Genomic DNA, 288,358 nt, shown 5'->3' with positions numbered 1-288,358 from the left:
ATTGTGGGCATAAGATAATTAATTCCACCAGTATTAAAAAATGACCATAGAAAGACTGCATACATGATAAAATTCCACTAATGTCATATAAGACGTTATTGTTATACATGTGTAATGGGATCACAGGCATTTCTTTCCTTTCCTCCTTCTTTCCTTCCTTCCTTCCTTCCTTTTTTCCTCAGCATTTCACTTTTCTCTTTTTCTCTTTTCTTTTTTTTGTCTTCCTAAATTTTACTGGTACTGAAATAGAACATGGATTGAGCATAAACCCCTCCAAAAACAATTTTTAAAAACCCCAAAAAGTACACAAAAAAACCCTGAATAAAAAATTTAACCTTTCTCCCCAGCCTCCCTAAGGGTAAGTTACTGACTTTAAGGCAGCTATTAATAGATTGCCCCACAATTCCAAGTTTGAATTTAGCCAATATAGGGCATATCACCAAGTGAGTGCCAATATAATTCACAGCAATGCACAGAAGACTCCTCAAGGTCAGGCACAGAGTGGGGGGTGGTGGACGGGGAATTGAGGGAGGTTCTAAGCTAGAGGCTCTTTATGGTGGGACAGGGTGGCCCCTTGAGGGCTGAACCCTGAGGAGAAGACAAACAGGAATAATAAAAACAAACAACAAGTACTTTAAGAATGGATTGTATGACCTATAGTGACAGATGACATCACTAATATGAAAGCTTCTTATATTAATATTTTTGGCAAAATGTCATTTTGTAATATAGTATATGCTTTCCAGGTGTGGGAGTGGTAAAGGAATGAGGCCAAAATGATCCTGCCCCAAGACTAATATCTTCTAATGGTGCATTAGCAAGGAAGACAGAAATCAATATTTAGGTATCAGTAGAATACATAACACTGTAGAAAGAAGAAGAGTACACATGAGACAGAGAAGGAGGTGGAGGCTCCTGGGTTGAAAGCAAGGCGTGGGGGTGTGGAAGGGACTAGGCTAGAATTACCCGCAGCTCTCTGGTTTACAGCTCCAAGGGACAGAACAGCTGGTGTCAAGACCTGGGTTAGAAGTTTGTCAAACAGAGGCAGGGCCTAGTCACCACTTTGGAGGGGAGTGATGAGAAGGGGATTTTGGTCATGTGACAGGGTTGAGTAAACTGGGATCAGGGCACAGGCTTCTCTCACCATACTCAGCTTCTTGCACTCACTCCCTAGTTGAGCCTACAGGCATCAAGCTCTAGATGCCAAGGCCGGGATGGCTGTGGAGCAGGAGCTATAGCCCAAGTAGCTCTGAGAGAGGAAGAGACCTAAAACTCCTGGCAGGGAAAATACTGAAGCTGGGTGTGAACATATCCTCTCTTTTCACAAGAATCCTGATGGGGCTGGCTGAGCTTTTGGGTACTCATCCCTACTGTTATAGCTGGAAAGGATTTGGGTACTGAAGCAGGGAGGGGCAGATCCCACGAAGTGACTGCAGGTCCGGAATAATAAGGGGTAGCTCTGCCCATGGAGCTCACTTTAGACAGGCCTATACTCCTGTAAAGAATTGGGGTAGGATCTTCTACTCAGCCTTGCCAGAATAGAATGGCCAATGGCCTTCTAGTACATTTGGTGAAGCCTCTTGAAGGCACCGTTTCCCCCATCCACCCTGGGGAGAAATTGAGTCCCTAAAGTCAACAACAAGGCTTATTGAGGCTGAGTTTGTAACAGGTCCAATCTGGGAGGTAGAAATAAAAATGACTGAACATCTTTCTATCCCCCAGTCATTACAAAGCCTAAATAACTATAAACGGGATGGGCACTGGGAGGACAAATTTTAGGTTAATTGACAGCCTGGAGCAGATATCCAAGGTCCTGTCTCATTCCCTAAACCGCAAAACACTCCAACCCTGTAAATCTCAGGACCCTGAAGAAGAAGGCAGTGGTAGGGGAGGGGAGGGGAGCTAGCTTCCAACCTACTCCACACTTGACTCCCATAGGACAACAGTAAGTGTAAGGGTATTTGCAAAATCAAATGGAAAGTACCTCTGGGCTGGAGAAGTGGAATATTCTAGCAACACAGATTAAATGGAACAGAGATGAGAAAGGAGGTTCCATTGGCACCATAGTGAGCCATTCATTTGCCCAGGGAAGTGGGTGGGGGCTAAGGGTCTAGGGCTGGTCCCATGGCTACACTAAATGCTTGGCATGACTCCAGGGCTGCTCTAGTTAGTGACTCCAGCACAGTATGAGTTAGGTGAGTTAGGTGTAAGAGTGTGGGACAAGGAAAAAGGGAGGAGCGGTCCCTAGAGGCTGGGTGCCCATTACTTAGACTCAAATTCGTCAATGTGCTGCTTGTTGCTGCCCTGACGATCTGGCACAGGGTCTTGTATTTATCTCGGCCCAGTCACATGTTCTCAGCATGGATCATGTCATTGGCAGTCTTCTTGGACTCATCTCGGGCACTGGCCAGCTCCGAAGTGAGGGCCTTCAGGTGCTTCTGCACACGCTCATTCTTCTCTGCCTCAGTGGTACATTCCTCCTCACTGCGGTCCTTGGCCATAGCATCAGCCCGTAGGTCAGCACTAGCCTCTGCCCCATTCTCATCCTGCTCATCCTGCTCATTCTCAGCAGGCTCTGCCACATGAGATGTACTCATGGCAGTCTTCAGCTCAGCACGGGTCTTCTCCAAGTCTTCCTGTACCATCTGGGCCTTCTGCTGCCACTCCATAGCCTCACTCTCTTTCTTCTGTCGGGCCAGTTCCAGCTGAGAGATTTGAGCTGTCAGCTCTGCCATTTCCAAGGCCAGCTATTCCTGAGTCTTTTTCTGGTCCCGGGAGGCCTGCAGCAAGACTTCCTTGGCCTCTTCAGCTTCTTGAAGCTCCTTGGCCAGCTTTTCAGCCTCGCTCTGGGCATGCTTCCGTTCCTTCCCAAGTTCCAGAGCCCTACGGGTCTGTTCTTCCAGTTCTTGCTGAGCCTTCTTAGTCTGTTCCTCGATCTGCTTCAGCCTCCCCATCAGCTCCTTCTCCCGTTCAATCTTCTCTTTCTGCTTTTCTGCCATTTCACGCTTCTTCTCATTTTCCAGCATAGCACGCTCCATCTGCTTCTGGTGCTTCTCCTCCCGGGCCCGTGCCTTCATCTGCTGCACCTCAATGGTGTCAGGCTTGCGACGGCGCATGTATAGTTCACGGTTCCCCATGCACAAGGCCAAGATCCGCTTGTTAATCTGCAGCCAGGGAGCATAGAAGACAAAGTCCGGGGCTCTTTTGTCAATGGGCTTGATGACAAAGTTCTTATCATTGAAAGAAATGCTCCTGATTTCACTCCAAGGAAAGCCTATCTTGGGAGTTAGTCTGTCATGCTGCTCATAGATGTTGAGACCCAGTGCATCCACCCCCAGCCACAGCTCTGAGCCTTTCTTTTTCTTGATGCTGAAGTAGTTTACACCATACATCTCCAGATCTTGAGCAATCTTCAGATACTCCAGGACAGCATCCTCCCTGAGCATGCCACGGTGTTCCTCATGCCACACCTGGATCCGCTCCTCCCACTGGTCCTTGCTGAGTTTGTGCTGTTCCAGGACTCTCTGTGGGAGCAACTCGTCTCCGGCCAGGTAGCCAGACTTATGCACCTCCTTACTGAAGTTCCCATACTTAGACTGGACAGCATGGGAGGCCAGCAGCACAGCAGTCTCAGGCCGGCAGTAAATATCATCACTGAGAATGCCCTCTTTCACTTGCAGAAGGAACAGACGCTGAGTGGTGTCCTGAATCAATTCCTCGGTCGGACACATCCTCAGGGTAGAACTTGGCACTGAACTTAAAGAGCAGGGGGCTTTCCTTCCGCACTTCCTGGGCAGTCACCTTCTTAATTGAGTTTCAGCCAGGTGGAGAAACCTTTGGTGTCCTGGTACTGCAGACCAAAGAAACAAACTTCCCTCAAGCCAATAGTTTTCACCACCTGGTCAAATAGCTGCTTCCCGGTGGTGTTGGGCTGGATGGTAAACTCCAGCTCTGCGTCCATGGTGGTCACACGCACACTGATCGTTTTGGGCATGGTGGCGGCAAAGGCAGCGGAGTTAGCGAAGTTTAGCTAGGACTGTCGGGCAGTGCTGAGCATGCAGTACACACGGCTGGGATTCGGCTGGCCGGGGACTCAGATTGGGTCCCTCACTAGCGTCGGGGCGACTGTTAGGCTTCCTGCTAACGGGCCACGACTTCACAAACCCCACCCAGGCAAGAGCCGCCTCTGTTGAGCCGCCCGCTCCTTTACGTGGCCCGGCTTCCGCGCCGCTCCCCGCCCTCGCGCCCGCCTCCCCTCCGACGGCTGGCCTTGCCCTGCCCAGACTTTCTCTCTTCAAAGAACATAAATTGTCTATGTTTTGATAAAAATTATAAAAACTATTTATTTAGCTTCAGAGAGCGTAAGAGGGACCTACTTGCAGGTGACCTCACCAGTTGAGAAACCATTTAATTAATCCAATTGTGCACATTGCAAGAGAGTGGAATGATAATGCAGATTTGAGAAATATGAGAGGCAATTATCTTATCTACACAATATCTAAAACTTAGCACGCATTATTATCTGTTACATATAGAGGAGAAAACTGAAACTCAAAAAGGTTAAATTATACAGCCAGTACCTCTGTGGTATGGTAGTAAAGGGCAGTGCTAGGGCCAAAACAGAAGTGTCAGAATCCAAATAAAAGTCAGTGCTTCATTACTCTGTGCCTTGCCTTCTCATATGTAGATGTTCACTGAATTAATGTTCTTGCTTCCGAGAAAGGTTTTATGTTGTTCCAGCTGTGGCAGCTGTTTTGTTATTATAGCATATCCTTTATACACCTTAATTTTTTCAATAGCTAACTTTGATTGCACGGCATATATTAGACACTTCACAATTTAATATTAACAATGAACCCAAAAAATAATATTTCTATGTTATAGAAGAGAAAATCAAGACACACAAATTTAAAAGTACCTCCCAAATTTGCATAGCTAATAAATAGTGGATATGAAAAAGAAAACCATGCAACTGAACTCTGGGGTAAATTCTCTAACCTACTGCTTTGCTTCATTGCCAAGCCAGTGATAACTAAAAGCCCTCAGATGAGCCCAAGTTTATGCAAGATGCTAACAAAGTTTTGACATTTATCCTTGCATTTAATAAACAACTACATTATATGTACAATATGGTATGCACTGTTCTGGGCACTGAATATTAACCATCAATAAAACAGTGATACAAAAAAATACATTAATTAAGTTTTACCCTCTGGACAGGCTTGAGCCTAAGGGTGTAAAGTAGCTAACAGTCAGGACCACAGACAAAAGAATCAAAACACTGAGGCAGGAGAATGGCATGAACCCGGAAGGCAGAGCTTGCAGTGAGCGGAGATCACGTCACTGCACTCCAGCCTGGGTGACAGAGCGAAACTCCATCTCAACAAAACAAACAAACAAACAAAAAAAGAATCAAAACAATTGTTTCTAGGAAAACTGGTCAGACAGCAGAAAACTAAATGATAATACATTTTGAATTGTTTTTGCTAGACTCAACAAACTGAATTTTAGCATTCCACCAGGCCATACCCCACTGTAACCAATCAGTTCTGAAGTGATAAACCAACGGTTTGATTGAAAGGGATTACCTTTCCTGGTGAAATTTGTGGTATTGCCTCTATAAGCTCTACTTTTCACTAGTCACAGGGGCCCTTCTCCTTCATATAAACCTATATACCAGCAAATCCCCAAATACCTTAGACTGGTTGCCTTTCACTTAGATTTTGCAGCTGAGAATCCACTAAGTTTCAAAATGTTATTGATTGATTGATTTGTTACTATATCAAAAATATAAGAAACCTACTTCCAGTATAAGCGACAGAGCTTACCAAACATATTCCTTCCCCAACTCCCACTAATCCCCATGACAGAACAGAAAGGGAAAGTCAAAAGGATGGTATAAATTTTAAAACATAATCAAAGTCATATAAAGAATTCTGACACACAGACTCCTTATTTTGTAAAGTAACACTTCCTGTATTTTCGGTAAGCAGAAACTTTCAGAAAGAAAGCAAAATGTAATGTAAGTCAAAGTCCAAACTATCCTGTATAGCTGAACTAAATTCCTTTGCTTTTCTATTCGATTTGCTTTTTAAAATCATACCTATCCAGTAGCTGGTCACAAGCCTTTTACTTTGTCTTCTTCATACCTTTCATTTTGGGTGTTTTATAAAAAATAATGCTTTTGTAGCTAGTCAGTCTTCTTTCTTCTTTAGCTTTTTTATGCTGGTTTTTAGAGTTTCATTTATCCTCTCTCCCAATCACTCTGAACCATATAAAAACATTTTCTTACATGTAACATTCTTCTTGTAGAATATGTTAAATATACCAATATATTTTTTCATTTAACCCAGCTTCAAGTTTCCCATTTTATCTTATTTTAATTTTTTTTCTTTTTTTCAGTTATAAATACGAAGAAAAAATAAAAACAAAAAAAATTTTCAACAAAATGTTAGAAACAAAATATTTTTGTGTTCCAGCATTTTAGATTTTAGCTTTTCTTTCATCATGTAACAGAGCACCGTCACCTGGTAACTACACTCAGAATGAAGTTTTGAGTAAGAGTTGGGTCTATGCGTGGCAGATTCATGTACCTTCCACATTTCTCACATGTAATCAGTCACCATAGCTTGTGAATATCAACTCCACTGTAACTATTTATTGGCCAGGGAAAGGTCATCTAAAAACACATTTAGTTTTTCTTTTCTCTAGGTTATTTATAAAAACAAAAACACACACAAAAAAAGAGAGAAACTCTATATTCTACCGGTGTTCACCTATCTTACATAGATATTTGTCTTACTAAAATTCTGTTTCCCATTTAAAACCTCCTATAACTTTTGATAATTTATTCAATCAATTGCAAACTTTTTAGCACTCCATTCTAAGTTTTTATTGACTATCTCTTTTTTTTCTTGAGGATAGTAACTGTATTTTATTCTTCATATTTACAGCATTTCTTTACGTGACTGGAATGTGACATATTCTCACAGGTTTTTATAACTCAATTGATTTAAGTTACAATAAACTGAAGTTACTATTAAGTTTTATCATAAGGTTTCACATGTAGAAATAATTGCAGAAATTTTGTTCTATAAATTCTTCCTCTACATTTCAAATGATCGACACAATAATTTTATGTCAATTCATCAACTGTTAAAAACAATATAGCCTATATTAAAGAGCAACTTTAAAGTTTCACCTTTTATTCTGAGACCTAACAATCTGATTAAATACATAATTGATAAGGTTGACACCACCTCCATGTGTAAGAATACAAAACTAATCTGCTTTTCCATGTCCCTTTTAATATAATCTAGCAATCTATCTGTACATATACCTATCAGTTATGAGTTCAATTTTGTCTCCTAATAAATATATGTTGGAGTCCTAACCACAAGTAGCTCAGAATGTGATTTCATTTGGAATGAAAATCTTTACAGTGATAATCAAGTTAAAATGGGGTCATTAGAGTGCACCCTAATCCAGTTGACTGGTATCATTATAAATAAGGAAAAATATGAAGAGTCAGACATGCACAGAGGGAAGACTACATGAGAGAGGCAGAGAGAACATCAGGCAAAGGCAGAAGACTTGAGCAATGCATCTGCTAGCCAGGAAATGTCAAAGATTGCTGGCAAGCCACCGGAAGCTAGGAGAGTGACACGGTACAGACTCTCCCTCACAGCCCTCAGAAACTGACCCTGCCACCTTGATTTCAGACCTCCAGCCTCTAGAACTGTGAAAAAATTATTTTCTGTTCTTTTAAGCCACCCAGTTTGTGGTTCTTTCTTATGGTAGCCCTAGGAAGTTAATGCTTTCTATCTATTTATCTACCTATCAACTATCATTTATCTATCTGAGTTGTATTCCTGAATTACAAATATGTCAGGCCTGTTTTGATCAACGGGTAGAGGAACCACAAAAGTTGCTTGTTGCTTGATATGGTTTGGCTATGTCCCCACCCAAATCTCATCTTGAAATGTCATTCCCATTATCCCCAAGTGTCGTGGGACGGACCTGGTGAGAGGTAATTGAATCATGGAGCCGTTACCCACATGCTATTCTCATGATAGTGAGTGAGTTCTCAAGAGATCTGATGCTTTTAAAAGCGGCTTTCCCCCTTTTTGCTCAACACTTCTTGCTGCCACCATGTGAAGAAAGATGTGTTTGCTTCCCCTTCTGCCATGATGATATGTGTCCTGAGGCCCCTCCAGCCATGCTGAACTGTAAATCAATTAAACCTCTTTACTTTACAAATTACCCAGTCTCGGGTATGTCTTTATTAGCAGCATGAGAATGGACTAGTACATTGCTACATCTATTGTTATACTTACTACATGTTGTCTCATGGACACTTGGAATTTAAAACCAAATTTCCCATGTCCAGATTATGAAGCAGACGCCAAAATTGGTTACATATTTGGGTTTCAAGTTGTATAGCTCTTGTTTGACCTGTTGTTATCCAAAAGAGCGTACTATCAGATTGTAGGGATGTAGCTGGTTTTCAACCTTAGTCCCAAGCTGTTCCAGGACCAGACTTCTGATTTTTGTGGGAGGCCTGAGATATTGAATGATACTCTCCCTTACCTCAAGATAATTCTATTTTGGGGACTTACATATTCTTTTTTGTTTTTTTTTACTCTTTTTTTGTTTGTTTGTTTTTGTTTTTGAGATGAAGTCTCACTCTTCTCCCCCAGGCTGGAGTGCAATGGCGCGATCTTGGCTCACCACAACCTCTGCCTCCCTGGTTCCAGCGATTCTTCTGCCTCAGCCTCCGGAGTACCTGGGATTACAGATGCCTGCCACCACACCCAGCTAATTTTTGTATTTTTATTATAGACGGGGTTTCACCATGTTGGCCAGGCTGGTCTTGAACTCCTGACCTCAGGTGATCCGCCCGCCTCTGCCTCCCAAAGTGCTGGGATTACAGGCATCAGCCAGCCACCACACCTGGCCTCTTTTTTGTTTTTTGACCCTGTGTTTTGATCATAGATATCTGGTCCATAGTAACACTTCCTAATCAAGATCTGATGAGGCTCAGAGATTAGCGATCTCAGTCCGTGTTCTCACACAAATAGAACATATAAATTATTCCACCAGTGTGCACTGGTGATTTGCTTTTGATAGTAAAGTACTTAGTAAGATTGTGTGGATCACATATACACAAAAAAATCTCATTACCTTTATATTGCAGGATAATAAGTGCCTACTCAGATGGCATTTACTAAAATATCTATGTGGTAACTATAGTGTATATTAGGTGTCTGCACACACACAAAAATACGTGCATACTTACGTGGGTCCAAACATTTGATTTTGAAAAGCTTATATAGTATGTATAAAAAAATATTATTGGCTGGGCCTGGTGGCTCACGCCTGTAATCCCAGCACTTTGGGAGGCCGAGGCGGGCAGATCACAAGGTCACGAGATCGAGACCATCCTGGCCAATAGGGTGAAACCTTGTCTCTACTAAAAATGCAAAAATTAGCTGGGCATGGTGGCACGTGCCTGTAATCCCAGCTACTCTGGAGGTTGAGGCAGGAGAATGACTTGAACCAGGATTTCAAAGGTTGCAGTGAGCCACTGCACTTCAGCCTGGCAACAGAGTGAGACTCTGTCTCAAAAAACTAAAAAATAATAATAATAATAGTAATAATCTAACTGGATGATATCTGTGGAGGTAGACCATTAAATCAAATATTTTTAAAAACATCAGTCAGCATAGATGACATCTCAAATCAAGTCATTCACTCCCCCAATAAATTCCTAGGCAACATTCATTTTGCTTACTGTGGCAACTCAGGAAAAAATATAAATCTATGCTGATAGTATCAATTGAACAGAGAGAGGAATGTTGCTGTTGGAATAAAAACATAGGTGGCATAAATCAACCTTACTGAACCATTCATCATTGCTTGCTAAGATTGTTTTCATCTCTCTCACTGGTAGTGTAGACACTTGACAATAGTGCAAAATATCCACAAAACTTGCAAGTTGGAGAACGGAAAAACCACACCTGGATTAAGAATGTCAGCATGCTTAAAAAGATTAACGTAGCCTGACAAATAATTAAAAAGATATCATTTAAAAGTAGAGGTGCTGCTGGTTCAAGTATTATCTGAACTATGTCCATGTAGTACTCAAGAAAGTAAAAATGTTTAGTTTGATAAAACAAAATACGGATTTCTGCCACTCTTGACATTGAACATGTCTTATTACAAAAAAATTGTATTTGAATATTGAATAAAAATATAAAACGCAAAATTGTGGTGTTGCCTATTCAAATTATCATAATTCAATTTTTTTCTAAAATTTACAGTTTTATGCCCACCTATTTCCTATTTCTGGCTTGCAGTTTGTGTAATTTTTCCATAAAAATAGAAAATTTATAAATATACTGGTGGACAACTATTAAAGTCTGACTGTCAAAGGAATTTGATGTGTGTTGCGTGAACTTCTGGGATTTTTAAATATTTTTTAATATTGCCATTATTTTTTTAAAAAAAACCTTTCCTAGTGATATATTACACTGCTAACATTATTTCATATAAAATAATACGAAATAACATGTAATTAAATAGTGAGTTCTATATACCAAAAGTGCCTCTGTAATGACTTTTATATGCTTAATACTTAAATGATATCCAAATAGACATTGGACACAACTTTAATGTTTTTTTTTCTTTTTAAATCTGGATTATTATCATATACGAGCTTCTTTCTGTTTACTGGCTTTGCCACATATATGCTACAAAGATTTATTAAAAATTTTTATAACCATATGGTAAATTGAGCAGTGAATAACACAATAAGGAAGCCAGATTTTTCTGGGAAATACAAAGCATCAGTTTAATAATAGTAACCTGTCTTTTTCTGTTTTTACTTTTGTCAGTTGGACAGATGATCAAAGAGTATGCAGCCAAAATTTAGAAAAACATTTAAGGGATTATAGAGATGTCTTGGGGATTTAAATAATGATTTTAGAAGCTGTTTTTTTGTGTGTGTGTTTTTATTTGTGGCACTTGTCAACTTTCAATTACATCTTTTAATTAGAATTCTCACTGTAAAAAAAGTGTAAAAAATAGTATTAGTTAATTTTGTATTTGTTTGTTATATTGATGTTTTTCAAGCGTCCCCCACAAGTCACATAACTCAAGTTCTGCAAACTGGATCTCTTTGTTTCAGACACTGTCAGAAAAGTGCTTTCATAGAGGCCCGTGGTTTACGTCCCACAGTTGATGCCCCATGACCTTGTCTTCCACTACATGGCCAAACCTAGATTGCTGCCTTTCCCTTCAACATCTGCCTCTAATTTTGCCTATATCACTTCTGCTTGGTTGCAGTTTCCTTACAGTTATGTCATCCATGGAGAAGTTTTCTCAAATGAGAATGCTAAGGAGCTTCTTTACATACAACAGGTCCAAAGTCTTTGTCCAAAGACTTTGCTGTGGCAAGCAGTATGTTTTTTTATTAATCAGTTTCTAAATACGTCAAAAATCATTACTGCAGGGCATATAAATTCTTCCACCACCAATCAAAAGGATCCACATATTATCTTAAAATATACAACATTGGTCAGGCACGGTGGCTCACGCCTGTAATCCCAGCACTTTGGGAGACTGAGGCGGGCAGATCACGAGGTCAGGAGATCAAGACCATCTTGGCTAACACGGTGAAACCCCATGTGTGCTAAAATACAAAAAATTAGCCGGGCGTGGTGGCAGGCAACTGAGTAGCCCCCACATACTCAGGAGGCTGAGGCAGGAGAAAGGCGTGAACCCGGGAGGCGGAGCTTGCAGTGAGCCGAGATAGCGCCACTGCACTCCAGCCTGGGCAACAGAGCGAGACTCCGTCTCAAAAATAAATAAATAAATAAATAATAAATAATAAATAAATAAAATATACAACATCATAGGATATCTTTTTGTACTGATCTATTTCATTTTCTTTGTATTCCCTCCTTTCAAATTTCCATAATAATGATATGCTTAAGGGGCTTTGAAGAATGACACTAAATTTTGCATGACTTTGTATTTCTCTGAGAAACTATTAAATAAAGTCAATATTCTAAAGGCGTTATGTTTTGATGCTATTTTCTCTGTGGAAAAATTTGCAGAACTTTTTGACTAATATTTGCTGGTTTGCTTAGCTTGTGTCCTAACTCTACTGCTATTAGCTGATATTTCTTCTTTTTTTTTTTTTTTTTTTTTTTGAGACGGAGTCTCGCTTTGTTGCCCAGGCTGGAGTGCAGTGGCGCAATCTTCTTGGCTCACTGCAAGCTCTGCCTGCCGGGTTCACGCCATTCTCCTGCCTCAGCCTCCCGAGTAGCTGGGACTACAGGCGCCCGCCACCACACCCAGCTAATTTTTTTTGCATTTTTATTAGAGACGGGGTTTCAGCATGTTAGCCAGGATGGTCTCGATCTCCTGACCTCGTGATCCGCCCGCCTTGGCCTCCCAAAGTGCTGGGATTACAGGCATGAGCCACCGCGCCCGGCCAGCTGATATTTCATAAGTCTCTAGTTTTAGCAGTTTTTGACTGCGACTGCTTCTGCTTCTGCAGTACAGAAATGTGTATTTGACCACCCGGAGTTGAAGTTGTTGAGCTGTCTCCTTTCCAAGAACAGAGTTAATATTATGATACCAAGGTAGCTATATGAATAGATATATGATACAACTCAAGTAAGTGAAAGAACTATAATCATTCTGGTGATTTTTTGTAAGCCACCAGTATTTTTTTTCTTAATATTTTACCTTGCGTGTTCTTGTGAGGGATGTAAGAGTATGAAGAACTGCACTGTTAAATGAATGATTTTCACTTCTTATCTGACATCCTGAATAAAACCATGCATACACTTACCCGGAAAATAATAATCTCTTGCATATTGACCAAGTTTTGACGACTTCTTTCACTGCAACTACTTTTTGCCTTAAAATAATATATGGCTTAGGTTAAACATTTATTTGAAAGCAGGAGTCTCTTGTCCTCCCTGTGTATATTTTAAGGTTTGGAGATATTAACTTTAACACTCAAATTTGGAACACCTGCAACACACCCAACTACTCCATTTGAACCAGACGGAGTATGTCATGATCAGAAGATTTCTGTATTTCATTTCGTGATGGACCATCTACCTGGAAATATTTTGCAAAAACTTGATTCCTAAATCCTGATTTGTTCTACGTGGTTACATATTGGGAGGGCTTCAGCCTAACCTTAAAATCTGGATCAACAGAATTTGGCAATAGCAGAGAAAAGAAAATCTAGCGGTAGCAGAAGATGAAACTTAACCACAGAAGCACTTTTAAGAGCTCCTGAAACATCTAATGTTGAAGTGAGGAAGGTAATGCAGAATGCCCAATAAGGTGTTCTAAATAGTTGAGTGTCTCTACCCTGGCCGGCCACTAATTCCCACTTAATTTATTGAATAAATCCTACAGGCCTTCTCTGAACCCATTACAAGAGAAAACAAAAAAACAAAAACAAAAACAAACAAACAAACAAAAAATCCAACACTGTTCTGCTGGCTAGTTTAAGCCAAAATGAAGAAACAACCTTCCAAAATCCTAGGATGCTGTCTTGGTGGCGATGGATATAATAAACCTATGTGACAAACTTTATTGTATCTACCAACCTCTATCTCATATTTGTTCTAAGCATGTCTTACAGTATAATTGAACTATATTGTTAAAAATTCAAATCTTCTGACTGGTCTCTGAGCTTTAAAAAACAAAATAAAGCAAAATATTGATCAAAATTCTCCAGGCTCTTTTTATCTGCTTGCAAATCACCATTCTCAGAGCAATGGCAACATGTAACATTTTAGAAGAGCACAGGTGATTTGCTTATATCACATCGTCTCTACCTTAGAGTTTGCAGAAAATAATTCACAGAACTCCCTGTGCATATCATTCCATACAATACAACTACAAATTTCAGTCTGATTATCTGTATAAGAGTTCTCCAGAGAAACAGAACCAGTTAGATATTGATACAGATGTATAGAAAAATATTCATTGTGACATATAGCCTCACCTGGTTATGAAAGTCCCACAATCTGCTATTTGCAAGTAAGAATCCCAGGAAAGAAGGTGGTATAGTTCCAGTCTAAATCTTCAGGCCTAAGAACAAGGGGAGACAAAGGTGGCATAGGTACTAGTACAAGTCTGAAGACTCAATCACAGTGTGATAGGGCTCAGGGGAAAGGTGTAAGTTCTGTTTTGAGTCTGGAGGCCCAAGAATCAGAAGTGTTTATGTCTGAGATCAGAAAATGGATGTCTCAGCTTCTCAAGCAGAGAAGTGAATTGGTCCTTCTTTTGAGTTGTTTGTTTTATTCAGGCCCTCAACTAGCTGGATAACACCATCACACTGGAGAGGGTGATTTTTCTTTACTGAGTTCACTAACTCAAAAGTATATCTTTTTTGAAAACATCTTCAGAGAAACACCCCAAAATAATGTTTCATCATCTATCTTTGCATCCTTTAGCCTATTCAAGTTGACAGTCATCATATTCTCTGCAGGTTCTGACATTACTAATGCTTCTCTTGGTCAGTTAAGTATTTTAAGTTCATCCTCCTCAGTAGTAATGTTGGGTCAAATTTTTATTTTGAACCAAGAACTTGTAAAAAGCTCACTCTTTGGTACTGGTGGCATGAAATGTCCTTCTGGTTGATTGATTATATTTACATATAGATAGATAAATATATATAATAGATAACATGTAATAGACGAAAACTTATGGATAGTTATGCACACTATAAACTTCGTTCAATTGTATTACTCATAAATATCTGATATTTAGTCTAATAACAATAGATAAATAAGCAAATAATTAAATATTATAATTACAACTATAGTTTTCTGAGAAATTTGTAAAAGGAAATTCTAAAGTAGTAAACCAACTGTGTGATGAAAACATAACAGGTAGAGACGATCATCTTAACATAGTTGGTCAAGAAAGACCTCTCTGAAGAGATGACACCTGTAACACTATAACAAGAGATGAAAAACATATTTAACATATTTTTCTAGTTCCTTTTTGGCTTCTATTTTTGGTGTATTGTTAGAAATCTAAACCATGTGTTCATGTGAATCAACCTCTATTTTAAAATTTCTGTTTCTGAAGTCTATGCAAGCTTTGCATTCAACAGTACACTTTTCCAATTAATAGACTTTCAATATGATTAAATTCAAAAGGAACTATTTCCACGAAAAGTGAGTGGTTTCTTTTTAGTTAAAGTGCTTTGACAGAGACAATTACTTGGGCAGGAGAAACTTGATTCAGAAATCATTATTATTTCACATAAGTTAAAGAAATTCCATGGCTCTCATTGTAGTCTGAAGGGAAGAAGTAGAGCAACATACATAAATGCCTCAAACTCAAATGCCTTAAAATACTTTAGCTGACGAATAAACTTGTTTCAATTAATTGTTTTTTCCAAGGGTTTTTTAATGACTTTTTAAAATAAAATATTGATTAATAAATGTAATTCTTAATATATTTTGGCTACCTATTTCACAGTCTAAGTGTCCTCATTTTCAGTATATAAACTGAGTTTGCATGAAAAAAGTCAGAAATATAAAATAATTAGAAAAGTTAAAGAATCGTGTTCAGCACTACTGTAATCACAACTGGATCTTTTTAGGTATTGTGTCTAAGTTTTAATTATACAATTAAAACAATGAAAAAAATAGAAATGATAACATTTAATATTATCAAATGCTGTATTCATTTAGTAGCAATATATGAAATTACAAACATTTCAGTTCTTAACCCTCTTATTTGTTCTACAGATGTTCTTTCTAAGACAAATCAGTGTTGGAAATTCAATGGGTTTTGAATATCAGTAAAATGGTAACCAACAACAACATCAACCAAAGAAAGCAAAAACCGGGCACTAACTGGATCACGGAAAAGACAATTGTTTGCACTATATCTGAAACAAAAGGACAGAGAATTGCCTTGTTCAACCTCAGCTGGGAATGCACATGTTCATGGGATGACAAATTTCCCACTCAACCTCTGCTGGGAACTCACGTGCATGGAGCCACTCAAATTTTTTTACTGCTTGCAAATTTCTAAAAATGAATGACCTGAAAAGCACCCCAGGCATTGATTTTGTGGCTACAAATAAACTTTGGGGAGTAAGCAAATTTGCAAATACAGAATCTGCAAATAATATGGGATTAACTATACACAAACATGCACATAAAATATTTACTTTTTTATATATATATACGTATATATGCACACATATATATGTGTATATATATATAATTTGCATCACATGACTGAGATAATTTGACAGTCAATAATTAACATGCAATACCACAACACATCTTGGAGAAATGAGGGCAAGGTATATCTATAGGTTCAATTTTTCTAATTTTCTTTGCTAGAATAAATGTGAATGATGTAAAGTTTGGGGAAAAAACAGATTATGCCAAGATTGCCAAGGCTCCAGCTATTTAGTAGTCAAGGGGCAGGCTTTGCTATATGTTTCTTTACTTTTAATTGCAGTACTTTTTTCCTCAAGTTTTATTACAAACACTAGCCTTATTAATATATATGCTGGTTGCTGAAAAGTTTTAGAGTTAGGAGAGAGAAAGTCTTTTACTTGAAACATTTATTTTGTTTCCTAGAAGAAGATTCACCACTTAGTGAAATAACAGAATTGATAATCCAGCATCAGATACACTTAAAAAGGAGGAAAACTCAAATTAAACTTAACAATATACTCCTAGAGAATTCATCAGTTTTAGTAACAATACTGAACAATTCAGCCTGATACATTTGCTAATAAAATGTATAAACATCATTGATTGTGATGAATTCACCAAATTCCACTGTCTCACTTCATCTTTTCATTAACACATTTAACTTAATGGTAGAAAAAGATATTTCTAATAAACAACACTTCAATAATTTCAAAACAGTTGCCTCGTATAAGCAATCTTATATACAACTTAATTAAAAGTATTGTTTGAATGTTTCAAGGCAAGAATTTTAATTATCTTAAAGCATGTTATCTTAAAATAAATGTGGAAATATGAGATAATTATGGATATCATTCCACATAAAATATACAGATACTAGACCAAATAATTTGAGTAAGATTAATACTATTTTTGTAGATAGGTTGTATAAATACACAAATAAGAGCACTTTGATAGATCTACATAATAAATAAATCAACATTACTAAGCTAACTAAATATTAATATACTGAGTAACAAATTAATTCAGATTAGAAGACAAGAATCAGCAATATATATTTACTCTGAATTGTACATCAATTTTAGAGGAATAACTTCAATATCAGACACAGGGTATATGTTTTATAATTAGATCTTTGTAGATATTAGAAGGAATGGGATAGAAAGAAAAAAGACTTAAAGTCTACAAAAACCCAGTACAATGGTGGTTAAACCCTAGGACTAGTTAAAAAAAAAAATGCAAAACACAAAACTACAGTTTTGAGTGGTTTTCCGCATTTTTAACTCACATTCAAGTAAAAATGTCATAACACTTTTTGTTCACATAGAATTGCAAGATCCAGAGATCTATTTCCAGTTCTCTCATTTTCATGAAAAAATTTGGATTAGATTTATATAGTAAGAAAGATGTTTAGCATTTCAAAACACATCTTTTATTTAGAGCATTTTTTGCTAAGAAGCCAGTATATCCAGCAGTTAGACAATGTATTTCATGGACTGGTCACAGAAAAATCAACAAATTTCACACTTTGACACGAATTATTGAAAGCAGCTGTAAAAATACAAATAATGTCAAATGCCTTTTGTATGTTTCTAATGAACAAAATGAATAAAAATAAAATGTATTGAAATGTGGAACTTAACATTTCTTTTCCATTTCACAAGGTCATATAAAACTACAGAAAGGCCAGGAGCGGTGGCTCACTCCTGTAATCCCAGCACTTTGGGAAGCCGAGAAGGGTGGATCACCTGAGGTCAGGAGTTCGAGACCAGCCTTGTCAACATGGTGAAACCCCATCTCTACTAAAAATACAAAAATTAGCCAGGCGTGGTGGCGTGCACCTGTAGTCCCAGCTACCCAGGAGGCTGAGGCAGGAGAATCACTATCACTGGAAACCGGGAGGCAGAGGCTGCAGTGAGCCGAGATCACGCCACTGCACTCCAGGCTGGGTGACAGAGCAAGCCTGTCTCAAAAAAAAAATCCAGCAATATGTCAGAATCTCAACTATTTAACTACAAACTGAATTTTTACGATACTATTTTCTGTATAAGAGTAGATGATTCTTGAATGTTTTATATAGTTATATTTTTGAAAAATGGTATGTATTTGTTGATTTTTCATTTTGTTTCAGTACGTTTGAATGTAAGCTTTTTTGACATTATGTACATATTTCTATTCTTTAAAACACAGAAAAATAAAAAAAATCCAAAACTTGAAAACATAAAATCATTCCTTAATATTGTGTTTAGTTACAAATGCAAAATAAAATTAAGACCACGAACACACATAAAATATTTATTCAATACAGTAATAAATAAGGGAACTAATAAAATAGTATATCTGGTTTAAATTCAGCAATAAAAAAGAAAGAAATACTAATGCATGCTGATACTTATAGATGAACCTTGAAAATGTTATGCTAAGTTAGAAAAATCAGTGGGAAAAACCCACATGATGTATGAATTGATTTATAGAAAATATCTAGAATAGGCCAATCTGTCGATTTGGGGGAATTAATAACAATAGGTGTGGGCTTTTTTAGAACATTTAAAAATGTTCTAAACTTGTTTGCATCGTTTACACAAATCTCTGAATGTGCTAAACACCATTGAATTGTGTCTTGAAATGGGTGAATTGTTGGTATGAAAATTATATCTCAACAAAGCTGTTGTATACGAAAAGAAAACCTAAGTTATGGAGTTCTGCATAGTCTGTCGAACACATGCTGGTATAAATTTTCTAACAAAAATAGCGGTTAATAAAATTATAAACTTTAGCAATTTTTTTTCCTACTCACAGAAATCTACAAGTTTACATGTAACTTGATAGTGAGTGGGATTTAATCAAACAGTGAATAGCAAAGTCAAACATAGGACTCTCCTCTTAGAAAATTAAGCAATTATGGAATAGACTTATTAAAAGAGTTTCCCAGAAGATATATAGGAACCTACTTACTCTGGATATCAGTTTTAAATATTGTATTTTTCCTTAGCAACTATAAGAAAAAAAATGCATGAAAAAAAGCTGATTAGTAAAGAGCTGGTATGTTGAAGTTAATTGTTTATATTATTACTAAATATACTTTTTTACATTTCTTTTTTTTTTTTTTGAGACGGAGTCTTGCTGTATCCCCCAAGGCTAGAGTGCAGTGGCTCTATATCTGCTCACTGCAACCTCTGCTTCTCAGGTTCAAGCAATTCTCCTGCCTCAGCCTCCTGAGTAGCTGGGATTACAGGCGCGCACCACCACGCCCGGCTAATTTTTGTATTTTTAGTAGAGACGGGGTTTCACCATGTTGGTCAGGCTGGTCTTGAACTCCTGACCTCATGATCCACCCGCCTTGGCCTCCCAAAGTGCTGGGATTACAGGTGTGAGCCACCGTGCCTGGCCCTTACATTTATTTGCTTATTTCAAAGTTTTAGAAAACTTTTATTAACAACCTCTCTCCCTCTTTTGTGATCATATGGAATCTCCAAAGGTAGTTCTTGATTCTGCACACTGCATTAGGGTTCTCCAGACAAAAAGAACCTGTGTGTGTGTGTGTGTGTGTGTGTGTGTGTGTGTGTGTGTAACTGAACCTTGAAACCTATATATGTATGTAAATATACATTTATTATGGGAATTGGCTTACACAGTTTTGGAGGTTGAGAAATCCCAGTCAGTCACCTGCAGGTTGGAGAATCAGGAAGGCCAATAGCAATGCAATCTGGAGCTGAAGGCCTTAGAACCAATGGTGGAGTGTTAATGGTAGACATTTTGTTCTGATTCCAAAAGCCCAAAATCCAAGAGTGTTACTTCCGAGAAGAGGAGATTATGGATATCCCAGCTCAAACAGAGAGCCAGGGCAAATTGCTCTTTATTCACCTTTGTGTTCTATTCAGGCCATCAATGGATTAGATGATGCCTGCCTACATAGGTAAGAACAATTTTCTTTACTCGGTCTACTTATTAAAATGCCAATATAATCCAGAAATATCTTCACAGATGCACTTAGAAATAATGCTTTACTCTAATCCCAGCACTTTGGGAGGCCGAGGCGGGTGGATCACGAGGTCAGGAGATCGAGACCATCCTGGCTAACATGGTGAAACCGCGTCTCTACTAAAAATACAAAAAATTAGCCGGGCGTGGCGGCGGGCGCCTGTAGTCCCAGCTACTCTGGAGGCTGAGGCAGGAGAATGGCGTGAACCCGGGAGGTGGAGCTTGCAGTGAGCAGAGATCGCGCCACTGCACTCCAGCCTGGGCAACAGAGCAAGACTCCGGCTCAAAAAAATAAAAAAGAAATAATGCTTTACCAGCTATCTGCACACCCTTTAGCCAATCAAGTTGACACATAAGAATTAATCGTCAGACAAACACACAAACACACATAGAGAACACACTACTCCCATTTTATTTTGTACACAATTATTTACATAGGTGCAGCAAAAACTGATAATTAGCACATATGAACCTTGTCAAAAATAACTTACTGAACAAACTGAGACGAGAAAGTTAACCTATGTGTAGAAATTTTTGTAAGGAATCTTGGCTGGATGTTAAAATCACTCTGTTATTTGACTCTTCTATCGCAAGTCTATGTAACCACACTCAAGAATCTCTGTTCAGAAGGTCCTACAGAAATATAAATAAGTTTGAGGAAATTAATCTCCTCCTCTTGCTGTTTCTCAAAACTTTGAAGGCCCCAGGACCACTAGCAAGTGTTCCTTACAAATTATGAGGCTGAATCCCTATAATTTGGATACCAGGTGAGTTTCTCAGGAAAGGCTTTGTAAGCAATGAGTCACATAATGTAACACTCTTGCTCTTCAGAACTCAGCTTGTTCCCGGACCTAACCGAGGGTTGGGCTGCTTATTATCCAGGCCCAATAACAAGATAAGACAAACTGGGAGAGAAGAGAGCTTTTATTTCTGTAATTGGTTACAGGGAGAAGGCCTGGAAAATATCACCAGACCAACTCAAAATTACAGAGATTTCTAGAGCTTATATACTTCCAAGCTCTATGTCTATTTGTAAGTGTTCCTTCATCTAAAGACATAAGTGATTAACTTTTTTTAATCTATAAGTAAGGTCTGAGTCCTGAAGACAGTCCTCTGGAACCTCAGTAAATTTACTTAATCTAAATGAGTCCAGGTGCTGGGATGATTACCCTTATCTTGTCTCCTGCTAAATCATGGAGGTCTGGGGAGTTCCTTCAGACCCCCAATAAACTTGTTTGTGGAGGCCTGGGGAGTTGATTCAGAAACCCCCCTGCCCCCGCCAATAAAACTTGTTTAATCATAAACAGGTCCTGTTAAGAATTCCTTCGTTATTTTGTCATGCTTTAAGGCCCAGGAAAGGCCAAGTCAAAACTCCTGGTGGGCTTTTGTTACATTCCAGCCTTTGTATAAGGGTGCTGGCTCTTTCAGCTTTTAATATTTAACTTCACTACTCAGTACTGAAATAGTTGTTATGGAGGCCTGAGTTAGTGAGACCTGGCCTGCCACAAGCTCATACCTGATTGAATGAGCTCTATTCCCCACATGGCCTTCCAGGATTAGCCTTGATTCCTGGTTCAAAATTATTTGAACAACTATTTCCTGTTAAACAGGTAAAGAGATTCTTATTAAATGTACTCAACTTCCCAAGAAAAGTACTGAGACCCCATAAAATAATTTTTCTTCTGAATACCGAGAAATCAGTAACAATATGATAGTGTCTAGCAATCTCTATTTTAGCTTAAAATTAAAGTCTACTAAGTTAAGGTTTAGAGACAGCTAACAAATATGAAGTATTTTCTTACATACCCAAATGTTGTATAGATGGACTAATAATGACCCCTGTTTACTTTTTCACAGTTATTAGAGACTGTTAGGTCAAAAGTCCACCAGCACCAAACTCAAATTTGAACACATTTAACTGATTTACATATAGATCAAATAAGCACATCTTCTAGGAATAGGTAAGATCACCCGTGAGGCTGTAAAAGATTCCAAGTTACTGCTACCCTTCAGAGCTCTATAATTTTGCTGCTGCGCAATATCACCTCTCTATGTAAGCCTCCTCTCTAATTCCCCTCTCCTTCAGGACTTTCTTTGCCCTCTGGTCTTTTTGAGTGATGGCCTCAGGCTACTGTCTCTGGAAAGTCTCCTGCTATGACTGACACTTCTTTCTATGCAAACTTACCAAAATACCATTCCAAAAAAAGCTCATTCTGTTTTACTGGGAGGTTGTGATTGTTTTTTTCTTGCTCAGTACCAAAATCCCCTAACTAACTGTATATATCATCAGAAAATAGAGCATTAAAAATAATTCCAGGCCGGGCGCAGTGGATCATGCCTGTAATCCCAGCTCTTTGGGAACCAGAGGCGGGCGGATCACAAGGTCAGGAGATTGAGACCATCCTGGCTAACACAGTGAAACCCCGTCTCTACTAAAAACAGAAAAAATTAGCCGGGCGTGGTGGTGGGCGCCTGTAGTCCCAGCTACTCGGGAGGCTGAGGCAGGAGAATGGCGTGAACCCGGGATGCGGAGCTGGCAGTGAGCCAAGATTGTGCCACTGCACTCTATCCTGGGCGATAGAGTGAGACTCCTTCTCAAAAAAAAAAAAATAATAATTCCAATTATGTTTTAAAAAGCATATATATCCCTCATCAATCGATTCAGTCTTATGTAATAAATTGTTTCACTCTATCTTAATATACATATCTTTTTAAGTGAAGTCATTTAATCTGTGTCTGGACTTAAATGAGTCCTAGAAATCTTAACTCAGCTTGGAAGTTTCTTCCCAGGAGCCTGTCCTTTAAAGTATCAGTATATTTGGTACATTCCCTGATGTTAAGAGACCAGTCTTATTTTTCAAAGACACGTATTTTGCCTGGAGCTTATAGCAGAGCCTCCAGGCAAACCTCCAAGGAAAGAGTAAACCACTTGCTGGATGATACAACTAAATAGTAATGATTAATTTGTTATAGTAAGCAATACTATCAAAATGGAAAAAGTGTCTCTTTAGAAACATAATAAAAATTAATTATGATGAACTGGATCATTATTTTCTTAATAAATAAAAGGAAGGCATACAATATATTATTCATAACATGCATCTGGAAAAATTGACAAACTTTAACAAATTACAAAAAAACCCTATCAAAAAGCTTTTTTGTTCCATCAATATTTGAACACATTCCACCTTTTTTATATCAGGCATTATAAATAAAGGCCAATAAAATTTGCTTTTGTCATGTATTTTACAATTGGCCATTGATGCTTAGCTTTAATCTGTCACTGTTTTCACTATTTTTATTTTTTTTAATATTATGTGGAAAATATCATCTAACTTTAGGAGAAGACTTGCGTTTTTCTTCTTGGAAAGGAAAATACATACTTATACCTTGGATACACAGAATATATAGCTGTTGTGAGTACTTCTAGTATGTTATCAATCAACCACACCAATTATCACTTGTCCTATGTAACTTACTTTTCTTTCTGGGAGAAAACTAGGATGTATGTAACTGTATGAATATGTATAATGTATAATAACTGTGTAAATATCAGATTAGCAAAGCCCATTATGACTAATCATTTGATCATCCAATTCCATACATAAGCTTTTTCCACTTGTTAAAAGCAGCAGAATAATATATACTCATTAACAGAACCAAAAATAATAGGAGCTCTGGATACATAAAAGTAAGAAACAAAACCACAAGAATTAAAAAATCATGTTTGATTATTAAAGATCCAGTGATATGGTTTGGCTCTGTGGCCACACCCAAATCCAATGTTAAATTATAATTCCCAATGTTGGGGAAGGGACCTGGTGGGAAGCGATTAGATCATGGGGTGGATTTCCTCCGTGCTATTTTCATGATGGTGAGTGAGTTCTCATGAGATCTGTTTGTTTAAAAGTGCGTAGTACTTTCTCCTTCATTATCTTTCTCCTGTTGCCATGTGAAGAGGTGTTTGCTTCTCTCCCGCCCTTCCACCATGATTGAAGTTTCCTAAGCCCTCCCCAGCCATGCTTTCTGTACAGCCTGTAGTACTGTGAGCCAATTAAACCTCTTTTCTTCATAAATTACCCAGTCTCAGGTAGTTCTTTATAGCAGTGTTTGAACAGACTAATACAGAAAATTGCTACTAGAGAAGTCGGATACTGATAAAAAGATACCTGGAAATGCGGAAATGACTTTGGAACTGGGTAATGGGCAAAGATTAGAACAGTTTGGAGGAACCAGAAAAAGGCAGAAACATGAGGGAATGTTTGGAACTTCCTAGAGACCTGTTGAATGGTTTTGACCAAAATGCTAATAGTGATATGGACAGTAAAGTACAGGCTAAGGTGTTCCCAGATGGAAATAATGAACTATTGAGAACAGGAGCAAAGGTCCCTCTTGCTATGCTTTGGCAAAGAGACTGGTGGCCTTGTCCCCCTGCTCTAGAGATCTGTGGAACTGTGAACTTGAGAGAGATGATTGAGGGTATCCGGCAGAAGAAATTTCTAGGCAGCAAAGCATTCAAGATGTAGCCTGGCTGCTTCTGAGAGCCTTTGCTCATTTGCAGAAACAAAGAAATGACCTGCAACTAGAACTTATATTTAAAAAGAAGCAGAACATAAAAGTTTGAAAATTTGCAACCTGGCTATGTAGTAAAAAAGAAAAACCCATTTTCTGGGGATGAATTCAAGTCTGTAGTAATTCGCATAAGTAAAGAAGAGCTTAAAGTTAATAGCCAAGACAATGGGAAAAATGCCTCCAGAGCATTTCAGAGAACTTTGTGGCAGCCCCTCCCATGATAAGCCAGGAGGCCTAGGAGGAAAAAATGGTTTTCTAGGCCAGGCCCAGGGCCCTGCTGCTCTGTGCAGCCTTGGGACATGGTGCCCTGTGTCCCTGATGCTCCAGCTCCAGCCCTGGCTAAAAGGGGCTAAGGTACAGCTTGTGCCATTGCTTCAGATGGTGTAAGCCCCAAGCCTTGGGAGCTTCCACATGGTGTTGGTCCTTTGGGTATACAGACGGCAAGAGTTGAGGTTTGGGAGACTCTGCCTAGGTTTCAGAGAATGTGTGGAAACACCTGAATGTCCAGACAGAAGTCTGCTGCAGGGGTGAAGCCTTCATGGAGAACCTCTATTAGGTCAGTGTGGAGGAGAAATATGGGGTTGGAGCCCCCACAGAGAGTCCCCACTGGGGCACTGCCTAGTGGAGCTATGAGAAGAAGGCCACCATCCTCCAGGCCCCAGAATGGTAGATCCACAGACAGCTTGCATTGTGTGCCTGGAAAAGCCGCAGGCACTCAGCAACAACCTATGAAAGCCACTGCTCGGTCTGTAACCTGCATAGCCAGAACAGACAGAGCTGCCCAAGGCCTTGGGAACCCACCACTTGCATCACTGTAGCCTGGATGTGAGACATGGATACAAAGTAGATTATTTTGGAGCTTTAACATTTAATGACTGCCCTGCTGGGTTTTGGGCTTGCATGATGCCTGTAGCCCCTTTGTTTTGGCTAATTTCTCCCTTTTGAAATAGGGGAATTTACCTAATGCCTGTATCCCCATTGTATCTTGGAAGTAACTAATTTTTTTTTTTTTTAAGGCTCAAAGTTTGAAGAGACTTGCCTTGTCTCAGATAAGACTTTGGACTTGGACTTTTGAGGTGATGCTGGAATGAGTTAAGATTTCAGGGGACTGTTAGGAAGACATGATTGTGTTTTGACATGTGAGAAGGACATGAGATTTGGAAGGGGTCAGGGGCAGAATGATAGTATTTGATTCTGTGTTCCCACCCAAATCTCATGTCAAATTGTAATTCCCATTGTTGGGAGTGGGACCTGGAGGTAAGTGATTGGATCATGGGGACAGATTTCTCCATTGCTGTTCTCAGGATAGTAAATAGGTATTTATGAGAGATGGTTGTTTAAAAATGTGTAGCTCTTCTCATTTCACTCTCCTGCTGCCATATGAAGATGTACTTCCTTCTCCTTCACCTTTCTGTCATTATTGTAAATTTCCTGAGATCTCCCCAGCCATGCCTCTTTTATAGACTACTGTGGAACTGTGATTCAATTAAACCCCTTTTCTTTTTAAATCATCCAGTCTCAGGTAGTTTTTTATAGGAGTGTGAGAACAGACCAATACATTCAGGCATTTATATTAATTAGAAATCACACAAATACCTAAAAAGTATTTGTTACTAAAGGCAATAATATTCTAAAGTTTTAAATTTAACTAATAATCTTAAAAAATATCTTTTAGGCCTGGCACGGTGGCTCATGCCTGTAATCCCAGCACTTTGGGAGGCCGAGGTGGGCAGATCACAAGGTCCGGAGATTGAGACCATGCTGCTAACACAGTGAAACCCCGTCTCTACTAAAAACAGAAAAAATTAGCCGGACGTGGTGGTGGGCGCCTGTAGTCCCAGCTACTCGGGAGGCTGAGGCAGGAGAATGGTGTGAACCCAGGGGGCGGAGCTTGCAGAGAGTGGAGATCATGCCACAGCTATCCAGCCTGGGTGACAGAGTGAGACTCCATCTCAAAAAAAGAAAAAAAAATCTTTTAGCTGACTCACAATGGAACCTAACTACTATTGATATCACTCATTCTAGTGCAATTTGCAATCTATCATGTGCAACATGTTACTATTTTATAATGTTAAACATTGTATAGTAGTAATTTCAGCTGATCTAATAAGTTAAGCATAACTAATATGTTTATGAGAAAACAATTTAAATATTATGATAAAAAATGTTTTTAAATTATTCCCTACAATGATTAAATCAGAGAAAGACACACAGATGTGTATTTATTCAATTTTACAAAATAATTTTTAAAAGAATGATTTGTGTAAAGATTGAACCTAATTTTTTTTTCTTTTGAGATGGAGTCTCCCTCTGTCACCCAGGCTGGAGTGCAGTGGCGCTATCTCAGCTCACTGCAAGCTCCACCCCACGGGTTCACGCCATTCTCCTGCCTCAGCCTCCGGAGTAGCTGGGACTACAGACACCCGCCACCACGCCCAGCTGATTTTTTTGTATTTTTAGTACAGACGAGGTTTCACTGTGTTAGCCAGGATGGTCTCGATCTCCTGATCTTGTGATCTGCCCGCCTCGGCCCCCCAAAGTGCTGGGATTACAGGCGTGAGTCACCGTGCCTGGCCTCAACTTAATTTAAAAACTTATATTATTATAAAAAATCAATCTAAACTTTCACTATCTCAGAGGATAATTTTTTTTAATGTTGAATATATTTAAACATAAAAGATTTAATGTCTTTAGTTTCCTGGAAATTCTGTAAATAGTAGATTTATCAAGAGTATATTAATCTTCATAAACATCACAACAAAGCTTATTTTGAGAGATTTCTAAAATAATCAACTTAACAATATTATGCAGAAGTAAAAAAACCTCAAGTGATATACACAAAGAAAAGAACTTTAAATAGCAACCATATGAAAATATAGTTCTTTAACCTCAGCTATGGCTTAAGTATAAACTGAAAAACTCAATGCACCAGATCTTAAAGGGCAGCTTGAAATATTTTCTTCTCACAAATGGACTAACAGACCATAAAAAAGTCTAACACACCACTTTTATTTTGTCTTTCCTCTGAGATAGAATAGATAACTATCATCTAGAAAGAAGGTCACCATGTGGTCAAACCAAAAATATTAATTTGCAAATATTCTGGCACCTATATGAAATTATTTGTTATGCACAAACATACATTAGAATGAATCTTGACCCAAGACTAAAAAGACTTGGAATTCACTTATAGGAGCAAAACAAAACAATAAATAAATAAATAAATAAATAAGCAAATTAGCTATCTCTACAAAAGAAGTTAAATCGAGCTATCAAGACTCAGATAAGATAGATAGATAGATAGATAGATAGATAGATATAAAAAAAGTGACAGAGAGAGAGGGAGCAAGAAAGGCAGAAAGAGAGAGAAAGAGACAGAGAGACAGAAAGATTGAGGGGATCTGTGCTGGAAAAGTCCACGAGGTTTACTTTTCTAGTAAAATTGGTTCTGACAGCTGAGTCCACTTGGATATCTTGGGAGATGACCTGTAAAACCACCCAAGTATAACTTTCAAAAAGTTAAAAATATGACTTTCATACAAAATAGAAGAAGCCAACGTTGAAATTTATTTAACCCTTTAATTGGTTATGGAATAGGTAGTATTTGTGAACTAGTTCAAAAATATATTAGAGGAACAGAAATTTATGTATTCAGTAATTCTAAGGAGTGTTTAAATTAACTTGCTTAATGCAATACTGGTTAATATCTAACCAGGTAGCAATATCAATATTTTTAGAGATATGTCTTTGTTAGACAGAAATCCACAAAGTAATATTTAGGTTATAATTAAATAATAAATAGCAAAGCCAAAAAACTGGTAAATGTTCTTAGAGGCTTAAATATTTTGGGGGAGGCCATATGAACTGAGGTATTCTTTGTTATACTTAAAGGGTAATTGTATACAATTTGACTTCTAAGTTTTGAATAATTTTCTTAAAAATTATAAATGAAAAATATAACTAAATTTTCAAAGAATAGTTGATATGTATAATTTTTTTACCATTTTCAATTTAATATTTATTTACACATCCTCTTATAATATTTTTATTCAGTAGAAGCATGTTTAAAAGTTATAAGAAAAACAGTCATTGTAAGAAAGACATTGTAAAGTTATCTGGATAGCCAAAATTTTGGTTAATTATGGAGAATCCTGTATTCATGGGCCGATAGTTTTCTCACAAAGGATAAATGGCTACAAAAAATTATCCTCTTTCAGAAAATAAATATAAAACTGGAAAATATGTTAAAAAATCCTTGTATATTTGGACAACAGGCAGAGCAGGTCTGTGATATCTGAATTAATTAATATATTTAAGCTCTGTGTTTAACCTAACTTACTGTCTGAAAGCAATTTCCAAACCACAGCAGAAAGAAAGGAAGCAGTGCCCCACGATCTCACTGAGTTGAGAAGACATAAATCAGATTTGGGGAGGGTAAGATACTAGATTTTGTGTAGCAGAATATCATGGAAGAGAGAGATTCAAAGATAGCTACAGAAATCAATTGTTGGATCTCCTTGAATCTTTGGCTACAGATTCAACCATACATATGTGGAGAGTAACTCCATGATGATAGTGAAGGACTCACCTGCTTACATAGTAAGCAGCCTATGTAAACTGAAAAGTATCTAAGATGGATCTCAATCAATTTAGAGGTTTATTTTCACAATGTTTAGGATCATGACCTGTGACACAGCCTGAGGAGCACCTGAGAACATGTGACCAAAGTGGTTAGGTTGCGGCTTGATTTTATACATTTTAGAGAGACCAAACTTCCATGCAAAGACATAAATCAATACATGTAAGTTATACATTGGTTCAGACAAGAAAGGTGGGCCATCTTGAAGTGGGGTGGGGTAGCCAGGAGCTTCCAATTCATAGGTGGTTTCAAAGATTTCCTGACTGGCAACTGGTTGAAAGGATTAAGCTCTGCCTAAAGAGTTGAAATCAGCTCAAGTTAAGATAAAAGGGAAGGAAATGTGGAAGACAAAGCTCTTGTCATGTAGAGGAAGCCTCCAGGTAGCAGACTTCAGAGCGAATGTCTCTTATCAAAGCTGTGAGATTCTGTGGAGAAAGCTAGTAAGGAAAGAAAATTACCTACAGAATGCAATTTTCTCCCACAAGAAAAAGTTTTGCAGGGCCATTTAAAAAGATGTCAAAGAAAAATATTTTAGGGTAAAATACTTTGATTTTCTTTTAGAGTGTGTTATCCTCATGTGATGTTATACCAGAGTCAAGTTGGAATTGGTATCTTATTGCCACAAAGAGTCTATTCTGTAAAAATCTCTACTTTAGTGTTAATGCTGGTTAGTTGTGACTGAACTCTACAGTGAGGAGAATAAAATAAAGCATGTTTGACCTCTCCTTCCCATCAGGGCCTGAAGAAGGTTTTCAGGTTTCTTTGTGTCCCCGTGCTGAAGGCTCGGGTCAATTCAGTCATTGCGGGGTTTATCGTTTTTGTTGTTGTTGTTTACACTGACTACACAATTTTTGGAGTTCATAGATGGTGGGAATAGTTGCAGTTCAACCAGTGAAAGTGGAGAGATCTGAAAAGACACAGAAATTTTGGTGAAGAATCCAAAATAGTAAATTTTTATAAAAGGTCTAAATCCTTGAGTAAAAATTGTAGTAGACTCACTCTGACAAACCTTAGAGGGAGCCATAATCTTTTAAGCCACACGTTTAAAAGATTAAACACATCCCAAGTGATTTTATAGTCAAACAAAATCAAACACTCTTTGAAAGATACAACAAATTTCAACATTCAACAACATAAATTTTACTTTATCAAACTTTGAATCTCCTTCTCTTCAAAGGATACCGTCTTACAAGAAAAAGGCCGGAAAAACACTGAGAGCAATAAAACAATTCTAAATAAATGAACAAAATATTTGAAGACACATATCAAAGATAATATACATGGATGACAACTAAGTATGGAAAAGATATCAAACACGTTAATCTTTGGGGAAATGCAAGTTACTCACAGTGCAATTCAAACATATACTCTCTAAAATGGCTAAAGTTAAAAAGTCTGTGAAAAGGAAGTAAGGCATTACAATTATGAAAATTAATTTTCTTGGACTAAGCTATATTTACCCATAGTACAAAAAGCATTGTGGGTAAATATCCTTTGTGAAAATTAGACATGAGACCAGTAAATATATGCTACATTTCCAAACACAATACAGTGACAACTTGGCAAACTTTTGAGATTTCCAAGGCATAATTAATGTATACGCTTCAGGAATACTCTGTTCTAGTCACTAAACTATCTTAAGAAAAGGATATGTAAATAATGGAAAGGAAAAAAAAATGGCGCAATTTACTTGAAGACATCATCACCTAACTTGTAAACACAAAATAACTGCTAATCTATTGAAAGTATTACCCGAGTTCAATTACTTGTCCAAAACCAATATGATCATAAAAGTAACAAGTGTGAGAAAAAATAATATGAAAGGACTAGATTTAAGTGATTTTATTTCTTATTAAAAATGAAAAGACTGACAATATAGAAAATCATAACATGTTTCCATGGGGATAATTAATTATTGAAAATTGTCCATTTGGCCTCAAATTCACTTCTAAACATAATAAAAATGCCACCAAACAAAAATTTTTAAATCTTTCGGGACATGATTACAGCATTATAAAGTTAACCTGGAAAGGAAAATGTGTACATCACATAATGGAACATCAAGTCATGAGAGTGAGTATGTGCAATATGATATAGAAAATGGCATCACTCTGGTTCAGAGCTCTAAAACGGAGTTGGGAAGCCGTTCTAAGAAGGATTGCCTGCATGTCCTGCAAACTTGCAAAAAATCTAGGAACTCGCCTTGAACCATTGACCTGGGTCAAATCACAGTAACCCGAACACACTGGAAACAGTGGAATTTTGCCAGTGCTGCAACATCTGAACAGCAACAATCAATGAACTATGAACTCATGAACTAAGCTGGCCATCTCGCCAAATGATAATTCTTTCAAAAAAACTGCAATCGCCCTCACCCTCCTTTTTATTTTCTCTTAAAAATACTCTTCTCCCCTCTCTCTCTTAAGAATACAATTAGACTTCTAGTTGAATCACTATCTCCCAAATTGCAATTCCAAATACCACAATAAAGGCCTTGTCTTACTGCATTGCAATCTGATCTTTTGCCTCTCTTGGTTGACAAATGCCACAAAGAATAGCAGACAGTGAGGACAGAGTCTTCAGTTAATCTGATAACAACAGTTGGCTAAACTAAGGGGCACCATCAAATGAGACTTGGATGAAGCACACAAGTACTGTGGGAGGCTGAGGCAGGTGGATCAACTGAGGTCAGGAGTTTGAGACCAGCCTGGCCACTATGGTGAAACCCTATCTCTGGTAAAAATATAAAAATTAGCCAGGCATGGTGGTGTGTGCCTAAATCCCAGCTAGTCTGGAGGCTGAGGCAGGACAATCATTTGAACCCAGGAGGCGGAGTTTGCAATGAGCCGAGATTGTGCCACTGCACTCTGGCCTGGGTGACAAAGTGAGAATTCATCTGAAAAAAAAAAAAAAAGCCATTGGAGTTTGCCTGTACAAAAGTTGAAACAGCTGTAGGGCCTATGGATTATGGAAGCTTCTCTCTTTTTTTTTTAATTGGAAGTACATTAGTTTGCTATAGAAGGTAGGCACTTTATTAGTGAGGATGATGATTCAGTAAAGGAGACATAGATGTTTGTGAATATAGAGGCCCCTTGCAGTGGGTGTGTAAGAAAAATACAAAACTCAATTATTAAATTATTAAAGGTGAAGATATTAAATGAACATATGTGTTATTGTAATGGCCAACCACATTAGTCCAAAATCACTATGAAGGATGACAAGAGTAGGGAGGAAGAATTAATCAGTCAAGGGGCAAACATTAGTTAAACAGAGTTAAAAAGGAGAGGGAGTGACTAACATTCTTAAAATTGCCAATGAGTACAAAAATGAGCTATTATCTTTACTCTGATTACTTCTCTGATTTCTTTTTCTACTCACTTTTCCTCATTCTATTTCTATCACTTGAAACACTTTTTCCAAAATATCTGGCCATTTTTGGTCTATGCTCAATGGTACTTTCTCTCTGAGAGCTACACAGACTACACTACCTAAAATTTCAAACATGCATCTCCAACTACACATCTTCCCTTGCCATATTTTACTTTTTCCCTACAAAAGTTATTTTCTAACAAATCTATTAATTTCATTGTTTAGCATCTTTCTCCATCCACTAGATTGTAAACTTCATGAGAAGATAACAGTAGTGGCAGTGCATAATTAGATGGCCTGAGCTTCAAATAAAGGAATAAGAGTAACTTAGAAGTGCCAGTGAGAAATGTTTAAGACAAGCAATCTATCTTCTGCCATGAAACTTGAAAAACGATCATAAATCTCAGCAGGAAAGACTGAAGACCTATTCCATGGCATATGGTTTTCTACTGGGGGCAGTAGGTAAAGGAAACACTCTGAGAAGATGAAAATACAGAATGGCTTAGGGATCGCTCCAAACAACACAGTGAAACTTTTGTTAGGATGTAGAGCCTTGGGGAAATGGTTTCGATTAGGTACTATACACATTGGTATGAGAATGAGGGTTGCGGAGAGATAGATGACCTGAAAGTATTAATTTTTGTTAAAGTATAAAATAAACAGGTAGGTGAGGAAGGACATCTTGAGTTTTGATGCTTTCATGGAGAAAGTCCAGCAGACGATTCAATATTTGCTTTTGAATGTTTAGTTCTGAGCAAAGTTAGTGACATTTGGAATAAATGTGCTTTCTTGTGAGATCAATTTAATGCTTAATATATAAAGGTGTGTTTAAACAACCAGTAAAAGAAGAGTAATACTGCTGGACGCAGTGGCTTACGCCTGTAATCCCAGCACTTTGGGAGGCTGAGGCAGGCGGATCACGAGGTCAGGAGATCAAGACCATCCTGGCTAACATGGTGAAACCACGTCTCTACTAAAAATACAAAAAATTAGCCAGGCGAGGTGGCGGGCGCCTGTAGTTCCAGCTACGCAGGAGGCTGAGGCAGGAGAACGGCATGAACCCGGGAGGCGGAGCTTGCAGTGAGCCGAGATCGCGCCACTGCACTCCAGTCTGGGCGACAGAGCAAGACTCCATCTCAAAAAAAAAAAAAAAAAAAAAAAAAGAAGAGTAATACTTCAGTAAATTGTTCTTTGTTGGGACAATATGTTTGGACTAATTCCATAGTAAATTCATTATTTATTTACAATGTTTTATAACTACATGGATTGTTAATAGAATTATGTTTTGTCATCTGTAAGATAAGACTATTTCTTAATTACCTTCAGGTTATACATTTTTTTCAAATTTATTTTACTAGTATTAAATGGCATCATCTCACAGACAAATAATAGAAAATATTTTCTCTCTCCTGAATGAAAGGATCTACCTTAATTGAGGAATTAGTTCATGTAAAGGAATAATAATGTTTATCTTTATTAAAGTATATTAAATATACTTTAAACATTGCTACTCTTGTTGGTTTTTTATTTTAGTTTTTTTTTTAAGACAGGGTCTCACTCTTTTGCTCAGGCTGCAGTGCAGTGACATGACTATAGCCCACTGCAGCCTTCAACCCCTGGGATCAAGACATTCTCATGCCACAGCCTCCTGAGTCGCTAGGACTGCAAGCACAGACAAGCATGCACCATTCTGTCTAGATAATTTAAAACAAATGTTTTGTACAGATAAGGTCTTACTGTGTTGCCCAGGCTTGTCTTGGACCCTTGGCCTCAAGCAACCCTCCTGCCTTGGCCTCCCAAAGACTTGGGATTGTAGGCCTGAGCCACCAAACCTGGCATATTACTGTTGATAGACTGAAAAACATCTCTAAATGGCACAAAACTATGGCTACCTTTTCATCATTATCTTTTAAATGATTGTCAATTTGTAGGCTAATTTTAGAAGAGATCCTGATTGGGTGGCTTTTACTGTAATCTCTTTATAAAATATAAACTTTGTATGATATTTAAATTTGTTACAGATTTTGTAGTGATTTTATTTGATTTCTAAACTAATTATCAGTCTTCAACAATATACAATTTTGAATACTTTATAATGCAATAATTTTTGTTAATTTGTGAATATAAGGAGAAAGACAAGCTGTTTTGGATATATTTATTTTGAGAAACGGTATGTTATTTAGTCATATTTCTTAGTATTAACTACACTTTGAAATAGGCTTGGTACTTAGAAATTGTACCAAGTTCATTAAAGAAAATATGTTATAAGTTCACAAAATGAATAGGATCAATGATGTTATATAAAATACTAACAATGTATATTTGTTGTATAAAAGGATACATATAAAATGAGTTCTTTGAGATTATGATCTAAATTTTATTTTTCTTATTGGCCTGATTATTTTAATTCAATATATTAAAACTGATAAACACCAACTCTGCTTTGGAGGAGTCATTCCAAAATTTAAGCCCTTGGACACTAAAACCCTTGTTAAACTCACTCAAATAGTTCATCTTGCTTGTCATTTACAGAGCTGAACTTACAATTTTTACCTATTTTCTCTCCCATTCAGGAGATTAGCCAATGACAATTTCATGCCTAGTGTTGTTTGTTTGTTTGTTTGTCTGTTTGTTTGTTTGTTTGTTTTTTGAGCTGGAGTCTTGCTCTTACACATCCAGGCTGGAGTGCAGTGACACAAGCTCGGCTCACTGCAACCTCTGCCTCCTAGGTTCAAGCAATTCTCCTGCCTCAGTCTCCCAAGTAGCTGGGATTACAGGCACACCACCACCACCACCACACCTGGCTAATTTTTTTGTTTTTATTTTTACTATAGACAGAGTTTCATCATGTTGGGCAGGCTGCTCTCGAACTCCTGACCTCAGGTGATCCACCTGCCTTGGCCTCCCAAAGTGCTGGGATTACAGGCATGAGCCTCTGCGCCCAGCCTCATGCCTACTGTTTTAATATGTTCAATGATGTTTTCTCCCTAGGTCTGTGCACAGAGATATAAACAGACCTGATGACAACATCAGTTCTATTTCACCAGCTTCATATCGTATCATACTTCTGGCTCATAGTCTCCTTTATTAAGGCAAAATAATGGCATTGCTTTTTCCTATAAGATGACCCTTCACGTAAGTTTACAGGTTATTTAAAATATTTTACTGTTGTCCAACAAGGAAAGGAAAGTAGCATACAATTAGCAAATGTATGTATAAGCCCGGGGATAAGAAAACAAATAAAGCCTGTTCCATCCTTGAGGTGTGGTTTCTCTGCCTACTAGTAAAATACGGTCCAATCATTGTCGTTGTCCAAGCAAAAATTCAGATGACCTACACTTTTTGAATGGGTTTAGATGTAAAAGAGGTTGGAATGCCTAAAATTTTTCATACCAACATTTTCCTTCCTAGAGTGAGAGGCTGGAGATCTCTTCCCAACTCGGGAGAATAGAAGGAGTATACCTTAAAGTTCAAAGGTGGGTTGTAATTTTTTTTTATGTATTCCTTACTTAATCTCAATGGAAAACTATAGCTAGAAGGCTGAAGACTAATGTGTGCACAATTTTTAAAAGCTGAATGATTAGCCCTATCTTAGCTAACCAAAATAAATGATTAGCTCTATCTTAGCTAACCAAAATAAAGACATATACATCAAGTCATTATCCCTCTGCTGTATTTGTTATATTCCAAGTTAATAAATACCTCATTAGCACAAATTTCTCCAGACTTGCCCATCCAGAAGTCTGCAACTCTATCCCATCAACAGCATCATGTATACCTTGCTTTCATACTTCAACCTCTGTCTGCATGGGGAGGTACTGGAGTGTCTTACATGTTTGTGCAGTTTCAGAACTTCTATTTTCTTCCATCCCTGCTCTCTTATCTGCATTAAGTAGTTGAAGGCAATATTAGAATAATTTTTTCTGCTGATACTAACATTGGCATGGTCACAACAGGTGGAGAAATTGATCCAAATCGAAAATATTTCCCTAATACCAAATGTTAAGTTCTTATCTAAACTCTCAATGTTTAATCAATTCATGGATATTCAGTCACATTATAGACTGAATTCCAGAGGCTCAGACAGGCACCCTTAATTGAATCAGCTGAAGTCAGTGTGAAGTGAGGTGCATTATGGACTAGGGTAAAGCCAGTGGAACTGTAATGGGTAATTGAAGTTGTGGCAGTTATAGATTCCCCTAGTTACAGGGGAATTTTTTATTAGAAGCAGCTTTGGACCTTGTCACCAGCATAAGGAAAAGTTATGATAATCTTCTTCATATTGTAAAATTAATATATTTTTAAGGACATTTTAATTGAAACTAATGATACCTCAGGTAATAGTGAGAGGTGAAGCCAGCTGGACTTCCTGGGTCGAGTGGGGACTTGGAGAACTTTTCTGTCTAGCTAGAGGATTGCAAACACACCAATCAGCACTCTGCATCTAGCTGAAGGATTGTAAATGCACCAATCAGCACTCTGTAAAATCGCACCAATCAGCACTCTGTGTCTAGCTAAAGGATTGTAAACGCACCAACCAGCACTCTGTAAAAACACACCAATCAGCACTCTGTGTCTAGCTAAAGGATTGTAAACGCACCAATTGGCACTCTGTAAAATGGACCAATCAGCCCCCCTGTAAAATGGACCAATCAGCAGGACATGGGCAGGGACAAATATTGGAATAAAAGCTGGCCACCCCAGCCAGCAGCGGCAACCTGCTGGTTTCCCCTTCCATGCTGTGGAAGCTTTGTTCTTTTGTTCTTCACAATAAATCTTGCAGCTGCTTGCTCTTTGGGTCCGCACCACCTTTAAGAGCTGTAACACTCACCACAAAGGTCTGCGGCTTCATTCTTGAAGTCAGTGAGACCACGAACCCACCAGAAGGAAGAAACTCTGGACACGTCAGAACATCTGAAGGAAATGCTCCGGACACACCATCTTTAAGAGCTCTAGGGCTCACTGTGAAGGTCTGTGGTTTCATTCTTGAGGTCAGCAAGACCAAGAACCCACCAGAAGGAATAAACTCCAGACACAATAGCCATTATCATATTTTAAATTATTATCACTTTTACAGGTGGCATTCAAAACTTCTAGGTTTTGGATACGGCCATTGGTATCTGGATTGAAATGGAGACCATATCCATTTAGAAAATGCAGTCAAGGAACTGAGAGCTTGCATGATTTTATGAGACATCTCTATATATATACATTTATATTAATTACATAAATACTGGGCAACTGGTGGAAAATTAATTTGACTGATTCATAAAAGAGAGTGGGAGGTTTTAGTCTATAAATTATGGGCTAAATTCAATATCAAAAAGTAAAACTATCATTTAAAGATAAGATCCTTTACATATGAAAGGCTAAATTATTTTAAATACATAGAAATCATTATAACCATCTATGTACAATAATTTTATGAAAAAATCCATTATATTCTATAAAGGAACATTACAGAACTGCAAAATATTAATGAGTAAAAAGATTTAATACTCTAAAAGTACTAATTATCTCATAGTTGACCTATAGATTTAATGGAATTCCATTCAAAATCCCAGTAGAAGTTTACATAGAAATTGATATTCCAATTATAAATATTATGCGGAAAAGAAATAGGAGTGCTTCTGAACAGGATAAATTGGTGGTGATGATTTACCATTTCAGATACTAGAAATCATATGAAACTATAGTAAGAAAGACACTGTTGCATTACTATTGCAGTCCACTTTCAGTAGAGTTGTATAAGAAGCCCATAAAATGATGTGGTTCTCTGGAATTATATCTTATGTCATATCAGTTAAGAAAGATAGTTTTCTTTAACACAGAAAGTCGTTAAAAAATTATCAGCATAAAGGAGGTCAAGCAAGAGAGCTGCATAGAAACTTCCACAGATCACTCTCCCATTAGGAACACCAAATTTACAAATATCTACACAAAAAAGGCATCTTCATAAGAACCAAAAATCAGCTTAGGTACCAACTTTGCTGCAATGGGATACAGTACTAAGTGGGTTCTTGCAGTCCTCAATTCCAGGCCTTGGCTCTTGGATGGCATGTCTAGACCTACCCAGGGCCAGTGGGAGTCCATTGCCCTGAAGGGTGAGTCCAAGGAGTGGGAGGATTTACCACAAGCTGACTGAAGAGCACTTAGGCAGTGGTAGCCTGGCAGTACTCCTCACAGGCCAGTTGTGGTGGTGGTCATGAGGAGAGACTCATCTGCCTACGGAAAGAGGAGGAAAGAGAAGGAAGGAGTATCTGTGGTTAGGGTGCCAGCTCAGCTTTAGTTGAAGAGAGTACTAGGTAGATTTCTAAGATTTCCTGGAGAAACTCACCACCCTGAAAGGAAGGACACTAGCCTGTATGGCTTTACAACCTGCTGATTGTGGAGTCCTAGAACCATGAGCAAACATAAGCACTAGCCAGGTAGTAGTTATAGGGGGCCTTGGGAGGGGACCAGTGCTCTGCTGGTTTCAGGTCTGACCCAGTGCAATCCCAGTGGTGGTAGCCACAGGGGTGCTTATGTCACCCCAACCCCAGCTCTAGGCATCTCAGTACAGAGAGGGAGACTGCATTTGTTTGGGAGAATGTAGGAAAAGAGAACAAGAGTCTCTGTCTGATAATCCAGATAATTTGTCCAAATATCACCCAAGAACATCAATGTGGTTGCTCTGCAAGTCTTGAAGAATCACTGCATTACTGGGCTTGGGGTGTCCCCTAATCCAGACACAGCTGCAGTAACCAAAAACTTAGGCCAAAAAACCCAAGCCAATTCAAATACCTGGAAAGCCTTCTCAAAAAAGACTGGTACCAACAAGCCCGGAGTGCAAAGACTTAAATAAATACCTAAATCTTCAATGCCCAGACACAGAGAAACACCTATGAATATCAAGACCATCTAGGAAAACATGACCTTACCAAATGAACTAAATAAGGCATCTAGGAACCAATTTTGGAGAGACAGAAATATGTAACCTTTCATACAGGAAATTCAAAATAGCTGCTTTGAGAAAAATCAACAAAATGCAAGATTACATAGAGAAGGAATTCAGAATTCTATCAGATAAATTTACTGAAGCTTGAATAATTTAAAAGAATCAAGCAGAAATACTGGAGTTGAAAAATTGACATGCTGAAGGATGTATCAGTCTCTTGAGAGCAGAATAGATCAAACAGAAGAAAGATTTAGTGAGCTTGCAGACATGGTATTTGAAAACATACACACAGAGGAAACAAAAGAAAAAAGAATAAAAATCAATGAAGCACACCTAGAGGATCTAGAAAATAGCCTCAAAAGGGCAAATCTAAGAGTTATTGGCCTTAAAGAGAATGTAGAGAGATAGGGATAGACAGTTTATTCAAAGGGATAATAACAGAAAACTTTTCAAGCTTAGGCAAAGATATCACTATTTAAGTAAGTACAAGAAAGTTGGCCGGGCATGGTGGCTCACACCTGTAATCCGAGCACTTTGGGAGGCCAAGGTGGGCAGATCACGAGGTCAGGAGATCGAGACCATCCTGGCTAATACGGTGAAACCCTGTCTCTACTAAAAAATACAAAAAATTAGCCGGGTGTGGTGGCAGGTGCCTATAGTCCCAGCTCAGGAGACAGGCAGGAGAATGACGTGAACCCGGGAGGCCAAGCTTGCAGTAAGCCGAGATTGTGCCACTGCACTCCAGCCTGGGCGATGGAGCGACACTCCATCTCAAAAAAAAAAAACAAAAAAGAAATAAAGTTATAGAACAACAAGCATATTTAACCCAAAGAGGACTACCTCGAGGCAATTACTAATCAAATTTTCAAATTTTCAAAGGTCAAGGATAAAGAATGAATTCTAAAAGCAGCTACAGAGTATAAACAAATAACATACAATGGAGCTCCATTAAAACTTGCAGCAAGAATTTTCAGTGGAAGCATTACATTACTGAAATACCAGGGTTTCGGTCTAGTTCCTGCTGCTCACCGCACAGAAGGCCAATTGCTGAGATTACAGGTATTGCCAAGGAAGAAGGCTTTAATCGGTTGCTGCAGCTGAGGAGATGGGCACTCAGTCTCAAATCCATCACCCTGACTGACTAAAACTAGGGGTTTATATAGAAGAGAAGAAATGTAACAATGTGTCAGAAAACCAGAACTAGGGAGGAGCAAAAATCAATCATGATGAATGAGAGGTGTAGCATTTGGTGAGTTTCAGTACTTTGATACTTTCTTGAGAGGCCTGAACGTCCTTTCCTGAGGAAGAAACTCAGATAAAACAAAAAACAGGTTTCATGCTTTAACAGCAGAAGGGTCCATTTCTATGTTTATCCAAAAGAACAGTCTATGGGACTACTGGGTCACTTTCAGTTACAGGCCAGGAAACAGTGATGTGATGTATTTAATGTGCTGAAGGAAGAAATATTTTACCCTAGAGTAGTATATTTGGTGAAAAATCCTTCAAACATGAAGAAAAATAAAGACTTCTACAAACAAACACTAGTTAAGGGATTTCGTTAATACCAGACCTGTCTTACAAGAAATGCTAATGGAAATTCTTCTATCTGAAAGAAAAGGATGTTTTAAGCAATAAGAAAACGTCTGAAGGTACAAAACTCACTGATAATATTAAGTATACACAAAAACACAGAATATTATTACTCTCTAATTGTGGTGTGTAAACTACTCATATCTTAAGTAGAAAGACTGAAAGATGAACCAATAAAAAATAATAACTGACAAATTTTAAAGGTATAGTCAGTATAATAAGATATTAATAGAAATAACAAAATGTTAAAAAGTGAGGAGACATGGTAAAACTGTAAAGTTGTTACTGGTTTTCTCTTTGCTTGCATGTTAGTTTATTGGTTTAAGGAATCAGTGTTAAGTTTTTGTTTTCGGCTTTTTTTTTTTTTTGAGATGGAGTCTTGCTCTGTTGCCCAGGCTGGAGTGCAGTGACACGATCTCGGCTCGACGCAACCTCTGCCTCCCCGGTTCAAGCGATTCTCCTGCCTCAGCCTCCCAAGTAGCTGGGACTACAGGCCTGTGCCACCACGTCTGGCTAATTTAAATATAAATATAAATATAAATAAATAAATATATATATATTTATTTATTTATTTGTTTGTTTAGTAGACACGGGGTTTCACCATGTTACCCAGGATGGTCTTGATCTCCTGACCTCGTGATCCACCCGCCTTGGCCTCCCAAAGTGCTAGAATTACAGGTGTGAGCCACTGCACCTGGCCTACTGTAAACTTTTTATCAGTGAAACATAATAAATTATAAAATATTAATTTAAAGCCTTAACCTCAAATAAAAAACAATATGACAGAAACAAAAATAATAAAAAGCAATAAATTAAAATATACTGCCATAGACAATCATCTTCAAAAGGAAAACATAAAAGAAGGAAGAGAAGGCTTAAAACAGAAAATAAATAACAAAATGGCAGGAATAAGTCCTTACTTAACAATAATTAGATTGAATGAAAATAAACTAAACTCTCTAATCAAAAGACATAGTTTTGCTGAATGAAAAAAGGTTCTCAACATCATGGATAATCAGAGAATTAGAAGTGAAAACTACTCTAAGATACCATCTTGCACTAGTTAAAATTGCTTTCATCCGGCCAGGCGCAGTGGCTCACATCTGTAATCCCAGCACTTTGGGAGGCCGAGGTGGGCGGATCACAAGGTCAGGAGATTGAGACCATCCTGGCCAACATGGTGAAACCCCGTCTCTACTGAAATACAAAAAATTAGCCAGGCATGGTGGCTCGCACCTATAGTCCCAGCTACTCGGGAGGCTGAGGCAGGGGAATTGTTTGACCCCGGGAGGTGGAGTTTGCAGTGAGCCGAGATTGCACCACTGCACTCCAGCCTGGCAACAGAGCAAGACTCTGTCTCACAAAAACAGATAAACAAACAAACAAACAAACAAACAAAAAGGCTTTCCTCCAAAAGTCAGGTAATAACAAATGCTGACGAGGGTGTGGAGAACAGGAAACTCTTGAACACCATTGTGGAGAATGTAAGAAGGTAAATTAGTACAGCCACTGTGGAGAGCTATTTGGAGGTTCCTCAAGAACCTAAAAATAGAGCTACCACATGATCCAGAAATCCCACAGCTAGGTGCATATCCAAAAGAAAGGAAATCAGTATATCGAAGAAGTATCTGCACTTTCATGTTTATTGCAGCACTATTCTCAATAAGCAAGATTTGGTAGCAACTTAAGTGTCCATCAACAGATGAAAGGATAAAAAAATATGCTGCATATATACAATAAAGAACTATTTGGCAATAAAAAAATGAGATCCTGTCATTTGCAATAACATGTATGAGATTGGAGGTCATTATGTTAAGTGAAATAGACCAGGCACTGAAAGACAAACTTTGCATGTTCACACTTATTTGTGGGAGCTGTGAATTTAAACAATTGAACTCATGGAGACAGTAGAATGATGGTTACCAGAGGAAGAGAAGTGTAGTGGGTAGGTCGGGGGAAGTAGGGATGGTTCATGTCTATAAAAAAATAGTTAGAAAAAATGAATAAGATCTAGAATTTGATGGCACAACAGGGTGTGTATAGTCAATATTAATGTAATTTTATATTTTTAAATCACTAAAAAAGAATACTTGGATTGTTCGTAACACAGCATATATGCTTGAAGTGATGAATACCTCAATTTACCCTGATGTGATTTATACACTTTGTATGCCTATGTCAAAAATCTCATATTAAGTATATCATATACATAAACACATACACATGATATGTACCCACAAAAATTAACAATTAAAAATTAAAAATTCAGTATATATATAAAATGTAAAAGTATACCTGGAATGCTTATATTTGGATATTGTTTTAAATGATATACAAATATATAAAAATCAACTTCAAATTGATTAGAACTTTGATAATGGAAATAAAACTTCAAGTATCTAAGTAGTAAATTTTGTTAATATTGGGGTAGGCAAATAGTATTTCAAATCACTAAACAGAGTATATAAAAATTTATTTATGTTTCAGTCAAGACCTCTTTTCATAGAAGTTCACCGTAAGGAAATTAACAAACAAGGAGCTACAAAATAGAAGATATTTGCAGTTTTTAAAAGGAAGAAAAATTGTTAAAGACACGTATAGAATTTTTTCAATTTGATAAGAAAATTGGAAAAAATAGAAAAATGAAAAGAGATTGGGCAAAGAGCTTTAACAAAAATTTCCCAGAAGAAAGAATCTGATGAAGGTCAATACATATTTGAAGATATTTCTAACCTGGCTAATAATAAGGGACATGCAAGCCAATGTAATTATTAATTTAACTGGCAGAAATTGAAAAGGAATTTGTATTAGTTTCCTATGAAAGCTGTTTTTAAAATCACCATAATCTTAGTACCTTAAACAATACATGTTTATAATTTTAAAGTTACAGGACTCAGAAACCTCACAGGTCTCACAGTGCTAAATTAAAGTGTTGTCTGGGTAGTGTTTCTTACTGAAGTTTCTAAGAGACAGTACATTTTCTTTTCTTTTGTAGCTCTTACAGATGATCTGCAGTCGTTGGCCCATGGCTCCCTTCCATCTTTGAAGGCAGAAATGTCCATTGAGTCTTTCTCACATTACATCACATCACATCATTTTGACAATTCCCCTGTCTCCTTCTTCCATATATAAAGAGCCCATAGGATTACATTGAATTGCAGGTAATTGTACATCTCCTTTTATGTCTAGATCAACTGATTAGCCTCCTCAATCACATCTGCAACCTATGTCTCTCCCTGCTTCCAGTGTTTCATAACATAGTCACATTTGAATTGAAGATTTGAATATGGATAACTTTAGGGTTCCATTGTTCTGCTTATCACAGCATTCAATAACAAGTATTGGAGACGATGTGAGGCCACAGTCTTTCTTATTCACCACTGGCAGAGTGTAAAGTGACAAAACCATTTTATTAGGATTGCAAGAATACTGTGATAACAATAATCTCATATCTTAATAGGCTACCAAACAAGTGTATTTCTTACTCAAAAAAATAACTACTATAATTCTGAAAAAAGTTTGTAAAGAGGTATACTTGAAAAACTGTGGTGCATAAACTGTATTCCAAGTTTTATATCTACAATAAATGATTACGTAAGTACCAAGGGAGACATGTAACAACAGCTCAGGAGAGCAAAAACCTGAAACCAAACACCCCTCAAACTACATTTTATTCACACAGGGAATATTGTGTCTCAGCCGCATAAGCAAAATGTGGTGTATTCACACAATGAATATTGTATCTCAGCCGAAAAGAATGAAATATGTGACTGTTAAGGCAAAAGCAAGTTCTTGGAAAAGTCACTTGTTTCACACTATGACAGACTGAATCTTACAATGGAAAAAAAGCCACACACAACTAATCATTCATTTAAAGAGAAATGCATATTTATAAAAAATTGAGAGTAAATAGTTCACACAATAAGTTTTAAGATTAAATTTAAGTGTCACTTTTGCTTGGATACCTTTCAGAAATCATCCCCAGGTAACTCAGGTTTCCATAGCCCCCCTACTTATGTCTTTTATTACACTTATCTCACTGTATTTATATGTTTTTCATGTGTTTTTTTTTTCCCGACTCTTTATCTAGACAGAGAGCACCTGAAAGAATCTAACTTATCTTATGTTTCTTTTATTCTTAGCTTCCAGACAAACACTTTCTGAAAATGGCCAGGGAATAAATATTTATGTTGTGCTGGCCACATATGGTTTATGTTGCAACTACTCAATCTCAGCATTGTACAACAGAAGCAGCTGTAGACAATAGATAAAATAATGGGTAGGGGTGTGTCCAAATACAACTATACTAATAAAAACAAGCTGAGAGAAGGATTTTGTCTAAAGCTGGAGTTTGCCAAACAACTATCCTAGAACAATGCCCTATAACTGTGGACACATAAGCGAAGTGTGTGGCTGAATTAGCTAATTAAGAGGTGAAAGTTTTCACATATGATAAATAGGCATTAGCTCATATTGATGCATTTGAAATGTTTTAACAAAAATGTGAACTCCAGCAAGTTAGGAAGAAAATGAGACTTCTGCAATTATCAGATTGTATAAACTCATATCTTAGCCTAGATTGACATGGAGATTAACACATGGATACGTGAATGTGTATCGTACTACATCTTCATATGTTCATCTAATAGTTGTTTATTGACACGCAGCACTGTATAAGCCATTCGTGATAAAACGGCCCAAAGCACCTTCTGCTCCATTCTCTGATGCTAATTTTATGTGAACAGTTACATTCTACATGTGATTAATCATGCTTTTCATTTTTAATTTTTTTATGCTCCACATATTTTGTTTTGTTGCTAGTTTGTGTTTGCATGGTTTTCTCTACCTATTGGTGATTATAATTATGTTTCCTTGTTTATTTGATTTAATATTTAGTGAATCAATAAAATCTATGACAATATCTTAATAATTCTCTAAACTGTCTTAGCAAACTTAATAAAAAATAATTCATAATTAAAAGGAGCCAATAAAACTGTGAATTATATTCTTAAATATCCTCAAAAGAGGAATAAATAGGTTTTGAAACAATGCCAATAGCTCTTCCTCAGGCTATTTGTGGTAACTTCCAGGTAATGGTTTTCCATTTTTGTTTATGCCTATAGTTTAAAACTACATTGTAAATTGATAAATACATACATATTATATAAAACAGGACACTCTCGCTCTCATATTTTTATTCTATTTTTCCCTGTTCTAATGTTGACTATTTTATTCCATTTTTAAGGTCCAGGCACAACCCATTAAATTGATTATGTGATCGAAAAGTTAAATGTAGTACGTGGTTTGAAAATCACTGTATTAGAACATAAAATGATACAGTTAGAGGTGAAAAGACTTTTCCACATGCAACCATTTGCAAATTTTACTTGCATGCCATGTATTTACATTTTAAAAATGAGGATATTAAGACTTAAAGTCTTGACTTAATTCAGAAAATATGAGGGTTATTAAGAAAATGACATTCTCTATTCCAACTTTTAGGAAGACAGTTTTTTATTTAGCATCTGACTGAATTCATTATAGTAGTTTCAATTATTTATGATGTTGTTCTTTTTATAAGGCTGCGTCAACTTTCCAAGTTGTCAGTGCTGCTTATATTTGGATATTGTTTTAAATGATATACTGATACTATTATGTGTTGATTCATTAAAAATCAATATTGATTTTTATAAATATCTAGTTAGGTGCAGCACATAAGTTTGTGAAAATGAAAATTCATTCTAGTGAATTGATAGCATCAGTTGATTTATTTAGATTTATCTGGATCAACCTAGTTGGATCTTTTATGCGACAGAGGCAGTTTTACAACTTTATGACTTATGTCCCAAAATCACATACATACTTGTGCTGCTCTGGAGAAAAATTAATTTCCTTTTTCCTTTTTTTTTGTTTTTGTAGCTGTGCAGTTGAGAAATGGTTTTCCAGCAAGAAAGACTTATTTTTATGGCTTTATTTTTGCTGTTCTTTTTGCTGTTGCTTCTTCAGTGCCTAGCACAGTGCCTGAAATATGTTTGACATGATAAAAATATTTATTGGTTGAAACAATGACAGAGGTTTTCTAAAGCATTATGAAAAATGCTGTATACAAAAAAAATTGCTGTATCCAAAATAATCCTGACTCAATCATGTTTCTTATGCTTGAAAAACTTAGGAATTTTACATAATTGTTAGCTTTCATAAACAGTTGAACCCCAAGTAAAGGTAGCATAATTAAGTACAAGAGAGTGATACACACAAGAATGATAATCTCTACTTAAAAATATATTTAATTAAATGTGTATGATTTTAAAATGTTAAAAAATTAAATATATACAAAAATGAGATGCCACCACACATATATTAGAATGACGTAAAATAAAAATACTGATAATGTCAATTGCTAGTGGGGATGTGGAGAAACAAGAATTCTCATTCATTGCTGGTGGGAATGTGAAATAGTGCAGTCACTTTAGAAGACAGTTTTGCAGTTTCTCCCAAAACTGTAGAGTCTTACCTCACGATCCAGCAATCACACTCCTAGGTATTCACCCAAATCAGTTGCAAACATTTGTCCACACAAAAACCTTTACATAAGTGTTTATAACAATTCATTCACAATAGCCAGAACTAGAAACAACCAAGATGTTCTCAATGGCTGAATAGAGAAACCAACGATGATGCGTCTACACAGTGCAATTTTATTCAGTGATATAATGAAATGATCTTTCAAGTCACAACAAGACATAGGGAAACATTAAATGTTTATCAATAATTGAAAGAAGCCAATCTCAAGAGCCTATGTGTTCTTTGCTTTCAAATGTATGACATACTAGAAAAGGCAAAACTAAGTAAAATGAAGAGTGGTTGCCAGGAGTTGGGTTGGAGAGAGGAGGAACAAATAGGTAGAATACAGGGATTTTTAGGGAAGTTAATGTATGATACTCTAATGGTAGATACATGGCATTATGCATTTGGCAACACTCAGAGAACTATGCGACACAAACAGCACTGATGTAGGTATGGAGTTCAGTTAGTAATAATGTATCGACATTAGTTCATTGTTTGTAACTAATGATCAGTGCACATACAAGATTTTGCCAATAGGAGAAACTGAATTTGGGGGAAAGCGAGGATATTGGAAGAAACTTTCTCTACTTTCTGTTCTGTTTTCCTGTAAACCTAAATCTACTTTAAAAAGCAAAGATTATTAATTTTTAAAAATCAGAATTAAAAATGTTAGGTTGGGTATAGTGGTTCACACCTGTAATTCCAGCACTTTGGAAGGCTGAGGCAGGAAGATTGCTTGAAGGCAAGAGTTCAAGACCAACCTGGCCAGCAAAGCAAGATCCCATCTCTACCAGGGATTTAAAAAAATATTAGCCAGGTGTGGTGGCTCATGCCTGTTGTCCCAGCTATTGGGCAGGCTCAGGTAAAAAGATTCCTTGAGCCAAGGAAGTTGAGGCTGCACTGACCTATGATTATGCCATGCCGCTGCATTCCAGCCTGAGTGACAGAGTGAGACCCCATCCCCCACACACAAAAAAATTAAGGTATAGTTTATTCTCTTTTAATTTAATTGTGAACTGGTAAATATTTCTTCATACCTAACTGTTAAAATCTTCTGTGATATCTTAATAAAATTATCACTTAATTATTTAATTACCTGTAAGGCAATTTCTTCTACCAAAAATAAAATTCTGATATTTAGGATTTCTAGAAGTGGCTTCTCTGGTAGATCAGTTACTTTAATGGCACCAGTCAATGGCCTCCATAGAGTCATACCTTGGCTCTTTTACTTTGTTGTCTTCTGTGTCTCTTATCCTAAGCTCTGCCCTGTTACTTACTTTATCCAACAGGGTGGAACAAACATAAAATAAGCATTATTTCTGTCACTGCAAAGATTTCAAGGCCTGGCTTATCTGAAACCACAGAGAACAGAGACAAGTGAGTCTCAGTTATTACATTAAATAAGCTGCAGGCCGCTGGGCCTGAGGTCATCTCCATACTTTGAATTCTTAGGTAACAAACAACCACCCAGTTTAATACCTAAATAAACTAAAACTTATCTTACATAAGTATAATTGTATAACAGCTGGGTTTCAGTCAATCACAAACAGCCAACCTTCAGCCAATCACAGACATCTAACTGATCAGCTCATGCCCAAATACGGCTGTAACCAATCAGATGATTTCCCTACTTCAGTGGTCAACCTTTCAAAGCTCACTGCTCAGGCTGCCCAGCACAGCTCTCTGAACTTCTTCCAGTTCAGAGCGACACCTGCTTCATGAATTCTTCTTTGATCAAATAGATTCTGTTAAATTTAATTTATCTAAAGCTTTTACTTTACCACAGCTGATTGAAGTCTATTCTACCTCAGCCAGTTCTCAACAAACTCTTGGCTGACCAAAACCATATGAGCAAACACAGCTGACATCTGCATAGCCTGGACCAGGTTAGTAGAAACCACACAAGAATGCTTCCTCACAAACAACATTAACACCTCAGTGGCTTACAACAATAGGTATTTACCTTTGTTCATGAATCTATGCATGGCCTGTGTGGTTTCTACTAAGCATCCTGAGCAAAAGGAAATACTTATTGTAACCCACTGAGGTGTTGGTTTTGTTTGTTATGAAGTATTACTGTTTCAGAAAATAAGTGTAGCCCCTGTTGAGAATAAGTACTGTATTTGTTTTTTACTAGAGCCAAATCACAGATTAAGACCTTAGAAAATTTCTAAGAGATGGGATAAATGCAACTATTTTTACATGAATTATATATTTCAAGCCCAAAGGGAATATAATATCTGAGTGCCTCTCAGAAATTAATGGTTTCTTTAGGGCGACAGAAAGCCTAAATTACTCACACATTTTTAAAAAGGAGACAAAAGAACAATAATTAATTTACCCTCAAACAGAAGAAAGTAGTAAATAACTACCATAATTCCTTTTAAAAGAGATATTACAAAAAATACAAAAGGAAATGTAAAATAAAATATTACATCATCAACCTAAATAGCAGACACTGAGACTCTCAAAAAAAAAAAGATACTTATATCAGAAGGAGCATTGCAATGAGAACACACATAGGTGTAGTCAGAAAAGTAAAAGAAGACAAAGATTTTAAAAGGAAAAATAAGGATGATTACATAAATTGTTTTGAAACAGTTATCCTTGACTATAAGGGTCAATAAGACTGGCATCAGCCTAAGGTTGAAAAGGCAGTTGCTGAGCAGATGTTCTTGCAGAAGGATTTTTTGCAAAAGGTTGATATGGCCCTTTTGTGTAAGGTTGATAATGGTACAAGATTGTGGTTTTTGCAGGATATTTGGTGATGGTTCTTGTCAGGCATTGGTGCATGAGAACTTACCCTTCATGACCTGCTGACTTTGTTTTTGCCAGGGTCTGCCATAAATGACTCTTTTGCTTTTGACAAGTTTCACACTTTTCTCTTTTGATCAGAATCTTTCTCTAAAATCAATTCTGATCAACCATCTGTGGTTAGGTTTTGATTATTTCTTGCTGGCAGAATGAATCTATCCTGGGTTACTGGCCTGGTCCCACATCAGAGGAAAGTGATTGTTGACTAGATTCAGTATCAAAACCCTTTTAACAATATTTGTGCAACAAGAGAAATTTGGAGAGTGATGTGGTTTGGCTGTGTCCCCACCCAAATCTCATCTTGATTTGTAGCTCCCATAATTCTCACATGTCCTGGGAGGCACCTGGTGGGAGGTAATTGAATTACGGGGGTGGGTCTTTCTTGTGCTATTCTCATGATAGTAAATAAGTCTCATGAGATCTGCTGGTTTTATAATGGAGAGTTCCCCTACAAAAGCTCTTTTTTCTGCCGCCATGTAAGACATGACTTTGCTCCTCATTGACTTTCTGCCATGATTGTGAGGCCTCCCCAGCCATGTAGAACTGTGAGTCAATTAAAGGTCTTTTTTTTAAATAAACTACCCAGTCTTCGGTACGTCTTTATTAGCAGCGTGAGAAGAGACTAATACAGTAAATTGGTACCAGTAGAGTGGGGTGCTGCTGTAAAGATACCTGATAATGTGAAAGCGACTTTGGAACAGGGTACAAGGCAGAGGTTGGAACAGTTGAAGAGCTCAAAAGAAGACAGGAAGATGTGGTAAAGTTTGGAATTTCCTACAGACTTGTTGAATGGTTTTGGCCAAAATGCTGATAGTAATATGGGCAATAAATTCAAACATACATGGTCTAAGATGGAGATGAGGAACTTGTTGTGAAGTGAGGCAAAGGTGACTCTTGCTATGTTTTAGCAAAGAGACTGGCGAGATTTTGCTCCTGCCATAGGTATCTGTGGAACTTTGAACTTGAGAGAGATGATTTAGGACATCCGGAGAAAAAATTTTCTAAGCAGCAAAGCATTCAAGATATGACTTAGGTACTGTAAAAAGCATTCAGTTTTATGTATTCACAGAGATATGGCTTGGAATTGGAACTTATGTTTAAAAGGGAAGCAGAGCTTAAAAGTTTGGAAAATTTGCAGACTGACCATGAGATAGAAAGGAAAAACCTATTAGGAGAAACTCAAGCTGGCTGCAGAAATTTGCATAAATAACAAGGATCCAAATGTTAATCTCCAAGACAATGGGAAAAATGTCTCCAGGGCATGTCAGAGGTCTTCATGGAAGCCTCTCCTATCACAAGCTAGGAGTCCAAGGAGGAAAAAATGGTCTCATGGGCTGGGCTCAGGGCCTTGCTGCTTTGTGCAGTTTCGGGACTTGGTCCCCTGCATCCCAGCCATGGCTAAGAGAGGCCAACATACAGCTCAGGCTGCTGCTTCAGAATGTGCAAGCCCAAGCCTTGGTGGCTTCCACATTGTGTTGGGCCTGTGGCTGCAAAGAAGTCAGAATTGAGGTTTGGGAACCTCCGCCTAGATTTGAGAAGATGTATGGAAATGCTTGCATGTCCAGGCAGAAGTCTGCTACAGTGGCTGTGCCCTCAAGGAGAACCTCTGCTAGGGCAGTGCAGAAGAGAATGTAGGGTTGGAGCCCCCACACACAGTCCTCACTGGGGCACTGCCTAGTGGAACAGTAAGAAGAGGACCACTGTCCTTCAGACCCCAGAATGGTAGATCCACCAACAGCTTGCCCTGTGCACTTGGAAAAGCTGTAGATACTCAACACCAGCCCATGAAAGCAGCCAGGAAAGAGGCTGTACCCTGTAAAGCCACAGGGGCAGAGCTGCCCAAGACCATGGGAACCCACATCTTGCATCAGCATGACCCAGGTGTGAGACATGGAGTCAAAGGAGATCATTTTGGAACTTTAAGATTTGACTGCCCTGCTAGATTTTGGACTTGCATGGGACCTGTAGCCTCTTCATTTTGGCCAATTTCTCCCATTTGGAATGGCTGTTTTATCCAATGCCTGTATCCCCATTGCATCTAGGAAGTAACTAACTTGCTTTTGATTTTACAGGCTCACAGGTGGAAGGGACTTGCCTTGCCTTGGATGAAATTTTGGACTGTAGACTTTTGAGTTAATGCTGAAATGAGTTAAGACAGTGGGGGAACTGTTGGGAATACGTGATTGGTTTTGAAATTTGAAGACATGATATTTGGGAGGGGCCAGGAGCATAATTATATGGTTTGGCTGTGTCTCCACTCAAATCTCATCTTGAATTGTAGCTCCTATAAATCCCATGTGTCATGGAAGGTAATTGAATCATGGGAGTGGGTCTTTCCTATGCTGTTTTTGTGATAGTGAGTAAGTCTCAGTAGATCTGATGGTTTTATAATGGAGAGTTCTCCTACACAAGCTCTTGTGCCTGCCATCACATAAGATGTGACTTTGCTCCTCATTCGCCTTCAGCCACGATTGTGAGGCCTCCTCAGCCATGTGGAACTATGAGTCAATTAAACTTCCTTCCTTTATAAATTACCCATTCTCAGGTATGTATTAGCAGTGTGAGAACAGACTATTACAGAGATTAACTCTCAGGTTAAATCTACCTGAAATCCATCACTAAATTTAATTTGTTCTGTCTGTAGACAGTGATAGAATCTGAAAGTGCTGGACCAGCATTATTCTGTTAGGGGCCATATTTCTGCAGAAATTTGACAGTTAACCTGTAAGAAAGTTAAAAAAAAAAATGAAATTTATAATAATATGATAATCCCTTACATAAGGGTTTTAAGCCATGAATCCAGGCTTAAAGGCAACCAACTAAATAAATCAAAGTATCAAGGGAAACTAGGTAAGATCTGTTGTAAACATGTGGCTTGTTTTATTTTATGTAGTTTGGATAATCATTTCATTATTTGACATCCCAGTATTAGATTAAATCAAAACACAGCATGTAATAAAATGGATCACTAGAACAATTTGAATAAAATGTTGTATTAGGGTGTTGTCAAAGTTATCCACTAGATGGACTAAAAAACTAAAGGATCTCTTAGATCATGTAAAGATCTAGGTTTGATATGATATAAAATTTTGTCATTACCCACAGAGGTTTCTGATTATAATATTTTAATGACACCATTATGCTGCCAAGTTAAAAAGAAAGAGTACACATAAGCAAGGAAAACTTAAGAGGGGCAAGTATCTTACTATGATGTGTTGTTTTGTTCTGTTGTCTTGGGAAATGCTGTCCACAGCATGAAGTAACCAATGTCTTGTTCTGGTTTGTAGTTTGAAGTTCTTTAGGGATTGGTAGTGGGCAGTTTTATGAACTTTCTGTAGGCCACACATCATGCATGAGGCTTGTCCCTTGAAATTTATACTTAGTTGTCTAGCTTCAGCTCATAGGGTTTTAAAAAGAGCACTTCCCATTTTTAGTAAGTCCATGTGGGAAAAAAAAATGATTGGAGGGAGCTACAAGAATTTATGTTCTAGTCCAGTTTGTAGATAAATAAAAATAACTTGAAAGCTATGCACAAGGCTGCAGTCTAATAAGAGATACATTACAGTTTTTCTTTAAAAATTTATGCTTTGGCCGGGTGCGGTGGCTTACGCCTGTAATCCCAGCACTTTGGGAGGCCTAGGTGGAAGGATCACGAGGTCAGGAGATCGAGACCATCCTGGGTAACACGGTGAAACCCCGTCTCTACTAAAAATACAAAAAAAATTAGCCAGGCGTGGTGGCGGGTACCTGTAGTCCCAGCTACTCCGGAGGCTGAGACAGGAGAATGGCGTGAATCCGGGAGGCGGAGCTTGCAGCGAGTGGAGATCGTGCCACTGTGCTCCAGCCTGGGTGACAGAGTTAGGCTCCGTCTCAAAAAAAAAAAAAAAAAAAAAAAAAAAAAAAGAAAAAAAAATTATTGTTTTTCCCCGCAGCAACCCTGAATTCTAACAAAGATGAACAGAGTAAGGCTAATTTGTTTGTATAATTGGTTTTGCGAAATTTGGCCTAATCATTTTCATAAGTTTAGCAAGAACAGCGATTGGCCACATAGTAATCTGAGATTAAACATTTCAAAACCTCTCAAGGCTAGAAGGCCAAGCCAAGGCAGACCTCAGGCTTTCTCTACAGTACCTCTAAACATTTGAAATATGACATCCCAGTCAAACCTTGGCTCATACAATTAATGTTTTCAATTGTATTCTGCTATGAAGAGAGCAGATTCTCATCGAACCTATGCCAAGAACCATATTAACATAAAAATAAGAATACTCATTAATCATTTCTGAATTTTGGAGGGATCAATTAGGAAGGAAAAATAAATGTTTGCACTTTTGTTCACAAAATTATACTTTATTATATTGCTGCAAACTATAGATTGCTTAAAAAGAATGTTTCTTTAAATCTGGGAAACAGATTATTTAAGGAAAGAACAACAATGTTTCAAAAAATAGTCATAAAAAGGTTATTTTATCAGATATTTAATCTCATGTAATTGAAACGGGAGAGTCTCCTGATTCCCCTCACAGGACGTGCAACAGGTGTGGCTCCTCTGTTTGGTCACCCTGCAGCTCAAACCCCTAGGGGGCGCATGCAGACGGACAGGTGCAGAGACTGGGGTGAGTGCTTTGTGTTCTCGGCCTCGCAGTGGTGTCTAGGAGGGGGTGCCTGCAACCCCAGTGTTACAAAACTCTTTCAGCTTTGCTGTCTGCAGATGGCTTGAGTGTTAATCAGCTCAATGGCCCCTCTGCCTTATCACAAGGGCAGAGGGCCAATGTGACAGCCTTCTGTATCCTGAGCTCTTGCCTGGTGTAATGGAAGAATCAGATCACACAATGGCTCAACAGAAAAGTGCACGGTTATTATTGAGTGGTGGAGGTGGCTCTCAGCAAGATGAATGGAGAGCCAGAAGAGGGGATGGAGTGGGAAGGAAGGTGATCTTCGCCTTGTTAGATATTTGTTCTAGATTTATTTTCAAAGAATCAATATATCAATATGTTCAATACTTTGCCTTCTACTTTTAAACTTAACTTCCTCATAAAGCAACCTTTTCTGATTACCTGCTCCACCCTGACTCATTTCAATCACCTGCTCCACCCTGACTCATTCCGATTACCTGCTACCTGCTCCTCCCTGACTCATTTTCCACCCTGCATAACCATTTTTCCAGCCAAACAACTCACCCCGTCACTCTCTTTAAATTAGCCAATCAGAATCAGTTTAGCCTGTGCGGTCTAACCCTAGCCAATATGGGAAGGACATAGCAGCAGGGGCCACCTGCGTCAGAGATAAGAACCCCTTCCTCTCCCTTGTCCAAGTGTGCACTCACCATTGCTCCATCTGTAAGGGCGCACCCTTCTATAAAAGTACATTGTCTTGCTGAGAATTAAAAAGAAAATTTTATATTCGAGTGCTGTTTCTTTTGCGGCACTGAAACTTTATTTAGAACACCCTGGAGTCAGGCCACCCAGTGGCTGGACTCTTCTCCAACCCCTCCAGCCAAACTTTCCTCAGCATCTGGATGTCCCTCCTCTCTCTTTCTCTGCTGTGTCATTCCACTGTCTTTGGTCTGCTGGTCTGCTGGTCTGCTGGTCTGCTCTGGAGCTTGGGATTTAGGGTTCATATGGGGGCAGATGGGGGCAATATTTGGGGCAAAACCAGAAATGCCTGTTCTCATTTACATAATTAATTCTTGTTCTGCTTGATCTCAGAAGTTACATGAATTTATCAGTTTCTTAATTAGATTTCTACATATTTTTCTTTATCCAATGATTTTAAAGTTATCAGAAATATTTGAAAGTACTTATTAGTCTTTTCCATGAATCTGATTGCAGATGTGTATAGAGAAAAATTAAAATAATAACCATAGATGACAAAAACTTAGAATAGACCCGGTTAAAAATATTATGAGAGTTTATCATAATGAAAAATTGACACAGAAATTTATTTATTCCTATTGTATAAAGCATTTTAAGATGACAACCAGAATCATACCTGACAGCATCTTACCATGACCTCAGATTTTTATAAATTTCACATAATCTTTGGAACATTCATAGGAATAACACATACATACAAATATAACATGATATTAAAAATAATAAATTATTATTTGACAATAATTTATTATTGTCAAGTAATAAAATGATCTGGCATCATTTTATTATTTGACAGTATTTCCTATACAATTTAATACATCAAACAAACCTAACTAGTTTAGCATCTCTACAAGATGACAGATACATTCTTTGATGCTCTCCTGGGCACATGTGGAAAATGCAAAAGTAAATCTGAAGTCAAAAAGACTTAATTTAGAACTCTTATACTGAGAAAACCTGCCAAGGATGTCAAATGGTTTTTAATTAAGACAGAATCATTTATCATTGTAAAATAATTGTCATTCACTTAACCAAAGTGACAAAAGATTTTGAAAGCAAATACTGAGATTTACATAGATATAAAAACTTAATGCTTTAAGGGTTCACTTTTCCTAAGTAATTAGAGACCTTCATTTAAAAAAAAATACAAAACAACAAGATACAGGAAATTATTTTGATAAGATGTATTTGTTTTTCTAGGCCAAACTTTCTAAAAAGGAATGAATAGCAGTGTGATTGCTTTTTAATAGGAAGCCCATTTAGAGAATCTGAAAGTCAAACCTGATGATAAAGTACTTGAATTCAATTGGATACTAGGAAAGTGTTAACCCAACGTTGAGTGTAAGTAATATTATTATAGAAGATGTAAATAAGAGAACCAGTACCTTGAGAAGGAGAATATATGGCTTTCAGAAAAATAAAAGCACATGGAATTTCCTGATCACACAGAATAATTTAGACACATCAAAAAAGCCAAGAGTACAAAGTCATGGTATACTGATTGCTACCCTGAGCTTTCCAGACAAACATTTTCAGCATTGGGTAACAACAGCAGAGTCAGAATGTCCCCAGGAAATAAGAAGGAAGAGCTAAAAGCAATAATGCATGACCTGCAAATCATGTGCAGTGACATACAACACAGGTTGAAATTCTGAGATATGAATGTGAAAAACTGGAAAAGAAAAACTATTTTGAGAAATAAAATTACTATTTTTAACCTAAAACTTGAGAAATTAAATGAAACCTGTCAAAATCAAAAAGTCTGCAGTTCAGAAGATAAACATTCATAGAAAAATTCATAATTAAAAAATCAAAGCCTTTTGCAATTTATTTTTATTTTTACCAAGAACATAGAAATACCTAAAGAAAGCCTTCTTTCTTTAAACATAGAGAAGTAGATTTGGTTATCCATCAGTGAATTAATTCTTAATTTTTAGAACTAGTTTTATACAATTTGCTTCTAGTTTTTAATTTCAGTCAACTTCATTGTGCACAACATTCCTTTCATAAGAGTCATCTTTTATAAACCTTTTGCAATTATCTCAAACATTTTATAACTTGCTAAAGCATTCAGTTCTGTCCTACACTTTCTTCTTTTTCATATCAAAATAACCAATTGTTTTTCATTCTACCTTAGAACAAAAATTTACTCTCCTTTTTTCTTTACCATTTTGACCATACAAGATTATTTCTTAAATAAAATTATTTTATAAACTTTCTTACCAAAAATGTGTATATCCACATACTAATAAATTTCTTTGCATCTCTCTTCTAGTCATTGGTTTCTGTCCTGTTTTTATTTTCTTCTTGAATCCATATTTTGAAATAACCTTCAAATAATCTTAAATGTGACAAAATATTCATTTTTAACAAAACTTATTATTTTAAAATAATTGTATCTCAGAAAAAGCACATCTTTCTTATATACTTTGCAGATAGAATTGCACAATTTAAGTAAAATGTTTACCCTTTACTAACTTTAATTTTTAGTGAAAAACCTAGGAAGTAAGCAATTTTGTATTGCTTGTCATGCACCAACAGCTTCTGAATATACATCTTATAATTTAGAGAAACATACATTGTCTCATAAAACAATCTTTCAATGTGGAATAGGACACATTTATTAGCAAACCCAAATATCAACTACCTTCTTATAAAATTCAAAAAGCCAAAAGTAAATAAATTAGAACCTATGTTAAGTAATTAATGCTTCCATATTTTGTCTTATTTGGAAATGACCCAGAGATTAATGAGTATCTATCACTTCATTTAACATAATATGACTTTAAGACTTCAAATTACAACAAAAGTTCATTTGTAAACATTGATCTCATTTACACTTACCTAATTTATTTATTTTTAACATTTATACCCAGATTACTTATGAAAACAGAGACCAACCTGTCATCTCCAATTATTTTTCTGTCAACCATTTTTAGAGTATTTGATCATCACATATTCACCTAAGTACTTAAAAGTTAAATATATAGGTGTTTTTCCAATTACTTAGATGATGTAGCTTTTAAAAGATTATATAAATATTAAACTAGTTTCATTCATTAAAAAATTACACAAAGACCATTTTTCTTTGGAGACTAGATTTATAGTTTTATGACTGTCAAACATCTAGGAGAGAAAAAAAAACAGTCTGATGATTAAGCAAAGGCAAAAATATAGGCAGACAATTCCGAAGACATTTCTATTTTTATTTAACCAACAATTTTTTTAACATCAGTTTATCTACCAAAGATTCACCCAAGTCATGTGAACTTAAAAACACTTAGATTACTTACTACATTTTTGAAAAATTACTTGATTTAAGAACTTATTTTTTCTAGCCAATTAAATAGAGCTCTATGTAAATTAAATATTATATACACATGATATTTCAACACGAAGCCATAAAAACATACAGATGAACAATAACAGAAAACTCTTAGTTTTCATTTGCCCTTGAGAGTTAATTTTATGGAGGCTGTAGACTCTATATTTGGGTAAAATAGTTTTCATAGCAGTTTTGATATGGAAGGGAAGTGCTGGGAAGGGAAGAGCATGGTCCTTTTAAATGATATGGAAGGGAGGAAGGGCATGGTCCCTAGCTTAGGGATCCACCTCCTGGCCTGTGCCCAGGGACCTAGGTGAGGACAGGCATTTTTGTTTTCCTGCCCAAATGCTGCATTTCCAAAGACAACCTTGGCCTGCCATGCCCTATCCTGTGCCCATAAAATCCCCAGGACCCTAGCAGGCAGACACACAGGCAGCTGGACATCGAGAGGAGCACATCAGCAGAGGAACATACAGGTGGCTGGATGTGGAGAGTAGCACATCAGCTGACAGCTGCACACCAGCAGGCCACCAACCAGCAGAACAACGTGAAGTTTGGCCAGGGCAGTTGGAGGAGAGCTTGGGCTGCTGAGTGGCCAGACTTCAGGGGAAACCCATCTCCCTTCTGGCTCCCCCATTTGCTGAGAACTACTTCCACTCAATAAAACCTTGCACTCATTTTTTCAGCCCACGTGTGATCCGATTCTTCTGGTACACCAAGGCAAGAATCCCAGGATATACAAAGCCCTCTGTCCTTGCGATAAGGCAGAGGTCTGATGAAGCTGATTAACACAAGCCACTTATGGAGGGCTAAACTAAAAAAAAAGAGCACCGTATAACACACGCCCACTGGGGCTTCAACTGCAAATATTCACCCTTAGACACTGCTGTGGGGTCAGAGCCCTGTAGCCTGCCCGTCCGTCCGTATGCTCCCCTAGACGTTTAAGCAGCGGGACACTGAAGAAGGGAGCCACACCCCCATCAAATGCCCTGCAAGGAGGACAAGGGAACTTTTCCCATTTCAGTTTGATTTTTTAAAAGCCTTATTTTACCATGTTTTATAGTTTTAAGTGATTTTATGGGTTAGTTTCTCAGATGTTTACATTTTCGCTAGGACTCACTGGAAAAACAAACCTTCAGGTGACCGTGAATTTATTAATACATTTATCTTGGTTTTGTTTGCTGGTCTGGTTGCTTGACTAATCAGTCCAGGTGGGGAACACACTTTAAAATAATTTTCAAAGGATTATTTGAAGTGTTTTTGGCTTTTTCTTTGGCCTATGTGTGGCAGACAAGGAAATTTCTATGCTGGACAGAGACACATTTTATTATACCTCTGTACTCAAGATTTTTGCAAGGCATGAGTGGTTAATAAGCAAACTTGTTTGATCTGAGATTCTAATTTTTATAAGCACTTATCAGGTTCTTTTTTTTAGACTATCAATCTTTCAATTTGTATCATAACAACAATTTCAGCCATGAGTTATATATTAATACGAGAAGAAAAGTCAGAATTTCAAAGTAGGTAGAGGAAAAAAAAGAAATTGAAAGTTTAGAAGCTTTTAGGTGTTAAAATATTCGGACTTTTAACTATGTAGTTGCAGTTTTATAAGAAAATCATGCTTAGGGAGTTCAACTATTTCCCATAATGGCCATAAATTATCCTTGGTGTAATTTGCCTATCAGTTTAAAAATATGCTTGAGAATGGGCCTTAAACTTTTAATGTGCAGCAGGCTGGCATTCCAGAGCTTTAGCCATGCCTTAGAATTTTGTGAATCCCATTTTATATCTTATTGATGTCTTCAGAGAAAAAAAGAAACAAAGAAGAACATATATAAACCCTATCGGGAACATCAGCCATTTCGACTGGTGTTTTGTTTTACAGTGTGCCTAGCACAGGATACTTCCTTTTGTACTTGGTGAATGGCCAATGCCCTAGTTGTCCACCCTGTGACCAAGGTTTTTCTAGTAGCACATATATTTTCTTAAGACTGGCAGATGCCCTAGTGATATGAACAGGAGGCAGGGAAATACTGGGTAGAAGAGGGTGGTCCCTGGAAAGGGCCACACACTAAAGCCTGGACCTGCGGCACAAAATGAGAACATGCATCCCTGGTTTTTTTTTGCCAGATTGTTGCCTTCTCCAAAACCACCCTGGCCTGTACCTCCCCTCATCCTGTACTCAGAAAAACTCCAGGCCCCACCAGCAGAGTGGCAGAGCAGCGAAGGAGAGAAGACGCAGCTGCACGTGGGGGAGGAGCAACTTGACTTCAGAGGGATGGTTTGACGGTGGGACTTTGGAGAAAAGTTCAGCCGGGGATGGCTAAACTCCAGGTGAAGATCACTTTCTCATTCCTTCCCCTTTTCAGCTGCCCATACTGCTGAGAGCGACTTTCATCTGCAATAAATTCTCTGCATATATCATCTTCAATTCATTCGTGCGACCTGATCCTTCCTGGACACCAGTCAAGAGCTCTGGATACCGAGGGCTGTCACACTGAGCTGTTAAACACTGAAGCCATCCGTGGATGGCAAAGCTGAAAGGGCACACTGTAACACATGCACTCTGGGGCTCTGGGGATCATGGTTATCCCCCTACTGCCACGGGGCTGCATAGAGTCCTATTCGTGCCAGTGCCCAGAAGCACTCATCCCGGTTGCTGCACTCGCTTACCTGCATGCTCCCCCTCCCAAGAGGGGTTGAGAGCTGTGTGCTGAGTAAATGAGCCACCTGCTTCACGAGTTCCATGAAGAGGTCAAGGGAACTATCCCATTTGGTGATCTTGCCTGTATGTGGCATTTATCTTACCACAGGGGACTTTCTTCAGTGACAAGATTTTCTCATAGATGGTGGTGAATGCCCTAGTAGCTTTTAATTGGCCATACCATGCCTGCTGTTTAGAATGTTACTTTTTTGCTCTTGGAAGATGTTCAGAAACAAGCAGGGAAAGATAAAAGAGCGAAAGCATTTGCAGATGCCTGTAACCAAACCAAAATGAAACCAAAATAACAGTACTCACAATAATGTTAAGCTGGATATGGAGACAAAGCAAAATATTAAGCAATACAGGCAAAAAACAAAAAATGAAAATATATTCACCAGAAAATACATAGCTCACAGACAGAATGTAAGTTGTGTATAAACCTCTCCAAGAAGATGCTGTTCTCATACAAGAAAGGGCTTGCCCAGAAAAGACATAAGCCTTTTATAGTACCAAGAAGTATGCAAAGACCTTTAATAAAGGTGGCCTTATAACAAAGCCGACATCTCGAGTAAAATCAAAACAAAGAATTTTTAGAATTCCAGAAGGGGATTCACCAGGGCAGAAAAGGTGACTCACAGGAGCAAAGGATACAAAGGGCTCAGTCAGCACCATGCGCTATCCCATAGGCTGCTGATCCGTCTGAGGCAAGTGTGCTACCACCCTACTTCTTGACATCAGATTATTTTGACCTAAATAACAGACAGAGAAACAATCGCCAAATAAAATACATTTATTGAGAATGAGTATTACAATGGGAATATGCATGGGCATATTCAGAGAAGTAAAGAGAGACAAGGGTCTTTAACAATGAGGAGGTTGGGCACGGTGGCTCACACCTGTAATCCCAGCACTTTGGGAGGCCGAGGCAGGCAGATCACCTGAGGTCAGGAGTTCAAGACCAGCCTGGCCAACACAGAAACCCCATTTCTACTAAAAATACAAAAAAAAAAAATGCCGGACATGGTGACACGTGCTGGTAATCCCAGCTACTTGGAAGACTGAGGCAAGAGAATCACTCGAACCTGGGAGGCAGAGGTTGCAGTGAGCCAAGATCACACCACTGCACTCTAACCTAGGCAACAGAGCAAGACCCCGTCTCAAAAAAATAAACAAATAAATAAAAAGAACAATGAGGAGGATTACATAAATTGTTTGGAAACAATTATCCTTGACAAGAATCAATAAAATGAGGGGCATTAGTTGCAGGATGGACAGGGAGTTCCTGGGTGGATGTCCTCACATAAAGATTTTTTGTGTGAGGTTGAGGTGGCCTTTGTGCGAGGCTACGTTTCTTGTAGTCTTTTGTGATAGTCCTTGTTACCTGGCATAGGTGCATGAGAACCCTCCCTTCATGGCCACCTAACTCCATTTTGCCAGGATCTGACAAAAGTGCCTCCATTTTATGTCTGACAATTTTCAAAATGTTATATATGTTATCAACTAAATTGTGTCTCACCCAATTTCATATGTTGAAGCCCCGACACCCTATATGACTATAATTAGGAGATAAAGCCTGTAGAAGGTGAAAAGGTTAAATGAGTTCATTGGGGGGAGACTCTTTTAAGAAGAAGGATCACCAGAGCTTTTTTCCTCTATCATGTAAGGACACAGTGTGAAAGTCTCTCTGCAAGCCTGGAAGAGACCCCTCACCAGGAATAGGATTGACACCTTGATATCAAACTCCCTGGCCTTCAGAAATTGAGAAATCAATTTCTCTTGTTTAACCCACTCAGTCTGTGGTAGTCTGTTGTGACAGCCCAAACAGTCTAATACGGTATACAAATATACCAGGCTACTGCTCATGCCTGTAATCCCAGTTACTCAGAAGGCTGAGGTGAGACTGTTGCCTGAGGTCAAGAGTTTGAGGCTGCAGTGAGCTGTGTTCACACACTGCACTCTAGCCTGGGTGACAGAGTGAAATCCTGTCTCAAAAAAAAAAAAAAAAAAAGTAAATATTGAAAATAGGTCAGTTCCTAGATACTTATGTACATTTCTTTGTTTGTTTTTAATGTCCTGTTTTTGTTTTTAACTTTGCTTTTCTCTTTCATCGTAGTCTTTCTGTTTACTGCCACAATGTCCCTTAAGCAACCCTGGGTCTATTTTCTTCTCCCAGTCCCATCTCGGGTCTCTAAGACCATCATTTGTCAATCTGACAGCACCTCCTCACAATCCTGTTCTTTGACTTCTTTGCTTTCAGGCTGAAATATAAATTCCTTCTCAAAACAGTGGGTCATGCCAGAGTAGAGAATATAGTGAGCTTACTTCTACAGGCTCTGAGAAATATAAAAACAAATGATACACACATAAAAGGTTTCTGGTCTATGAAGTATTATTTTTTTAATTATTTTTTGTTTGTTTTTGTTTTTCTAATTTGAGAAAAATGGTGCCTTTCACAGCTTGCTGTGTAGTAACTTAGTGTGTAAAATATTATACTTTATTTATTTACTGTGTTGTTGAACATTGGGCATCTTTCCTAATTTTGGCAGTTATGTTGTATGTAAAGGCTTTTGTAACAGTATTTATTTATCTTAAATAAATACTTAGAAGTCTAATTGCCAAACATTTTTTCAAGTGGTTGTACTATTTGGGTGTCTTACATCATTTTCTACATTTTAGAGTCACTCATTCTAGCCTTTATATTTTTAGTTAAATTTGTTTTGCTTAATATTTTCACTTGATATAGAATTCTAGGTTAGCACTTATTTTTCACCTTTCACACTTCAAACCTTTCATTAAGTGAGGAACATTTTAAAAGTCTCACTAATAATTTCTGAGTTACAGGCATGATAGCAAGTAGCATAATCCTCACCATAAATTTCAAAGCCCTAGCAATACAATTAAAAGAGTTGATATACAATGAGGTCCTCAACTGTCTCTGCCCTGTGAATCTCAGTGAAGATTGATAGTATCTTGGAAAACAATGTTTCTGTTAATGCTTAAAATAACAAAAAAAAAACTGACAGAAAAGGAAAGTGCTTAAGACCAGATCATTCACATTTCATGTTTGCACTACATTCTAATCTATATTTCATTAATGTAGCTGGTTCACAGGGAAACAGACAAAAAGTAAAAATTTGTTAGGATGCAATCCTAACTCTATCCAGCTAAACCTCAGTAGATGAAACCTGAGGAAAGCAAAGAAGGACAGAAACTTAGTTGCCAAACTGTAGCTTTCTATCACTCCAGGTACAATTCATAGAGCAGGGGCTGTAAAAATCAACATCCAGTCCATCAGTTTATATTATAATGGAGGAAATAAACCTCTCAAGGGAAATAGGTCAGAAAATCAAGAACTTTCACCTCTGGTGTTTTGAAATGAACTCATAGGCCGAATTAAACTATATTCATTAAATATAAATTAGCATGATATTTCCTCTCATCAAAGTCTACAATAGAATCTACAATGGAATGATAAACAATAATTTAGCTATGTGAAATGAATGAAAAAGAAATCATAAAAATGTTGGGGGAAAAACGAACTTGCATCAGTAGATTTGACAAAGTAAACTAAAACATTTCTCTTAGTATTTACTCCACCTAAAATCATGATTCCATAATGCTATCCAACATTTAATGAATATATAACATTCTGCCCAGACTCATTTTCCATCAGCATTATTTACCTCACAATTAAAAAGATCTAAATCCTTTACTCAATATATTTACATGGCTTTTTGGAGCATGTCAAGTAATTTAATATACATATATCATATGTATATGTGTACATATTATATATAACATGTCAATACATATGATATGTTAAATACATATTATATAATACATGTAAATATATGTAATATATACATATATGATATAGGTTATATGTTACACATAGGTGATGTAATATACATATATATGTAATAATATAATATATAATACATATAACAACATATTTATTGTGTTATGTATAATACATAATTTATGTACATTATGTATACATGTACACATACGTATATATTTTATACATACATATAAAACCACTGTTTTTCAATATATAATGTTTATCCAATTCATGTGAATTCGGGATTCATAATTGTGGCTTTATTTGGACTCACATATAAAATATCTAGGTCTTAGAATCAGTAACTTTATACTTAGCATATTTATATTATTGTAAAAAGACAAAAATGTCTAAATATGCCTACACATATTTTTATTATATACACTATATAACATCAGTTAGCATCTTTCTTATAACATTTATTTTTCTGTAAATGATTTGTATATTCCAGGAGGTTTTATTTTGCAGTCCTTACCTCCAGTATCTACGAATAAGGTACATTTTTATGTCTAATAATTTTTTTTTCTAAAGTTTACTTTGTCCGAAATTAACAGAGGTTGTCCAGCTTTTTTTAGTCAGTGTTTATGTAGTATATACTTCTCCCTCTTTTTATTTTCAACAATCTATTTATATAAAAGTGAGTTTATTGTAGATGGAAAAGAATAAGATATTTTCTTTTTAATCTAATCTGACACTCTTTTAACTGGAGTGTTTAGTTTATTGACATTTTAAGTGATTAGTCATGTTAAGACCCATTTTCCTGGAGGTTTTCATATTTCTTTAGTCATTTTTCCCCCATGATTTTCTAACTTCTGTAAGTTTGATTGAGCTTTATTTTCACACCAACTTCCTATTTCCTCTGTCATCTCCCTTCCCTGCCCCAAACTACAGCTCCTGGTAACTGCCATTATACTCTCTGTTTCTGTGAGTTCAGGTTTTTTAGATTTAGCATACAAGTGCAGAATTTGTCTTTTTAGGCCTGGCTATTTAACTCAATGTTATGCAACTTCAATTAATGTTTTTGCAAATGACAGTTTTTTTTAATGCTGAATATTATTCCACTTAATATGTATATCACATTTCCTTTATCCCTCAGTGGCCACTTATGTTAATTTCATATTTTGGCTATTGTGATTAGTGCTGCAGTAAACTTGGGAGTTCTTTTCAACACATTGATTTCCTTTCCTTTGAATATATATCCAGAAGTGGGACAGCTAAGTCATGTAGTAGTTCTATTTCTAATTTTTTGAGGTGGATATACAGATGCCTGTACTAATTTACATTCCCATCAGCAGTGCACAATGGTTCTTTAGTCTCTACATCCTCACCAACACTCATTGTCTTTTGTTCTTTTGATAATAGTTATTCTAACAAGTGTCAGGTAATACCTTTTCATGCTTTTGATTTGCATTTCCCTGATGGTTAGTGATTTTGAGCATGTTTTCTTAATACCTTTTAGTCATTTGTATGTCTTCTGTGGAAAATATCTATTCAGGTTCTTTACCCATTTTCAATCAGGCTATTTGTCTTCTTGCTATTTAGTTGTGTGAGCTCCTTATATAATTTAGATATAAACCCCATATCAGATGTACAGCTGCAAATATTTTCTCTTATTACATAGGTTGTCTCTTCACTCTGTTGTTTATTTTGCTATACAGAAGCTTGCTAGTTTGTATAATCCCATTTGTATATATTTTTTGCTTTGGAGGTTTATGCTTTTGGAGTCGTAAGCCTTAAAAATTATTGCTCAGACTAATGTCAATAAACTTTTTTTCTTTGTTTTCTTCTAGCAGTTTTACAGTTTCAGGTCTTACATTCAAGTCTTTAATCCACTTTCAGTTGATTTTGTAAATGGTCTGAGATAAGGGTTTGATTTCATTCTTCTGCATGAGGATATCCAGTTTGCAAAAAAAGATTTAATAAAGAGAATGCCTTTTCCTCATGTGTTTTTAGCATTTTATTTAAATATCAGTTGACCATACATATGTGAAATTATTTCTGGGCACTCTATACTGTTTCATTGGTCTGTATTTCTGTTCTTATGCCAAGACTATGCAGTTTTGATTATGATAGCTTTGTAGTATAGTTTGAAAGAAAATAGTGTGATGCCCCAGCTTTGTTTTTGTAGTTGTTGTTCAAAAATATTTTGGGTATTTGGGGTCCTTTGTGGTTTAATATGAATATTAGAACTGCTTTTTGCATTTGTGTCAAAAGTGCCATAGGAATTTTTGGTGAGGGTTACCCTGAATATGTAGTTCCCTTTGGGTAATATAGACATTTTTACAATATTATTTCTTCTGAGCCGTAAGTATAAATTTATTTATTTCTTTGGCAGTTTCTTTAATGAAATGTTTTATGGTTTTTAGCATACAGATCTTTCTCTCATTGGTTAAATTTATCCCTAAGTATTTTATTTTATTGATTCTATTATAAATAAGATTGTATTTTAAATTTCTTAAAAGTTTCTTAGTACATAGAAGAGCTACTTATTTTTGTATGCTTATTTTGCCTAGTGCAACTTCACTAAACTTGTCATTTGCAAAAAAAGATAATTTTACTTATTCCTAGCCTATTTGGAAGTTTTAAATTTGTTTAACTTAATTGCATAGCTAAAACTTTCAGTACTCTGTTGATTACAAGTACTGACAATGGGCACTCTTACCTTTTTTTTTTTAAGACAAATTCTCACTCTGTTACCTGGCTGGAGTGCAGTGGTGGGATCTTAGCTCACTGCAACCTCTGCCTCCTGGGTTTAAGCTATTCTCTTGCCTCAGCCTCCCGAGTAGCTGGGACTACAGGCACATGTCACCCCGCCCAGCTAACTTTTTTATTTTTAGTAGAGATGACATTTCACCATGTTGGCAAGGATGGTCTCGATCTCTTGACCTCGTGATCCACCTGCCTTGGCCTCCCAAAGTGCTGGCATTACAGGCGTGAGCCACTGCATCCAGACGTGCCATTTTTTCTGATCTTAGAGGAAAAGCTTTCAGCTTTTTCACTATTGAGTGCAATGTTACATATGGGCTTGTGATATATAATGTTTGTTATGTTGGTGTACATTTCTTTTATACCTAAATTGTTGAGTTTTTAATGATGAGAGAATGGTGAATTTTGTCTAATACTGTTTTATCATCTATTGAAATGATTATATGATTTTTATTCTGTATTCTGTTATTATGATATATCATATTAATTTATTTATGGCAAATCATCCTTGTACCTCAGGGATAAATCCCCCTTGATTATGTGTATTATTCTTTTAATGTGAAGTTGAATATAATTTGTTACTATTTTGTTAAGGATTTTTGTACCTATGTTCATATTGGCCTGTAACTTATTTTTTTCTTGTAGTGTCCTTGCCTAGCTTTGATATCATGGTAACTCTCATCTTGTAAACTAAGTTTGAATGTGTTTCTTCTTCTTCACTGTTTTGGAAGAATTTCAGAAGGATTGGCATTAACTCTTTCTTAAATGGTTGGGTTGTGGTAATTAACCAATGAAGCCATCAGGTACTGGTCTTTTTAATTAGTGATTTAATTTTCTTTCTCATTATTGGTGATATGGTTTGGCTGTGTCCCCATCCAAATCTCAACTTGAATTTTATCTCCCAGAATTCCCTCGTGTAGTGGGAGGGACCCAGGGGGAGGTAGTTGAATCACGAGGGCCAGTCTTTCCTACGCTATTCTCGTGATAGTGAATAAGTTTCATGAGATCTAATGGGTTTATCAGGGGTTTCCACTTTTGCTTCTTCCTCATTTTTCTCTTGCTGGCACCATTTAAGAAGTGCCTTTTGCCCCGCACCATGATTCTGAGCCCTCTCCAGCTATGTGGAAGTGTAAGTCCAATTAAACCTCTTTTTGTTCCTACTTTCGGGTATGTCTTTATCAGCAGCATGAAAACAGACTAATACAATTGGTCTGTTCAGATTTGTATTTCTTCATGATTTAGTCTTGGTAGATTGTATGTGTTTAACATTTTTTCTATTTTTCCTAGGTTATCCAAATTGTTGGCATATAATTGTTCATAGTATTGCCCATAATCCTTTGTCTTTCTGTGAAATCATTTTTAATGTCTCCCCGTTCATTTATAATTATGTTTATTTGAGTATTGTCTCTTTTTTCTTAGTCAGTCTAGCTAAAGATTTGTCAATTTTATGTTCTAAGAAACCAAATCACACTTTTATTAATATCTTCTATTGTTTGTTTTTCTAGCTTTTTTTCTTCATTCATTTCTGCTCTGATCTTTATTTACTTGCTTCTACTATGGGCTCAGTTTCTTCTTTTTTTCTACTTCCCTGAGGTACAAATTTAATTACCTGTTTTTTTAATTAACGTAGGTATTTATTCATATAAATTCCCCTTAGAGCTGCTTTTGTAGCATTCCATAAGTAATTATTCTCAGAGGCATGAAGTGAGTTAATTTTCTCATATTTTTAAGATTTCCAATTTTCCTCCCATAATAGATTTCTAGTTTCATATCATTACAGTTAAAAAATACACAATATGATTTCAGTCTTCTTAAATTTGTTAAGACTTGTTTCATGGCTTATCATGTGCTCTATCTTGAAGAATCTTCTGTGTGCATTTGAGAATAACATGTACTTTGCTGCTGTTGGATGGAATACTCTGTTGGATGGAATGTTTATTAGGGTTGAGCACAGTGGCTCACACCTGTAATCTCAGCACTTTGGAAGGTAAAGGTGGGAGGATTGCTGGAGGCCAGCAGTTTGAGACCAGCCTGAGCAACATAACCAGATCTTGTTTCTACAAAAAAAAAAAAAAAAAAAAAAAAAAACCGGGAAAAATAGCTGGGCATGGTGGCACATACCTGTAGTTCTAGCTACTTCAGAGGCTGAAGAGGGGGGATTGCTTGAGTGTAGACATTCCAGGCTGCAATGAGCTATGATTGCACCACTGCACGTCAGCCTGGGTGAAACAGCAAGATTCTGTCTCTAAATAAATTTTTAAAATAAAAAAAAATATATATATATTTATATTTATATATACATATTTGTTAGGTCCATTTGATCAGTACCATTGTTCAAGTCCACTGTTTGCTTATTGATTTTTCTGATTAAGCTTTTTAGTAGTAGTTTTATACCCTTATTGATATTAGTCATATCTCTTTTAAAACTCCTTAAGGATTATAAGCTTTACAATACACATTTTTAAATCACCTGACGCTATCTTTAATAGTGTCACTCTGCCTTATATGTAGAAAAACTAACAGAATATTCCCAATTCCTCTCTCTAATTTCTTCTGCAATAACATTATGGTAATACATTTTTTAAGATAAGATAAGGTTGGCCAGGGGTGGTGGCTCATGCCTGTAATCCTAGCACTTGGGGAGGCCGAGGCGGGCAGATCATGAGGTCAGGAGATCTAGACCATCCTGGCTAACACGGTGAAACCCCGGCTCTACTAAAAATACAAAAAAATATTAGCCAGGCGTGGTGGTGGGCGCCTGTAGTCCCAGCTACTTGGGAGGCTGAGGCAGGAGAATGGGGTGAATCTGGGAGGCTGAGCCTGCCGTGAGCAGAGATCGCATCACTGCACTCCAGCCTGGGCGACAGAGCGAGACTCCGTCTCAAAAATAATAATAATAATAATGATAATAATAAATAAAAATAAAAATAAAAAGATAAGGTTATGACACACAAGACATGATTAAATTTTCTTCTTCAAATAATTATCTTTTAAGAGTAATTTAAAATATTTTTAAATTATTTTTATTCCATTTCCAGTGATTTCTATTTATTTGCTTAGATCCAATATTACTTCAGCCTAATGAACCTCTCTTAACACTTTTTGTAGGTCTACTCAAAATGAATTTCCCCATTTTATATGAAGAAATCCTTATTTATATTTCTCTGATGAAGAGTATTTTCCTAGGCATAAAATCCTAATTTGTTTCTTCCTCCCACCCTTGGAACTTTACATATTTATTTGATTGTATTCTTGTTTCCAATATTTGTGATTAGAAATATGCTATATTTCTTATTGTTCTTGTGTAGATCATCTATCTTTTTCTCCAGTTGCCTTGCCTGCAATATCTTCACTTTGTCTTTGGAGTTTGGCGGTTTGAATCTGATACCGTAATGTTGTTTTTTAAAAAAATTCTGAAGTGTATTAATTCTGCTATTTCAATGTGGTTCTTTTATCTGTGGTGTGGCATCTATCATTAATTTTGAAAAAAAAGTTTGGTCATATTTTTTCAGTCATTTATTCTGCCCTGTTTTCTGTTTCTTCTGTTTCTGAGATTCCAGTTACATACATGTTAGATCAGGCAATATTTTACCACAATTCTTTGATATGGTGTTCTCTTTTACTCACCATTTCCTTCATAGCATTTGAGTTTCTGCAACTGCTATTGACATATACTTACATTCACAAATTATTTCATTCACTGTGTTTGGTGTACTTATGAACCTTCCATAGATATTCTTTGTTGTTGTATGTTAACATTTTTAATTTCTCATACTCCCTTTTGAATTGTGTTAACTTTCCATCTTTCTGCTGAATTTATCCACTGGATCTTGCATATTGTTTACATTTTGAATAAGAGCCTTTAATATTAATCACAGTTTTTTTGTTTGTTTGTTTTTTTATTCACGGTTTTGTAGTCCCAACATCACTGTCTCATCTGAGTCTGATTTTGATTATTGCTTTGTCTCTTTAGAGTGTGGTTTTCTCGCCTTTTTGTAGGTCTCAGTGTTGTTTTGTGGAGCAGTAGATACAGCTGTAAATATTTCTTTTTTTTTTTTTTTTTTTTTTTTTTTGAGATGGAGTCTTGCACTGTTGCCCAGGCTGGAGTGCAGTGGTGCCATCTCAGCTCACTGCAAGCTCTGCCTCCTGGGTTCACGTCATTCTCCCACCTCAGCCTCCCTAGTAGCTGGGACTACAGGTGCCCGCCACCATGCCCGGCTAAATTTTTGTATTTTTAGTTGAGACGGGGTTTCACCGTGTTAGCCAGGATGGTCTGGATCTCCTGACCTTGCGATCCACCCACCTTGGCCTCCCAAAGTGCTGGGATTACAGGCGTGAGCCACCACGCTCGGCCAGCTGCAGATATTTCTTATGCTAGTAATTGAGCATACTTTCTTTATTCTATTTCTTTAGTGCATAAGTTTGTGTTAATTAAGTCTGGGATAATTTTAAAGTTTACTGTTGCTATTATTACCCTTGGTAAAGAGGTTCTTATTAACATGTCCTGGTTTGGCTATGGATATTCTTATTTGTGCTGCTCTTAAGAGACAATTTATCTTTTGCATCCTCCAACTGTATTCTTCTGATGTTTTTATTTAGTACTTGGTTGCTGGTGGGGAGAAAGATGAGAGAGTGTTTTCTGATGTTCTTTTTAAGACTTAGTCTCAGGCAGACACGTTGAATCTTGGTCATGGTGTGTCATTCACAGGTTTTTTTTTTTATTCTTGCTCTAGATAGAGGGCTGTGCCTCGCATATATTTCTGCCTAACTCTGTGTGGTAGAGCTTTGGTTTTCCTGTTTTTATCCTCCAGATTAAGTGGATTTTAACAGTGGTCTAAGCTATTTTTTTGTTGTTGTTGTTCTTTTCCTGCAGAATAAGGCTTTCCCTACTCCCTTCCCTCCCCCAGTAGGAGAGACTGGCAGTGGCATCTTTATTTTTCCCCCTAGCCAGAACCTTTTCCCCAGGGAAAGTTTTTCATTATTCTTGGTGACTTGTTCTGTAAACAAATATTGATTTTTCCTGAAAGTGGGTGGTGGCCGTCTCACATCTATGCCCCCTCCTTTACATTTTCATTCTATTCGATACTTACACTTTTTAAAAGCCAAGCTCTGCTTTAATCATCTTACTGACTCATATAATGTTTCACGGCATTTTTCACAGGTAATCAAATGCCCGGGTCCTGTTGTTTCTCCCAATTGTCTGTCTCTGTCTAAATGTTATGTTATTTTCCTCCCTGGGTTCATAGTTTTCTGTTGGACTAAAGAAAAGCCATTAATTTTCTTTGTCCAGATTTCTTCTTGTTGTAAAGGTAGGAGTAATAGATGTTCTACCTGGCGGCATGCTATAGATGAAATGCATACCCGCTCATTATTAACTAAGAGAGAAAAATCCTATTAATTGATGGTTTAAAATTTTTTTTAATGTTAAAAGTAGTCCACTTAAAAGTTTTTTACCATAATTTCTTTCCATAGCATATATGCCAAAACACGCCCCACGTACAAAACAAAACAAACAAAACCTTTACACCTATTATTTTGCTTACTGAATAAGTTATATTCATTTTATGACTTATAACAAGACAAGATTGCATATTTTTAATGCTGCTGCTAAATATGATAATGAAACCTCCAGCCAAGGCTATATCAATAGGAAGCACAAAACAAAGCTAAATTGGAAGGCTTTGAAAAGAGAAGGTGAAATTATTCTCTTTTTTTGCCCACAAAAGGGTCATCTTGAAAATCAAGTCTTAGCATTTTCACTTTATACTAGATTTACAAAATCAATAATATTTGATGTAGGTTTACTGTAAACTCAAAATACAATGAAAATAAAATAGCATTCAAAATCTAATGTGTCTAGGAATTAATCTTCAACACATGTACATAAGACTTCTACAATAAAAATTGAGGGGCTTGACTAGCTTATTTTAATAAGTACTAAAAACCATTTTATTAGTCATCTATTGCTACATAAGGAATTACCCCAAAACTTAGAATCTTGAGAAGAGGTAAAACATATGCATTGATTATATACAATTTTTATGGATCAGAAATAGAAGTATGGCTTATCAGGGTCACATGCTTCAGGATCTTACAAAAGGCTATTCTACAAACTCTCACAAAGCTGATAAAAGACGCAACTGGGTCAGAATCTGCTTCTAAATTAATTCAGTGTTTGTTGATGGGACTCAATTTCCATGAAATTTTGGATTGAGAACCTCAGTTTCTTTCTGGCTATTGGGTGAAGGCCATCCCAGGTATTGACAATACGGGCCTCTTTGACATGACAACTTGCTTCGCCATAGCCAGAAAGAAAGAGTTTGCTAGTAAAATAGAAGTTACAGTATTTTATTACAGAAAAATTCCACTATGCTTGATATAATCTATTTTTAGAAACAAGTGATTGAAGGCAGCTTCACTCTTCGCAAGAGTGAAGGAAGCTGCAGAACACTTTGAAGCTAGCAGAGGTTGGTTCATAAGGTTTAAGGGAAAGAAGCCAGCTCCATAACAACATAAAAGTATAAGCTGAAGAAGCAAGTGCTGATGTAGAAGCTGCAGTAAGTTATCCAGAAGATCTAGCTGAAGATAATTGATTACTGTGGCTATACATAACAATAAATTTTCAATCTAGATGAAGCAGACTTGTATTGGAAGAAGATGCTATCTAGAATTTTTATACCAACAAAGGAGAAGCCAATGCCTGGCTTCAAAGCTGAAAAGGACAGGCTGACTCTCTTGTTAGGGAATAATGTAGCTGATGACTTTTAGTTGAAAACAGTGCTGATTTTGAATTCCAAAAGTTTTAGAGCCCTTAGGAATGATGCTAAATCTACTCTGTGTTCTATCAATGGACATCTATCATCTACAAAGTGTAGATGACAGGCGCATCTGTTCGTAGCGTGGTTTACTAAATATTTGAAGTGCACTGTTGAGACCTGCTTCTCATGAAAAAAAAATTGTTCAAAATATTATTGTTCATTGACAACACACCTAGTCCCTCAAGAATTCTGATAGAGGTGGGCAAGGAGATTAATGTTGTTTTCATGCCTGTTAACAGAACATTCATTCTGTAGCCCATGGATCAAGGAGTAATTTTGTGTTTCAAGTCATTTAAGAAATACATTTTTTAAGGCTACAAAATACATTTTGTAAGGTAACTGCCATCAGGAGTGATTCCTATAATGGCTCTGGTAAAAGTAAATTGAAAACCTTCTAAAAAGGAACCACCACTTTGGAGGCAATTAAGAACATTTCTGATTCATGGGGAGATGTCAAAATATCAGCCTTAATGGGAGTTTGGAAGAAATTGATTCTAATTCTCATAGATATCTTTGAAGGGTTAAAGACTTCAGTAGAGGAAGTTTTGAACTGCAAATGTGCCGGAAGCAGCAAGATAGCTAAAATTAGAAGTAGACTCTGAAGATGTAACTAAATTGCCGCCATTTCATGATACAACTTGAACTAATGAGGAAAAAAATATGATATCTTGTGATGAATAAAGTAGGGGCAGGGGTTGAGAAGATTTATGCTAATTTTGAAAGAAGTTGTACTATGGGTAAAATCCATTCAAACAGTATCAGATGCTACACAGAAATCTTTCATGAAAGAAAGAATAAATTAAAGTGGCAAACTTCATTGTGGTCTTATTTTAAGAAATTGCCACAGCCACCCCAGCTTTCAGCAAGCACTACCCTGATTAGTCAACAGTTATCAGCATCGGGGCTAAACCTTTCTCCAGCAAAAAGAATACAACTGGCTGAAGGATCAGATGATTGTTCGCATTTTCCAGTAATAAAGTATTTTATATTAATGTATGTACATTTTTACACCTAATTCTGTTGCCCAACTAATAGACTATTAGATAGTCTATAACTTTTATATGTACTGGGAAACCAAAAAATTTGTGTGACTTACTTTACTGTGATAGTTGTTTTATTGTGGTAGCCTGGAATCAAACTTGCAATATATTCAAGATATACCTCTAATTAATTTGAAAAGAAAAAATATAAAATTAATAGAAGCAATGTGAAAAACATATTAAATTTTTATCCAGGGTAAATGTTGACTATTATTCTTACAACTTCAAAAGCCTAAATAATATTGTAAGAAATTAATCTACTTGCAGTGAAAATTGATGTTCTGGCTGGGTGTGGTGGCTCACACCTGTAATCCCAGCACTTTGGGAGGCCGAGGCAGGCAGATCACGAGGTCAGGAGACCCAGACCATCCTGGCTAACACGGTGAAACCCCAGCTCTACTAAAAATACAAAAAACTAGCTGGGCAAGGTGGCGGGCGCCTGTAGTCCCAGCTACTTGGGAAGCTGAGGCAGGAGAATGGCGTGAACCCAGGAGGCAGAGCTTACAGTGAGCCAAAATCGTGCCACTGCACTCCAGCCTGGGCGACAGAGCGAGACACCGTCCCAAAAAAAAAAGAAAAAGAAAAAGAAAAAGAAAAGAAAATTGATGTTCTATCAAGGAAATCATGAAAAAAGTTAATGGAGTTTAAAGAATGGAAAAAGGTGTTTATAAATAAAAAAGATTATTGTAGAAAGAATTAAAAGTAATGCTACAAATATGCAAATATGAAAAAATTGTTTCACTTTTATGGACAGGTAATTAACAGATGAAATATATAGATGAACAAGAAGAATGATAGAAAGTTATCCAATAAATGAAAAATTAAAAAATCAGTGTATATTACTTTACATCTAAAAGATAGGAAAAACATATGAAATAGCCAATATCAACATGTGGTGTAGACCATTCTGGAGCATAATCAGGCATTACTCAGAAAAATAAAGTATATTCTTGGAGTGACAGTTTCCCCTTTGTGTACATATTCCCAATAATTTATTACCTAAATTCCTAAAACTACAAGTACAAGGATGTACTGAAACAAATATATAATTTTATGGAAAGAAAATAAGCCTTTGCCTTTACCTAAAAGCCACTCACACACATTCAAATATAAAAATTAAAAGCATATCATGTCAATAAATAAAATAAATATAATGTTTGAAATGCTAGGTAGGCAAAGATATATTTTAAATAAATAATATAGTAAACCACTTATTTTAAATGATCAGTTAAACTTCATCAAACATAAAGTCCTGTGCTCTTCAGAGGAATATATTATGGAAATCAAAAGGCATCCTATCCTCATGCATTGCTTATGGAAATGTAGACCACATAACCATTCCAAAATACTATATAGGGTGGGGTGCAGTGGCTCTTGCCTGTAATTTCAACACTTTGGGAAGCCCAGGTGGGCAGATCACTTGAGTTCAGGAGTTTGAGACCAGCCTGGCTAACATGGTGAAACTCCATCTCTACTAAAAATACCAAAATTAGCCAGGTATGGTGGCACCTGTAATCCCAGCTACTCGGGAGGCTGAGGCATGAGGCTCGCTTGAACCTGGGAGGTGGAGGTTGCAGTGAGCCGAGATTGTGCCACTCTACTCCAGCCTGGGTGACAGAGCAAGACTGTCTAAAATAAATAATAAATAAATAAATACTGTCATCTACCATTTTTGGAGCAAATATTTAAAATAAGCATATTCTCCTATATTCTGTAAACTAGGAAATGTTATATGTGTATATCACAAAACACAACAATTATTAAATATACACATACAAGCGTATTCACTCAAGTATTTTTTATTACAGTAGAAAATTGACAGCAAATAGTGCTAATTGCTAAATAAGTAAAGTGGAGTATATTGAATCAACATATATCACCAATAACTAGGAGCAGGAGGTGAATGATCAAATAAATTAATCTTAAAAATATAGCTGGCTCAGTGGCTCACGGCTGTAATCCCAGCACTTTGGGAGGCCGAGGCGGGCGGATCACGAGGTCATGAGATCGAGACCATGACCCCGTCTCTACTAAAAATACAAAAAAATTAGCCAGGCATGATGGCGGGCGTCTGTAGTCCCACCTACTCGGGAAGCTGAGGCAGGAGAATGGCCTGAACCCATGAAGTGCAGCTTGCACTGAGCCGAGGTGGCGCCACTGCACTCCAGCCTGCTAGACAGAGCAAGACTCCGTCTTAAAAAAAAAAAAAAAAAAAAAAAAATATATATATATATATATATATATATATATATATATATATATCACAATGAGTGAAAATAGATACATTAGAATTGTTATCTAGTGGTGGGTAGAATAGTGTATGTGATATACAGTATAAAATAAAATAAGAAAAATAATGATTTTTATTTATTTTATGTTTATAGATTTAGGTATACAGGTGTAGTTTTGTTACATGGATACATTGCGTGGTGGTGAAGTCTGGGATTTTAATGTACCCGTCAACCAAATAGTGTACATTGTACCAATAAGTAATTTTTCATCACTCATCCCCCTCCTATCATCACCTTTTCCTATCATCACCTTTTTTGGAGTTCCCAGTGTATATTATTCCACTCTGTATGTCCAGGTGTACCCTTAATTAATTCCCACTTATAGGTGAGAATATGCAATATTTAACATTCAATTTCTGTTATTTTACTTAGGATAATGGTCTCAAGTTATAGCCATGTTTCTGCAAATCACAGAAGTTTAGTTTTTGCTGAGTATATATATATATATATATATATATATATATATATATATATATATATATATATATAAAACACTTTCTTTATCCAGTCATCCACTGATGGACACCACTTAGTTTTTCCATGACTTGGCTATTGTGAATAGTGCTGTGATGAATATATAGGTACAGATGCCTTTTAAAAACTGACTTACTTTCCATTAGGTAGATACTCAGTAGTGAAATTGCTGAGGCAAATAGTGGTTCTATTTTTGGTTCTTTGAGAAATGTCCATACTGCTTTCCATAGAGGCTGTACTACTTTACATTCCCACAAACAAGTATAAACATTACCTTTTCTTTGCATCCTCGCCAACATCTGTTAATTTTTTACTTTTTATTAATGGCCAGTCTGTCTAGTGTAAGATGATATCTTGTGGTTTTAATTTACATTTATCTCATGATTATAGAAAATCAATACAAAGGATCAATGGAATGAAAGTTTGGTTCTTTGAAAAGATAAACAAAATTGATAAACCACTGGTTAGATTAACCAAGAAAAAGAGAGGATCCAAATAAGCAAAATCAGATATGATAAAATGCGACATTACAACCAATACCACAGAAATAAAAAAGAACATTAGATACTACTTTGAGCACCTCTATGCACACAAACTAGAAAATCTAGAGGAAATGGATAAATTCCTGAAAAGAAACCAACCTCCCAAGATTGAATACTGAAGAAACAGAAATCCTAAACAGATAAAAATTAGGCCGGGCGCGGTGGCTCACGCCTGTAATCCCAGCACTTTGGGAGGCCGAGGCGGGTGGATCACGAGGTCAGGAGATCGAGAATATCCCGGCTAAAACGGTGAAACCCCGTCTCTACTAAAAATACAAAAAAAAATTAGCCGGGCGTAGTGGCGGGCGCCTGTAGTCCCAGCTACTTGGGAGGCTGAGGCAGGAGAAAGGCGTGAACCCGGGAGGCGGAGCTTGCAGTGAGCCGAGATCCCGCCACTGCACTCCAGCCTGGGTGACAGAGCGAGACTCCGTCTCAAAAAAAAATATTAGTAGTGAATTTAAATCAGTAATAAAAAATTTATCATAAAAAAGCCCAAAATAGGACAAATTTACAGCTTAATTTTACCATACTTAGAAAAAAGAACTGGTACCAATCCTACTGAAACTGTTCCAAAAAATGAGGAGGAGAGAATCATCTCTAATTTATTCTATGAAGTCAGTATTACCATGATACCAAAGCCAGGCAAGGAAACAACAACAACAACAAAAACCTACAGGCCAATATCTCCAGTGAAGATAGATGCAAAAATCCCCAATAAAATATGAGAAAACCTAGGTTTTCTTCTAGGGTTTTTATGGTTTTAGGTCTAACGTTTAAGTCTTTAATCCATCTTGAATTAATTTTTGTATAAGGTATAAGGAAGGGATCCAGTTTCAGCTTTCTACATATGGGTAGCCAGTTTTCCCAGCACCATTTATTAAATAAGGAATCCTTTCCCCATTGCTTGTTTTTCTCAGGTTTGTCAAAGATCAAACAGTTGTGGATATGCGGCGTTATTTCTGAGGGCTCTGTTCTGTTCCATTGATCTATATCTCTGTTTTGGTACCAGTACCATGCTGTTTTGGTTACTGTAGCCTTGTAGTATAGTTTGAAGTCAGGTAGCGTGATGCCTCCAGCTTTGTTCTTTTGGCTTAGGATTGACTTGGCGATGCAGGCTCTTTTTTGGTTCCATGAGAACTTTAAAGTAGTTTTTTCCAATTCTGTGAAGAAAGTCATTGGTAGCTTGATGGGGATGGCATTGAATCTATAAATTACCATGGGCAGTATGGCCATTTTCACGATATTGATTCTTCCTACCCATGAGCATGGAATGTTTTTCCATTTGTTTGTATCCTCTTTTATTTCATTGAGCAGTGGTTTGTAGTTCTCTTGAAGAGGTCCTTCACGTCCCTTGTAAGTTGGATTCCTAGGTATTTTATTCTCTTTGAAGCAATTGTGAATGGGAGTTCACTCATGATTCGGCTCTCTGTTTGTCTGTTGTTGGTGTATAAGAATGCTTGTGATTTTTGTACATTGATTTTGTATCCTGAGACTTTGCTGAAGTTGCTTATCAGCTTAAGGAGATTTTGGGCTGAGACAATGGGGTTTTCTAGATATACAATCATGTCATCTGCAAACAGGGACAATTTGACTTCCTCTTTTCCTAATTGAATACCTTTTATTTCCTTCTCCTGCCTAATTGCCCTGGCCAGAACTTCCAACACTCTGTTGAATAGGAGTGGTGAGAGAGGGCATCCCTGTCTTGTGCCAGTTTTCAAAGGGAATGCTTCCAGTTTTTGCCCATTCAGTATGATATTGGCTGTGGGTTTGTCATAGATAGCTCTTATTATTTTGAGATACGTCCCATCAATACCTAATTTATTGAGAGTTTTTAGCATGAAGCGTTGTTGAATTTTGTCAAAGGCCTTTTCTGCATCTATTGAGATAATCATGTGGTTTTTGTCTTTGGTTCTGTTTCTATGCTGGATTACATTTATTGATTTGCATATATTGAAGCAGCCTTGCATCCCAGGGATGAAGCCCACTTGATCATGGTGGATAAGCTTTTTGATGTGCTGCTGGATTCAGTTTGCCAGTATTTTATTGAGGATTTTTGCTTCAATGTTCATCAAGGATATTGGTCTAAAATTCTCTTTTTTGGTTGTGTCTCTGCCCGGCTTTGGTATCAGGATGATGCTGGCCTCATAAAATGAGTTAGGGAGGATTCCCTCTTTTTCTATTGATTGGAATAGTTTCAGAAGGAATGGTACCAGTTCCTCCTTGTACCTCTGGTAGAATTCGGTTGTGAATCCATCTGGTCCTGGACTCTTTTTGGTTGGTAAGCTACTGATTATTGCCACAATTTCAGATCCTGTTATTGGTCCATTCAGAGATTCAACTTCTTCTTGGTTTAGTCTTGGGAGAGTGTATGTGTGGAGGAATTTATCCATTTCTTCTAGATTTTCTAGTTTATTTGCGTAGAGGTGTTTGAAACTGAATTTAACATCACAGCAAAAAGATACCACTCCACAGTCAAGTAGGTTTTACTCCAGGGATGCAATGATGATTCAACATAAACAAATCAACAAATGTGTTTCAACACATAAACAGAACAAAAAACAAAAGTTATAATATCATCTCAATAGGTGCAGAAAATGCATTCTAAAATTCTAACATCCATTAATGATTGAAAGCCTTAAGAAACTACGATTCAAAGGAACATACCTCGAAATAATGAAAGTCATATATAGAAAACCCACAACCAACATTATACTCAATGAGGAAAAGTTGAAAGCATTCCCCCTAAGACCTGGTACAAGACAAGGATGCCGATTTTCACCACTCCTACTCAACATAGTACTGTATGTCCTAGCGAGATAAATTAGGAAAGAAAAAGAAATAAAAGGCATCCAAATTGGATAAAAAGAAAGTCAAGTTATCTCTGTTTACTGATGACATGATCTTATGCCTAGAAGACCCTAAAGACTCCTCCAAAGCATTCCAAGATTTGTAAAATGTCTTCAGTAAGGTTTCAGGATAGAAAATCAACGTACAAAAATCAGTAGCATTTCTACACACCAATAAAGTTCAAACCGAGAACCAAATCAAGAATGCAATCCGATTTACAATAGCTACAAAAACTCAACATCTAGGTATACATTTAACCAAGGAGGCAAAAGAGCTCTACACGAAGAATCTAGAAAACACTGATGAAAAAATCATAGATTATAACAAAAAAATGAAAAAAAAAACTCATGTGTATGGATTGGAAGAATCAATATCATTAAAATGACCATACTATGCAAAGTAATCAGAAGATTCAATGCAACTTCTATAAAATTGTCAATGTCATTTTTCACACAATAAGGAAAAACTAATTCTAAAATTCATAATGAGAGGTGAAGCCGGCTGGGCTTCTGGGTCAGGTGGGGACTTGGAGATCTTTTCTGTCTAGCTAAATGTTTGTAAACTCACCAATCAGCACTCTGTAAAAACACACCAATCAGTGCTCTGTGTCTAGCTAAAGGTTTGTAAATGCACCAATCAGCACTCTGCAAAAACGGACCAATCGGCACTCTGTAAAATGGACCAGTCAGCAGGATGTGGGCAGGGCCAAATAAGGGAATAAAAGCTGGCCACCAGAAGCAGCAGGAGCAACCTGTTGGGGTCCCCTTCCATACTGTGGAAGCTTTTATCTTTTGCTCTTTGCAATAAATCTTACCGCTGCTCACTCTTTGGGTTTGCACTACCTTTATGAGCTGTAACACTCACCACGAAGGTCTGCAGCTTCACTCCTGAAGCCAGAGAGACCACAAACCCATGGGGAGGAAGAAACAACTCCTGATGTGCCACCTTTAAGAGCTGTAACACTCACTGCAAAGGTCTGCAGCTTCACCCTCGAAGTCAGCAAGACCAGGAACCCACCAGAAGGAAGAAATTCTGGACACATCTGAACATCAGAAGGAACAAACTCCAGACAAACTATCTTTAAGAACTGTAGCACTCACCGCGAGGGTCTGAGGCTTCATTCTTGAAGTCAGCGAGACCAAGAACCCAAAGGAAGGAACCAATTCTGGACACGATATGAAACCAAGAAGAGTCCAAATAGCCAAAACAATCCAAAGCAAAACACAAAGCTGGAGACATTTCATTACCTTATGTTAAATTCTACTACAAGGGTACAGTAACCAAAATAGCATGGCATGATGGGTAGTCACTTCCTTAATTGAAATGCAGCTTTAGTATACTTTTTACTACATGGAGATGAACTAATACATTTATGTTTTTATCAGAATCTGTATCACCCAGCACTGGCCAATGTACTAGTAGCTTTTCACAGGGACTTTTTTTTTTTTTTACTATTCCTATAAGGTTTTTATCATGAATAAAAAAGCTCACAACTCTTTTCAGCCACTGCAGATTTACATTTATCTTAAAATTCCTGTTCAAGATGCTTTGGAGAACTGTTAAGAACTACAAAATCACCCTAGGCAGAGTTTTGAATGAGTAATTTTATTTCACATTGGCCAAGATCTCCCTTATGTTGGCATTGCAAAGACATTTGTATTTTATGATATTAAAACAGGGATGCTAAAACTAAGAGGAAAAAAAAAAAAAGGAAATGAAGCTTTAGGCTGGAATGGTGGCTCATGCCCATAATCCTTGCACTTTGGGAGGCGAAGGCGGGTGGATCTCCTGAGGTCAGGAGTTCGAAACCAGCCTGGTCAACATGGCAAAACCCTGTCTCTACTAAAAATACAAAAATTGTCTGGGTGTGGTGGCTCATGCCTGTAATCCCAGCACTTTGGGAGGCTGAGGTGGGAGGATCCCCAGAGGTCAGGAGATAGAGACCATCCTGGCTAACACGGTGAAAGCCCTTCTTTACTAAAAATACAAAAAATTAGCCGGGTGTGGCGGCAGGTGCCTGTAGTCCCAGCTACTCGGGAGGCTGAGGCAGGAGAATGACGTGAACCTGGGAGGCGGAGCTTGCAGTGAGCTGAGATCACGCCACTGCACTCCAGCCTGGGTGACAGAGCAAGACTCCATCACAAAAAAATAAATAAAATAAAATAAAAAATACAAAAATTAGCTGGGCGCAGTGGGGGTTGCCTGTAATCCCAGCTACTCAGGAAGCTGAGGCAGGAGAATCACTTGAACCCAGGAGGCATAGGTGGCAGAGCTGAGATTATGCCATTGCACTCCAGCCTGGGTGACAGGGTGAGACTCCGTCTCAAAAAAAAAGAAAAAGAACAAAGAAATCCAGCTTTATTCCTTAAATCCTTTGTACTGTTTTTAACAAACATATTATGTACATATCATTTTTCTATATGTTAAAGGCTCTCCAATTCATTATCTATTTTGTACATTTCATTACATATTATTTTACACATTTACTTTTTAATCATTTAATAGAAGAAATGAGAAAAATATGTATTGATAATGTCATCTATATTCATAATTACCCTTTATTGGTGCTTATGTTAGTTTGTTTGGATTCAGATTATCTTCTCATTTTACTTGCTTTCATCCTGAAGATCTTTTAGTAATTCTTGCAAGACTGGTCTGCTAGAAAAAAATTTTTTTTGTTGTTATTTGTGGAAAAGACTTTTTAAAAATAGATTTCTTGGATCTAAGATTTTTGGTTGACAGTGTGGTTGTTGGTTTTGTTCTGTATTTTTTTCTATTGAGTATTTTGAATGTGTTATTGCACTGCCTGTTGGTCTGCATTGTTTTTGCTCATAAGTTAACTGTTAATCTTATTTTAATCTTATAAGAGAAATTTTTTTTTTTTTGCTTTTCTTTCTGCTGTCAATGTTTTCTCTGTCTCTTTGACTTTCAGGACTTTTACTGTGATGTATTTCTATGGATCTTCTTGCATTTGTTATTTTTGAATTTTTAAGCACTATGGATCCATATGTTGTTGTTCCTTTTAATAAATCTAGGTGTTTTCAGTGATTATTTCTTTATTATTTCCCCCATTCTCTCTTTGTTCTCCTTTTGGTTCTTACATTATGCATATATTAGTGGGTGTAATGGTGTCTCATTCCCATCTTCACTTGAGGTATGTGCATATGGTATATGGTGTATTCTAGCAAATGTTCTTGAAAACATCCATGTGTACTTGAGAAACATACGTTCTCTTTTGTTGAATGGAGTGTTCCATAGATGGCAGTATATAGGTACTCCTATCTCTCCTTTTAAAATTTGAGTAATCTCTTTTTATCTATTTTCAAATATACTACTTCTTTCTTTGGCCAGTTTAAATCTACTGTTGTGCACCTCTAGTAACGTTTAATTTGAATTACAGTACTTTTCAGGTCCACAATTTCTATTTTTTTAATTTTACAAATACTACTTCCTTATTGATATACTGTATTCTGTGTGATAGTCTCATCATACCTTCAATTGCTTGTTTAATTATACATTTCTTTAGTTCTTTGAACATGTTTCTAATGGCTATTTGAAATATTTCTTTTTCCTATGAAATTCCAAATCTGACCAGTTTCACAAGACAATTTCGGCTGTCTATTCTTTTTCTGGTTATGGCTCATAATTAAAAATAAAAACATAACTTTTTCTTCATTTTCCTGTTGAAAACTTGACCATTTAGATAATATATTATAGAAACTCTGAGCACTGCCTCCTCCTATGGGGCATTGGTGTTACTTGTGTGTTTACTTGTTTAATGACTGTTTGTGTTATTTTAGTGAAGTCTATCTGCTTTTCCTTCAATACACATACAATTTTAGGCCTCTAATTATGCTTCTCAGGGAGACATAGCTTTGAGCCCAACCTCAGTCACCTAGTGATGACAGTGATATTAGTAGTACTTTTTTTTCTCTCTCTCTCTGTGACAATATATAAACTCTACTAATTTGCAGCTATTGCTCTATTTTTTTTGTTTTGTCCCAGGAGGTTTCTTTAAGCTCTCATTTCTTGAATATCTCCTGCAAACTAACCAACTTATATTCTAAGCTATATATTCATTAAATCAATGACAATTAAATTAAATTAAGTCTCCTCACAATTGCCTTTCATCACATCCACTGTTCTTAAGAGTGAACTTAGGCTTGAACTTCTCCACTCTCTAGATCTAGTTTGATAAATAACATTTATGAAATATTTTAGTTTTATTCCTATTCTTTTGCTTTGTATTTTAGAATACTTGTTTATATTTTTAATTATTTTTGACAGAGAACTGCATTTTTAGTAAAAATGTATAACGATAAAAATTACTGCCATTCACAATCTTACTTTCTAATGAATAACTAGTCTCCCTCATTCCACATAGCCTTATCCTAATAGTCAATCACACAGTGTGTCCTATCCCTGGACTTAAGAACTGGGGATATGTTTTAAGCAAAATCAGTGTCTCACTTCTAAGAAATTCAATCTTGGAAATAACTAAAACAATAAGAACACACACACAATATGTTTATATTTAAATATATATATAAAATATTTAATCATTACATCCCTGATATGGTTTTGCTGTGTTCTCCCCCAAATCTCATCTTGAATTGTAGTGCCCATAATCCCCTGTTTGGTGGGAGTAACTCAGTGGGAGGTAATTAAATCACAGGGGCAGTTACCCTTATGCTGTTCTCCTGATAGTGAGTAAATTCTCACTAGATCTCATGATTTTATAAGAGGTTTCCCCCTTTGCTCAGCACTCATTCCTGCTGCCTCCCTGTGGAAAGGTGCCTTCCACCATGATTGTAAGTTTCCTGAGGCCTTCCCAGCCTCAGTGGAACTGTAAGTCAATTAAACATTTTTTCTTTATACATTACCCAACCTTGGGTATGTCTTCATAGCAGCATGAAAATGGACTAATGCAATCCCAAAGAGGTAATCCACAATAAATTGAAATGAATAAATCATAGTGAAAGAGAAATGCTTCCAATGACTCTGAACAGTTCAGAACAAGGAAATGACAAAGCATTTTTAAATTAAAATGATACTATTTCTTAGTAGTTGTGAGATAATCTGCAGAACTCTAAATACAATAAAATAAATAAGGATTGTCTGTGGGTTGCTTAATTCGGTTTTATTTCAATTGATACCTCATCTCTGTTTCTTGAGGAAAGTTACTGTATGAATGTCTTTCCACCTTTTGGAATGATGGCATTTGGGAAAACTATTGCCTTGAATCTTTCAAATCTTCAAAAGGCTTATCACTGAGTTCCTTCTAGGTAGTATTATTTTCTCATAGTAATTAAAATTAGCAATTGTCTGTATTATCTATAGTATCTCAATTAACATCAGCATGGATGAAGCTGGAAACCATCATTCTCAGCAAACTATCGCAAGGACAAAAAAACAAACACCGTATGTTCTCACTCATAGGTGGGAATTGAACACTGAGAACACATGGACACAGGAAGGGGAACATCACACACTGGGGCCTGTTGTGGGGTGGGGGGAGGGGGGAGGGATAGCATTAGAAGATATACCTAATGTTAAATGATGAGTTAATGGGTGCAGCGCACCAACATGGCACATGTATACATATGTGACTAACCTGCACATTGTGCACATGTACCCTAAAACTTAAAGTATAATTTAAAAAAAAGAAAAGAAAAGAAAAGGCTTGGCTGGGTGCAGTGGCTCACATCTGTAATGCCAGCACTTTGGGAGGCCAAGGCAGGTGGATCAACTGAGGTCAGGAGTTCAAGACCAGCCCAGACAACATGGTGAAACCCTGTCTCTACTAAAAACACAAAAACTAGCTGGGTATGTTGGCACAAACCTATAATCCCAGCTGCTTCGGAGGCCGAGGCATGAGAATCACTTGAACCCGGGAAGAGGAGATTGCAGTGAGCCAAGATTGTGCCACTGCACTCCAGCCTGGGCAACAAGGGTGAAACTCTGTCAAAAAAAGGAAAGAAAGCAAGAAAGAAAGAAGGAAAGAAAGGAAGGAAGGAAGGAAGGAAGAAAAAAAGAAAGGCTTGTAAATGGGATGCAATGGCAGGGCACAGAAAACATGATGGGGGATGTATAATGACCATAAAATATAAATGAATGTCATTTTCTTAGGAAATTAAAGTATAATTTTAACATTTATTATTTAAAAATGTAATATATATTTATAAAAATATGTTTTGAGGGAGCTAAGTATTATAGGTAATATGATACAGATGTTATCTTTTCTTCTTCATAAGTTGTGTTTAGAAGACTACATTATCAAAAAATAGAAAGCATGTTTAACATATATAAGACCTTATAAGACTATTTATCTTACTTTTACCTGTAGTTCTGACACATTATTCCTCCCCATCTTTTATTCATCGCAATGCCCTCTAGCATATTACCCATGAATATTTGACTGAAAATGAAAAGCATTTCACCCTGAATAATATAAAGTCTTTTGCAATAAGCTGGCACCAGATGAAAGTAGACTGATTCAAGGTAATAACTCTGGCTAGAGAAGGTCTTGAATAACACAGGAGAAGCAACATATTCCAAGGGAATAGAACTTAAAAAAATAGGTATTTTGGACCACTCATTGAAAGAGAGATGATGTGAGGCCAAAATCTACATCAAACCTCAGACATTAGCTAATTATTGTCAAATTTATTGAAACATATATTTGTCATTTTCTTTAGGACATAAACCATTCTAATTTTAATTTTTCAATAAACAAAGTAATCAACCTCATAATAACTGTCTCTAAGGAGACCTGGAGGATAGTGGGTTAGGCTAGTAATTATAATAAATAAGCATAGTTGTAAAAATTACAATAGGGTAAACATTTTGATTGGTTATTTTGGTAATGATTTTCTTCAAGTGAGGCTAAAGTTAGACACTATTGATATCCTAAGTTGTTACTAAATAGAAAGCTTTCATTGAATATGAAAATTTAAATAATCAGGTTAATATGATAATGAGAGGTGACAACGTGCTAGCAGACCTCGCTTGCTCTTGGCACCTCCTTGGCCTCAGCGTCCATTCTGGTTGTGCTTGAGGAGCCCTTCAGCCTGCTGCTGCACTGTGGGAGCCCCACTCTGGGCTGGCCGATGCCAGAGTGGGCTCCCTCTGCTTGTGGGGAGGCATGGAGGGAGAGGTGCGGGCAGAAACCGGGGCTGCATGCAGCGCTCGCGGGGGAGTTCCGGGTGGGGGCGGGCTCAGCGGGCCCCACACTCGGAGTGGCCAGCTGGCACCATGGGCCTTGGGCAGTGAGGGGCTTAGCACCTGGGCCAGCAGCTGCAGAGGGTGTGCTGGGTCCCCCAACACTGCCGGACTCCACCCACGCCACGCTCAAATTCTCGCCGGGCCTCAGCCACTTCTCCGTGGGGCAGGGCTTGGGACCTGCAGCCCACCATGCCCAAGCACCAGCCCCCAAGGTGGGCTCCCACGCAGCCCAAGCCTCCCCAACAGGTGCCGCCCCCTGCTCCATGGCACCCAGTCCCATCGATCACCCAAGGGCTGAGGAGTGTGAGCATGCGGTGTGGGACTGGTGGGCAGCTCCTCCTGCAGCCCTGGCATGGGATCCACTAGGTGAAGCCAGCTGGGCTCCTGAGTCTGCTGGGGACTTGGAGAACTTTTATGTTTAGCTAGAGGATTGTAAATGCACAAATCAGCACTCTGTGTCTAGCTCAGGGATTGTAAATGCACCAATCAGCACCCTGTCAAAATGGACCAATCAGATCTCTGTAAAATGGGCCAATCAGCTCTCTGTAAAATGGACCAATCAGCAGGATGTGAGTGGTGTCAGATAAGGGAATAAAAGCAGGCTGCCTGAACCAGCAGTGGCAACCTGCTAGGGTGGCTTTCCACAGTGTGGAACTTTTATTCTTTTGCTGTTCCCTAGAAATCTTGCTGCTGCTCACTCTTTGAGTCCAAGCCACATTTATGAACTGTAAGACTCACCACGAAGGTCTGCAGCTTCACTCCTGAAATCAGCGAGATGTCGGAACATCAGAAGGAAGAAACTCCAGACACATCATCTTTAAGAACTGTGACCCTCACTGTGAGGGTCAGTGGCTTTATTCTTGAAGTCAGTGAGACAAAGAACCCACCAATTCCGGACACAATAATACATTATTTGGCTGTAATATTTTTCGCTTATTCAGCCAGTCAAATTCTTTTCAAAGAGTCAATGAAGAAAGCTCCTACAGTTTTAGCATTTAAAACCATATTTGGAATTTAAAAACCTCAACTTTTTCTTGTCAAAATTGAACAGGTAACTTCAAAGCTATAACTAGTTTTTCAACAATGATGACCAGACATTTAGCTTTAACTTTGTACATAACATGAGAGGGCCAGTAAAATATCTTAAGGTAGTAAGAATTAACCAGACCACTTTCAGTAAAAGAAAAGTTGAGTTTTTATTTATGACACAGAAGTGTTTCTTACTCTTATGCCTATGTCTGCTTCTGTTTACTTAAGAGAAGTGCCGTATGTTCTCATGGTATATTAGAGCCTTTGCCAATGAGTTCAAATCACAATAAACAAATAAATATAGATGCTAATCCTAATTCCAACTTAAGGCTTCAATGCTTGCATTTTCTAAGGCTTCAATGCTTACATTGATGGAACATGGATATCAACTCGTAGTTCAGAAAGTACACTGCGTCATGGAGAATGTCACTCAAATGTGGCAGAGTATTTTTGACAAGATGGCATTAGCTTTAACAAACCACTAAACTACAGTAATCCATCTCTTAAAGATGGAGAAACGTTTTTAAAAATGTGTCACTAGGAAATTTTGTACTTGTGAGATCATATAATCCATTTATACAAATCTGGATGGTACGCCTTACCACATAATCTAAGCTATATGGTACGGCCTATTGCTCCTAGGCTACAAACTTGAACAGCATGTTACTGCAGGGAATACTATGGCTATTGTAACACAATGGTAGTATTTAAGCATATAAAAGCCATAGTAAAAATTTGTATTATAATCTTATGACACTTCTGTCATATATGTAGTCCTTTTTCAACCACGTATATTTCATGTGGTGCATAGCTGTATTTTGTTAAGGAAGTGATTCAATGTTATTAGGTGCTCTGAAAGGCCACTGGATACTGTAGTTGTACACAAATTTATGTAAATTTTTGGCTTAAATTGCAATCTTTTAGGTAATTCTGTATCAATGCTATGTTGTTATGAAAAGTATTTTGTGAGTCTTCAGATAATGATACATTCATTGCAGGCAAAGAAGCCAAGTACATATCTATTATATATATAAAATTCCAGTGAAATTTAATCACTGTACTTTCACTATACAAAAGTCTAAAATGGCTGTTTGGTCCCCAAGAAGAATGATGCTCACCTTTTATTTCATATGATACCAGCTTAGGCGCTGGGCATTTGCCAGTGGATATAGCTAGATCTCACTAGGCAAGACAAGGCTCATGTTCGCAACAAATACTTATCTTCCATCTCTTAAAGAAAAGATATTTGTTTAGCTCATGAGCCCTTTGCTCCCAAACTGATGAAGCTGATGATAAAGGCTGGCTGACATCTACAAGGTGCTTTATTCCATACAATTTTTTTTATGGTGGAAGGCATATCTCAGATAAGTTATCCCATTATTTCCTAAAACATTGAATCTGTAAAATATTTCACAATTCATAAGTCCCTAAATATTTTTTGAATTTATCTTCTCATGCTAATATGCATGTATCTTATTATGAAAACAAAGGTGCTTGCCAATTTCTGCTCACCAGATCTAATTAGCATTATGACATTAATACGTGGATAAGCATTGAGTATCAGTTGAATGTCATTAAATGAGGGTTCTTTGGGACTATTTTATGATTAAAATAAGAGAGTTAGCATAGTGAGGGGGCAAGACAGTGAACACGTACTTTTTTCTTTACTAAGTGAAAGAAAACTACTTTTGATATTCTCTACTGATGGCAATTCATAACACATTTGCTGGATAATTAGGGGAAACTAAGCATTAGAAGCTATGTTATTCTGCTACAGGCAGCTCCTATATCTGGCAGAGCAGCTGTAATTGTGGTTACCACCTGAAAAGTTATCCCACTATCATCTGTCACAATTTATACAAAGTTTGCAAGGGCCACCACTATCTCAACATCCACCACAATTTGTTAGTATAACTAATCTCTATAGACTTTCCTAGAAAGGACAATTCTTTTTATTTAATGTCATTCTACTTTGTGGTCTTTATTCTTCATAAGATAAAAAATATGTAATGTTTCTGCCATTTGCTAGTTATCTGCATTCTATTGTATAATTTGAGACAAGGAAAACCACAAAATGCCTTCACAAAAACATTAACTCCACTGTGAGATGTGGACTAATACCCTGTCACGTGGTATTTTCAAGCCCCCTCTGTAACTGGAATGCTATAATGGGATGTTTTTTTCTAGTCCTCTAGCTTCGGTATCAGTTCATATATCATATTTAAGTATCCTGTCAGTATTCAGAAATTACCTTCTCTTAGGTGCAACAGTCACTAATGATTAGCCATAATTTCTCTGGGGAATAGATCAGGGACTAAATAACGTAATGATGTTTCTGGATCCTTCTTCAATGAGAAGAAGCCTCTCCATATACCTAATGGATTCTAGGTCTTTAAACTGATTTACATCAGGAAACTGCGTGAAGAAGCAGAATTTCCAGCTAAGGAAGCTGATGTTTGCTAGTTCTTAATTTGGCCTTTTGTACTAATCTAGAAAAATCCTCCTTAACTGAGCATCTCTTATCCATTGACAATCCCTATTTGCTTGCTTTTCCCACAAATATCTGCTCATCAGGACACCTGTTTATAAATCTGGGCTTATTTCCTATTTTATTAACTATGTTTACTTTGCCTCTAACACTTATTGTGACTTCTGGGCTCTTTAATTCCTAACTTCCAACATCTTCATTAACACTAATGATTATAGGCTCATGAAAACACCTTTTACCTCCAAACTAGCCTACAGAGACTGCTACCACCAAGCTTCTTAAAGATGCAGGCATATTGCCTTGCTAGTGTATTCCTTGCCACTTTTATATGAGGGGTGTCCTCTGGAATCTCCAATTTTACTCAGCAAGACCATTCAAACATTCACTTCCTAGAACCTCTCTCTCCCTGAATAACAATGCCAATACATTTCTGATATTTTCTCTTCATTTAATGTAGGCCACTGTTATGCTCAAACTCCAAAGAAACATATCAGCAGATTATTAAAATTTGCTTCAAGTTTCCTTGCTAAAATGTAGAATTCCTACTCATGGGTGAGTATAGTGAGTATCCTCTTGTTTAAAAAAAATGTTTTTTTTCTAAATTCACCTTAAACACTGTGTAACCTCATCCAACACTCTCAAGATGTATTAGCACTCACTATTCTTCTGTTCCTGGTACCATATATTTGCCAAGTATTATAATTTCTTTGGCATTCTTGACATATTTACTCTGGAGGAGGATTTCAATATCTTGCTCATGCTGCTTCTACGTGGATAATTAGTGTAGGCAGGTTAAGGTCATGAGGAAAGCAAGCTTTATTTTAAAGGGTGCTACGGTTATTGTACTGTCTCCAGGCAATATAGGGCTGTTACAATGACTTTTTCACATAGAAAACCACTAAATAATAAAAGGAACATTTTATTTATCATGATTTCAGACAAAGGCAATCAGCAATTTCTTCAAAACAATAGTTTCTAACTGGAGAATATAAATAGAACTCTAAATATTTTGTTTTATATGCATATGACAAGCAAGAAAGATTAATTTTTCTATTCTTTAATATATATGAATGTTTGCTATTTTCTGAATTTTGAAGGCCTTTATGTCATCTGTATTTTTTCTATTTTTTTCTGGGTAATAGGTTTATTTTTAAGTGCAGCATAGGTGTAAGTTATCGTGTTTTCTCAAAGAACACACCTTTGAAAGAATGACGTCCCCATAACCTTTCTTAACTAACTGCAAGCTGTTCTGGTCTTCTGGTCCTACTCTGGCAAGTATGATAATATTTAAGGCCATTATCTCTTATGTAAAATCTATATTTATGCTTATATCATTGTTGATTACTTATACAAAATGGGTTTACTTTATATAATTCATATATATACACACATGAAAATTGAGTATCTAGAATGAGATAAAATATTTAATATTCTCCCATTAAAATGAACAAAAATTTTTGTTTTTAATGTCAAGGTTCTCAGGAATGAATCAATGTCATTAAGTCAATAATACAGAGTTTATTTTGTATTTTGTATGGATATATATGTTATCTCATGATTCAAATTCTCATAATTCTCATAATCAAAATTCATTGAATTTGAATTATGAGATAGCATATATGCCTATACAAAATACAAAATAAACTCTATATTATTGCTTCAAATAAAATGGAAAGCAGAGTGCATTAGTTTGCTAGGGTATCACAGACTAGGGGGTTTAAAAAATAGAAATTTATTTTTTACAGTTCCGGAGACTAGAAGGCTAAGATCAAGGTGTTTGTCTTCATGGTTGGTTTCTTCTGAGTTTTCTCTTTCTCTAAGACTTGCAGATAACCATCTTCTCCCTGTATCTTGACATGGTCTTTGCTCTGTACCTGTTTCTGTGCAAATTTTCTCTTCTTAGAAGGACATCAGTTTTACTGGATTAGGGTCCATACTAATAATATAATTTTAACTTAATTGCCTCCTAGGCCCCTGTATCCAAATAGTCATATTCTGTGTTAGTGCGGCCTAGGACTTTAACTTGTAAATATTAGTGGGGGGGCAGAAATGTATCCCAAAATACAGACTTTTATGCTTATTATTTGGTGTGTGGACTTGCTAAACATATGGGGAATATTCTATATGTTCAAGAAGAAAGATGGCAAAAGGTAAATTCTATTTGACATCCAGTATTTAAGTGATTCTAAGACAATCAGCCAGAAAGCTTTCATGAGTAGGTGAAGGCCACAACATTTGAATTTTGCTTTTGTCTTTTTATTGCTATATTTTGTTGTTGTTGTTGTTGTAGTTATCAACTCTTTTTATTAAATCAAGTGTCACCAAATTAAGGTTTACCACTTCTTTTTTGTAAATAAGGTTTTACTGGAAACAACCTGCAGGGGCAGAATAGTGTGATGCCTTTTTTCACTCATCATAAGGATCACATCTGACAATCCTGTAACATAGACAGACTAACAAGAGAAAACCAAAACCAATTTATTTAATTAAAGTTTTACATGGCATGGGCACCTTCAGAAATGAGGACCCAGAGGAAACTCAACTTTTATGTTTAAGTTTAATAAAGAACAGACAGCTCTGTAGAAATAGGACTGGACAGGCCTGGCACAGTGGCTCATGCCTGTAATCCCAGCACTTTGGGAGGCCGAGGCAGGCACATCACGAGGTCAGGAGATTGAGACCATATTGGCTAATACGGTGAAACTCCGTCTCTACTAAAAATACAAAAAATTAGCCGGGTGTGGTGGCGGGCGCCTGTAGTCCCAGCTACTCGGGAGGCTGAGGCAGGAGAATGGCGTGAACCTGGCAGGCAGAGCTTGCAGTGAGCCGAGATTACGCCACTGCACTCCAGCCTGGGCGACAGAGCGAGACTCCATCTCAAAAAAAAAAAAACAAAAAAATAGGGATTGGACAAAAAGTATATGCTCTAATAGGGTAGATGGAGAGGAGAAACCCAGAAAGCCCTTTTTGTCCAGATTTATCTTGACCTCTCAGTGTAGCATTCCTTCCTCCACGGTATGGGGTAAGACTTCTTTTGAATAAGGGTCCTCAATGGAGAAGAAAAAATGGATAGAGTGACATCTCTAGGTATTGTGGCTTGCTTTGAGGAAAAAATGTTCTAGTTTCTATGACTTGCTTCGGGAGAGAAAAAAGAATGGAAGACAAAAATGTTGAAGAAGATCAAAGCAATCTTACTTCCAAGGCCCTTTCAATTGAATTTATTTCAAAGTACTCAGCATGTCAAGGTGCCACAGTTTGAGGTATCATGTTCTGAGCCTTGAAAATCCATAGCCATTAATTTACATACAATCTGTGTCTATTTTTCTGATACAGTGGCAGAATTGAGTAATTGTAGCAGAGGCCTTATGACCTGCAAAGCCTATTTATTATCTAGTCCTTCATTACAGAAAGTGTCCTAGTGTTTCTATCAGATCATTGACTCGTTCCTCTCTTGTATTCCTGTTACTAATTCCATGGTTTAAGAACCTAAAACAAACAAACAAACAAATTAATGTATTCTACAAGATCTACTTTCCATTGAGATTTAGAAATAGCTCAAAAGATCATGTTAACTGTAATAGATATAATTATTAATGTCGGTAATAAAACTTTCTTTTCTAGACTTATTCATTAGGTCTTTCAAATTATGATCAGTTATATAATCAAATACACTTCATTTAAATTATTTGTTTTAAATTATAGATTTGTCTTATAGGCATTTGGTTTCTATATTACTATTATAAGATAAAAGGTAATGCAATTTAATTATTTTATCACATCCTATGTTTAACAAAAAAGTATATCATCTTGGTTTAAAGGCATACACCAGCCATGCCAAATAAATCAATTTACATTTTTCTATTACTTTTACATTACTGTGTACAATAAGTTTTGTACATATCTGGTTAGCTTGTTTAAAACAGTTTGATATATATATATTGCCTTTAACATTAGCAGACATAGGTACAATATCAAACATTTGCAGCATTAATATAACTTAAACATACTAGAAAGGTGTTTTATAGACTGTTATGAAATGATCCATTAAACTTTATATATTATTTTAGAAGTGGAAAAAAGCAAGCACATATAGTTATATGGTAGAGGTTCATATTGGAACAGCTAGCCAAAAGAACATACCCATATTTAGTTTATGAAATGAATAAATTTAAGATAAGTTACTTAAATATGACCATCAAAGAAATGACGTATCAATGTTAGACATTTTTGACTTTGTTATGCAATTGAGATACCAAAATCTAATATTTTATTATATTTTTGAATATCCGGGAATTATACTCAAGAGACACAGAACTTTAAATAATGTAATATGCATCTTAGTTGGCTAATTTTCAATATGTCTAATTTAAAACTATTTTTTAAAATGAATGTAATATACACACAATGTGATGTTTAATTTTATGTGTCCACTTGATTAGGTTAAGGGATACCCAGATGGCTGGTGAAACATTTCTAGGTGTGTCTGTGAGGATGTGTTCCAGGAGAGATTAACATTTGGATCAATGAACTGAGTAAAAAATGTTCATTGTCACTAATGTGAGTGGGCATCACACAATCTCTTGAGGGCCCAGATAGAGCAAAAAAGTAGAGGAAGGGTGAATTCCCTGAGCTAGGATGTCTCTCTTCTCTGGCCCTGGGACATCGGCTTTTTCAGGTCTCAGGGCTTCAGACCCTAATACATAAACCAGAGATCCATCTGCTATCCTGTCCCCAGGTTCTCAGGCATTTGGCCTTTGACCGGGAATTATACCATTGGCTTTTCCGTTGTTCAGACTCTTGGACCCAGACTAAATTACATCGTTAGCTTTCTTGGGCCTTCAACTTGCGGTGACATATTATGTGACTTCTCAGCCTCCATAGTCACATGAAATAATTTCTAAAATAAGTCCCCTCTAATATATCCATAGGTATCATATTGTCTCTGTTTTTCTGAAGAATCCTGACTAATTTATACAGGAAAAATATTAGAAGAGAAAGGAGGTTAGTACAAGATAGTAGAATTTTAAAATATTTTATTCTAGCATTGGCAACTTTTTAAAATCAGAAATGATGTAAGATGAATAAAATATATTAACTAATGTCAAATAAAAATGAGAATTAAAATTATGTTCACTCGTACAATTCATTATATATCCTTTATGTAAAAGCATTGTACTGTTTAAATATACATTGATAGATCCAGCAGCCTTAAAGCATTAACATCTATACATAGTTACATCAATATCAGATGTGTAGAAAATTTTAATAAAGTTTAAATCATGCAAAATGTATCTAATAAAATGTGACTATTTTACTCTAATATTATGAATGTGTTTATTCTTTCAATACAGGAATGTAAATATAAATCACTTAAAAACAACCAACAATGAAACTGAAATATTCATTGGACAACCTTTTGTCTGTATTCTGAACAATATTATTTATTAAGAACAATGCATTTCTCCAACATTCTAATTTAGGCTATGGATATGCAGCATTTTTATTATTTTTCACTTAGGAAATCTAGAAAGATGTTTGAGAAGGTAGAACACTGTAAGACATAGAGGAAGTTGAAAATGATTCAAGCATATTTACGTAAGAAAATGTTTAGCCATGCGGTGGCTCACACCTGTAATCCCAGCACTGTGAGAGCCTGAGGCGAGTGGATCACGAGGTCGGGAGTTCGGGACCAGCCTGGCCATCATGGTGATACCCTGTCTCTACTAAAGATACAAAAAATTAGCTGGGCATAGTGGTGCGTGCCTGTAATCCAAGCTACTCAGGAAGCTGAGGCAGGAGAATCGCTTGAACCCAGGAGGCAGAGGTTACAGTGAGCCGAGATTGCATCATTACATACTCCAACCTGGGCAACAGGGCAAGACCATCTCAAAAAAAAAAAAAAAATAGAAAATGTTTAGAAAACTAGCACAGGAAAAAGTAAAAATAGAAAAGTGGTACTACATCACACTAAAAAGCTTCCACACACCAAAGGACACAATCAACAGAATGACAGGAGCAATAATAAAAACAGGAGAAAATAATTGCAAGCCACACATCTGATAAGAAGTTAATTTTCAAAATATATAAATGTGTAAGGAATTCCTATGACCCTATTCATGAATGGGCGAAGCACTTGAGCGGACATTTCTCTAAAGAAGACATATGAATGGCCAACAGATATATGAAAAGATGTTCAACATCAGTAATTATCAGTAAAATGCAAATTAAAACCACAGTGACATAGTACTTCGTACCTGTTAGAATGGCTTTATCAAAGTAACAAAAGATAATTGTTAGTGAATATGTAGAGAAATTTTAATCCTCTGCACTGCTGGTGGCAATGTAAAATGGTACCTAGATGTAAGAAACAGTATGGTGGATCCTTGAAAATTTAAAAATAGAAATACAAATAAAAATAGAAATACCATATTATCCAATAATCCTATTTCTGATATTTATCACAAAGAATTGAAATTATTATGTCAAGGAAATATCTGCACTTCCATGTTATTACAGTATCATTCAAAATAGCCGAGATGTGAAAACAGCTCAAGTATCTATCCACAAATAAATGGATATAGGAAATGTGGCATATAAATATAAAGTACTATTATTCAGCCTTGAAAATAAAGAAAAGCTTGCTATTTGCAACAACATGGAAGAACCTGGAGAGTATTATACTAGTGAAATAAGCCAGTCACACAAGGACAAATACTGAATAATTCCACTTATATGAGAGATCTGTTACAGTCAAACTCATGGAAGTACAGAAGACAATAATAGTTGCCAGGGGCTGTGGGGGTGGAGGAAATAGGGAGTTGTTCAATTGGCATAAAGTTTCAGTTATGCAAGATGAGTAGCTTCCAGAGATCTGGTCTACAGCATAGTACCTATAGTTAACAATACAGTATTGAGCAGGTCACACTATGTTAGCAGAATAGATTCCATGTTAAGTGTTCTTACTACCTCTACACCCCACAAAACGATAACATCGAGGCCACCACCACCAACAAGGCAAAGGGACATAGGAAACTCTGGAAGCTGTTAGATGTCTATTACTTTGATTGTGCTGATGATGTCACAAGTTTTTGCCAATGTCTGAAATCATGATATTGTGCACATTAAATATATATGACTCTTCACGCATCAATTATACTTTAGTAGAGCTGTTAAACAATTTTTTTTAATTAGAAAGAAAAACTACTGAAATGGTAGATCACTAAACTGGTAGTAGGCACGCATATTCGAAATTAAATTTTATTCATGATAAAAAAACATTCAATTGTTTTCCACTACAAAAAGGCAATGTACTTTATTATAGCTAAGCAGAAATTATTTTCCTCTCTGACTTTGATTCCTATGCCAACTAGCTGATTGATTTGTGACTTCTGCTGATTGACAGGGCAGAATGCAAAGGCTTTGCAATTAATGATTGTCTGCTGCTGCTGAGTACTAAGACCTTTATTTTAAATTATGCCAGCATGTTTCACAATTTAATTACAGACCAAGGAATGAGTACTACAATTTTTAATCAAATATTTTTTCTGATAAAGTATAACCTTCTATACTATTTCAATACAAACTAAAAAAAAAATTTAGTATTTTTCAAAATATGCAAAAATATTTTGATCTTTATAATGTTGTTTATTCATTTCCTTTTTTTCTCTTTGAGTTTGTGCTTCCATGTCTAGCTTACATATACATTGATAATTATAGACCCAACTATATATCTAAGTGTTTATTTCAGATGAGTCTGTGTTCACACCAAACCTCCACCTTTAATAGTCTATAAAACTTCTTAATTGCAACTGTACATTTGATAGTGAGAAATGATTTAACTGTCAAATGTTCTTTTCTTAATGAAAGTAACATACAATAGCAAAATTACTCAAAAAGATCAAGGGCATTGGCATAAGCCTAAGAGTCTTTTCTTGCACAAGAAACAATTTAGCATAGTGACAGACTGAACAACATAATATAAAGCATTTATATTTAAGTAGTTTGAAGTAAAGGAGAAATAATAATTGACAGTATCGAACACTTTCTCAGTGGTAAATTGCAAAAAGAAGATATTACTGGAAACCTCTCTAAATTAAATAACATTATATTTATTGGAGAAATAAAAGAGGAATGTTTGAAAAGATAAGGTTGAAAGTTTACACCAAGATTTGCTTTAACATTGTTTAACTTAATGACAATAAGTGTAGTTCAGTAGAGTAAAACACAATTTTAGTCTACTTTTCAGTTCCACTTAAGGAAAATTGTTGGCACTTAATGACAATTTAAAATAATTTTTTTTATTCAGCTCTAGGTTCTACTGTACTGTCACCCCAGAAAGCACATAGAATCATCTGGTGTCCACTGGGGTTTGGATCAGAACCCTTGTGGACACCAAAATTCACAGATGCTCAAGTCTTATATAAATGGCATAGTATTTGCATGTTAACTATGCAATCCCCCTGCATGCTGTAAACCATCTCTATATTGTTTATAGTACCTATGTAAATGTAAATAATATGTAAATAGTTACACTGTATTACTTTAAAATTTGTATTGTTTTCTATTACTGTATTTTTCTTTCTCTTGTTTTTTCCCAAATATTTTTTATCTCCAGTTGGTTGCATCTGCAGATACAGAGAGCCTATTGTATTTCCTTTTCTTTCCTAGTAATATAATTCTATTACTTCATTTATACTAATTTCAGTTCCTTCCTTTCGTTAAAATTATATATATATATAATTAAGAAAAATGCACTTGTGTAACACAAATATATTGCTCTTAAAGCTTTAATTTATCTAGCCTTAAAAACTGCATGGGAATACAGAGGTAATAGCAGTAGCCATCCATAGATATGCCATACTTAGATCTGGTTATTAACCTCAGTGCTTTATTGACTCAACATGCTTAAGGAAGTTTCTGGGCAAGGCTTGTCTGATTAACCCAATTTGAATGAGCTACATTCAGGAAGTGAGGGATCAATGTCAACAATTTCTTAATTGTCTTCAGGTTTAAAGGATTTTAAAGAGACTAATAGATTTTTTTAATAAGTAACTTTCTGGAAAATAGTTGAAGAGTTAAAGAGAAAAATGATATAGTGCAGGTAATTTAAAAAACAGTTTAAGTAGAACTAAGCATAAAAACAAACTAAAAAATACTTTTTTTTCCTAAAGAGGACAGTTTTCATTGAATTGTCAACTGAACTCACAGATAAATTCATGTGATTAAATAACAACTGTTTACTGAAATTGGGACTTTTTTTGTTTGTTTGTTTTGTTTTTGTTTTGAGACAGAGTCTTGCTCAGTCGCCCAGGCTGGAGTGCAGTGGCGCCATCTCGGCTCACTGCAACCTCCACCTCCTGGGTTCACGCCATTCTCCTGCCTCAGCCTCCCGAGTAGCTAGGACTACAGACGCCCGCCACAACGCCCGGCTAATTTTTTTTTTTGTATTTTTAGTAGAGACGGGGTTTCGTCATGTTAGCCAGGATGGTCTCAATCTCCTGACCTCGTGATCCACCCGCCTCGGCCTCCCAAAGTGCTGGGATTACAGGAGTGAGCCACGGTGCCAAGACAACAATTTTTTATATAATTGCAAGTTACATTTTCCAAACCTCTTTTAATTAAAAAAAAAATGCTTAAAAGCTCAAGCTACTTCTCAAATATGCCACATGGCTTTGGATGAATCCAAGGTTTTGAATTTATGTATGGAAGACATATGCAATATAAATGTTGTTTATTATGCAGATTTATAAAAGTAATCATTTATAAAATACTCTCAATGAAGAAAAAATCAGGTTTAACTATATTTTATTTTGTCTTTTCTCATTTTATTTTAATCTTTTCATCCCTATCAGATTACACTGTAATTAAATAACATTCTGTGCTACAGAGATAAAATCTCCACCTTGAGTGATTTCAAAAGTTTTAGGCCAGTAGCCTCACAAACTAAAATATATAATCATGTATGCAGAAAAGAATAGTACTAAATCAAGTTGTAACTACGTTATATCACTAAATCCAGTGCTAAAAAATATATGCTTTTTGGTTTATTCATTCTTGGTAAAAACAATGTAGACATGTTACTGGAAACAAAAGCTTAGATGGCTTACAAATATTTTATACCCCCAAAAGCAAAATTCTAGCAAAATAAAGCAGAAGAATGTGGCTAGAGGTCTTACAGACTCTCAAACTTAATCTTCTATGACTATGCTTAAAATACTGGCCCCGGTGGAGGATGGTGTTAGAACACTTACAACTGACTATGCCTGCTTCTGCTCCCTTGTGTCATTAAATTTTCCCAGATTTTCTTAGATGAATTCACATGATAATCTAATTAAGTAATAGGTTACAAAATCAGCTTTAATTTTCCTGTGTCACTAAGACACTGCAAACACACATTTTAAGTTTTAAGTTTGCGTAAGCAGAAGCAACCTTCATAAGACATCAAACACGGAAATGTTCCTGCTGTGGTAAGAAAATACGACAAACTTCTTTGCAAAAACATTTCTTAGTATGGCATAATTAATAAACTTCCCAGACACCTTTGTTCACTTCCTGGGTAGAAGCATAGTCAAAGGGAAAAAAAAAAAAAACTATTAGTTTCAGAGCTCTATATGCTCATGACTCCCAATCTGAAACCTAGAGTTTTCACTCTATCTCCAGACTCATATGTGCAACTATATGCTTGATATTTCTCGTATCTTTTTCAGATTTTCAACAAAATTGTGAGCTTCTGTTCACTTTAGTATGGTTCTAGAAGCTGGGATATATAATTAATTAAACAAAATCTTTGTGTTTATAAAACATACTTCCTGAGTAGTGGGAGATGTTTGATAGCAAATATGCAATGGAAAAAAAAAGTAGAAGGAAGGAAAAGTTTAGGAAATGGGGGATTGAATTGTTGTAAAGATGGTCCAGGAAGCCCTCACCAATAAGAACATAGTTAGAAAATACATGAAATGAGTGAGGGAATTAGTAATATAACAATCTGGGGAAGAGCATTCCAAACAGAAGGGCAGTGCAAAAGCAAAGGTAAAACATGTAATTGAAGCAGATGCAGAGGCATACTGATCTACAGGGAGAGAAACAGCAAACGAGGCAAGAAATAACATGGAACAAGATCATGTAGTACCTGATACATTATTAAAATAGTCCTTAATTTTACTCTTTGTTATATGAAGAATCATGAGGTTTTAAGCAGAAGAGCAATACTGTTGAATGCCATTTCAAAAGGATAGTAAGATAGTTCTGGTTACTATTTAGAGAATAGACTATAATGAGATTCTCCCAACAACCATCTACTTGTTATTTTTTTTCTGTATCTGCTTGTCCAATAATTTTTTTGTAAATAGTAACTAAACCTTCTCATTGCTCAATCAATAGTGCTTAAGATTATTAGTCTTTTTCAGATATCAATAGAAGTCAACAAAATCTGTCAAATTTATTTACAAAACCTATCCAGAAACAGGAATGCCACATAACTTCCAATATATTTATCACTTTATTCAAGCCATCATCATTTCTCACATACTTTATGAGAATGAGGTTTTCTCCCTCTAACATTTTGGAGAAAATAAAAATCCAGGATTTGAAGTTATAACAGTCTCTAGAAAGTCAAATAATTTTTCACAAACTATGAATTTTGTTTTATTTTAAATGTGTGTACAATGGATTGATTCCAGGATTTGGTAGCAGAGAGAAACTCCAGGATTTATAGACGGTTGCATACTGAAAGGTACTTTCATATACATTACATTTTCTGGAAGAAATGCAATGAAGAGATCTCACCCTGAGAACCTATATGTGCATAAAACCTAGACGAAACTCCACAAAATCATAGAAAAGAAAAAAAGTACAAAAATATTAATTTATCTTTGAAATAAATATATAGAGGAAATGCTCACATTTACAATGTAAATTACAAGATGAATTTGGAAGAGCCAACATTGCTGACTATATGTAGCCAGGAAGACTGAGAGACAAGACCATTACAAAGACCAGCAAACTCAATGTGGCTATTTGGAATAAAGGCATTGAGAGTGGACAAAAGAAGAATGCAGACCCTGAGTTGAATTGGGGGAAAGCTGAGGACCCAGCACAGGGTTGCTGAGCACCAAGAATAATTCCTTGCTCCAAGCAGCTCCTGGGAAAATAGTAAGTTAAAGAGGCATAGAATGGCCTCACTCCTCTCCAAGGGTCTCTGTCTGGCAACACTGCTTGCAACACACCCTCAGATGCCCAAACAAGTTTCTTCCTAGTGGCCGCCATCATAGCCTCCTTGCCTGCAGACCCCACCTGACCATTGAAGAGCTTCCGCAAATGGGCTCCAGTGAGTACTTATCTGCCACACTTTCCCATTGCCACTTTGCCAGCATGCATACACACAAAATCTCACTGCCCTGCTACCACCAGCACTCATGCATGCATGCAGACTCTTCTGCCACACTTCCCCAATGAAACACTTTTGCCAGCAACCCTCATTGAAATGTTGTAGCCAACAGACTGAGAACACCTCACCCCATCCAGTGCAGCAGGGCTTAACATCAGGGGGCCAGAGAGCAAAGCTGTGAGCCTGGTCCCACTTCCCGAGTGTTAGACCAAGGAGTCCAAGTATGCTGAGCTGGGCCTTTGTCACTTGAAATAATCCGGACGTAAAGCCATTCAATTGAACCCAATTTTTACCATAGTCAAACCTTCAAGGATATCAAAGGATATAAAAGCAAAAATTCCCATCCAAAGGACAGTAATGTCAAAGATTAAAGGATCATCAACGCACATGCATAAGAAAAAAAACAATGTGAGAACTCTGGAAACAAAGACAGAGTTTCTCCTTGCTTCCAGATGGTTGCAGTAGTTCCCCAGCAATGTTTCTTAACCAAATTGAAATGGCTAAAATGACAGAAATAAAATTCAGAATCTGAAGGGCAATGAAGATTACTTAGATTCAGGAGAAAGTTGAAACCCAATCCAAGGAATCTAAGGAATTCAATAAAATAATTCAAAAGCTGAAAAACAAAGTAGCCATATTAAGGAAGAACCAAACTGATCTTCTAGAGCAGAGAAACTCACAACAAGAATTTTATAATACAATAGGAAGTATTAATAGCAGAATAGAACAAGCTGAGGAAAGAATCTCAGAGCTCAAAGACCAGTTTTTAAAGCAATGCAGTCAGAGAAAAATAAATAAAAAAGACTAAAATGGAATGAACAAACCATCTGAGAAATATGGAATTATGTAAAGCGACAAAACCTATGAATTATTGGCATCCCAGAAAAAGAGAGAGAGAGAAAGCACCTTGGAAAACATATTAGAGGTTATTGCACACAAAAATTTCCCCAACCTTGCTAGAGAGGTCAAAAAGCAAATTGAAAACATTCAGGGAACGACCTGTGACATACTATAAAGAGGATAATTCTCAAGACACATAGTTTTCAGGTTATCCAAGATCAATGTGAAAGAAAACATGTTAAAGACAGCTGTAGAGAAGGGGCAAGTCACCTGTGAAAGGAATCCTATCAGGCCAACAGTCGACCTTTTAACAAAAACTTTCCAAAATATAAGATTGGAGGCCTATTTCAATATCCTTAAAGAAAAGAAATTCCAACCAGGAATTTTATATCTAGGCAAACTAAGCTTCATAAGCAAATGAGAAATAAAATCCATTCAGACAAACAAATGCTAAAATAATTTGTTATCACCATATCTGTCTTTTAAGAGGGTCTTAAAGGAGTGTTAAACATGGAAACAAACAAGCAAACAAAGAAAAACATTACCAGCCATCATAAAAACAAACAAGTATATAGACTATTGACAGTATAAAGCAACTACACAATCAAATATATATAACCATCAGCTAACAACACAATGACAGGATCAAATATATGCATATTGCTATTAACCTTGAACATTAATGTGCTAAATGCCCCACTTAAAATGCATAGACTGGCAAATTGGATAAAGAAGCAAAACTCAACTGTATTCCGTCTTCAAGAGACCCATTTCCCATGCAATGACACCCATACTCCAAAAATAAAGAGATAGAGAAGTATCTACCAAGCAAATGGATAATAAAAAAAGCAGGGATTGCTATCTTTTTTTCACACAAAACAGACTTTAAGCTGAGAAAAATCAGAAACGACAAAGAAGAGTATTATATAATGATAAAGGGTTCAACTCAATGAGAAGACTTAACTATCCTAAATATATATGCATCAAAAACTGGAGCACCCACATTCATAAAACAAGTTCTTGGAGACCTACAAAGAGAGTTATATAACCACACAATACTAGTGTGGAGATTTCAATACCCCACTGACAGTATTAGACAGATCATCAAGGCAGAAAACTAACAAAAATATTTGAGACCTTAAGTCAACACTTGATCAAATGGACATAGCAGACATCAACAGAACACTCCAGCCAACAACAGAATATGCATTCTTTTCGTCTTCATATGGCATGCACCCTAAAATTTACCTCATGTTGGGCCATAAAGCAATTCTTAACAAATTCAGAAATACTGAAATCTAACCAACTACAATATCAGACATCAGTACAATCAAAATAAAAATCAATACAATAAGATCTCTCAAAACTATGTAATTACATGGAAATTAAACAATTTTCTCTTGAATTACATTTTGGTATATTAAGAAAATAAGGCAGAAATCAAGAAATTCTTTGAAACAAATAAAAACGAAGGTACAGCACACCACAATCTCTGGGTCACAGCTAAAGCAGTGGCAAGAGGAAAATTTATAGCACAAAACACCCACATCAAAAAGTTAGAAAAATATCAAATTAAGAACCTACATCACACTGAGAGGAACTAAAAACAAAAACACACACAAGCAAACCAACTCCAAAGACAGAAAAAAAAAATCAGAGCTAAAGTGAATAAAATTGAGATGTGAAAACTGGTACAAAAGATAATCAAAAGCAAAAGTTTTTTCTTCATAAGAATAAATAAGATTAATGCATTTCTAGCTAGACTAATAAAGAAAAAGGAGAGGCGATGCAAATAAACACTATAAGAAGTGGCAAAAGGGACATTACTACACACCCCATAGAAATACAGAAATAAATGAAAAAATACCCTCAGAGACTATTATAAACACACCTATGCACACAAACTAGGAAACCTAGAATAAATTGATAAATTATTGCAAACAACCTTTCAAAATTGAACCAGTAAGAAATTGAAACCCTGAACAGACCAATAATGGGTTCTGAAATTGAATCAGTGATAAAAAGCCTACCAACCAGAACATACCCTGCCATACAAATTCACAGTCAAATTCTACCAGACATATATGAATAGCTGTTACCAATACTACTGAAACTATTCCAAAACATTGAAAAGAAAGAATCCTCCTAAACTCTTTCTATGAGGCAAGCATCATCCTGATATCAAAACACTAGAGGAGTCACAATAAAAATAGAAAACTTTAGACCAATATCCCTGATGTACAAAGATGCAAAAATTCTTAACAGAATACTAGTAAACTGAATTCAGCAGAACACCAAAACTCTATTCCACTACACTCAAATAGGCTTTATTCCTGTGATGCAAGTTTGGTTTAACATACACGAATCAACAAATGTGATTCATCACATGAATAGAACTAAAATACACACACACATGCACACACATTGTCTCAACAGATGCAGAGAAGGCTGATCATCTCAATACACTCAGAGAAGGCTTTCAATAAAATTCAACATTCTTTAACGTTAAAAACCTCAACAAACTAAGCATTAAATGGATGTATCTCAAAATAATAAGAGTCGCATATGACAACCTCACAGCCAACATCATACTGAATAGGCAATAGCTGGAATCATTCCCCTTGAGTAGTGGAAGAAGACAAGAATATCTACTCTCATTACTCCTCTTCAATGTAGTACTAGAAGTCCTGGCCAGAGTAATCAGGCAAAAGAAAGAAATAAAAGGCATCCAAATTGGAAGAGAAGAAGTAGAACTATTTTTATTCACTGCCTAGTGGAGCTGTGAGAAGAGGGCCACTGTCCTCCAGACCCCAGAGTGGTAGATCTGCTGACAGCTTGCACCGTGCATCTGGGAAAGCCACAGACACTCAATGCCGTCTGATGAAAGCAGCCAGAAGGGAAGATAGTATCCTGCAAAGCCACACGGGTGGAGCTGCCCAAGACCATGGGAACCCACCTCTTGCATCAGTGTGACCTGAATGTGAGACATGGAGTCAAAGGAGATCATTTTGGAGTATTAAGATTTGACTGCCCCATTGGATTTCAGACTTGCGTAGGGCCTTTAGCCCCTTTGTTTTGGCCCATTTCTTCCATTTGAAATGGGGTATTTATCCAATTCCCACACCCTGCTTTGTATCTAGGAAGTAACTAACTTGCTTTTGATTTTACAGGCTCATGGGTGGAAGGGACTTGCCTTGTCTGAGATGAGACTTTGTGTTGTGGATTTTTGAGTTAAAGCTGAAATGAGTTAAGACTGTGGGGTACTGTTGGGAAGGCATGATTGATTTTGAAATGTGAGGACATGAGATGTGAGAAGGGGTCAGGGCATAACAATATGGTTTGTCTGTGTCCCCATCCAAATCTCATCTTGAATTGTTGCTCTGTAGTTCCTATAATTCCCACGTGTTGTGGGAGGGACTTGGTGGTGGAAGATAAATGAATCAGGGGGGCGGTTTCCCACATACTGTCCTTGTGGTAGTGAATAAGTCTCATGAGACCTGATAGTTTTATAAGGGGAAACCCCTTTTGCTTGGCTCTCATTCTCTCTTGTCTGCCACCATGTAAGATGTGGCTTCCTCCTTCCACCATGATTGTAAGGCTTCCCCAGCCACGTGGAACTGTGAGCCCATTAAACCTCTTTTTCTTTATAAATGACCCAGTCTCAGGAATGTCTTTATCAGCATCATGAAAATGAACTATTACATACCCTAAGGAATATGTCATTCTACCATAAAGACACATGCGTGCATATGTTCATTGCGGCAGTATTCACAATAGCAAAGACATGGAATTAAACTAGATGTCCATCGATGGTGAATTGGATAAAGATAATGTAGTACATATACACCATGAAATGCTATGCAGCCATAAAAATAAGGAATCATGTTCTTTGCAGCAACATGGATAGCACTGGAGGCCATTATCCTAAGCGTATTTGTAAATTTGCTTAGGACAGCAAGAACGGAAACCCAAATACCATATATTCTCACTTATTAGTGGGAGCTAAACTTTACACATGAACACAAAGAAGGGAACAATAGACATTTTGGCCTACTTGAGGGTAGAGTGTAGGGGGAAGATGAGGAGCAAAAAACTACCTTTTGGGTAATACACTCACTACCTGAGAGACAAAGTAATGGGTACACCAAACCTCCACAACATGCAATTTACCCACGTAACAAACCTGCACCTGTTCCCTTGAACCTAAAATAAAAGTTGGACAGAAAAAAAAGAGATAAATTTCATAATAAAATTATAATAACACCTGGAAATTACAACCGTAGGCAGGATAAGTTTATTTTAAATGTTTGTATATTTTTTAAAACTTGAAGCACAAAGTCAATAGATGTAGAATAAAATACATTGAGAATTATAAAGAGTTATTCATTTTAAATAAATGTCAAAGTTAGGACTCTGGAAAAAAGTTATCACCATGTCCCTGCACTTCTTCCTTAGTCACTCATGGTAGATAATGATACACATTTGACCATCAGGAAATGATAATAAAACATGATTAAATAAAGTTGATATCATTGCAGAGAAACATAAAAATTCATCAAATAATAAAAAGGAGAAATACTTCAGAAACTGAGGCAAACAGAACCAGAACATGGAATGAAAACAATTTTTCAAGAGAGATGCCTATACTGAACATATTAATAAAATAATAAAATGTGGATCATGAAATTAATTGTATACATATTTATATATGCACACACATTATATATCAATGTATATGTAATTATATGCTATTTATATATATATACACTGTGTGTGTATATGTACACATATATGTGCATATATATATATATGCATGCAATAAAAGTACTGAATAGCCAAATAGACTAGGATATGGAACAAAAAATTAAAATAAACAGTTTCATATACACTAATAAATGTAGACGGGTTTTCATTAATAAAAAGCATTAAATGTTCAAATCAAAAGTCTTCAAAAGTAAGTGTAGTATATGTGAATTAGTTATTTGAATTGTATGCAGCCATTGTGCTCATAGGTTATTATTACTATGGCTATTTTTAACTATCAGTCAAGTTTACCGGAGATGCCAACCAAATTGATAGCCTTCGATTCTGTAAAGTAAAATGAGATTAGAAAAAGGGTGAAAAAGAGATGACTCACATGTTGTCCACTGTAGTTATCCATTTATTACACTTTATCAAAGAGAAGACAAAATTAAGAAATAAAAAATAAATATTACCGATTTCAAAATGGAAAGCATGATTTGATGGTGACATCTATTGACATTTACTTCTTGGTTGCGATCATCAAACATAATTGGCCATTTTCAAGGCATTTGATTTCATCAAATTCTCGCAGCTCTTGTTTGGTAATGTGATGTCATCTTTGTCTTTATTAATGTAAATCTCCAATTCTTTTGCAGGCAAGCCAATCATTGAAGTAGAAATTTTATTGTAGAGAGACTCTAGAAACTGAGTGCTTAAAAGATATTTTTTTCTTCTCTTTGGTTGTATTAGGTAAGGTAGTCTGGACAGCTGTAATAGACCAAAAAGTGTAATTGTTAAACAAAATAAATAATCATTTTTCTGTCCCATAGCAAATCCAAGTCAGTAAGTCCACAGAAGCTGTACCCTCTGCAGTCATTCAAATATCCAATATTCTGGATTCTCAGCCAGTTTCATCACAACACTTTCCAGGTAACTGGTTGTTGATTTCCTAGTCCACAGCCTAGAACAGGCATACATTATGCTCCACACATCCTACTGGGGTAAATTTATTCACATGGCCACATCCAACTAGCTGTGCAATGTTGTGTATTATACAAAGAGAACCAGAAAGGGTATTATTTTTGCTGTATTGAAAAATTGAATATATTTGTTTAATCTATTTTTATGCTTGCATAACCAGTGAGTATTTTTTTAGGTAGGAATTCTACGTATGTCTTTGAAGCATCCCTTAATCAGCTCAGTATACTCCTTCAAACTTTATAATCAATAAATTAAATATTTTACTTTTCAATGGAAAAATACAGTTTCAGACCAATATAATTTCTACTATTCTAATTTAATTTGGGGCCAGTCTAAGATCGCTGCTAATTTAAACATTTCTCAGGATAATGTTTACTTTTAGAGACAGTTTTAATATATAGCATATTCACTTTATTTTGTCAGTGTCTTTTATCATTTTATCTCAATCCAGAATTATAGTTTTCTAACATTTAAGTTACTGGTTCAAAAGCCAACTTAGAGATCACTATTAAAAAGGAAGCATGGTGACAGATTTTTAAAACAGGGGAAGTTAGAGCTTTGCACATTTTAAATATATACCTACATGGAATAATTTTAAACAAAACCTAACTACTACATTGAGCTCCTATATGTGTAATACAGTTTGCAGGATTATTTGATGAAGGGTATTTCATGTAGGTACTTGCTTTATCTTCTTTCATTTTTAAGTACTGATAAAGCAATCTAGAGAGCTACAAAATTGTAATTGGTTTCTGTAAACCCTAGCCTGAAAGATACACTTCATATGAATCTTTCACAGACACTCTCATCTGTTTATCATTCGTTTGATTTTTTTTTTCCAGCTCATAAGAAGTATGCTTGCACATTTGCATTCTGTCCATCCCTAAATTCAAGTAAAGGTCAGCTTTCCTATAAAAAGACTATAAATAGTGCATAAAATGATAATCCAAGCTAGCACATCAAGAAAATAAAAGCATAAAGTAAAGGTCATTTTCACAATTTTTATCTTGAAGCTCTCTCAAAAATATATAGTGTGAAAATTTGTCAAAGTTTTCAAAAGAAGAGGGTGGAAGTTGAAGTTCTTTTTCCTTTGTATTTTTTTCTATGAACTTGCTAGAAATTAAAAATAGGTAACACATTGTTGAGACCATTATCTTTACATTAGTTTGGTTACTGGATTCATTACTCTGATATTTAATCAGTTATCAGAGTAATACTTGTTTAGGTTAGAAATAATCACTATTTCGTTGGAAACTGCATTTAGATTTGGTTACATTAAAAATTGATAAAGCATATAAGCCTTTCCAAGATAATCAAGAAGAAAACACTTATTTTTAAATAATTATTTAAATAAAATATGTTGGTACATTTTAATATTTCAACTTTTATTCAGTGAGCATTTATCAGGAATCTAATACTTGTAATAGGAACATATTGTATTAAATTAACTGTGTATTCTGTAACAAGAAAACCTAGAATTGCACTAAAAAAACTTTCCCCAAATTGGAAAGTTGCTGAGAAACCAAATAATGACTTGGACAAATCCAGCTTGGCAAGCAGATGAGTTTATTAGGACTTAACATACGAGGCAACAGGGAAGCTTTAGAGATTAATGTGCCGCCTCCCATCTCTAAGCTGATTTTAAGCTAATTTTCTGTCTCTTTGCCTACTGTATGTGTGTAATAGGACTGTTTTTCTTAATATGTTCCTAGGTAGTCTCTGGGATGTTTGGGTTCTCATGGATACCTGCTCCTTGGCTGGGCACTGTGGCCTTGGCTTACTGCCGGGCCTTCAGAGTTTAGACAGCAGACATACACCCCTTAGTAACCTGGTGGGGGATCGGTCACGCTAATATTCACCCTGTCCCTCAGCTCTTATATTCTTCTCACAAACTCTTGCGTAAGGGTCTCTGAGCAGGGTATAAGGGAAATAACTATGGAGGTCTATAACATATAGCCATGGTTTGTGTGTGCGAGCCACATCCACAGTACACACAACGGCATGAAAAACAGAAGCTAAGTACAATTATAATGTCTATTAGCAAAACATAACTCCAAGGGGTAGGTAAGTTGTGTAACCAATCTGGGAATGAGTCAAAGAAACCCAATTGAGTTATACAGTACATTTGAGTTGACAAATGATTTAAAGCATCTGTCACATTATTCTCTTCATAGGCAAAACAGATAGCATCATAAGCTACCCTGGGCTTCCGTGAGAAAGTTCAAAGTCACATAGCTTTGTAATACTACCTTTCTCATTTGAGCAGTCTCCTGACCTAGCAAGCTAATGCTATTCTTAGTATGATCAAATTCCTTGGCAGTTAATAGTGCCAGGACAGTGACTTGAGTCAAATCATCAATGGTACCTGCAGATAATGTGAGAATACTCATTGGCCATTTCTGCTGTGCCAAGGATCAGAGAAACCTGGCTCTCATGGTTTGTATGTTGGATGGGCTGGTGGGTGGTTTTGTATATAACTCCTGGTAGAAATGACTACCCCACTGCATATCACCCAAGCCAAGTTATGAAGTACATATGGCCATAAATGAGCCCCACTTATAACCATCCTGCCCCCAAAGGTGAAGAAAACACACTTGCCTTCTTACAGCTATTTTGTCAACCAGTCCAGTCTGTTGCCAACACCGGATAAGTACAATTACAGGCTAATGGGGGTAGCAACCACATCAGTTAGGAATCGGTGGCAGTGGAGGTGTGGTTACGTCTCAAAATATACAGAGGCTCTTTTGTAGAGCACTGCATTTTCAGCAACTGCCCAGAAGATGCCATCTTCTATGGACATGTGAATGGTGTGGTGTCATTCATTTGTTGTCAGTCAAGAGCAAACATATTTTGGGTCTCTGTTCTGCTATTGATACGCCCACCAGGTGGATGCAATCCCCAGTGAACCAGGGTTGCCTTATTGGTACTGTTGAACAAGTTACTGCAATTCCGTCAGGAGGAAGGTAGAATATTCCAAGGCATAACACTAAAACTTGACAAGAGGAAGTATCCACATACCAAACAGACTGGGTGCTGACTGCTGCTATAATTGCAGCCTAGTATAGGAAGACATTCTAGACTGGTGGCAGGAACAACAGCCTATGGGTGTAAATACAGGTGTTTAGTGGGAGCCCTCATGGGTATTCACTGTAATATTATTACTTCTTTATTTTCTTCCATTGGCCCTGTTAGGAAGGCCACCAAGCCTCAAACCCGGCTTACAGTACCACGGAGGGCTTCTTTCCCTAGGAGCAAGTATAATAGCCAATTGGTAAGTTTCTGGCCTGGCCTGTGCTATCCACACTATGATCACTTCTGTAGGTGTCAGTGCTACCAAGTGTTGATACCGTCAGGTTCTCAGACCTCCTTCAAGTAGCACAGCTGGGATCAACTCCCCTCCAGCAGCCTTCGTGGTACCTTCTGGTGCCATGAAACTGATCCAGTACAGGAGCACTTTCTAGCTCAACTCAGGTTCATTTAGCCATTGGCACATGGCAGATCCACTGGTATTCTCAGGAGCATGGTGTGGCCACCTGATTCAGGAGCATGGCACTGAGTCTCAAGAGGTAACCCTGAGACTCTGTAGGGCCTGTTTTACAGACCTTTTCAATCATTCACAGGGAGTGAAACCATGTGTGGTAGTGAATGACTCATTTAAAATGTGTATAGCTTCAGCAAGTTTCTTAGACCAGGACCCTAAAGAACTGTCTTGAGACAATCCACATAATTAGGTTTTTAACAGAGCATTCTTTTTTTCTATGAGGCCTGTCCCTCTTGAGCTACATGGTAAGTGGAACCTCCAGTCTATGTCTTATTCCATTGCCCAGTGTTAGACATCATGGCCCATGTAATGGGGGCCCTGATCACTACCTATCCTTCTTGGCATAGAGTGCATGACAGTGAGTGAATGGCATGTTTTACCGGGAAGGTCTGTAAGTAGCCCCGTTGTTGTGGCTACACAGGTTAAGGCATAGCTTGTCCCTCCTCTGTGGGGCAGGGGGCCGACATAATCGACTTGCCAGTCCTGCATAGATTGTACAGTTCAACATATGTAACCTGGTGAGGAGGGAAATTTTCTAGGTCATAGCCATGAACGAGTCTTCCCAGTTCAGAAAAGTTGCCAGAATATCTGCATATTTGATAAGGATGCCTGCTGCCTTTGCTATGGCCCATCCCATGGCTGCCCCTTAGTGGTCGCTCTTATGATGTAACCATATGGTGGGCTCCTCCAATAGGCTTGGGCAAATTGCCAGCACATGAGTAAGGGCATCTACCTCCTGATTTACTCAAGGTGACTTGGAGCTGTGTGCATCCATATGGTACACTGTAAGATAGGCATCCTTCTTGTGTAACTTGATGTGGATGTCCTGCCACATGGACGTTCCACAAAGGGGCCTGATGAAAACCTGCCAAATGTCTGTGGGCCATTGATTGATCCACATGGTAAGGCTTTTGTATGTAGCCCAATTGTGCAAGTGACTAGTGACCAGGGCTCATGGGTGAGGAGTATCCAAACTGCCCATAGCTTGCACCATGACAACTCACCATTAGTGTTGAGTGCCTTTGCTAGACCCATCAGTGTACCAGGCACTAGTGGGTATTGGTGGGATCCCATCATATATGATGGTTTGCCTGAGAGGTGGCTCCACTTCCATGTCTGTCCCTTCTACTTGTTCAGAGTGGATGGGTCAGAGCACTTCCTGTAGTGCCTGACTTAAAAGACTGGTGGACAAGACATCTCTTTTTAGTAGACAGGTGCGCCATTTCTGCAAGGTGTGTTTTGTGCCACACCAGAAGTGGGCTTGGCTAGGAGGTCTTTTATTCATCCTTTTATAGTACAAGCAATCTTTACTGTGATGATCTGCCTCATATGATGGCCTCTGCTCATTGCAATGGCTTATACATGGCCAACAGCTGTTGCTCTAAGACTGTACAATGAGATTCTACCCCTTCCATAATTGAGGCCAAAACCATATAGGTACCATTCCTATTGGTTATTTTTGCCACAAACAACAACTGATGCCTATGGCATCTCTAGAGACTTTTAATACAAAAGGGTGTTATAGCAGTGTGGCCCCTAGATTGTGTGGGTGATTTTAGAATGTGCCCCTGGCAAGCAGTATTGTTCGCATTCATTACCTGCCTGGGCCACAGCAAGTGTACAGGCACCCATTGGCCCATCCCTTTTTTTGTTCTTTGATTACATTATGGCCTCAGTCCTTCCTTTTATCCAGCTCGCTGAGGTCTGCCAATGTTTCACACACACACACACACACACACACACACACACACACACACACAGATTTTATTTTTTAATAACAGGCTCAGAAATGTGATTAAGGCACCATATCAAAACCCTCCTTAAATTAGAAATGACCCAGAAATTCAATGGGTACCTGTAATAATTTTAAGATTTTAAGACACAAAAAGTCTACCCACAAGAATTTATCTCATTTAAATTTAATAATTTTATTTATTTTTTAGCTGTTTACCTAGTTTATTCATGACAACCAAAACATTAGACAAAGCTAGTCATTATTTCAGGTTACTTTTTGTTAATCATTTTCATAATCTGTAAATATTAGGTATTCATTTAAGCAAGAACCTTAAACACATGACCATTTTGGCTGATAACTCAGAAAATTTAGCTGTTTTATTAAATCAACAACATCAAATTAGTTTTAATTATGAAAAACACAAAAAACAAATGTTACTCTGTTTTTGGCTGGGTTTATAGTCCTATAAACTTTATGTCAAAGCTTAACATCATAAAATATTTAGTAGAGAAAAACATAAAAATTATATAATCAGTAAACACCAAAATATATGTTAACGCTTTTGAAGATAGTTTTATGTTTATTTTACTAATAATTTTAAAGCCAGTTTATTTACCAAAGATTAGTGAATTCACATGAACTTGAAAATCATTTGGACTTACTTGAGTATTCATGTATTTACAAGCCAAGTTGGTAGCATTCTAGAAACAACAAATAACATAATACATGTACATATGCTTAAACACATCTAAACACACACACACACACACACACCCTCAAAGATCCAAGAGCTTTTACCTCAGAACTCTAGTCATGAGACAATATCGCAAACTCATTATTTTACTAAAGACGGCTGTTTTCAAATTATTTTTTACAAAATTGGGACTTGTATATATGGCTAAACTTTATTTGCCCTGACAGGTAATCCAAGGAAAGACATGGATCAAAATTTTGGATAAAGTATATTCCATGGCACTTTGATATGTAAACAAACAAACAAACAAAACAACTCTTTTATCTTTTCTTTCCTTCAGTTCCAAATGAGTTTCGTTGTTACATTTTAGTAGAACTGGTTGAAGTAAGAAAAAGAAAACCTCCAAGTTGCCTTGAATGAGTGAGTTTTATCTCAACCCTGGTAGCTTAATAACAGCAGATTCAAAGTAGGCAGAAAATGAAAGAGAAACAGATAGCTTTAGAACACTCTACTTAACTCTACAGTTGCAGATTAACCATTTGAGCTCTGAATTTATTTTGTTGTTGTAATTTGCCCATCAGTTTTAAAACATGCACAAGATATCTTTGTCTACCAGAACAGACGAAGAAATTTTTAAAAAATAAACTTGCACACGCCAGGGCCATAATATGTGACTAGCTGGAGTCGTAGAAAACCTAGCATGCCTTTCAACTTCTGCAGGAGTTTCTATTTTTTCTCTTTTCTGCTCTAATGATTTTTCCATAGCCAGCCTTATTGTAACAATAGCGCATTTACTATTCTTTTGTACCTTAATATCTTATCTTCTTGTAATAGGCGCCCAGTCTCTGCCCACATTTTCCAAGTATTCCCATACTTACCTAGCATTCCACAAAGGTTAAGCAGCCAGGCAACTCCACCCCACATGCATGCTGCCAACCACCCAAGATTCCTCCCACAGATGCTCCTTTCTCTTTTAGTCTCTCAGATCTTATTTGTGACACCAACAGTAATGAGAAAAACCCAGCATTCTATTTAAAAACAAGCAAACAAACAAACAAAACCTTTCCCCATATTGACAGGGAACTGAGGGACCAAAGAATGACTTGGACAAGTCCAGCTTGCTGAGTAGAGGAGTTTACTAAAACTGAGGACTTACATATGAGGCTCTCCTGGACAGCAGCAGGATAGCTTTGGAGATCCATGCTGCCTACCATGCCTAAGCTGCTTTCAAGCTAATTTTCTGGCTCTTTCTGTTGTGTGTGTGTGTGTGTGTGTGTGTGTGTGTGTGTGTGTGTGTGTGTGTGTGTGTGTGTGTGATGGGACTGTTTCCTCCCTTGGAATGCTCCCAGATAGGCTCTGGATGTTTAGGTTCTCGGGGACACTTGCTCTTTGGCTGGGTACCATGGCTTTTTCCCACTGCCTGGCCTTCAGACTTCAGGCAGTGGACATACATACTTTAGTAATCTCACAGGGGACCTGTCACACTACATATTCATCTATTTTTAGTAATGATTTTTAACCTATTCTAGTTTAGCTAGATAACTTAGGTATCAGTAACTTTTGAAAGCCTTTAGAAAGGCCACCTTTGTTAGTTTTGGGATCCGTAAATTATGTAAGCATTATGATCTTGCCTCAGTTGTAATCTATTTAGGACAAAGTACCAAGGTTTGATAAAGTCTGTGGAATCAAGACAAGTGACTTACCATAGACACAGGTGTGGGAGCATAAGTTCTTTAGCTCATCGGAAATAATAGGGCACGTCCATGGAATAATATTTAGTCTTCTGCCACTTAATCTCCCTAGCTTCTGATAATTTTTCCTACCCTAATTGTCCCTACATCTTATTGTAATTACTTATGTATAAGTGCGTCTCTGCAGAAAATTGTTAGTTCCTCTTGGAAGAGAACATATCTCATCACTTGTTTAATAATCTAATAATACATAATGTTGTACACTGCTAAAGCACATTATTATTTAATTGAATTACCAAACATACTTTAAGTAAATAGAGTTAATTAGGGAGTATTCAGCACCAGACAATGCAAGAGTAAATAAAGCAAATTAATATGACTAGTTCCAAATCTCAAAATTTTAAGTGTGGTAGAGGAAAATGATATTTTAGTATGTTCTTTGCATACACACAAAATGAAATAGTAAAACTGTTGAAAAAATAGCAATACACTCCATTTTATTGTTGCTTTTGGGACTAGCATTAATGGAGTTGTAGGATTTTAATAGGTATAATAGATTTGGGATGATGTGAAAAGTAGGTAGGAAAAAACATAAACAATGGCAGAAGAGACTGAATATTTTTGTGTGGTGTTAACAAATGTCTGAGTAAGTTCCTATCATTAGAATGCTAACATTTATTTACAGTAACACAATGATTATAATATTTGTCAAATAGAATTAATCTATTATTTCATATTATAGGTAATAATATTTTTATTTTATTTTATTGTTTTATTTATTTAAGACATAGTTTTGCTCTGTCTCCCAGGCTGGAGTGCGGTTGTGCAGTCTCGGCTCACTGCAACCTCCACCTCACTGGTGCAAGCAATTCTCCTGCCTCAGCCTCCTGAGTAGCCGGGATTACTGGTGTGTACCACCATGCCCAGTTGATTTTTGTAGTTTTAGTAGAGACGGAGTTTCGCGATGTTGCCCAGGTTGGTCTCAAACTCCTGATCTCAAGTGATCCTTCTGCCATTGCCTCCCAAAGTGCTGGGATTACAGGCATGAGCCACCATGACAGCCCAATATTTTCACTTTAACACTTTGCAAAACTACGTTAACTTTTTTTGAAAATTATGGTCATATTCACAATAGTAACCATCAGAAAAGAACAATATCTTTATTTTCTCCAAATAATACTTTAGAGTTTATTAAATAACAAATATATGAGAGGTGTTTAATGCATTACAAATGAGAAGATTCAATTTCAATCTACAATTAGATATAGGTTTAATCATTTTGCTGGTAAAAATGTAAAAGCCTAATGATAACAAGTATTAGCATGGATATAGAGTAACCATAACTTGTATATATTGATATAATCACTCTTGATAAATTTCTGTCAGTATCTACTTAGCTATACATGTTGCCCACTATTTTTACTCCAAATGTAATATCTAATTATGATGCATACATACATTCACCAAATACATATATTAGAATGTTTAGAGAAACAATACCTAGAAATAATCCAAATGTCCATCAATAGAATATTTTGCTATTGTCACAAAATGGCATACTATCTGTGTATTAGTTTGTTCTCATGCTGCTAATAAAGAAGACATACCCAAGACTGGGTAATTATAAAGGAAACAGGTTAAATTGACTCAAGAGTTCCACATGTCTGGGGAGACCCCACAATCATGGTGGAAGGCAAAAGAGAAGCAAAGGCACATCTTACGTGGCAGCAAGCAACAGAGCTTGTGCCAGGGAACTCCCATTTGTAAAACTATCAGATCTCATGAGACTTATTCACTACCACAAGAACAGTATGGAGGAAACCACCCCCGTGATTCAATTATCTCCGCCTAGCCCCCTACTTGACACAAGGGAATGATTGCAATTCAAGTTAAGATTTCGGTGGGGACACAGCCAAATCATATCAATCTGGTAATAAAAAGAAATGACATATAACTACATGCAACCAAAAGAAATCTTATGCAAAAGTGCATATATGCAGCTCCATTGACAGAAACCTACAAAATAGGCAAAATGTGTCTAAGATGTTAGAAGTCATGAGAGAGGTCAATCTTGGGTGCCGGATATAGTGACTGAAAGGGGAAATAAGGATAATACCTAGAGTGCTGATAATATTATATATATTTTTGGTTACGGTTCTAGGTGCAGGGGTATGTTCAAGCCAATGTTCACATTATTCTGAAAAAGAAAATGTGGGTACTATGAAGTTATTTAAGAAATATAAAAGAAAAATAATGGGAGGCTTGCCATAAAAGAGGTATACCATTACAGGAAATTAATACTTCTCACCCTCTCATCATCTACTTTCTTAGTGGTAGAGAATAGAATTCAGAAGCAAATAAGAAATTACATTTTTTTCTTTATTAGTGGTAACAATTTGCCAGTAATTTTACTTTAATGAAGTTACTTAGGAGAGCTTAGCTTAAACCTGCAACAAAAGTGGAAAATAATAACACCTTCCCAGATTTTGTATATTGTTTGCAGAAACTAGAGTCCTCAGAATAGATACAGCCAACTAGCCTATTTGTTAACCTATTTGTAGGTACAGAAGTTGGAGAATACTGCTCTCTTTTTGTTTGTTTGTTTGTTTTGTTGTTGTAGGGATGCTCCATGGGGAGAAAAGTCACAGGTCCAGCACCAGGCACAACTACAAAGGAGGTAACATTGGTTTGGTCACCTTTGCCTTTCCTGGCATGTGTCTTCCCAGGTAGGTGCCTCTACTGGGGCGAATACGACCCTTAATACTACATCTACTACCACAACTACATCTACTAATTAAAAGATGACATTTATCTAGTAGTTAAATATTTCTGGCAATCTCCTAAGCACTGATGTACATTATTAGTTCAATACATCTTCAGACACTATTATTATTGTCTATTATAGGCAAGTCTACTATGACACATACTGATCATAAACTTTGCCCAGTATCACATATTTAGAAGACAAAATGTGGTCTCAGGAAATCTGAATCTCATCCCTTTCCCTCTTGCTATACCTCTTCTTTTCCCTCCCCTTTCCTTGTCATGTTATGAATTAAGTCCATCTGTACAGGGACACCCCAATCTGCAACAATAATATTAAATTAGTAAGCTATTGTGATATCATAAAAATTGTAAAGAAAAGTTAAAATGCTAATAACATTTTTCTCAATAAGAGACTCCACAGTGACAAAATGTCTTTTTTTTTTAACTGTAGAGAATAGAGTACATGCTATGAATTCTTGGTGAACAACAACAGATAGTAGTGAATAAAACTTCAACTGCCCCCTGGAATTAATGAAAGGCCTAGGAAAAATAGTTATGTTGATTCTTGCTGGAATACATCAAGCTTGCTTTCATTTTCATCTCTGAAATTTATTTTCTTAAATTTTGAGCAAGTTTTTCAAGCCAAATCTTGACAAGAAATTTTATGTCTTCTTATTTTCAGTAAATGTGTCTTATTTAATATTATTATATAAAATTAGAATTTTTAGCTAATGTAGGGGTTCTTCTCCAAATAATATACCTAGTTTGAACATCTTTTAAATAACAGTAAAATGTAGATAAATCTGCCCTAAAGGTTTAGGTAGACTAATTCATAATGTAATCATCATACTCTTTATAAAAATGCTTTCATAATGTGTTACAGCTGGATAGAAATTGAACACACCAAGGAGTTTGTTACTTATATTATTTTTATTTTTGAAACAGATGGTTCTTTTATGGTAAATTGGATTTTAATAATACAGAGAGAAATGAAAAGTGTAATCTTAATATAAGTTTATTATAATTTAACAGAACATTCTGTAAAAATTATTCTTATCATTTCAAAAGTTTTACCTTGAAATTCACTCATTTTACAAATGTTTGTGTAGCTGGTAATCATCATTATCTACTTACAGAACTGTCTATATTATATATGTGAATTAGTCATTAGTTTAACAGCTAATCCTGATTAATATCAGGCCGTTTATGGGTAGACCATAAATCACAAGACATATTAATTAATGGAAATGAAATTAAAGGGATTGAGAAGTACCTTAATAAATAGTAACATGTAATTATTTTAATTACTTTCTTCACACCGTATATTTTAGTTACTCTCCTAAAATAAAGATACCTGAATAAGTTACTTCTATTAATTTTCTTTACTCTAAAACTTTTTGAATATGGCAAATAAAATAAATGATCTTTCAATACTAAATAAGGGATATAGTTTGGCTTTCAGATAGAAAGCAACTAGTTCACATGAAAGATGTAGAAATGGAAACACAGGCCTCTATTTTCTGGGCAGCAAACAGAACAAAATACAGCCCTGTCTCAGCGAAATGAACTTTTTTTTGGTGTATTAGTCATATATTCAACCCTTTGGCTGAAGTCTATAATTATTTCAAAAAAAAAATAATAAAGTGTTCATAGTTTATATGGAGACAAATACAAATAATGAGTTCTGTATGTAACTTTTAAATTATATACATATTTATTGTAATGCTTTGCTAGGACATCTAATACAATGTCTAATCAATATATCAGAATGAGTATTATTGTGCCTTTTTCCTATGTTTAAGTAGAATATTGCTAAGGTTTAATGGTCATAGACTTCAGTGACCCACACCCATAATTACATTCTAGACCATGTAACTGTTTGATAAGAATATCACTAATTAAAGGTTTACTTCTTCTAACTTTTGCAATGTAACATAGTATAACTACTCTTTGATCTCGAGATACATTGTGGTTTACTGACATTTCCACTTTTTCCCATTCAAAACCTACTTCTTTTTCTTCATTTTTCTCAAGCTTCTTTTAGTTTTTCTTGTCTATCATTACAGTAATACTTTTATTTTTATGCAAAAGTGTATTCATTCTCTTTCTTTTTCTCAATTTCTGCCAGCAAAAGTTTCAGTCTGTATGATTTTAAGCATCCAGTCTTTATCTTTGACTGTATTCAAGTGACTTACGTTGATATAAAAGTTCACATAAAATGTTGATATTTTCTGCTATAAACTCAGAAAAGTCACCTTTAACTTGTCCTACATTTTTGATCATTTTTTTCACATTCTATAGTAATTTTTCAAATGTTCTCTTTTTCAACTTTCAGTTCTTTATATCTCCATGCTTACTGAAAGCATGCAACTTCATAAGGAAAAATAGAAGCATTCAAAAAGAAAGTTGCAAAACTTCTTATTTCAAATACTATAACATCTGCACTCATCTTAGTCTCTTTATTCCTATCATAAAGGAAGAGCTGACCACTACCAGCAATTTGGATGCCAATCACTCTTGCTCTTCAAGGAATTTATATTACTGGTATTGAACAACCTTGGCAAGTAATTATATTAGTCTTCTTATTTTCTGTAAAAGACAGCATTTTTCTTGCTTCTCAATTTATATTCCTTTTTTTCCCCCTATTTTCATGTGTCTCCTTACTTTGACTAGGTTATTCCTCTCACGAAATTGAAGAGAGGCACTGAAAGATCATCTTATTGATCTTGCTGCACTAAATGAGAATGGTTGAAATATTCACTAAGAAGATTTATCATTATAAAACACACGTGTACATAATGTCAAAGCTGTAAAATCTATGAAGCAAAGCTTGACATAATTGAAGAAAAAAAAGATCCTAGTTGGAATCTTCAATACTGTACTTTCTATAGGGAATAGAACAATAAGATACAAAAGATAGAAAATCAATAAGGAAATAGAGGACTTGAACAATACTATGAAGTGATTGGACCTAACAGACATATACAGAACACTCCACCCAACAAGAGAAAAAAATATATACTTTTTCAAGTACACATGGAACAGTCTCCAGGATTAGATCATATGGTAGGCCAAATTCTAACACATTTCAAAGCATCAATAATAATGTGTTATCTCAATCCATCAACCAACAAAAAAGAAATAACAAATGTTGGTTAGGATGTAGAAAAATTTGAATGCCTGTGTGTTGCTGATGAAAATGTATATGCTGTGGAAAATGATACTGTGATTTCTCAAAAAAAAAAATGTGGAATGGCCATATGATCCAAAAATTTCATTTTTCAGTATATTTCCAAAATAATTGAAAGCAAAAGCTCAAATATGTATTGGTATATCAATGTTCATAGCATCATTATTCACAATAGCCAAAAGATGGAAACACGTTGTGTTCATCAACCAGTGAATAGGTAACCAAAGTAAGGTGCAAACATACTAGGGAATATCATTCAGTCTTGAAAGGAATGAAATTTTTCTACATGCTACTGCAGGAATAAATCTTAAACACATTATGCTAAGTAAAATAAGTCAGAAACATAAGGACAAATAGCACATAATTCAACTTATATGAGGTATCTAAAATAGTCAAATCATTGGACAGATAATAGAATAGAGATTTCCAGAGGAATCTGTCAGAAAGGAATATTGAGGAGATATTGTTGAATAACTACAAAGATTCAGTTTCAGATGATAAAAAGCTTCTGACGAATGGTGATTACTGTTGCACAACAGTGTTAGTTTACTTAATGGCACTGAATTGTACATTAAATGATTAAAATGGTTAAGTTTATGTTGTATGTATTTCATCATAATGAAACAGCAACAACAAAATAACAGAAATTAACTATTCTAAGAATTCCTGTTTACGCCCATGAGTCTGTCAGTTACTTGGATTATTTTTTTTCTATCTAAGCTGGGCTCAGTTTAGTTTATTAATGCATCTGTGTTCATTTATGGGTCATGTCAGATATGGATCATGTTGCATGTTAGATGAGCCCTCTCACATGTGTGAGGTTTGGCTAGTACAACCAGGCTGATTTAGCTCTACTTCATATTGTCTCTCATCCTCTAGAAAGCTAGTCCGTGTTCTGTTAGTCATAGTAAGTCACAAGGATACTCCAGATTCAAGAGATGGGAGAAGACACTCCACATTTTGAATACAGGAGCTCAAAATCACATTTTAAAGAGGATGTATAGGAATAATGTAGATTGATATCAGTCTAGCACAAAGATATATGTTTTAGCATTTTTGCTTATATATGTATGATTTACAATTTTAAAATTATGTTAATAAATATTTTTTCTATATTTTTTCACTATTCTTTTCTAGTTTTACTATCAGGATTTTAATAGCTTTATGACAAACAGTTCAGTAGATTTTTTGTTTTTATATTCTTTGGTGAAGGCTATTGATTTGGGATCACTAAACCATAGAATATTACATTATTTTGAAGATTACACTTTCAATTTATTTTGTTTATACATTGTGGCTATTTGTTGTATTATTTTTCCTAAATACAGAAAAATTATATATAACAATTTTCACATGCATTGTTACTTTTGAATAGACTTTCTAATACACATAGACCTTGATATTTTATTTGTATATTATAAATACTGCATTTAGCCAGGCACAATGCTTTATGCCTTTAACCCCAGTACTTTGGGAGGCCAAGGCAGGAGGATCAGATGAAGTGGCATGTGCTTGTAATCCCAGATACTTTGGAAGTTGAGGCCAGAGGATCGCTTGAGCCCAGGAGTTCAAAGTTATGGTGAACTATGATCATGCCACTGAACTCTGCTATGGGAAACAGAGTGAGACCCTGTTTCAAATAATAATAATAAAAATATAAATAAATGTTACATTCTAAATGAATATGATAGATAAATATATTCTATAATAAATATCATAATACATTTGATAAAATCTAACCTAAAATATTATATTTCTTATAGAATAGATAATTTGTATAATACATATTATACATGAAAGATCAAATTTTCACATCTGTATGAACACATAAACTGGAATGTGAATCTTCTTTATAATTAACATTCAAAATTCTAATATTATGTCTACTTTTAATTCATTCTATTTTCAGTTCATTTTGCTAGATTTTATTAGAGCAGAATTTGAGCAATATATTATGCTAAAGAATAGAGAATTCAGAGAAAATGAGTTTATTATTTTGTTCATTTTCATGAAGTATTTTGACCTTAGTTTTTCAAAACATAATAATGCTGTTGTAGGAAGTCATTCATCAGATGTCAATTTGCAACTTCAAATAGGCTACTTCATCCTTGGAATAACATTTGACAAGTACATAAATTACATAGCCAAAATATAATGTATTTTTTATTATCTTTGAGCATCTTGCCATCAACCTGCTTTCTCATTATTTTAAAGGAAAAACAGGAATGCAAGTCATATTTAGGAGATTTTATCTCTTAGACTATTTCCACTTCATTTTAAAAGGAATGTTTTCCTTAAAATTTGGAAATTACAAAGTGATGAACATGTTTTTGTTTTAATTTTATGTATCCTACTTTCTGACCAAAACTTTTTCCTATTTGAAATTACTCTGTTCTAGTGAGTTGACTGTGTTAGTTTCACACATTAATTGCATTGTAATCCATTGATCCTAGACACTTTTAACTTTGTCTTATATTCTTGTTATCTTCTCTATATCAATTTTTGGTTAAATACATATGGAATTGGGTTTAATCTTTCCTCTTCTCCCTCACCTCTTAGTCCTGGAGTCTCCCCTCCTCTCTGACTGTACTCATTTCAATGTTTTCTCATCTTTGATTTCAGTTATAAATCAGTGTCTTCCAACTATATCTCTCCAGACCAGATTTGTTTTCTTGAACACCATACTCACATATTCAACTATCTACTTGAAATCTTTATTTGGATGAATAATAGATATCCCAAGTCCAACATGTCCAAAATTAAACTCTTAATTCCCCTCCAAACTTGCTCCATAAGCAACCATCCCCATTTCAGTCAATAATAATTCCATCGTTTCTGTCGATTAGGTCAAATGCCTTTAAGCCATTAACAACTCCTATTTTTCACATAATCCACATACAATACATTGAGAAATATTACTGGTTGTATCCTTACAATACATTCAGATTCAAGCCACTTCTCAGTGCCAGCAGTGTTTCCAATATGGGTCAAGCTGTTCATCAATAGTGAATTGAGTAAATTTAACACCTTCTTAATATGTCTAACCCAGTTCCATCTTTCTGTCCTTCAGTCTATTTTCAACAGAGAAATAAAAATGATTTTATTCAAAGTCGAGTTATTTAGGATTCTGTGACCAGGTTCCAGCATTCCTTCTCCATTATCATACTATTCTGAACTCTTTTACAACTCACCTTGTCCCAGCCACATTGTTTTGTTTTGTTCATCACACCAAGCACGCTGTCACCATAGGGTCTTCACACTGGCTGCTCTCTCTGCCTGAAACCTTCTTTGCAAAAATAAGGATATTCATCCCTTCAGTTCTTTCAATTCCTAAAGAATTGCATTACAATAAAATAGATTTCTACCATTCGTTTATAAATATAAGTGTCAGCCAAGCACGGTGGCTCACGCCTGTAATCCCAGCATTTTGGGAGGCCGAAGCAGGGGGCTCACAAGGTCAAGAGATGGAGACCATCCTGGCCAACATGGTAAAACCCCGTCTTTACTAAAAATACAAAAATTGGCTGGGTGTGGTGGTGCATGCCTGTAATCCCAGCTACTTAGGAGGCTGAGGTGGGACAATCGCTTGAACCCCGGAGGCGGAGGTTGCAGTGAGTCAAGATCATGCCACTGCACTCCAGCCTGGGCGACAGAGTGAGACTCCGTCTCCAAAAAAAAAAAAAAAAGGAAATACAAGTGTCAACTACTCTGCTCAATGTTCTATTATACTTTTCATAGAATACATTGTCTTCTAAAGTACTCCACAAGTCACTTATTTTTATACCTATTATTTATCACCTGCCTTCCTCTTTTAAAATATAAATGTAATTAAGATAGGGATCATTGGTGTTATTTTGTTTGTTTGTTTTACTGATTTGTTAATACGAAAAGCCTAGAATAATGCCTAATACAAAATTGTAGCTCAATTGTTATTTGGAAAATAGTTACCAAGATCTCTCAGGAGAGAACACTGTCCATTTGAAATTAATGTATCAGGACTTTGAATGTGAAGTCCCATGGAGTTGTGACCCCACCCTCAGGATACAGAGGGAATATGACAGGAGGCTGTATTATGGAAGTTTTGGGGAAGGGTCAAAGTTTGGTATTCAAATTGTCATTTCTAAGGTATAGTACTTTCAATGAGATAAAGTTGATGGGAGCAGCAGAAAAATGTATCCTTCCCCTATATCCAACCCAATTTAGCTGAATCAAGATGGATTCAGCTGGCAAAGATAAATATGGTTTGTTGAGACTCAGGCACATTATCGAATTGTAGAGTAAAGAAAGAAGAGTTTCATGTATTCAGAGTTGAGCAATAATAGCATAATTTCTGAAAAGTTTCAACAGACCAGAAAAGTTAGCAATTGAGCAATTAGAGCAGATAATATACAATGAAACGGTTATTAGAAAAAGAACAGAGATATTAATAAAAATTTGCCTTTCCGCTAATAATGTAGGTGAATAGAATTCTATTGAACAAAAAATCTGAGTTCTTAACATAATTTTATTCTATCTATGCTGACTTTATTTTCCATTTTAATTTATATTCAATATGAACTTTTTCATGTTTTAAAATGTTTAACTTTCTTACCAAATGTATTTAAATATTTTATGTTGTAAATATTTTAGGTTTATAATTGCCTTCAATATTCGACAGATGAATCTTCATTCTCTCTACATTCTATTCACAAAGGTTTGAAAACTGAAAGACAACTTTTTGGTTAAAAAATTATGAGGATTGAAAAAATATAATCTCTAAAATTCACAAGAAATATCCATCCCCACACAACAGTTAGATAGCTTTATTTTTAATGTCTCTATATAAGGAAATCAAGCAATAAAATATTGCCAATAACTTAACTTCATTTTTTAACTAAACTTAGGAAACCCCCCAAATTTTATGTTAATAAAATTGCAATTTTCCATTCTTTTAGCTCATTGGTGTGCTATAATAAAATAAACACGTAACTCATAAATAATATAGATTTATTATTCACAGTTCTAGAGGCTGGGAAGTCTAAGATCATATGACCAGCAGATTCAGTGTCACGTGAGGGCCTGTTCTACAGATGCTGTACACTCCCAGCATCTTCACATGGCGGGAAAGGCAGAACATACAAACGTTGTGTCCTCACATGGTGGAAGGAGCAAAAGGCAAAAAGAGGATAAATGCTGTCTTCACATGTAAGAAGAGATGGAAGGGCAAAAAATGGGCTAGGAAGTTCTCTGAGGCTTCTTTGATAAGGTCGCTAATCTCATTCATTAAGACTTCACCATCATAACCTCATCATCTCTAAAAGGCTTTACCTCTTAATACTATCACATTGGCAATTAAGTTTCAACACATGGATTTTAGGAGGACAAGGTTAGTCCATAGCAATTATCAAAAAAATGGTCTTAAGTGAAATATCATACAGTTGAGGATTGGTGAATTAATTATGCTATTATAATGAGTCTACATATACAATATTATATTGCCTTTAAGCTGTTACTTAAAAACATTTTTATCAACAAAGAAAATATTTATGAAAAATAACATAATAAAACACGTCAAAAAAAAGTTGTACCATGTTAAGGGCATATTTTGTTGAAGCACATCAAATGGTTCATATGGTCAAATAACATGATTTTCATGTGCTTCAACCTAATAAATGTTATGAGAGAAAGACGAAGAAGGAGAGAAAGGGTGGGGGGTCTTGCAAACTATTAACTGTGATTAAAGCATCTATCCAGCCTGGAGGCCCATTGTTTGGGTTTAAATCTGAGTGTGTCTGATATTTCAGTGCTGTACCTCAGTTTCCTCATTACCAAAGTGCTAATGAAAGCAATAAGGAGCATTTCATAAGTTGGTGAAAATACCCACAAAGTTCTTAGAATGATGTCTGGAATATACTTGCTTCTCTATAGTTGATAAAGTATTTTAATTTTCTCTGTTTTTTTGGATAGAGTCTGTATTATTCAATAATAACATTCAATAATCAAGTGTTTTTAATAACATAAAATGCATATTTTACACATATGGATCCATTATGCAAAGGAAACTCTCTTAAAAATAAATAAAATTAATTAAATAACTCCTTAATTCCCTGATCATTTTTTATTGTGGAGGGCTATCCTATACATTGTAGGAAGTTTACTCACATCTCTGGACTCTAATCACTAGAAGCCACTAAACCCCACCCCTCTCCACCGCAACCTGCAAGTTTTGGCTGTCAAAAATGGTTCAAGGATTGCCAAATATCCCCTGGGGTGGTGGGGGTATTAAAAAACACCCTTCCCCCAGTTGAGAACCACCATACGAGATTGATATGAATGTATCAATATTTTCTGCAATTGCAAATAACTCTTTAATTAGACAATGATGCTTCAGCAACAACTTAGAGAGTGAAAATTCTCAGAACTGATTTTTATATACCCTGATCTAACAAAATGGAATTCCAGTTTGTATTTTCACAAGATGTGAAATAAGATTTGATGCAGAGGCCAGAGATAAATATTTTCCAGATGTTTCTGTACATTGTTAACAATCTAGAAATTACTTTCATATCTAAATGTTAATAATTTAGAGATTTTATTTATGCAAGTCATACTGTTAAATATGTTTTTTATCTAGCAGTATAGGTAGACTTTTACAAAACCATGAGTGACATTTCAAGTGTCATATAAATAAATATGAGAATTAGTATAACCTGAATTACTGCCTACACGGGACAAAATAGTTTAAAGGTACTCAAAGATTTAATAGCTAATCCTTGTTTGTATATGCTACATCATGTATTTGAATGTTCGGAAAAAATCAATTTTATACATTACAAACTATAGAAAATCAGAATAAATTGCTAATTTAAAAGATAAGTTTCACCATTTTCTGTAGATTTGTTGTTCTCTTGTCTTTTTCAACTAATGAATGACATTCATAGTTAATGTGAATGTACAAGAATCATAACTTTGTAAAAGTGTAAGATAAGTTACCTTAATCTTTCTATTTACAGAAGCTAATGAAATTTTAAGACATAATGCCTGGTCAATAAATACTTTTTGAATCCATTTGTTTTGTTGGAGAGTGTGAACTTTGCCTGCCTTAAAATTTTATGTTACCTAATTCTTCCCTCTAGAAGTATGTCCTGAACTCAAAAATATGCAATTAAATTCTCCTGTAACTTCCTAATAAAGCAATTTAGGGGCTTTCTCTTCCATCCATTCTTCTTTTACTCATGGGCTAGCTACACTTTGAACATTCTGTCACTTTGTATTGAGTCACCTATTTATATAATCATGCTCTTGGTCATATTTATCTAGACTTCTCTTGACATCAGAATGACTTTCAACTTTTTCGGCTGTCTCATTATTTACCTTTAACTTCTCATATATTTTACTAAAATTCCAAGCATGTTCCACCAGTATTTTGACCAAATACAGAATATATATATATGTGCAATATTGTGAAAATATGTAAACTAGACATCCAAATTTTGCTCATAATCATTAGAAAACAGTATTTTTCTAACCTACTTAAAGTTGAACTCATTTTTATCCAAGTATGTAACATGCTTTTGGCTGCTTGGAATATTTCTTTTAACTATTTACTGCCTTACATTTGGGATTATATTTACCCCATATAATTTGTTTTGACCAATGGGTTGTGGGTCAAAGTGACAATGCCTCACTTCCAAGATGAATCTTAAGAGATATCATGAGTTTCAGCTCACTTTTATGCTCTGGCCCTGCTCCATAAATGCAATGGTCTCAGGTCGAGGGCCTTTCCTTTATCTTAAGCTATGGAAAGAGATGATATGTTGAGTCAAATCAAGCCTAGTTCAGGTAAGCGCAGTGGAGACCAGAGGAGCTAGAGGAGGCTTAGTTGAACAAAAGCACTCATATGAAAAGAGCAAGAAACAAATATTTGATGATGTCAATATTGAAGTGGTGAGACTGTTTTTATATTATATAACTTACTAAAAGCTGACTAAAATAAGCCTTAATAAAGTATTTCAGTCCTGCTTCTATATTCTAGAATTTTCCCTTCATCTTCCAATAAGTTATATAAATTTTAAGGTAGAAAAAGAATGAAAACAACCCTACAAGACATTATTAATTAGTTTATTGTTGATCACACATTATATAATGTTGATTACATATATTCCAAAACATTGTGTCTCACTTATATTGATAACACAACTGGTTTGAAGAGTGTGCATGTATTATTTTCCTATTAACTAGGATAAAATAAATTTTTAGGATTTAGTCTATTTATTCTTGTGACAAATTTAGCGAGTTGAAAGCTTGAGTTAGAAAGATTAACTTTTAAAATCAGGGCTATAAAACTTCATTTATATATTATTTGATTGATTATTTTTCAAAATTTTTTTATTTTTACTTGATAAATAAAGATTGTATATATTTATGGTCTTTAACATGATGCTTGGTATATATATTGTGGGATAATTAAATCAACTTAATTAGCATCTTTTACCTCACAGACTTATCATTCTTTTGTGGCGAGAACATTTAAAATCTACTTTCTTAATAATTCTGAAATATATAATACATTATTACTAACTACACTCACCATACTGTATAATAGCTCTTTAGGACTCATTCCTAGTGTCTAACCTAAATTTTGTATCCTTTTTCAGGCATCTTCCCATCTCCCAAAAGGTAGTTACCACCATTCTACTCTTATTACTGTAAGGTTGACATATTTAAATTCTACATGTGTGTGAGATCAGGTGGTATTTGTCTTTCTGTGTCTGTCTTATTTTACCTAACATAATGTCTTCTATGTTCTTCCATATTATTGCAAATGACAGAACTTTCTTCATATTTAAGACATCACAGTATTTCATTTAGTATATATACCACATTTTCTTTATTTATTCCTTGGTGGACAGTTGCTTTGATTCCAAATTTTGGCTATGTGAATAGTGTTGCAATAATCGTGAGGGTATAGTATCTCTTCAACATACTCATTTTATTTAATTTGGGTATATACCCCAAGAGAGATTGTAGAATCTTATGATAGTTCTATTTTTAATTTTCTAAGGAACCTCAACACTAATTTTTTCTTAGCTCCTGCACCATTTTTCAATCCTACCAAGAGTGTACAGTGGTTCCAATTTCTCCACATTCTTGCCAACACTTATGATATGATTTGGATGGTTGTCCTCCTGAAATCTCATGTTGAAATGTGATTCTCAAGGTTGGAGGTAGGCCTGGTGGGAGGTGATTGAATCATAGTGGCGTATGCCTCATAAATGGCTTAACACGATTCCCTTGTTATTTCATTAAGAACTTATTATCAACTTACTGTCTTTCTTTTTTGATAATAGTCATTCTAATAGGTGTGATTGTCATTTTGATTTGCATTTTCCTGATAATTAATGATGCTGGGCACTTCTTAATATACCTGTTGGCAATTATTTAGTGATATGTCTGTTCAGGACCTTTGCCTGTTTTTTTTTGTTTTTGCTTTTTGTTTTGAGATGGAGTCTTGCTCTGTCGCCCAGGCTGGAGTGCAGTGGCATGATCTCGGCTCACTGCAAGCTCTGCCTCCCGGGTTCACGCCATTCTCCTGCCTCAACCTCCCGAGTAGTTGGGGCCACAGCGCCCGTCACCATGCCCGGCTAATTTTTTGTACTTTTAGTAGAGGCAGGGTTTCATCGTGTTAGGCAGGATGGTCTGGATCTCCTGAACTCGTGATCCACCTGCCTTGGCCTCCCAAAGTGCCTGGATTACAGGCGTGAGCCACCGCGCCTGGCCCCTTTGCCTGTTTTTAATCAGGTTATTTATTTTATTTTTTTGCCGTTGAGTTGCAAAGTTTTTAAATGTATTTTGGATATAACCCTTATCAGATGCATGGTTTGCAGATTTTTTTTTCACATTTAATAGTTTGTGTCTTCACACCGGTTATTGTTTCCTTTGCTGAACTGGGCATTTTAGTTTGATGCAATTCTATTTGTTCATTTTTTCTTTTGCCACCTGTGCCTTTGAAGAATACGCTTAAAGTTCTGGGAAAAGGCCGGGCGCGGTGGCTCACGCCTGTAATCCCAGCACTTTGGGAGGCCGAGGCGGGCGGATCACGAGGTCAGGAGATCGAGACCATCCTGGCTAACACGGTGAAACCCCGTCTCTACTAAAAATACAAAAAATTAGCCGGGCGTGGTAGCGGGCGCCTGTAGTCCCAGCTACTCGGGAGGCTGAGGCAGGAGAATGGCGTGAACCTGGGAGGCGGAGCTTGCAGTGAGCCGAGATCGCGCCACTGCACTCCAGCCTGGGCGACAGAGCGAGACTCCGTCTCAAAAAAAAAAAAAAAAAAAAAAAAAAAAAAAGTTCTGGGAAAAACACAAGAAAACAAAAACAAAATCCTTCCAACCAAGAATATTAATTTGTTTTTAGTTTAAGTAAAACCATAAGATTGACTTCAGCCACAGACAAAATAATTACTTAAAAGCTTTGATTCAATTTCCAATAATATAGTTTCTCTCTACAATCTGTGTAAAATTAAGCTCCATTTAACTTTTAATGTAATCATACTGTACTTGGCCACAAATTATGAGTATTCATGCAGATATTTGCAATGAGATAAAATAATTTTGGCTATCGAAATTTTTGAATGGACTGCTTTGCATTGTTTTTGTAAGCTCAGACTTTCTTATTATAATTTTATAGAATTAATGCATAGGTTTTGGAATCTTTGAATCACTGATCACACCTATAGTTTTCTTGGGTCTGGAGAGAACAGATATAATCTATGTAGTTATATTTTATTGAGGTAGAGAAGCTAATATTTGCCTTTGAAGTTTTACACCTTCTCTATAATATTCAGTGTTAAAAGTAAGTCAGCTATCTCTGACTAAATTCGATTACATAAGGGTATGTATGTTCCTAAAGTTAACTAGAATTAAAAAGAATCTAAATTAATAACAAGATATGATACTGATGTTCTAGATTTATAATGGGGAGAACCTTGACATGCAGGTATTTAAGGCTAGAAGTTTCTATGAATTTAGCCTCTTTGGTATACACAGTGCATTAACAGCAGATAATAGAAAAGCTCATTGTAGAAGTCTACATTTATTTTGTATAACTTAAAACTATTCAGACTTACTGAGACTTGATTTATGGCCCAGACAAAAGTCTGTCTTGAAAAAATATTTTATTTGCAGTTGAAAAGAATGTTAATTTTTTTATTATAAGTTGAAATGTTTCATAAATATTAATTCTGTCAAGTTGGTTGATGCAGTTGTTCAAGTCTTCTATAATCTAATTGATTTCCATTGGTCAATCTATTACTTAGATAAGATACATGGAATTATTTGAGCATATTTGTAAATATGTGTATTTTTCTTTACAGTTCCCAGTTTTGCTTCATATCTTTTGCAGGTCTGTCATTGTGTACATAAACTTTTAGGATTATTATGTTTTCAGATGAACTGACTCCTTTGTCGTTATGAAATGATCCTCTTTATTGCTTGCAATCTTGCTCTTAAACAGTTTATCTGACATTAATACAACCACTCCATCTTTCTTCTGATTTGCATTATCATTGTATATCTTTGCCATCTTTTATTTTCTAAAGACTTATAATTATTTTATGGTAAACTTTATATAGGCAGTATAGAGTTGGTTATTGTGCTCTTATCCAATCTGAAAATCTGTGCCTTTGAATTGGGTGTACACATCATTTTTATTTAATGTAATTATTGACATGGTTTTAAATATATAACCTTCTTGTGGTTTCTATATGTCTAATCTGTATTTTCCTCTTTTTCTTTATCTTTCTTTTCCTTATTTGGATTAACTGAGCATATTTTATCTGTTTTAACTGAAAAACCACTTTATTGAGGTATAAGTGACATATAAAAAGCTATACATATTTAATGTCTACAACTTGAAGAAATTGGAGCAAAGTGCACACCTGTGAAAAAAATAACCACAATTGTGCCATAAGCACATCCATCACCTCCAAAAGTTTCCTCCTTCTTTCTTCTTTTATTATTTTTTATAAGTACACAATATAAGAGCTGCTATCTTAGAAAATTATTAAGTATATGATAGAGTATTGTTAACTGTAGGCACTATGCTGCACAAGAAATCTCTAGTACTTATTCATTTTGCATAACTAAAGCCTTCTCATTTCTTAATACCTTCTCATTTTCTCCTCTCCCTATCATCTGACAACTACTATTCTACCCTCTGCTTCTATGAGTTTGACTATTTTAGATTCCACATAAGTCATATCATATAGTATTTGTCCTGCTGTGTCTAGATTATTTTACTGAACATAATGTCCTCCAGGTTCATCCGTGTGTTACAAGTGGTAGGATCTCCCTCTTTTTAAAGGCTGAATAATATTCCATTGTATGTATATGCAGTAGTCACCCCTTATCTGTGGTTTTACTTTCCACAGTCTCAGTTACCCCTGGTCAACTGTGGTCCTAGAATATTAAATGGAAAATTTCAGAAATAAACAATTCATGTTTCAAATTTTGTGCCATTCTCAGTAGTGTGATAAGATCTCACGCTGTCCCACCTGGATGTGAATCATCCCTTTGTCCAGTGTATCCACGCTGTATATGCACTACAGGTTTTTTGTGTTATTTTAGTGTATATTTTAACATTTATAGAATCATCATTAATTTATGGTCTAACTTCAACTCACATAGACCAGTGTAAATAGGGCTTAAGAAAAGTAAAACTTCTATTGCTCCTCTCCTAGTCATTCAGCTACTTTCATCACAAATTTATCCTGTATATATGTTCTAAGTCTCACAAGGTATTGTTACTACTTTTTATTAAACATTTTTTTTGTCTTTCAGGATAATTTTAAAAACTTTATATTTTCTATGTGTTAAACTTTCTGGTGCTCATCACTCTTTTGTACTGATCCAGGTTTCCACAAGATATATTAAGTATAATGTTTATTCTGAATGTAAAATGTTCTTAAATATTTCTTTGTGTTTGGATCTAATCATAGTAAAATCTTCTAATCTCTGTATGTCTAAAAAGTCATTATTTCATAATTGTTATTGTAACATACCTGTGCATTCTATATCAAAAGGTTTTGTTTTTGATTTTAAATTAAGTACTTTAAATATGTTGTTCTATTGTCTTCTATTTTGCATTCTCTTCAGTGAGGAATCTGCTGTTATCCTTATCTTTGTTTCTTAGTATATATTTTTTTGTCTTGTAGCTGCTATGGCAATGTAAGAAACTTTCTTTCCACTCTCTGAAGGCTTGATAGTTTGAGTTTCTGGGCTAAATTTGACATTAGACAGAGAAAAAAAGCATACTAATTTATTAAATGCAAATGCAAAGAAATCATGCACAGTATAAGATTTAATAAAGGGCCAGATGGTTAAAGTTTAAATAACATTTTAAGCTGCAGAGAAAATAGCAGCTTAGGGCTTCTTAGGGGAGGATGGTGTCACAAGCAATGAGAGGGTGAGAGAGGTAAACTCATGATGAACAAATGTTGTCTTGTTATGAAGATGAGATATTTCAGGTAGCAGTCCTCAGAAGAATACTATGTGTCAACATTTAGTCTCCTATTCTGTAAATCAGTCTTCCTAGTTTAATGAGATTGTGGGAAGGAGACTCATGACAATTAACTTCCTTCTGGAGGAATTTCCTTTAGTCAGATGAAGAAAGTTCAGAGACAGCCCCTCCTAGGCTTCGGGAGAAAAAGAAGAGTGAGAGTCAGGGTGATAGGAAAAGATCAGAAAGACCTTGTTTCTCCTTTAGGTGAAACACTCAGCATGCCAAAATTATCATATGTGGGGCATCATTTTCTGAGCCCCCAACATTGCTTTTAAGATGTTCTCTTTATCACTGTTTTTAAGCAATTTGATTATAATATACCTGCATGAAATTTTTCTCATGATTTTATCTTGGAGTTCAATGAGACTATATAAGTTCATGGCTTGCATCAAATTTTCATATTCTCAGACATTATTTTTTCATTTAGTGGTTGTTTTTCACATAAAATGAGGTGAATATTTCAGGGAAGTAGGAATAAACACAAGAATGTGTCCAGATTCCTTTGGGCAATTTTCTCATTCTCCAGTGGGTCACAGTCATCAGCATTGTTAACCCAATTTGGGGCTGTAAGAACCAGAATACCACTAAATATCTCATCTTTGGTTTTCCATAGAAGTATATATGTACTGAGAAAAGTTTTCCATGAGGGACAAGCTGCATTATAAAAGCCACTATTTAATGCAAGAAACTTTAGGACTGTTTGACTTCCCCAAGCTTATGGATATACAGCAGCATAATGGACTATAGAAAAGGTCAACTGTTCTTCCTCATCTCGCGAGCGAACCAGCCAGCCAAGTTTCTAATAAATTGCTTTGTTTCTGCCCATAGAAAACATAGATTTCCTCATTTTATACTTAATGTGGATTTGAATCTAGGCAACCATTGACTGAAAGAAAGAGAAAAGTTTTGCCCTCTCAGGATAACTTTTAGTACTAGTTGCTGAAAAAGGTTAGCACACATTGGAAAAACATTGCATCTGCCTGGAGGTCAGGTCTTTGAAATTTTTCTTTCCAGTACTCAGCTGGCAACCACGTCCTCACTTTCTCCTTTATAGGCAATCGAGTATGCTGATTATATAATCAGACAAGTTTACTATTAATTACCATGGATTTCCCTAAAACAATCTATGAGCCCATTTTTACAGTGCTATAAAGACATAACTGAGACTGGCTAATTTATGAAAAAAAGAATTTTAATTGATTCACAGTTCCACAGATGTACAGGAAGTATGGCTGGGAGTCCTTAGGAAACTTACAATCATCTGCAAATGTGAAGCAAGCATGTCTTCACATGGTGGCGAGAGAGAGAGCAAAAGAGGAAGAGCTATACACTTTTAAACACTCAGATCTCTTAAGAATTCATTTATTATCACAAGAATAGTAAGGGGGAAATCTTCCCCCATGATTCAACCACCTCCTACCAGGCCCCTCCACCAATATTGGGAATTATAATTCCACTTGAGATTTAGGTGGCGACATAGAGGCAAAACATTATTCCATGGTGGCTCCTCACAAGTCTTATGTCTCTTTCATATTTCAAAACACAATCATTTTTTCCCAACAGTCCCCCAAATTCTTAACTAATTCCAGCATTAACTCAAAAGTCCAAGTCCAAAGACTCATCTGAGACAAGGCAAGTCTCCTCTGTCTATAAGCCTGAAAATTAAAAAAAAAAGTTAGTTACTTTCAAGATATAATGGGGGTATATGCATTGGGTAAATGCTGGTGTTCCATAAGGGACAAATTGGCCAAACAAAGGGGCTACAATCCTGCCCCAGCAGGGCAGTCATTAAATCTTAATGCTCCAAAATAATTTCCTTTGACTCCATGTGTCACAACCAGGCCACAGTGATGCAAGGGGTAGGCTCCAGATGCCTTAGGCAGCTTTGCTCTTGTGGCTATGCAGGGTACAGCACTTACAGTTGCTTTCATGGACTGGAGTTGAGTGCCTGCTTCTTTTCCAGGCACATGATGCAAGCTGTTGATGGATCTACCATTCTGGGGTCTGGAGGACAGTGACCCTCTTCTTATAGCTTTACTAGGCAGTGCTCCAGTGGGGACCCTGTGTGGGGATAACAACCCCACATTTCCCCTCCACACTGGACTAGTAGAGGTTATCCATGAGGGCTTCATCCTTGCAGCAGACTTCTGTCTGGACATTCAGGTGTTTTGATACATCCTCTGAAATCTAGGCAGAGGCTCCCAAACCTCAACTCTTGCCTTCTGCACACCCACAAGATCAACACCATGTGAGAGCTGCCAAAGCTTGGGGTTTGCACCCTCCAAAGCCACTGCCTGAGCTGTACCTTGGCCCCCTTTGTGTGTGTGTGTGTGCGTGTGTGTCTGTGTGTGTTTGAGACAGAGTCTCGCACCATCGCCCAGACTGGAGTACAGTGGCGTGATCTCGGTTCACTGCAACCTCTGCCTCTTGGTTCAAGTGATTCTCCTGCCTCAGCCTCCCGAGGAGCTGTGACTACAGGCATGTGCCACCACGGCCAGCTAATTTTTATATTTTTAGTAGAGATGGGGTTTCACAATGTTGGCCAGGATGGTCTTGATCTCTTGACCTCATGATCTGCCCGCCTCAGCCTCCCAAAGTGCTGGGATTACAGGCGTGAGCCACTGGCACCCAGTACCTTGGCCCCTTTTAGCCACAGCTGAAGCTGGAGTGGCTGAGACACAAGGAACCATGTCCTGAGGCTGCACAGAACAGCAGGGTCCTGGGCCTGACCCAGGAGACGCTTTTATCCCCCTAGGCCTCCAGGCCTAGGATGGGAGGGGTTGCCAGAAATGTCTCTGAAATACCCTGCAGGCATTTTCCCCATTGTCTTGAGTATTAACATTTGGCTTTTCTTTACATATGAAAATTTCTACAGCCTTGAATTTGTCCTCAGTAAATCCTTTTTTTTCCCTTCTACCACATAGTTGGGCTGCAAATTTTCCAAACCTTTAAGCTCTGCTTTCATTTTAAGTATACGTTCTAGTTTTAGGTCATTTCTTTGTTTGTGCAAAGTAGCATAGCGTTTTAGAAGCAGCCAAGACACATCTTGAATGCTTTGCTGCTTAGCAATTTCTTTGATGAGATACTCTAAATCATCACTCTCCAGTTAAAAATTTCACTGATTCTTAATGCAGGAGCACAATGCTGCCAGTCCTGTTGCTCCACCATAGCAAGAGTGACCTTTACTCCGGTTCCCAATAAGTTCCTCATTCCCTTTGAGCACCTCATCCTGGACTTCACTGTACCTGTCACTATCAGCATTTTGGTCACAATCATTCGACAAGTCTCTAGGAAGTTCTAAATGTTCCCTCAACTTTCTGTTTCTTCTAGTCCCTCCAAACTCTTTCAACCTCTGTGCATTACACAGTTCCAAAGTCACTCCTACATTTTCAGGTTTCTTCATGGCAATACCTCCCTCCCAGTACAAATTTTCTGTATTAGTCTGTTCTCATACTGTTATAAATAGCTACCTGAAACTTGGTAGTTTATAAAGAAAAAATGTTTAATTGATTTGCAGTTCTGCAGGCTGTACAAGAAGCATTGCTTGGGAGGTCTTAGGAAACTTACAATCATTCAGAAAGGTGAAGGGGAAGTAAGCACATCTTCACATGGCAGCAGGAGAGAAAGAGAATGATGGGAGAACTGCTACACACTTTTAAACAACCAGTTCTCATGAGAACTCACTCACTATCATGAGAATAGCAAGAGGGAATTGACTCCCATGATCCAATCAACTCCCACCAGATCCCTCTCCCAACATTGGGGATTACAACCCAACATGTGATTTGGACAAGGACACAGAGCCAAACCATGCCAAATAACATTAGTTACTCCCTGAAGTGCCTATCTTCCCTTTTAAGAAACTTATGTTTATTTCAGTATCATACACTCCTATTATTATATAACTGTAAGAAACTGTTAAGAGTGTGAAATTTTATTCCACTTCCATGCTGACAATTTAACTTGTCACAGTTTAATGATGCTGGAAGAAAACCATACTCCTGGGTCAGGGATCAAGACATCTTATTACTCACAAAAATAGTAACTGATATAGTTTGGATGTGTGTCCCTGCCCAAATCTCATTTGAAATGTAATCCTTAGTGTTAGAGATGGGCCTAGTGGGAGGTGATTGGATCATGGGGGAAGATTTCTCATGAATGATTTAGCACCATACTGTTGGTACTGTCCTTTTGATAGTGAAAGAGCTCTAGTAAGACTGGTTGTTCACGAGTATGTTGCACCTCCCCCTACTCACTCTCTTTCTCCTGCTCTATCCATGTGACATGCCTACTCCCCATTCACCTTCAAGCATGATTGTAAGTGTCCTGAGACCTCCCCAGAAGCCAAGTAGATGCCAGCAGAATGCTTCATGTACAGCCTGAAAAATCATGATCCAGTTAAATCCCCCATTTTTTGTATAAATTACCCAGTTCCAGTTATTTCCTTATAGCAATGTGAGAACAGGCTAATAGAGTGATGGATAATATATTAGTGGTTCTAATTTTTAGTGTTTCTTCAAGCCTGGTTCCCTAACAGTGACATTGTAGGATAATCGGTCATGGTGGTGGGAAAAGTTATAAGAAAAATTATAGGGAAAGACCCAAACCTTCTTGGAAGGCTGAGAGGTTTTACAAAAGCTCTGGGAGAGAATTTTGGCTGAAGGCAGCCAAATTCTCTTATCCGGAGGCTGAGAGCAAAGGGCACATAACAAGAGAATGTAGAGGAACTTATCTAGATACATTTGCTTACTCCTGTCTCCAGAAACCAACCTTTGATCATTTGCATTCAGGATTGCTCTCTACTTGGGGGGTTGACAATGTTTATTACCCACAAATGGTGTTTGCTCCAAGTCTTTGTCATTAAATCTGTACTAAATAAATGCAAGCGGGGCCGGCTTGTCGGGTGGCACTCTCATCAGCAGTGCTAAGCTGTGCAGTCCCCAGGCATGCTATCAGGCAAAATACCTGTGTCAGCATACTTCTTTCATCCATTGCTCAGCCAGAGTCTGTGGGACAGACTCAGCATGACATGAAGAAGGCAAGATGGCACCTGTACACACGCAGAGTTGCATTACAGAAGCTTAAAGAATTTGAATCTTTTGGAATGGGCAATAAATATTCTTAATATTCACTTTAGTAGAAAACATTAGCTTTGTCACCAAAATCTGTTCACATACAAGCATCCTTGAAAAGATAGTCCATGAGAAAGGGTAATTAGGCCATCGCTCAAAAGACACGCAGTAATATGATAAACTATGGAGAACTGTCTTCCAACAATTGTATGTCTTCATGTTTTCTAGTATTTCTTCTTCAACATTAATATGTTAATTACACGCAATATACAACATGAAGGTTTTTATATAACCCATATATCTACTTAACATGTTCCATCTTTAGCTTCGTGAAGATATTGATTAAAAAGTTATGGCACCTCTTTTAATGTTTCTGTGTACTAATTTTGTCAAATGTATTATTTTTCATTGTTTTGGATTCATTCTTTTTTACCCTTTTCATGGATTTTGTTTTCCTGCCTCTTTATATCCCTGGTAATATTTCACTGGATACCAGACATTGCAATTCCAATTTTAATTTATACAGATATTTTTGCATTTCTTTAAATACTCCTGAGATATTTTTCTGGGACTTAGAAAAGCTAATGGGGAGCTTGATCTTTTTAAATCTTGATTTAAGATTTCTCAATGAGGCCCAGACCTTCCTTTAAAAAAAAAAAAGAAAGGAAGAAATAACTAAATTTCCACACTACTGAGGCAAGGCCTTTTTTAGTACTCTAACTAATGCTACCTGAATTATGAGGTTTTTCATTCTAGCTGTTGGGACCAAGCTCTATTCTTGGCATCATCTGTGAGTTTGGAAGACTGTTTTCCACAGTTATTTTAGTTTGCTTTTTTTCTCTGCCTTAGAGAGTTTCCTTAAATACATGTACTGATTAGCAGTCATCTAAATACTTAAGGAATAGTCATAATATATTTGGGGATATGTAAAGTTTTTTTTATCTGTGAACCTATTTCTTCCATTCTATCCCATTTACTTTAGTTACCTTGGCTTCTATAAAGCTCCATCTCATCATCTTAGGGAGATTTCTGGGCTTTGTCTGGCTTTGATTCCTTGCTCTGCATCCTAGAAAATTTCTCCAGTCAGTAAGCTGAGGGTATTTCTTAAGCTCACTTCAACTGTTTTCTGTCTTTCAGGGATACCTGTCTTTATTGCCTGATATTTAATATTTTGAGTACTATTGTCTCATATATTTTTAGTTGTTTCTGCTGAAAAGGTACATCTGGCCCCTGTTACTCCATCTTGCCTGAAAGGTGACATTCTAATTTACATTTTGAAAGTTTAAACATTCCTTCAATACTGACATCAAATATTTCCACCACTACCTAGCTTCTTTACCAATCAAAGTTGGAGATAATTTTCCCCCTCTGGGCACATGTAATATTTTGCATGTAACTGGAAAATTTCTACATTAACTTATATAATTTTATATTTTGTCCATTCATTTCAGTTCAAACTACTGCATGTTGTGAGGGCAGGTTTTAGTCATTGTCCACAAAATTTACATGTAATAAATTACCAATAAAATGTCAAGGTGAAAAAAAGTGATTATGTAATTATTTCTAATCATTAGGTGATAAATATAGAAACCAAACTATCCCTGATCTGGCAATATCCAATTAATGAAGGAAACATAGAAAATGCATTTAATAAAACAAACTTAAATGTGGTGCTCCATCGTCAGAGCCATTTGAGTTAACATTATGTTTTTACTTTGTCATATCTCCTAATTTTCTAAATCTTAGCTTTAATATTTCTTACTTATATAATAGAGATTAGAATATTTTATGCTTCATAGGCATTTGGGTTGATTAATTAAGTTAATGCATACAAAAAACAGCCTGTACTTTTGAACAGGACATTTTGAATATATTGAGCTATTATAATAGGCTATGTTGGGTGTAAATGATAGAAAAAAGTAAAAATCCCTTAAAACTCAGGATTGTGTGCATGTATATATGTGTGTATGTACATATGTGTGTGTGTGTGTGTGTGTGTGTGTGTATATATATATATATATAAAATATTTATGTCATGTAGAATCCAGAAGTCAGGAAGCACCTTAGTTGGTCATTTCAGCAACTCACTGATGCCATCTAGGGCCAGGTTCTTCCCATATTTTATCTGTCCCCTAGTAGCACATGGGCATTCATACTCAGGTTTGTCTACTCATGTTCACAAGTGGCTGTCACAGTTTCATTATTTGTGTTCTTATCCAAAGACTGCAAGTGTCAGGGGAAAGAATGAGTTTCCCTCATGCTTTTTTCCTTCTTTGCTATTCTAATAAACCTTTCTTAAGAAATGTCACCCGACATTACTTTGTGCAGCATTGGTCAGAACTTCTTACATGCCTATTCCTACCCCAAACACTTACAGCAACAACAAGGTGCAATTTTCTTGTGAAGCTTAAATTATTGTGACTCAGCTCTTCCCTGATTTGCTTGGTTTAAGGGGAATGAATAAAATCAAGTAGGAAGGTTGTGAATAGACAGGCCATTGCTATTCATATATATACTTTTTTTAAAATAAAAGGCTAAGTCAAGAAAATAGCAAGTAATAGCATCTGTTTTAAGAGACACAATGTGACAGAAGCATTTTTTCTAACATTTTACTAAATGTCAATGCTTTTTATTATTTTCTAACCTAACACAGACATGATTAAAATACCCTGGAAATTATGTAAGGTAAATATGTCTTGCATAGTGATATACAAGAACTATAAAAAAAGCTCTAAATAGCACAATCAGAGAGAGTTTGAATAAAATGTGTTTTGAAATACATACATTTTGGTAAATCAAAAACTATCTTGATAAAAGACATCTAGTTTTCCATCTTGGCTTGGTATTATATTAATTTGCTAAGGCTGCTGTAACAAAAAACAGACTATGTGGCTTAAACAATAGAAATTCATTTTCTCACAGTTGTGGAGGCCAGAAGTGCAAGATCAACGTGCCTGCAGGGTTGGTTTCTCCTGACGCTCGTCTCCTTGGTTTGCAGGTGACTGCCTTTTCACTATGTCCTCACGTGGTCTTTTCATGCACATTTCTTGTGTCTCCCCCTTTTCTTCTAAGGAAACATATTTTGGACGAAAGCACCACCCTTATCACTTCATTTAATCTTAATTACCTCTTTAAAAGTTATCTCCCAATATGGTCCCTTTGGAGTTTGCTCTTTTACATATGAATTTTTGGAGAACAAATTTTTTCCTAACAGGTATGTTTCTCTAGGATGATTGAGGTTGCTACCCATCTGCAAATTATGTTTTTTTTGCCTTGTTCTCACATTCCAAATTATGTTTTGTCAGCCCACAATGCACAGAAAATTCATAGGTGGATGGGGTGGGTTGATCTTTAGGAGATTATACATTACATATATATGTGTGTGTGTGTGTGTGTGTGTGTGTGTGCACGTATTACACATATTCCAAATATAAATATATATATATATATATACACATCCCAAATATATAAATATGTGTGTGTAACTCCCAAATCTACATATAAATGGAAATTTTTTTGAAAATAATTTAATTATACAAATATGACTTTTAAATCTCTTGGCCTAGGAAATATCACTAGTAAAAACAAACTGTGATACATTCAATCCTTTCATTAAAGATGTTATTATGGTGAGAAAGAGCGCTTAGATATCAGAATTTTAGTCTTGAAAAGCTGTCACGAATGCTGCATTTTTTCCCAACATTGTTATTAATTTAAGACATTCTGAACAAAGATGCCTGAAACAACTTTCTTGCAAAATTAATTTGGTAAGAATTAAATCCAGAAAGTATATGTCAAAATAAAAATTACAAACCACTGCTTTTCTCCTGACTGCATTTAGCAGTAAAGTATTAAATGGAATATTAAGAGCAACAATTAATGGGCTTAGTTTTTAAGCTGTCTGGTGGTGTGTAAGATTCACTACTTTATTGGCTATTAGAAAAATGACCAAATATTACTTTAGTTATTCTAAGTGACTATAGAACTGCCTGCTCAGCAATAGTGGCAAGAAGTACTTACTGAGCACTAACAGTTCTTACACTTTTATTTTGGAAAAATTACAATGTCTCAGGATGAAGTTTATTTAGTTTGAATAACATTTTTAAAATAGTATTATATTTTAAATGAATCTTTACAACTAAATTGTTTCAAGTCTAGATATGTTTGAAAAGTCATTTCTAACATCCCTGCTCCAGGATAATCAATCACATGAAAATGTTTATTTAATAATTCCATAAAAATGCTAATAGGAAATAGATCCATGGAAGGTAAGAACATTGCAAGAAAAACCTGCTGTTTTAAGGCAAATATTCTCCATAAGAAACAGCAATACATTATAAAACATACTATATTTGTTATCTTTTCATTTAAAAAGTATATAATATGCGCTTTGAATAAAATGTACATGTTCAGTGCACGTGAGATGACTGAAGAGGGGAGGACTTTTAGCAACTGGTGTCTGAGCTCTACAAGGTAGGAAGGGTAACAGAATATGAAATAATGGGAAAAGAATCCCGTCTTTAATGCAAGCTGCTGGCTGGATGTACTACAACACAACAGAAGGCTTTCTTCCAGGTTGTAGGAATTCTTTCTTTCGTTTAGTAATCTTAACTCTTCAGAAAATAACATGCCACTCTCTGTGGTCACAAAGCATTTCCTTTTTCTGTCTCTTAATAAAGGAGCTCTGGGATCAAGGTGATAAGACTCTTTATCGAGTGTTTTAGTGGCATAGGAAACAAGGGGGGCTATCGTTGCACCCTGCAGACGTGTTGTTGTGGTGTAAGTGCCTCTACTACATCAGCTCCACTGGACCTACTTTACTACATTCTTGTTTCAATGAGGTCAGACAACAGTAATTTGTTATGAGGGTCATGGCAGAATTCTTCTTCTAAACACTAGAAAGAATGACTCCTTTGTCAATATAAATTCATCCTAATGCATTTGGTCTCCCTGTAGGCTGTATTACACACTTGAGGGAACTCTTGTGTCACATTCTGCCACTCAGCATTATAATACCTTTTCATCTTGCTTTAGATTCACCTCTTTATAATAGAAGAGAACACACACACACAAGTAAAAGATACATTCGTTTTCATTTATTTTTCATATTGTACTTTTCAGACATTATCAAGATTGAACATCAGAAGAACAGGCATACTAACACAAACATTCCAAAGGACAGGAATAGAACACAACAGAAATGTTTCATTAGTAATTCAGCTCGTTCATATTTTTATCCCACAAAATTTCTTTCTTTAAATCTTTATAGATTTTTTTTCCAAATCAGCATGCATATGTAAAATCTGAAAACTGAAGTGGTAATCTCCCCCTCAAAATTGTAAACTGATACAACCAAATAAATACTGATTTCAGAATTATCTGGCTCAATATAGATATATTGTTCCATTTTATTAATATTATTCTAAATTTCCTATGTATAAAATTATTGCAGTTTCTAAGGTTTTATATTTAAATGTTATAAAGTAATCAGAATGAATGCATAATAAAAACTAAAATCTACATTACAAAGAAATTTTTGTTACATATGCTCGTAAACATTTTTTTCTCATCTCTTCACTCATAAAACAAAAAGACTTTGGGATTTTTGGAGTCTCTTCAAATATTTACTTATTTTTTATTATTTTTTCTATGTCACCTTAGCTTATTAAATCTTCACATTAGCCCTCCTTCCCTCTTCACCACCTGAAAAAAAGGTAAACATACACAGACTAACACATAATTCACAACTGATAAAAGATGGGTTATAAATGCTGGCTTTCACATTGGAGGATGTGATTCTTCTTTGACTCTTCTGAGAAAAAATTGAGGGTCAAAAAAAATTGAGGGTCAAAAAAGATTAGGTTTGAAGTGTTTGTGGGCTGCAGCTTTAAAAAGAAGGTTAACTTAGACAAACTGTAAAAAAAATGCTTTTCTCAAAAATCTGTATACATTAAAAGAAAAGACAATCTTGTTCTCAATGGGTCATAATACCCAGAGGCAGACAACCTTAGACAAGATGTTAAACACAGGTCATTTGTTTAAGATTCAAAAACACTGTACTTTTCTTTTGTCTGAAACCTACACTACATTTTAAAAGATCTTGTTATAGCAAGTACCTTTTAAATGTCTAAAATTGAGAGATTAACTCCAATTCCAAAATAGTCACTGATAATGTTCTTTGCGATACAAATCAGCACCAATGAATTAGTTCTCTGCTACTGTGCAATGGAATGTAGTTTAGAGAGCAAAGTGATGTATACATGTGCTTTCATTGAAACACTGATCGTGGAAGAATAGCTGGTGGATGCTGGGCTTAATACCTGGGTAATGGGATGGTCCTTGCAACAAACCACCATGGCACACGTTCACCTATCTAACAACCCTGCACATCCTACACGTGTACCCCTGAACTTAAGATAAAAGTTGGAAATAAAATAAAGAAACACTGATCATTATTAAATGTCTGATCTTTGAAGGTAAGTTTAATAGCAAAAAATTTTATTATTGAAAGATAAATGTCAGGTGGTATGCTAAGTAATGTGCAAATATGCCGTATTTTTAATTATATTTTTAGAGACAGAGTGTAGTGATGCAATCATAGTCCACTGCAGCCTCCAACTCCGGTGTCCAGTAATCCTCCTGTCTCAGCCTCTCAAGCAGCTGAAACTACAGGTGGGCACCACCATGCCAATCTTTTTTTAAACTTTTTGTAGAAATGGGGTCTCACTATGTTGCCCAGTCTGGTCTTGAATTTCTGTACTCAAGTGATCCTCCTGCCTTTGCCCTGCAAAGTGTTAGTATTACACACGTGAGGCTCTATGTGCAGCTGAAAACATGCCTTATTAAATATTCAGCTGCTTTTGGAGGTAAATATTCTTTTTTTTTTTTTTTTTTTGGCGGAGTCTTGCTCTACTGCCCAGGCTGGAGTACAGTGGCACAATCTGGGCTCACTGCAAGCTCTGTGCCCCAGGTTCACACTATTCCCCTGCCTCAGCCTCCCGAGTAGCTGGGACTACGGGCGCCTGCCACCAGGCCCAGCTGATTTTATTTTTGTATTTTTAGTACAGACGGGGTTTCACCGTGTTAGCCAGGATGGTCTCGATCTCCTGACCTTGTGATCCTCCCGCCTCAGCCTCCCAAAGTGCTGGTATTACAGGTGTGAGCCACCGTGCCCAGCTGGTAAATGTTCTTAATGACAGTTAAAGTACCAGAGAGATTGACCCTAGAATTGACCCTCAATCAGTTTGGAATGGGGGATGATGAATAAATACTCCCTCTTTACCGGGTTTCTATGAGCACAGTATTTTAACACAGTATTTCAGAAAGTCTCGAAAGGCAGGTGCTTCAGTGTTAACCATGAGAACCCTATAATAAAATTACCAATATTAATTTTCTACCATTTTCTCTCTCACTCCCCACTTTCTCCTGGTATTACTTGGAATAAACCTCAACATAAACCACTTGCAATGTAACCTTTGACTTATAGTCTGCTTTTAATAAACTCAAACTAGTGCATTACTACTATAAGTGACCTTACAAAGCAGAATCTTGACAAGGGATTCAGAAATTTCATCAGATAGCAGTAAGAATTCCATTACTGGTCAGGCTGGGCGCGGTAGCTCATGCCTGTAATCCCAGCACTTTGGGAGGGTGAGGCGGGTGGATTGCCTGAGGTCAGGAGTTCGAGACCAGCCTGACCAACAAAGTGAAACCCCGTCTCTACTAAAAACAGAAAAATTAGCCAGGCGTGGCAGTGTGTGCCTGTAATCCCAGCTACTTGGGAGGCTGAGAAAGGAGAATTGCTTGAACTTGGGAGGCGGAGGTTGCAGTGAGCCAAGATCACGCCACTGCACTCCAGCCTAGGTGACGGGATGAGATTCCATCTCAAAAAAACACAAAAAAACAAACAAACAAAAAAAAACAGAATTCCATTACTGGTTAGCAGTCTTAAAATAACCCCTGGTATACCAAGGCATCGTTAGTTTCTGGAATTCTCACTGGATAGACTATGATACCATATAAGAAGAAGGGAAAGTATTTGCTTATTATGTCTCAAGAATATAAAAGATCTGAAGGAAATGGAAATTATAAATATTATGGCACAGGGCAATCAACTAACAATTCAAGACACCGTAAAAGCCCGAAGGGCTAAACCTGTAGACAGGAGCAGCTCTCTATTGCCTGGAAACCATGAAAAAGCATCCTATAAAGTAGATCCTATTCTTCTGCAGATGTAGCACAGCTTGTCCTCAAAGTCAGGTTCAAGATCCAAATGTTATCACTGAGATCAATTTCACAGCCCAGGCAATGCTCCTGCTCTAAATTCAGGACCCTCATAGGGAAAGAATGAGACCCTCAGATTTGGGATAGGGAAATTTGGTTGGCGGTATTGAGAACAACGACTCCACGGATTTACCTGACATTTATTTGCTGAAAGCAATCAGGCTCCTACCTCTTGGGGTAGAGCCACCTAGAAAGCACACATAATTTTCAACAGAGGATTATTGTTAGCTACTTAATGTTTGCTCACATCATAGTCTTCAATCACTCGCTCTTTTGTTTCTAAGCCAGTAACTATCAGGGTTAAATAAAATCCGAATGGAAAGAAATGTCTCTGCTATAAATTAAAATCTTCATTAAAAAATGAGTTTTACATCTGACTATTACACTTCTGTAGGAACCAGGAATATGGGAGTGACCACTGATATTTAGAACATAAAGCTATTGTACAGGAGGAAGAGAAAAATGCAGAGAACAGAACAGCAGCATGTAATGCTGTGTTATGGAGAGTATTATTTTATGGGATATTTCTCCATGAGTTAAATCCTGTCATCTCAGCAAGGGCATCAGGAGCTAGCTGAATATACTGCTGGGATGGTTCCTTGAAACGTGGGAGTAATGACGATCTACAGTAAATGAGGGAGAAATGCCAGAATTATTTTGGCAGTGTTTTAAAAAGAATATCAAAAAAGATCAGAGAGATGATCAGAAAGGAGTATTTATTAAAAACAAAAACAAAAACAAAAACAGAACCTTATTAGGTTACTCTGGTTTCCTATGTGGCCTAGAGGGCACTCCTTTCAGGGAAATAAAGAATACATTTGTTAGGGAAGCAGGACCCTAGGACAGCCAGAGTGACACCAATTTGAGATCGACTCCATCTTAAAACTAGCAAGGCACATTCCTTGTCAGTCATGACCTCTAGTTGTAAGATGTTTGCAGCTAGGGAACAAGTTTGGTAATGCCTACAAGGACACACTCCCACAACAACAGAAAGTCCAGATGTCCCATTACCCATAACAATATACGCTTTCAAGATAATTATAGTTATGCTTTGATGTACTTACACACTAAAATGTCAAGGATAGCTTTCTTTAAATAAGTAAAATAATACATTTTGTCATGCTGTCAGCCCACCTGCACGTAGGCACAGCTTAGTTTAATCTTTACATAGACAAGACCCCTATATAAGAAAAACTTAAAAAAAAAAAAAGATGATGTATTGCTCCGTTTTCTTCTGGGGACGCCATACTCTGTAATGAAGTAGGTTTCAATAAACTATCTCTTCTCACTATACTTGGTGACTTACCTTGAGTTCTTTCCTACCTGAGATCCAGGAACCCTTTTTTGGGGTCTGGATCAGATTCCTCTTCTGATCTTCTGGTGACCACGACAAAGGTACCTTAGAATGAGACCCTATGCCAAGGAAATCCAGTCTAGGCGGCACCAATTCACTAGTAACTGGGGTCTACCCTAGCATCCTATCAAGATTAATATTACCAAGGCCCAGTGGAATTCCTGGGATAAGAGATTTGGGTTAGAGTTCTGGCCCAACAGGGTAAGAGTCCCTGGGGTATAATATTTGGGATAGAGTCACGGCCCAATAGGGTTAGAGTCCCTTGGGTATATTACAGGGCAAAGATGCCTGCCTAAGATTTGAGTTAGAGTTCCAGGCCATGGTATTAGAGTCCCTGGGGTAGGAGATTCAGGTTAGAGTCCTGGCCCAACAAGGGTAGAGTCCCTTGTGTTTAATAAAAATAGAAGCAGCTTTGGAAGATGATTTCCAGTATATGCTTTGGGTTAATCCACCCTGTCTCCTTTGCTGGATATGGGAAAGCTATAGTTCTTGTCATTTTCCAGTTTGTTGCCTTTGCTTTACTGAAGCCTTACTATGGTCCTTATGGCTAGCATGGAGGTTTACTACATTAACTTTCAATGCTCGCTTTCTGACTATTGCCTTTTCAGTTGCTTTTCTTTGTCATGTGGCAGGATAGCACGGGAAACCTGGGGACTTGCAAGATTTGGTCTTGTTATATCTTAACGATTGGAGGGCTCAGATGCTTTTACACCCCATTTTAAAATGTGCATGAATCTTGATCCATTTGGCCAGCTTGGAAACCCAGAGTCCCATTTCCTTGTCTGAAGTTTCAGCCTGTTGGCATTCTGGTGGCTATTTTTGTCCTGCAACTCTAAAATTAAATAGAGTCTTCTAAATCTCTCTATTTCTCTCTTTTCTTTTCTGCCTGCTTGGAATCTACTATTATTAGGCTACTGGTGTTGAGATAAGACTCACTGTTTATAATATTACTAATTCAAGATTACTTGGAGATTTTGTTTTTCTAGCACAGTTCAGCCAGTTCTGGCTAAAATGTAAATGTAATTCTGGCATTTCTCCCTCATTTACTTGCTGCAGTAAGCCATGATCTTGCTACTGTACTCCAGACTAGGCAACAGAGCCAGACTCTGTCTCAAATAAATAAATAAAGCTTTGTATCTGTTTTCATTTATGTACATATATCTGTAAATGCATGGGCAAAATCCTGAAAGAGTACACATCAAACTGTTAAGAGTGATGTCCTTCTGGAAGGAAGTGAGAATGAAAGAGATAGCTTTGGAACCAAGGGGACTTTCACCATTTACTTTATTTGCTAATGTGTGCATTGTTTGAATCTTTTGTAAAACAATATTCCTGTATTTTAGAAAACAATAAAATAAAATAATAGAGAGGTTAAAAAAAATAGAAACTCATTTGAAAGTGAAGGGGAAAAAGGTGGGGAAAAGTCTTTTTTTTTTTTTTTTTTTTCAGACAGAGTCTCACTCTGTCACCCAGGCTGGAGTGCAGTGATGTGGTCTCAGCTTACTGCAGCTTGTGCCTCCCGGGTTCAAGCAATTCTCCTGCCTCAGACTCCCGAGTAGCTGGAGCTACAGGCACATGCAACCATGCCCAGCTAATTTCTGTGTTTTTAGTAGAGACAGGGTTTTGCCATGTTGAGCAGGCTGGTCTCAAACTCCTGACTTCAAGTGATCTACCTATCTTGGCCTCCCAAAGTGATGGGATTGCAGATGTGAGCCACCATGCCCAGTGGAACAGGCTTTTTTTTTTTTCTCAAAAAAACAGTAGTTTTTTATACACTATATACACTAACAACAAGCTATCTAAAAAAAAATCAATGAAACAATCCCATTTATAATAGTTACCAAAAAAAATAAATAAATACAGTTGATCCTTGAACAAAACAGGTTTCAACTGTGCAAGTCCACTTATATGTAGATTTTCTTCTGCCTCTGCCACCTCTGAGAAAGCAAGTTTAAGCTCTCCTCCTCATCATCATCCTCCTCAGCCTACTCAACAAGAAGATGACAAGGATGAAGACCTTTGATGCTCTACTTCCACCTAATGAATAGTAATGTATGTTCTCTTTCTTTCTTTATTTCTTTTTTTTTTTTTTGAGATAGAGTCTCGCACTGTTGCCCGGGCTGGAGTGCAGTGGTGCAATCTTGGCTCACTGCAACCTCTGCCTCCCGAGTTCAAATGATTCTCCTGCCTCAGTCTCCCGAGTAGCTGGGATTACAGGTGTGCGCCACCACGCCTGGCTAATTTTTTGTTTTGTGTTTTGTTTTTTGTTTTTTTAAATACTTTAAGTTCTAGGGTACATGTGCACAACATGCAGGTTTGTTTCATATGTATGCATGTGCCATGTTGGTGTGCAGCAGCCATTAACTTGTCATTTACATTAGGTATATCTCCTAATGCTATCCCTTCCCCCACCCCGCCCCTCTACAGGCCCTGATGTGTGATGTTCCCCTTTCTGTGTGCAAGTGTTCTCATTGTTCAATTCCCACCTATGAGTGAGAACATGCAGTGTTTGGTTTTTTGGAACAGGCTTTTTTAAAAATCAAACTTTAATAAAGTCTAATTTACCTAAAATTTTGGTCCACAACTTTCTTTGTAGGACTTGTTGTGTGTCAGGGTCATTGTCAATTAAGAAAAGTCTATGCTATGGAAAAACACATTCTGAAATTCTGGAATTGTTTTATGTATAAAATGTTAAAACCTGACAAACAGTTCAGGATTTATTGCTTCCTAAGTTTTTGGATTCACGAGCGGGTGAGTGTCTTTTCTTGTCTCTTTCCTTTCCTTTGTTGTCCCCCTTTTTTTTGCAACATACTTAGCCTTCTGAGCCCCGGGAATTATGGAATGCCCATGTTCCTTTATATTTCCATAGGACTGGGGGTTTGGAGCCCCATGCAGAGGTGGATAAAGTGTTTGAGGCTCAGAGGAATATTTTCCAGCACCTACTGCTTCTTGATCCCCCAGTCCCCTTTGTCAGCTGTATAGTTGCTGTCTGTGCCTCATCAGTGATGCACATCACCCTACACTTGCATGCCCTGAAGTTTACACCTATCATTTTCCTTCTAATCTTGATTAGAAGGAATTTTACTTCTTCATTTTGTTTAATTCAGCATCTCTCTGGGAGGCATTGGAAGCCAGAAGCCTCCCTGGAGTCAGTCTTATTGAAAACAAGAATAATTTTGTCTAATTCAGAAGTTCTCTAAAGGTCACTTCAAATTATGGACTTGCCAAAAAATAACATGATGATGAAGTCATAGAGAAAAAGGAATATTTGCACACTGCTGGTAGGACTGTAAATTATTTCAACCCTTATGGAAAGCAGTTTGGTGATTTCTCAAAGAACTCAAAACAGAATTTCCATTCAAACCTGCAATCGCTTTATTGGGTATATACCTGAATGAATATAAATCACTCTGCCATAAAGATACATGCATGTGTATGTTCATCACTGCACTATTCTCAAGACCAGAAAAACGGAGCCAGACAAAATTCCCATCAATGGTAGACTGGATAAAGAAAATGTGGTACATATATATCATGAAATACTACACAGCCATGAAAAAAGAAAGAGATCATGTCCTTTGCAGCGACATAGAGGGAACTGGAGGGCATTATCCTAAGTGAACTAATACATGAAAGGAAAATAAAATACCACATGTTCTCACTTACAAGTGGGAGCTAAACTTTGACTACATATGGACACAAAGAAGGGAACAACAGACACTGGGGCCTACTTGAGGTTGGAGGGTGGAAGGATGATGAGGATCAAAAACTGCATTTTAGTTATTATGCTTATTTCCTGGGTGATGAAATAATCTGTACAACAAACCTCTACGACTTACAATATACCTATATAACAAACCTGCACATTTACCCTTGAACCTAAAATAAAAGTAAAACAACAACAAATACAACAAACAAACGAATTATGGGCTTTAAAATGGTTATTTATGAATCAATATAGAAAGGAACCAGTGAGTCAAGGAGAGAGAGGTGTGAAGAAAGTTATGAAGGATATAGAGATGCATTTTTGTTAAGAAAGGTTATAAAGAAAAGAGAATAATTTCATATGAAAAGGGATTTTGTATGGTAAAAAGGGATTTTGTATGGTAAATTTTTGTCCTAAAAATAAAACGACTGTTTATTTAGAAGAGAGACCTTTAGAACAAGTCAGAAAGTCAAAGCATGCCGTAGATGGTCTTGGTAAGTCATGATAAAGTTTTGTCAACTCTTGTAACTTTTCTTCTTTCCTCCAGTTCTAACTGTTGTTATGCCTTGATGCTAGAATGTTTTATCTCGAAGATCTAGAAAGCAATATTTTCCTCTAGCATAACTTAGTTGTATATTCTTGGTTTTCTTGATATGTCTAAATTTTCAGTGTAATCAGGAAACTTAAGCTGTGTCTGAGTCATGTATCCCCCTGCTATATTCATATACTTGAATACACTCTTCCTGTGTTGGATTAAATTCAAGCACTTTTTTTCATCTGATTTGACTTCTGGGTCATCTAAATGGGCATCTCATAAGGAGAAACAGTCACATAGTGGACAGATTTTTTTTCCTTTTTGATAACTGGCTTAAGAAACAAGATTCTAAAATTACTATACTGTCTTTATGAGGTTTTTAGTTGCTAAAAACTAAGATTTAAAACAGTTAAGGTTTTTATATCCATATAGCCTTTTGCATTGCCTTTAAAGTCTTTTTAATTATCACTTTGGTTAAATGAGTAGCTATGGTTTTACAATCAGCTTGATTCTATTTTGATCAAATATTTTGAGGCTTTTTAACAGCTTTAACAAATGTCATTAAAATAAAAATCCTAAATGAAGTCTCTCACAGTCTTATTGCTGGTGCATATTAAATCTATAAAAAATAATCACTACAGAGTTGTAGACTATTTTCACACCTTCTAGTCAGACTATGAACTCCAGTATCACTACCTTCAGTCTGATAATTATATATACTGGAAGAAACTCAGTTAAAGAGCTCACTGTAGACCCTTAAAAAAGGTCCTTATCAAGTGATATTAACTAATCCTTATGCTGTTACGTTACAAGGCTTTGACTCCAGCATACACAAATCTCATCTAAATAAAGCACTGACTCCTGCCAATATGTAACACCAAACTCAAATTGACCAAAGCCTTGTCTTTAGACCTGGACAAAGATGAAAATCAAAGTAAACTGCTTTCATGAGACACAGGATCAGGACTGTATTAAAAAAAAAATAAGATTCATTTAATAGTTCTGCCTTTTTCTGAAATATACAATTTATTATCTGCCTTAATACTAAATAAATGTTTGGCTACCGATGGGCTTCCCTTTCCTTCGTTCTCAGAACCAGGCAGAGAATATGATCTTTTGTTAAAAACATTGTTAATTCCTTATGCTTACTTTTCCCTCCAGAAATTTAAATATTCATCCCCTCCAGCTCAGGGACTATCACATGAGATTGTAAGGGTTGGTTTTGGAGAATAAAATTAGTTCAGACTCTCCAAATCAAGGATGGGCACACAGATGCCTAAACAGCTGAAGAAAATATGTGTGTTTTACACAGCTAGTTACTACAAGCCAGGAATACAATAGGTCAATGCATAGAATGTATTGATAAGCCCATTTTGTAACCTTGCTTCTTGGCCTTTGATTTTTGGTTTTTATGTGTCTTAAAAGGGTTTAAGTTTAATGAGTGCCGGCCTAATTCCTCCATTACCATCTGGCCTAGAAGAATTAATTGGATATGAGTCTTTTGACTTGAATCCCTTGGCCATAGGGACATGGTGGACCATGGAGGGACATGATGGAGCATCGAAGGACATAATGTACCTGGGGCCAGTAGCACGCCCCCCTGGCATCCATATGGGACAAAATGAAAGCTTGGCTATCGATACTGCCTCTGTCATACCTTGACAAAAAAAGGAGAATATAAAAACAAAATCCTAAGCCACCCTCCCCACACAATAGACACCCACTCTTGGCCAAATGAAAACAAAAACAAAAACAAAAAACCTGAAAAACTATTTCAGGCCATGAGGGCAAACAGGGGGTCAGACATGCCTCACTATACATTTCTCCCCTTGGAATTCAGGCACAAATGACCAGCATTAACTTTAAAATAGTGAACATAAGACCGACAGAACAGACCCTTTATGGCAATAAGATATAAAATTATAAACAGGATCTAAGACCATGCCAGGCAAGGGTTAATTCTCCACTCCAATGTAAACAGAGTTATATGTTACATGCATGTTTTTTCAATATGCATGTGTCAGGACTACCTCCAAAATATTCAAAGCTCCTCTGTTCAAACAGGAGACTTTCATTAAAAACTTAGAAAGAAGGATCCCCTGAAGAGGTCAATTACAATCAAAATGGAAGGGCCCCTATCAGGTATTGTTAAGTACCCCCACTGCTGTTAAACATCAGGGAATCATTAGCTGGGTACACCTTTCCAAGATTAAATCTATTTCTTATGAATTCCTGCAGGCACTGAAAGAAGACGTCACAATCCACACTTGTGAATCCCTAGAAGACCTAAAGCTATTGTTTTCAAATAAACAGATAGGTAACATCCCTAGTCTCCCCTGCAGGTACTCAGTCTTCTTAACAACTCCCTTCTCATACAGGTTTGCATCCCCAACAGATACTTATGGTTATATGGTCACTCATTCAATCAACCTATAAATAACTTTTATCTTATTTGGGATCATAAAACTCATGGTTATCAGTGTATTAATAATGTTTGCTTCAGCAGTCAATGTACAGTAGGACAAGCAAATCTCTCTAACATACAATTATATAACAACACTCACCTGAGAGCTAAGAGCACAATTGGCTTTATATTGGCTAGGGTTGGGGTTGGCATTGGCTTATTGTCCCCATGGGGACAATTGGCCTATCATAAAGCAACTCTTCAAAACTTTACTTCTTCATTCTACATACTGTCTCATAAAATGGTAAAATGGGGGATGCTTCAGGTAAGTTAAAACTTTCCCTTTATTTCTTTGCAGATAGATCAACAGGCAATAGATTAGCACTAGATTAGTTCCCGATTTAAAAAAGAGAGTATGCTCCATAATCAATAAAACCTCCAGCACTTATATAAACACCCCAGGTCAAATAGAAGAATATATAGAGAAAATATATTAACAAGCTGTCTGGTTGCATAAATATTACCAAGGTACCCACCCCAACTGTACTGGTTGACCATTAAAATCACTCCCTTGATTCTCACTTAGATTTTGCCTTATCTAGGGCCTTTGATAACTATCATGTTATTACTAATCTTTGGTCCTTGCTTGTTTAACCTCTTGGGAAAGTTTGTGTCTTCTAGATTACAATTCCACATAAAGATGATGGTGGCACAAGGCTTCCAACCCATCCTATCTTCTGACCCAGGAAATAAAGACATCCTGCCTTTATACCCCTTAGATCTGGCATCCAGATATTTTTTATTCCTCCAATACCAGGCAAGGCCTATGCCCTTAGAATCATCAGGAAAGCATCACAAGGACTTTGCTTGGCTCCCTAGAGGCTAACTGCAAACCCTTATAAGAGAATCGTGACCCAAAGATCATCGTCCACTTTCTGCAGAAAGAAGTTACAGAAGAACAATTTTCACCCTTTATCTCCTCTTAAGATTAAGGGCTCTCTCATAAGTAGAGGGGAGGATATTAGGGAAGTAGGAGCCTAAGAGAACCAGAGTGACACCAATTTTAAATCAACTCCATCTTAAAGCTAGCAAGGCACATACTTGCCAGTCCCAACCCACGATCCTAAGATGTTTACCACTAAGAAAGCATATAGGTGATGCTTGCAAGCACAAACTCCTACAATAACAGAAAGTACAGATGTCCCAGTATACATAACAATGTATGCTTTCAAGATAATTATAGTTGTCTTTTGATTTACTTATACACTAAAATGTCAAGGGCAGTTTTCTTTAAATCAATAGAATAATACATTTTTTCATGCTGTTAGCTCACCTGCACGTAGGCGCAGCTTAATTTACTCTTTACAAAGACAAGACCCCTATGTATATTTTTTTTTTAAAAAAAAAAACAAAAAACAGGAAAAACAAAGACAGTGTGGTCTTCTGCTTTCTTTCTGAGAAGGCTCTACTGTGTAATGGAGAAAGTTTCAATAAATTTTCTCTTCTAACCATACAAATTGCTTTGAATTCTTTGCTGTGCAAGATTCAAGAACCCTCTCTTGGGGTCTGCATCAAGATCTCTTTCCTGCTATCAATTTGGTGATGGGGGCATGTGCATAGCTGAGTAACTCTATGCTAGCTCTCCTCTGTAGACCCGAGTTAATGGTAGGAGATGCTCTCTTAAAAACAGTATGTCTTGTGTCAATACAGCAAAAGGGGTTATAGAAATCTAGAGTGGAGGAACCAGGTTTAAAGGTCATCAAAGTCATCATGGCAACTAGGGAACCTTATTCTACAAGGATTGTGGTCAAGGGCAGCCAAAATCACAGGTGGTATTTATGTTAATCAATATTTCAATGGAAATAAATCAACTCCGACCTGAGAAACTAAATGGAGCTAAAGGTGAATATAATTAATCTGTGATCAGTTTTTTTGCAATCTTTAATAGAAGAGTCACATTGAAGATTCCTAAGATGTTGGTAGAAGGTTTAGACTCTTGCAGCAAAGAACTAGGAACTTTTAGGAAGTGTGTCCTATGAAGACTGAGCTCTGGATCATAGATGATTAAATTATTATATTACCTGAACTGTCCATTTTGATCTATCTACTGTCAGATCCATTAGGTCATATGGTAAAATAGGACCCATTAGGATATACTCTTCACTAACTAGCTCTAACTCTTTGGTGTTCCCATCATAATTGTAGTAAATACTTAAGAAAAAATTCTAAGGTGTATTTTGTCAAGTATTGGAATAATATTGGATATAGAAAATTTATTCATTGGCTATAACAGTGAATGGCATATAAATGACTGTCGATAAATTATTGCCTCATGAATAAATGTCTCTGTTCAATAGGTTTATTATCAAGCAAAAATAAAACAAAATAAAATATCTGTTATTCATCAATATTATATTTAAAATAATTTTTTTCCACAGAAATACGGTATTTCAAATATTGCTAAGGGTATTTCTAATGCTAAGACATTATTATTTTTCCTTTCCTCAAAAATCAAAACAATTTTTACATTTAATTGAAATTGCTTTACGCTTACAGTTCCAAAATCATTGATGAACAGCATCTATAATTTAATCAGGCTATATACTATATTGCATTTATTAATGCTAAATTCATTTCATCTGTGTTTCAGATACATGTGTTTTCCAATGTGAATTTCAGGGCTACAGAATCTAAGACACTGAGATAACTAGTTATTGAGGACTAGAAATTGCCTTTTAATTTAATTCTGTTTATTTTCCATTGTCTTTTATCCATTCCGGAGATGTTTCATTTGCATAGGAAGGTACCAGCATACACTTTAAAGTGTGGTTTATTGAGTGAAAATAGACCTATGTTAAATTTTATGCCAACAATGACACCACCAAATATATTGTTATATAGAAAGGAAATTGGGGGTTCAAAAGGCAGAATGATTAGGCAGAAAATTTTAAAATAATTTTTTATTTTGGAACAATTTTAGATGTAATGAAATTGCAAAGCTTGTATATAGATTACCTATATACCTCTCACCTAAATTCCCCATTGTAGTATCTCACCTTTTCATGGCACATTTTTCTAAAAAACTAAGTTTGTTTTCCTACAAAAACAAAATTGGTATATTATTATTAATTAAACTCCATGCTTCACTCAAATTTTACTAGTTCTACCACTAGTGTATTTTTTTCTGTTCCAATGTCCCATCTAAAATACCAATTACTTCTATTTGCAATGTATAATTAGGCTTTCCTTGGCTGTGATAATTGTCCCAACTTTACTTATTTTTGGTGACCTTGACAGTTTTGAGGCGTAGTTGTGAGATATTTCGTACAATGTTCCTTGATTTAAGTCTGTCTGATGTTTTCCCTGTTCAGACTGGAGTTATAGTTCATGGGAATCATGCTATAGATATGCCATGCCCTTATTATCACACAATACCAGCAGGTAGGTGCTATCACCTTGACTTCCACTAATGACGTTAACCCTGAAAACCTGAATAAGGAAGTGTTTGCTAGATTTTCCCTTTTTGTAACACTTTTTCTTTGGAATCAAGTCACTAAGTCCAGCCAGCACTCCAAGGGAGAAGGGGAATTAAGATCCACTTCTGTTAATGGAGATTATCTACATAAATGATTTGGAATTATTTCATCAAGAAGATTTGTTTCTTCTCACTTACTTATCTGTTTAATAATCCATATCTATCAGTATGGACTCATGCATATTTGTCCATTAATATGGGTTATAACTTAATACTACATTACTTAGTTGCTTTTTTTTTTTCTTTTTTAGTTTGACCATTGGGTACCCACTTGAAAAACTTTCATTAGCCAAGAGAAGCCTAAAATATGCGGTGTCAGAATACTCACTGCTTGAGACTAAAGGTATATAAAACTAATCTTTTTGTTTTTGGAGTCTGTTACTTCTGGTACTACAAGATGCTCCAGATTCATGTTGTATTTTCGTTGCTTTAGCCCTAGAATTAGCCATGTCTCTAAGAATTCCTGATTTTCTTTGAGAATGGTATTTAGAAACCAAAATATGGGTGAAAGGTATACTTTCTTTCTACTGGAACATTACTGATTCATCTCTCAACAGAGAGTCAGGAAATACATGTATGCATACTAACCAAAGTATTCAGACATATCTATATTTATCTTCATGTTTTTGTGGTTATGAATAAATAAAGCTTTTTAAAATATACATATACAGGTTTTTTTGTGAAAATAAGTTTTTAGGAAACTTGACTAAATACCTAGGAGCAATATAGACTTTGTGGTGAGATGCCAAACAGTCTTCCAAAGTGACTACAATTTTTCATGCCCACTAGTAATGAGTAATAGTTCTTGTTGTTTCCTATTCTTGCCTGCATTTCATAGTGTCAGTCTATTTTAGATTTTATTTATTGTAATGGTGTGCGCAATAACATATCATTGTTGTTTATGTTTACATCCCCTTAAGGACAAATGATGTTGAGAATTATTTTGTATTCGTATTTGTCATCCATCTACCACTTTTGCTGAAGTATCTGTACATATCTTTCGTCCATTTTTGAATGGGACTTTTAAGTGTTCTTTATGTATTCAGGAAACAAGTCCTTAATCAGAAATGTTGTAATTTATTTTTGTTCCATTCACAGTTTGTACATCACTTGTCTTAAGAAAACCTTTAATATGTGCAATTTCTTGGTTTTTAATGGGCTATACTTTTGATGTTATATCTAAAAACTTATCACCAAATCCAAGGTCAAAGACATTTCTTTGCCTTTCTTTCCATAAATTTTATAACTTTAAATTTTTATACTTAAATCTATGATCTATTAAGAATTCATTTTTTGGATATAAGTTGTGAGAGTCATAAAGTTGGATGAGGGTGAGCACAGCTGGTAGCACCTACATATGTCTAACAGAATCTACCAACCATCTGAAAGAAGTCATTTTTAGCTTAGTGCCAAAATTGGCTATAATAATTTTGTTCTACTAAGTGCATTACCAACATACAATTAATAATTGAACACTCAAGAAAACAAGGCACCGCGAGTAAGAACAAGAATAAAAGAATGTTTCTTGGGGTTAATTTTTAAATGCCAGTTTGAAACTATAGCCAGGGAACAGGATTTGCTAAAAACAAACAAACAAAAAACACAAAAAAAGATTAAAATAAAATCTACAAATAAAAATAAAATAGCCAAATTTATTTTTTTTTATTTTAAAACATTTTATGGATACATAGGTGTAAATATTTAGAGGATAAATGCAATATTTTGGTAGAGCCCTATGTTGCCTAATAATCACATCAGGGTAAATGAGGTATCCATCACCTCAAGCATTTATCATTTTTTGTGTTATAAACATTCCAATTATGGTCTTTTAGTTATTTTTCAATGTACAGTAAATTATTGACTGTATTCACCTTGTTGAGCTATCAAGTACTAGATCTAATTCATTCTAGTTAACTATATTTTTGTACCCATTAATCATTTCTACTTGCCCCCTACCCCACTACCCTTCTTGGCCTCTGATAACCATCATTCTATTCTCTATCTCCATGAGTCCAATTGTTCAATTATTTAGCTCACACAAATGAGTGAGAATGAGAAATTTATCTTTCTATGCCTGACTTATTTCACTTAATACAATGACCTCCAGTTCCATTCCTATTGTTGCAAATGATGGGATCTCATTTTTTTATGGCTGAATGGTATTCCATTGTGTATAGGTACCTCATTATCTATTTGTCTGTTGATGGACACTTAGATTGACTCTAAATCTTGGTTATTGTGAATACAGCTGCAACAAACATGGGAGTGCGGATATCCCCTTGATATACTGATTGCCTTTCTATTGGGTATACACCTAGCAGTGGAATTGCTGGATCACATGGTAGCCCTATTTCTAGGTTTGAGGAACCTCCAAGCTGTTCTCAATATAGAGAGACAATATATATATTGTGAATTCTGGAAAATATATATAATTATGAATTCTGGAAAATTCTGAGGCACTATCTTTCTATATATTGCCTGTGACTTGGTTCTTGACTGTGAATCTCCATTTTTTATACAGTTTTATACATTTGCTTTATCTTCTAGAACTCAACATTTCTCTAGAAGAGACAACCCATATATCCATATAGGGGTGTAGTTTCATTCTACACTATATATATATATAGTACATGTATATATACATATAGTATGTGCATATGTATATATGTTATATATACTATATATACATTACATACATAGTGTATGGATATCTGTATGTGTATATATAGTGTATATATGTATACTATAGTGTAGAATAAAACCACATGGATAGTTTCATTCTATATGGATATATACATCTCCATATATATGATATATATATATCTCTCCATATATATGTACACATAATGTCTTTTTAATAATAATAATATCAAGCTAAAATACAACATTTTAGAATTGTAGCCATAAAACAGAGTTTACAACCCACATTCTGCTGTCAACTGATAACCCCAGGTTATTTCTCTCATTATTTTATCACTTTAAATTCTTCATGGTCTTCCTTTATTCTGTTATTTTCCTAACCATTGTTCTTTACTGTGAAAGCCACATGAATAGATTATCTATCCAAGATTATATCTTCATCTGCCTGGTATACTAATACCATTTGACCATTGTCATCTAAAAAATATAAATAAGAAGAAGATAGTCTGCTACTAATTTGAACTAAAATTATACACTTAAAATATCTAACATTGGATTAAAGTTCTGCCTGTGTTCAAATTTGTAAGGACAATATGATTCTATCAGATAATGTATCTCTTTGTACATCCAGTTTCAGAAATTACTCTACATAGCCTGTGCATGTTTTTCCTCTGTATTTACACTTGCTGCTGTTGTTACTTGGCTCCGTATCTCATCTTAATTCCCTGACACCAACTCCTAAACTGATCCGTATCTTGGCAATTCCCTGTGACAATCTACTCACAGTACCATCTACTGTTGAAAGATAAAGTAATTATTTTTTACCTCCTGAATAACAGCAGCAAATGACCTTTCAGTTTTACGAAAACAGTGACTGATGATTACTGATAAGTTTTTAGTCAAGACTAAGGTGAACCACCCTGATTCACATTGCAACATGGTAAATATAATTTTGGAAGCCTCAGGATGTTTCCATCCCCCACCTCTTCCAGAGATACTTCGGCTTCATTGCTAGACCGACAGCTTAGTTAATTTCATCAAATCAGTCAAAGAATAGTGACATGGACTTGATTGTTTAGTACATTACCTGAATCTAAGGAGTCCAGGAGTCCACAACAGGAAACGTATTTCCAGGCTTCTTCCAGGTGTCTCACCTCACCCAAATGTTAATCCTTTCCTCTCAACTCTGTGTTCCTGGGAGCGGTTGCCCTTTTAAATCTGGAGGGGACTTGCGTGGCATAAGATAAATTAGATTCTTGGTTTGGTTTATTTGGCTTCTTTTTTCCTCTTGTCTGTATTCTGCTTAAGTTGTTTCTTACCGTGTGCCCTTTTTCCCTCCTAACCAAAGGGCTGACCCCCCCAGGAGAAAGAATAGAGCAGGCTTTGTGTAGCTAATGAGAGAGTGTAGGTTCCTGGGAAACTGGCTACCAGCATCACAGTAACTCTCAAAGATCTTTGCACTTAACAAGCATTTACCAAATACTTTTACCATGTGCAGAGCTCTCTACTAAGTTCACTCTTCTTTTCTTCTTGAGAATACGTCCAGCAACTTAAAGTGCTTACATAAGTGTGTCATTTAACCTTACTGAATTTTATTCACTCATCCCGGAAAACTATATAATACCAGTTAAGCACTGATATTTGATATTTAATTAGGAGCTAATATCTTTCTTGCTAATATATATATATTAATATATGTATAATATATATATCTCCTGTAAGATATATATATAATCTCCTATAAGATATGTATGTAAATAAAATACATATTTCCTATTAAATATATAGATATGTATGTGTGTATATACATTATATATGAAATAAAAATGATTATTTTAATGTCTATCATATTCTTATTTTTTAAAACAAAACTTTATGTCAATAATATTTATAAAGGCAAATAGGAGAGCAAACAGAAAAGAACATCATACTTGTATCCAAAATTAATTTTAATGGAACAAGAAGATTCTGTATACAAACACTTAACCATAATTATTTTGTAAGCATATGTACACACCTCCATGCTTACACAGATGTGTGCATATGTAAACACAAAATCTATATATACATTCACATATCTAATCAACATGCACACATATATACTTAGAGAATACATACACATACACATACATATATTCTCACTATGCTTATGTCTTAATTTATTGACCTTTTTCCTAATTTACAAAGCAAGCTTATCTGAAATGATTAATTTGAAAACATACTGGGTTCAGGAATAACATCAATTTTGCATTTTTTTCCTATTTCTATGTAAACAAAAGAAAATGCAATTATGTTTGGAAAGTGATTTTTTTTTTTTACTTTCTATGGTAATAATAGGGCTTAAATAAAGAAAAATAAATGTTTTAAAACTGAAAGAAAGGAAAGTACCTTATATATATTAGGACACCTAAAAAATGTATCAGCTCTAAGACCAGACTATTATACATGCTGTTAGAATTTAGCTTTACAATAACCTTTTGTTTCCTTCAGAAAACATTTTGTAAGAGGTCACAGTAAGTTGTGAATTTGTCTGGGTTTGTCTGATTGTTGTGTATATGTGTGTGTGGACACACAAACATGGGGCACCTACAAAGCACTGAGGTACTATAATGAATGTATACAGTGTGTGCCCTGTTTTTTACATGTGATTTTGGCCAAGTTTTATAAAATAATTATTCCATTTTCTTGTATGTATTTATCTCATGATTTTGGAAAAGGGGTTGTTATGGCTGAATTGCATCCCCTCAGATATTATATGTTGAAGACCTAACAGCCAGCTCATCAGAATGTGACTGTATTTGGAGATAATATCTTTAAAGAAGTGGTTAAGTTAATATGAGGTTATGAGGGTGGGATCTAATTCAATATGATTTGTGTCCTTATGAGGAGAAGAGATTAGGATGCAGACCTACACAGAAGCAAGACCTTGTGAAGACACAGTGAGAAGGTGGTCATCTGTAAGACCAGAAGAGAGTCCCCAGAAGAAACAAACTCAACCTTATCTTGAATTTTTTGCCCCCAGAATTGTGAGAAAATAAATTTCTGTTGCTTAATCCATCTAGTCTGTGCTACTTTGTCATGGCAGACCTGGCAAGCTAATACAGGAGTAAGAGATATGTATCTATATCAGTTTTTCCCTCCTCAGGCCTTTATTTATAAATCAAAATATTCATTACTAGCCATTTCATAATGTCCTTGGTTAAGGTAAATGTGCACACTCACTTATACAGAAGAATAAAACATTTAAATACTACTGTTAATATGTTTGATGTAAGATTTAGGAGAAATGTGGGCTTTGTTTCAGACTTTCTAAAAATAATGATTTTTATGTCCATCATATTCTTGTTTTTGAAAACAAAAGTTTATGTCAATATTATTTGTAGTGGCAAATAGGAGAGTGAAGAGAAAAGAATATTTTATTGTATCTAAAATTAATTTTAATGGAGCAAGAAAATTGTATATATAAATACCTAAGCATAATAATTTTGTAAACATTCTTTCTGTTTCTTCAATAGATTCCATTGGGACTAACTGCAGGAGTATCATAAAACTGGCTCGCTAGTTGCTGTTTTACTTTGTCTTATGTTATTTTTATCTTTTCCTTTATTTCTCCCAGTTTACCCAAAGTGGCTAAGAAAAGAACCATGGCATATAATTAAAATTTAGCATTATTAGTTTATCTTTGTTTCAATAAGTATATTAATAATTCTGAAGGATTACAATATTAGTAAAAATACTAGCCCCTTACCAAGTTGACAAGTGAAAATTCACTTGGCAGCAATTGGTTTTGATTTCCAAAGAAGTTCATTGACGATGTGCTCATTTTTAAGCAATATTGTAAAACTTGTGCTTTTATATATTGTCTCTAAATGTATAACCACATCTGTTATATAGATTTAAAATATATAAATAATATTAATAATCTGCTGAAAATCTAGATTACTTGTGGGAATTTTATTATAGTTGTTACCGATTTTCCAAAAGACACACCAATTTTGAAACTAGATTTAAAGTTTCTTATTCAAATAACTAAATATTTCCATAGTTAATTTTCCCTAAACACATAAAGATTTTTTGTCACTTAATGTATAGTACCTTTAATCTGATTGCATATGTACAATAGCTATGTCTCCATGTTTGATGGAAAAAAATGAGGTTGCTCAATTCAAATGCCTACAATAAAAAAAAATGTATTTATTTAAGCAGAATAATGAGTAGACATAAGAGAATGTTGGGGATTTTGGCAAACTGGAAATCAATCACTACATCTAAAGAGATTTAGAAATACTATTTGTTTGACACATCTGGTCAAAATAAAAGATGCTTGCAGTCTAAATAGGTCTCATTGGCAATACATCCACAGTGCTTGCATAAATAAATATTTGTGATGCTCTATATTTTCAATAGGCACAGAAATAAAATGTGAACTTGAAATGTATTATTATTGATTTTGTTTTAAATATGATTTGTCTAAAAATGAATTAATGTAAAGAATCCAATAATGATACCTACGTATCAGTAAACGATGAAATTAAATTGGAAATATATGCTACTCTGTGGATAGTAAAATACGAGATACAAAAAATGGAATAATTAATAGTGAATCCAAGTAGTAGAGATAGTTAAGCTTGACAACATTTTTTATTGATACATAATATTTGTACATATTTATAGGGTACATATGATATTTGTTTATGTGCATAGAATGTGTAATGACCAAGTCAGGGTATTTAAGGTATTCATCATCTCCAGTATTTATCATTTCTATGTGTTGAGATCATTTCAAACCCTCTCATCTGGCTATTTTCAAATATACAATACCTTGCTGTTAATTATAGTCACATTACTCTGTTAACCAACCTCACAATTTATTTTTTCTATCTAACTGTGGGTTTGTACCCATTAATCAACCTCTTTTCAATCACCCTCCCCCATATACATGCCGTTAATAGCCTCTGATATCTATCATTACAATATCTGCCTCCATGAAATCAACTTTAGCTCTCACATGAGTGAGAACATACGATATTTGTGTTTTTATGTCTGGCTTATTTCACTTAACATAATTTCCTCCAGTTCCATTTATGTTGCTGCAAATGACATGATATGGTATTATTCGTGCATCCTTTGATGGACACTCATGTTGTTTCCCTATCTTTGCTATTGTGGGTAGTGCTACAATAAACAAGAAGTTGCAGGTATCTCTTTGGTGTACATACTCCCTTCACTTTGGATAAATGCCCAGTAGTGTGACTGGTGAATCCTATGGTAGCTCTATTTTCAGTTTCCTGAGAAATCTTCATACTGTTTTTCATAGTGCCTGTACTAATTTAAATTACTGCAATGTATGAGTTCCCTTTTCTCCACACCCTCCCCAGGATTTATAGTTTTTTGTTTGTTTGTTTGTTTTTGAGAGGGAGTCTTGCTCTGTTGCTCAGGCTGGAGTGCAGTGGCGCCATCTCAGCCCATGGCAACCTCTGCCTCCCAGGTTCAAGTGATTCTCCTGCTTCAGCCTCCTGAGTAGCTGGGATTACAGGCGCCCGACACCACTCCCAGCTAATTTTTGTATTTTTGTATTTTTAGTGGAGATGGGGTTTCACCATGTTGGCCAGACTGGTCTTGAACTCCTGACCTCAGGTAATCCACCCACTCATTTCGGCCTCCCTAAGTGCTGGAATTGCATGTGTGAGCCACTGCGCCAGGTAGTTTTTTGTCTTTTTAATAACAGTCATTCTAACTGGAGAAAGATACTATCTCGTTGTGGTTTTAATTGGCATTTCCATGATGATTAGTAATGTTGAGCATTTTTCATGTACCTCTTAGCCATTTGTATGTCTTCTTTTGAGGAGTGTCTATCCATAGTCTTTGTTCCTTTTTTCAGGGAATTATTTATTTGTTTGTTTTACTCGACTTGTTTGAGTTCCTTATATATTCTGCATATTAATCCCCTGCCTAATTAATAATTTGCAAATATTTTCTTCCATTTTGTGAGTTGTCTTTTTTCTTTGTTGATTGTTTCCTTCACTCTGCAGTAGCTTTTTAGTTTAATATGGTTCCATTTGTCTGTTTTTTGTTTTTGTTGCTAAAACTTTTGACGTCTTTGCCTAACCCAATGTTCTGAAGAATTTTTGCCTATGTTTTCTACTAGTAATTTTGTAGTCTGAGGTCTTAAAATTTAGTCTTTAATCCATTTTGGGTTGATTTTGTATGTGGTAAGAGATAATGGCCCAGTTTCTTTCTTCTGCCTATGAATATTCTGCTTTCCTAGGGCCATTTATTGAAGAGGATATCCTTTCCCCAATGTATGTTCTAGGTGCTTCTTTTGAAAATCAGCTGGCTCTAAATATGTGAATTTATTTCTAGGTTCTCTATCTATCCTGTTGCATTGGTTTATGTGTCTGTTTTCATGCCGGAATTTTATACATTTCTTTTTCAATGAAATTGGTCACTGGAGAATTATTGTGTTCATTTGGAGAGGGTCACATTTCCGTGTTTTTTAACATGTTTCTTATGTTCCCACATTGATGTCTGTGCATATGGTGTAACAGTTGTTTCTTCTGATTTTTGGGACTTGTTCTCATAGCAGAGGACTTTGCCTTGAAGATGTATCTATGGTGCTGGTTGGGTAGGGCATTTTGGCTTTGATTCTGGTCGAGTATATTAGTGTAGTCTATTTATTTATTCATTTATTTTTTTGGCTGTAAACAAAGTCAATCGTGTCTGTGATTTCTTCAGTGTCTTAGTGTGTGGTTGTTAGTGGAGGCTGTGGTGAAGTTTGGCTGGGAAGGGAGCTCCAGCTGGGCCAGTCCTTGGGCTCCGGTAGTGGCAGTGGCTGAGCATGTCTGTCTTTGATTCTTAGGGTGGCATATGCTGACACAAATGTTCAGACAGGCTGATTATTGGGCCTTCAGATAGCTTGCTTAGGTGCCGGTAGTGACAGTGGTGGGTCAGGAGGGTGGGCGGACTCTCAAGCCCCTGGCAGCTGGTATGTTATGGGCGATGGCAACAGCAGTGGTAGGACAACCTCTGGCTCCTAAGAGGTTTGTGCTGGTGTTGGTGGTGGCTGTGATGGGCCAGGTGGACTAGTCGCAAGGACTGCAGGTAGTGTGTGTAGGTAGAGGCCAGCTGTGCTCGTAGCGGCAGGCTAGGTGGGCCCATTCTTAGGCCCCAAGGAGGTGTTCCTAGATGCCAACAGTGGTCAACAGGGCAAAACAATCCCATGGCCCTTGGATTGTGTTCTCCTGAGCTGGTGGAACAGTGCAGGGCAGGGCAAAACTGTCCTCAGGCCCCTGCATTGTGTATATGGGCACTGGCCATGGTGGGCAGAGGCAGGGAGCTGCCCAGAGCCCCATGCAGTGCTCAGTTGGAAACAGCAGTGGCAGTGGCAGGCAGGAGCAGCCTGCATCAGAGAGTGTACAAATGCCCTGTGGCCTTGTTGCTGAGAACAGCGGGTCACTGCTAATGGCTTGTGCTTTGGGGCCTGGTGGTAGAGCCAACAGTGGCAGCAGCTGTGCATAAGAGATAGTGGAGCTCCAGGGATGTGGAGATGCACGACCTGTGGTGCTCCAGGGCAGGATGCAGCCTGATCCCCATCAGACTGGGCCCTCAAAATGCTGCAGCTCCTTAGGTTTTGGAAGAGTGTGAGACCCAGTGTGAGCTCCCTCTTTGGAATAATGCTTTTGTGTTGTTTCCAGGCAGTCTCCTAGTTAGTGTCAGGGCCCAAGAGAGTCCAGAGACTTTCCCATGGCTAAGATTGCAGGAGTCTGTGGTAGGGATGGGGACCACTCAGGACCCCTCACTTACCCTTTTTGCACGTTGGAGAACTACTCGTGCTCCAAGCCAACCCAGGACAAACAGGCTGTCTTGCTTACCTCCCCTTCCTTGGCTTAGGTATTTCCTGTCATTCCTCTCTTGAATTACATTGTTATCCCTTAGATTCGTTATAGTAAGTTTGATAATCTACTCACTATTTTGGTTCTTATTTGTGGAGGACGTGAATGCCAGATGCCTCTAGTCAGTCATCTTAAGTTTGACAACTTTTTTAGCCCATAGAACACCTGCCAGCTCTTCATATTACATAGAAGTGCTTATTTTAATCACAAAACTAGATTTAGAATGTAAACCATTATCTTATTAACTATGTGTAATTTGTCTTAACTCATCATTCTTCCCTCTGTATAGTAACACAACCCAGTGGCAGCAAATCTTTGGCCTTCTGAGTCCCTGTTTATGTGCCTTATCACTAAAAGGAACAATAAGCACTTCCTTTTCCGGTTCACTAATCTGAGGGTGCATTTTTAATTCCATTCTTTTTTTAGTATTACGATGGGAGGGAACTGGTTGTCTGCCTACAGACATATTGACATTTAACATTATGAAAAAATGCAAATAACAATGTGTTTCTGGACTATAACTGAGAAGGTCTCAAAAAAGCTTGACCTTTCAGGGTTTTATGTAAATAAACACCATGAAATTTTATTCTAAAGTAATCATATACAAGAAAAACTCAACGCACATAATAACAGAAATGTTAATAAATCTCATATTTTTTTAACCAAATAAGTGAATAATGTATTCATTGAACTTACTCCCCACCCCACCCTACTCTTTTCACCTTAAAGGTCAGAGCTGATCCAGCTAAATAGTTTACCTTTATGGACATACAATGACAAAATAATAGTGATAAGAAGACAGAATAAAAGCAAGCATACTTACAAAGTGATCTAGTGGATGAGGTGATTCTTTGACTAGCATTAATGTCATTCTCAAACTTGTATATATGGAAAGCAAAAAAAAATTAGTGAATAAACTATGACTATTTAGAAATAATTTCAAAGATGCTATCCACAAAATGTAAACTGGTGAAATGTTCTGAGTAAGATTTAGCATAATTAGGTCATTCTTTCCTTGTATATGTCACTGTCTTACTTGGTTCTATAGTTGAGCTAAATTCCAAAGCAGTGAAAAATTCTACAGGAAGCATAATGCACCACACATAGTGTACATGGAAGAATCTTATATAACTAGAGGCTCCTTTCTTCTAGATTTAGCCAAATACATTATTCTAGTTTCTTACAGTCACTTATTCTTCACTTGGATCATGGCAAATTGACATTTCTTACATGAATATAATAATATTACTAATGAGATATACAACCAAATTATATCAATGATGGCTTTAAATTTCAAAGCCATCAGTGATGGCTTTAATATTTAAATATCATATTAGTTCACAGTACAAATCAGTGATGTAGTTATCTATGCCTTTTTTCTTTGTTTTCTTTTTCCTTTTTTGTTTTTTTGCAAGAGGTGAAAATGAGGCTTAGAGACATTTAGAAATACATTTAATGCCACGCAGCCCATGAAGCTTCAAGCCCAGATTCATTCACTTGAAATCTACATACTTTCTAGCACCAGGCAAACTTCCATTTGGTATTCATCATACCTCGCTCCTATGTTCCCTGTTACCTCTCTGGCCCATTCATTTTGATTTCCTTATAGATTCTTCTTATCTTTTCTTCCTTTAAATAGCATTGCATCCATACATTTTCCTAGGCCCTCACTTTTTTTTCCTCACAATCCTACAATAGTTTCAGAGGGATTTTAATCTATCTGTATGACTTTAGTTGCTGAGATAGAAAATAGGTAAAGATATAGATATATAGACACACACAACATGTGGATATACAAACATATTTGTGTGCTTGTGTATATTGTGTATATTTAGATGTGTGGGTGGGATCCACGAAGCGCATGCAAATAAACATTTGGTCTCACATACACTGACAATTTCCTGAAATCATTTGTTGAGGAATGTCAAATCTGTTACTATAACAATTAGCAGTCACATCACAGAAACAATAAAAAAAAAAGCTCATCATCTTTGAAAACCATCTGAGGGTGCAAGTTTTTAAAATTAATCTGTCTTGCTTGATTGCATTTAACTTCCACACCTTCCATTTTCAGTCATTATGACACAGTTCACAGCAACTCTATTTACAAACTATGTAAAATCATAATATAGGAAGATGAGTCATGGAAATAAGTACATAACATTCAGAATGGTAATAACTGACAAATATTATGCAAAATACAGCATGAATATTCAATCATCTGATTCTATATCAGGGCACTTTTTTTTTAATCAAGTTGTCTGTGAACAGCAATTTGCTGACACAAGGCATAAAAATATCCAGAGGATTCACACATATATAACAAAATTCCTAACAGTATTTAGAATTGGACCATGGGACAGTGTCTCGGGATATTTAAAGGAAGTCTCATTGCTTCAGTCATTTAATATTAGGCTGGACATATTTTGGAGAATATAGCTAAGCAAATAGTATCCTACTAACATATTTCTTGAGGATGGATACACTTATTTAGTGGTCTTTTTTTGTTTTGAAACTCTATAATATTATGAAACTTTCAACTAATATTTAAATTGTTTCCATAGGTCTTGAATCTACTGTATAAACTATATTTGTAGACATTGTAAGCAAACAAACCATTTTTGAAGCTGTTTTGAACATCTTAAGAATGTTGTCTATGCAATATCAGTTTATTTTCTTGATTAATAATACCTACATTTCTGAACTTTTCATCATTTTAGCATAACATCACAAATCTGTGACATACAATTGTTAAATAAGGAGTCATTCTGATTTTAACTTGTCATATTTACAGATTTTTTTTAAAAAAACACCTTAGTGTTTGCAACTGCGATAAACAGAGTGATGCTATATAACAGTATGTTTATATTAAATTAAGGAGAAAATATTTTAGAAGTGTCTGGATATAGTAATTTATTTGTAAGTGATTGATGGTTAAAGAAAAAAGAGCCAGCAACAATTTAAAATACCACAGTATCATCTATAATAGGGAAAGGGTCACATTAGTACCCATTTATTAAATAATAATTTTAAAGGACCATTTTTAAATGGAATAACAAAAATATAACAAATTCCAATAACCATAGAATAATGTCAATATTTAACAGAATATCTTCTAATCTTGCTTTTCTGTAAGTGGAATATTATATAAATATTATAAAGATACATATCATATAAATGTTTAAGATTTTTTTTAAGATTACCTAAGGGAAATAAAATTCTTTAATTTTTGTAGTTAAAATAGTTTATTTTCAGGTTAGGAAAATTACCAGTGCTATAATGCAAATGACAGAGGCTTTAACATCAGCTAAAACATTCCCAACGCACTTCTTTTAACTCTCATTAGATAAGAGACTACTTACTGGGAAATTTCCGGATTCTGGAAGTGCCCTCTGACTTGCAGTCAGAGAGACAGTATACTTTCTGCTACGTAATCTTCTCTGCTTTTTTTCTTCTTCTTGGCAAACAAAGTAGAACAAGCCAGCTTTTATTCCCTAAGTAAGCTACTACTCTTTAGACTTTTTCCCAGATTTATTAGGGAGACAGAGGTTATCTTTCTTTGTCTTGTCTTCTGTTTTCTCTTATGACACATAAAATCAAATGCTATTAAAATTTAGGGCCTTTTGAATTATCATGGAAGTAATCTTACCTTTTCCTGGTTTTATGTTTTTTTTCTTCCTATATAAAAACAAACAACTTTTAATATTTGCCACTTTGTAAAGCTTATATAATGAGTATAATAAAATATTCTAATTCTTGTTTTGTAAAATATTTATTTGACTTAAAAATCACATTTGATTTTTATTCCCTAGGTCTTAAATTCTCAAGCAGGTGAACCAATTTCGACAAAGAGACTTTGGTAATTACATATGTGGAATATAATCTTTAACTTGTAGGAATACTTTAATATCACTAGGAATCTGGAGGATGACCATTACATATTCATTTAGTCAGCAATGCAAACACTCTACCACCAGTTTTAGGCTAAAGGTGGAATACAACATTCTTGGGTTGAAAAGTCCCAAATAATATAGGAGTGATCATCAAATATTTCCAAGTCACAATGTTTCTTGAAAGTTCTCAAATGATTTTACCACATGAAGTGGTAGTCACATCCACTTAATTAATTTTATAGCAGATAACTTCTAGAAGATTCTACAGACAGATTGAGAAAAACTTTTTATTTGACATAAAATCGTAAAGCTTTAGAGATATTTCATCCTGACCAATTTTCCTGATACCTATTGATGGAGTTGTAAATTGCAATTCTATGTGTCTCAGGGATCCACACTCGGAGGATACATAATCTAGGTGTGACTTTGATAGAAGGTGGAAGTTCTGCCTATGCTCTAACTGGAAAAGCTGTAAACTTTTGGTGGTATGGACACATTTTGCAGCCAATTTTACCTGATTTCTGTCACTTGTCTGCTCATATTGTATTTCCTTTAAGAACTCTTCCAATACTGTGATCAAACTTCACGACCCTGGAGTCTTAAATTTCTTAGTGTAAAAAATGTGGATTATGTATTTGAAAAAATGACAGAGCTATCTAGGAAAAGCATTGTGTGTGGCCCAACCCAGTCCACAGAAGAATTAGTTAACTGAAGTACATGAGACAGGAAAAAGAGACAGTGGAAGTCTCTAGCAGAAAGCAAAAATCTATGTCTTACTCTTTCTTCTCATTCTACTTTGAAAGTCCTTCAGTTGCCTACATTTAACAAAATAAAAAGTTAATTACCAATTAATTCTATTCAGTCTGCATTACTGTTATTAATATTAGACCACAAGAAAATAGCATTAATATTCAAATATTTAAAAATTGTTTTTTATTGTTAAAACATTTAAATTAATTTGGATGCAAGCCTTGGCCATCCCATAGTAGGTTACAATTTCTGTAGATAACTATATAGGTTACTTCTTTTGCATTTATTTATTTTTAGAATTCTTCTCTATAAAATGTCATGACAGAAAAATATATATTTTTTAAAATAAAATATTTTCAACGTTTGCATGTAAATCCAGAGAACAGAGAAGGTCCAGACACAATGTACATGAGAAGGCAATGAAGATAATAATTTGATTATTGTAAATAATATTAAGGTGATTTCAAGTGATATTTATGACTCTGTATGGGTAATTGCAAAACACAAGTAACGTAAGGTGATACTCCTTTTAAAATCTTTGTAAAAGCAAAATACAAAATACCTTTCATATATCCATATAACATTTAAGGACATTTTATAATCATTTATGTTAAGAGATTTCCAAATGTGTAAGTTGCAGAAGTAAAATAATTTGGTAAAGGACAAATTTACTATTTGCAATCTCTTCCTTACAATGCTGTTATCTTTTGATTTTTCTGTATCATCTGCTCCAAATTTAGGAGTTTTTTTCTAAGTATAATATCATATAGTTATTTTCATTTCATACACAGCCATCAAAATAAGTATAAGGTATCTAAAGATTTTGTTTATACTAAGTGGATGGTATTATTCACTATCTGATGCAATTTTATATTCAACATAATATTCCTTGCAGATCTTCACACAGCAACATATGTAGAGCTCTTTGATTCATATTAACAAGGGCAAAGGAGCTAATCGATTTCCATTTAACCAACATTTAAGGTTTTTAACATTTTTAGGTTGAAGTTATTTAAAAATAAAAAATATTTTTATCCATTTACCTTTGCCAGTATTTTAAAGTAAAGACAATTTAGAGATTGCCAAATCGCTACATAGTTTTCATTAATTTGTTGGCCCATAGAATACTCAACAGTGCCTTTTCTCCACGTACTAATCAAAACTTGAAGTTTTTGGTTGGGTGCGGTGGCTCATGCCTGTAATTCAAGCACTTTGGGAGGCTGAGGCGGGCGGATCACCTGAGGTCAGGAGTTCGAGACCAGCCTGGCCAACATGGTAAAACCCCATCTCCACAAAAAAATTAGCCGGGTGTGGTGATGTGCCCTGGAGTCCAAGCTACTCTGTAGGCTGAGGCACGAGAATCGCTTGAACCCGGGAGGCAGAGGTTGACTGAGCCAAGATTGCGCCACTGCACCCCAGCCTGGGTGGCAGAGAGAGACTCTTGTCTCAAAAACAAACAAGCAAACAAACAGAAAAAACTTGAAATTTTCTTTTATAAAAGATAACTTTAAAATATTTTCCAAATATATGCATGGAAAAATTGGGTTTTTAAAAACATTACTACATATATTTATTGACAATTGATATTATTTATTATTTTTTCTGTGAATTGTTTGTTCACATACTTTGTGCATTGAAATAATTTTTTAATACAAATTTCTGTTTTTATATTAAGGACTTTTGTTGTTAGTATCATCAATATTTTCCAGCTTATGTTTTTTGTCTTAATTTGTATCACTATTCTGACATTACATTCATCTATTCATCTAAAATGTTTCTGAGTCAAAATAATCGATCTTATAACTGTATCACTGAATGATCTGAATTTGGTTGGCACATCAAGAAACAGCTATATAACAGCTATATAATTCCCCAGCATTAGTCCACTCTGTAGGCTTTTGATACTTATACTTTCTCAGACAGATCCCAGAAACATTTGCATTAAATTGCTAAGGCTACCATTTCAAAATAACAAAGACCAAATAGCTTAAACAACAAAAATTTATTTTCTCACAGTTAAAGAGGCTAAGAAGTTCAATACCAAGGTGTGGGCAGGGTTATTTTATATTATTATTATTTTTTTTTTCTGAGGCTTCTTTCCTTGGCTTGTAGATGGCCACCTTCTCACTGGGTCCTCATGTAGTTTTTCTTCTGTGAGTGAACCTCTCAATATATGAATTTTATTGGGACAAAATTCAGGCCATAACAAAATCCATGCTATATATAAGTAGAAGTTTTTTAGCCTACACACCTGCCTTTGTTCACAAGTATAGCGTCTATCCCCCTGGGACGTTATTTTTTGTTGTATCTGAATATCCCATCTCCCATTCACCAGTGATAGAATCTGTAACTGTTTGCTGGTACATGGCACTGCAGACTAAAGAAGCTATTGCCTTAGACTCTGTACATATATCTAGATGTGGCTATATTTTTGCTTGATGAAATGTAAAATTAATTATGCAACTTTGGGAAATTTTCCAAAAGAGTGTAAGTATGCTATTCATTTTCTCTTTTCTCTTTCCAGCTACCATGCATTCAGTTGTGAAATGCAGATCCAATATAGCCACCTATAATGAAAAGTTATACATGGAATTTCTGTGTTGAGGATGGTGGAACAAAAGCATAGGTAAAGCTTGGGGTTCTGCTAGTCATGCTGGTGCCATAGTAGGTTGAGATGCTTGCATTTAGAAACTATAGCGTTATCCCTCAGTATCCATGGGAGTTTGATCACAGGAGCCACCTGCAGATACCAAAATCTGCAGATGCTCTATTTCCTTATATAAAATGGTGTTGTATTTGCATACAACTTGTGCATATCCTCCTGTACACTTTAATCCCTAGATGACTTATAATACCTAAATGCAATGTAAGTGCTATGTAAATAGTTGCTATACTGCATTGTTTAAGTAATGATGACAAAAAAAACTGTATATGTTCAGCGCAGTCACAATCCATTTTTTTCTAATATTTTTAATCAGCAGTTGGTTGAATCCACCAATGAAGAAACCATGGATACGACGGGCTTCCTGTACTTTTGTAGTCTTTAAACCACTATTAGTTTAGTCTTTCTGTCACATGTAGTCTAATTCAATCTTAATAGTACAATACACCCTCCTCTTCCCTTCAGTTGTACTTGTTAATAGGCTCACCATTCCCTTCAAAGACACCCTCTTAATCTCTGATCCTTCAGTGGCTTTTTCTTACATACAGACTTTAACTAACTCAAGATTTTACATTCCCTAGGAGGGACAGAAACAAGTCCCGAGGTGTTTCAGGTAGTTTCTTTCTATCTCAGAATATTGCATTCCCAGCACATTCTAGTTATTCTTGAGAACTACAAGCAAGAACAAGGGGGAAACTGGATGGGTCCAAGACCACCTGGAGAACTGTCCTATGGTATTGTTCTTTATAATACTGTATTTTCCAATCCAAGAACATTATGCGATTATTTAGGTTTTTTAAATGGCTTAGAGGAAAAATTTAAATGTTTCACACAGCATTTGTACAGTTTTACCAATTTTACTCCTAGATGCTATATTTTATTGATACTGTTATGAAATACGTATTATTTCTTACTTGCTATTTTCTCCTATGTGAAAATGATGATTATTTTTATTTCAACATTTAGTGAATTTTGTTTGAACTTGCAGCCTAGCAAAAGCAACATTTCATATATATCAAAAGTAAAAGTGTGTTTCTTATTATTAGAGGTAGACTTTAATTTTAAAAAAATTAGATCAACTTTATTATCCATAATATTTAATATTTACATATGTGTTTATATTTTAACTACTTGATTTGCCATGAGTTCACAAAAACAGGTACAACTGACTAAGAAATGATTTGTTTATATATCTCCTTACAGTTCCTGAAATAATGCTTATATTTCCACTTTTTAGTGCATAAATTGTATAAAGTAATATCTCTTTAGTGCCTAGGTTCATTCTTTCTAGTTTGAACTATTCTGAAAGACCTTCTCTTAGAAGCATCTAAGTTATATTATTTAGCTAACCTCAAAGTTTTTTTCTTTTTAAATTTGTGTCTATTTTATTTATATTGCTTGGAAAGGCAAATACATTTAGTTTGAAAAATTTTTAACATTTTATGTGAATTTCTATATATCTAGCTTTGTGGTTTTCTAATTGATGTTATATGGAATTTTTTTTCTCTGTGTTGTATGTGTATTTACTTTTTAGTAAATTTTAAAATTTGTACATTATATCCATAATTGCGGTTCAGGTATATATGTATTTTTATTCATCAATTAATTTAGAGCTGTTGACTTTTTAAATAAGTAATATAAAAGTTGAACCTGCATTGTTCCTATTATAAATTAGATTTAATTTTGTTTTTTATGTTAACTTTTCTGATAATTTTATGATGATTAATAAGAAATATTTAAAGAAAATTAAAGCAAAATCTTTCAAACAAATTCTTAAAGTTATTAATGGTATTCATTGTATACTAAATCCCCACAAATAAGGTAAGAGAATTTGTATTAACAAAGATTCTTTGCTTGACCAAGATTTAGTTAGGTTCCGTAACCTTCTCTTAGGCTCATCTGTGTAATTCCTTACAAAATTCAGTTTTAGAAAAATGTTGCAAGAACTCTTCACCCTCAATCACTCTTGATATCTGATTGGCCTTTTCACCTTCCACCATCCCCCAGGTGATATCTGATCATGCTGGCCTGTCGCCAGCAATAATTCTGCTAGGCAGGTGTGGTCAGAATCCTTGATGTTGCCTCTTAATAATTTTTCCTTCATTGCGCTTCACCCTGCTTTTTGGCTATAAATTCCCACTTGTCCATGCTGTATTTTGAGCTGCGTCCAACTTCTCTCCTCCCTCTACACAATCTCACCGCCTTGTCCCTACACTTATATTGATGGTCCTGAATAAAGTCTGCCTTATTGTGCTATATCAAGTATCATTTAATATTTTTTAAAAAAATACAGTGGCACTGTACTTCACATCTACCAACCTCTCCAACTTCTGCCTTTTTTTCTCTTGCTCTCACTCTCACACGTGTTCATTTTTATTACTATATTATTTTTGTTGGTGGTGATGATGATGACATTTATGTATACAAATGTGTCTCAAAAGTATTTAAACTTGGTCTCTATGTTAAAGTGTCCAAAGCTCAGCATTTGATAGATTATCGTGGCTTATTCATGAAGATATTAGATAGCTAGATTTTAATATCATGCATATGAGTTTGGTTTTAAAGAAACATTCACTGGTACCATACATCCTGAGTTTTTGAATATATGAGTTCCTTTTTGCCTATGTGGTTCGGTAAAAATTCCTTGGATATAAACTATTTGATTTAAGCTTTTTAATCTTGTGTATTAAATTTGCTCAATTTCTATTGACATTGTCAAAACAGTCTGATTAGTCAAATTCTCCTTACTATCACCAACACTAACACCAGGACCATATCATCCACCACAAATACATGCAAACACCCTTTGTGCACCCAGAGTCATTACTCCAGAGGTCTGTTTACTTCTCACAGCTATGTGAAGTTTAGGTCTTCATAGCATTAATAGGAAATTATGTGATATTTATATTTCTGTATTGAAATTTATGAAATCCATGTTACCTTTTAGTTTTGATTTTTAAAAAATCTTATATATTTTTATGTTATTTTTGTCAGTTATTTAAAGACAATTATACCCTTAGTTTGGGTCATGATATGATTTGGCTCTGTGTCCCCACCCAAATCTCATCTTAAATTTTACTCCCATAATTCTAACATGTTGTGGGAGGGACCCAGTGGGAGATAATTGAATCATGGGGGCAGTTTCTCCCATACTGTTCTCATGGTAGTGAATCAGTCTCACAAAATCTTATGGTTTTATCAAGGGTTTCTGCTTTTGCATCTTCTTCATTCTGTCTTTGCCTGCTGCCATCCTTGTAAGACGGGACTTGCTCCTCCTTGCCTTCAGGTCTCAGATGGAGATGAGGAACTTGTTGTGAACTGGAGCAAAGGTGCCTCTTGTCATGTTTTAGCAAAGAGACTGGTGGCATTTTTCCTCCACCCTTGAGATTTGTGGAACTCTGAACTTGAGAGAGATGATTTAGAGTATCTGGCGAAGAAATTTCTAAGCAGCAAAGCATTCAAGAGGTGACTTGGGTGTTGTTAAAAGCATTCAGTTTCAAAAAGGAAACGGAGCATAAAAGCTTGAAAAATTTCCAGCCTGACAATGCAATAAAAAAGAAAATCCCATCTTCTGAGGAGAAATTCAAGCCTGCTGCAGAAATTTGTACAAGTAACGAGGAGCCCAACGTTAATCCCCAAGACAGTGGAGAAAATGTCTCCAGGGCATGTCAGAGGTCCTCACAGCAGCCCCTCCCATCACAGGCCCAGAGGTCTACGAGAAAAAAGTGGTTTCATGGGCCAGGCCCAGGGTCCCTGAGCTGTGTGCTGTCTAAGGACTTGGTGCGCTGTGTCCCAGCCGCTCCAGCCATGGCTCAAAGGGGCCAGTGCAGAGCTCAGATGGTGGCTTCAGATGGTGCAAGCCCCAAGCCCTGGCAGCTTCCATGTGGTGTCAACCCTGAGGGTACACAGATGTCAAGCATTGAGGTTTGGGACCGTCCGCCTAGATTTCCGAAGATGTATGAAAACACCCGGATGCCCGGGGAGAAGTTTGCTCAGGGGCAGGATGATCATGGAGAACCTCTGCTAGGGCAGTGCAGAAGGGAAATGTGAGCTTGGAGCCTCCACACAGAGTCCCTATTGGGTCACTGCCTAGTGGAGCTGTGAGAAGAGGGCCACCATCCTTCAGACCCCAGAATGGTAGATCCACCAACAGCTTGCACCGTGTGCCTGGAAAAGCCACAGACACGCAACACCAGACCATGAAAGCAGCCAGGAGAGAGGCTATACCTGAAAATCACAGGGGCAGAGCTGCCCAAAAGCATAGGAACCCCCCTCTTGCATCAGCATGACCTGAATATGAGACACGGAGTCAAAGGACATCATTTTGGATCCTTAAGATTTGACTTCCCCACTGGATTTCGGACTTGCATGGGCCCTGTCATCCCTTTGTTTTGGACGATTTCTCCCATTTAAAGTGGTTGCATTTCCCTAATATCTGTACCCCCATTGTATCTAGGAAATAACTAGCTTGCTTTTGATTTTGCAGGCTGGTAGGCAGAAGGGACTTGCCTTGTCTCAGATGAGACTTTGGGCTGTGGACTTTTGAGTTAATGCTGAAATGAGTTAAGACTTTGGGGGACTGTTGGGAAGGCACAATGGTTTTGAAATGTGAGGACATGAGATATGGCAGGGGCCAGGGGCAGAATGATATTTTTTGGCTCTGTGTCCTTACTCAAATCTCATCTTTAACTGTACTCCCATAATTCCCACATATTGTGGGAGGGACACGGTGGGAGATAATTGAATCATTTGGGCGGTTTCCGCCATACTGTCCTCATAGTAATGAATAAGTCTCACGAGATCTGATGGTTTTATCAGGGGTTTCCACTTTTGCGTCTTCCTCATTCTGCCATCCATGTAAGATGGGACTAGCTCCTCTTTGCCTTCTGCCATGATTGTGAGGCTTCCCCAGCTATGTGGAAGTAAGTCCAATTAAACCTCTTTCTTTTGTAAATTGCCCAGGCTCTGCTATGTCTTTATCAGCAGCATAAGAACAGACTAATACAGGTCTAATTGAATTTATAGTTATTATAGCTCTCTACTTTTTTACTCTTGCTTTTTTTTTTGTTTTAATTTATATTCACCATAATCATGAGAAGACCTTTCTGCCAGTCACTTATTTATTCTTACCTTATGTATTAATTTTACGCAATTGCCCATTGTAGAATTCATTACTTAAAGTGATTTCTCCTTAACCTGAAAGTATTGCTTTTGAGCATTCCATATAATAGTGAGTGGCCAAATGCCATTCTAATTCTCACTGCCTTGTAGGTGACATGATTTTTCTTCACAACTTGTTCATGATATTTCTCAGGGATACTATTTGGTGATTTAACTTCCTTTCACCTATTTTGCCATTTATTGGTAACTTCAGTCTAGCATCACATGCTCTGGCAGTCTTTTTGTCCTAACTGTTGTTAGACTTGCTCAACTTTATTTTTGATCTTGCTACTAAATAATTTTTCTTATAAATTTTCTTTGATGTCAAAGCATATGTTTTATTCCCTGTTTATTTTATGTAGTATTCTAATATTCTTTCATTAATAAAATTTATTTTCAGGTGCTTTTAACTATTCAAATTATACTTTTTAAAAAGTGTTCTTCTGCATCTTTTACCATTCTTATTTCTTTAGAGCTTCTTTTCATTTGCATATAATTTTAACCATGCTCAGTGTTGAAATTTTTCTTCAACTGTTTAAATAGATTTGGTTCATATGTTTGAGTAGAAACTCTAAAATCTCATTTCGGAGCTCTTGTAACATGGGGAATCCCAAGATAGTATTTTCTCTAGGTTCTATTTCTCCAGGGAAGAAATGTTGACTATGTTACCCAATATTGACACCTGTTAAGTTTACTTTCAGAAGTGGGACACAAGGATAAATGGTTGTTTGTTTGTGTCTGGTGATAGAGAAAGAAAAATAATGGGTTCCAGGATTTTAATAGGCTTCATTTGTATTATTTGAAACAAGGTCGTTGAAAAAATACAATATTTTGATAAAAGTTTGCATCTAATTCTATAATCTAGTTTTTGAGAAAAAATAGCAACAGTGTCAAAAAACAATGACTGTTGGTTCTCTGTAAATGTTTCATTTAAGAAAATGTTTGTCCTTGTGTGATAAATAGAGGTTAAAATTATTGCCATTTCTCCAAGTTTACATGTAATTATCACTGTGTAAACATTCTTTATAGTTTGAAAGTCTGTATTAATTTTACTTTTTTTTTGGTCCCAAGTCCTCATTCCAAAAATGACTAATAGCTTATTGGTATACTACTAAAACTATGAATCATATGTTAAATATATTTTTAAAATGTTTGCCTTAATTGTGATTATATAACGTAAATCTAGTATTCTGCCTGTCTCACACAAATGTGTCTTTATTTTAATACATACAGACTTGTAATATGCTGGAAGTAGTAATTCAGTTTAAGAAGAATATTCCCCAGTACAGAAATTATTGCCAACATCTTGATTTTAGTCCAGTGACATTCTTGTCAAACTCCTAACATACAAAACTATAAAAGAATAATTTTATGTTGTTTTAGGCCACTAAACTTGTAATTAGTTACAATAGCAAAAGGAAACATACTTAGAAAAAGTAATTGCTCAGTTCGCATCAAATTCAGTATTAGGAGTAGCCTCATGGTTGGTTTTGGCTCTTTTCAGTGTTCTACTCTTTTCCCTGAATCCTATCTATCACCTTTGTAGGCCCAACACCAGACATAGTAACAGGAAGTCAACAAAAGTTGAATGAAACAATCAATGATCAAATTAATGAGAATAAAATTGACTTTTATACCTTCAAAAGTTAACAGCGGTTATTTGTGAAGAGTTGTCCGATTCTTCCTTAATAAATGTGATCACAATTTTTACCTCATTACCTCATTTAATTGTGACAGACAATAAAATTGTCTATCAGGATTATGCACAGACTCTGATGTATCATTGAATCGGACCATGTGGTGGTGGTCAGAGAGAAGTAGTGGTGGCAGATAAATCTGTAGTTAGAAAAAAATGATTCCCAGAATTGCTAATATGCCTTCCAGCTGAGAATAAGTTATTTAGACTAAATGCAACGGTAGAAATATGGTCACAAATGAAAACAAACACACACAAACACACACCCACACACATCATTTGATTTGGTAGAAATAAAAGAGAAATAGATATCAGGAGATACCTATCAGGGGATGTCCAATCTCAGATCTGTCAATCTGTTACAATTTATTTTAATGCCCCTGAGACAATCTCTTACATTCCCTACCTGTCTGTTTCCTCATGTATACCATTTGAGAAGTTTGCATTAGAAAGAGTTTGAGGCTCTCCTTTTGTTACTTTAAATCATAAATTCTCATTATTAAAAAAGTTAAATTTAGCAGCAAAAAAAAAAAAAGACTTTCAGGTATCAACACTCATGCAAAAGAGCATTTTCATTGTCAAAAGAAGCCTAGCAGCCAATTTTCACCTGTACTGTCACATTCCTTGTAAATTCTATATCCCCTGCCCCTGGGTTAATGAATAAGGATGTTCTTAGCCCACATATAATTTTGTTTCCTTAGTAAATAATCTTACTTGTTAAAAAGCTGACTTTTCTCTCCTTAAATATTGCAGTACACAATTTTTTCACTCTTGCCTGTTCATGGGGTAGGACCTTGTCAGGAGACTCAGACTCCTTATAAGTTTTAGAATAAATGTATTGAGTTTATTGAGTTTTAAAAAAAAAAAGCAGAATTTTTATTTATATTTTGCTGATTTAGTGACCTATGCCCGTGCAAATTCTGATATTTTATAGCATAGTTTCACTCATCCCAAAATATGCAATGTTTAGTCCTTAATTTAATCTATTTTATAGAGTTAAATATTTTTATCTATAGAGTGTCTAATTTTGTTTACTAAATTAATTTGTTCAAACTTGCAAGAAGTGATACTCTTGTCGTGGTTATCTTATTTTTGATGTAGTTCAGTTGGTTATTGCTAATAGAGATTATATTCTGATACTGTATGCAGCAACAGCTGATAAAGTTTCTAATCAGTTTCTATAATTTCTCAGTATTTTTTCTATATAGATAATCATATCATCTACTAATAGTTGCAGGTTTATTTATTCTTTTAAAATACTTCTTATTTCACTTTATATTATGGTAGATGTTATCAGTTCTTCTACTGCAGTAATAAAATGTAGCAAGAATACTTGGTCTGATTATCTTTTGTTTTTCTCTTTTTCATATGTTTGCTGTAGATTTTTATCCATCTTAAAAAAATTTAGGGAGTCTTTTCCTGCTTCTAAGTTGCTAAACGTTACCTTTTATTTCCTTCTTATTAATATGTGTCTGTGTGCAAGTGTTTGTTTTGGACTAATTTCTGAACTAGAACAGAAGGAAATTTTATTTTTTCTGCAAATATTAAAATAATCTTCCAAATTTTTAATTTACTCATTTTTAAGTTAAATTTCATTAACATATTATCTAATATTGAATTGCTCTTTCTTTGAACAATTTTATTCTGATTTATGCATTATTAGAAATGTATATGGACTGGAATAATATTGACTAATAATTTATTTCATTTTTCAAGTCTATTTTCATAAGTAAAATGTCCTTTTTAGTTTCCTTTCTTAAAAATAAATTAAATTAATTATAGAATTGTATGTGGTTATGCAAATAACAGAGATTATTTGGGTTTTTTACTGTTTACCCCAATGGTAGGATCTTACAGAACAATATCACAATCAGAATGCTGCCATTGATACAATCAAGGCAGAATTTTTTTTCTTAAGAATGTTATAAAAATAGAATCATATAGTAGTATTGTATGAGTTCATTCTTGCATTGCTATAAAGGACTATCTGAGACTGAGTAATTTATAAAGAAAAGAGATGTACCTGGCTCATGGTTCTGCAGGCTGTACAGGAAGCATGGCAGGGAAGGCCTCTGGAAACTTACAATCATAACAGGTGAAGGGGATGCAGACACATCCTGCATAGCTGGAGAAGGAGGAAGAGAGTGAAGAGGGAGGTGATACACACTTTTACACCATATCTCATGGGAACTCACTATCATGAGAACAGCAAGGGGGATATTGGGCCTCATGACCCAATCACCTCCCACCAGACCCCTCTTCCAATACTGGGGATTATAACTGGACATGTGGTTTGGGTGAGGAAAGAGAGCCAAACCTTATCAAGTATGTAACCTTTTATGATTGACTTTTTCCCTTTGCATAATTCTCTGAAGAGATGGATATATCAATTTGTTCCTTTTTATTGCTGAATGGTATTCCATTATAAGAATGTATTATACTTTATTCACTGTTTAAGAATATCTGAATTGGCCAAGCATGGTGGCTCACGCCTGTAATCCCAGCACTTTAGGAGGCCGAGGCTGGAAGATCACGAGGTCAGGAGATCGAGACCATCCTGGCTAATACGGTGAAACACCGTCTCTATTGAAAATACAAAAAAAATTAGCCAGGTGTGGTGGCGGGCGCCTGTAGTCCCAGCTACTCGGGCGGCTGAGGCAAGAGAATGGCGTGAACCTGGGAGGTGGAGCTTGCAGTGAGCTGTGATTGCGCCACTGCACTCCAGCCTGGGCGACAGAGCGAGACTCTGTCTCAAAAGAAAGAAAGAAAGAAAGAAAGAAAGAATATCTGAATTGATTCCAGTTTTAGGCTTTATCAATAAAGCTGCTATTCATGTTTGTATATAAGTTTTTGTATGAATTTAAATTTTTCTTATGTTGAAGTAAGTGTTCAGAAGTGCAATTGCTGGATCCTATGGTAGTTTTCTGTTTAATTTTTTTACTGACAATTTTACTGTTCTACTGACACTCTAATTACTCGATTTTTCTGTATTCTTGCCACTATTTGGTATTCAATCTATTTCTTACTTGGACATTCAGATAGATATATAGACATATGAGTATGTGTGGTTTCATTTGTATTTCCCTAATGTGTAATAATTTTGAACACTGTTCATGGACTTATTTATCATCTATATCCTTTCTGATTAAATGCTTTGTTGTATATTTTGCCAGTTAAGTAATCAGGAGCTTTTACTGGTGTGTAATCAAAGTTCTTAACACTGTCTAGATGTTAATATTTTTAAACATGTGGTTTGTAAATATTTTCTCCAAATCTGTAGCTTGTCATTTCAACCTCTTAACAGGGCCTTTTGCAGCACTACATTTTCTTCTATTTTTTTTTTTCTAAATTTTGATGAAATGCCATTCACAGCTATTTTTATTTCATAGATTTACATTTGTTGTTAAGTTTAACAAGTCTTTGCTTACCCTTATCCTAAATCTGAAACATTTTCTTTTGTATTTTATTTTTATTTGTAATATTTTATACTTTTAAGTTTTCACTAAAATTGATGTTGCATTTTGAAGTAGTTTTTGTGAACATCGTGAGACTTACTCTGAGTGTGTCTATTTGTAGGTTATCTATTTGTTCCATTGTTTTATATACCTATGCTTCATCAATACCACACAATCTTGATAATTTTATTCATAAAATGGGTCTTGAAATCAAAGACACTAATTCTTCTCACTTTATTTCTCTTTCCCAACTTTTTAAAATTTTATTTCTTTTCTTGATCTTTTGTTGTTCTATATACTTTTAAAATAGTCTTATCTATAATTACAATAAATCTTGCTAGTATTCTGATAGCAATTTCATTAAACTCATTTATCAATTGGGGGAGAATTGATACTTTACTATTTTGAATTTTCCAAATATTAACACTCTGTGTCTCTTCATTTATTTATATTTCTTTGGTTTCTTTCATTGGTGTTTTGTTTTATTAAGCATGAGTCCTCTACACATTCTTGTTAGATTACAGTCAACATGTGCCTTTTGAGCAATTAAAAATTTTTTTTAATTTCTGTGTCCACATTTATTTTTACATACTCAAATACAATTGAATAATGTATATTTGCTGCATATTTTGCAAGCTAGGTGTCACAGTTATTAGTTACAGGAGTTAGAAACATTGTGTTAGGAATATAATATCTAATAACCCTAGTTATTAGAAAAATTATGTTTGTCGGTTTCTTGAGATTTTCTATGTACACAATTATGTTATGTGCAAATAAGGAGAGTTGGAGGCAGATGAGAGTTAAATTGTTACTATACTTTCTGATTCAGAAAAATTTGGAAGTTTTAAGCATTATGTTAAATAAGAGTGTTCATAGTAAACATCATTGCCTTGTTGCAATGTAAGAATGAAAGCATCTAGTCTCTTATTAAATATAGTATTAGTTGTTGTTTTCTTGTAAAATTTTTGTTATTCTTTCATCAGCAAGTGTTTACTTTTATCAAATTATTTTATTTTATTTATTTATTTATTTGAGACAGAGTCTTGCTCTGTCGCCCGGGCTGGAGTGCAGTGGCACGATCTCGGCTCACTGCAACCTCTGCCTCCCGAGTTCAAGCAATTCTCTTGTGTCAGCCTCCCGAGTAGCTGGGACTACAGGCGCGCCCCACCACACCCAGCTAATTTTTGCATTTTTAGTAAAGACGGGGTTTCACCATGTTGGCAAGGCTGGTCTTGAAATCCTGACCTTGTGATCCAACCCCCTTGGCCTCCCAAAGTGCTGGGATTACAGGTGTGAGCCACTGTATCTGGCCCCAAATGTTTTGTTCTGCATTACTTTATATTACTTTTCATTTTTAGCCTCCTTATATCATGCAGTGTATTGATTGTTTCCTAACTATAAATTAGCTTTGTATCTCTGGTATAAATCCATATTGCTTATAGTATATAGTGTTATATATTACTGAGTACCATTTGTTAATATTTTGATAAGGATTGCATGTCTATTTTCAGGAGAAATATTCATTTATGCTTTTCATCTTTTACTCTGTGTGATTCTGATATCACTGTAGTACTAGCTTCATTTAACAAATAGAGAAGGGTTCCCTCTTTTCTGTTTTCTGGAGGAGATTATGTAGACTTGACATAAATCTTTTAAAAATATTTGCAGTTATCACAGTACCCCACATTCAGATAAACCCTACTCTTAGTTTAATGCTCTGCTTGTCACTTCCTTGAAATTTTAATGAATTTGGGACAAGAATCTCTAGATATTCATTTTTACCCTGGCTTCCAGAAGACCTGCTTGTGATGCATAAACATAATTATGGTTAAGAAAATTGACACTTAATATATCAAAGACATCTGTAAAGAAAATGGATAACTCATTTCTTAGCTGGCATTGATTTGCAGTGAATGACATGTTTGATAAATATTTGGGAGTGTTTATTAACTTCATATTTATCGTATATGTATAAAACTATAGAGCTTTTTGTCTTTCATTATTGATTGTAAGAAAACTACATCATTGATACTAGATATTTTAATTTGCATATTTAATTATGCATGGAGTAAAAAATAAATACTAAGAATAGCAGATTCAATCCACAATAATGTATGCACTTTTTCATTATGATAAAATTTAATTATAAGTTTGAATTATTGATTTCTTGCTTGGGTAAACTAATTCCTCCATTACCAGTAGTAATGCAAACATTTCATAATTAGAGGATAAGACTAGGTAATGGAGATGTGTCTCATCAAATAATTAGACTGCTCAATTTGAGGGATGTTAAATGAGCAAGAAAAAAATGTTATCAGTTATAACAATATATTTGTTTTTGCTTAATTTTCTTTTTATGAAACATAAATAGTCTAAGTTCTGGTATGTGAACAATTTTCTTTTTATGTATTTAGGTGATTAATACAGAAATAAACTCATTAAGGCAAATTAGCATCCATTTTAAAACAGAAGCCTTATAAGTTTACTTTAAAATTACTTAATTTTGGTTCATTTACATTGAATATGCTACTTATTCGGGCTTTAGTGACTACAGAAGAGGTATGCTTTATTTAATTCACAAATTTTATTTAGGCAGTTGACCTGTAACTAACTCAGTTTAGAGAATTCTTTAAAATGCTCCTTATGTTTTTAAACTGTCTCAATGTCATAGGAAGCATTATTTGAAAATGTGTAGAATTGAGTCTCAATATAAAGATCAAATCACCTACTTCCAAGTATACTTTTATTGGCAAATGTTAGTATAAAAGGAGACAGTCTCTCATCAAACCACATTTTTGATTTTCATCTATTTAGATGTGCAAACAATAGGACAAGATATCTTACTAGAATAATATTAAGATTTTCCATAATAGACAGGATATTGGTAAACTTTTGAAATTTTGTTTGAATTGTTGAATGGCTTTTACATCCAAATACTCTAATGCTTGCCTTTAGCAAAATTTGAGATTCACAACTACAGAAGTGAAAATTAAACCTAAAATTAATTTTAGAAACAAATAAGAATCAGAAAAATTACCTGGAATTTTTAAGAAGTAACAATTATTACATGTTTATATTTGAGTTGGTGCAATTTATCTGTTCTTTCCCTGTAAGAAATTACAGTAGAAACATATATGCTTTCCACTGTAGTTTATATCACATCGTGTAATATACAAATCACTTTATACCTAGAGTAATTAATAGGCAAGACAATATATATTTTAATTCTAAATCTTATTTTTCAAAATACTTATGTTACCACTTGCTTATGCAAAAATGATTACAATAATAATAATAAAATGTATTGACTTTATGATATGCTGGTAACTGTGCTATATATTGTGAGCATAGGGTATCATATGACTCTCAAATCACCGTGTGTTATTATTCTCCCCATTTTATACTTTAAGTACCTAGAATGTATTAAATACATTTATATAAAGTTAAATATATTAAACAACTGCTAATATTACTCAGCTCTTATGTAGCTGGAAACCACACATTAATGTAAAAGACAGGCTATTTAGTTATTTCATTTGTCTGTCTTTAGTTCAATCTTTCTTTCAAAGGCATTTTATAATTTGTGTAAAGATACATTCTCTTAAATGTATTTTACCTTTATTATCATGTAACTTATAAAATAACAGCACATACACTTTTATTAAAACATTCACTCTATCCAAACAATATCATTCTGGATATGAGATCATTTGAAAAACATAGAAATAGCCAGTCTATAAAGATAAAATGCTGTATGAATAGCCAAAGAGACATATATTACAATGTTAATTTTATATCTGAGTGTGGTGCATGCATATTTTTGTTTGTTTTGTTTTTTCAATTATAATTTTAAAAATATTTTTTACATGTAATGATTTACAATGTAAAGCAAGTTTGTTTTTCTGAGAGTAGAATATTTAAAAGTACATACCGATATATATGCCTTTTTTCTTGGTTATTGTTATTCTCTTAAAAAAATCATTATTTCCTCCAACATTATGATATAGCTATAGTTATTACTCAAAACCTAACATGGAAACAATGGCAGTGAGTCATGGGTGCCAGAGGAAATATACTAAATCTTAATATATGTATATTGTTTGCCTCCTGTTTCATTTACCTTTGAACAGGAAATACCTTTTACCCACCCAATATACACACAAAATATATTAAAGAATTCAAAAATTTTTCTGGCTGTGGCTTAGTAGACATCATTTATGCATTTGGGAGCCACATAAAACATTGATTAGGATTGAATTTGAGTTTATTTAACACACAGAAGAAATACATATAAAATGGTGTAACTCAGAAACTCAAAAGTACTAATAGAAAGGCAGAAAAGTCCATCAATGCCTTAAGGAAGTATAAAATTAATAGAATAATAATGAACATACAAAGGACATAATAGAATGCACATAAAACAAAACAACAAATAAATAAAGCAACAAATTAAAAAACCCGCAAACATGGCTAAAACTTTAGAGAGTTTAGAAAACTTTCCAGGCTATTTCATCAAAATACAGCCTTGTAACAGCAACTTGGTCAGACCAATAATGGTATTCTTGTTAGATACAAAAGCATGTAGGGGGGAAATAGCAAATTTTTGCCTAGAAGCAATTTCTAAGCCATTTCTATTTACAGGAACATAATGAACACTGATAAACCACTGTGTGTGTTACATCATAGTCAATTTAGAGAAATTTATAGTTTTATTAAAAAATTGGTGGTTTGAGTGTAGAAATCATGTTTTATCCTATAATGATTTCCAAGAGATTAACACAGAACCTGACACATAAAAAGTCTCATAAATAATTCTTTAGTATAACTTTAGGATAAATTCAAGATGTCAAATATGCGACACTGTAGCTCTCCTATAAAAGATGTACTTTCTGTGGAAATGCTTCTTAGTCATACTATAAATTATACGGTAATTTAGATGTTACTTCTTGATATTTAAGACCTAACTGATGGCAAGGCATAGTGGTTCATGCCTGTAATCCCAGAACTTTAGGGAGGCTGAGGCGGGCAGATAGTGTGAGGCCAGGAGTTCGAGACCAGCCTGGCTGACATAGTGAAACCCCCCCATCTCTACTAAAAATATAAAAATTAGCCTGGTGTTATGGTACATGTCTGTAGTCCTAGATACTCAGGAGGCTGAAGCATAGGAATTGCTTGAACTTGTGAGGCAGAGGTTGCAGTGAGCCGAGATCTCTCCACTTCACTCTAGTTTGGGCAACAGAGTGAGACTGTCTCAAAAACAAACAAACAAAAAATATAACTTATTTTTTGCCTCTAGAAAATGAAATAAACAAAAAATAACTTACACATTCAGAATTAATTATATTTAAATTAATTAATGAGTTTGGAAAGTACAAATATAATGCAGTAGCCTGTGTGAAGTCCAGCAAAAGAACAATTGATTGATTTTTTTCTTTCACAATTTTTGTAGTGCATAGAATAAAATGTGATATCTCTTTACCCAAAACATTATCAGATAAAAACAATTTGACATTTTGAAATCACTTTTAAGTTTTTCATAAAAACATTTATCAAGTGACAAAGTAAAACTAAAATGAACAAACAAAAACAAGTAAAAACACCAGAATTTTAGAACAGGAAGAAAGTGATCATAAATGTCTAATACTTTCAAAGAAGAGAACATACATGATTTGCTTTGTTTTATGCATAAAAGTGATCTGTCTTTCCTTGATGAAATATATGTATCTAACTCGATTTAGAGGAGCTAAAAGACTTGTTACTAAAATCTATAAAATATTCATGAAAGAAAGTGAAAAAGACGCAAATAAATGGAAGGACGTGTTCATAAATGGGAAAATTTGATATTATTAAAATATTCATACTCTAAGTGACCCACAGGTTAAATGTAATCCTTACCAAATTCTTAATGATGTATTTTTTTACAGAAATAGAAAAAAAAGCCTAAAATTCATGTGAAACCACAAAAGACCCCAAGTAGCCAAAGGAAGCTTAAGCAAGAAGAACAAAGTGGAAAGTATCATACTTGTTAATTTCAAAATATATTATAAAGCTGTAGCAATCAAAATAGTATAGTACTGACATATAAACACACATTGACTAATGGAATAGAATAGAGAGTCCAGAATTACACCCATGGGTTTACTCTAAAGAGATCTTTAACAACCAGGGAAAAGAATATATAATGGGGAAATTATAGTCTCTTCAATTAATGATATTAAGAAAACAGAAAATCCACATGTGACGGAATAAAATCGGACTACTCTTTTAAACTGTACAAAACATTAACTGAAAATGAATTAAAGACATAAATATAAGGCTCGGAAATGTAAAACTCCTGGAGGAAGACACTGAAAAAAAAAATTGACTTCTGGTGCTGGAAATGATTTCTTAATCAGGAAAGTGAAAAAGCAACCTATGAAATGAGATAAAATATTCATAAATTATATATCTGCTAAAGGATTAATCTCTAAAATACATAAATAACTGGTACAACTCAATAGAAAAAAATTAAAAACAAAAAACATAAAAAGTGGACAAAGGGCTTGAACAGACATTTCTCCAAAGATATGCAGGTGGCCAGCTAATACATTAAAAGGAGCTCAACATCTCTAATCTTCAAGATAATGCAAATCAAAACCCCACTGAGAGATCACTTTACACCCATTAGGATGTCTATGAACAAAAGGACAAAAGAGAGCAAGTATTGGTATACATGTGTAGAAAAGAGAACCATTTTACATTGCTGGTGGGAATGTAAATTGATAGAACCACTAAAAAAACAGAATTGAGGCTTCTCAATAAATTAAAGTTGGAACAACTGTATGATCCAAAATACTGATGGATTTATACCCAAAAGAATTGACATTGAGATGTCAGAGATATTTGCATTCCAATATTTATCAAAGCATTATTTACAATAGCATAAAAAGAAACTTACTACATGTCCATTAACAGAAAAAATGGATAAAGAAAAATGTTATATACATACTGTAAAATAGTATTCAGCCTTAAAAAAGAAATTCTGCCATTTGCTACTGTGTGGATGAATTTGGAGGACATTATTCTAACTGAAAAAGCCAGAAACAGAAGAACAAATACTGCATGATACTACTTAGGTATCTAAAAGAGTCAAACTCATGGAAGCAGCGAGTAGAATACTAGTTGTCAGGAGCTCAGAAGAGGAGGAATCAGGGAGGTATTTTCAATCAGTACATAGTTTCAGTTATTTAACATAATAAATCCTATACAGCATAGCATGTATGGTTACTTATGTTGTATTGTAGCAGTCCCCAGTCTTTTTGGAACCAGAAACTAGTTTCGTGGAGGACTTTTTTCCCACTGACAAGGGGTGTACTGGGGATGGTTTTGAGATGGAACTGTTCCACCTCAGATCATCAGGCAACAGATTCTCATAAGAAACCACAACCCACATCCCTTGCTTGTGCAATTCACAATGCAGTTCACACTCCTATGAGAATCTAATGTCTCCGCTGATCAACAGGTGGCAGAGCTCAGGCAGTAATGTGAGCATTGAGACCTGCTGTAAATACAGATAAAGTGTTGCTCGCCGGACCAGCACGGGTCTGCAGCCCAGGCGTCGGGGACTCCTGCTGTATTGTATGTTTAAAACACTGTTATCATTGTAGTACTTTTGTTAAATGTTCCTATCAAAAAAACAAACAAACAAAAACAGAGAGGAATCTTTTTGAGATGATGATCATGTTTTATGGCATAGTTTATGGATGGGTTCATGGGTCTGTATATCTTTAAATTTATCAAGATGGGTACATTAAATTTGTACAGATTTTTATATGTTTTACAAGCCACTCACAACAACAGCAACAAAAAGGGATGGTGTGAGTAAAAGATGGGATAAAGAACTCTGTATTTCTTTTGAGGAGAATATATTTTTGAGAAAAATTTAAATGTTTCAACTCAGATTTATAGTATGGAATTCTTATGAATGTAAAATTACTTTTGTTAATTTTGTTAATTTTGAAAAAAATGTATCAGTGGCTTATTATATAGAAGAAATTCAGTGGTGAAGAATCACTGAATAGGTTTCTTTCTCCTAATTCTCAAAGGTCAATTAGGCAGTGACGTACAGCTTTATCTCTGCCAACTAATACAATAGTCACTTTAGGGTTTCAGGAATTAGAAAGTTCAGTCCAAAATAAATAAAAAATTTGATCCTCTATTTTCTTGAAAGCTACTATATTCACACTCAGGTGCAAATCTCTCCTAAGTTTGCTGACATCCGCTGGGCTGCAAATCTTTCTTTGATCACATTCTTTATCTCTTTCACGACTAACTACAGTCTTGCTCTATGTGGCTTGTGAAAAGGAATGAGGGAAAAAATAAAAAGGAAAAATCTTACTTAATAGCCATGGGTAATTATTAAAAATGAACATTTATTAAATGGTAACTAATGCAGAGTTTATATATTTTATCAGTTTATGAGAAATGGGAAACTATACTAATGTTGCCAACACCAGGACCAATAATCATGTTTAGGAGAATTTCATATATTCAACAGTATCAGTTAAACACTCAAACTGAAATTTTTTTCAGGAAGGAACTGAGAAAAAATTTAACTGACAAATGTTTAATAAAGTTTGTTTCATGCACTTTTGTTCATCATTTTTATTTGAAAAATGAATAGTTCATTCTACAATATTTAAGATTTTTGTCAGAATTACATGAGATATGAAAACGTGCATAGGTAAGAAATTACCACATTTCTTACTGAGAAAAAAACTTATAGTAGGTTGGCAACTGGATTACATGTGATTAGGTAGCTAGAATATGTACATTTCTTAAAAAATATTGCCTGAAAGATATGATTACTAGAATATGAGTTCAAAACATATATCACTATTAATTATGGTAGGCGATTTTTTTCAAAATCATTAAGAGTTCATGGTTTATTTTTACCTACATATCATTTTGAAAACATTAATGAAAGTAAATATCTACAATTTCAATGTAAATTAAGCTATTATCTTTCAATAAAGTTTACCCAGTTTTAGATCTTCATACATATTATAGTTATACAGTAAAATTTTACCTTCATTCATTAAAAAAACTGTTGAGTATGTCTATTATTTACATGAATGAATAATCAGACATCTTGCCTTTAGAGCTGGTTCCTTCTACTGTACTTGGTGTTCAAATACATTAATATTTGGGGTATTATATATACATGGACTATCCTTAAATGACAATCTTGGTAGTAAAAATTACTTTTTTGCCCCCTAATTCTGCTGTATGAGACTAGGACTCCAGAGAAATCTTTTCCAGAAGTAACTATTCTAGGATTTTACTGTTAGATAACAATTTTTGGTGATACTTGAGTGATTCTCTCCTAACCCATTGATGCCAGGAATCTTTCTTCTTGACCTTTAACTGATGTTCATATCACCCAGGAAGCACACCCCAGTCAAACCCACTGGAATACCCAGTTATAAAAAAAGGTGGGAAAATAAGGTTGTCATAAAATCTTCATGTTTTAAGTCCCTTTTTAACTCTCCTTTACTCCCTCTGACTTAACATAATTCTTACCTTTTTCTTTGATCCTTTTATGTCTTTTCTTTCACAAATACTAATCAATTTATCTTTTTCTAGCTATTATTCAATATCTATTATAAAAATCCATATGTATCTGTTTAAGAACTATATTTACAAGTGATAAAATCAATTTAACTCAATTCAGCAAATATTGTGTGTGCATTCTTATTTAATTGTTATATTTCCAGAGAACTTGCCCATATAGCTCCAGGCAATAAGTAGCCTGTTTCTAGATATTTTAATTTGAGCCAATTTCAGGAAGGGATTCAACTAAGATATGACATTTACTATATACCTCTTAAGCACCAGTAACTATTTTACATGATTTTTATGTAGAATCTGAGTTAAACTTCATAGTAACCATTTAGAGTGTTACAATATTTATGGAAAATAGAAAACATATTCAGTAACTGTGCTGAAGCCCATAAATTTTCCACTAAAACATCTAATTAATGAGTGATAAGAAACTTATTTTGTATAACTTACTGTAAATTCTAAATGATATTTTCACAGATCATGTAGAAAAAAAAATCCTGTCCCTGACAGTCACTCAGACCTGAGAGGAAAAAGACTCATTGTAATAATGTTTGAGTTTGTTTCGGAAAATTTGTTTCTCCACCATCCTAACACCCTAGTCAATGAATAGCTCCCTAAAGACTCACTGACAATGGCAGAAATGTCTACACATTTATTTGACATTTAGTTTCCGATCGAGAGCCCATCTGGATCTTTCTAAATGGCGTACCAACAGAGAGACCATAGTCAGATCCATTTAACAGCTGGGATTAGAGTCATTTGCAGTTGTTTTTTCATTATATGTAGAAGCAACCTTAAAAAAAATAAAGAAACACTTTTATTTTCAACTCTATGGTGAAAGAAAGGGAATGAGGGAGCCGGCAGTGAATTTTCATGAGGCAAAGGCTTCTTTTATTCTCCAGTGAAAATCTAATGAGAGAATGACTTTCTCTGCAGTACAGTGAACTGAAGGTCATCATCAATTCTGTTTACTCCTGTTGCAAGTGACTCCAGTGCTTGTAAATAATTCATGATTCTATGTGATAAATAACATTTTATGTAAAAGAAAACCATGCCCGGGTTTACTAAGTGTTTCTTTAATCTTTTGAAATATATCAACTAAAATGCTTCCTCCCTTGTATACAGCCTTAGCTTAGTCTCATAAGAATTGTTTCCAGGTCTTTGTTATTAAAAACATGGGATGCCTTACTGTTAAAATACGGAAAAACTTGTTGCATAAAGGCAAATTGGCATAAAATCTGGTTTATCATTTTTAAGATTTCTGAAGAAGCAACATTATAATGTGTATGGTATATTTATCTGAATAACTGGAATATTTCAAGTGGTTATAAACAAGTAGATTATAGACTCAATTGTATAAAATAAAAATTCAGGTAAAAGCAAATCCCTATAGTTCCCCAAAACAGTTTTTCATCTTTCAAAGCAAGAAATTTTAAAAAAAAATTAAATATATTTTTTCCAAATATAATAAAATACATATTTTGTTAAATTTTTCAAGTATTTCTAAAATGTATGAATTAAAACATTCTGCTATAAAATATCTACTTTCATTACACAAACATCAATAGTGAAATCAATAAGGATAAGGTAAATATTTTTCTAATTTAAAAAATATTTGGAAAATTCTTCTAAACATATTGTAGAAACCATTTTTCTTTTGAGCAATGATTTTACTAGTTTCAATTAAAATAAGTAAAGTTCATAATGAGTCAGAGTTACCTAGAAAAAAAGAATATTCAAAGAAAGAATTGCTTTTAACACCTAATGAAGTCATTACCTCTTATTACATGAGACATTTTATAATTTAGGTGCATAAATGTATACATATCTCAGTTTGTTCAAAGATTTGACATTTTCAATATGTGCTTATCAAGAAACCATGCTAATTGGATGTTTTCATGTTTTTGTAGCATCAGGGCTTTCTGAGAAAAGGAAACTGGCAACCTGCGTTAAGGAACGTTGGGTGGCAATTGTTCCTTTGAAGTTAGAAGTTGTATGTTTTCCCATAGCATTTGGTCACATTCTAATGGTGATAGACCCAGAATCGTTTGTTCTTTTTGTTTTCAACCCTAGACCTAAATGATCACATCAAAGAGTTGTAAAGGTCACTCTCCTTTCCTCCTGACAGATACTGTGTAAGCAGTTTCTACATAAGCTCCAAAATTCATAATTACAGCTTTTTTTTTTGTTTTCCTATGGTACAGAACTCTTCCTATATCCTCTGTCATATAATCAAATGACATCTGGCCTTATCATGCTGCCCTATGGGAGACTGGGGCTTAGAAAACCAACAATAAGATGATCAATGAGTAAACAAAATGTGTTTTTCCTAATCTAGTGGTCTAGTATGCCAGGTATATGTTATCTGTGTAAATAGTGTAATATCTCAGATCCTTCCCAGTTTCAACGTCCTTCACTACTTTATGAATTCTTCTTTCAAGGTCAAGTTTAATTTTTTTTAAATAACAAAAACTTTCTGTAAGACACAATAAATAATTCACATGAATATTTTAGGTTGGGATTATCTGTTTTATTTTTAAATTAGTTATACCCTTTTTTCTTCCTAAACTAATCAAACAAGTGTTCATGCATATCCTCATCTGCCAGGCATCTTGAAGTGTCATAATAGTAAAACATAGTATTAAAATTATATTAGCTAATACAATTATTTTACTTATAAAACAAAGATCATATTGTCTTTATATCCAAAATAATCATTATAGGTTGGCCAAATGTGAGGAAAAAATATCATATAGAATACTCACGGTAAAACAAAAATCACTGATTTCTCTAATGATATATACATTTACCAGTCTTATATTCATACTCCAAAAGTCAGTTATTTTTACTTGCTATGTTATTCAAAACAGTTAACATTTTTTAGGTTTACAGTTAACTTATTTTTACTGAAGATTTATGAATAATGGCTTGAGTATTTTTCTTAAACATAAACATTTAAATCTAATGACATACAAACAAAAGGGCAGATAATGGAAAGCCAACTAAGAAATCTATTAAGAGTAGACTGGCTAAAAGGGCTAGTGAAAATATTGTTCCCAAAGAATTTCTAGGGCTGGGCCCAGTGGCTTACACCTGTAATCCCAGCACTTTGGGAGGCCAAAATGGGTGGATCACTTGAGGTCAAAAGTTCGATACGATCCTGACCAACATGGTGAAATCCCAACTCTACTAAAAAAACACAAAAAGTTAGCCAGGCGTCATGGCCCACACCTGTAATCCCAGCTAATTGGGAGGCTGAGGCAAGAGAATCACTTGAACCTGGAAGGCGGAGGTTGCAGTGAGCCGAGATCACGCCATTGCACTCCAGCCTGGGCAACAAGAGCAAAACTCTGCCTCAAAAAAAAAAAAAGGATTTCTAGAAAGTAAAGTTGTAATACAAAAAAAGATAATATTTCTTATAAAACTAGAGCAGCAAACCTTAACTTTAGTTACACAAATACAATGACACAAAGTTTTTGATATTCCCAATGTTCAGTTCACATCCTGTATAAATACATCCTGTATAAATTAAATTAAATTAAATAAGAATACTTAGGTCTGTAAGCCAAGCGTTAGTAATCTTTAAAGCTCTGCATGCAGTTTTTACACATTGTCAAGTTTTAGAAGCAATCAAGACTGACTTCTGCAGGACAGTGTGAGGAACTCCTCTGACCTGCCCCTCAGTGAAACTGGTGAAAATTATCAAAAAAAACCCCAATCATTTGAATCATTTGAAATGGGCTTAAGATAAAACTGCACATGAAGATGCACCTATTATAGAAAACCTACAAAAAATGGTAAAGATAGGTGAGATTTTGTGGTATTTGAACCAAGATAGCTTCTTCCCTTTTCACTCTGAACTCAGTGAGGCAGAGACTCCACTCCAGATTGCTGCAGCTAAGAACATAGGGCTTTCTCTTCACCCGGCTCCCAGATGGAAGCTGTTCTTCCAAGAACAAGTAAAACTTTAACATTTCTCATCCTGTCTCCAGCTACCTATTGCTGAGGACAACCCTTGGGTGAATGCAGTTGAGGTTGGGCTTTCCTTCTTCCACACATTCCCTACTTGAGGAAAAGAGGCAGTATATTGGATGTGGTGCTCTGAGAATACTCTGGCCCTAGTAGACCTTCCTTAACTTGTGAGATGATGTTTGTATAACAGCAGAGGCAAGCAGAGACGACCCCAGGCTGCTCACCCTCTTCCCCTTCCACAGCACTCAGTACCTACAGTGGAGCTGTCACTCAGAGGAAACCTTAATATTTTCTCCAACCCCAAACTCCAGAGCCATAGATCAGAGATTCTGCCTGAGGGAAGAGTAACCTAATAAAACAGATGGTTTAATCTCTTTCCAAAGGACTGCCTTCATTTGCAGCATAGCATGGAAAATTTTAAACCTAAACATACTGTAAAATTCAGTGGAGGTTGTGATGAAAACTAATTTGAAGAAAATTTGTGGGTCTAATGGAAATAAGATGTAGCCTGTATTCCTGTTACTTAGCAGGGAGAACTGGGAAATAAGCTGAGAAAACACTTCAGGGGTCAGAAAATTTCAAACACTTACTTCAGAAACTGTTAAATATTTTCTCCAGAAATCTACAATTTGATTAAATTAGTTTGTAGAGGTATTTATGCCTCAGGGCATTATTGAAAACAATAAGTGTCAAAAACAGCCTGTAATTAATGGAGCGTGACAGCTGTGTATGGTCAGGGAAAAAGTGGTAGAGAGCCTTACATGACCACTGCACTGTAGGTGTAGTATGGTATACCCAAAGATGTGTCTTCATGAGGAACAGACTGACACTTTGCATGGAGAGTAGTCAAAAATATTCCACCTAGTCATTAAAGATATAAACAAGCAAATTACAATCACAAGCCTCCCAGGACAGTATGCAAAGATCCTATATATATTGCCTAAAATATCTAATTTCAAAAAAAAGCTTGTGAGGTATTTATAAATAAAGTATTATCCTACAGCAGAAAAAAAGGCAATAGAAACTGCTTGTGAAAGCAGCTAAATTTCAGATTAAACAGAAAAAGATTTCAAAGTAGTCAATATAAATAAATATGCTCATTAACCTAAAGCAAAGCACAGTTAAGGAAGTAAAGAAATATATCATAACAGTGTTGCATCAAACAGAAAACTTCAATAAAAATATAATTTATTTTAAAAAGAGTAAATGGAAATTGTGTAGTTAAAAAATACAATAACTGAAATGTATAACATTTAGTAAAAGGGTGTAACAGTAGATTTGAAATGTAAACATAGAGACAAAAACACACACTTCATAATAAAAATGCTGAAAGTCAAAGAAAAGAAAAAAACTGTTGAAAGTAGCAAGAGAAAATGGCATATAACTTACAAGAAACTCCCAGTAAGACAGAAGCTGACATTTCAGAAAAATTAACAGAAGCTAGGAGGCAAACTATTTTAACATATTCAAAATACTCAAAAAAGCCAGCAACAACAAAAACTGTCAATCAAGTGTCCTATACTCATCAAAGCTCTCTTTCAAAAATGAAGGTGAAATAAACACATGATTCAATAAAGAGAAACTGAGACATACTCTTTCTTACTGCTCTGCCTTAAAGACATATATCAAAAATTCTTCAGGTTGAAAGCAAGTTCTGCAAATGGTAATTATAACCTATAAAAACAAACAGAATACTGATAAAGTTAATTATGTAATTATAAAGGAGACGATAAATGCATATTTTATTCTTCCCTATATTAACTGATTTTAAAAGCCATTGTTTAAAATAATATGTGTAAAATGTATTGCATATACATTTAGAATAGACATATAAAACATAAAAATGCAGTGTATGTGTAATATATTTGTCAATAACAGCACAGCAGTGATTGGTGGGCACAAAGCTGTAATGGGTTAAAAAAATGATGACAGATGATAGAGTCATAACAATAAGAATGTCTTGTTGGGTTTTTAACACTAATTAAGGCATTACATGTAACAATAATTCCATTTAATGGGGATAAAGGTGATATATAGTAGTAATGTTTACACATAATACTGAATTAAGCTGGTATAAATCTGATATTGTCCTAATAAGTTAAAGTGGGTATGATAAATGTTAGAGTGAACACACAAACGCATACACACACACATACACACAACTAGAAAATGGTGCAGAAAGCATTAATAAAATCAAAATGCCACATTAAAACACAGTCATTTAATAGAAAATAAAGCATTAAAGTGAAATAGAGGAAAAAAAGACGAGATATACAACACAAAATATAAAATAGTAGACAGAAGTCTAACTATATCAGTAACATTATTACTGATAGATTAAACATTTCAATCAAATAAAGATTTTAAGACCTAATTTTTACAAAATGATACAACTTTATGTTGTATACAGGAGATGTATTTTAGATTAGAAAACAAATAGATTGAAAGTAAAAGGATGGAAAAGATTTATCAGGCAAACAGCAACCACAGGAAAGCTGATGTGACTATACTAATAGCAGACAAAATAGACATTAAAATAAAAATGAGTTACTAGAAATAAAGAGTATATTTTATAATAATAAATCAACCCATCAGAAAGGTATAACAGTTTAAAACATATGTGCACCAAAAAACATAATACCAAAATGCATAAATTAAACACTGACAGAAATTAAGGGAGAACTAGATAATTTAACAATAATAGTGGGCGACTTCTGTATTCCACATTTAATAATAAATAGTATGTAGTCAGAAATTCAACAATCAAATAGAAGAATTGGAACACTATAAACTTACTAGGCCTGGCAGATATTCATAGCACATTCCACCAGCAACACAGAATATAGATTCTTCTCAAGTGCAATTGAAGCATTATTCAGGATACATCACATTAAATGTCATAAAAAAATTGAATACATTTAAAATGATAGAAATAATACAAAATATGTTCACCAACACAATGAAAGAAAATTAGAAATCAATGACAAGGAAAATTTGTACTTACTTACAAATATATAAATATTAAGCAACACACTCTCAAGTAGCCAAAAAATTAATAAAATTTAAAAGGGAAGTTATAATACATTAAGAAGGATAACAATGAAAACATGGTATTTACAAACTGCTGTGAAAGCATTGTTTAGAGAGAAAATTATAGCGGTAAATGTCTATGTTAAGTTAGAAAAAAGAACTCAAAACAAAAACTTAATTTTCCAACTTACACCATCAACAAAAGAGCAAACTAAACCTAAGACAAGCAGAATAAAATAAATAATAATTGCTAGATAGTAAAATAGAAAGTAGGTGAAAAGATAAAATAAAGAAAATCAATGCAACCAAAAGCTGGTTCTTTGAAAAGATCAATAACATTGACACAACTTTAAATTTACCAAGAAAGAAATGGAGAAGAGTGAAATAACTAGAATAAGAAATGAAAGAGGAGCCATTACTATTGACATAATCAATTTAAAAAAAATTAAAAAGAAATGTTGTGAACAATTGTACGCCAACAAACTAGATAATTTAGATATAATGGACAAATCCCTAAAAGACAAACTGTCAAATTTGACCCAAGAACAAATACACAATTTGAATAGACCTATGAGAAGTGAACAGACTGAATCCGTATTCAAAAACCTGTCCACAAGGAAAATGCCGTTCCTAGATGTTTCACTAACCCAAGTCTTCCAAATATTTAAAGATAGTTCACGAAAATGGTTTACAAATTATTCTCTTCCACTTACCTCCCAAAATAGAATACTTCTCAACTAATTTAATGAGGCCAATATTACCCTAAAATGAAATACAAACAAATCATCAACAGAAATGGAAATCTTTAAACCAATATCCCTTATGAAGCTGTATGCAAAAATCCTGCATAAAGTACTAGCAAACTGAATCCAGAAATACATAAAAAGAATTATACACTCCAATCAAGTAGGATTTACTCTAAAAATGAAGGTTGACTGCATCTAAAAATTATTATTGAAATACAATTTACTAAAATAATAAAAAATGAAAATCATGCTATCATCACAATAAATGCAGAAAAAACATTTGACAAAACCCAGAAACTTTCAATAACAAAAGCACTAAAAAATAACAATGTGAAGGAACTCTCCACTCCCTGAAGCTGATGAAGGGAATTATGAAAACTCCACAGCTAACATCATACTTACAGGAAAAAGACAGGATACTTCCCACTTACAGTCAAGAAAAAGACAAGGATGTCTATTCTTGCTGTTTTAGTTAGCATTGTGCTAGAGATTCTAGTTAGGCAAGAACAAAAAGAAAAGTAGATGAGAAAGGAAGAATTGAAACTATATTAACAGACCATGTGATTATATGTATAAAATCATATGAAATTACTAAAAAATTAAAAGTAATGAGTTTGGCATGGTTGTAAGATACAATATCAATATCAAAAAATCAGTTACATTTCTATGCTCTTGCAGTGAATATTTTTAAATGTATTTTTTAAAGTTTCAGTTATAATAGCATCAAAAAATTATATACCCAGGAATAAATGTAACAGAAAAACAAAGTGTCTACTCTAAAAACTGCAAAGCATTGTTCAAAAAACTAAAGAAAATCTAAGTAAATGAAAAAATACCCAGGTTCATGGATGAGAAGACCTAATGTTGTTAAGATGGCAATACTCCTCAAACTGACCTCCAGATTTACTGCAATTCCTATGAGAATCTTAGCCAACTTTTCTGTGGAAATTGACAAGCTGGTTCATGTAGAATTGCAAGAGACCTAAGGAAACAAACAAAAAAGTTGAACCCTTACATTAGACCATATAAAGAAATTAACTCAAAATATATTAAACACCTAAATGTAAAACCAAAAATTAAAAAATTCTTAGAATAAAACATAAGGGCCCATCTTTTGGACCTTTGATTGGCAAAGGATTCTTAGATATGACACCAAAAGCAGTAGTCACTCACGCACACAAAAATTGATAAACTGGACTTAATCAAAATTAAAAATGTTTGTACTTCACAGGACATCATCAAGAAAGGGAAAAGTCTGCCCAGAGAATGGGAAAAAAAATTTACAAATCACATGTTTGAAAAGGAAATCCTAATATGCGTATGCATATATATATATATATATATATATATATAATCATACAACTCAAAAATAAAAACAACACAATTAAAAAATAGGCAAAAGATCTGAATAGACATCTCTTCAAAGGAGATATACAGATGGTCAGTAGGTGTAGCCATGCTCCAAAGAACTAAAGAAAACAGTGAATAATAGAAAGTGTTGAGCTTACAGGAAGAGCAAATATGAAAAGAAACAGCTTGCTGATACTCCGTTAGCTTATAAGGTAACAAAACTGGCTGATACCAGTTAGAACCAATATGGACAACTATGGTCTGTGTGGAACGAACTTGCTGACATCACAGCCTAAATTTCCATTGCCTGTTTCATATCACGCCCCCACCCAAATTTGCACATGCAACCCATGAAGGGGCATGAAGAGACAACTGTGCCTATCGGGGAACTTTACAGGGGGAAAGGGGTAGGGACACAGATGTGAACTGGCCTTTTATCTCACTGTTGGTGGACACAAAATAAAGCTTTTTTGTTTTGCTTTGCTTTTTTTTTTTTTTTCGTTCTCAAAACCTAGTGCCATGGTATTTGCTTCTAAGGCATCAGGCAGCGAGCTCTTTAGCTCTTTTCTCAACAACGTAAGTACTCAAAAAGGTTCTCCAAGTCATTATTCATCAGGGAAGTGAAAATCAAACTCACAGTTTGATACCACTTCACATCACTCAGATTACTAGAATCAAAAAGTAAGATAACAACAAGTGTTGGCAATAATGTGTAAAAATGAAACCCTCCTATTCTGCTGAAAGGAATTTGAAAATGATAGAGCTGCTTTAGAAAACACTTTAACAGTTCTTAATTTTATTAAATATAGAGTTCCATTATGACCCATCAATTTTACTTCTAGATGTATACCTGAGAAAAAAGCACATATTTACATATACAGAACCTTGCATGCAAATTTTATAATAGCATTATCCATAATAGCAAAAATGTAGAAATTGCTTGCTTTGGCAACACACATACACAAAAATTGTAATGACACAGAGAAGATTAGTATAGCCCCTGTGCAAGGATGACAGGCAATTCATGAAGCATTCTATATTTTTATTGTACATTTAAAAATAACTAAAAGTATAATTAGATTGTTTGTAACACAAAGAATAAATGCTTGAGGAGCTGGATACCCAATTTTTCATGACATATTGCATGCCTGTATCAAAATATCTCATATGGCACATAAATATTTATACCTACTATAAACCACAACATTTTTTAATGTGGAAATAAAAACACTTACTATATATCCACAATTTTTTTTAAATGTGGAAGCCAACCAAATGACTGTCAATGGAGAAATAGATAAACAAAATGTGATGTATCCATTTAATGGAATATAATTCAAACATAAAAAAAAATGAAGTGCTGATACATGCTATAACATGGATGAATCTTGAAATCATTACACTAGGTGAAATAAGCTAGTAACAAAAGTTTTACATACTGTATGATTCCATTCATATGAAAGTTCAGAAGTGGGAAATCTATATATACAGAAAGTAGATTAATGATTAGATCTGGGCAGAAGTGTCTTGAAGGAGGTGACAGCTGAATGTTACAGGGTTATCGGTTTGTTTTTGAATGATGGAAATGTTTTAAAATTGATTACTGGAATAATTTCACATATTCATTAATAAACTGTCAACCATTAATGTATACTTTATATACAGAAATTATACAGTATATAAATTATATCTCAACAAACCTGTTTAAAAATAATGGAATAGGATTCTTATAAGATGTAAGAATCTGTATGTGTGTGACTATCTCTTTACAACTCTCTATTACATACTTATATTTTTATTTATCTGTATTTCTATAAATGTCTACATTTACATCTCTAAATATTCACCAATCTACGTATGTGTCTATTCACCAATTTTTTATTATCTCTTTTAATTTTTTACCTATAAACACTGTGCTGGGATATTTTTTCTCTCTCTTTTTTTTGGAATGGAATATTTTATTCTCAAGCTACATATTAATATTTATTTGTTCTTTTATGCTGTAAGCTATGTTGCAATGCCTAGTGCTAAATAAATTATGCTCAGTTTAATTAAAATGTAGTAATCAGTAAATGCATAAATCTTTATTGTGAGCAATTGTTTTCTACATTTAACCATTTAAATATCCTCTTTAATTGAAAAACTGATGTATATATCTGTATCTCTCTATAAATATATAAATGTAGATAGATCTAGATATATTCAAATCATTGCAAAAATCACTTATATGTAAAAGTTACCTCACCTAAAGTTGTTAAATACACATGAAATTAAGTTGCTTTCTTACTTTAAAAAATTACCTTGATGAGGTAATAACTGGAATGCCAATTTGTTTACATTTTGCTTAATTAATATATTAAACAATATCATTACTTTGATGTTAGTATTAGTATTGCTGATTTTTAATGTCAATAAGTTTATATATTCAGGATTTCCTATTAGTTTCAAAGTGGAATCATTAGTACTCATTAAAGGACAACCTCCTCTTAATGAAGAGAAACATTTTCTTATACTCAGAAGCATAGACCTAGCAATGACTGATAGTAAATAAGATGACAGATATGTGCAAAACTTCAAAAGTTTTTTTTTCCTTCTTCAATTTAATGCTTTAATGCTGATCTTCAAAGAATTCTTCGTATCTCATTAAAGAGTATTAGTGAAGGTGTATCAAAAAATGGCGTAATTGGGAAAACATTTGAGTGAAACTTTGACATTTAAAAACATTCTAATTTGGGATAGGATTTTAGGAAATCTGGAATGTAGTCATGTTTTGGCTCTAATTACGTGTTAGAAAATGAGTTTTGATTGTGATTTTTCCTCTGACATATTCTCCAATTCCTCTTTCTAATTGTAGGCTGCAGTACACTAGGACAAATGTGCTTAACAAAGCTTGTATCTGTCATAGGTACTAGAAAGCGGAGATTTCTTCGCTGGTAGAATTGTGGACTATGGGAAGATAATCAAAGAAAAGAAGATTTTCCTAAGCATGAGCTGCCAAAGGTGCTCACTGATGTTTTATTCAGACAAAAGAGCTTTCTAGCTTCCTTCAGAGCTCACGTTTCAGAGTTGCTTACACTTTCCAGCACAGGAAAAGACACTCATGAAGGTAACATTACCTGCCCAATGATTAAATCAAACAACTTTTTTTTTTGCTTTTAATGACAAACTGAAGAATTTTTATTTAAGAAATAGTACAGAAAAATATTTTTAATCTGCCTTTTAAAAATTTTATTTTATCATTGGTGGGAAAAGAAAGTCAAATCAAAAGAAAGAGTTTTCTAAATATTAGAAACTTACTTATCAAATAGGAGAAGTTATCTTGTCTAAGTAACTGTGAGTAAGAAATAGTGTGGAATCCCCACATTGTTGAAGTTTGATGGTAACTGAAGAGTACGGAAGTCTGTGGGTATGTAAGTAAGAAAAACACCACATATCTTAGTTGGGAAACCTTTGATAAACATTTATTTCCTGCAATTTTATACATTCAGATCTAAGCTACAAAACCTCCAAATTTTCTGTAGACAAGGTGGAAGTTGTATTTATTTTTATTACATTTAAGAGAATAAATGGCAATACTTTCCTCATATTAGGTTTTAAAATGTGATGCATTATGAGACTTTTACAGTCTTCTATGCTAATCCTCATGTACTCTTTATTTTCAAAGATCTCCTTTCTGAGAATGCCTTACATTCAAATTTGTCAACTTCATATTTTAAACTGATTATTTTGTTTAAATATTATAATGGCATTATAATTTTTATTGTAAATGCTGCTTAAATATCTAAATTTAGTTATTTTGGATTTATGGATTATCTCTAATTCTAAATATTGAAACTTTGAAGCAAATATATGTAGGCTAAACTAAATAATAAAGTAAAAAGTCATGAAATTCTGAAGAGATTATATGTTGTATATTATGTTTGTTCTATTGAATAACTGGTAGTATTGATGATTACATTATATATACTATAATCTGACTGAAAACACAGGTCTATGTTCCTGATACAATTATAGTGAAGTACTGTGGCAAACACTATGACATATTGTAACTTAACATAATTTGTTCAAAATTACCAGAATTATATTAGTTTGAATAGTAATTTAAACATTAATTCTGAATCTAAACTGCATTAATATTAAGTAAATATCAGATTAATATTAATTTAAAATCAATTTTAATATTTTGCATTATGTTATCTATTTATATTAATACCTTATTTTACTTTTTATTTTTAGATCTATAAATGAATTTAATGTCCTTCAATATCAGTTCTATTTGAAAAGTTATAAATGTGTCCATTTGAAAGAAACCCTTGTATCCCCTAGCTTCCTGCTCCTTATATATCTTTTTCCAGTCAATTATCCAGTCTAATTTTAGTTACTCACGGGTTCTAACTGTTCCATTTATTCCCAGGAACTATACTGTTGGTACCACATGTCTACTTTTTCATACTAGACATAATTATACCTTGATATTAAATTATCCATCACAAAGTACAAAATATATATTAAGCATATTTGTAAGATGAAAAAAGCAAGTATTTTTATCTCTATTTTACAGATGAGGTAAAAGTTTCAGAGATGTTAAATGACTTCAACTACTCCCATGCTGAGAAAGTGGATAATGATTCCAGATCCACAGTCTAAGGCTCTTTCTCTAAAGTGGAAGACGCCAAGTAAAATAGAAAAGATTCAGAGTGATCATTTGAATAATTGATTTTTATAACTGGCATTCTTTACATATACTTTCTCAATACAAGGTGATAAATTCACATCTTTGAACACAAATGAAGGGGAAAACAAAACAAAACAGAATCAATATAAAAAATACACTTTTAAATGTCAGACTTTCATCCTTTAAAATCATTAAGCATATGGGAAGAAATCAATGTTGTACTCATTCAAAATCAATAAACTGCTTTTTCTCTTCACTTTATTTGTGTTGTTTGCTTTTATGATTTGTTTTATTTTTAAAGTATTTCTAATATAGCCATAAACCGTTTTAAAAATTACCAGCACATAAAAAAGTTTTCTATGTCAATATCCTCCTATAGCTGCTACTCCGATATTAGAGTGGAGTGAGCAAGATAAAATTTTAGCATGACCCAGAAAGAGATGTGCTCTTTTTATCATACTGTAAATAATTACTTAATATTATCCAATATCCAGTAAATATTCTAATTTCCAATTGCCATTACACAAATATTAATAACAGTGTGTTTGAATCAACATCCAAACACACCCGGTCATTTTCGTTGGTTGATAAATGTCTGAATTTTCTTTAGTCTACATTTTCCCATTTTTGTTTCTTTCTCTCTGTGTGTCTTTTTCTTTCCTTACGATTTTTTTTTTAGCATCCTTGTAATCTGTTTTACTTGAGAGACTTAAATATTCTGAGTTTAGATTTTGCTGGGTGAATTCCTGTGGCATGGCTGCAAATTAAAAGTTATATCAAAATGAAAAAAATTAAGGTTTTTTTTGTGTATGAGGGGAGCAGGGAAACTACATCATATGTTGCTTCCATCACTGTCTGAAATATCAGGTCTTTCTTCTTGTGTTTTACTCATTTTGAAATGTTGGGTTATGTTTTTCATTCCTTTTCTGCACATGTCTGTATTGAGCGCTTTTATACAAATATTGTGCTCCTTGTTCTCATTGTATATAGTTCAGCTACAATTTCATTTTTTTGGCACTCACAATACTTAAAGTTAATTTTTCTAAACTTATAGGGAAACAAGAGATTAACATAGCTTTTCCAGCATGCTAGTTCTAAAAATTCCTCTTCGTTTCATTTCATTTCATTAATTGTTCTTAATGTGTCAATATGCACTACACAAGAAACCAACCTGTGATAGGTGGCAGTTCTTAACCATAACAGCTTAGGTAGTAACCTCCAGCAGGGGTTTAATAAGAATTTTATTTCTGCTATTTGATCCGCTTTCTTCCTGGATCGGCCTTCTCTGCACTTGCATTCTTCCCCCATTTCCATTCTGATTTTGTCTTTTGCGCATTACTCTTCACATAGCAAGTACAAAAAAGCAAACTGTTATAATGATTGTAGAGAAGATGGTGCAAATGAAAAGGGAGACTGAACAATCCTAGAATTACTGTCTCCACAGAAATGAATAGAATATATCAGACAAATGTTATAAAAATTAATATGTTCTATTTAAAGATGTTTCAAAATATAAATGGGAGAATTAAATATACAAGAAAAACTAAAAGGCAATTAAAATAATTAAACAGATATAAAATGACACAAATTATATTCTGAAATGAAACATATTTGTACTAAAATAAAATCATAAATTTGGCAAAGAAAAGCAAATTTAAAAATGGAAAACATTTAAAGACATTCCATAGAATGTGGCACACAGAGAATTAAAAATTGAAAAATATTTTAAAAAATGAAATTATGAAATAAAGGCTAGAGGGGTGAGCAGAATCCACACTTCTAATTAGAGTTCAAAAAGAAATAGAGAAAATAATGATAACTGCTTAATAAGGCAGTCACTGAACTTTGTTCAGAATTGACAAATTGGATGCATCTGTGAATAAAGTAAATTCTGTTAATTCCAAATAGAGAAAGCAAGAGGGAGAGAGAGAGAGAGAGACAGAGAGAGAGACAGACAGATAGACAGACAGACAGACAATGGAAGAAAGACAAAAAGAAAAGCCCATATCAAGACAATTGGCAGTCGTATTCATTTGCTAGGGCTGCCTTAAAAATACATCTCAAACTACGTGGCTTAAATGGGTTAATACACTCTTGCATTCCAAACTTTGTGTCAATATCCACTTCACAAGAACCCAATCTGTGATATGTGGCAGTTCTTAATCATAATAGCTTAGGTTATAACCTCCAGCAGGTGTTTAAAAGAATTTTCTTTCTGCTTAAATAGCTGGAGGCTACAATCTAAGGTGTTATTATTAAGAACTGCCACATATCGCAGGTTGGATATCTGTGAAGTGGATATTGGCATAAAGTTTAGAGTGCAAGAGTGTATTACACTCATGAAAAGAATAGGATACAGGTTGGGCAAAGAAAGAAGTCGGACTGAAGGTGAGTTTGATAAATCCTCAGCCTACCCAGCAGGAGCTCTGGAGCATGTCAGAGTTATGCTGTATCAGGAGAAGTAGACATTTATATTTCTGCCTCACTCAGTCACTGGTTGTGAGCTACTCTGGGAAGAGAATGACTTTAGACAAGATGACTCTTTGCAACTGAGCCAGAACCTGAAGAAGCTGGCAGACGTCTGGAGGCTGCCTGCTGATCATCCTACCCACATTTACATGGGTAGCCAAGTCTTTCACTGAAGGAGATGTGGGAAGTACATCTCCTTATCTAGCACACTCCCATAGCAGAGCTGCAATTTGGAGTAAGTATTCAGTGCACCACTGCTATTTTGAACAATTTAACTGCATATAGTTTTAAAATGTCTGCTTGGCAGATGGGTTGAGAAACAGCATAAAACAATATCAAAAAATACTGGAAAAATATTGCAATAGCTATTTCAGATAAAATGTTTTAAAAGATTCTTATGAATCAAGTAGAAAAGATCAACAACCTAGTGAAGAAAATAGAAAAGAGTAAAGTAAGTATATGATAGTTTGCAAAATAAGAAGTATAACAAGCTTAAACCCTGCTGAAATCTGACCAAACACACTAATAATAAAATAAACACTTATTAAACTTAAATGAGATGGAATTTTTAGTAATCAGTTTTGTGAAGTACAAAATACTTGTAAAATTCACAATATTGACAAAGGTATAGAAAGACTGCTTTTATATGTTATTGAATTATAGGGCATATTGTATAAAATATCCTTACCGGACATTTGGCAATGTCTTCCAAATGAAAAATGTACTTCCTGTTTTTCACAGAATTTCCACTTTTAAGCATTTATCCTAGAAAGATATGCTTGTTTGGGCACAAAACCATATAGACCGGCAATGCTGGAAACAATTGTCTATCAATAAGAGTGGAGTTTAATTATAGTACTTTCAGATAATTAAATATGACATGGTAATTAAAAGAATGATGGATATGTGTACTAATAGGAAGTGAACTCAAAGGCTTACCATCATTTGAAAAACAATGCAAACCTTTACCAGAAGAAGGTACATAAGTATGTATTCATATACCAATTATTACTTTAAAGATATGCACCAATATAGATATACTGGCATATGTTAACAAAACAGCCACATACTCTGTGAAAATTATATTTTTTAAATGTTAAACTTATTTCTTAAAATGAATTTCCTTTATTCTAATGGTGTAAAAATTTATCTTAATGAAATAAGAGCACAATTGTTCTTTTAAAAAATTTATAGTTTTCTATTATTTATTATTCCATTATTTTTACATTTGTACCATATGAACATTTTGCCAAATTCTGGATCTCCATGTGATAGGCAGTTTCTGAGATGATTCAAAATCCTGACATTCATGCCCTTGTGAAACTCCTTCCGTGTGGGTTGGCTGGACCTACTGCCTTGCTCATAAAAAAGAGAATACGGAAGAAGTGATTGGATGCCATTTTCAAGATTAGATTTTAAAAGACTGTGGCTTCCATCTTGTTCAGATTCTTTTTTGTTGTTGTTGTTGAGAGGAAGTCTTACTCTGTCACCCAGGCTGGAGTGCAGTGGCATGATCTCTGCTCACTGCAACCTTCACCTCCCGAGTTCAAGCAATTCTCTTGCCTCAGCCCCCTGAGTAGCTGGGACTACAGGTGTGTGCCATCAAGCTTGGCTAATTTTTGTATTTTTAGTAGAGATGGGATTTCACCATGTTGGTCAGGCTGGTCTTGAACTCCTGACCTCAGGTGATCCGCCCACCTCGGCCTCCCAAAGTGCTGGGATTACAAGTGTCAGCCTCCGCATCTGGCCCATCTTATTCAGATTCTTACACTGGCTCTTTTGTATTACACCTACCAATGAACTGTTGGAAATTTCCAGTTGATAGCCAGCAAGAAACTGAGGCTTTCAGCCCTACAGCCACAAGGAACTGAATCTTTTCCATGGCCATCTGAGTAATCATGTGTTAATGAATTCAAAGTGCATCCTTCCTTAGGCCTTCACATGGATGGCAGAACCTGGAAAGATACCTTATTTGCAACTTTGTGAGTGACTCTGAAGCAGAGAACCTAGCTAGGTTGTGCCCAGATTTCTCACGCATAGAAACTATCAGATAGTAACTATAATTTGTTTTTAGCCAGTAAATTTAGGGAAAATTGTTATGCAGCAATAGAGAATTAATATAGGCCCCATGTTAAAAGTTAACATTTTGACAAAGACAAATATCATTGTGATAAAGTAAACCCCTGGGGTAGTAAATACATGTACAATTTTAACAAAATATATTTTTATTATAGTGCTATTAACAATGTTACCGGAAATCTAAAAATTTGACATTATTTGCCAGAAACAACGTTTATTCTCATTTTAAAGTGTCATTTTAACTGCTCTTATTATAGCTATTCTGCACATTTGAAATAATAAATTTTAACAATATAAATTGAGTTAGTGACTCTTAAAGGGTGACCTATGGATCAGTGGTATCTGATGTTGTAACATGTTAGAAACAAAAATGTCTGGCTTCTTTCCAGACCTAAAGAATCTGAAATTCTGGAGGTAGGGACCAGTGATGTATGTTTCAATCATGATCCAGGTAATTGTGATGCAAAACGCATTGTACATTTTACAGTTTTCTGCTGCTTTTGCCATGGTCCATTTATGCTTGCAGTTCAAAAGTGCATTGAGTTAGGGAATGCATGGGTTGGCAGGTCTAAGATGGCCTCATCTACATGTCTGAAGCCTCTGCAGGAATGACTAGAGGGCTGAAATTCACTCTCTCCATCCATGATTGTTCAACATTAAATAGTCTGACCTGAGTGTCCTTAGATGATATCTGGCTTACAACAGAATAAAATAATGGAAATACCTAAGGCTTTTGCAGGTGAGTCACACAGACACAGGCTCACTTTTGCTGCACTTTTGTTACGTTGTATCGGGAAAAAAAAGTCATACGACCACCCAAATTCAAGTCGAAGGAAAATAGGTAGCATCTACTTCTGGATGAGAGGAGTGGCATGTGCATATAAACGAGAGAGGTTTTATTGTCTGGTCATCTTCAAAGACAATCTCTCACACCATCAGTTAAAGTTTCAGCACAGCAATGACGTACATCACTTCCCTCATAACATACTAACTAGAACCCCATATGGCCCTACCTAATTTCAAGTAACAGGAAATATATTCCTTGGGGTACCCTGAAGAATGATCAGATTGGTGAATGACAACAATGTTTACTCTCTAAAGAGACTCACTTTCCTATGAAGTGAGTATTGATGATGATAGTGATATAACCATAAAATCCTTTTTTTCTTCCTCTTTTCTTTTTTAGTTGTAACTAATCAAGACAAGGACATATTTATTATTTAACCCCAGACTTGAAGATCATGTTGGTAATGATGCTCATGCTTGATGCTTTATAAAGAGAAGCACTGGTGCTTATAATTGAAGATTCATCAAGAAAAGCTTAGGGCACTGCTTTAAAATATTTTTTCTAAATTTATGGAGCATATTAAAATGATTGATTTTATTTTTTCCTAATGCTTTTTCATGCACTCTTCGATTTGTAGTATTTCTTGAATGAAGCTTTTTCTGAAAAATTGGTTCTGAAAATGAAACTGAAGCAATATAATTGACTTGAAAAAATGTCTGAGTTTCCGTCTTTTTTTAATTTTAATTTTGTGCTCACCAACACATCATATCTGATGGATTGAAAAGACAAGAGTATAATTAGGGAAGATGTTACATAAGAAACCCATGTATGCTCTCAGCGCCAATTGGGTTATTTCTTGTCCAGGTTCTAGCAGATATACAACTTTCTCAGAAAATAGTTATTAGAAAGCATTTCTATGTTATTACAGTTAAATAAAGTTTTATTTAATAAGATGTTTTAATATATAATATCCATTGTTTCATCTAAAGTCTTGTGTAAATATATAACAAGGCAATTCCCAAACCTTCAGATACGTGTTTTATCTTTGACCTTTGACTAATGAATGCACCCCTACAATCTTTCAGCTCATGGAGAGTAATATTGAAATGTTCCATGGCATTTTAATTATTTTCTGAAACCTAAATCAGAAGTGTGAACAAATCATCACAAATTTATGATTCTCAATCACTGATACATTTACCAAGTTTGTCTATCATCAATGACAACTGCATGTCACTACTCGTTGCTGATTTTTCAATCTATAAATAGTTATTTAATTAGAATCAACTTTTTGATAACGGTGTGCAACCCAGAAATCACTTAGCAAGCCAAGGATTGCTGAAGAAGATATGACATTAACCCACTGCATTGTTAAACTGAAAGGAAACATCATGGTAGATTATGCATGTTCAGCTGATGGTTAAGATATGGAAGTAATACTTTTGATAATATTACTATTTTTGTGTTAAAAATATGATTTCTCTGCAACTATTCTGAAAGCAATGTACAGTTAGAATCCTTAGCTTGAATAATTTTCAAATTTATTAGAACATGAGCTACTGCAAGTCTTTTTTTTTTTTTAGAGATGCAATCTCTCTCTGACATGAGGCTGGAGTGCAGTGGCATGATCTCGGCTCACTGCTACCTCCACCTCCTGGGTTCAAGCGATTCTCCTGCCTCAGCCTCCCGAGTAGCTGGGACTACAGGCATGTGCCACCAGGCCTGGCTCATTTTTGTATTTTTAGTAGAGACAGGATTTCACCATGTTGGCCAGGCTGTTCTCAAACTCCTGACCTCATGATTCGCCCACCTCGGCCTCGCAAAGTGCTGGGATTACAGGTGTGAGCCTCTGCACCCGGCAAGTCTATAGTAATCATTTTAATGTCATCTTTATCTTCTAAATGTTGCATTCATACAGATCTTTTATAAAATCTTTGGAAAAAGCTTATTTTTTGAAGTTTGACTAGTAAGAACAGAAGTTTTTGCTTTCTTGTTTTTCTCTACATAGACACATACATGAATATGAAATACTCATAGTATAGACATATATGTGTGAGAGAATATATATGCATGTATGTATATATATATGAACAAGTACATCTGAAAGATATAGGCATATATTTTATTTGTGAAATTTGTATGCATTCATGCATCGATGTGTTATATATATCCAAAAAATACATTAAAAAGGAGCCCATACACCCACATATAGACATGTTGTGGAGAACATAACTTCTTTTCCCATTGTATTTCACCACATGATACAAACTAATCACAGATGTTACTGGATATGGTTTGGCTGTGTCTCCACCCAAATCTCATCTTGAATTGTCGCTCCCATAATCCCCACATGTTGTGGGAGGGACCCAGTGGGAGATAATTGAAACATGGGAATGGTTTCCCCCGTACTCTTCTCATGGCAGTGAATAAGTCTCATGAGAGCTAATGGTTTTAAAAGGGGAAGCCCCTTTTGTTTGGTTCTCATTCTCTCTTGCCTGCCACCATGTAAGATGCGCCTTTTGCTTTCTGCTATAATTGTGAGGTCTCCCCAGCCACGTGAAACTGTGAGTCCATTAAACATGTTTTTCTTTATAAAATACCCAGTCTCAGTATGTCTTTTTCAGCAGCATGAAAACAGACTAATACATTACTTGAAACAAATGAAGCCATCTAACTATTTAAAAATTTAATTGGATGCATCTGATATACTTGATTTGGACTTGCCTCATCTTATATCTTGAATTTATTGTATCTTTTGTCAATAATTCACCCAAAATTGGGACCTATCATTAAGTAAAAATGCAATAACATAAAAGATCATGGAACATTCTAATCAGATTCATCACTAGAATAAAGAAAACGAAGAAAACCCAAAATGAATATTTTATTTTGCTTGTTTGAGGATAAAATTCAAATGTATAAATTAAAATATTTTAAAATATTTTTGAACAAGCTACTTAGATGCACTCCTCAGAATTAGCTAGTACAGTTATTTTTAGCTAAAATACATAATTATAAAAGTACGTTATTCCATTCTTGTGGAAATAGGGGTTTCTGGGAGTATTCACATTGCTAGGAGCTTGTGTCACTCCATTTTCTGTGATAGTAAAATATCTTCTCTAAAAATACTTGGTTATTACTCATTTTGCTTTCACTCTACATTACATCAAAATTTCTTTTTTTCTTATTTGTATCTTTCTCAAGACCAAAAATAGTTTATATATATTTTTAGAAGCAGTAAGGGGATGAAAATATTAAGATACACCTAGATAGTAAAACACAGAAAGTTTACCCATTTGGTCTCTGTGTCTGCGTGTGTATTTAAAATTAATCAAAATTACCTATAATTTAAAAGTATTCTAAAAGAAATTATAAGAAAAATGAAGAATTTGTACTCTTATTTATGTTTCTTTAACTCCTTTCCTGTTTAAGAGTGAATGATTTTACAATTATACTTTCATAAAGTAATCTACGTATTGATTTTTTGTCTAGGTTTCAGGTATCATTAATATATTAAAAACCAGACATTTTCAAATATGAGAGAATCATTTTTTAAACTTTAGATTGCTGAAGTGATCACTGGGAATTCCCCTGATTTTAAGAAAAGATATTACAAAAAATCAGTAGTTATAAGTGTAATTAAAGGGATATATTTTTAGACGCAGGTGTTTAGAAATATTTCCATTGGGACAGATAGCTCAATTGAGGTTTGGTCGGGAGAGCAGTATTATTGTGAGTGATACTAAATAAAAGATTTATTACAGGGATCATACCCTACACAATTGTGAGAGCAAGTGAACAATTTTCTATAGGGCAGCATTTCTCGCAATTGGGCAGAAACCCACAATAGAAAAAGGGAAGTCAGAAAACAATGAAATTTATGGCAAGCTAGAATCTGCAAAGTGAAACTGGAACCCACAATCTTCTGGGTATAGTGGTTTTTGTTTCTCACTCTTGCCTCCAAAACTCATGCAGATGTCTTTTATGTCAAACTCTAAACTAGAGTCAGTCGTGCAGGTAATCTTGAAAAATAATCCAGCCTAGAATAATTGATACAATACAAAAGGACAAAACAACTTCTGATAAATGTATGACAACCTATGGCTTAGATTCAAATGTCACATTTACTATGTATAACTTATCCAAAATGCAAATTAGAAATTATAAAACATCTGCTTTAACATTTAGAAATAAGTTGTACCCTTCTATTTTTCCCTCTTAATAAAAGACCAAAACCTACTCTATATGTATCAGAAAAGATATGAATAGTTGCATAGTATCTACAGAAAAAAATAAAACCTAAGTACTACAGGGAATATAATGAAATATTGAAATATGACAAGACACATGTTTATAATTTTGCATATTAAGGACATAGATACATCTTTCATAGAAATATAAAAATATTTTCACTGTGAATGACATATTTATTTTTATTCATTGAATGCAATTTTATCACATTTTTCATTAGTTGATCCTGCAAGTCTGATCCATTTATCTGTAATAATATCTCAGAAAACCAGCCAATAAAATAAGCAAATGAAGACTAAATCCTTCCATATGTGCATTCATTGAGATAAATATAGTTAGTGAAATCTATTTGCATTAGTAAATGAAAGCCTACTTAGAAAACTATAGTTGTGATAAATACATTTCATTTGTAAAATGGCTTACTAAACTATGGATTATGCAGTGTTTGATGTCATGTACATACGAATATAAGCACAAATATTACCACACAGAAAAGTTGAGTTTTAACATAAATGTCACAGCAAATCATTTAAAATTATCATAAATTTTAATGGCAAATGTTGCATTCTTGGCTATTTTAGTAGTTTTTATCAGTAGCATAATTGTACTTTGCATTGCACTTTTGAAACTTTCACTTTTAAAAAGGTTGGTTTCTTGTCCATAGTTGCAAATTCCAGCACAGAAACACCATTCACAAATAGGGAAAGTATACTTAGCAACATCCAAGGCTGAGAAGTACCACAAGATAATTTCATAATATGATCATTGTTAATCCTATTAAAAACAGAAAAAAAAATCATCTAATATTTATTTTAAATATTTTGTGGGCCTGTAGCTATTTTTGAATTGTATGATAACATCTGAATAGAGTAAAATCAAATTTCAGTATGTTGTAGGAAGGGTTCATACTAGAAACCTGTAGGAAGACTTCCATACAGTCTACAGATGTTTTAACTCTCTCAGGTGTATGAGTTTATCTGGTAGTACATTTTGAAGAAAAAAAAATTCCTGAAAAGTTTTTGAGATGAATTGAACAAGGAGGAGTTGAAATGTGATTCAATTCTACCAGAGACCTTAGCTGATCCTACCAGATATTCTGGAGTTGAAATGGTCTATCAAATGTGTCTAATATTGACACAAGAGAAAAGGTTTTGAGATGAATTGAACAATGGAGGAGTTGAAATGTGATTCAGTTCAACCTCAGCTGAACCTACCAGATGTTCTGGAGTTGAAATGGTCTGTCAAATGTGTCTAATATTGACACAACAGAACCAGGCCTTTATACTCATACATAAGAATAGCGATTAAACTAGAATTGCTCCCAGGAAATAGACAGAAACTTGGGTAATGCAACTATTCTCTTCCTACAGAGATTGAGTCAAGTAAGATGCCAAACACTCTCAACTGTACCTTGCTTCTGAATGGGGAATATTTTAAATGCTCTCCAGCATTCATTTAACATCAGTAGGTATAAGAGGTGGAATGTTTGTAACCCTCCAAAATTCATGTGTCTAAATCCTACCTCCTCCAATGTGATGACATCAGGATGTAGGGCCTTTTGGAGATTATTATTAAGATTAGATGGGATCATGAGGGCCCAGCCCTGTTGAATAGGATTAGTGCCCATGTAAGAGTCATGGAAGAGCCTTCTGGTCTCTCCTCTCTCCGGTGTGAAAATACAATGAGAAAACAATCATCTGCAACCTGGAAGAGGACACTCACCAATTTTCGATCATGTTGACATCCTGATCTCAGACCTTCAGCCTAATGAATAGTGTGACATAAATTTCTGTTGTTTTTGAACCACCCAATCTATGGTACTTTGTGATAGCATCCTGAATTCACTAAGACGATGGATATAAACTAAAAATATATGAATTTTTATCTCTTTACACATTAGAATATTCAGAGTAATCCAAAATCATGAACTAAGAAACAGAAATTATGTTGCACCCATATCTAAACATGGCCCACAAATTGCATTGATTTGCATGCCCCATATGATGTTGGTTGAATAGACTGGTCCTCCACCTTCTACAAGTAAGATGGACCTGTGTTATGATGTTGACTTGCTCATTCAGGTTTCTGCATAGACATCTATAGTCCTTTGAAGAAAGGTAACTCAGCTACCTAATTGTGGGTCTCTCTGTGCTTGGGTTCATCTTTTTAGTTATTAGTTCTCCGTACTTTTGCTCTACTTAAACAACCAGAATTCAAGGAGCAATTGCTGGTTTCAGGACCCACTGGGAAATGTTCTAAGATCCTCCAACTCTTTAGACAAGATCCATTAGTCTTCTCACCCTAAGAGATCATAGAGAGGAGAGAAGAAATTCCTATTTATTCAATATTCAGAGGTTTAATTAGTTGCCCTTTCTGTGTATATATACTCATTTATTTAAAATGTGAATAAATAGACACCACACTCACATTTCTAAAGAGCCGAAAAGTGACATGCTGTTAAACATTAACAACTGGCTTTAAAAAAAAAACCCTGCAGGTGTCTGTATATGCACATGTAAATTTATGATCAATTTTACCAATACAAAGAATATATGGTGCAAAATTTACATGTGATGATAAAATATATAGTACACTATAGCAAATTTTCTATAGCCAAATGAGGATCAGAAAATGCTTTGTTGATCTTTATTGAACTCTTTTTTCTGTAGTCAATATATTGTTGAAATTCACAAATCAGTGCAAATCCAATATTGACGTTTGTATGTATTTTCCTTTTCACATCTAGTGAGTAGAAAGTAGAAAGTAGAAAGTGAAACAGTAAAAACTTAGGTTGTAAATTTACCCATTCAAAAACGACGTCAGAAACTTCTTTATTAAACCAGAAAATAGTTATTGCATATTTGAATATATTTGCAATAGTTCCTTTTATGTGTCAACTTGGCTAAGCTACAGTACCCAGTTGTTTTGGCCAACACCAGTCTAGATGTTGCTGTGAAGATATTTTTGATGCAATTAACATTTAAATCAGTACACTTTGAGTAAAGCAGACTACCCTTCCAAATGTGGATGGACCTCATTCAATAAATTGAAGGCCTGAATTTCTAGCCTGTCCGTGAGCTCTATGAATACTGGACTTTTCTACTTCCAGAATTTCATGAGCCAATTACTTAAAATCTCTCCTCCCTCTATATGCATACACACACACACACACGCACACACACACATGCACACACAGTCATGAGCTGCTTGAGGATGGGTTTATTCATAAGTGATGGTGGTACCACAGATTATAGTACTGCATTTTTACTATAACTTTTCTATGTCTAGGTATGTCTAAAATACACAAAACCATTGTATTGTCTATAGTATTGAGTAGAGTAACATGTTGTACTATTATGTAGCCTAATAGCAATAGGTTGCACCACGTAGCCTATTGAAATACACTCTATGATGTCCACACAATGAAATCAAATAACAACACATTTCTTGAAACATATCTGACATGTCCTTGTCATTAAGCAATGCATGACTCTGTGTGTGTGTGTGTGTGTGTGTGTGTGTGTGTATTTTTTTCTTGAGAAACTACCTAAGACAATTTTTCAAATTTTTGTGCTGTTCAGTGTAATGGCTATACCTAATGCAATTTTATGTTTTATAAACATAATTAACAAATTATTTATCACTTCATTAAGTCAAGAAGATAAATGAAACCCTGATTTGTAGCATGTGCCAATGTTCATGGTATAAATGCTACCACCTTGGCTAATTTTGAGCTTCCAATTTGATTGTACTAAATACGAAGCTGGAAAGATTCCAGTTTGATGTCATTTTCAAATGGGTAAATTTACAACCTAAGCTTTTACTGTTTCACTTTCTACTTTCTACTCACTAGATGTGTAAAGGAAAATGCATACAAACAACAATATTGGATTTGCACTGATTTGTGAATTTCAACAATATATTGACTACAGAAGCAAGAATTCAAAAAAGATCAACAAAGCATTTTGTGATCCTCATTTGGCTATAGGAAATTTGCTATAGTGTACTATATATTTTATCATTACATGTAAATTTTGTGCCATATATTCATTGTATTGGTAAAATTGATTGTACTAAATGCATAGTAGTACACTATTATATAATAGCTCCACCATACAGATACAATAGATTTAAATTGCCACAAGTGCATAGAAAATAGTAAAATATAATCAATATGGAAGTTATATGTGGAGCGTGTGTTGCTTTTGTTTCTATTATCATTTATTTGATTATACATTTTTATAATTTAATTATTAATAATGTCACTGAATAATAAACAACTCACAAAATTTGAAAAAATAAACAGTTCTTATGGGCCATTATGTTCCAGTTGCATAAGAGCGCTGAAGCCACCTTCCAGCGATTGAAATGTGGCATGTTTTCCTAAGGGAGGCTAAGTTAAAGGGTCCCCAAAGTGTTTCCCACGTAGGCTCCTAGTTGGTTGGTAATCTGCAGAAATAAGAAGGAAAGGGAAGGAGACCAAATGGCAAGAAGAGACTGGAAAAGGAAGGGAAGAAAAAAAGTTTGATTCTAAACAGTGCAATGCATTCTTTCAGGTTTCTCCTAAACAAATATACAACAAAACCATATGCATAATCCATTAAACATACACCCACTGTCAATGGCAGGTTTTCATCGTATTATTCAGAATTACGTTGATGTTAACTAGCATGTAAAAAAAAAATAGTAATATTAACATATAAACTATGTTAGATATCTTGAGCATTACAAAAATCTTAGCTAAATCTTTAATTTATAACAAATATTATTCATTATTTTCAATATCCCAACGGAAAGATGAGTTTGAAATTTACAACACTCACAGATTTTATATCTATATATATCATTTAAATCCATATGTATTTCATGCTTATGAATTATATTCTTACAATGGTATACGAAGAGAAGATGTTATGTATATAGAGATTCTGTTATTTGCATTTCTATATTTTTCTCTTTGTAGCTATACTGTATAATCCAACTGAGCCAAATATTGTTGTGTGATTTTTATTCCTTTAATATTTCCTCTATAAAACTTCAATTTTTCTTTGCAAAAGAATATTTATTTTAATATTAATTTTTTTTTGCTATATATTGTGCTTTTATTTGTGCCCTGGTTCCTTCCACCCCCTTGGTACTGGATAATTGGTCTGTCAAATTAACAGATGAGTTAATGTAATGTGAAATAAAAGACCAAAAGGAAGCAATTATTATAATAGCAACAATTTGCAGTTACTTATGGTTTTATATTTCTGTGCATGATTTGAAAAGTAGACATACAAACCTTTTAATCTGAACTCAAAAGGAAATAAAACTCAATGGGAGAGTTTTAAAATTGTTCAGTGTTGATCTAAGTTAAATGCTGGTATTATGCAAGAAAAAAGGTTTCTGTAAGATGTTTTTAGCAAAAAAAAAACTGTGGAGAAGAATGCTTCTGGTTAAAGACTGATATGTTCTGGTTCAAGCGGGAGTTGATTGTCTAGAATTAGGCTATTTCTGTTTCCATCTCCCTCAGTATCCTCTACTTCTTTCTAAATCAACTCTGTGATACCTCCAGAGCTCAATGGGGCACAAGCTAGAAACCGCCATTGCAGTAGTGTGTTCATTCCATATGCATAGAGTTGGTAAGTATGGCTTAAATGTGTTGCAAAAATCTGATAATAGTAATAATAGCTTTTTATATTCTCTGGCAATCTCCATTTAGTAATTGCTGATTAAAACAAAGTCAATTTAGTAATAATATACAGCTTGGTTGGTATCCAAAATAAAGCAGAGCTATGCATATATATATTTGGTTTGTGTGTCTAATATATATATATATATATATATATATTTGGTTTGTGTGTTTATATGCATGTGTACATATATGTAAAGAAAGAGGAAAGGGAGAATATGCATAGTCAATATTGACAACTTTTACTCTTTGACAATCAAATATTTACTCAACATTAAACTTAAGGGTGGGACTTATGTCAACTTTGTAAATTACAAATTAAAAAGAAAAAATGCTAGTTTTGTTCTACGTGTTCAATAAGTATTTTAATTGATGTAGACTGACTCTAAAATTTCTGTGAATTTTATGGTATAACCATTCCATATTAAAACATGGGATATCTCTCATGATTAATTTAGTTTCTAGTTATATTCTCATGTGAGATTGAACTCCCTTTCTATTTGCTTTCATTTAAAACATTCATGTGGAGTAAAACTTCTATTTACTATTGTCTCCCAGTAAATATAAGACGTTGCAAGATTGGAGAAATGTATTATTTAAATTTAACACATTTTAGTATTATTACTGAGAGATTCCTTGAAGCCGGTTTTCTTCAATTTGAACACTGGCCATTCCTAAAAATTTTATCATTGTTATTCTATTAGAAACATTGAATCTTGTATTGATTTTTGGTTTTTAGCTAAATCTGAAGTGGACAAAGTGAATTCATGTATATCTTGTAGAAATTTTAAAGAATCCCCTTCAGCAGCCTAGAAGTCCATGATATAATTATATATTTTTAATTTGAGTATTAGAGCATCATACTAGAATTGTCTGAACTTTTTACACAGGCCTTAGATCTTGCAATCAAACACTCAAGGGAAAATAGTAGTATAACATAGAAGATACAGACACTAAATATAAAAGAGACAATGATTATAAAATATTTTGGAAAATGTAAATTTTACTTACAGTCTAATATCTCATCTACCTAATTTGCAATATTTCACTTTTACTATCTTAGCAGTACCCAATCTAAGGGATAAGACAATAGCATAATGCAGATGAAAATTCACTTATTTTCAGACATATTATTTTATGAATGCTAACTGAGGTACTAACTCTTGGAACCATAATCAAAGCAGTATTTTTTAAACATGGGAAATGGTACAGACAATCTTCCAAACAGAAGCAATGTTCTTCTGCCTCTTCTCTTTTTATTTCCAGTCTCACTCACCTTGATAAACTTTTTTAGCTACTTTTATTTTAATTATTCTTGTGGTTATATGCATAATTCTAACTAATATATTTTTAATATTGTTATTGATTTGTCAAATTTAGACTTTTATTTACTACTCGGTGCTTAATATCTTATAATTTTTAAAATAAGAAATATGTTAAATAATATAAGAAGTCTAGTTCAGTTGAATTTGTCACAGTTCTCTTGACTCTCCACATTTTAAGACTGATTATTTGCACTTACCAGCCTCTAGTTTTCCCATTCCATTTCCTTATCCTAATTGTGATAAAGAATATTTACATGTACATTGTCACTGTCTTTAGTATTCATTTATATCATGAATTCATTAAGAAATTTTCCTACACTTTGGTTATAAAACCTAAAACAACATTTGTATTGCAACTGCTATATAAACATAGTTTATTCTAGGCCCAATATGTGTTATAATTGTATTATTTTTAATGCCATGTCCTTTAAACATGCAAATGCAAATGATCTTAACATGTGTCTTTATATTAAAATTCTCTATCATTTGTTTAAAACCTTGCTTGCCACAATATGTTTGCATCACATCTGGAATATGAATTTAACATTTGGGTTTTGTCCAAGGTGGTGTTTGTTTCTTACTTTTTCCAGGAGTTTCTCTTAAATGATTCCCTTTATTATATCCTCAATGTTTGTGTATGCTCTCAATTGAAATGTCTTTTCTGTTCCATGTGCATTTTCATCTTTCTTTTTCCCCAAAGATCTCCATTCTGGAGCATTCTATTCTAAGTGGAATTCATTGCTCAATATTTTCCTATACAGTTGTCTTCTGGTTGACTCACTTTGTTTACTGGTTTTAAAGGACAGTTAGCTGGATATCACAACCTCTGCTCTTAAATTACTCCTCTGTTCTTCTGAATTAAATTATCAAATAAGTTCCGAAAAATAACTGCCAGTAGAATACAAATGTTCTGTGTGCTTACTTGCCTAACTATGCTTTTTGCACCCTAGATTGAATGATTGTTCAGATGTCTATAATATACTCTTAAAATATTGCACTCAAATGTTTGCAAATATTATATTAGTATTTTCTACCATTTATTATTTGTGATGCAAGGCATGATGCTACATTAGTTCTTTCTGTGGTACACATTACTTTTTTTTCTTTTTGATGTTTAATTTGTGTATTTGTCTGTTTTCATGCTGCTGATAGAGACATACCCAAGACTGGGCAATTTACAAAAGAAAGAAGTTTAATGGCCTCTCACAGTTCCATGTGGCTGGGGAGGCCTCACAATTATGGCAGAAGGTGAAAGGCACGTTTCACACGGCAGCAGACAAGAGAAGACAGCTTGTTCAGGGAAACTCCCCTTTACAAAACTATCAGATCTCCTGAGACTGATTCACTATCACAAGAATAGCACAGGAAAGACCCACCTCCATGATTCAATTATCTCCCATATGGGCATTTCCACAACATGTGGGAATTATGGGAGCTATAATTCAAGATGAGATTTGGCTCGGCACACACAAACCATATCAATTTGTTTTTGGAGTTACGAAATAAAAATTGATTGGTGATCTGTCTAAACCTGAGTCACTTTAGACAATGTCTTAGTTTTTCCCAGTCTGAAGCTTCATGATAATATATATCTGGTTAATTTCCTTTTGATACTGGCTCATATTTAGCCATTTTCTCTCACAATTTTCTTGTGATGTTAGACCTCTTAAATTCCCCCAAACATCTATTTCTATTTTTCCTTATGTATCAATTTATTTCTTTTTCATCTCATGGAGACTTCTCTGGGTCATAGTTCTTCATTCAATTTTATTTTAGGGCACAGCAATTATATCTTATTTCTGCAATACACGTTAAGAATTCTTAATTTATAAATGCAATGTCTTCTTGACACTGAGCATCTTCATTCAGGTTTTCACTACTTTCTAATCTTCTAGTTCTTTAATGTTTCTCAATTGCCTATTTTCTGGTCAGTTTATTGTTATTGTTTTTTATTTGGGCTTTTCTCTTTTATGCTTGGTTTTTCTTGATTGCCTGATCATAAAGACTCAAGGAATCAATAGCTGTGTAATTTTCTTTGCTGCTGTATGTCCAAACTAATAGTTTTAGATTTTCTAAATATTTATTCAATTTATTAAAAGAGCACTTCAATCTCCTCACAGAAATTTATGCCACCTGCTTTAATAGTTGAAAACAATTCCTAAACTGAATCGTTGTATTTTGGGGGCCTTCAATAAATGTATTTTCATTGTTATTGTTCTCATTATGCATTTTTTTCTGACCTGGCTGGCCACCCTGAACTCAGAATTTCTCTGTTGTATCATCATGCAGATGATCAACCTCTGTTAAGGGCCTTTATGGTAACATAAGAAGTGTAATTTTTTCCTACTTCCATAATCCCAAAACACAGTCCTACAAACTATAAATGTTCTGTTAAATAGAAATGTTTGAAAACTCTAAATTGTTAGGCATTTCCAAGGTAACTTCTAAGGGTAACATATTTTCTTTTTTTAAATTCATGCTTAATAGAATTAAAAAAGGTCTTTAAAATTTTATAAAATTTAAGGTAAAATACTAGTGTGTGCCCAGGCATTTGGAATTTTTGAGAGTTCAAAAATTTCAGGAAAATGTAACAGTTCACCGAATCTAGTGAGAGACAATTAATTGAGAAGTATTTGTATTTGTAAATGTATCTCTCTATTTAAAATATAACATCTCTGCAATTTATTTTCCCATTTATTCTATTCTACATTTAGTACTAAAACCCCAGAAAAAAGAGGTTATTTTCCTAATAAAAGAAAAAAATAAACTTGTTACCTTTTTATATCTATACACAATACAAAATAATAGTTGCAGGGAGGAGGAAACAAATTTTTTCTCATTGACCCAAACTTGATCTTTTGTCAGCAATCTTGCTGTGGTTTTCAACAGTGAATTTTTACCTTCCAGAACATTATCTTTCAAAATATTTCAAGTGGTTGATTTTTTCTTTCACTTTAGGAAAATGTGTGACCCAACTGACAGTAATAAAACAAAATCTGTAAACAATCAGTGCCTATTTGATCTTCAGCAAAGATTATAGTAGCTGAACAGTGACTTAGTTCACAGGGAGACACAATTTATCATTCATCTTGAAAGGTTAAAAACAGACAACTATATATATTAATTCGAACAAAGAAATATTTCCTTGGAAGTTTATAACAAAATTCAACTCTTCTGCCTCTGCACTTACTCTCAAAAAAGAAAGAAAGATGCGGTACATTTAAATGTCAGCAGAGTTAAAATGGTTCTTGGACCAAACTTAAGAAGGTTTGAATATTTTTGTCTGCATAAGACAAAACAAGGTATTCTTCTGAAGAAGAAGATATTTTTAATTACGAGTTTTGAACATTCTGTTTAAATTATAAATGGCGGTGTGCTGGTAAGTGTTTGAAAATCAGCCTCTCCTTCTAGGGGTGGAAAGAAACCTTGATTGTAGTATTTGTCAACTTTCATAATGAAAATACTCCATGGATGATTTAGTTGGCGAACATATCCTCTCTGAATGTGAATTGTGAAGAGATGCTATCAACAGGCTCTGTGAGCCACTTTTTGTCAACTCTTTAAGATTGCTAATGATGAATGTAATACTGCTTAAGATTATATTATGTAATATCTCCTGCATGTAATAAATTACGTGTTATATGTCAATACATAATACTTTAGAAATATAATTGATAATCAGTAGTTGTCTGGGCAGCTTGCTTCATAATCACAAAATGACTACATAGGGCTTATAAGTCTATCACACTTTTGCTTGAATAAAATATAAGATAAACTCATATCTGAGAATGTGACTAGAAGTCAACTGTACCTCCTGCTGCAATCTTTCAAAATGAGCAGATTGCTTCAATTCTACCTCTGGACAACCCTTTGGAAGTTGTGTTTACTAATGTGAAATTTACTGAGAGATTTTTCTTATTAAAATATGCCCAATTTCCAAAAGAATACAGATTACTTATTATCAAGATAATAATATATGTCTGTTAGTATTATTGTGAATGTTTTTACTATGAAATGAAATGTATTTGGAAGATAAAATGAAAATAACCCTTTTGAGAGAGATAGAGGATAAATAAAAAATATCTTATATTCTCAATTTCTATTTTCTGTTTTCTATCGTTGGGATACTAATGTTTTTGCATCTTTGCCCTTGCATGTGATGTGTTCACGTTTATAAATGTTGACATTTAGGGCTGGGTGGAGAATCCCAGCAATTTACCAAACATCTGATTCCAAAGCCAAATCTATCTATCTAAATTATCTATCTATCTATCTATCTATCTATCTATCTATCATCTATCTATCTATCATCTATCTAATCTGTCTACCCAATTATCTAGCCATCCATCCATTGATGTTCAGAGATAAGTTAAAATCTTGGATATTGTTGTGACAATTGCAATAATGAGTGGAGTAATAAAGATTTCAAAATAAAAAAATTAAAAAGAAATTGTGGTTACAGTTTTTCAAAAAATAGTTTCAATTGTTTAAGTCATTAGAGAGTAGACATACAATGGTGAAATTTCACTGCTCCAAATATGACTTAAAATCTTGAAAGTTTTCTGACAGATAAGATGCAGAAAACCTATAAATAAATAGAAAACATCAGCAACATTTTTTTCTATACCAGAACTTTTGAATACTGGAAGAAATATCTGAACAAATTTTTTAGTTAATTATAGTCAATGATGAGGCCAGCCCCAATAATTCTTTTACAGAGATTCTACACTAGTAATGTTTATTTCTCTCTTTATGACTTTTAGTCAGATTTTAATAACAGAATAGACACAAAATTCCAGGCCTTTGGGGTAGACAGTAAGCATTGGTCAGACATAGATTATACCTTCCTATCTTCATGCATCATTGGTATGGTTTGGCTGTGTCCCCACCCAAATCTCATCTCGAACTGTAACCACTATAATACCCACATATCTAGGGAGAGACCTGGTGGGAGGTGATTTGATCATGGGGGTGGTTTCCCCCATGTTGATGTTGTTCTCATGATGATGAGTGAGTTCTCACATGATCTAATGGTTTTATAAGGGGCTCTTCTCCCTTAACTCCTCACTCTTCTCTCTCTTGCCTGCTGCCGTGTAAGATGTGCCTCTTTCCCTCTCACCATGATTGTAAGTTTCCTGAGGCCTCCTCAGCCATTTGCAACTGTGAGTCAATTAAACTCCTTTTCTTTATAAATTACCCTGTCTAGGGTATGTCTTTATAGCAGTGTGAAAATGAAGTAATACAACCATATTGCCCTCAGAATGATTAATGTCTTCATCATTCTTATTTTTATGTGTTAAGCAGATGTAGGTGAATGACTGGGGCAAATGTAGCCTGTTGAAACCATATCCAGAAGCTGTTTCTCTTTATCTCTAATCATTTGGCTGGATGAGTATGAGTTAGCACATTTGGATGTATCTGCTCTGCAGAGTTGACTCCTCCCTGCAGCATATCATTCAAAGTCAAATGTAGGGAGCAAATATAATAGTATAATTTGTTCAGAGATCTAGGCTGTGATCTTGTGTTGCTTTTGATTAAAGAAGATGATAGTTTGATATTCACTGAACTCTTTTATAAAAGATTAGATAATCAGAAGGGAAGGAGGACCTTACATACTGCCCTTTCAAGAATTCAACAATAATTTTGATTAAGTATCTTATAAGCAGTTATAATACATACTCCCCTGAGCCCAAGAATAATGGCCCAAGTCAGATTTCATATACAGCATTCCAATATTCCCTAACACATTTATTGGCTCAGGTACAGTTTTTCCAAATGTTTGCTATTTAAAAACTTCTTTCATCCAAGATACTTGTCTCAATGTGACATCACATAGCACATCCATCATTCAGCAGGTGAAATAAATACAGAATAATTTATGCTGATAATCGACCAAAAAGACATACCATGGACAACGAAAGTTAGATAATAGATGCTTGGCAAAATCCAAGCATATATCCGAACAAATATATTGATAATAATCTCAAATTTCTATAACACTATAAAGCAGAAACATATCTTAAATAATACGTTTCAACATTAGGAAGAAGTTATAAACATATGGTGGTTTTTGATTAAAATCTATCTCTTCTAATATCAAATAACTATAATAAGTCCAAAATTTTTAATCTATGCGTTATTTGACCTATTTACATTTTGCTTGTAAGAAAAGAATTCCAAGGCTTTGCACAGATGATGTTACAAACAAAAAGAACAAAACCCATAGTACAGTAATCAAGCACAATAACAAGTAGTAAATGTATACTGACTGATAAATACAACTATAAAATAAATTGCAGAAATGAGGAGAAGTAGTATTTAAAAGCTTTAGGATAATTATAAACTTACCTAGGTTTCAATCTGCCCCAGATTACTTTAAAACATTTTTTTAAAGGGAGCACTTCAGTCCATCACATAAATTATTCATGAAATGTAAACTGAGTGTTGCCATGGAAGATTTCTTGACTATACAGTATTTTATATCATTTCTGGAATAAACAACACACAGGAGCCCTCTTAGAGATGTATCAAAGGAAAGCTTCCTCTTTGCTTGTATTTTGTACATGCTTCACCTAACCTAGACATCTAAATGGGACATCAAAATCATTGACATTCTCTGGAATATCATTGTCCCTGATGTACTATAGATCCAAAATTGAGTACCTAATTGATATGATTTGGCTCTGTGACAACACCCAAGTCTTATCTTGAATTATAATCTCTACATGTGGAAGGAGGGACCTGGTAGGAGGTGACTGGATTATAAAAGCAGTTTCCCCCATGCTGTAATAGCAGGGGAGTTCTCACCAGATCTGATGGTTTTAAAAGGGGCAGTTTCCCCTGTTCATTCTCTCTCTCCTGCCACCATATGAAGAAGGCCCTGGCTTCCCCTTTGCCTTCCGCCATGATTGTAAGTTTTCTGAAGCCTCCCCAGCCATGGAGAACTGTGAGTCAATTAAATCTCTTTTGTTTATAAATTAATCAGTCTCAGATAATGTCTTTTTAGCAGGGTGAAAATGGACTAATATATACTAATACTATGCACTAAAATAAATTAACATACACATCATTATATGAGTGGAAATACATCTGTTTATATGCCTTCTTGATCTCTAATAGTATGTCTATAGAAGGCCAACCCTGGCAGAAACGCCAAGAGTCATACAGTTAGATTACAGTTTTGTTTGCACACAATGGATGAAAAACAAAGGAGGTGAAATAACGATTGAAGTCTAACTACATGGTGGTTTGACTCACAGTGTTTTTTTTTTTTTGGGGGGGAACCATGTTTCTCCCACTAAGAAACAGACAGTAAGTAGGAGAGAAAATGGGTTCTTGACAACAAACTAATTGAAAATCATTAAAAATGTGCTCAAATATGTATTTTCTGTTGGGTAATTTAGCTTGCTTGGTGGCAGCTACTATGGCTATTTGACTCAGTGAAAACACTCAGCTCTGTCACTGACAGATGGTTCCAGCCTCCAACATCTTTAAGCACTCCCAGGTCACAGTCAGCTTCATCATGCTCCTTAGGTTTACCAGCAGAAAGCTGGTCAGGCACCATCTGTAGGGTTCTGAGCCCACTCCCACCCCTTACCCTTCCACCCCTCACTTCATATCATAATTTTTCTCTTCTGGACTTCTCCATTTCTTAATCTCATTTTCTTCCTATTTGTGGCCTTATACCTAGTGATGGAATTTTTCAGTTTCTGTGACCTCAGTGTTAAAATTTTAGTAGTTCGACCCTCCAACGTATATGTAAATAAATCCTTATACTAATTCCTCAATTTCAAAGACGTAATTTGCTTCTTACATGAATATATTCTTGGCTCATATACAAACTTTACTTTTCCTGAGAACACTAGTGTGCACGTTACCACCATTTGGTCTAAAGAAATCTACTAAGAAGTTGTCCTTTAATTTTTCAATTTGAATTTTTACATATATGAACAAGTTTGCCAACAAATTTATCCTCAATTTAGGTTATTCCTTTTAACTTTGTTGAACTAATTAACTTTTTATGCCAAATATTTATGATTTCTTCCTTGATACGAAAAATTCAAAATATCCCATCAAAACACACCAAATTTTTTTCAGCATATATAGCTTATCCCACTAAAATTTCTAAGAATTGAGTGAGTGTTAAAAATAAACTTAGTATGTCTGCATAATTTTTATTTTTAAGGATTTTTAAAACGTTTTGATCAAACATATGGAGTAATCTTAATTCATGGTTAAGTTTATACACTGAAAAAAATTTAAAAAGCTTATTTCCAAATGACAGTGATGCTAGGTTTTTAAAAAGATCTGTTTAAAAGAAAATATATAAAATAAATGTCATTGGAAAATATTTTATTTAAATGTATTTATGTTTGAATTCTGAAGAAATAGTCCTGAAAATATATAGGTTGGTAGCTTTTTATCTATTTATATAGAATTAAGAAGGCATTTTTTCCTATGGCTTGTTTGAGAAGCAATGGCCAAATTAATGTTAGCACTGATTTTTGTCTGGGACCCATGATTTAGAAAGAAGAAATGGTACCTGAGCTATTTATGGCAAAATAGATGAGTGGAATTCTCAAACAAAATGTGGTATCATTCTTCGTCTTAAAAGACAATCTGTGTCTATAGACATTTTCTGAAATCCATTGAAGTTTGTTAAAAATTTCTTTTCAAAGTTATTTTAAAATTAGACTCTATCACCTTAGATAACAAAAATTCTATGTAATTTTGAATTTGAAGTCTGACCAGTATCTATAGAGTAAATAGAAAGAAAATCTTAAAGCCAAGCTTTACTTCAGCATATAAGAAAAACTAATATTTAATGGATTCTTACAATGATCCCTGTGCTCTGTCAAGTCTGATTAACTTCCTTAAAATCTCTCCAACTTTTCTTATTTGCATTTTTGAATAAGAATTTGAATAAACACAGTACCTTGAATATTATAATTGTGCATCACTATTTCAAACCTGTAATGTAAAAATAGAAAGTGTTTTTCCTTCTTAGCAATTCATGTGTAAGTTAGATATTTAGAGATGCAATTTTCGTGCAATAACTTTAACACATAATTTATACTAAACAATTAGTCATCTGTCATAGAATTAAAACTGCATATATAAAAACTGATATATAAATTGGTCTTTCTCTAAGTGACTGACATGTGAACAATTCCCAGAGACTCTCATTAAGGAATAAATTAAAAGATCCATATTTATTCATCCACTAATTTATATTTACATATCCTACCATGTGGAAGCCTCTCTGCTAGGTGCTAGGAGAATCAGCAAACAAAACAAACTACCTGACCTCCCAATCATCAGAGTGAACAAGGAAACAATTACATGCATTCAAACTTAATCACATACATACCTACATGTAACAAAATGTGATAACTATCTGTAATAGAATTGAAGGGAGAAACTTAAGCCAATATTGGAGGGTACATCAAATAAGACGACACTTACCCAGTATATTAGTCAGGGTTCTCCGGAGAGAACCAATAGAAATAGATGGATAAATAAATGATGATAGACAGATAGATAGATAGATAGATAGATAGATAGATAGATAGATAGATAATAGAGAGACAGAGAGAGAAGAGGGGATTCCTTTAGGGGAACTGGCTCAAGTTATTATAGAGGCTGAGAATTGGCTCACATGATTATCACAGCTGAGAAGTTCCATGACAGCCCATCTGCAAATTGGAGAGCCTGGGATGCTGGTATTATGGGTCACTTCAAGTTCAAATGCATGAGAACCTGAGGAAGTGAAGAGGTGGCATCTGTGTAAGCTCTGGAGTCCAAAGGCTGGAGAGCCTGGAGTTCTGATGTCCAAGGGCAGGAGGAGACGTGTACCCCAGCTCCAGGACAGAAAAACCAATGAGCTTTTTGTCTGTTTCTGTTATATCCAGATCCCAGGCCTATTGAATAGCTCCCACCCACATTGAGGACAGGTCTTCCCCACTTAGCATACTCAGACTCACATGCCACTCTCCTTTGGAAACACTCTCACAGGCACATCTAACAATAATGCTTTATCAGTTCTAGGTATTTCTTAACCCAGTCAAGTTGACACCTAAAATTCACCTAAGAGTAGGCGAACTTTTTCTGCCAAGTATCAGTGTCTTATCCTTTTAGGCTGCAATAACACAATATCATAAAGTGGGTAGCTTATAAACAACAGAAATCTATTTCTCATAGTTGTGGAGGCTGGGAGGTCCAAGACTAAGGAGATGGCCAACTCAATCTTTGGTGAGAACCCACTTTCTGGCTCATAGATCAGCTGTTGTTTCGCTCTAACTTTACACAGCAGAAGGAGCAGGGGTTTCTCACAAGCCTCTTTTGTAATTACATGCATCCCATTTATAATGGCTTTGCCCTTATCACCTAATTACTTCCCAAAGGCCATGCCTTCTGATACCATCACTTCAGGGTTTAGGGTTTCAGTTTATAAATTGTGGAAGACATAAGCGTTCAGACCATAACAATCCGATAGTAAATATTTTAAACTTTTGAACCATATGGTCTTTGTCAAAACCATTGAATCAATGTAGCACAAAAACAGGCATAGACAGTGTGTAACGGAATGAGCCTGACTGTGCTCCAATATTTTATTTATGAATACAATAATTGAATTTCATATAATTTTCATGTCACAAAGTATTATTCTCCTTTTGCCTTTTTCAACCATGTGTTATGTAAAACTTATTTTGTGTGGCCCATGGGTCACACAACAGGTGGCAGGCTGCATTTAGGCCATGTGCAGTAATTTCCTGAACCCTGTTCTACACTATTACTCATCAAGACAAAAAAACATGTTTTTATAGAAGGGCTTATAAAAAGATAGAGGAAGCTAGAGCAATGAAATTGCTCACCAGAATAGTTAAGTGAAAACTAATATAGTACAACACAATTTCCTGGAACACTACTTTCATTAATGAATACACATTTATTTGTTCACTCAATCAAAAATATCGTGTACTTTGGTACTAGGTGCCTGCTACTCTTCTACCTACAAGGATTACAGAAAACAGATAAAACAGACAAAATTTCCTACTCTTATGAGTTTCTGTATGAAGCTTATGTTCTATATGAAGCTTATGTTACTGTAATTACTTAAAATTAAACATTTCCTACTACTTAAGCTCTCCCTTAGGTGAGAGTAATGACACAGAATAGCCATGCTGAATACAGTGAAAACATAATCTATGCTATTTATTTTGTTATTTTTTTCCCCTTGCAAGAAAATTTTTTTCAACCACAAATAGTAAAGGAAAAATACAGCAAACATCTCATATGTGCTCTCCATTCACCATTAGCATGTCTACATTTTTCATTTTTGCTATATTTATGTAATTATTTGTATTATTGACATACATTTTAAGATTCCTTCTTTTCTTTCTTTTTTTTTTTTTTTGAGATGGAGTCTCGCTCTGTTGCCCAGGCTGGAGTATAGTGGCGCAATCTTGGCTCACTGCAACCTCTGCCTCCTGGGTTCAAGCCATTCTCCTGCCTCAGCCTCCTGAGTAGCTGGGACTGAGTAGCTAGGACTATAGGCACACACCACCATGCCCCGGCTAATTTTTATATTTTTAGTAGAGACAGGGTTTCACCATGTTGTCCAGGCTGGTCTCTCAAACTCCTGACCTCAAGTGATCTGCTCCCTACCCCCTAGGCCTCCCAAAGTGCTGGGATTACAGGCTTGAAGATGTCTTTATTTACTTCACCAATTAAAAAGTTGCCTTCTAACGGAATGACTGTCATGGTTTTGATATGTAGTGCTTCAATATACATTTTTATCCATTATATCACATAATTGTTTATTTCATATGTGTGTGTTATTTAATAATTGTCCAAAATTCTATAATCATTAATATATTATGAATAAAGTTTAAATATTGATGTTTAAAAATTTGAGTAAACCTCCTCATGTCATTATAAAGTCTCCTCTGAAGACTTTTGCTATGTGGTGTTACTACAATGTTAGCTCTCTAATTCCTTTCTCATGGACACAGTTTTACCAAGAAAAATTGGAAACTTTAATAACCTCTTTGGGAAACCTGAGATCTCCTAAAACTGACTCATCTAAGACCTCTCTTTCACATCACCTCTGCTCCTCATTTCTCTCTTTCTACCTAGCTTCCTTAAATCATTTGATCTTCTCCATTTCAAAACCTCTACATATTCCATCTCACTATCCACCCCTGCCGTATCTTTTCCTTTATAGTCTACTCTTCAACTCCCTAAAGTCACTTGAATTGTGGGTACTTTGACTTTATCTGGACTCTTGAGGGGCCCCAAAATCAACCTGAAAGAGCTTATTAGAGCTTATATGAGGCTGAAAGAGCTTATTAGAAACAGACTGGATATGTTTTCAACCCAGATGGGCTTTGCTGAAATAGCTATCTGGATTGCCATTGCCATCCACACTCCACCATCTAAAGACACTTTGATCCCAACATCTGGAGATCTCAACTAACTGCCCTCTGGATCCAGAAACTGAATTCATAGCCCGTCAATAGGTTTTATATTTCTGTAGGAATCCTCTACATAAATGCCTGATTGCTTGCATTATCCAGCAAGTATCGCATATAGCCAAGACTTAACAGATGATTCAACTAGCTTTTCAAATACAGCAAATTGCTGAAATGATATACATGGATTAGGTTTCCTAATTTGTTCAGTGGGAAATCTGATTTTCCTTTTGGACAGAAGGGGAGACTGCCCAGGACTGCCTTAACATTCCCATTAGCTTGACTAAACTTTGGAGAGGCTTCTTAACTGTAGGTATTCCCTTCCTTTTTCTAGAACATTTTCTTTAGAAAACTTGTAATTGCGAATTCTTTCTCTACCCCTTTGAGACATAAATCTTTTCAAATCTCTTTTCAGTTTTACAGGTCAGGACTCTTTCTCAAGCACCTAGGAAGCATTCTTTGGAAATGTAACCACCTCCTGTCACTCCCATCATGAAAATGAAAGAAAGTTTTATGTTATCTTTTGAGTAGCCTCAATTAGCAAACAGGTGGTCCCTGATCTCTCTTCAACCCTAGATTTAAAAAACCATTCTCTGCCCCTTGTTTTTGCTTTTACAGAGTTTATCTCACCGTGATTTCTGGTCTATCTCCCCTTTTGCATTAGCTTTGAATAAAGCCGCTCTTGCCTATTTAACATTACCAGATGTAGTTTTTGCTTTAGCATTAAGAATTCTTTGGAGTTCTTCTTTCAGTTAGCATGTAGTCTACCATAGACCATTGCTCCTACCATAAGTACTATAAAACCCTGAATACACTAAGAAATCATTATTAAATTTTTGGAGAGCTGTGGATGCAAGAAGTCTAAAGAAATAATGTTCACAGAAAGTCAGTCCCTACATAGGTGATCAGAAATTGTTGGCCAGTGGGTGTATTTACTAATCTAAGAACTTTGGATTGTCATAGACGGAGGTGGTCTTCGAGAGAAAAAAGAATCCATTAGAGCTTTCAATGACTGCACTAGCTGGCATAATAGATTGTGATCTCTGCAAAACCAAAACACTCAGGCAATCTTTATACCTGCCTATTGTCCTCCACATTTTTTTTCTTGAGTGCATGGGGACAAAGAAGGGGAGCTGCACAGAAAAATGAAGAAAAATATCTGCATTGTTATGCTGAAGCTCCCAAAATCTTAGAAGATGAAAGGTCCTATGATTACACAAAGTATATTGTATTATCTTAAAAATATTAAGACTAACTGAAGCGATAACACAGTTGACTTAGGCCAACTCGTTACTGGAAATAAATAATAAGAACTCTTCTTAAACAGAAGAAAAAGTTCTCTCTCTGTGGGAAAATAATATTCACACCATATCCATATGTCTGTTAAACATAATATCTGGTATAACGTAAAAAATAGAAAACATGAAGGAAGCAGGATAATGTGTTTCAACATTAAGAGGAAGAAAGGCAATAAAAGAATGCACATCTGACTCAGACATAGAATCAGCAGACAAGGACTTTAAAATAATACTTTAAATATGTCAAAGAAGTTAGAAGAAAAGTAAAAATATGGATTAAAAAACTGAGAATTTCAACAAAATATATTCTATAAAAGTAACAAAGTGCCATTCTAAACTTAAACTTGTAAAAGAGAAAATCTAAAGTTAGCAAACCATGTTAACGGTAGAGGGAATAAAGGAAAGGACGGTGAACTAGAAGATGGGTTAGTAAAAACTAACCAAAATGAGTCACAGTTTGGGAAAAGAAAATGATTAAAAAATAGAAGAAATAATTAAAGCAACTCGGGATATGATCAAATAATATGGTCAAATAATCTAATATGCTGCAGCTTGAAATACAGGAGAGAAACAGTAAACGAAGCAGCATAAGTAATTGAATTAATAATAACTTCAAATTTTCTTAAAGAAACCGAACAGTACAATTATGAAGGTCAATATACTTTAAAAAAGATTCATGGGCCAGGCGCGGTGGCTCACGCCTGTAATCCCAGCATTTTGGGAGACAGAGGCTGGCAGATTGCCTGAGCTCAGGAGTGGGAGACCAGCTTGGGCAACACGGTGAAACCCCATCTCTATTAAAATACAAAAAATTAGCTCGGTGTGGCGGTGCTCACCTGTAGTCCCAGCTACTCGGGAGGCTGAGGCAGGAGAATGGCGTGAACCTGGGAGGCGGAGCTTGCAGTAAGCTGAGATAGTGCCACTGCACTCCAGCCTGGTGACAAAGCGAAACTTGTCTCAAAAAAAAAAAAAAAAAAAAAAAAAAAAAAAAAAAAAAAAGATTCATATGAAGTCACTAAGAAACAAATATAGAAAAGAACTGTTAAAATGAATCAAAGAATATATTGCACATGTAAGGAACAAAAGCTATAGCTAACTTTTCATCAGAAATTGTGGAAGCCAGAAAACAAATGAGATCATGTATTTAAATTTCAAAAAGTAAACACGAAAACAGAACATCCTACAAAACCCTACTTTAGTTACAAATGCAGTGTCTTTCAGTACCCCCTTTGCACTGCTTCCTGATGTTGGAGCTGGGACAGGTAACATTTCTCCTTTGTGCAAATTTAGGCTTTGCCAACAGTGGTTGCTGGAGGGAATGTGCAAGGCTATGGGACTATAGGCAGTCTCTTCTGGTTTGCGGACGCCTTCATTCCCATCTATGTGAGAGGCAGCGGATGAGTATGCAGAACCCTTGCAGCACTCATTTCAGAGGCTCCCCTGGACTAATGTCAGATGCATTTTCAGACCTTGCTCTCCCTACCTGGCGGATTCTTCCATGGGAGCTCCAACTTCACCATTACTACTTCCCCACTCTATTCTACAGGCCAGCTCCTGCAGTATTGTGCTCGCTACCAAGGGTAGGACACTTCTACTCACCAGCTCCACTCAATGCCATGTGACGAATTTCTCCACACCCAGCAGGCTGCTTGTACTTTTGGTACGCATGCGTTCTTTGACAATGCTGGGGTAGAGAGGCAGAATTCTCCTAATACCTTAGCTTCCTTCATTTTTCACTTCCCCTCACCCTTGAGGTAGCAGCTGCTGTTTTGAATTTGCCACTTTGGGACACTTTAGAGATATCTTTTACATTTTTTACTAGTTAGCTAGGAACATTTGTTTCGAATTCTCTCATTTCAAATTCCTGATGTGTTTGCATCTACTGACAAGATTCTGACTGGTAGATTGACAAATGAGAATCTAGATTCAGCAAATGCATTTTATAAAAATAAGAAAAAAGCTTTTAAAAAATTTATAAAAGCAAATGCTAAGAGAACGTTTAGATTCCCAGGAGACCCATACTGCAAGAAATCCTAAAGAAAATTATTCAGGCTGGGAAATGGTTGAAATGTTATCTCCTAATAATAAATTTACACATTTAACCATGATTTGTCTTTCTCTCACTAACTATTTTGGAGACTTTAGATATCATCCTTTTCTTGGGTATTAAACTAATATGCTAAAATAAGGTAATATATTGAGGTCAATAGAATATCTTTATATCAATATCTCTATCTATATAGTGTAGCTATAGATATACATTTGAAAAATATTTGTCCACAATAATAAACTTATCGAGATACAAAATTGTTTAGAGACTTTACAGAGTCGATTTTCTTTGTTAAAAGTAAGCATTTTTAGTGGTACCCTAATATATCAATATGAATTTGTATATGTGGAGACTGCATTAGAACATGAGAACAGAATTATCACAAATGCTAATCACTGTCAAAGTATTAAGTAGTATATATCTAAATAGACTGAAATACTTAAAAAATTCAATTATTCCTGAGTTTTAAATAATCATTTAAATTTTTCTCAGTTATTTATAAGCAGATTATTGATTTTTATATTCAAAACACTTTCCCTGTTGTTTTCTTTTTTGTAGTACAGACTTAAAAATATTTATATGCTTACACTTTAAGACATATTTATTGCACTAAAATAATTCATTAAAATTTTTTACACTAACTTTTTCCTTTTTTTTTTTTTCTTTAGGCAGAGTCTTGCTCTGTCGCCCAGGCTAGAGTGCAATGGTGCTATCTCGGCTCACTGCAAGCCCTGCCTCCCGGGTTCATGCCATTCCCCTGCCTCAGCCTCCCGAGTAGCTGGGACTACAGGAGTCCGCCACCATGCCCGGCTGGAAGTCTTATTTGCTTCCTTCTCAAGCATGCCATCAGGTTTGACTTGAGTCACCTTACAGCTAAATTGGTCTTTGAATTTTTAAATCAAAATAATATTTTTTAACGTTTCATCTAATACTAGTCAATTACATCATTTATTTCTTAATATTTTAACCACCATGCATTCTTAGAATGAAATCTTCTTTATATGGGTGAACTATTCTTTTTTGTATCGCTTTGTCTGGTTGCTAATATTTTAATTTGATTTTACCACTAATTTTTAAATGCATGCTGTCAGTAGTTTTCTCAGTCTTCATTTGTAAGGGTTTTATGTTCTTGCCATGCTAGACCTATGAAAATAATATGAAAGCTTCCCTTCATGTTAACAGAGTAAGTAATAAAATGATTGAGTCATTTGCGCCTATTTAAATGTACATTATGTATAAAATTATGTATACAAATTAAATATAAAAATTTAAATGTGTACATTACACACAGTTGCAAGAAATTAACAAAAGCTCATTTGAACTTGAAAAATTAGTCTATATCAATTGTTGTAATTTAATTCCCCTTTGTCAGGAATAAATTAAGAAATGAGTAAGCCTAAATGAATGAGATGTGAGAAGATTATTGCTTAGGCTTTGTTAAAAAAAAAAAAAAAGGTAATTTATTTTCTCCCTCTGACTTTTTTGAGTGTGTGAGTGTGTGTGTGTGTGTGTGTATACGTATATATATATATATATATATATTCATTTAAGTTTCTCTCTCATAGGAGTGTGTGTACTCCTCCTGTTTATATGTGTCTCTCTTAATATTTCTATTATATAGAGATCTATCTAGACCTACCTATAAATAGATAGATCTGGATATATTGCGAGAGAGGGAGAATAAATGTATACACTCCTATGAAACAGGTGCTTTCATAGTTGATCCTGAGAGCCATTTTATGGTCGTGTGGGTAGGCAGTCTTAGATCAAATGATATTGTATATGACTGACCACAGAGATACAAACAATCTGGAATTCTGATGAAATTCTTAACCCATTTTGTTATCCAAATCCTGAAACCATCCATAAGAAAATTTTATAAAATCAATTAAGGGGAAAAGATAAAAGTCAACTAGGCTTGCAGCACAATTAGCAATAAACATTACCAGCTTGCCCTTTGGTCCACTTCCTTGTAGCTGGTATCTGCTTACTATGCCAGGTGAACATAGACCTAGTCATAGAACTCATTGTTTCTTTTCCGCTCTGTACATAAAAGCTAAACTGTTGTGAGATGATAAGCTTTTTCTTTGATTTTTTGTTTTAGGTTTTGCATACCAACAAAATGACTTAAACCATCTGATTTAAAGGGTCCTGCAAGACGCTGACTCTTGGAAGAATGAGTTTCCACATTCTGATGATGTCATGCCCCTTACCCTGACCAATCAACAACCTCAATTTTCCAGCCCCTAGCCCTTGACAAAACCCTTAAAGACCTTTGCTCAGACCACCTTGATGAAATGGATTTGGGCCTTGAGAATTCCTCCCATTTCCATCCTCAATGGCCTTGCAGTTATATTAAACTCTTTCTCTGCTGCAAACCCTGCTGTCTCAGTGTATTGGTCTTTAGTGTGCAGCAGGCATATGAACGTGGCAGTCTTGTAACAAGTGTGTGGCTTGTCCTCCTGAAATACATATTACCAAGTGTAATAATGTATATTGTAATACACATTATGTTATAAATTCCTTTTTTTTAATGTCAACATGTGTTGAAATACAACGAAAACCCACTTAATTGTGTTAAAGTTGGAAATGGATGGAGTGATACAGAAGAAGACTGGGAAAAGCAGTAAGTCCTTTCATCCTCCTGCTTTATAGTCTGGAGACTTTTTATATCTGGTTATTTGATAATTTGTAAAAACCACTATACTGTAAATTGAGTCACAGACATAAGAGTGAATTATCAGAAAAAAAAGCAATTCAGTTAGCTAAATATATGTTCTACTGATTAAACATTTGCACATTCACTGTAGGAAGCATAATTTCATGATCTCAAGTTACAAATTGCATCTTTGTTTCCTCTGACTTAACCCTGACAATAAATTGATTGTCCTTAGTGATGGTGATGATGATACATTTGGGTTTCCTGTGTGAGTGTGAGTGTGAGTGTCTGTACATATTAAAAGCACAGGCATATTTAATATGTAGGGATTGCAAGGGCCTGCGACTTGATCGGTGCTTTCTAGCAAGTCAAAGCAGTTCTGGTTAGGAGTACCTGCTTTGCAATTATCTGAGAAAACACAATTGGATGTAGGCATCAATGGCAAAGTATAATAAATGATAAACATTTCCCTGGAAGAAGTAACCTAATTCTACATTAATACTTTTTTTCCTAAGTAAATATTATTTAACTATTACACATCTTTACCAAAAAATTAAATGTTACTTTAATGTCTACTAAATTCCTACATTCATTTATATGGTATTTACAACCTGGTTGCACAGTGATGCATACTTTAATTTATTCAAAATTGTCATTTATATGTCCTGTGCTTTGTTAAATAATCTACTCTACCCTCAATAAAATAATTTCAAACATAGTTTCTCTAATCAGAACTTGGAAAATTGTTTTGATTTTGTTTTCTTTGCTATCTCCACAAATGATTGAAAGAAAATAAAATAACTATGGTATTAAAATGGTAATTTTAAGTAAGCCAAAATACTTTGAATGAAAATAGTCACAATGCTATTATTGTGACTTATACACTTAAAAGAGAGTATAATCTTTGCAAACAAAAGGAAAATATTATTGATAATTGAAATTATATCTGCCAGTAACATTTTTCTTTTGCCCTGATATTATTGTGTTGACTGGTATCCATAGAAAATAAGTGCACCACATATCACTTTTTAAAACAATTTATTAATATTATAAATCTTACATCCATATATTTAATAATATCTACACCAGTGAATGTAATTTTAAAAATTTTTTGTAATGTGATTGCTAAGAAAAATGGAAATAAAATAGCAAATGTTCTCAATAGATATTCATTTGTAATATTTGATTTACAGCTTAAAATGCTCATTGCTACATTATTATTATGAAGACATAAAATAGGATATGGAGTATTTTATTACCTTTAGATAAAAAGCCATTAGATATGAGCTCACAGATGAAGCACAAACATCTGAACATTTGTTAAACATATACACTATTAGTGAACAAAGTAAAAAAGGTAAAAGAATACAACCAAAATTTGTAAAATCAGAAGGAAGAGTTAAAAATTTTCATTTTAAATACTACATTTTGCTAACAATGTTTTATTTCCAATCATTTGTTTTACAAATAATCTTAAACTAACTATGAATTTGAACCTTGTGGCCTAGTTCTAATTATTTTATAATTACAAAGATTTGGTAATTGAGAATGTTTGTTCCTAAAGTTAAGAATGAAGAATAATGTATATGTAGTATCTATACTGTGCATCTCAACCAACAGAACTGCATACAATTAGCATTTCATTTTAAGAAGAATTAAAATTAAATAGTAGAAAGTGCGAGAGAGATATATTAAAGCACTCATTAATTGAAGGGACTTATCGGTGGATTATTTCACACCTGTAAGAATACTAAGAACACATTAACAGTCAGGCTTATGCATTCTACCAATGAAGATACGTGGGGCAGAAAAATAGTAATATAAACAGAGGTAAAATCCAAGTTACACTTTTCAATTTAAATTTTCCTATGAGCAGGTTATTCATAGAAACAGTTCATTGTTATGTGAAATATATTCGTTAGAGGCAATTTGGAACTGTGAAAAAGATTTTCCTCTCAGTTGTTTATTCACTTGAATGAAAAAAATAGAAATCCAATTTTCTTTCAAATATAACTTTATCTCTACCTCAAGAATCAGAACAATGCCAGCAAATTTCAAAATATCATTTACTGGATCTGATCAAAACAGCCATACCTATTTCTTGGCTTACAAAATCATGGTGTTTCTTAAACATTTCTGCATTTATCTAGAAATAATTTCATTATATTGTCTAATATCATAAATAAGTCCTACTGTACTTTGTACTGCATCTTTGGTATATGGCAACATTGTAGAACTTCTTAAAGTTTCTGAACTAGAGCCTATGATGACAAATATCTCCATACATATTCCATCAGCTGAAATTTGGTCATATAACTATGCCTGACTCAGAAAAGCAGTTTCTCTCTGTGATCATAATCAGAGCAAAACAAATTTTGTTAACAGCTACTAATCTGTGCCACAAGCCTTACGTGCATAAATTAGATAAAAAGAAAAATTGAAAAAATAGTTAAGTCCATGTGTTGAGAAATAACAATAGGAGAAACCAAAGTAAAGTAAGGTTAATTTATATGAGAGCTAAAACAAGTGCAATAAGAACTTAAGAAGAATGAGCTTATCAAAAATGTCCAAAATATTGAAACTTCTAAACAATTACATAAAAACATAAACCACTGGTTAGATTGATCAAGAAAAAGAAGTGAAATAACATAGAAATAACTATTATTTGCAGGGTAAATATTTTAGTATTCTAGATTAGTTGTGTAATTCTTAGAAAAAATTATCATAGCAGATGTATTTAAAGTAAGTATAGTCCTAAATGGATGAATAATTGTTATATAAATGAATTTATTAGCAAGATTTACCAACAAAATGCTGAGAATTTTATGAGACTTTTAATAAATCCTGAAGATAAAGAAATAGTTATGTATAAGACTAATAAATATTTTATTTAAAAAACTGGATAATGCTTTAGAAAAAATATAATTTATGAATACAGGTACAAACATTTTAAATATAAGTAAAAGTTACTAAAGTAGTTGAACATCACTGCATCTTTCGGCTGCAGCTGTTCAGTTTGGTACGCAGTTCCATTTTTCACTGGAGATTTTCCTTTCTCTTTTCTACAAACAGCTCTGCCTTAGAATGAATTTTGCCTCTTTTATACTCAATATTTTGTGTACTTGCAATGAGAGGGATTTGGATTATTTTAGTTTTAAATGTCCATATTGCTGATTTAGCTACTTTTCCTAATAAGGGTTGGCTAAGGTTGTTGCTCCATTTCTTAACATAATGACTGCATACATATTGCCTCTTTAGAGCCACATTATTGAAGATCCAGATTGTTTTGTATTTTAATATTTGATATTGAATCTATCCCCATGGATAGACTTATAAGAAATTGGTCTATTTGCATCCCAATTCAGGACCTAGAAAGATAGAACTGGGTTTCATCACTTGTCAGAAATTTCCACTCACAGAAACCATTAAAGGAGTCAGAACCTTACTTTAGTTTCTTGGAATTGTCGCTACTGAGACCCTTCTGGAGTTTGGAACATCAGCTCTGGGAGTCATTACTGTTGAATGACTGATTTCCTGTCTTCTGGTTGAGGGCTGGAAGACAAGTGACCAACAGCAGGTTACTTAGCATCTTTCTTTTTGTTTTTAATCTCTGGAGCTATTATATACACACATCCAAGCCAAGTTTCTTAAAACTGGAAATTATTAATGAGAATCTACCTATAACTACTTGGATCCCAAGTGTTATCAAATTTAGACTGGGGCCTAGCAGGAAGCAAATAACATTTTCCTAAGGACAACTTAGAGAGAGGTGAGAAAAGAATAAGGAAAGCAACAATGGATGTTGAAGCACTCGTGAAATAGCAATATGGGAAGTCTCTACCGCTATAGGCCCCAAGAGACAAAAGGAGAGAGTGAAATTACATTGGCACAGCAATTTCCAGAAACTCAAAAGAAAGATTGCCTAAGAGGTGGCAGAGGAATGTAGCCTGTTCTAGCACTGTCACAAGGCCAGGAAGGAGATAGAACTAAAAAAAGACCTTGCTTTCAATATTCTGCTGTTACCTCCAAGTCCCCAAACCCAACTCTACCAGAGGCTAGTGTATACATAACTGATTTCACAAAGATTCTCATTCAGTGGGCATTGTGCAAGGTAAAGAAGGTAAAGAACAGATCTTGGGATCCAAATGTGATTGACCTGCTTAATTCACAGAATAAATTCGTAGTCATCAGACGATATAGAAGCCAATTTTTGCTGATTAATTTTACAAAGTCTGGAGTTTTTACTTGTTTTATTAACATTACATGTGAATGGTATGACACAGTGCAGTATTGGCAAAATAAAACAAGTAAAGACCAGTAGAATACAATAGAGAGTTCAGAAATAGACCCACACATATGTGGTTAATTGATTTTGGACAAAAGTTCTAAATTAATTTAATCAGGATGGAAAAATCTTGTCAACAAATGTACTAGAACTATTGGTTAGCCAAGTGTAAACACATGAATCTTAACACTAACTTCATACAAAAATTAAATTGAAATGGATTATATACCTCAATATAAAGATCACAAATCTAATGATGCAAAACTTGTAGAAGAAAACATAGGAGAAAATGTTAGTAGCCTTGGGTTGGGCAAAGTTTCTCAAATAAGACACAAAAAGCACAAACCACAACGAGGTATCACTTCACACTTGTTAGAATGGCTACAACAAAGAAGCCTAAAAGATAAGTGTTGGCAAGGATGTGGAGAAAGGAAATCCTTGCATGCTATTATTGGAAATGATAATTAGTGCATCCATTATGGAAAACCGTATGGAAAATCTTCAAAAAATTAAAAGTAGAATTAACATATGATCCAGCAATTTCTCTACTAGGTATATATTCAATGGAAGTGAAGCAATACGTAAAAGAGATATCTGCACTCCCATGGCCATTGCAGAACTATTCACAATAGGTAAGATATGGAATCAACCTAAGTGTCCATCAATAGATGAATGGATAAAGAAAATGTGCTATACATACAAAAGAGAATAGTATTCAGCCTTACAAAAGAAGAAAAATTTGTCATTTGCAACAACATAGATAACCTGCAGGATATTAGGTTGAGCGAAATAAGCCAGACACTGAAAGACACATGCCACATGATCTTGCTTATGTGTGAAACCTAAAAAAGTTGAACTCAGAAGTAGACAGAATGGTGGTTACCAAGGGATAGGGATAGGAGTCGGGGTGGGTGGGGAGATGTTTGTCAAAAAATACAAAATTTCAGTTAGCTGGGAGGAATGAGTTCAAGAGACCTATTGTACTACCTCGTGACCATAATGAATAACAATATATTATAATCCAGAAAATTGCTGAGAGTACATTTTAAGTGTTCTCACACACCAAAAAAGTATGTCAGATAATGTATATGTTAATTAGCTCAATTTAGCCATTTCACAATTTATAGCAATAGTCACCTAATAGAATGGTTCAACTTAAGATGTTTCAACTTTGCAATGCTGTGAAGCCACTCTGTTTTTTACCTTCAATACGGTATTTAAAAAAAAAAAAATTCACAACTTTATTATAAAATAGGATTTGTGGTAGATGACTTTGTCTAACTGTAGGCTAATGTAAGTGTTCTGAGCATGTTTAAGGTAGACTATGCTAAGCTATGATGTTCACTAGGTTAGGTGTATTAAATGCTTTTTCTTTTCTATATATATGTTTTTAGACAGACCCTCACTCTGTCACCCAGGCTGGAGTACAGTGGTGTGATTTTCTCTTGGGGGGGTTCAAGCAATTCTCATGCCTCAGCCTCCCAAGTAGCTGGGATTACAAGCACATGCCACCACACTTGACTCTTTTTTTTCTCTTTTTGTTTTTTTTCGGGGGAGACAGGATTTCACAATGTTGGTCAGGCTGGTCACAAACTCCTGACCTCAAGTGATCTGTCCACCTTGGCCTCCCAAAGTGCTGGTATTACGGGCATAAGCCACTGAGCCCAGCCATCATATCATTTTTATTTGTCAATTAAAAATAAATTTAAAAAGAAAAAAATTCAGAAAAAAGCTCTTATTTTTATTAATTTTTAGTGATTCTTTCATAATGTATATGTTTTTGCATATGCTTTATATTACATAGTATGTTGGTACAACAAACAATAATACAACTATATAATAAGTAAATAAATGCATATCTTGAAAGCACAAAGTATAAAATAATTTGGACTTTGAACAAATCAGTTTTGTTCTCCAAAAGAATTTGGTAAAAACAAAAGACAAATTACACATTGGGAGAAAATATTTGCAAAACAATTACTTGACAAGTGACTTATAAACGGAATATAAAATGAGCTCTTAAAACTCAACAGTAAGAAGATAAACAGCTGCATTAAATAAGGGAGCAAATTATTTGAATAAACATTTCCCCAAAGACATACAAAGATGGCCAGTGAGTGCATAAAAAATGCTCAACTACCTTATACATTAGAGAAATGCAAATTAAAACCACAATGAGATACCACTACAAACCAAGTAGAACAGTAAGAAAGATTGTTATCAAAAGACTAACCTGCCAAGTTTTGTAATGGGGGTCCGTTCCAAGATGGCTGAATAGGAACAGCTCCGGTCTGCAGCTCCCAGTGTGATCGATGCAGAAGATGGGTGATTTCTGCATTTCCAACTGAGGTACCTGGTTCATCTCATTGGGACTGGTCAGACAGTGGATGCAAACCACAGAGAGCAAGCTGAAGCAGGGCGCGGCATCGCCTCACCGAGGAAGCACAAGAGGTTGGGAGATTTCCCTTTCCTAGCAAAAGGAAGCCATGGCAGGCTGTACCGGGAAAATCGGGACACTGCCACCTAAACACTGCTGTTTTCCAACAGTCTTAGCAAATGGAACACCAGGAGATTATATCCCGCACCTGGCTTAGCGGGTCCCACACCCACAGAACCTTGCTCACTGCTAGTCCGAGATCAAACTGCAAGGTGGCAAGCCTGGCTGGGGGAGGGGCATCTGCCATTGCTGAGGCTTGAGTAGGTAAACAAAGCCGCCAGGGAAGCTTGAACTGAGTGGAGCCCACCGTAGCTCAGTGAGGCCCACCGGCCTCTGTAGACTACACCTCTGGGGGCAGGGCATAGCTGAACAAAAGGCAGCATACAACTTCTGTAGATTTAAATGTCCCTGTCTGACAGCTCTGAAGAGAGCAGTGGTTCTCCCAGAACGGTGTTTGAGCTCTGAGAACGGAAAGACTGCCTCCTCAAGTGGGTCCCTGTCCCCCGTGTAGCCTAACTTGGAGATATCTCCCAGTAGAGGCCGACTAACCCCTCATACAGCCAGGTGCCCCTCTGAGATGAAGCTTCCAGAGGAAGGATCAGGCAGCAATATTTGGTGTTCTGCAATATTTGCTGTTCTGCAGCCTCCGCTGGTGATACTCAGGCAAACAGGATCTGGAGTGGACCTCCAGCAAACTACAACAGACCTGCAGCTGAGGGTCTAACTAGAATAAACAGTGTAGAGAAGACCTTAAATGACCTGATGGCGCTGAAAACCATGGCACGAGAACTACATGATGCATGCACAAGCTTCAGTAGCCGATTCGATCATGTGGAAGAAAGGGTATCAGTGATTGAAGATCAAATTAATGAAATGAAGAGGGAAGAGAAGTTTAGATAAAAAAGAGTAAAAAGAAATGAACAAAGCCTCCAAGAAAAATGGGACTATGTGAAAAGACCAAATCTACGTTTGATTGGTGTACCTGAAAGTGATAGGGAGAATGGAACCAAGCTGGAAAACACTCTGCAGGATATTATCCAGGAGAACTTCCCCAACCTAGCAAGGCAAGAAAACATTCAAATTCAAGAAATACAGATATCACCACAAAGATACTCCTAGAGAAGAGCAACCCCAAGACATAAAATTCTCAGATTCACTAAGGTTGAGCTGAAGGAAAAAATGTTAAGGGCAGCCAGAGAGAAAGGTCGGTTACCCACAAAGGGAAGCCCATCAGACTAACAGCAGATCTCTCGGCAGAAACTCTACAAGCCGGAAGAGAGTGGGGGCCAATATTCAACATTCTTAAAGAAAGGAATTTTCAACCCAGAATTTCATATCCAGCCAAACTAAGCTTCATAAGTGAAGGAGAAATAAAATCCTTTACAGACAAGCAAATGCTGAGAGATTTTGTCACTACCAGGCCTGTCTTACAAGAGCTCCTGAAGGAAGCACTAAACATGGAAAGGAAAAATTGGCACCAGCCACTGCAAAAACATGCCAAATTGTAAAGACCATTGATGCGAGGAAGAAACTGTGTCAACTAATGGGCAAAATAACCAGCTAACATCATAATGACAGGATCAAATTCACACATAAGAATATTAACGTTTAATGTAAATGGGCTAAATGCCCCAATTAAAAGACACAGATTGGCAAATTGGATAAAGAGTCAAGATCCATCAGTGTGCTGTATTCAGGAGACCCATCTCACATGCAGAGACACAAATAGGCTCAAAATAAAGGGATGGAGGAAGATATAAAAAGCAAATGGAAAGCAAAAAAAAAAAAAGGGTTTGCAATCCTAGTTTCTAATAAAACAGACTTTAAACCAACAAAGATCAAAAGAGACAAAGAAGGCCATTACATAATGGTAAAGGGATCATTTCAACAAGAAGTGCTGACTATCCTAATTATATATGCATCCAATACAGGAACACCCAGATTCATAAAGCAAGTCCTTAGAGACCTACAAAGAGACTTAGACACCCACGCAATAATAATGGGAGACTTTAATACCCCACTGTCAACATTAGACAAATCACGAGACTGAAAGTTAACAAGGATATCCAGGCCTTCAACTCAGCTCTGCACCAAGTGGACCTAATAGACATCTGCAGAACTCTCCCCCCCAAATCAACAAAATATATATTGTTCTCAGCATCACATCGTACTTATTCCAAAATTGACAACATAGTTGGAAGTAAAGCACTCCTCAGCAAATATAAAAGAAAAGAAGTTATAACAAACTGTCTCTCAGACCACAGTGCAATCAAATTTGAAATCAGGACTAAGAAACTCACTCAAAACCACACAACTACATGGAAACTGAACAACCTGCTCCTGAATGACTACTGGGTAAATAATGAAATGAAGGCACAAATAAAGATGTTCTTTGAAACCAATGAGAACAAAGACACAACATACCAGAATCTCTGCGACACATTTAAAGCAGTGTGTAGAGGGAAATTTATAGCACTAAATGCCCACAAGAGAAAGCAGGAAAGATCTAAAACTGACACCCTAACATCACAATTAAAAGAACAAAAGAAGCAAGAGCAAACAAATTCAAAAGCTAGCAGACAGCAAGAAATAACTAAGATCAGAACAGAACTGAAAGAGATAGAGACACAAAAAACACTTCAAAGAATCAATGAATCCAGGAGCTGGTTTTTTGAAAAGATCAACAAAATTGATAGATCACTAGCAAGACCAATAAAGAAGAGAGAAGAATCAAATAGATATAATAAAAAATGATGAAGGGGATATTACCACTGATCCCATAGAAATTCAAACTACCATCAGAGAACACCATAAATACCTCTATGCAAATAAACTAGAAAATCTAGATGAAATGAGTAAATTCCTGGACACATACACCCTCCCAAGAGTAAACCAGGAAGAAACTGAATCCCTGAATAGACCAATAACAAGCTCTGAAATTGAGGCAATAATTAATAGCCTACCAACCAAAAAAAGTCCAGGACCAGACAGATTCACAGCCAAATTCTACCAGAGGTACAAAGAGGAACTGGTACCATTCCTTCTGAAATTATTCCAACAAATAGAAAAAGAGGGAATCCTCCCTAACTCATTTTATGAGACCAGCATCATCCTGATACCAAAGCCTGACAGAGACACAACAAAAAAAGAGAATTTTAGACCAATATCCCTGATGAACATCTATGCAAAAATCCTCAATAAAATACTGGCAAACCGAATCCAGCAGCACATCAAAAAGCTTATCCACCAAGATCAAGTTGGCTTCATCCCTAGGATGGAAAGCTGGGTCAACATACGCAAATTAATAAACAAAATCCATCACATAAACAGAATCAAAGACAAAAACCACATGATTATCTCAATAGACGCAGAAAAGGCCTTCAAAAAAATTCAACAGCCTTCATGCTAAAAACTCTCAATAAACTAGGTATTGACAGAATGTATCTCAAAATAATAAGAGCTATTTATGACAAACCAACAGCCAGTATCATACTGAATGGGCAAAAACTGGAAGCATTCCCTTTGAAAACTGGCACAAGACAGGGATGCCCTCTCTCACCACCCCTATTCAACAGAGTGTTGGAAGTTCTGGCCAGGAAAATCAGGCAGGAGAAAGAAAGAAAGGGTATTCAATTAGGAAAAGAGAAAGTCAAATTGTCCCTGTTTGCAGATGACATGATTATATATTTAGAAAACCCCATCGTCTCAGCCCAAAATCTCCTTAAGCTGATAGGCACCTTCAGCAAAGTCTTAGGATACAAAATCAATGTGCGAAAATCCCAAGCATTCTTATACACCAATAACAGACAGAGAGCCAAATCATCAGTGAACTCCCATTCACAAGTGCTACAAAGAGAATAAAATACCTAGGAATCCAACTTACAAGGGATGTGAAGGCCCTCTTCAAGGAGAACTACAAACTACTGCTCAACGAAATAAAAGAGGACACAAACAAATGGAAGAACATTCCATGCGCATGGGTAGGAAGAATCAATATTGTGAAAATGGCCATACTGCCCAAGGTAATTTATAGATTCAATGCCATCCCCATCAAGCTACCAATGACTTTCTTCACAGAATTGGAAAAAGCTACTTTAAAGTTCATATGGAACCCAAAAAGAGGCTGCATTGCCAAGACAATCTTACGCCAAAAGAACAAAGCTGGAAGCATCACACTACCTGACTTCAAACTATACTACAAGTCTACAGTAACCAAAACAGCATGGTACTGGTACCAAAACAGAGATATAGACCAATGGAACAGAACAGAGGCCTCAGAAATAACAACACACATCTACAACTATCTGATCTCTGAAAAACCTGACAAAAACAAGAAATGGGGAAAGGATTCCCTATTTAATAAATGTTGCTGGGAAAACTGGCTAGCCATATGTAGGAAGCTGAAACTGGATCCATTCCTTACACCTTATACAAAAATTAATTCAAGATGGATTAAAGACTTACATGTCAGACCTAAAACCACAAAAACCCTAGAAGAAAACCTAGGCAATACCATTCAGGACATAACCATGGGCAAGGACTTCATAACTAAAACACCAAAAGCAATAGCAATAAAAGCCAAAATAGACAAATGGGATCTAATTAAACTAAAGAGCTTCTGCACAGCAAAAGAAGCTGTCATCAGCGTGAACATGCAACCTACAGAATGGGAGAAAAGTTTTGCAATCTACCCATCTGACAAAGGGCTAATATCCAGAATCTACAAAGAACTTAAACAAATTTACAAGAAAAAAATCAAACAACCCCATCAAAAATTGGGCAAAGGATATGAACAGACACTGTTCAAAAGAAGACATTTATGCAGCCAACAGACACATGAAAAAACGCTCATCATCACTGGTCATCAGAAAAATGCACACCAAAACCACAATGAGATACCATCTCACACCAGGTAGAATGGCAATCATTGAAAAATCAGGAAACAGCAGATGCTGGAGAGGATGTGGAGAAATAGGAATGCTTTTACACTGCTGGTGGGAGTATAAACTAGTTCAACCATTGTGAAAGACAGTGTGGCGATTCCTCAAGGATCTAGAACTAGAAATACCATTTGACCTGGCCATGCCATTACTGGGTATATACCCAAAGAATTATAAATCATGCTGCTATAAAAACACACGCACATGTATGTTTATTGCGGCACCATTCATAATAGCAAAGACTTGGAACCCACCCAAATATCCATCAATGATAGACTGGATTAAGAAAATGTGGCACATATACACCATGGAATACTATGCAGCCATCAAAAAGGATGAGTTCATGTCCTTTGTAGTGACATGGATGAAGCTCGAAACTATCATTCTGAGCAAACTATCGCAAAGACAGAAAACCAAACACCACGTGTTCCCACTCATAGGTAAGAACTGAACAGTGAGAACACCTGGACACAGGGCGGGGAACATCACACACCAGGGCCTGTTGTGCGGTGGGGGGATGGGGGAGGGAGAGCATTAGAAGAAATACCTAATGTAAATGGCGAGTTAAGGGTGCAGCAAACCAACATGGCACATGTATACATATGTAACAAACCTGCACTTTGTGCACATGTACAGGAAACTTAAAGTATAATTTTAAAAAAATGCATAAAAAGTGAAACTCATATGTTGTTGTTGAAAATGCACAATGGTATGGCCACTTTGGAAAATTGTTTGGGGGTTTCCTATAAAGGCAAATGCATATCTACCCTATGACTCACCAACCACATTCCTACATGTTTACCCAAACGGAGTGAAAAAATATGTCTATACCAAGACTTGTGTTTTAGCAACTTGACTAATGGAAGCAAAACCTAGAGACATCCCTAATGTACACCAACTAGTGGATACGCATATTGAGGTAAATACATGGAATAGTAAGTACTCAGCAATCAAAAAGAATGAGCTCTTGGACGTGGTGGCCGGCGCCTGTAGTCCCAGCTACTCGGGAGGCTGACGCGGGAGAATGGCGTGAACCCAGGAGGCGGAGCTTGGAGCGAGCTGACATTGAGCCACTGCACTTCCAACTCCAGCCTGTGCGACGGCGCGAGACTCCGTCTAAAAAATAAAAAATAAAAAAAAGAGCTCTTGTAAATAGACAAACAATGATGAAACTCAGATATATTCTCAGTGAGAAGGATTAGTCACAAAACAGCAAATGCTGTTTGATTCCATGTTTTTGAAATTCTGAAAAATTGAAAGCCACAGTGATACAAGGTCAAGAAGGTGAGTAAAGGGGATTGATTGCAATAAGGTATGTGGGATCTTATTTGGAGTGCTGGAAATGTCAGTATCATGACAGTGGCAGTGGTTCAAGGTTGGTCAGAAACCTCTAATTGTTTTACAGTCTATATTCTACCTTTAATCATTAGTGAAAAAAATCTCCAAATTTTAGCTTTGTGTATGAACACTAAAAACAGTTTCCATATCATAACCTCATGTGCAGCAAATTTGGCCATATGACTAAATTCTGACCAGTGATGTGAAGAAAATGAATATTTGCAACTTCGGTGTTATACATTTAAAATGATACAGCTTTCCCTCCACTTCTCTTCATACTCTGATCACATAGATGAGGACAAATTGTAGTTGATGACAGGGTAATTAATAATAGAGAAGGCACCAGAGCTCTTAGTGATCTTGAAGGATCACCTATACGCTCACATATTTCTGCATTGCTCCATACAAAAGAAAGAGTAAAATCTAGAATAGCATTCATGTCACCAAAAGCACATGTAATCCCTATTATATGTCAAGCTCATAGTCTTATCACAGCATTTTCTTCCTGATACCAGTATAATATTGAATATCTTCTATACATCTTTCTTTCCAGTTTTGTTGCAAGAATTGTATTTGATGCTCTGATGTAAAATATGAAAACAATATTTGTTGGGGATTGTAAATATGGGGGTCTGGTCTACATTAGAATTTGGCTGCTTTCTACATCAGGGTATTTATACTTTGTTGTCTTCCCCTGGAAAGCACTTACACTTTCTGGTCATGCAGTTCTTAGCTCAATTTCATATCCTTATAGAAGTCTCATTGAAAAGCCTGTCATATTGCATTATCACTCATTCATTTGTTATGTATTTGGTTTGTCTTACAAGCATTAGAAATGTTATTATTCATTCATTTGTGTTTTGTTTGTTATCTTCTTAAAAAATTTTAGAATATGAGATAAATGACTATCAGAAATTTGTTCAACATTATATTAATATTCCTGGTACTTTAAATGATGTCTAGTGTACAGTAGGAAATAAAATTTGTGAATTGACCTTATTTATGGAATAACTGTTTATAGACTAGAATTCAAATGCCTTATGTCAAGAGATAATAGTAAACGTGTACACTTGTATCAAATTATTGAGCAACTACAGTACACTAAGGGGTACGGAAAGGTTCTTCCTTCATGAGACTTTCATTCTAGGAGAAAAGATCAATGATGAACTTATAAAATAATATATATTTTGTGTACAATGCTTGTGAATATAAAAAGGACAAAGATAGAGCTGTTATTGAGTTGAAAGGGCCTAATAATTTTCATAGTCAGACAAGCTGAATTCATAAGCTCATACTTAGATGCAAGAACAGAAAGAAGTACAGGATAGTCTAGGCCAAAGGAACTGAATGAACAGGTTACTGAGTCAAGAGTTTTAGTTTTGGTTTGTTTGATTGTTTTTGCATTTCTAAGGAGTTGCAAGGGGGTCAATGTCTGAACAGTGTCATGAGAAATAGGAAAATGCTTAAAGAAACTGATGGAACATTAGCAGGTGTAAGAATACCGAGAGCATCATGGTTCAATGTAAGAATTTTTTTTAACTTCCTGTTATATTAGAAGCCACCCACAAAGCATAATGTTCATTGATCTGAATACTTTTGTAAATATTTGACTCTGGGTTGATAACTGTTGAAAAAGGGGTAACTTATGAGCAAGAAGAATATTTAGTATGCTGTTGCAATAATTAGGTGATAAGTTTTAGCTTGAAGCAAGGTGGGAGCAATAAAGGTGGCTAGGAATGGTGAGATTCTGGAAAACAGGGGCCATGGAGTATACTAAGGGATTACAAGTCAGTATGAAACAGAACAGTAGCAGCAGTGAATCTATGTTTTTCCCATAAACAATGGAGAACCACAGAGGGGAATCTGCTTACTAAAATGAAGTAGACTGAAAAGGAGAAAGCTTGGAGGTAGAATAAAGATCAAAAGTTTTGGTATTGATATGTAGATGTGTGGTGTCTTTTCGACATTTAAATGGAGTAGTAGTGTAAGTGGTCTGGAGTTCAGGGTACGTTTCTTGAAGTTAAACTCTAATTCCAAGGATAGTGTTAGCATCCCAGATTTGTTTGCATAGAGATGGCATTTAAAGCCATGAGATTGCATGAGATCACCAAGGAGAGAGTGAGCTCTTCTGTATCACTCAAGCTTTTAGATATTAGAGAGATGAAGAAGATTATTTTTTTTATGAGATATTGGAGTACTGAAGTTGTTTGTTAGGAGTAAGTGTTGAGCAAATGTCACCTGTTGCCTATTATCAGGAGTAGAAGTCAGATCAATTCTACCCACTGCATCGGGTATTAGAGGCACCAAATAAAACACGATACAGTCAGTCATGCACTCCATTGCACAATGGTTTACTTACATAGAGAAGAGACAGAACAAGATTAGTTTTAGTAGTGGGGATAAGTTCCCTCGGCCAGCTGGTCCCTCCTGGCAGCTCACACAGGGCAAGTGAGTTGGCCTTGGTGCATTCCTTGTGTGCTGCAGTAGAAAGACACTGACTCTTCCTTATCTGCAAAAGACAAATTTGGTAGTGGGGTTGGCCAGGTGACACACCATGCATACACTTAAGCAGAATAAAGAGTACACATTGAATCAGAAGCAGGGATAGATATTCTCATAAAATGTGGTAAATCCCACACAGGCTGTGGAGATTTTTTTTATCTCTTGGTAAGGAAGTAATCCAGGCCAAAGGCCCATTCTTATGTGGTGCCTTAATTATTACACCCATCCATTTATTGTTCAGACTTCATATTTGCAACTAACCATGATTTGTTGACATTGTTGTAATTGATATTTCTTTTTGGTTAGGCAATAAATTAAATTTGAAAAATAAGGTAAATTAATGTTAAGTCATAAGGATTTGTACACTTTCATAGAGAGTATCTGCTAATGTTTAATCTATTTACACTGACTTTTGTGTTTTATGATTACAACACAAAGTCACATGCAAAATGCAATCAATAAAGGAGATGTGTCATACTAATCAATAATGTTTCTGACAAGAACCAAAGAATATATGGGAGATTGAACAGAAAACCAGGCATGTTAGAAAGAGGGTAGGCATGTTTTGTAGTAGTACTTTCTCATTACTCTCATCAATAGACTATAGACTCTGCCCCCAACAATTCTTGAAAATTTTAATTGCTGGTTTGTTATAGCTTTGTGCAACTCAATTCTCATCATAATTCTTGGTGAGTTTAGTATCCACAGAGACAGGGACTCCAAAATTCTGCTCCTAAGTTCTTTAATATCTTTCCCTTTAAATGTTAATGCTTTCAGTTCACCTCAACCATCTATTCACATCATCATAAGCTACACTTTATTGTAATAATTAAGGCACCATATTTCTCATAGCATCGTATTATAAGTGACAGATTAATGGGTGAGATTCTGAAGTAACCTCCAACTACTTTATTGTTTTACTCTGACATGGTAAGCCCTGTACATGGTTTCAATTACACAGAAGAACTCTGCAACATGGAAAAGAAAATGTCTTTGCCATTTGCCAGCAGTGTTTTCTAATAATAACTCAGACTATTTAACATTTTTGGATAGAAAAGTATGACATGAAAGTAATCGTTATATTCTTTTGATATTGAATATGGAATTGAGACTTCAAAGAACAAATCTCCCAAAATAAATGTAAATAAGATGGCAATTTTTCAACTTACAAGTATCTAAATCTAAATATATTCACAGAGATAAAAACAAACAAAAGTATCACAGAAAAAAAAATCAAGGAAATGTCTGTGGTGTCAAAACTTACAACAGAGATCTGACAAAATATCAAGTCCCTCAACATGTAAATAGTAATGACTGCACAATTTTAGTTTTATAGAAACAAACAAGGTGATGGTTGCACAGCTGTAAATATACTAAAACCATTGAATTGTACTTGTCAAATGGGTATACTTTCTAGTATACCAGTATATGAATAAAACTGCTTAAAATGTATAGGCATATGTGCATATATTTATACATATCAGTGCATACATATGTGCGTGTCTACATATGTATGCATATGTGTGTATATATGTATGTGTGAGTGCATATATATGTGTGTCCATATATATGCATGTAGTCAAGAGACTATAATTTAAATTCATGAAGGGTTTTTTGTTTGTTTATATATATCTCTCACAGAGATATATATGTATCACAGATATATATATCACAGAAGTTAAAAATGTGAAAATGTGACCAAAACATTCAGAAAAATCTTACTGATAAAACGCCAAGGTCAAAATACACTGACTACTATTGTCTAAAGGATGTAACAACAGAAAATGCACATACAAACACACACACACAAGTTTTTTTTGTTGTTTGTTTTCTCGCTCCGCCACCCAGGCTGGAGTGCGGGGGCGCGATCTCGGCTCACTGCAAGCTCCGCCTCCAGGGTTCATGCTGTTCTCCTGCCTCAGCCTCCTGAGTAGCTGGGACTGCAGGTGCCTGCCACCACGCCCAGCTAATTTTTTGTATTTTTAGCAGAGACAGGGTTTCACCGTGTTAGCCAGGATGGTCTCGATCTCCTGACCTCGTGATCCACCCGCCTTGGCCTCCCAAAGTGCTGGGATTACAGGTGTGAGCCACCGCGCACGGCCCACAAGTTAATCTGTACAGTTTATCTTCTACTAGGGTGCCATGTATTGTAAAATATAAAAACAAACAAATGAACAAAATAAACTTGATGTATTTTTAACCACATTTCATTTCTTTGCTATAGAAGCAGAAAATAGAATTGTTCAGGAAGACATCATAAGATGGGAGTGGGAATCATTTAATTCAAACTTGGAAAATATGGGGAAACAACTTCCAATTGTGGTATAGATTATTTTTTAAATAATGATCCTTAAAATCATAGAAAAATTAGAGTAAAAGAAATTAAATATAGAATATCTTAGCTCTTTCATGTTGTAACAACATTAGGAACACCCTGTGTTGATGTTTATTTTCACAGTTGTTCATTCTAGAAGTGTGGAAATCATCTTAGACTTTTAGATGTTTCTAAAATGTGTATCCTACTAGAGAAATGAGATTTGCCATGAAGCTAATAAAGCCTAAATGTATGGTCCTTCACTTGCAAGTCCTCCCCAGTTTCTAAAAAGACACTAGCCCTTTGGTTATCTACTTACAAAATATTTAAAATTAATTAGGATCAAGAAAAGCTGTAACCACCTAATATATTAAAGCAAACATAAGAAAAACTCTGATACGATTTTCTCAAATTTGACAAGTGGACAATTTTTCATAAAATTACCAATGACATCAATAAAAATTTAATTTTAATAAAAACAATTTGAATCAATTATGATGTAGAAAAGACTGAGTTAATTATCTGTTCTCAGAATAGAACATAAAATAATTAAATCACTAAACTTTTCATATAGAGTCAAGAAAAAAAGATACAAATGAAGGAAAAGGATCAGAAAGTTAATGAAAATATGTTTATGTTCTGGGGGTTTGCAATATTTTTTGTATTTTTCAGCTTTTAAAAATTATTAATTTGTGTGATTTAGTTTCTAATTTTCAGTATGTATTCAGTTTATCTTAACTTAATATGGATAATTTTGCCTTTTTAAAATTAAAACAGCTTCCCTAACTGAATACGTACCTGCAAAAATCAGGATTTAGCTGGTAACTCCTTTCCAGCCACTCTTTTTTTTTTTAACTTTTATTTTAGGTCAGGGGTACATGTGTAGGTTTGTTACACAGGTAAACACGTGTCACAAGGGTTTCTTAAACAAATTATTTCATCACCCAGGTATTAAGCCCAGTATCCAACAGTTATCTTTCCTGTTCCTCTCCCTCTTTCCACCCTCCTGGCTCAAGTGGACTCCCATGTCTGTTGTTTCCTTCTTTGTATTCCTAAGTTCTTATCATTTAGCTCCTACTTACAAGTGAGAACATGTGGTATTTAGTTTTCTGTTCCTCTGTTAGTTCGTTAAGGATAATAACCTCCAGCTCCACTCATGTTTCCTCAAAAGACATGATCCTGTTCTTTTTTATACTCAGCTACTCTTTAAATTATTTTGTGGCCTCTTCTTTTCCTACTTCTCTCACCAATTCATCTGTTTGCCTTAGTTCTTCCCTGCATATTCCCTCTTTCACACTGCTTCCAAATGTGTTTTCTAACATAAACAAATCTGATCTCAAGAGACTATAATTTAAATTCATTAAGGGTTTTTTTTGTTTGTTTGTTTAAATTTCTGAAGTGTTGAACGTGCAATTCTGAAGTATTGAACATAGGTGGCCCACATCTATTCATTCATCAGTCTAACCTCCCTACTTATCTCTTCCAAAGAAGTAGGAGATTGTGTGACCAAAAACGTTTAGCTTTTTCACAACTTTCCTGTACGGTTAGAATGCTCTTTCTGAGAATGTCAACTCTCCCTCAAATTTCATTCAACCACTCTGAAGTCTTCCCTGACACCAAGCCCACAAGATAGAATCCTCACTCTTTCGTCTCTGTCATCACTAATTGCATACATACATACTGGAATCCTGTACTATAATTATTTTTTAAATATACCTTACACATGCAAATAAAATCTGTGTTCCTTTTGCTTTTTAATTTTTTAACTAAAAAATACTTTAAGCAATAAAAAAGTTCCAGAAAATATTCGAGAAATGAGAACATATATAATAAGATACTATACTTACTGAGAATGTTTTTTAGAATATAAAGTGTTACTGAACATGCTAAATTTCAGGCACATTTCTCTTATTTATTTATTTATTTAGATGGAGTCTCGCTGTGTTGCCCAGGCTGGAGTGCAGTGGCGTGATCTCGGCTCACAGCAACCTCCACCTCGTGGGTTCAAGTGATTCTCCTGTTTCAGCCTCCACACTAGCCGGGATTACAGGCTTGGCTAATGTTTGTATTTCTAGTAGAAACAGGGTTTTGTCACTTTGGCCAGGCTGGTCTTGAACTCTTGACCTCAGATGATCCGCCTGCCTTGGCCTCCCAAAGTGCTGGGATTACAGGCGTGAGCCACCGCACCTGGCCCAGGCCCACTTCTTATCAATTACTTCTTTCCCAAAAAGTAGCCATTGGCTTGCTGTCCTGATGTCCATGTGCATAGTTCCTATTCCTGCTTTATATTAAAAATATAGACTTTTTATTGTTTTAGAAAATTATTTCCTTCTCTTTCAAGACATTATATAGTGAAACATGGAGCAATAGTAACATAAATAAAGAAGGAATACATAACTTGAAAATGACTATGAGCCTCTGTAATTTTCTGTGGCCTACATAAAATGCAAACAGTAACCCTGACAGTATTTTATTTATTTTATATTTATTAGACAAATGCAATCCAACCCAAACTTTTAAGTGCTATTATTATGTCTTTTTTGGGATATATGCAGTGAAGTACAGGAAACAAGAAATGTTTCTAAGTTGTTATATTTTATACATTTCACTTTTTATGAGGCATATCTTACTGTGTATTTTATTAATGCATGTGAAGAATTCTATTTTTTTGCTGCTGTTGCTAATTAACACTGTAGAGATGATGATGAAAATATACTGTCATTATGAGGAAAGAAAGATCTTAACAGTATATTGTTATATGAACGGCAAACATAGGCCCATAAAATATCACAATTTTGAATTAGTCAAAAATACAAGCAATTATAAATATAATATTTAAAGGAAAGTTACAGAATAGTAAAATGATAAATATTAAATGTAAAAATATAACATAAATAATAAGAAAACTTAAAGCCTATTTTAGAATTGTATTTTAAAGATAAACAAATTTAAATCTTTCTATATGGTTTATTTTGTCAAAATTTTCTATTGTGAACTTTTTTCTATAAAGAGTAATGCTGCCTTAAAAAATTTGAATAACATTTAAAACTAATTCTTTTTACAAAAGTGATATTGAATGTGCAATACACATATCATTTTCAAGATTCAAATAACAAATTTAAAAATAGGTCAAGAGATATAAAATGACTGGTAAGTATAAAATTGAGTGAATATTTCAATTTTTAGAACATATTTTTAAAGGTAAATAATATTACAGTATTTGAGTTCTCCATGATTTGTGTGTTAGCAAAGGTTGTAATGAAAATTGTCAAATGACTTGCATTTTTCTTCCTTGTTAAAAGCTTTCTCATGTGGAAAGTTGTCTTACATTGTGTCAAAACAATAACCTGTCAGATTGCTAATGTTGAATACATTCTGAGAATAGCTGCCATGTACTATACTAATTGACCTTTTCGGAACGCTGAATTTGATTGGATGGACATTTCTCTCCTATTTAAAAACTCAAACCCCTGTTGAGAAGAGCTAGAATGACCATCTGTTGAAATACAGAATACTAAAAAGGTTAAAGTACACAACCAAATGCTTCAGAATATATTTCATAGTTATATTTTACTGTCTTATTTACTGTCAAAAACTATCAAAACCTGACATGATGGCATTAATTCAATTTTTGTTATTCAGAAAATAAAAAATAAAGTGAACATATTGTACTGTTATCTAGTATATTGAAGGTCTATATAACAATGTTTCTTAGTTTTGCTAAGATGTCATGAATTAGTCTAAATATGCCACCCTACAGTAAAACAACGTTTCAGTTCAGTTCAGTATAGCATTATGATAAAAACAACAAAAAAGTTAATGCCTTATATTGAATCTTAAAAGTTTAAATCATTTGAACTTCAATCATAATCATATATAATTATTACATAGTGTATAATAATATTCTAGAAATTTAGGATAGAAAAATTAAAGCACAACAGCTGATGTAGCAAAAAATAATAATAATTAAGTTTCTTTAAAAAGGCCAAGGCTTTTTTTATAGAATTATATAATCAATTGTATGATTTAAATATATGATTTATGCATATTATTTAATTATAATAGAAAATTTTCTTAACATAATTCTATGCATTTCAAAAAGTTTGATATGTATAGATTATTTTAAAATTTGGAAACACATTGAATGTAATTTATTTTAATCAAGTAAGTACCATTAAAAAATGTCATTCAATAATTTGGCAATCATAGATACATTAGATGTTATTATATTTGCTAAAACAATGAAGAAAAACAATACTGACATGACATCTTATAGACAAAAGTTGAGAAGTTTTAGAAGTATTTATTTTAATTAGAAGAGCATACAAATAATTTCTGATAGTAATTATTGCAATTAGCTATATTTTATATTTTAAACAGTTATGCAGAATTGTTTTGCCCTCTTCTATGCCTGGTATAAACATCTAGTTAACTTGTAGTTTTTCATATTTAAAAGTAAAATCAAAAGTAGCAGAAAATATAGTCTTTTTAAACAAACAGAAAGGCCTATAGAAGAAATAAATCTGCTGAATTAACACATAATATGAATATAATTTGTTAGAGTTGTTAGTGATGTAATCAGAAAGATTACAGAATACAATAAATATTAAATATCGAAGTATTAAAATAGACTCAAGAAAGCATCTTAAATATATATTGTTATATATAAAGAAATATATGATAATCAGACTTTAAACTGCTCATATACATTGTACTATATCAAGGATTGTAGTTCTTACAGTCTAACAGAATTTGTGATCCCTGAGTGGCAGAGATAAATATATACAGTAATTAACTGACATGAAATGAGTTTTATTCTTTCAAATATTCCTAGTCAGTGGTCTTAAAATCCCTGAAAGTCCATCGATGTATGCCAGTTTCATCCTATAACTTATGAAGATAAAAATAGATCTTAATATCAGCATAGGATGTAACAATATGTCGATTTCCTATTTTACCAACATGTCAGACTAAACATACTATTTTACCAACATGTCAGAATAAACATGGATGGTTCTTTTTGTGCTATTTTAAATACATAGGAAATGTTGGATAAAATATAATTTAGCATATTAAAATATATAATGAGATTAAAGAAGGAAAGAGAAACTGTTAGTTGACAAAAGGAAATAAGCACTAAAACTGATGCTACATTAGCACTGGGGTGGGTGATAATTAAACACAAAGGTAAGTTTTCAAATTAAAAGCTGAGATTTTAACACTGAACTAGGAACATGAAGGAAATATGTTCTTGAGAGTACAAAAGGAAAAATCTATGAGTAAGATAGTTTTTTATAATGGAGACTACAGAATAGCTTAATGAAAGAAGGAAAGAAGGTAGAAAGGAAGGAAGTAGGAGAGGGAGGGAGGAAGAATAAAACCCGTTTTGTCTGGCTCAAGCAGAAAAGAGACATCATGTCTCTGCCCATGACTCAGGCAGGTGACTTTCACAGGTGCGAGTACAAATCCACACATAAGTTTAATGTAATATTTGGTCTTAATAAATCTTTGTGACATCTGACAGATATTGTTAGGATAAAGTAATAACAAAAATAATAGAAACAGAGCAATATTTAAAGATAATTCTATGCAGCCATAAAAAATGATGAGTTCATGTCCTTTGTAGGGACATGGATGAAATTGGAAACCATGATTCTCAGTAAACTATCGCAAGAACAAAAAACCAAACACCGCATATTCTCACTCATAGTTGGGAATTGAACAATGAGATCACATGGACACAGGAAGGGGAATATCACACTCTGGGGACTGTGGTGGGGTGGGGGGAGGGGGGAGGGATAGCATTGGGAGATATACCTAATGCTAGATGACGCGTTAGTGGGTGCAGCGCACCAGCATGGCACATGTATACATATGTAACTAACCTGCACAATGTGCACATGTACCCTAAAACTTAAAGTATAATTAAAAAAAAAAGAATTTTCACAATTAAACAAATAATACAATGTTATGTTTGGGAATTTCACTGAGTCAAGTAAAACTAGACGGGTTTTAGTAATTGCAGAATATTAAAGCTAAAGGAACAATTTTAAGATCAAATGATAGACAGAATACCTATAAATAAACAATAAGAATGCTGACAGCAGCAGTCTGTATTTGTCAACCACATTAGAAGCCAGAAAAGAATGAGTAAACTATTTAATGTGCTTAGACATATAACTGTCAACATAGAATTCCATAGGTTAATAATATTTTCATTTTACTACTTGTGAAGTGACTTTGAACTCTCTTAAGGCAATACCACCCAACTGTAATACACGAGATGAATTGAAATGATCTGTTTAGTTAATCCTTAATAATAACAATACCTATACATTTATCATTTACTTTATAGTACATGACATATTTCCAAATGAAATGAAAACAAATCTCATATACTTTACTCATAATTTAACAGGGGAATTGTTGCAACGACATTTTACATGTTTGCTGAGTCAATGAATATATAAACATATAAGTGAATACATCGATGTAATATTATTTGGTAATTACATTTCTCTTAATTCCGTCGCTTGTCAGGAATGTCTGGTTGTAAGTGGCAACAAAAGCTATCAGAAAAAAATAGAGATTTTTCTCTTTCATTTAAGATACTACTTGTATCTATCTTACAAAATACCAGGGATGCACATGATCATAAGCACAACTTATTTAATCAGAAAATTCTGGAATAGAAAATACATTATAAAACCTATTGAAAAATCTTTGGAAAAAACAGAGTATGCAAAGTCAATTATTTTAGTTTTGAAAATGGTATAAGATTATGGTCGGATTTTATTCTAAGTCTGAAACAAATAAAAATTAAGTAAATCAATATTAAGCTTCCTGAATTGATAATTATTCATTAATAACCACATTATTCAATCATGTGATTAATACTTGATTTAATTAATAATATTTTTTTTTCACATGCTGTACACTTTCACTTGCCAGGAAATATACATTATTAGTGCAATATAGTGAAGCCACTAGGCAGTAATTATTAGAAAAAAGTCAGAGTGTGAGGTCTCCACTAGCTCTGTCATTAGTGCATGATAGGATGCTGAATACAGTTTATTCAACATTTTGCTGTTTGCCTTTTCTTTTGTCGCTCCAATTTTAGTCTAGAACTATTTTTCCCAGTTTGAACAATTCAATTTAATCTTCCTTGTAGTGTGTGGCTGGGTGCGCTGGCTCACGCCTGTAAAACTGTCTCCTTTTTTTTGTCTGTCAGTCTGTCACCCAGGCTGGAATGCAATGGTGTGATCTTGGCTAACTGCAGCCTCAACCTCCCAGGCTCAAGCAGTCCTTTCATCTCAGCTTCCCAAGTTGCTGGGGATACAGGTATGAGCCATCATATCTGGCTAATTTTTGTTTAATTTTTTACAGAGACAGAGTCTCAATATGTTGCCAGGCCAGTCTCATACTCTTGGGCTCAAGCCTCCTCCTGCCTTGGCCTCACAAATTGCTGGGATTACAGGCACGAGCCACCACACCTGGCCTCTTTCTTCTTGTAATTGACAGACAACTCCTTCTTTTCCCTCAGCACTTTAAATTTTATTCCAATTTCTGGCTCACATTGTTTCTGATAAGAAATTAACAGTAATTCTCATCCCTCCACTTACTCCCTCCCAATGTAATATGTCTGCACTCCTACCTACTCCTTCTTTTAGATTTTCTTGAACTTTCCATCATATTTGAAAATGTTTCATGCCAGCCACCAATTTTCAAGTATTTTTTCTTCCTCTCTTCATCTGGAAAACCACTTACTCAAAGCTGAACATTTTGATATTTGTTTCCTTCATCCTTGAAGAACTGGTTCATTTTTTAGAGTTTCCCACTCTATGGTGAAGTTTCTATAGTTTCAGTTGCTACATTTGAACATGTGAAGTTCATAATGAATATTCAAATGGGTAGGTTGAGTAGATAGTTGGGAATTTAGGACTATAGACTAAGGTACAGATGTGCATTTTATTGTGATCTGAATGTAGATGGTATTCAAACTCTGGTAGTGGATGATCATCAAGGAAATGAGTATAAAAAGAGAAAGCAAACATTGAATACTGAGCCTTGCAATGCTACAAAAGTAACAGATTGGGAAATCAAGAGAAACTAACAAAGGGCATTAATAAGGACCAACCTGTAAAACAGAAGAATTAAGAGTGTGTGGTGTCCTGGAAGCAAGGATGGGAAGTATTTCTGAAGGAAAAAAATCATATAGGTCAAATGCTACTGATTTGACGTTAGATGAATACAAAAATATGCTGTTGGACTGACATACTTGGAAGTTATTAGTGACACTGAAAAGAGCAGATATGATTAACTGTGGGAGATAAAGATTGCAGTGAATTGCTCAAATAAATCAGAGATAATGCAAACAAATGGAAAACCATTCCATGCCTATGGATAGGAAATATTATTATTATTAAAATGGCCATATTGCCCAAAGCAATTTACAGATTCAATGCTATTCCTATCAAACTACCAATGACATTCTCCACAGAATTAGAAAAAACATTTTTTAAATTCATATGGAACCAAAAAGGGCCCAAATAGACAAGGCAATCCTAAGTAAAACAAACAAACCTGGAGGCACCACATTACTTGATAGCATTATACTGTAATGCTACAGTAACCAAAGCAGCATGGTACTGGTACAAAAACACACACATACACCAATGGAACAGAATAGACAGCCCAGAAATACAGCTGCACACCTACAACCATCTGATCTCTGAAAAAGTCAACAAAAACAAACAGTGAGGATAGGACTCCCTGCTCAAGAAATGGTGCCGAGATAACTGGCTAGCTATATTCAGAAGACTGAAACTGGACCCCTTTCTCACACCATACACAAAAATCAACTTTAGATGGATTAAAGTCTTAAATGTAAAACCAAAAACCATAAAAATCCTGGAAGATAACCCAGGAAATACCTTTCCGGACATAGGATCTGACAAAGATTTCATGACAAAGTTGCCAAAAGCCATTGCAACAGAAACAAAAATTGACAAATAGAACCTAATTAATCTAAACAGCTCTATGCAGCAAAAGAAACTATCAACAGAGTAAACAGACAACCTAAAGAATGGAAGAAAATTTTTGGAAACTCTGCATCCAACAAAGGTCTAATATGCAGAATCTATAAGAAACTTAAATCAACAAGAAAAAAAACATTAAAAAGTGGGTAAAAGACAGGAGCAGACACTTTTCAAAAGAAAGCATACACACAACCAACAAGCATATGAGAAAATGCTTAACATCACTAATCATTAGAGAAATGTAAATCAAAACCACCATGAAATACCATCACACATTAGTCAGAATGGTTATTTTTAAAAAGTGAAAAAATAACAGATGCTAGCAGATTGCAGAGAAAAGAGAAGGCTATACACTGCTGGTGGCAATGTAACCATTGTATGTTCAACCATTGTAGAAAACAGTTTGAAAATTTGTCGAAGAACTTGAAGCAGAATTGTGATTCGACCCAGCAATTCCATCATAGTGTATATACTCAAAGTAATATAAATTGTTTACCATAAAAACACATGCACATTTATGTTCTTCACATCTATATTCACAATATTAAAGATATGAAATCAACCTAAATGTCCATAAAAAGTAAAGAGGATAAAAAGTGTTACGTATTTTACCATGAAATATTACACAGCCATAAAAAATAATACGATCACCTTCCTTGCAGCAACATGGATGAAACTAGAGACCATTATCTCAAGGGAACTAACAAAGGAACAGAAAACCAAATACCACATGTAATTGCTTATAAGTGGGAGCTAAGCATTGAGTACATATGAACATAAAGCAAAAACAAACACTGGGGCATACTTGAGAATGGAGAGTGGAAGTCAGATGAGGATCAGAAAACTACTTATTGGGTACTATGTTTAATACCTGGGTGACAATATAATTTGTACACCAAACCCCCATGACATGCAATTCACATGTAAAACAAACATTCACATGCACCCCTGAATCTAAAATAAAAGTTAAAAAATAAGTTTGTAGTGAATGTTATAAAGAATAAAAGAAAAAAAAATTGAGAGATAGTTAATAAATCTTTGCACTTTCATATAGACACATTTTATTCTCACATATATTTTCTTCATATACCTTGGAATATGTATTACAGAATAATGGCCCTCAAAAGATGTAGGCATCTTGTCCCCCAAAATGTGGTTGTGGCCCAGATTCAAGAATTGAAAAGTTACTGAATAAAGCTAAGTGATTTGCTTCACTTATCCATGAGTGGGCTGAGTGTGGTGGTTCATGCCTGTAATTTCAACACTTTGGGAGGCCAAAGCAGGAGGATTGCTTGAACCTAGGACTTGCAGACCAGCCTGGCCAAAATACAATGACTCCCATCTCTACCAAAAAAAAAGAAAAAAAAAAAGAAATGGGGCGTGGTGGTGTGTGCTGTAGTCCCGGCCACTCTAAAGGCTGAGAGAGGAGGTTGGTTTCAGCCCAGAAATTCAAGGTTGCAGTGAGTTATGGTAACACCACTGTACTCTAGCATGGGCAAGAGATTGAGACCCTGTCTCAAAATAAATAATAAATAGGCATGAGATGCAGAAGCACATCTCTATTCAAAGCAAGATTATTATGATCGTGACAAATAGGTAGACTGCTTAAATTATTGCAGCCAGCTCAATTTCCTCCTTTATAATCGCTTATATAATATGTGAAATACAGCAGACAGCTTAAAGTAAATTATCATTTTAGAATTCGTCCCTGATTCTCCAACATATAAAATCCAATGACTGGCTTTCAGGGATATATTAAGTGACATGTGGTTTTATCTATTTCCAGAAGTAACGAGCCAAGAAATATTTATAAAATTTAGAAACAATTATTTGAGACACTGAAACATAAGAACCTTAGTTTTTTTTTTTTTTTTGGCAAACATATGGTTGAATAACAACAAAATAAAACTTTAAGGCCTAGTTTTTTTTTAATTTAATAAAGCTATACTATGTTTTAATCATTTTATTCATGTACAGGAAATATATTTTTAAATTATATAAAAAGAGTAGTACATGTGACATCATGTTAAAAACTCAGATCTCAATAAGTTTTATTTTATTTTATTTTAAGTTTTGGGGTACATGTGCAGAATGTGCAGGTTTGTTACGTAGGCATACATGTGCCATGGTGGTTTGCTGCGCCTGTCAACCCAACATCTACATTTTAAGCCCCACATGCATTCGGTATTTGTCCTAATGCTCGCCCTACCCAAGACAGGTCCTGGTGTGTGATGTTCCCTTCCCTATGTCCATGTGTTCATCATTCAACTCCCACATACTAGTGAGAACATGCGGTGTTTGGTTTTTCCTGTGTAGTTTGTTGAGAATGATGGCTTCCAGTTTCATCCGTGTCCCTGCAAAGGACATGAACTTATGTTTTTTATGGCTGCATAGTATTCCTGGTGTATATGTGCCACATTTTCTTTATCCAGTCTATCATTGATGGGCATTTGGGTTGATTCGAAGTCTTTACTATTATAAATAGTGCTGCAATAATCATACATCTGCATGCGTCTTTATAGTAGAATGATTTATTATCCTTTGGGTATATGCCCAGTAATGGGATTGCTGGATCAAATGGTATTTCTGGTTCTAGATCCTTGAGGAATTGCCACACTGTCTTCCACAATGGTTGAACTAATTTACAGTGTAAAGCATTCCTATTTCTCCACAGCTTCACCAGCATCTGTTCTTTCCTGACATTTTAATAATCACCATTCTAACTGGCATGAGAAAATATCGCATTGTGGTTTTGATTTGCATTTCTCTAATGACCAGTGATAATGAGCATTTTGCATATGTTTGTTGGCTGCATAAACGTCTTATTTTGAGAAGTGTCTTTTCATATCCTTTGCCCACTTTTTGATGGGGTTGTTTGTTTTTTTTCTTGTAAATTTAAGTTCCTTGTAGATTCTGGATATTAGGCCTTTGTCAGATGGGCAGCTTGCAAAAATTTTCTCCCATTCTGTAGGTTGCCTCTTCACTCTGATAATAGTTTCTTTTGCTGTGCAGAAGTTCATTAGTTTGGCTAGATCCCATTTGTGAATTTTGGCTTTTGTTGCAATTGCTTTTGGTGTTTTAGTCATGAAGTCTTTGCCCATGCCTATGTCCTGAATGATACTGCCTAGGTTTTCTTCTAGGGTTTTTATGATTTTGAGTTTTGCGTTTAAATCTCTAATCTATCTTGAGTTAATTGTTGTATAAGGTGTAAGGGAGTGGTCCAGTTTCTCTTTTCTGCATATGGCTAGCCAGTATTCCCCACAAAATTTATTAAATAGGGAATTCTCATTGCTTGTTTTTGTCAGATGGATATAGATGTGTGGTGTTGTTTCTGAGGTCTCTGTCATGTTCCATTGATCTATATATCTGTTTTGGTACTAGTACCATGCTGTTTTGGTTACTGTAGCCTTGTAATATTGTTTGAAGTCAGGTAGGATGATGCCTGCAGCTTTGTTCTTTTTGCTTAGGATTGTCTTGGCTATACAGGCTCTTTTTTGGTTCCATTTGAAATTTAAAGTAGTTTTTTCTAATTTTGCAAAGGAAGTCACTGGCAGCTTAATGAGAATACAGTTGAATCTATAAATTACTTTGGACAGTTTGGCCATTTTCACGATATTGATTTTTCCTATCCATGAGCATGGAATGTTTTTCCATTTGTTTTTGTCCTCTCTTATTTCCTTGAGCAGTGGTTTGTAGTTCTCCTTGAAGAGGTCCTTCACATCCATTGTAAGTTGGATTCCTAGGTATTTTACTGTCCTTACAGCAGTTATTGGCTTTCTGCTTGTCTATTATTGGTGTATAGGAATGCTTGTGATTTCTGCACACTGATTTTGTATCCTGAGACTTTGCTGAAGTTACTTATCAGCTTAAGGAGATTTTGGGCTGAAACGATGGGTTTTTCTAAGTACACATTCATGTCATCTGCAAACAGAGACAATTTCACTTCCTGTCTTCCTATTTGAATACCCTTTATTTCTTTCTCTTGCCTGTTTGCCCTGGCCAGAACTTCCAATACTCTGTTGAATAAGAGTGGTGACAGAGGGCATACTTGTCTGGTGCCAGTTTTCAAAAGGAATGCTTCCAGCTTTTGCCCATTCAGTATGGTATTGGCTATAGGTTTGTCATAAATAGCTCTTATTATTTTGAGATATGTTTAATCAATACCTAGTTTATTGAGAGTTTTTAGCATGAAGGGGTGTTGAATTATATTGAAGGCTGTTTCTGCATCTATTGAGATAATCATATGGTTTTTTGGTCATTGGTTCTCTTTATGTGTTGGATTATATTTACTGATTTGTGTATGTTGAACCAGCCTTGCATCCCAGGGACAAAGTCGACTTGATCATGATGTGTAAGCTTTTTAATATGCTGCTAGATTTGGTTTGCCAGTCTTTTATTAAGGATTTTTGATCGATGTTTACCAGGGATATTGGACTGAAATTTTCTTTTTTTGTTGCATCTCTGTCAGATTTTGGTATCAGGATGATGCTGCCTCATAAAATGAGTTAGGGAGGAGTCCCTCTTTTTCTATTGTTTGGGATAGTTTCAGAAGGAATGGTACCAGCTCCTCTTTGTACCTCTGGTAGAATTCAAACACCGCATGTTCTCACCCATAGGTGGGAATTGAACAATGAGAACACATGGACACAGGATGGGGAACATCTCACACCGGGGCCTGTTGTGGGGTGGGGTGAGGGGGGAGGGATAGCATTAGGAGATATACCTAATGTTAAATGATGAGTTAATGGGTGCAGCACACCAACATGGCACATGTATACATATGTAACAAACCTGCACGTTGTGCACATGTACCCTAAAACTTAAAGTATAATTAAAAAAAAGAAATTAAAAAAAAAAAGAATTTGGCCGTGAATCTCTCTGGTCCTGAGCTCTTTTTGGTTGGTAAGCTATTAATTACTGCCCCAGTTTCAGAACTTGTTATTGGTCTATTTAGGGATTTGACTCCTTCCTGGTTTAGTCTTGGGAGGGTGTATGTGTCCAGGAATTTATCCATTTCTTCTAGTTTTTCTAGTTCATTTGTGTAGAGGTTTTTATAGTATTCTCTGATGGGGTAGTTTGTATTTCTGTGGGATTGGTGGTGATAACCTCTTTATCACCTTTTATTATGTCTATTTGATTCTTTTCTCTTTTATTCTTTATTAGTCTGGCTAGTGGTCCATCTATTTTGTTAATCTTTTCAAAAAAAAAGCACTTCCTGGAGTCATTGATTTTTTTTTTTTTGGAAGGGTTTTTCATGTCTCTATATCCTTCAGTTCTTCTCTGATCTTAGTTATTTCTTGTCTTCTGCTAGCTTTTGAATTTGTTTGCTATTGCTTCTCTAGTTCTTTTAATTGTGATGTTAGTGTGTCAATTTTAGGTCTTTCTAGCTTTCTTTTGTGGTCATTCAGTGCTATAAATGTCCCTCTTAATACTGCTTTAGCTGTGTCCCAGAGATTCTGGTACGTTTTGTCTTTGTTCTCATTGGTTTCAAATAACTTATTTATTTTTGCCTTAATTTTGTTATTTACCCAGTAGTCATTCAGGAGCAGATTGTTAAATTTCCACGTAGTTGTGTGGTTTTGAGTGAGTTTCTTAATCCTGAGTTTTAATTTGTTTGCACTGTGGTCTGAGAGACTATTAGTTATGACTGCCATTCTTTTGCATTTGCTGAGGAGTGTTTTACTTCCAATTACGTGGTCAATTTTAGAATATGTGCTATATGGCACTGAGAAGAATATATATTCTGTTGATTTGGGGTGGAGAGTAGTTCTGTAGATGTTTATTAGATCCACTTGATCCAGAGCTGAGTTCAAGTCCTAAACATCCTTGTTAATTTTCTGTCTTGTTTATCTGTCTAAAATTGACATTGGGTGTTAAAGTCTCCCACTATTATTTTGTGAAAGACTAAGTCTCTTGGTAGGTATCTAAGAACTTGTTTTATGAAGCTGGGTGGTCCTGTATTGGGTGCATATACATTTAGAATAGTTAGCTCTTCTTGTTGTATTGATCCCTTTACCATTATGTAATACCCTTCTTTGTCTTTTTTGATCATTTTTGGTTTAAATTCTGTTATATAAGAGACTAGGATTGCAACCCTTGCTTTTTTTTTGCTTTCCATTTGCTTGGTAAATATTCTTCTCTCCCTTTATTTTGAGCCTGTGTGTCTTTGCATGTGAGATGGGTCTCCTGAATATAGCAGACCAGTGGGTCTCAACTCTCTAACCAATTTTCCAGTCTGTGTCTTTTATTTGGGAGCATTTAGCCTATTTACAATTAAGGTTAATTTTTTTTTCTTTTTTTGAGCTGGAGTCTTGCTTTGTTGCCCAGGCTGGAGCACAGTGGCACAATCTCGGGTTCACTGCAACCCGCACCTCCCGGATTCAAGCAATTCTCCTGCCTCAGCCTCCTGAGTAGCTAGGATTACACATGCCCAGCCCAAGCCCAGCTAATTTTTGTATTTTTTGTAGAGATGGGGTTTTGCCATGTTGGCCAGGCTGGTCTCGAATTCCTGACTTAGTGATCCACCCACCTCGCCCCAGTGCTGGGACTACAGGCGTGAGCCACAGGGCCTGGCCTAAGGTTAATCTTGTTATGTGTGAATTTGATCCTGTCATCATGATGCTAGCTGGTTATTTTGTACATTAGTTGATGCAGTTTCTTCATAGTGTCATTGGTCTTTATATTTTGGTATGTTTTTTCAGTGGCTGGCATCAGTTTTTCCTTTCCATATTTAGATCTTCCTTCAGGAGCTCTTGTAAGGCAGGCCTGGTGGTGACAAAATATCTCAGCATTTGCTTGTATGGAAAGAATTTTATTTCTCCTTTGTTTATGAAGCTTAGTTTGGTTGGATATGAAATTTTGGCTTGAAAATTCTTTTCTTTAAGAATGTTGAATATTGGCCCCCACTCTCTTCTGGCTTGTAGGGTTTCTTCAGAGAGCCACTGTTAGTCAGATGAGCTTCCCTTTGTGGATAACCTGACATTTCTCTCTGGCTGCCCTTAGTATTTTTTTCTTTGTTTCAGCCTTGGAGAATCTGATGATTATGTGTCTTGGGGTTGCTCTTCTCGAGGAGTATCTTTGTGGTGTTCTCTGCATTTATTGAATCTGAATGTTGGCTTATCTTTCTAGGTTGGGGAAGTTCTCCTGGATAATATCCTGAAATTTGTTTTCCAGCTTCTCCCTGTCACTTTCAGGTACACCAATCAGTCATAGGTTTGATCTTTTCATATAGTCCTATCTTTCTTGGAGGCTTTGTTTGTTCCTTTCCATTATTTTTTTCTCTAATCTTGTCTTCATGCCTTATTTCATTAAGTTGATCTTCAATCTCTGATATCCTTTCTTCAACTTGATTGATTTGGCTATTGACACTTGTGTATGCTTCATGAAGTTCTGGTGCTGTGTTTTTCAGCTCCATCAGGTCATTTATGTTCCTCTCTAAACTAGTTATTCTGGTTAGCAGTTCCTGTAACCTTTTATCAAGGTTCTTAGCTTCCTTGCATTGGGTTGGAACATGCTCCTTTATCTCGTGGAGTTTGTTATTACCCACCTTCTGAACCCTACTTCTGTCAATTTGTCATCTCATTCTCTGCCCAGTTTTGTGCCCTTGCTGGAGAGGAGTTGCGATCATTTGGAGAAGAAGCATTCTGGCTTTTGTAGTTTTCAGCATTTTTGTATTGGTTTTTCCTCGTCCTCATGGATTTATCTACCTTTGATCTTTGAGGCTGACAACCTTTGGACAGGGTTTTTGTGTGGGAGTCCTTTATGTTGATGTTGATGTTGATGCTTTCTGTTTGTTAGTTTTTCTTCTAACAGTCAGGTCCTTCTTCTGCAGGTCTGCTGCAGTTTGCTGGAAGTCCACTCCAGACCCTGTTCACCTGGGTGTCACCAACGGAGGCTACAGAACAGCAAGGATTGCTGCCTGCTCCTTCCTTTGTAAGCTTCATCCCAGAGGGGCACCTGCCAGATGCCAGCCAGAACTCTCCCGTATGAGGTCTCTGTCGACCCCTGTTGGGAGGTTTCACCCAGTCAGGTGGCATGGGTGTCAGGGACCCAGCTGAGGAGGCAGTCTGTTCCTTAGAGCTGGTACACTGTGATGGGAGAATCCCTCCTGTCAGGATCAGCTGCTCTCTTCAGAGCCAGCAGGGAGGAATAATTAAATCCGGTGAAGCTGAGCCCACAACTGCCCCTTCCCCCAGGTGCTCTGTTCCAGGAAGATGGGGTTTTTTTCTATAAGGCCCTGACTGGGGCTGTTACCTTTCCTTCAGAGATGCCCTGCCCACTGAGGAGGAATCTAGAGAAGCAGGCTGGCCACAGCCACTTTGCTGCACCCAGCTCATACCTCCCAGCCTCCTTAGCACTGTAAGGGGAAAATCACCTACTAAAGCCTCAGTAATGGCAGACGCCCCTCACCCCACCAAGCTTGATCATCCCAGGTCGACTTCACACTGCTGTGCTGGCAGTAAGAATTTCAAGTCAGTGGTTCTTAGCTTGCTGGGCTCTGTGGGAGTGGGACTCATTGAGTGAGATCACTTGGTTCTATGGCTTCAGCCACCTTTCCAGGGAAGTGAACGGTTTTGTCTCACTGAGGTTCCAGGTGCCACAGGGGCACAAAAAAATACTTCTGCAGCTAGCTTGGTGTCTGCCCAAATAGCGGCCCAGTTTTGTGCTTGAAACCCAGGGCCCTTGTGGTGTAGGCACACAAGGGATTCTCCTGATCTGCAGATCGCAAAAATGATGGAAAAAGCATAGTAACCCGGCCGGGTAGCACAGTCCCTCAAGGCTTCCCTTGGCTTGGGAAAGGAAGTCCCTGGCTCCTTGTACTTCCCAGGTGAAGTGATACCCACCCCTGCTTCTGCTCTCTCTCTTTGGTTTGGACCCACTGACTAACAAGTCCCAGTGAGATGAACTGGGTACCTCAGTTGGAAATCACCTGCCTTCTGAGTTGGTCTCATTGGGAGCTGCAGATTGGAGCTGTTCCTATTTGGCCATCTTGGCCACTAAGTTTTTAAATAATGACATTATTCATTTTACATCTTACCAGTGCATTTATAGTCACAATTATTTTGAAGAATTGCCAAGATATAATCAAGACCAAGTGATTTAAAAAATGTATGCTCAAGTATTTGATATTTCAAATTATAAGAAAAGATAATATTTCTGGTCACTTATATTTAAATGTCTAAATTATTTATCTCTAAAAAGATATTTTAATAGATTCAATGCCTAAAATATGCTTGATATCAGTTAGGGAAATATAAATTGTGAAATTTGATTCAAAATATTTGGTAGTAAAACATCACCAAGAGGGGTAACTAAGTGTTGAACAGTATATTAAATTTAAATACAGATGATTCTTGACTTAACAATTCTTTGACTTAAAGTTTTTCTACTAAAATGTTGGGAAAGCAATACACATTCAATAAAAATTGTACTTTAAATTTTAAATTCTGATATTTTCCCGGGCTAGCAATGCACAGTAAGATGCTATCTCCTGATGCTGGGCAGCAGCAGCAAGCCACAGCTCCCAGTCTCTTTCAGAATTATGATGGAAAACAATGGATACTTTATATTTTCCTGAAGAACCCTAGATTTGCTAAACCAGCAAATATCCATGCCCCAGTATCTTTGTATCTTTTTTTTTTTTTTCTGAGACAAAGTCTCACTCTGTCACCCAGGTTGGAGTGCAGTGGCATGATCTTGGCTCACTGCAACCTGCACCTCCCGGGTTCAAGTGATTCTTCATGCCTCAGCTTCTCGAGTAGCTGGGATTACAGGCATGTGCCACCACCCCTGGCTAATTTTTTTGTATTTTTAGTAGAGATGGGGTTTCACCATGTTGGCCAGCTAGTCTCAAACTCCTGACCTCAAGTGATCCACCCACCTCGGCCTCCCAAAGTGCTGGGATTACAAGGGTGAGCCACCATGCTCAGCCCATGCCCCAGTACCTTCTAACAGCTGTTCTTGAGCCTCATCAGAAGAGACAGAAGTTGATGACTGTATTAGTCTGTTCTCACACTGCTAATAAAAAAATACTCAAGACTGGGTAATTTATAAAGAAAAGAGGTTTAATTGACTCACAGTTCCATGTGGCTAGGGATGCCTTACAATCATGGTGTGAGGCAAGGAGGTACAAAGTCATGTCTTACATGGTGGAAGGCAAGATAATTTGTGCAGGGGAGCTCCCATTTATAAAACCATCAGATCTCATAAGATTTATTCACTATCGTGACAATGGTATGGGGGAACCACCCCCATGATTCAATTATCTCCAACTGGCCCCATCCTTGACATGTGGGGATTAATACGATTCAAGGTGAGATTTGGGTGGGGACACAGCCAAACTACATCAATGACCCTGTCACTATAATAGCCTCATTATCCAACATTTAACTTTAGTTCGGTGCTTCAAATATTCTTCAGGCTCAGTATGCTTTTAGCTGGGTATATTAATGATGAGTACCCATACAACTGTTTTTCACATTTGGTACAGTATTCAATAAATGACATGAGATATTCAACACTTTATTAT

General features: G+C 35.4%; 2 pseudogenes, besides 1 other annotated feature; one reads left to right on the top strand and one right to left on the bottom strand.

Annotated features, from left to right (window-relative positions):
• Nucleotides 219-4,182, bottom strand: MSNP1 (moesin pseudogene 1; annotated as a pseudogene).
• Nucleotides 203,830-204,550: an enhancer, noted in NCBI's record as "OCT4-NANOG hESC enhancer chr5:25709056-25709776 (GRCh37/hg19 assembly coordinates)". NCBI's record gives its function as "activates a minimal SCP1, AML or CMV promoter by ChIP-STARR-seq in primed H9 embryonic stem cells {active_cell/tissue: H9 hESC(primed)}" and the evidence as "EXISTENCE:reporter gene assay evidence [ECO:0000049][PMID:30033119]".
• RNU6-374P (RNA, U6 small nuclear 374, pseudogene) lies at nt 212,173-212,280 on the top strand (annotated as a pseudogene).

Source organism: Homo sapiens, chromosome 5, assembly GCF_000001405.40.
Source record: "Homo sapiens chromosome 5, GRCh38.p14 Primary Assembly".
Classification (NCBI taxonomy): Eukaryota; Metazoa; Chordata; class Mammalia; order Primates; family Hominidae; genus Homo; species Homo sapiens.
The sequence above is the reverse complement of the archived record's forward strand: the minus strand, read 5'-3'. Positions and strand labels throughout refer to the sequence as shown.